The sequence below is a fragment of the Serinus canaria genome, chromosome 2 (genome assembly GCF_022539315.1).
Source record: "Serinus canaria isolate serCan28SL12 chromosome 2, serCan2020, whole genome shotgun sequence".
Lineage (NCBI taxonomy): Eukaryota > Metazoa > Chordata > Aves > Passeriformes > Fringillidae > Serinus > Serinus canaria.
The window spans coordinates 52,267,962-52,556,319 of record NC_066315.1 but is presented as its reverse complement, the minus strand read 5'-3'; the positions used below and the strand labels follow the sequence as shown (position 1 = coordinate 52,556,319).

General features: G+C 40.7%; 1 protein-coding gene across 3 annotated transcripts; it reads left to right on the top strand.

Moving 5' to 3' along the window:
- Window positions 1-65,207: 65,207 nt before the first annotated feature.
- On the top strand, window positions 65,208-269,913 carry GLI3 (GLI family zinc finger 3). 3 transcript variants are annotated; one of them, XM_050971489.1, is made up of 15 exons: window positions 65,208-65,465; window positions 79,919-80,081; window positions 131,661-131,903; window positions 176,707-176,812; window positions 199,497-199,702; window positions 204,496-204,642; window positions 212,313-212,514; window positions 226,478-226,694; window positions 228,146-228,259; window positions 229,570-229,710; window positions 254,260-254,409; window positions 254,986-255,150; window positions 257,977-258,267; window positions 261,488-261,815; window positions 262,989-269,913. In XM_050971489.1, exons 2-15 carry the CDS (start codon window positions 79,958-79,960, stop codon window positions 265,277-265,279), a joined length of 4,725 nt encoding a protein of 1,574 aa, XP_050827446.1. In that variant the 5' UTR covers window positions 65,208-65,465; window positions 79,919-79,957; the 3' UTR covers window positions 265,280-269,913. The 3 variants fall into 3 exon arrangements, with proteins under 3 accessions (XP_050827446.1, XP_050827444.1, XP_030086403.2); XM_050971487.1 differs by having other exon boundaries at window positions 228,143-228,259; XM_030230543.2 differs by lacking the exon at window positions 65,208-65,465 and adding an exon at window positions 66,012-66,077 and having other exon boundaries at window positions 228,143-228,259.
- Window positions 269,914-288,358: the final 18,445 nt, after the last annotated feature.

Below are 288,358 nucleotides of genomic sequence, written 5' to 3'. Positions count from 1 at the left end.
CTGTGGGAGCCTGAAAATGCAGATGCCATTCAGAGTAGTCACAGACACTTTGATGTGGGCACTCAGTATATTTCCTGAGTTTCTTCACTCTAAATATAGTTTTGGCTTTAACTGTTTTCACCCAGTCTCTCAGGCCAGATCTCCATGCCATGGAATGAGAGTGTATAAATGCTGTGCACCTGATGATTTGGTAAGGACTCTTCCATAACTCAGGCCACTAGTACCTAAAACAAAGGTATGGACTTGGAAGGATCAAACTCAAATGCACACAGTGGTCACTAAGGAGTTTGAAACTCTGGGATTAATTTCATTGGCTGTAGAGACTGGTACTAGCCAGTAATCCACACCTCCAAACTCAGAAAATTTAGTACTCGACTCTGCAGTTTAAATCTGGCATAAGTATAATTTGAGCCAATCCAAGAGACTGTTATGGCAGAGTAGCTGGAGATTAAGGAGTGGAAAACGCATTGTTTTAAGAATATTATATCTTTGTAGTGGAGGAATTGAAAATACTTGCTTTCTGCCACATTATACCATTTTCTTCATCTGTCTACTGAGCTGGTTAAAAACGTGCTGTAAATCTATTGGTGCAGCAAAGAGGATGATGTCTAAAAAGTTATGAATTGCATATGTGCACCAATTCTTGACGTGTTCTTGCCAGCACTACAGTAGTCATTAATATCTCCCATACTTTAGGTATTATCATCTCTTTTTCTCTATCTGAAGGAATAACTTCCTTTCTTATTTCATGCACCATGAATATTTTTCATCCACATATTTTTTTTATTGCTTTTGGCATCTATACTTCCAAGTTGCACCAGCCAGATGGGCTGGGATGGTCTTTAAAAATGCTGTGCAAGACGTAAGATAATGAAGAATCCACATCACAATAAAACATTCAAAAGGCTCGCAGAATATTCTTTCTATTTTCGTTAATTTTGTCTCTCTTAACACCTCTGTGAAAGAAAGAAGCTACAAAGCTTTCGTAGAAAATGGAGGAGTACTCTTCAGGTGTTTCTACCTTAGTGGTCGTCATGCAGAGCTGATATGGCTACTTCTCCTTGTCCACATTTTCCCCCCAAATCTCTGTTGAGCCTGGTTTCCTGACTGCTCTAAAGCCTCCACAGTTCCAGTGCCAGTATGCCCATCTGCAAAACTATGTTTGGAACTGTTTGGAAGCTCCGGTCCCCAGCTATAGAGGCAGGAAAATCAAGGTTTTGTGAGCAAATAGTAGGATTCATGGAAGACTAAATCTGAAAGAATTGGAAGGACCGTCAGAAAAGTGTAAGAATGGCTCAGCAGAATCATGCCCAAAAGTGTGGCAAACCTCCTTTGCTACTCTGAAATCCCCTAGGGAATACCCAGAGGAAAATGTGGAAGACCTAAGGTTGGTCTGCTAAAAACTTCCATTTTTGAGTAAAGTATGACTGAAAGATGGTTGGTGGGAATGTAGTATGAGGTAGGATGTGAAGCAAGGCAATATCCTGACAGACAGTCCAGTTAGAAAGGACACATGCAGGTAGGAGAAGAGGACCACAGTCCATGGTGGAGGGGAAAAGTCACAAGACAACTTGATATGTGGAAAGCAATGTAGAATATATATTAAAAAAACCCCACATGAAGTGAGAGAGGGAAATAGGGTCACAGAGGATGTCCCAGCTTAAGGAGCTTGATGTAAGCCAGGGAAAACAAGTACTATTTCTGCTTTACTTTCCACCTGGTTTTCCATCAAGTGTCTTCATTGGCCAGTTTCAGTGGTAGGCTCTTACCTTTTATTGCAATAACCAGAGAAATGTGGTTAATAAACAGACTGTCGATAATTTTATTTGTTTCCATCATGACCCCTCACAGTCATCTCCTCTCAGAGAAGAAGAATCCTAGTCTGTCTGGAAGCCACTTCATATTTCTCACCCTCCTCATTTTCCTTTGTTTGTTTTCTGGTTCCCTTTTTAGAGTGGCCCACCAAGGAGAGGAAAGGACTGATAGACTAGACTGCATTCTGTATCTGGAATATTCAATTCCATATTTTTTTCCTCCATTCCATTCCTAGTTCTTCTCAGTTATTCAGAGGTCAATTGCCACATCTTTTAATAATGCTGAAGAAAAATTTTTGACTGAATCGAAGCCCAAACCCAAAAAACACAGCCCATGAAAAACCATTGCTTTTACTCTGGAGAAAATATTGTGTGTTCAAAACCATACAACCATTTCATAAAAGAATGTTCTTAACATCCATTTTCTTAAAAAGGATAAAAAGAAAGGAAAAGAGCTGTCTGGGTTAATTAAATGACATTATGTCATTAGCACACAGGAAAGGTGCATAGCAAGAAGGGCAAGAGAATCTGATACAGAACTTACCACATTTGTTGTCTGCTTTGTCTGTAGGAGATTTGGACAAAAATAAAAGCGCCCATGTGGTGGCTAATAATGAAGGATAGATTTATTAGCAGTGGAAATGGTCCTGGACTTTTAAGTTCTTAATGTTTCAGGGACTGTTTAGATGTAGAATTTTTGGCTGAGGTATGGCTTGGAACTGTTTCTGGCTTTGGCTTTTTTTCTTGTGTTTGAAGGCATTTGAATTCTATTTTGCTGTAGGTTTGATAGACATGCATACACTACAAGGACAGGCACAAAATGTACAAGTGTGTATGACGAGAGATTGTATATAATGAAAATTTTTGATGGTCACCTTAAATTCATTGTAAGTATTTCAGATTATATACTTCATAATTTTCCCTGAGCTAGAAAAATACTATAGTTATTTTCTTTTCCCCCTAAGGAAAGACAAAAAAGCAGTCCCAGTAAACAGATAGTACTTCATAAAACTTTCCTGAAATTGTTTGCTTGTTTTTTTCTTTATAAAAATCATGTAAAACTGTTGCATAATGTCCATAATAATGCAGAGAACCTAATCTGGTTATTTTTTATGCTAAAAAGTGTGTTTGCCTGTATATTCTGGCAGTCAGTATATATATCCTCTTCTTCAAGTCCTTTGAACTCAGGCAATTATTCTGGTCAGCCAATTGTCTTTTCCCTTGATGTCTTTGAAAAACTGTGTTCTTGCAACCAACCCCAAAACTGCTGCAAGTCTCTCTCCCAGGAGACATGAAAAAGTTAAGATTCATTGAATTTTTTCTGGGATGAGGTGTCCATAACACAGCCTCCAACGGGGTCATTCCCAGATAATTAGTCTGTAACCTCAGGACCTAAAAAGGAGAGCTTCTTCTCTTGGACTGAAAATCTATTAGGTAAGAAGGAGCAAAGAGGCAGAGATTCAGATACATATTCCCCTCAATAAGGCAGGAGACAGGATGGGTTGGGATGGGGAATGAGTGAGCCATGGAGTCTGTTGTTTTTCTCCCATGGTAGAAGCTGCTCAACAATCAGACTTTTCTGAACAGAGTCAAGATCACCACTCAAAGTGAAGACATTCTCACTACCCTAAAGTCTACCAGCAGAATAAAGAACATATACTTTAGTCCCAGTAGCAAAAATGGGAAGGAGGAGTAGGAACTCCTACAACAAGGAGTAGGACAGTCAGGGACGTGTGCATTGTTTTTACCTGCACATGTCTTTGAGAAAGAGAATATTGGAAGAAAGCAATTTTGTTTTCTTCCCTTCAGAAAGGTGACCGTGATTAAAAATGCCCATGTGAACAGAGGTAAAAGGGTGTCCTTATTAAGCCTCATTTGTTCATTATCCTCCCACTCAATAGCCAGATTTCCTTATTTCTTTTCACCAACCCCATCTCAAACCCCAAAATTCTCAGCCATTCAATTCCCAATCCATCTTAAAATCTCCTCCTGAGCCTCCCATTCTTCTCTGTATAGAAACCTCCTCTGAACACGCAGCCCTGCAGCCAGATACCACCCTGGCAGATGCTGTAGTCCTCTTCTGTGTACCCATGCCTACTTTTTCTCCTGCTCTGTAAGCTGAACACAGGTTGCACATACATCAAAACAAAACTCAGGAAAAAAGAGATGGCAACAGGAACATGTGCAGAATAAAATATATGTGCTGTAGCTCAGTGTTGTGAAAAATGACTTCCTCCTCACTGGGCTCAACTCTGAGTTCAACATCTGCTAGGCTACTTAGCTCTTTAGTGGACACTGCATCATTGCTTTACCAAAAACAATATCTCGACGTGAAAAGAGGGTTATCTTACAGTGATACTTGCTCACTATTTCTACCTCCTTTCTGGCAGTCTGCAGCCTAGGCACTTTTGAATTAGAAGTTATGTCTGTATCTTCCTGTTTAATCGCCCCTTGTGGACTTGCATTAATTTGTTTATTTATATTTTAAAGCTTTTTGGTATTTTGACTTCTACAGCATGTGGGAGGAGGGAGTTCCACAGTCTTTTCTAAGCAAGCAAACCACTTTGGTAAGAAGTACAAGCTTGACCTCCATCATGAAACTAGAACCAGGACTGCAAAGAATGCGTGAGGGAAGCCAAGTTCAGTTTTATCAATTTGTGGTCCAAGCTGTAGACTGTGAAATCAAACTCACAGGATACAGAGGTAGTAAGTACCAGACTATCTGGAGAGACCCAGGTCCCAACCTTTTATTAAAAAAAAATCACCCCGTGGCTTAGCAATATTTGTCCTGCTGTCTCCCAGCTACACTCAGCTGACTCCAAAAGCTAGTTTTTAAAGGGAAGCAAATATTTCTTTTCACAAAAATAGTGAGACTGGGAAAAGGAAATGTCAACTCAGTGTGTGGCTCAAAAGACTTCTCATGGTAACAGAATCATGCAGCCACATAGTTGCTTCTTAAATGGTGGTTAAAAGGTGGTTTTTGTCAATCACTTGGAAAATGTAACCTCCTTATCAAGCACTGGTGAAGCTAATAAAAAGGGAGGAGTGGGTTGTCCTAGAATTCCTCAAAAATCCCTTCAAATATTTGCATTATTGCATTTCAGCTGGATTCCTTTTAAAGTTCCCTGCTTGACTGCCCAGAGCGTTTCTGTTCTCTAGCCCCCAAATAATAGTTCACATAGAAACTCAGTTCTTAGAAGGTTTTTTTTCTTCTTTTCCAAGGGAAAATGTGAAGACAAACAACTGCCTGGGATAAGCTGTTTCTTATCTTCATCTTGTAAAACTCCTCCAGGAAAGCTAATTACAACATGTAAGACAGGGCAAAGAAGCACCAGAAAAGGAAAGGAAAAAGAGGCCTTGAAACCCACAAGCAGTCAGAGGAAAGTCCTGGCCTTTATAGTTCCCGTCAACAGCAGGAGAAGCCTGGAAAAGCTTGTACAGTGAAATCTGTGGCTCTGTGATTCATTACTTCAAGGGGAGGTTTAACACAGCACAGGAGGCTGAGCAGCCCCAGCATTTCTGTGCCTGGGACGGAGCTGCTTGATTTCATGGCAGTTGGACGGCGCTCCAGGATCACAGTCTTTCCCAGGCGGCAGACTTGAGCTTTAACTACCTAGGCTTTTTAAAACAAAAACAAAACTAAAAACAAAACCCCAAACAAACAACAAAGCAAACCAAAAAACTCAATCTCCAATGACAGGGTTGTCGCCTCCCTGCTGCACCTACACTCTGGCATGGCTCCTGATACTGGGCTCCATGTGGCAGCAGTTGGGAATCATGACATTGAGGGACAGCAGAAGGCTACTGATTAAATAAAAAGCAGGTTTATTGAAAGTGGTGTCAACAATATGGTGGTAACAGCAATATGTGTTTGTGGACCTTCCTTCAGGATATTTTTTTTCTGGTGTGAGCAGCTTTGTGTTGTTTCCTGGCGGGCAATTAGGTGAAATGCAATTGCATTATGGTGTATCTTTGCATCTGTGAAACCTCAGCAGGTATGGTATATTTCTACCAGGAGATAAAGGGAGGTTATTTTTGAAAAATATCTTGCAGTGAGGGTGACTGGAAAAAATCGCCCTGAGTCACACTTGGGTGCTTGAGAGCTGTCAGCATTGGGGACCTCAGCAGGGAGGGCAGAGGGTGGAATTCAATGTACAGATTCCTAGGGAAAATCAATCAACATCTTTCCCTTGTATCACAAGATTTTTTTTCCCCAGATTTTAAGAATGTTCATTTTAAAACAAGATATTGAAAAAACATTTTCTTTTTCACTTATATGTAGGAATCCTAGTCCAAGGTTTTCCCTTTCTCCTTCAAGTGCTGCTGATGAGCCAGACAGCTGAAGCAGGAGGTGTGAGCTTCAGCAAAGCATTAATATTGTGGTGCTTCTCTCTTCCCTCTTGTATGAAAAGACCATAGCAATTCTTACCTAGCTTACAATACATTGAGAGGCGTATTATTTTCCAAGGACTGGTGATCTTGATCACTGTCTGCTAAATCTGTAACGAGCCTTCCTTGCTTTTTTGTGCTTTTCTGTTTGTTTTGGTTTGTATGTCTCTCTTTTTTTTTCTTTTATTCAAGCCAGTTCAAGTTCCTGCAGCACTTTGTAGCCCCCTTTTACTTTTCACCTTTAAAATTTTAAAGTCATCATTTAGGTCACCATTTTTAGTCTCTGCTTCAGCTCCTACTCAGTCTGAATGTCCAGTCTCCTCCAGTTCCATACACTCTGTACCTTGTCCATCTAGTCCCACTGTGGATCTTGTCAGATTGCTTTGAGAAACACCCAGCCCTAGCGATGGTGCACCACAGCCCCTTCCCTAGCCCAGCAGTAACATCCGCAAAGAATTCCCCTCTGCTAGTGAGCCATGGTGACCTCCCCTTCCTGAAACCATGCTGGCTATTTTCTGTTAATCTGCTCTTTTCCAAATGTTCTCCTTTTTGAATCTTAGAAGAGCTTCAAAGGCTTTTGCTCACAACTCATGTCAAACTGACTAGTGTGTAGTTTCCTACTATGTCTCTATAGGTTCACTTTTAAGGTTATGCCATTACGCATTAGTCATCCATTTTCCTCAGAGACCAGTTCTGAACTCAGTAAACTTATGAAAACATCTACCAGAGTCTCTCCAGTTCCTACTGTTATTCCATTCAGTATTCTCTGATAGCTGCAGCACCAGGGTCCCAAAACCTGGTCCTGTGGAAGGTCCCCAGGCACATGTCTCATCTTTGTTACAGCCCTGGAGTTCAAAGGGTACATCTAGAGGTGCCAGAGGAGTTTTTCTGGCTTTGCACAACTGTTAGTGACCCCAAAGACTGTCCAGAGAGCATTTGAAATATAGTTTCTGGTATTATGAACACAGCAGCCTCCAGAGAGGTGCTGTAATTTACTCTAGGTCTCTTGTATCTTCAGCTATATCACAAAGCAATATCAGTTCCTTAGAAGGACTCCAATGTTGCTTTTTCTGTCCAAATAATTAATTTACCATTTTCTTTTGTAATTATTACATCCATGACAATTTGAATCCTACCCTTTGGAGACTCAAAAGGAGGAAAAAAATCATTGTCACCTGAGATCTTTGTCAGGTTGTTTGACTTCTCTACTTCTGCACTTTTTTATGGCCTGTTCCCATATTCACTATGTATTTCTAGACTTTATTACATGTGATTTTGGAATATTCACCAATCCTATATTATGCCTTATGCTACTGAGATGTTCTCTTGCCTTTGTTCAAATGGACTTGCCAAATGGGATTTCCATATCGATGTTGCTTCCTGTCTTAGTATTTACACTTTTGCTTTTACAAATAAATATTTATATTCTACAAGATATCTTCCCCTGGTGTTTTCAAATGTAAATTATTTTAATAGATGAATCTATGAAGCAATAATGGGTTATAAATGCAATTGTAAAATTTATAGAAAGATACGAGGTTTGAAAGCATGTATTTTAAATTTGGGATCAATGGGAGAAAGGAAAAAAAGCAGAATGTCCTAATATCGATATTTATAATGAAAAGTTACTTTGAAGGTGAGTTTTTTTACTGAAGGATTAACAAGGACGCATACTGGATGTTTAAGGGAACTAATTTTCTATCTACAAATGAAATAATTTCTTTTCATTGCTTAGCATAGATAAAAAATATCTTGACATAATTCCTTATAGTTCCCCAGGACTTCAAAAAGCCAATATTTTCCAGATAGCATAGTCTTTGGCATCCTGCATCTGCCTTCATGGAGCTCAGTGGATGTTTGTGTGTCTTACCTGTGTCACCACTTCTAGAGGAATATAATTGCAAATTATTTCTGCTCTGTCACTCTATCTTTTACAAAGCCAGCAGTGATTGCATGGTCTTTGAGGACTTTCTCTATTTTTGGATACATTTCTGTACTGCTGGTGGTTGGGGAAGGCAGGATGTTTGTCTTTTTTTGCTTCTGTTTTTGGTAAAAGTCAGTTTGAGTTCAAGGCCAGATGGAACATGTTCTTGGAAGAAAAACCACTGAAGATTACTGAATACACAAGCACCATATCCTAATCAAGAACTTCCAAACTGAAAGCAGTTGAAGAGTGGGACATTAGTAATGGGAAATTTCAAACATGCCTGCCTTTCTTTGTCTTCTTTAGGTATCCATTTAACCACCACAGCTGGAGAAAGCATGATGTGTTCAATGGCCCAATGCTGTGATATGTAATGCCTTCCCATCATTTCTTTTAATGCAAATTTTTTTGACAACACAAAATGGATTTGTGTTTACCTGGTTACTGCTCCCCCACAAGGGCAATTCAGGTGCTTGGCTACACTGTAAATTTGTCCAGGGACATTTAGGACATTTCAACAGGCTTTAAAATGTAATGAAAATATTCCTTTAAAAGTCAGTATGATCTGCAAAGAAGATGATCTGCAAGACACTTGTGCCCTTCTGGGGAGGCAGTAAGAGGCCAGGGGTGTCACCCTCAGGTGCTGACAATGATGTGTCTGTTCAGGCTCTCAGAGCTCACCAAAGACTTTCAGTGTAGCAAGGAAGAATATGTACCCTAAAAGGTGGGATTTACCCAGGCTGTCTTAGACATGCACCTCCAGATGGAGTAACTCACTCAGATCATACGTCTGCCTCTTGGAGCTAGAGGGATTAGAGGGCTCCTGGATAAGCACCAAGAGATGCAAAGTGTTGAGACAGGAATGCCATGCACCATTTCTTTTGCTTCCTATCTTCTATCAGGGTTGACTCTCTTAAGAAAAGAAGCATACATCTGACTCTCAGGCTGGATTCATATGTTGTCTCCCTGACATAGCAGTGCCAGCTGGTCACTCTAACCCTGGCTGGCCAGACAGGTGACCACTCCTTCCCGTTAAAATGTGTAGGTGTGAAATCCCACCAGGCAACATTAATCAGTGGGAAATGTTTCTTTGGGCAGCATATATTATCACTATACTCGCTGAATCTTTCCCCAGAACACTGAATGGGAACTCTGCTCTAGGTTCCTGCTTGCAATGATAGAGTTTTCCTGCTTCATTGTCAGTCTCATCTTCACCTATACGCACACACACACACACACACACACACACACACACACACACACGCACACACACACACACACACACATATATAATTCCATATATATAAATATATAAATATATATTAATTCTGAAGATATTTTTCCTTCTTATTTTCAGCAGCTGGAGACAAACAATAGAATGGAGACCTTAAAGAACTTTTAATGCTCTGCACGCTACCTGCAGCTACCTCTTCAATAAAAGCGAGATCTGCTTCTGGATTGTATCCTTATGTGGAGCTCCAGTTTCCAAATCCTTCTTTCAGAGACTCCCTGAACCTGGGATGGTCACATTTTTTGCTCCTAACTCTTCCAAATTCACCATCTGGCACGTCTCAGTGCTGAAGAGTCAAGATAGTTGTCAGCAGCAATGCAAATCATTGTTGTTTTGTTAAACTAACTTATAGTACATCCCCTCCTGTATTTTTTTTTTCTTTTCTCTTGCTTCCAGAGGGTATAAATAATAATGTTTAAAAATGAATAAACACACATGCAAAGACATATAATATCTCAGTCACATTCCAAAGTCCTTGCTCAGGGTTTTCATTCATTTACAATGCCAATAAAACTCCAACTGAGGTGAATATGATTTTGATAGACTAAAAATTGAGTAAAATTTGCAGGAGAAATTTGGCAGAAATTTGCAACAGCAGAATTGGCAATCCAACTCAAAATGCTTAATAAAATGAAAGCTGAGATGCCATTTGTGGCTTGGAAAAAAAGAAGTCTATTTTGAGGACTTGGCTTTTTCCTTCCATCGCTGTGTCCTTTCTCAGAAGCAGCACAATCATTAGCACTTTTGGATAAAGTTCTGAAAATCTTGTCACACCCACTACCTTTCACAGCAGCAATGAGAAATACCCCTCTGGCAAAAGAGTAAGTTCTCTAGCATAGACAGGCAGGGAGCCCAATGAACATCTTTGCTTTCAGTCCTTTTGGTCAGTGAGTGTGCCGGTTCATTCATTGGCTTGGTCAAACAGCACTCATTCCCAATACCTTGTTTGCAAACTCCTATGCAAAAAGCAAAGTTCTTCAGGAAAAGCTGTTGAGGACAGGCTCCTAGTGGATGTTGTATTTAGCATCTGTGGGCTCCTGCTGCCTATGACACTGTGAATTAGCCTGATGAGGCACTGCAGAGTGCTGGAACTGCCACTCTTTGTCCCCTGGGACTGTCACTGTGCAAAGTTTTGATCTCCTCCTACCTAACAGGCAAATGAGATTATTTTCTCAGATACAAATCTTTGTTAATTATTAGCAGAGATATTTTTAAAAAATTGAATAACAAAATGTAATCTTGGAGAAGTGAGTACTCCCACAGAAGCAGTTAAGGATCTGTCTGGAGATCTTTGAAATTTCTGTTAGTGGGATTTCCACGCTGATACAATCTAACACTTTTTGGGGACTGTATACTTCTGTTCTGCTAGGATATCAGAATTATCAATCTTTTGATTATAATATTCATGATAGTCAAGCAGACCAGAATGAGCATTAGAGTATAATTTAATTTAACCACTTCCACTTTCATATTTCCATAGTTGCTGATACAATATCCTGGTGCAGCATATTCTCTCATTATGTCTCCATTTTGCCTTCACACACTGCTCTCTGCATAGTTTTCCCCTTTCCACTTTTTTCAGACCTGTGGATCTCACTGACTTAAGGTCTATCACTATAAATTCAAAGTACTGCCGTTTTTTTGCTATTACATGTTTGCACTGATACAAATCACAGCACCCTCAGATCCTTGGCATTGCTTTTATTCTTCTTCTCTGTTACCATCTCGCTGTGCCCTGTGCGTGACTGATCACTGCAGCTCACTCCTGCCAGATCCTCAGGCTTCCCCACCCAAATCACCCTCAGATGACATTTTTGCTAATGAAGGGTATGTGCTGCAGACTGCCTTCCTCCTGCACCTCTGCCCCATCTCCTCCTTATCCTGCAAAAGGGAAACCTTGAGAAGGAAGGAATACAGTAAAAACCATGGGAGACACAGGGAGGTGGAGAGAGCCTGAGGTTCAACAACTCCAAACTAATCTGTCAACAAAATCTCATTACAGTAATATAAGGTAAGTCTGTCATTGTACTACCAAGGCAAGCCCATCCTTGTCCCACATTGTTTTGCTACCACAACTTTTTTCCCTGATCCCACCACCTCCTTGCTTATCCTGGATGGTCACAGACCTTCCCTGTCCACTTGGGGAGAGGTGGAGAGCCAGAGGGGCCCAGAATCCCTACACCTAACTGGTGGGCTTGCGGTTCTAGACAGAGAGGAGTGAAACGAGTTAATGTGTCAGTTTTTAGAGCTGAGCATGGTCCACATTGCTGCTCTCAGCTTTTGTTCATGCAGCTCTTAGTGCTGAGTAATACCTCAGTTTTGTATCATTGCAGCTACAGATTTAGCAGCTTCTTCTGCAGCTTCAGACCACAAGATACAGTCTGACTGACAACCAGGAAAGAGAGGATCCAGCTTCCTTTTAGTAGCATAATATCTTTGGCACCAAATGAATTTTCTATTTCACATTGTCACACATCGTATTCAAACTGAGTGCCAGGTTCTGTGAAAGAAAAAGTTTTTTGTTTTGCACCAGAAGATCCTGAATCTCACAGGAAAGCTTTCCCAGCCTGCAAGGAGCCCTGGTGATTGCTTTTTGAGGCCAAAAGGGAAAGTGTAAACCTGAGGAGCTAACCAAAGGGACCGTTTCTCCCTTTGTCTTCAAGTCACACTGACTCTCTGGTATCTGATAGTGAATTTTTTCACTTAGCAAAACCTATGGGTAGCAGAAGGCAAGCACTTTTAAATGTGGTATATTTTCCTCATTTAATTAAAATTAAAAAAAAAAAATCTTTCAAACACTACTGAACCTCAAAAAGGAGTGAGCTGAGCAATTTTTGAAATGGCTTTTCATGGTCACAAGCCAAATGACCTTTGTGGAGGAAGTCAAGAAATTTATGAAAAAGCTGTTGAGTTTTGTGTTCAGTGTGGGCATTTACTTTAAAACCTCCTAAAGAGAAGACACATGTCCTGATCCAGTCATTGAATACAAGAATTTATTAAACTTTGATTTCTTGGGTTATGCATCCATGAAATATATGAATGTACTATTCAGTTGAAGGTTCATGAATTGGGTTTATGGAAGGGCTAATGTTTTTTTTAATCTTACATTACCTAATGGTTAAAGGTAATCCAGAATGTTGCTGAATGTGTGAAGCCACAAGTAAAGTTGTTTTTATGTCTGTGCCTTTTGGGAAGGTAGACTGTCTTGTTTTTTTAGATTAAACCAGATAGAAAAACCTGTTTTCATCTATGAGATTTGGACAGACATTTTTCAGTTTTCTTTTACTGCTGTTCTCTTAGGTTGCATATAGATTTTAAAAAACAAACCCAAACCAAAAAAAAAAACAACACTGAATCCTGCAATACAAACAAAAGAGTCTAAAGGATGCATAGACACCTATTGTGATTTATTGGTCCCTGAAGTTTATAATTATGGTCTTGTTACTGTCTCAGCTATAAAGATTTTGCATTAATTTATTTTAAGAAGATTGCCACATGAGCTGTATGTGTATCCACATAAATATTATTTAACTTTTAATGCAAGGGTATGGAAAAGCTAAGATGCTGCTGAGATAAGACATCAGTGCTGTACCTGGAAGAAACTTCTGCAGACCAAACTTGGCCCAGTTTCCAGTTTTATTGAAACCAGCTGCCTTTGCAGCATCTAGCTCCAAAATCTGTGATGCTCTGTCTAATCCATAACCCCTGGGAACTGCCAGCACCCAAGATACACCATGGGAGGGTGTCCCGGGGGCTGCTACCACAGTGGTGCAGAAATTATGGTTTTGGTGCAAAGGTCTTGCTTTTTGTGTAATTTGTGAAGAGCATTTAACTCCATGTGAGATTTCTTGGGAGAGATAGCGACTGTAGTCTCTCTGGATATTGGAGGATATGTCTGGACAGATGTTGGGAGATAAATTAGTATGAAACCCTTTGCAGTCCCCTTAAGACACCTTGCAAGACCCAGGACTGAAGCTACACAGGGCTTGGGAAGAATCTGTGTGGCATCAGAGCTTCCCTTCCTCCTCTTCAAAGGGTATCCCAGGACAGGGGAAGGCACTGGCCTGACTTGGCCTCTCCCAGCTGCCATATGGTTCCTCAATGACTGTGTCCAGCTGCCACAAATTAAGGCTGTCCCTTGGCCTCAGACTGCTGGAGGCTACCCTGGAATTGGGCAGGGAATCAAAGGAGCACATCCGACTGACAGCCCAACCGTACTCTGCCATGACAACTGCTGGAGTCTCTGTATTTAGCTTGGGACGTGCAGATTTGTACGCAACAGAGCTGTCCAGTCCAGCAGTACTTTCAAGGCTGAAAGACATGTTGGTTAACTTCCCCCCTCCCCTTAATCTGTTTCAGTTTTACATCCCCACCAGTCTCCAGAAACAGGTAACTTCACTAATCACAGAAAGCTGTTCTTGAGGAGTGCTGGTCTGCCAATGGAAACTTTAACGAGACAGTTTTCTCTCATGGGATTTCCCTCTCAGCATTTGGCCCTTTTGTTTTTTGCTGGTTTGGGGTTTTTTCTTCTTGTGAGTAATGGCACAATTACTCATAGGTTTCACATGAGAGAAAGCTGCTGTGTAATGGCCTCGTTTTGAAGGGACAAGGGATGAGATAATTGGTGTGTAAGTTATAGAGGCTGGCCTGTCTGTAAGATTGTGTGGATTCTACACCTACACTAATACAAATACACTGAGTCAAGGGGTAAAATTTCTTGTCAGAGATGTGCAATGGTCACAGAAAAACTAGTATTTAGGGAAAAGAAGACTTGTTTAAGAGAAAATTGTGATGGAATATGGCCTGAAAGCAATCTGCAACATGAGATCAGCACACAGGGGTGCATCTTGGCTTCCTTTCAGCAGACATAGCCCCAGCTATTGGAGGGAAACATTGTTGAAACCAAGTATGAAACTTTCTGGATCCTTATCCCGTTTTGCCTTTTGTATAGTAGCATAGAGGACCAACACATATCATCATTGTTTTCTTCAAACTTGGAACAGTTGTACAGTGTTCTAGCTCAAGAATCTAGGGTTTTGTATACAGTATTTCATCAAAAGGAATAATTTAAGAGGGAAGTAATATGGTGCATAACTTGAGACACCAAGGCTAGCAGGAGAAAAGTTTAAATGTATTTATTTATGTTAAGATACGTTCTGCAAGACAGGAGAGAAAATGCTGAGTATTTCTGTTTGAACAAATTTGAACACCTTATGATTTTTAGCATTCAGACTATATTCATTCATCCATCTACATCTAAAACACCTCATTCCTCCCCTTCAAAAAAAAAAAAAAAAAAAGAAAAGAACAAAACCCCAACATCTTTTACCTTTTCCCCATCCAGTGCTATAACACTGAAGTGAATTTCACCCCTATTGGTCAAAATTTCCATTTCTAAAAGTGCTTCTTTATCTTCATATTTTTTCTGCTTCCTGGGCTGAGCTGCTGTGAGGGAGGAAAAAAAAAAAGCCTTTTTATGGGTTACATTACTTATGCAGCAGGCATGAAACTGCAAACACCTGGTAGAGTTTCCCTTGTGTGAGCTGCAGCCTACCTCAGAGTACTTTGCAAACATCTGAAACTCATTCTGCGGATCTCAAAGGCCCTCTCCATCACTGATTGAATATTTTTATGAGATTCATTATGGAGCAGCTGTGATTGATACCGGTGATCACACAATAGAGGGTATTAATGTTTGAGATGTGGTCACTGTCATCCAGAAGAATAATTATTAAATTAAGGTAAATACAACATGTATCCCGATTCCACGCACATTACGCCTTTTTCTGGCAGGGAACATCTGGATGAGGTGATGCTTGCTGTAGGCACGGGGATGGTTGGAGTATTGGCTCACAAGGATGTTAATTTTGGCTAGTGAACTGAGAAGTAAAATATCTGAAAGAGTTGCAAAATTAATATCAGATTTAAAATTGATAAATAGTAACTGAATGGACAACAAAGTATTCTGCGACTGTGCTTCTGCCTTTCTGTGCATTTCCTGGAATATTTCGTCTTTGTTACCAGGGAACCCCCAAAGTTTTCCCATGCCATGCAGTCTGAAGAATCTGTGTTATCACTTTATACTTGAACACTCCATGCCACTGTCCCTGTGGAAAATAATAATATTTTTGGGGGGCAACATGAGTGTCTTTTTCAAGAGACTCAAATGCAGACATGGCAAATGTACTTGTAGGAATTTTTTTGTGTGTTTGTGTGTTTGTTTACGCACACGTGCTTATGTAGCACTGTGTGTTGGGTGTGCAGGACAAGCATTTGTGTGTGTGTGTGTACTTCAGAACAAGGACAACATCTAAGAAGATTATTTTCATATGAGAGCAATCAGCAAGCAATCTAATTCATAACTTAAAATAATCTCTGGTATCTGGAACACAGCCACTAGCAGCTGAATGGTGCTAGACCACCAGATTAATATGAGGGGTACCTTTTGGCAGTAGCACCCTCTGAAAGAGTCCATAAAAATGTATATTGAAAATAAGAGAAAACGAGCCGATTTTTTTTCTTGCTAGATTTCACCTTCAGTAGTTCTTGATATTATGTCTTAGTAGGTACTCTAGTTTGCAATGGATTTGTCATATGCTGTTTAAACTAATTAATTGATCACAAACTGGCAGTATATTAGAGATCTAAAATCATCACTGTAATTAACTTTGTTGCTGCTGCTTGTATCATATTTCATGGTATTGGCCACTTAAAAGAAACTTGTCCAGATTGTTTCATCTCGGTGGAATTATGTTGTTTTATACCTGGTGGATTCTATGAGTATGACAGAGGACAGAAATTGTGGGGTTTTTTACATTGCTTTGATCCTTTGTTGATAGTGTTCCTACAATCTTTTTTCTGTCTAATCAAGTGGATAGCATTAAAAGAATAAGACACAACATCAGAAATTATTAAAAAGGGCAAGCATCGATCTTTATTCAGTTTTTTATAGGCAGAGTCTGCTTTTTTTAGTTTCCTACATTTTTTTGTTCTTTAAAACCAATGGCAATAAGATCTGCAGTTATGAAAACATCCAGTGTTTTATTTATACAAATATCTTGCTAAGAAATGACAAATCAAATAAAGAGTTTATTGTTTCCTAAAGTGGCCAAATTCTTCTTTCAGTTATACCTGTATATAACTGTATTGAATTCAGGGCTGTTCACTGGTAGAGACAAAAAGTTAGCTGATATTTTATAAGTGAATGAAGTATTTTACCAGGTTCTCCTTTCCTTCCTGTGTGAGTCAATTACACAATACATTCAGAGACTTGCTCCAGCTGGGGCTTTACACAGTAATCTGCACTACTCATATGCCAATCTCAAGTTTATATTAGAAAGAATCTTTAAACAGTTGTAAGTTCAACAAAACAGAAATTCAGGGTTCAATGTCAGAGAATTAATCTTTTTCCAGATATAACAGAACCTGGTCATCATAGATTATCTCAGTTTATGCAGCTGAAAACTGCATTTCTTTAAAGTGCAATTATGCTTACATTTTACATTTGGCTAGATTATATCTCTTCTCTGCAAGCTACACTACTAGAAGTGACTACAAATCAACATATGGGTTTTCTCTTATGCAGAGAAAGCCCAATTATGGCAAGGCTGAGTGGTTATTTGACATTTATATGAAGTACACCTATCCTAAGGTATGGAAAATTATCATTATTTTCAGATGGGAAATACCTGGCAGACTATTGAACACTGTCTGTGAGAACCTTTGTTGTACAACACAACACTCAAGCTTTACACTGCTTTCAACCATAAGTGTTGGAAGAAAAATTCAGGGAAAAAGAACCTTGACATGCTACTTCTGTGTGTTTTTTAAAGACAAACACTTTTTTTTCTTTTTTCCCTGCGCATTCTACAGTGCTTTTAATTTGAAAAATCCTTTGGTATAGATGATTGCATCCATTAGCATTTGAATTTCAGAGGTAAGACCCCAATGACCTTAGCAAATGTACTTGTGGAAGGCTGTGAGGTTAATATCCAAAATAGTCCTTCTTAGCTTTACTGTCTCCAGAACTTTTCCAATATCCTAGAATAATGTAGTCCTAAAAGGAGGTGGATAGGATATCTCTGTAGCACTTTTCTGCTGGTTCCTTGGAGGAGCTGAGTGGCTGCTGAAAGAAGCCCAGAGGAGTGTTGTCTCTTACCACATGTGTATGGGAGCAGTCCTGAGCACAGTTCCCAGCTTCCAAAGGAGTCATCCACCCACTGGAAATACTGGCGTTAGCACCTCCGATGTTTTGAGGTATAAACTGAAGGACCTTGCTTTTCAAAGTGCTCAGCCTGGCAAAACACAGTTCCTCTTGTTCAATGAAGGGCTAGTGAAGGTCACAGGAGTTGGCTGGCCAAACCCAGAGGTCCAGCTCTGGAGGTCTCTGGTTTTCTTGGGCGTTGCCCTTTGATTCAAGTCCTGTTAATACCACTGCGACTCCGTGTTGTAGTTGACTTTGGGAAAGCTGGGAGGGTGTTAGAAATATGAGCTGTGTGGGTAGAAAAGATTTGAAAGAGGGCACAGCTGAGAGTTATCAAGCAGGGCTGTGCTCCCTGGGTACTTAGAGCTACTAACATCCCATGCTGCCATTCCAGCACCTCTGTGTCCTAGGACAACTCCACATCACAGATAAGGGAAGTGATATCGCGTCTGTGTTTTTCACTCATACTTCACCAGAAATCCGTGCTGTGCTACCAAAACCTCCAGTTCTGAGTGTGCATATTTTTCTAACCTAATTACATTTACGAGGTGATTTCTTAAACCACCTGAGATGAGATCATATCCCCACCAAATGGACAGGGAGAAACTTGCTTTTTATCACAGCAACCAGCTGCTTGAAAAGAGTTCTCTTTCAGTCATCCTTTCAAAAATCCTACCTGATCTCATACATTTGTGTCCCTTCAACTTAGCTGTGTGCTCTTTTAACATGATTCATTCATTTTTATCTTACAGTATATGATTCAAAGGGAAACACAGCACAGAGGGGCTGCAGATAACCTAGAAAGGCCTGATGGTGTGCGCTGCATTGTGCCTCAGAGGGTCATGGTGAGTTTGAAGTGACATTCGCACTTCTCACAGCAGAAATTCAAAATTCAGTTACAGTCAAACCTCTTCATTCCAATGGGCCTAAGATAAGGATGCCCGGAGTAAAGCATGAAAATCTGCTCTATCCAAAGCCTGAACTTATGAAACAGTAACTCGGAGAAAAGAGGAGTTCATATCAGCACATATGAATATTTTTATCATATCAGTCTAGATTTTTGCTCTCATTTTCTGTCTTTTCCTAATTCTAAGGCAGAGAGTTATTTTGTATCCATAAATGTGTTTACTGTGTCTTGCAGCATAGGAGAGGTCTTGGTACTGTAAGTAAACACCCCCCAACCATTAGAACATCACCATAGCACTTCTGAAAACCCAAAACCTCATCATAAAACCAGTCCTGGTGACCTGTCTATGTCTCATGTTTAGAGGGATGAATATTGGTGGTATTTTTTTCTTAGTAATGAAGTTTACTTCATTAACTTCAGTTTAAAAATCAGAAGATGTGTCTATATAAATAGAGATTTTTCTGGTATTTACTTGTGCACTGGTGTTCAGAGGACTGAATAATATCTTAAATATAGTTCCTCTCAAGCACTTCCTGCTTGGTTTGTGTTCTAAAAGCCACGATGTAGCACAGAAGTAGACAGAAAACGTATCTGAATGGGTATATGCACAAATATGTGGTATTGTGTGCACTTCACTATGTTTAACACTGGAATTTAAAACATTAGTTATCCTGTGTGTTATTCTAGTCTTCTGCTAGTGTCACTCCTCTGTGATGCTTTACAATTCAGAGAAGCATCCATTATTTATTTTTATTCCCCCAGGTGACATGGGGCCCCAGGCTTTATTTAATACGTATCATCAGGCCCTGCAGTGAGTACAGAGTTGTTAATTTCCTTGTAGGCTCACTTGTGAGCTGTTATGAGAGCAAGAGTTGGGTGAACATCTTTTAAAAGGGTAAGACTGATCTCTGAAATATGAGATGCAGTGGGACTGTTGTCTCAGTTTTACAGATGAGGAAAGGAAAACTGGGATAAAAAATAAAAAGGCAATCAAAGGTACCCAGTAATTCAGAACAGTGAGCTTCAGGAGGACTTGGTAAATTTATACAATTTGAATATTTAATGCCTAGCTCTGGTTGTTTTATTTTCTCCTGTGGAGGGTCAGACCTCCACCTACATCATCTGAGTGCAGACTTAGTCATACCCCATTTAAGTGCTCACCATGACTACTTAGGCTGGTAGCATTTCTGGCATCCTTGTCTGGACTTTGCAGATAACTTACAGAGAGACAGTATCATGCAAGGAGGGATTCATCAGGGCTGTGTAAGGTGTCCACTTTAGGAAGAGATGAAGGATATAATAAAACTATGAATTTCATGGGCTATGAAAGGAATAAGGACCACTTGCTCAAGGCAGAGGTCCCAGGTCAGCTGAGGTGAACTCCTCTCAAGGGTTTAATGTTAGCAAGGACAAAGTTAAAGCTCCAGTTCTTTCTATATTGATAATATTTTGATTATCACATTAGATACAGGTAGCAGTGTTGTATTACCAACAGGGTCCAGAATAGTAAATATGTGTCCATTTATCACATGTTCATCAGATATGTGTACATATACACACACACAGATTTTGCAGCTATCTACATGTTTTTTATGTATGGACATTGAAACATGAAGGCATTTCTGAGAAATTGAAGGGCAACTAATGCAGAGCAGAACTATACTGCTCTTAAATTGAAATTTAGATGTTCTTCAAAGGGATTTTATATGGAACAGGTAGAGTTTCATGTTAACCATTTGGGAAAACATTGCAAAGATCTTTATTACTGGATGTAAACCTAGGAATGTCTGCACAGCAATAGGATGGGTACATTTATGTATTGCTTTGTACAAGTATTTTTAGTGCCTTTGCACTGAATACTAGTGGTGTTGCCTTTTCTATGTCAGACGTGAAATTTAATTCTACTCCTTCTTCCTTGATTTACTTTACAATAACAAAAGTTTTACTCAAAGGATTGCCTACATGGCTTGCAGACAACTAGCTGAGCAGCTTACAGGAAGGTTGTCTGGTTTCTTGATTGGCACTTACTACTCTCCATGTCCAGAGGTCCAAGAAGCCCTTGCTTTGTTTTTGTCCAGCAACACAAGCCGAGGAAGTGCTAATCAGTAGTATTTTGTTGTCATTTACTTTCTGCAGAAGGCTTGATTGTGTTCCCTGACCTTGTGAAATTTAAATCTCCTCATCTTGCAGGCAATGGAAGGAACTATTGCTGCATGATCCATGGCACTGTGGCTTGGTTTCTTCTTCCCACTCTCCTCTTTTTCTCGTTAACCATCATCTTGCTGAGTAAGCTAATTTGTCTTACACTGCCCTCCCAGCTAATCTGGGAGTGGAAATGAAATGAAGCACTGACGTGCTTCAAGAGCAATCTTGGGGGCTGAAACAGCAGATATGTAAAATGTAATGGGAAGTAACCATGCAGCTGTATTCTCAGCAGCTACCTTCCACCATGCCAATCCAGGTGCTACCTTCAAGTCTGTGCTTCAGTTTCTGACTCCTTTTAATTTCCAAGTTATTTTCATCAGGCTTGGATACAGGATTTATTTCAGCTCTGCTGTTTGTTAAGCCTTCTAAAGAAAAATTAAGAAGCATGACTTACCAACATGAAATACTGGAGGGAAGCATGATTTACCATGACTTACCAGCATGAAATACCAGGAAGGTATTTCATACCATTTTTTCAGAGGGGTTACTAGTGTTGTGTCTACAGTCTGGTTTGTTTGATTCAGAATAATTTGAGGGAATATGGTGAAGCCTCTTCAGTCAATGCTGACCTGCCAAAATGTAAAACCACAATTGTTTTTAGTGCTAGTATACTAGTGTACAGATTAATTTAGGGTTTTCTTCTAGACCAGCAGATACAGACATCAATTCTGAGATTGTCTGCAGATCAATATAAGTATTTGATGTGTTCACTCGGATCTAAGAATTAGCTGTTTGTTTATAACTAGTTGAATTGTAGGTACATAATTCCCAAGCTCTTGGTTTTGTTTAAAATATCCTTAATCAGAAATCCAGAAACTCTTGCCAGCTGGAGCAATGACCAAATTTCTCCCCTCACTTCCCTGAAGAATGAAGAAAACCAAATGAAATTGCTCATGACTTAGCTTTCTTACCCTTCTGAGGTCACAAGTTCCAAAATCAAATGAGCAGCCTACAGAAAAGCTGTTGCTGTTTCTGTGTTGATTTTCCCTTGGATACTTTTCCAAATCATTGCATGTTCCCTGTTACTGAATATTCTAAAAAGACTGAATATAAATTCCCAGACAATCTACTCTCATGGGTTTTATTTAATCTATTTTTAAGTTATAGCACCTCTTGCTAATCTCTTACTGGGGGAAAGGGATGATCTTTTAAAAATATCTTTTTTAAGCATTTAGCATTATAGCACTTATAACATTATATCAAAGCATTTTAGCACTTTTAAGGATTAAATCATGCTCAGGTCAACATGGAGTGCTTTAAATGCAAAATTGAATCTTTCCACCCTAAGTGTTTAAAATATTACCTCTTTGCAATGGGCTTTATTAATTCACATTGGCCGAACAGGGAAGACAAAGCCCACGTTCTTAAATTATTTATCAATAAGTGAGGATTTTTAAATTATTAATTAATTTATAATACTAACAGCTATCTGCTACGTTGATTGAGCAAAGCAAAAGCAAAGTGCTTCCATTGGATCTGTACAAGAACAGAACTACTGAACGTGCTTGGTGCTGCTCTGTCCCATGGCACCTACCCATTGCATTCAGTGGGACACACCACATGAGCAAAACCTACTGCCCTGGGTGCTCCTACAACTGATCAAATGACAAATAGAGTTTACAAGGGAAAAAACTCATGCAAATAGGGGAATATGTCAGAACTGAAACTAGGGTAGGAGAACACAATCCTGATCCTGGGTCTCCAAAACTTTTTATTAAGTTTACATACATTCCATGTGTGACCATCAGATCTTTCCCAAAATCCATGGAGGAAAAAAACCCAAACAAAACTACAAAGGAAAATATTTTAAAGGATTCCTGTGTGTTTTGGAGCTAGATCTGTATTATCAGAGCAGTACTAATAGTTAAAACATCTATGTCCATGGGAAACAGAAAGTGCTAATTTAGAAATCATTTTCCTGTACAGAATTCTTAGGCTGTACCTTACATGCAAATTTCATTAATGTAGATGATAAAATAATACAATAAGATACCTTTTTTGTCCAGAATTCTCAGAATAATAAAAAGAACAGTGGCCAAAAGTGCTTTAAATATATTAACATTTTTTTTAACTCTGCAAGCCTTTGTTCTCAAGAAAGAAAACTGCTGTTTCACTTCCCTGAAGCCACTGGTAATATGATGCAAAAACATCAGAGAAAATCTAATCCGAGATAGGTGCAGTCCCCAAGGGAACATGCTCTTCTTTGTTTTATATTTCCATTGGAAATCTTGGAGATTTTGCATGCAAACATCTTATTTCATGGGGCTGCTTCTCAAATTGAGAGATTAAATCTAGCTCGGTATAAAAGCCTTTTCAATAAAGTGGGTTGCACAGTCTTCTGTTTACAGAAAATTGATGCATCATCTGATATGTCTGAAATTGCTAACTTCTGTTTCAGTAAAGCTGAAGGAATTTCAACCAGCCCATTATCTAATCAAGAAAAATATTCCCTTAGCATCTTGTTTTAAGGTAGCTGGCTGGCAAGCAGTGTTTGGACTACTGTATATCACAATTCATTACAGTTGCAAAATGGACTGATTTTCTTGAGAAAGTCACATTTTCAGGACTATTCATCATCCCCAAAGTGTTCATAAATGCCTCAAAAGCTGCAAAACAGCTATTAAATCCTAACTTCATTTTGCTTTTCCTCCCCCCTTCATTTCATACGTAATCAAAATTTAAATATAAGTGGTCATTCTTGTTGCATGCACATTGACAGAACTCGCAGCAGTAGCGACACTCAGTATGAGCCACGGCTGATTTCTCAGTCCTCAGAGCTTTATGGGTCCCCTGTGCCCATTATCAACTTACCTTCCACCAAGGCAGAAGCCAGCTGAGTTCTCAAATCACTGATGTGACTGAATACATCCCTTGCATTTAAGCAAAATTGCAACCCAAATTTTTTCCGTTAGCAGGAGGGAAATGTGCCTGTAAGTGAAACCCTGTGAGTGTGGACCCAGCATTGCAGGGCCAGAATTTCTCTCCTGCCCGTTGTTGTGCCCAGTAGCAGAAGCAGGAGTTCCAACAGCTTTGTTTGGTAAATTTGTCAGGGTGTGAGTAACTGGAGAGGGCAGTGCTGTGTAATGTGTGGGTATGCTTCACCAGGTATGCACACCTTTGTCACTGCTGTTGTCAGGCAAGTGACACTATTTAAAACAAGCGCCACAGAAACTTTTCAACCCAGAACGCAAAAATGACAACTGACACAAGCATGGCTGAGAAGCAGGGCAGGTAAGGTTTACAGAACCAAGGTCATGGCCCAACATCTTTGCAGCTGTCAGGACTGCAGGCACCCTCTGCTGCATTTCATTTCCTACCAAGTAAGAAAGAGATTAAAGCTTTAATTAACAATGCCAACCTTTTCTGCAGGACTTTCTATTAATAGATCTCAAAGGCCTTCACTAATGAGTTAAGTAAAAAAAGTGTGCATCTCCTGGGTTCCCAACCAAGCCTCCCAGCACTGCTGCTTCCTTCCTCACCATTCCTCCCCTATTTGGTTTCATGGAGAAGATCAAGTCTCGGATGCTTGCAGGGTAGGATCGTTGACACTCCTCCACGCCTGGAAGAGGCTTCAATGTCCACTGAGGCAAGAAATACAGAGGATATTTTTCTGGATTTGGCTTTAAGAAATAAAAAACTGATCCCTGTTCCCAGGAGGTGCAATGAGAAATGTATCTGAAGCAGAATCTGCTGCCATATACCTTTTACTAGTGTTTTCATCTCAAGGTTACTTCTATTAAAAAAAGTACTTCCCTTGGCAGAGAAGCCAATTAACACATGGATTTCGAATTTAGATTTTAGATATTTGTTTTAACGAGCAACCCAAACTTAATCCCAAATTCCTGTAATTTTGAACAATTGCTATTTTGCAACTTATAGCAGTACTTCTAGGTACCAAACTAGCACTCAGGCCTTAATGTACTAGGCATAGTGCAAAAACAAAAAAAAAAAAGGAGAGAAACCCTTCCCTGATGAGTTCCTGAGCTAAATACATAGGTTAAGGTAAAGAGAGCATGAGATTATACATCATTTGCAAGACAGGGCCAGTCACTTCGCTGTCTGTCTGCCTGCCAACTTATGCTGCTTCTCCTCTTGGAAGGACATTTGCTTTCAACTAACAAGCTGCTACTTTTGCTAACAGTACCATCTGAAAACTATTTAATAAAACACAAATAAATTAGTCAAGTATCTGTAATAAAAGCAATTAGAGCTAACAAGAGTGATGAGAGTGGGCTGTCCAAGGGCAGCAGGGTCAGGACTGGTGTGCCCCATTATCCTGTCTTTTCTGCATGAGTCCCTCAGAGGAGCAGATCTGAGAATGGCAGCAAGACTTCCCACAATGGAATCACCCAGCCCTAGTCCAGAGCAAAGCTTTTTTTGTCAGCCTCATGGTTTTTCTGTACAGCCACGAAGCATAGACAGCCTGACTATACCAGAGGCCTGGGGAGGCACTGAAGTTCCAGGATATCATCTTCCCTCCATGACTGGAAATATACCTCAGGCCCTTCTTGCTCCTTTTCTCTCTCTCCCCTCACCTTTCCCAAACAAAAAGTTTTTTCATGTCTGCTGAAGACAGTAGAGAAAAATATGAAGATGCAGGTAGTGTGAAGAGTTTCAGGTGTCAATTCAGGTAAACACCCAAACAGGGAAACCAGCCTCAAACCTTGATCCCACCTGAATAGCGCTTGGAAAGTGAAGCCTGGCAACTGCTCCTCTGAGTCTGATGGTAAAGAACTCCAGGCTGTCCTCTCCTCCTGCCAGCACCAGTGGTAGCCCCTTTTCCATCCCTCTGAAGACTACTGATGTTTCATTCTCTGAAGAAGGGCAAAGACAGACAAAGGTTTTTTTCAGTGTAACACAACACTTTCAACAAATTTCATGTGTGAAAGGATTTTTGTGTAAATAAATATATAAAGAATGGGGGCATAAGGGGTTATGCCAGGATCCTGTCAGCTCCAGAGGGAGAGTCATCCGCTGGAACCAGTGCCATGGGCTACACAGCAAGGCCAAATCTCACACTAGGTTACGCAGTCACTCAGGCTCCGTTTAATCAATTGGAAATCTCTCCTGAGGCAGAACTGAAGTAGAGGCTTAACCCATTGTCATTGAACAGAACAGCAAAACCTCACAGGGTGAGAAGAGAAAATCTCAGATGTGTCTCTCAAGGGCAGCTCCCTGTTTTGGTGACTGTTAACTTACTGCATTTTTTCCCTTTGTTCCTGAAAATGTCAGTGATGTAAGAAAGGCTTATGATCACCTCCCCCTCAAACACTGTAGGGTTTGATCCTTGAAGGAGATGGAAGTGATCCATGAAGAAGTGCCTCACAGGCCATTGCTGCTGTGAGGGGGAGGCTCCCTCTTTGACTGGGAGGTAATGCTAGGAGAGCTCACAGGCTGGAAATGGAGGATAAGATAGGAATGGGAGCCTGCAGCTGGGGAGCAGAGGCTAGAGATTACTTTTTTATTATTTTATTTTAAACATATGTATTAATCATGGCTCAAAGCAGGGATGGCAATGGGAAACTGCAGCTGGAATGGGTAAGGCAGGAGGAGGAGGTGATTTTTATTTCAGACATAAATTATGTATTAATTGTGGCTTGAAGGAGGGGTCAGTGTGGGAATCTGTAGTGCAGAGAGGACAAAAAGGAAAGATGATTTCAATTGCAAGTATATTTATTGAAGTGTAACTCAAAACAGGGACTGGATGGGAATCTGCAGCTGGAACTGATAGGGTAAAGGAAAATATTGCTTTGGTGGAGCAGTATTATTTTAAACACATGAATCAGTCCTTAGCTCAAAGCAGGCACAAGGGTGGGAATCTGCAGTTTGAGGATGTCAAGTAACACTTGTGGGAGAGAAGATCTTTATGTCTTTTCAGGTGCATTCAGAACTTGTGAAGGTTGCTGAGCTGACTTTGCTGGCACTGAAACACCATCTGTTCTCAGAAATGGGTAATTCAGGATTCCCTCGCAGCCCTCCACTTCCCTGCTGGCTCTCGAGAGTCTGCTCTGCCTGACAAACACAGATGTGCCTGCGTGACCGTCACAGTGGAGCTCACAAGCGGCGAGCAGGGCAGCTGGCTCTGGGTGCAGCGTGCAGCTCCACTCAGAGTGACCAGCTTTGCTCAGGAAATGGAATGGTTGCCGCCACCATTAGACCACAGTCCAGCCCAGACTTCCTGCAGGGCAGCAGCGGCGTGTGTCACTGTGGCCCGTTTGCCCTTTGCCTGGCCACCAGGCAGTGGTCACCACCCATTGCCTCGGAAGGCCACCATCCCTCATGCTGATGATAAGTGATCTCCAGCCTGTGGGCTTTCCCTGCAAAGAATGGAGCCAGCTGGGAGTGGGACTGTGTGCTGCCTATGCTCACTCTTGTCTGGGCAACAGGAACAGTCATTCCCCTGGAATTAGCCTAAAGGAGCTGGTTGACATGTTCTGGAAACCCATTTTGTTGGAGAAGGCATCTCTTGGAATTCAAATGATGTGCAGCATTGGTTAGAAAGAGAATGCTGAGTCCATGGAAATGTCACCAAAGTTCTAGTGCCAATTAATATTCATGTATCCCAGAGACAAGAGTCCTTTCCTGTCTGAAGCTCTGGTCTGAAGCCTTGTGTCTGGCCAGTGTGTTCTGTATTGCAGCCCTGAGCAGGAACATTGCAACTTCCACAGGGTGACGTCTGAAAGAGCCACTAAACACTGTGGGTTTTTTTTTTTTCAGTGCATCATTGCAAAACCACATGTCCTGAGTAACTTTTCACTAACAAACTGTGAAGACTGTTAAAGTAGTCATGGAACTTCAGAATGTGATTTAAATTTTTTTTTAGATAGTTAGCTTTAGTGTTTGCTTCTTTGTTCCAAAACAGTAAAAAAAAAAAAAAAATTAGAGAAATACTTGATGCCAGGCTTTGCTTCACATGAGGCACACCAGAGTCTGTTTCCCTTCTGGCTCTACAAAACATGCCACTATATCTATGCTGCTGCTTTCTTTTGAAATTCCCACAAGTGCAAGCCCTCTTTACACATACTGTGCATATTTGTCTACATCATGTATATTATATAATTGTGCTTTGCTCTGTAGAAGTGTATGTTTCCCAGTGTCTAGCACTCTCAGGAGAAGTTATTCCTGAAGGAGATTCAAAGTGCCTGAACCATCATGATATAAAACTTCCCAGAAGGCTCCAGAGGTTTTTAGTTGCCTTGTGGGACTCATGCATGGCATGATGCTAACTGGTGAAGGAGGCAGGAGTTCTTGCCACTTAGAGGAACATCAGTGCTGTGCTCATCAGCTGTATCTGTCTTCGCTTTACACATAACAGACCATCACTGAATAGTGAGTTGCAAATGAGAAACTGGTCAGAAAGTCTGAGGGATTGGTCAGAAGGTTTATCATTAGGTTATGCTGTTGACCACTTGTTGACCGTACTTGAGGAATGCAAGTCTTGAGGTAAAAATTGAATTTACCTTAATTCATGCCATCTGTGGGCACTCCAAAGAGGGGCCTTAAAAGATCTCTTTTCCTCTGAGTGAAAAAGCAAATCTTTGGTGCTTTTCTTGGTCTAAGCAGAGTTGACATCCATCTTGTTCCCTATCCTCTAGATCTCAGATCTGCTCACATTCCAGTGCTTGGGGCTGCTCTTTGCCTGTGTTAGCCAGCGGGTTTCTGACAGGAAGAAATAACCAGTTTTCCGGCATTGTACTGTTCCAACTCACAGTCCAGACCTTGATCCAGTATCAGTCTCCTTCAAAAGCTCATCCTGATTTCCTCCACTTCAGTGAGCAAGGGGAGACACCCTCATAAACTCAGCATGTCGCAAAGGCCTCACTGTATCTGAGTTCTTATTTCAATGCTCAAAACCTTTCCAAAATTGCTGTGAGTTCATAACAGCTTAAGCCAAAATTTCTGGAGCTATTCTATGTCTTGTGAATTAATAAGAATTTCTAAAAATGATCATCAAACTGGCTTTCTTTTATCCTGTTCTTTCCTCATTCTCCTTAAAAAAAAAAAAAAAAAAAAAAAAAGAGGTTTGGATTTTTTTCTTATTATTGGTTTCAACTAAAAGCTTGATTTTTTTCCCCTCATTGCAAAATTAAACAAACAGGGGGGAAAAACCCATTTTCTTTTTAGTTTAATTGTGTGAAATACACACACTCAAAAATACCTAAGTATTTTTTGATTTTCAGATCTTAATAAGATCTACTTTCTATTGCAGATTCTCTGATCTTACTGGTTTTACTTGTTCTACCATCAGCCAAATTTCCTATTTTTATGTTACTAACTTTTTTGTTTCATGGACAAATAGCAATCAGATTTAGGGCACAAAATAATTTAAAATTTCCACCTCTTCCAAAATGACATGACATTTCTCCAATATTCACACATGGAAGGCAGCAGGTAAAAAATGTAAGAGAAAATAAATAAAAAAGCATTCAAACTGTTGTCTAATTTTTGCATGCCTGCAAGCATAAGCAACGACAGTTGATTGTGAATGTATCTGAAAGGTTGAGGTGTCCATGGATTATTCTAAAAAGCTTAAGAATTTTTTTTATTAAAAGTGGTCCATAAATGCTTCCATATAGAAAGGTTTAATAAAAAAGCAAAGTCAAGCACTCCTGACTGTGAGGTATTCATGGTTCAGTATTTGAATATTATTTGGAGATGTCCTAGGGGTGGCTCCTTTTTAATTCACGACTGTTGTGTAGCTCTGAGCCAGGATGCTTCTGCTTCAAAATTTTAAAACTGATGATATTTAAGAGAGAAATTAAAAGGGGATGTATTCTCACTTGTGAGTCCATGTTGTTGGGTTTTTAGAAGAAAGTTCAAACAGCTGGAGTAAGCTCAAATCAGTGCATGTCTGTATGGGAAAGATAAGTAAATTTTCTGCTGCTGGAATAGACAGCAGTCATGGCAGGGTGGGGGGGTGAGGGGGGTAGAAATAATGTTATTATCCTCTGAAAGCTTTTAATTTTTTGAAAAAAAGTCTCAAATAAAATGGAGATGAACATTAAATATTGTATTTGGTCACCCAAAATGTTCAAACCAGTAAAATATTACACTGAAAAGGGCAGGTTTTTTTCAACACCATTAAAATAGTATTTTGATATCCTCAAAATGCTTTCCCAAATTTTTTCAAAATGAGAAATGTTCAGAACTAATCTTTTTTCCAAGAAACATTGATTTTTGGTTAACAAATGTGCATTCTCTTAAAAAAAAAAGTTTCCTAAATTCCTACTAGCCAGTGCTTTTTTAAATTCTCATTTTGAGGATGCTTAGGATGCTAATGTAAAGAGACAGCTCATCCAAATTTAAGTTTTCTTTTTTGGCACTCGTATTGGCTTTCTCAGTAAAAGCAAGGGTTTACAATGAAGACTTTATCTTTCCCTTGAATTTTATGTGTACTTATAGTTCTTTACCCATTTTCAAGCAGAACTCCAGACTAAGAATTTTTCTGTTTTGTAAGACAGCAATCATTGAACAGATAAACAACTTTACCTGTGCAAAACCCTACATTTCAAGATACAATGAACCTTTAACTCCCATAAGCTAAATCAGGACATGACATAGCTCGTATGGGTGCAACTTTTGCCTTCTCTGATCTTCCCTTGGTTCTCTCTGTCATCCTTTTTCAGTTCAGTCAAGTTGTGTGTCGGATCTCGCTGCTTCCTGGGTTCCCAGGCTTTGAAGCCTTACTGTCCTCCAGTTCCTGGCTCGGCAGTTCTCATCCTCAAACCTTTGCTGATCATACTCTCTGTACGATACTTCCCTGGGGCTTCAGACTGCCTATTGATACTTTCTCTTTCAGATCCTCGTCTCGGCTTCTGCTGTATTTTTCTCAAGCTTGAATTCATTCATGGCTAAATTTCTCCAACTCAAAGATTTTAGAGTTGTGAGGAACTAGAATCTTCTTACATTAGACCAGTCATGTAAAACACAATACTCAAAGTGTAAGTAGTGTAAGCAAAGCAAATAATGGATAAAATTACATTCCCTCCCACCTCCCCTCCAACAGAAGCATGACAGCTTTGCAGTGTCATCTAGCTAAGGAATACATATGAGAACTACACTTCCAAAAAATAGTGAGACTCAGATCAGCAAATGACATTAGACATGGGAAATCATAGGGAAGATGAAGCATACGCTTCCGAGGTGTTAGCAATGCAAACACTTCTTTCATGATGATGCTAACAGGCAAATAACCCTGGAGAGAGTGTGCTGTAAGCATAATGCAAAGCTCATGTAGGACTAATGCACTAAAAAATTAGCTTCCTATTCCCAGACCTGCACAAGGCAAGCACTGTGCTTATTGCCTCTGCAACTCATAGAAGTTTGTGGGATTGCCAGCACAAACAGCTACACAGGAAAAGCTAGGTGTACACAAGGAACTCTTGGTGTACATCCAAACAAAAGAAAGAATCCAGGGCGAAGAAGCATGAATGTTAATAATCTTGCCAGAGATCCTTTCTTCAAGGCTAATAGTTCAGTAACCTCCTTTGATGTATGACTTGAATATATCACAGCATCTGCATGCCTCCAGCACCTCCCTTAATGCACGACTACAGCCAGAATTAATTAGTAAGCAGGAGAGGGAAGGAGCAAATGACCCTGTATGACGCCGATCAGTTTGTTCTTACTGCTAGTGCAGCACTACCAATAATCTAAGCAGAATTTTAATAAAGCACACACAGTGGCTGGTTCCCAGTAGCCAGGAGTCTGTGGTAGACTTCACACCCTATAGCCTTTAATTATTCATCTTTGTGAACAACAAAAACCAGAGATGCCTAAGGTACTGGACAAATCCCTTGACCTGCTCAGACAAGAGATGAATGTCCATTAGATTAATTCTTCTATTTACCTCTCCATTTTATTACTCCAAATCTAATTAATTTTGTTTACACTGAGGGATAACACTATCTTGCAAGTGAGCACATCAGCAAAACAGGGAATTCAGCTGGGCTCAATCTAAAAGGTTTCAAGGGAGAAGTTGATTCCACTTGCACTGCTAGAATTAGTGAAAGCCAAAGTGTAACAACCTTTGCCCGTGCTTGACTATAAGGTCTCTGACCATGAACTAGTATCTGCAATCAATCCAAATTCTTAACTCCTGTTGTGGTTTTTGCCTGTGAATGGGACATAACAGGCAATTTGGTTGACTATGTGGGAGAGAGAAAAAAAAAATCTCTTCCCAGTTTTATGATTTTCCTATTCAGAGGACCACAGAAAGTTATCTGACATAGAGAAATTATAGTTGGAAGGGAAAACCAACTTTTCTGTATATACAGTCTTGTCATTAAAATTCTTTGCAACAGCCTCTGATGTCCTTTATGAGGACATCAAGTATTTTCTTCAACACAGTTCCTTTTCTATTAAAAACTTTTGTTTCTTCCTCCATGCAACCCCATTGTCCCTATAAAGAAAAAGCATGAAACTTCTCTTTCTTCACTCCCTTTCTTAAGGCTTGTGATGATCTTAGCCAGAGACAGTCTGCTGGCCATAGAAAGACCATTGGTGGTTCTTCCCTTTTTGACTCCTTTTCTGCACATGTTCTCCTTGATTATAACCTTAATTAAAGCCAAAGAATGCTTGAATTTTAGGAAGCATGTAGCTATTGTACCCCACTCATATTTGTCACAGTAGATTGCTGTATACTGTTTGCCTCTATTTCTTTGAAAAGAAAGATTCATTATTCTGACTTTATAATAAATAGAAAGAAACCCCAGTCCAACTGCAGCCTTTGAACAGTATTGCAAATAACAACAACAATTACTCCTAACAATTACATAAAGTAAATTATATATCACTTTCATGCCTAGGAAAAAATTCTAAATCTTCTATTCTGCCTCATATGATCATCAAGATTTCTGTGCACCATATTTATATTTATAGAAGTGGAATCACCACCATGTAAAGACAAGAGAGAGAACAATTAAACAGTCCTCAACTCAGTTTTCCTCAACTCAGCACGGCAATAAGTCTAAAGCAGACTAGGGAAAAAACATTTGGGGTCAAAACTGTCATTGAAGCAATAAAACTAATTCCCCAGGCTAAACTCAGTGACTTATTTCAGTGGGGTTATATCAGGGTGAATTTGGACCATTATTTTTTAATTGCTTCCAAATGTGTCTCCGCCTAGTGAACAATCCTGATAAAAAAATGGATTCTCATTAACTCCTCAGTCAGAAGCAACACCAAGGTACCACTAAGAAGTGTCTACTAGTAAAGGCTCATCTCTCCATCTCTATAAACACAAAAACATACAGGCAAAACATTGATATTCCTCCATAGTAAATATCAGACAAGAAAGAGAAGGCAAGAGACTGGCCAGAGAGCAGTATTGCAACCCCATGGCCAATCTCACTATTGCCCTGGAGCAGCTGTGGTGCACAGCCAGCTTAGTTGTCTCACCAAGATGGACTTTCCTTCCCACCTTCCTCGGTCCAACACCCTTCAGAACTGGAGTCGTATACTAGTGTTTTCTAGCACTGTAGTTTTAAAAGACATACCTCTGCTCTCTCTGGAGCTCAAATCAGTCTCCACATTGCACTGCCCCCCTGCTTGCTACTGGATGCAAAGTGGGAGAACACTTATAAGGGAATCTCATCAACACCTCCAATGAAAGGCACCATGTGGATTAGTCCTCTCAAAATTGTTTGTGGGATATAATGAGAAAGGCTTGGGGCTGCAAACAGCAAGGCTTAGGGAAGCATCATCCCTAGTCAGAACTTGTATGTGATCATTTCCGAGATCTCTGGGTTTTGATTTGGCTTCTCTTGTGTTGGGTCTGGTGACCATGCCTGAGCCAAGGCATGGCTGAACTTTACACTTAGTATTTTGTTTCATTTTGCATTGAAATCCTCTCTAGACCCATCAGAACACAAAAGAGTCTGCCTTCTTTGTTTCCTACAAGTCACAGGAGAAAAAGCAAGGTGGTGTTTTCATCTGGGATTGCAGTAGAAGGGATGCAGTAGAACACTACTGTACAGATGGCCCTTACTGGAATATCTGTTGGGCAAAATAAAAGATTTTTTATTTTATACATCTTGCTGTATGCATGTCATAGATGCTAGACATATGAAATCAAAACAAGGAATAGTTGTTTTGTTCCACCTAAACAGAATTCCTGGTCCCTCCGGTCTCTGGAATGCTCTTCTGATGGTGCAGGCTTTTAAAAATTTGAGTCCTGTAGGCCCAAGCAAGACTGGATATTTTTTCCCTGTTTGCAAAGTTTCATACTGTAAAAAGGAGATATATTTATATCTCATATTTATATGATTTTAGTGTTAAGAAGACTAAAGAGATTTAATATGTGGGACATTTTAATGGTGTTCTTTACAATATTTTATGAAAGAATAACATGCTTCTAGAGCAAACAGTCCAAAATCCTACCTATTGGGGTTTTGCCTCACAAATTCTAATGACAGAAACACCGCCTTGATGTCAGTTTAGTTCCCTAAATGCTTGACAGCATCTACAACACAAAGATGGCTGAACTCCAACTCAAATAAAAATGAATGTCTGTGGGCCCAGGGAAGTTCACTGAACATCAGCGAAGGGGTTTAAGAGACAGGTCGGTGATACACATTACTACTGCCACTGCCCTGAAAATGCCACTTGTTCTCAAATAACCATGGCAACAGATGTTCTCCCCTCCAAGGTAGGGTTCTATTGCAATGGTGAAACATGGGTAGCCATTTCTTTTTGGGAACAGAGTGGTGTATTCAACAATTTATTTCCTCTAGTATCATCTAGGTGATCACTGAGAATAATTTAAGGAAATCTATGTAGCACCTTGGTCAGGCAGGAGCTGAGCAACAGTGTCACAGGGGCTGGCTGGGATCAGCCACCTCCAGTTTCTGTCCAGGTTTCCATTTGAGTTCAGTACTGACCTGACACAGTGCTGTGAAAAGAGGATGCTGAGCCTGCCCAGCCAGGCTGCTGTAGGGACACACCAGTCCACAGGGAGACTGCTCTGGGACTGTGTGTGTGGCTGAAGGTACAGGGGATTCCAAACTTGGTTAAGGAGCACACCGAGGCCAGTTCTATAGTTGCCTGTGTGATTCCAGCCTTCTTGTGCAGCTAATGCATGCTGCATGTTTATGCATTCAAATGCCTGCTGGGCTGCAGGGCCATTGCTGTCAGCAAATCCTATTTTAGAGTGTTACTCTTGAAAGCATCCTTTAGAGATACTTCTCCCCATTATTCAAATTCACACTTCTTCTTCTCACATGTTTTTCTATTTCTATGCTGATGGAAGGACCGAATCTCTTCCTGTTGGCAATTTTGGCCCCCTTTAAGTTCATGAGTTATGTAATTATATTGTGGTTAGAGCTACAGAAGCCAGTGAATACCATTACATGACTAAAATACACAGAGTTACCAGTATCTAACTGAATGCTTTTTAATGTACTAGTATAAAAATTGGGAGCCAGAAGTGATATATTTACTATTAGCCTCTATCCCTTTTGTCAGTGGTATGGAATGAATGTAAAACTGAACAGGGGGAAGTGTAGTAGCTGATACCTATTCCAGATGTTCTGCTAAAAGGTGCCATTTATGAGAGGATATGATTGGGAACAGTCCTGACCTAATACCTAAAGGATTACAGTAACTGTACGTTACACACACACACACACACACACACATATATGCATACATATTCCCACCATCAATGTGAGAATTCTACAAGTCTGAAGGGGAAAATGTGGAAAACACTGGATCAGTGAAAATAGAATAGTAAAAATATCTCTCCTAAAGTTCAAAGCAGTAATGCAAAGAGTTGGGTTCTCTTGCTAAATTCCTCAAAATACCAAAAGAACACTTGGCAATCTATGATTTTGTGATTCTTATTCTCACCAAAATTCATGGAGAGGAGATCTGAACCTCAACTTCAGTTTGGTTCAGTCTAAAAGTCAGAAAAATATAAAGCTTATCAGAAAATTTCTATCCAATCTGCAAAACCACATTGGATATTGCAAACCTTCTGAGCTTGATTCTTTACTGGTGATTGGGCACCCTCAATTCTAATTGCAAGTGAAAAAAGACCAAAAACTGAGAGAAAAAATGGAAGTGAAGATAAATATTGTCCATCCCTGAGTAATATTTGCTCAGCCTCTAGGTGAGTTCAGGACTGAGTGGAATCTGAAGAATTCAAGCATAATTAAAATTTCACCATCAATTTTTAAACAAATAAGGACCAAATGAAACTATTTAAAGATTATAGTGAAAAAGTTAAAGAAAACTCTGATAAAACCCTGACAAAATAGTCAGGGGCAGGTGGCCTCTTCACTTTCATTTCCCACACTTCCATACCCTTATTAGATATATGAGAACAAAAGTGTGCCTGATGCTTTACAGCCACGTAGGAAGATGCTGTCTCTCACTGAAATTTTACTTAGACTCCTGAGGGTAATGGGACTCCATGGGTGTCTGGGCTGCCTGCACTGCACTCATTAAAGATTTCATTCTTTCCCGAACAGCTTGTACCTATTCACATGTCATAGGATAATCTTCCAATTACCCTGGAATGAAACTGTGAAACAATGTTGGGAGATGACCAGTTTCAAACCAATGGTTTGGAGATTAGATAGGGATATGTGTTTCAGATAAATCCTCATGTATTAAAGAGCGTGTTTGTTTTAATGACAACTCGAATACTACATCACCTTTCCTAACAGGGAAGCAATTAAACCTTCAGATTTGTCAATTAGCTACTGATGGGCTGATTTCCTGTTTGTTAGTGTACCATTAGAGAGTCATACAGCTCTGGAAAGTTTCAAGACTGATGTCTGCGGCTTTTCGCACTTCAGGGACATGTCTTGCAGACATTAAACCCCTGCTTGATTCCTCATCATTAAATATCAGCTAAAGTCTGGGAGCAGAGGAGAACTTCAGGCTTGAAACCAGCAGAACTGCAGAAAGTGAGCTGCTACCTCATTATGATCATAGAGTCAATAAAGTCACCTGATGGCAGATTTAGAGGAACTCATTAGGAGATGGAATTTGGTTGTGCAGACAAGCTGCTGTGATTCTGGAACCAGGCCCTTTCATTAAGGTCTTCAAATAGGATACAACGCAGAGGGAGGGGGACCCTGCAGGGCATTGCAGCTTTAAAGCACGGCAATAAGAATTCTATATGCATACAGCACTCTACATCGCAAGGCAAAGGAGTTAAGTTCTTAGGTGAAATTTAAAAGAAAAGAATTGAGAAAGGAATTTAGGACACCTATATCTCCTTAAAAGTGATATTTTGTAATTCTAACTTAGAGTGAAAGCCATGACATCCAATAAGAGCACAGTGCAACAGACCTTTTATTACCTAATCTCTATGTAAATTTACTGATTTCTTATTCTTGGAACTTAACTTTTTTAAAAACTTAATTGAATTAATCCAAGTCAAAACAAACTCAAAGCTTTTCATGTGGCCAATACATCTTTCCTTTGTTTCTCCAACCTGATTGCTGGTAAAGCAATTGTTGATTGCTGCATTTAGTGCGCAGCTTCTAATCAGTGATCTCTGTTCCTGCAGCACTTGGCCTCATCTGAGAAAGGTGAGAAGATGCAGCTCCTAAAAAGTTTTAGTCTAAGACACATAAATCATAGACATGTCCTGTAAAACCAGCCCAAAGCAGGAGAAACTCTGTCTCGTAAGCAGCAGGCACCCTAGTGAGCTGCTGAGCTGTGCGTGCAGAAGTAGAAATAGGTGCTATAATTTTGAGCCAGAGAGAAAACCACTACTAACAATTCCCCTTTTGAGAATCACCCATGTAGCGAAAGTCTAGCTGTAATGAAAGAGAATAAAGGTCCTGAATTCTTTCACTGCAATTTTGGTTACGGCGAACTTAGAAAGAAAGTGAATGGAGTGGAGCAGCTTAATTATAAGAAGGCTTGCTGTGGTTACTTTAAAATCTTGGATAGGGTGTAGGGTACTTTTTCTCCCAGCCAACTCTTTAAAATTAAGGAAGGTCAGGAGTGTTCCCCAGAAAGCACACAGTGGGTGCAGTGTGTACTTGAGCTGCTATGTTTTTCACCATCCTACATCTGCCTTCAAAACATTTAGCATAAAACTTTGTTCAACGGCATTGCAATTGAAGGAAAAATTGAACAATTTAGCTCTGCTAGAGAGGTGCGTTCATCAGAACAGTAGGCAAATAATAGATCATTATTGTTCCACTTGATAGCTATTTCAATAGCTTGAAAAAAAAAATTAGAAGCATGTAGAAAGTAAGTACGCATCTTTTTATGTGCTGAAAACTTAAACAAACTTAAACTGTCTGATACTCTGTTTGCTGTAACTGACTTGGCTCTGTGAGCAGTTCCAAAGCCATGCTTCTAAAAAATACAGTCTGTGTTTAACTTATAGGCATGAATATGTAAAGGTCTTTACCGGTGTGTTATTTGTCTGCATGTTCCTGTTCCTGTGCCTGGCTGTCCAAACTTGAACAGCCTGTCTACTCTTTCTTTCTGCACTGACTGAAACCAGCGGGAAGTTTCTTACAAATGTTCATGAAAAATGTTAAAAAAATCACTCTGCCCTGCTTGTTCATTTGCTTCTCTCTCTGCTGCTTTTCTTTATACTTTTTTTTCTCTTTTGTGCTACCACAACACCTTGCAGGCCAAATAGTGGTCTAGAACCACTGCACACAGAGTGCTGGAGAAACATGAAACAGCCAGGCTCTGTCCCAAATGGCTTAAAATAATAAAAAGACCAGTAACCACAGATGGATAAGAACGAGGGAATAATAAGATCATACTAGGGGGTGCTTTCCATGTGCCTGTAAGTTAGCCATGTTCAAGTTTTTGGCAAAGGAGAATTTTAATAAGGGATTCAAAGGAGGATAACAGTTGGTTTTATGAATGCACATGCAGGCTCTTCTCAAGCCTGAGGGGCAGCAAGGGAGAAAGCACAAAAGATGCTTGTTGGAAAATTTAACAAATTGATCAATTGAAGCTGGCATCTGGGGTTGACTGATGCTGGGCATTTATATTTTGATAGTAAATAAAAAGTGACAAGTTGGGAGTAAGCCATGAAGGGCTTTGAAAGTTAAGAGAGCCAGAATAAGCTTGATGTCCCAGAGGAAAAGGGAATCATTGAAAGGGCTCAAAGATAATGGGTGTAGTCAGAACAACAGGCCAGGAAAATGATTTATATTGCTGGGGCCTGAAATGAGCAGGGCAAGAGTGCTTTTGTGAGGGCCAGGAAAAAGGGCATTGCTCTAATCGAGATGAGCGTCGGACAAGAGCTTCAGCAGTAAGACGAGACAATAAAGACTGTTGTTTAGAGATAGTGTGTGGAAGCACGGTGTGGGCTGAATGGGGAGCACAGATGGCAGACTCAGTGAGAAGACAAGATCTCATGCTTCTGCATGTGGACATCCAAGGCTGAAATCAGTGGTGCTCATCACAATCAAAGATGAAGACAAGAGAAAGGATTTGTGAACATTCAGGGCTTTTAGTCACTGTTGGTGCGATACCCAGAGATATACCAAGACTTTCACAGGATAGAAATACATGTGTCTAGAATAAATTGCTATGTAACAGAGCTCTGATTCTGTATCATGTAAATTGTGATTTGTTTGCATGAGTGCATGAAATCATCCACATTATCCAAATTATCCAACGGATAGAAGAGGAAGAGAAGGGAATCTTGTGGAAAGCTTAGAGAAGACAAGAGAAGGGAAGACACTTTGAGGAGAAAAGAAGGGGAAATATTAGGAATAAAGAAAGGAAAAGTAGTCAAGAGGAGATTATTCAATAGCATAAGTAGTACTCACAGGGCCAGAAAGTTGAAGATGTAGAAAGACTATTGAGATTTAGCTAAGGATTTGCCATTTATGGTTTCTGCAAGGCAAAGGGAGAAGAAAACATATGGGGAATATAAGGTAGCATATAACATATGCTACCTTATATTCCCCAATATATTATTGTAAAGAGAATATTATATTCCCCAATATAACATATGGGGAATATAATATTCTCTTTACAATAACTCCCTGAATTCCTTCCTTCCAGAAGGAAGGAATTCAGGGAGTTATTGTAAAGAGAATCTTCAGCCTATTTACAAGGAAAAGAGATGGGTGGAAATTATAGATGTAAATGAGGCGAAAGTTAGGAGATTTTAGCTAAGAGAAGAAACCAGGTATTTTTGTAGTGTGAGGAGAGAAAAGAGCCAAATGAGAAAGAGACGTGAAGGAAAAAGGAAGGGAGCAGATAACAGCAAACACTGAGACTGGAAGAAAGGGTAGGATGAGGTCACTGTGACAAGCAAAAGGTCATCTAGAAAGAATGCTAAACAAAATATCTGATTTTTAAATATATCTTACAGGCTATTTGTGGGAAATGCATTTGGGAATAAATATCCACAAGTATTTGCCCTGAAGATCTGCTTTGAAGACCTAAGCTCATGAAGTCAAGAAACAGAAACATAAAAAAATAAGACATGCTAATTGAAGCAGCTCAGCTTCCAGTTCAGGTTTCCTAGCAGGACATTTGTAAGGAAAAACACATCTTTTGAGAATGGAAGACTAAATAGAATTAAAGAGAGAAATAAAATTGAAGTTCTGAAGGCATATGAATTTCTGTGTTGGTATTGGCCTATTTCAAATGTGGAAGGCCATTGGGGGGTTCAGAGTGAGGGGTTCATTTTTCATCAGAATAATACTGAAGGCTACATTGTGTTCACAGCAACATTCTGCACTAATACATGGCTTTGTGGTTTGCATTTTAAAATCTCAAGCACATCATGGTCTTATCCTTGCTTAAAGTGACACCCATTGAATTACTTCTAAAACTTAGTTCAGCAGAAAATTCCTTTAAAAACTAATGTTTTAATTTTTTTTCCATCAGCCTACCCATTTTGAAACCCTTCTGACAAAGTGCTAATGGCACCCTCATGAAATCTTGCCTGCTTTCCAAATATCTTCCCTGATTGCCTGCTCCAGGAGCCAGGTCTCCAGGACTTCTTGCTCTTTGAGAGCAATTCTTAGCTGAAAGAGGGAGGCAGGAGGCTCAGAGTTTAACCTTCCAAGTTTCACACAGTTTCATTGCTTTGAAAGCAATGATTTTCAATACCTTCAAATAGTTTTATTTCCTTCTTTATGGGACTTCTGATGTTTATTCAAAAGTGAAACTATTTTTCCTCAGCACTTCAAAACATGCTGCAGAACAAAAATACCAGCTTTCAAACACCATAAATGCTAAACAACATAGTGAAAAATTGACACATGCTTTTTAGCCATTAAGAACCCCTATGAAATGAAACATGTCTTTCTTGCACATTGTCAAATGTGTGCATTTTGGGGGAAACTCCAGTAAATTAATGAATGAGCTGAATTCACATTAAAACTTCCATTGAATGGTGCCTGTATTGCGATACTTAACAAATGTTGCTTGTGTTATATGGAGCAGAAGAAAATTAGCTGCAGTTTGGGAAGGGGGAAATGCATAATTTGGTATTGGTAGTTCTTTTCAGGGAATGGCACAGACATCTGACTTCTTGATTTTATAGCTGAACTTGTGGGTGAATCAAGTGATCAGGGCAAGTAACCCTGATTAAAACAGCAACTTAATATTTTATCTTTGAAGATCACATGGTTTTATAAAATCATGATATTTTTAAGATAATGCAGTCTAAACTGCATGAGCTAGGTTATATAAAGGTATGGACTTAGCAACAACAAAGTTAAAAAACTACATTGAAATAGGTGAATTAGGGAAATTTTGAGAACAGGGATTGAACTCAATCCTGTAAACACAGGTAGGTCAGGCTGCTGTGCTGGACCTCTAAAACAGTTCCATGTGGCAATCAATTTTGATCTGTATTTTAAGGGACAAAAGTGCTGGAAAAATAAGCTACTGGGTCAATATCTTACTGTTACTATCGTAAGTGTCTCCTACATTCCATGAAACCATAATATTGTGTCGCTGCTTACGAGTTAAGTTCATGCAGGACAAAAAGGTGGAATGATTACAGTAACTTCTAGTTTAGAAACTTGAGAGGAACAGACAATTATCACTATATAAATTTATATTAATTTTATTTATTTTAAGGTAAGCTGATCCTCAAGGAAAGTAATTTCAAAGTAGCCTGAAAAGCATATTTTGTTTTTGGAATAAATTCTGAAGAAAGAAGGTCACTGGAAGGGCAACATCATGGAGACAGAAACAGCTTGAAAACCACCGAGAGCATACAGCATCTCTTCCCAGCACCCCTATTTGCTGCATGGAAATCACAGTGTACTACCTATTATCCATCTGCAACCAGCTTTGGATGAATCAGCACCCAACATAATAGGACCTTGCCCCAAACAGTCACTTCTGCTTCCTTCATGACTGAACGTCTGTGCCATGACTGAACGTCTCTTTTAAGTTGCATCATAAAGTCAGAGTATATATTTGCAAGGGGATATATTCCTTAACGTTGAAACAAATTGGAAAGGGAATTAGGAAATTTTTCTTGCTTTTAGATCATTAGAATACTGTGATATATAGCATGGCATGTGTGCATAACTGTGAAAATTCTCAGCTTTTATTATAGTGTGTGATAATTATTATTTATTACTGCAGGTTGATGGCACTGTGCAACAAAGGTTTCTTTTTCCTTGCATAACATAACAAAACTTCCAAAGTTGCAGTCACAGTTGTCTTAGTATACTTTGCTTCCTTTCATAGCAATCACAGAATTTGATTCTTTGAAAAATGTAGACAGAGTACTTTCCTTAGACATATACACTGGGATACTCTTTGCTTATCAGGTTGTTTGGTTTTTTTTTTTCCTGTATATTTGACATAATTAAATAACTGATTTTATTTCTCTGAACAGGATTGCAGTTCGTAAATGAATTCAGATAAGAAACTAAAAAAAGATGAAGGAAAGAAGTGGTGGGAAAAAAAAATCAAGATTAAAAAAAAGGATCCTTCTGAAGTCAAAATCTCATCAGCTGATATAATTTTTTGAGAAAAATTGTAGGAGTAATATACCTACATATAATGTTAGAAGGAAAGTAAACCATACATAAGTTAAATGAAAACAAAATATGCTGGGTTAAACTGTACTAGATTGTGCTATCTAGCTATTCCTAGGGATCTCAAAGAAATCTCATAAGCATGAGTGAAACTTATTTTTATTTCTTAGAAGTTTGTGCTAACCATGAAAACTGGTAGATGTTTCAAACAGTGTATGGACCAAGACAAAATAGCATATTTGCATTTTGTAGTTGCTGCAAGCTGTAATGTAACCTACAGGAAAAGAGGAAGTGCCCACCTGTTGCAAAGTGATGCAGATTCTGCAGAGGTCTTGGTGAAATTCCATGGCACCTATAATAATACCTGAATAGCATAGTCATAACTATGTATTGCATTATATATGCACATTTTCTGCTTTGCAGGAAAGCTTCCATAATGTCAACAGTGTTAAGCTGCCTTCTGAAGGAATAAAATGTGAACTATTTAGTATGGGCAATTCTGACACTAAGGAAAGATATGTTGTTAACGAAAGCTATGTCTTTCACAGACCTAGAGATTCCTTTGGGATGGAAATAAACCCAGGATTCAAATCTCTTTGAACATCAATGTAGCCATCTCCTCTGTTTGTTGATCTTCACCTTTTACTACTGACTGTGGCACATTGCTCTCCAACAGGAATGTTATTGTTTTACTATAACTATGCATAAAACTTTCAGTGCTTTCTAAGAGGAAGCTAGCTGAAGTCATCAGTATCCAGTGCAGGACCTTATTTAATATTTTTCTTAATGAATGGCACAATTAGATTCATATTAACAAAGTTTCCTAGACCTTGCAAATTGGAAGACATCACCAACATTTTGTATAGTATTGTAGAGAATACTCTACAAAAATTATTGCACAAATAATTCTGAGAAGTGAGGTAACCGTGATGCCGTGATAGTTAACAGCAAGAAATGTTCATTTAGGATCTAATATCTAGCATTTCTGCCAGAGCATTTCAGGAGCATTTGTTTTGTCCACACCTGTGGGAGAAGACTGATGGATACATGGCCACAAGCAGTAACACACCATCCCAATTGCACTGGTGAGGTATTTCCAGCAGGGATAGGGAAGTTAGAATAGTGTTGTGTTAGGTATGAGAAAGAGCCAGCTAAAGTGACTGTGTGTGTAGTCGCATCCTTCCATATTAAGTGACTGGATCTAAAGCAGATACAAGAAAGAACTGGTAGGATGATCCAGGAGCTGCAACTTTGATGGATCAGATGAAAGCAGGAAGTCTTGGCAAAGCAAAGTCTGGGAGAAGTGTATAATTCTACAGTGTTAAGAAGGATAAAGAGTGGATAGGGAAAGCAGCGTTTCAGCATTATTCACGTCGATGTTGATACAAACACAAAAGAAAACCACTGGTCACAAGTATATCTATATCTAAAACAAGAAGCTTTTGAACCATCAGGGTGATGAAGATCTAGAAAGTCTTTCCTGCAAGAGATCCTAGAGAGCAACTCAGCTAGTTTTATAGTAAGTCCAGGGCAAGCTCTGAGAATTTTGGAAATAAGGCCTAGGGAAATATTCCATTGGTTTTGTTTTGGCAGTAATTAAAGTGTTCTTAATGTATTGCTGATTTGTTGAGATAATCAGTTCTTGGACTTGAGATTTCTGACACACTGTATTTTTATATAAAGTGATGTATGTTTTGCATTCATGTAATTGGTTGACACAACAGGGAGGAATTCACTCCTCGTTCTAAAATATGTGGTCCTGGAAACGTTGTCAGAATAATGGAAGAACTGAAGGAAAACACCACCAACAGTGTGAGGAGTCACTTTTATGTAGGTTTTAAGAATTAGCTTACTGTTTCAGACAATTTGCTTGAGTAGAATTTGGCCCTCCAAGCACACATAAATAAATGGGTACCTAATTTTTTCCTTCTTTATGTTCTTATCTAGAAGACATCCTAAGTATCTCTCAAGGATTGCAACAGCAGAAAACTAAATACCAAATTTAGGTGGTGACATTTTGATCACTCTCTTCTACAGTATTGCAGGCAGGCCAGATCAATAGATTTTCCTAAAGGTCACAAGACATCTTTCTCAGGGTGCTTCCCCACACTGCTCCCTGGTGCATCCATTTTGGAGAGCCACAGGCCTCTTCCACTGGTATAATGTGTAATGAAAGCCAATATAGCCCTGTTGTAAAGGATAGTCTCTGGTGTGGGAGTTGTAACAATTGGACAGAAGTCGTTCATTCCCTCGTTTTCTTCCCCCACTTAGTGGTCACTGAAATGTGCTTAAAATTTTTAAAGCTGTTGCTGTTATGATAGTGTTTTATGAAACCTTTTTCCTTTTTCTTTTCTCTAAACCTAAGTTTTGGGCCTATTCTAAATGAACAGTGTCCCTTTGACATTCATGGGATTTATGGGTATGCATGGAGGGAAAATACATCCCTTTGCTGCATTTGAGTCAGGAGAATCCCAGAGGCATATACCGTACTTCTGAATTTCCTTCTGCTTTTCATGACTGTAATTCTTGTGTCCTCTTTTGCATACATAATTGATTAATCTGTATTTTTAAAGGTTTAATACATTTCCTCTTTTTAATCTGGAGACACATGATTTCATTTTCATTATACTCCCAAGGTCTCTGACTTCTGTTTTCTATTTCCCTACCCTGCCATCTGTAGGAACAAATTAGAGAGAAAATAACACTTTTGGATTATTGGGATAAGGAGAGAATAATACAAGCAGCAAAGGAAAAAAGACTATTAACTGGAAATTCAAAGATTTCCTGAAACATGAGCAGGGAAATTAAAATTACATTTTGTTGTGCCAGTATCTCTCTTGAACTGTGAGAGAAGAGAGCCCATATTATTGTTGGCGCCCTATTGCCACACTTCCCAGACATCAGTGTCCAGTACCCCCCAAAATTCCTACTGCTTGAAGTCACTTGATTGATTAATTCCTCAGATTCCCTGGTCCTCTCTCCATTTTTAAGGCTTAAGAGAAGATCTAGTAAGAGACTTAGGGATTTTTCAGATGGCTAAATGTTGCTGGGCCTGTGCTAATCTACACAGCTGTTGTGGTGTCCTAAGCATCCTCCACTTTCACCCCTAGGATATGTTTTGCAGGGAAGCATGACAATTGGATCGTGACCCATGAAGCCCCTCTCTGCAGGCTGCCTTATCTGTGCACTGCATGGCTGGGCACCAAAACCCCAAATCTCTTTATGGAATATGCCCCTGGCCACTCCTGGTGCTCTTGGTGTAGAGAAAAGCCCATCTTTGGGCTTCCTTCAGATGGGAGCACATTTTTCTAGTGAATTCTCAGCCTTTGGACTTCTCTTTTGCAAATCATGAAGGAACCAGAGTGAGTCTGGCTCATTCAACAAATCTGAGTTTGTATTCTTTCAGGTTTCAGCCCCCACTATTCAAATGAAAATAAATAGAATGAAGTGTGAGGGAGCAGAAATTAGGGAGTTTTCCATTTCTCACTGTGTATATCATGAGTTAAATTGCTAATAATCAGCTTCATCCCTAGCCAAGATGCATTTTTACTTGTAACTCAAATAAGACCATAAAACATAGATTTATAGTAATGTAAAACGAAAAAAAAAAAAAAAATAAAACTGCATTTAGCAGGAACCTTAACAAACATCTAACAACCACAATGTTTCAACTTGTGACTTGTGTGGGTGGCTGTATGGGTTCTACAACCTCTTCAAGGTCTAGCCTTTCTCAGACATTTCTTCAGCCTACACCTTTTTTCACCTCTTAAAGATAAGTGCAGCAGCTGCTGCAAACAACTACCCCAAGAATCTTCTCTAGCCAAAGGTGTAATGACCTCCTCCTTCCTCTCTTTTCCTGTTTACCTGCCCTTGGTCTCCATGACTGGGCACTGAGCATTTGGAAATTAGCTCATTTCCTTCCCCCACTGCTTAAGCTTGTTTGATTATTATTTCTATTGTGTTTGCACCTATTTTCTACCTTCTGAAAACATGCTGGTACAGCTTTACATGGAACATCATTCGGCATATTGAAAATACAATCTTCTTGCCAGGACTGTAGCTATCCTCATTCCATGAATGCCGCATAAAAGCTGTAAGTGATACAAGAATGTTGATGGTGGAACCAGGAGCCTTGGGCATCTGTTCCCAGGGGGAATTTAGGACAGGGGCTGGGGTGGGAAGGAGGGTGACTGTGTACTTGCCTGATTTGTTAATGTGCTGATGAAGTAAATTTTTTTTTTACAACACCAAGTTGTAAGCTGCTCTTGTGGTTGATATCATTGAGTCTGATCAGGAGTTTTCAGGGCTGAGAGAGCAAAGGGAATGGGAGTTGGAGTGGGCTTCCCTTAACACAGGAGGAGTGAATCCTGCTACCTGCTCCAAGTATGAATTAAATGCTTTCCATTTGGATCATGATAATGTGTCTAGACAGGGATTGGAGGAGGAAAAGTTCCCATTTTTCTGACTCCTGAGTCAGGCAAAACTCTTTTGTTTTACTTTGTTCCTCTCCCCATTCAACTCTTATTCTTCCACTTCCATGGCCCAGTCTCACCAGGAGAAAAGAGTAAAACACCTTTCACTGTTCAAACTCTGAGCAGCATTACTGTATGTGAAGAATGATCATTGTGCCCTCCTGCCCCCCAGTGACTTCTTCTTGGCAGATGAATAGAGAGTAGGACATGGTACCAGAGATACCAAAGTGTCACACCAGTGTAAACACCCAGACTGTCTGGGCTTATCTTATCTCCTTAGCAAGGTGTTTAAAAGGAATTTATCAGTAATTTGTATTGTCAACAATGCTGTTTGGCCTGTTAGCCAAAGTGCTGAGCTTGAGAGGAGAGATGGGGTTTGTGTTAACCATCAAGCTCAAGTAATGAAGAAATTGGTGTTTTCCTAACATGGATTTATTTTAACTGTTCAGCTAAAAGTACACATGGAAGCTCCATTGCAGATCAAAATAGTTCTATAAACTTCATCACATTTCTCAAGCAGATTATCAAGTTACAGATACTACATCATCAACACAAAGTCCCTTTGGCTGGCCACCCTGCAGAACTCAGTGCTTTAGGCTTCACTATGTAGGCATTTCTGAGTGTCCTGCACATACTGCTAGCTCACATTTTCAGAGACTTTGTAATTCTCCACTGCACAACTTTGGGAAGGGAGAAGTGTGTGAATTTTGTTGTTTTCCTGTCTACCTAAGAGATCCTCCTTCAGTGCTGGCCTCTGTCTGACTTCTGTGGTCTGCTGGAGGATAGTTAGCATTTCTTGCTGGATGTGTTCCATTTCCCTTATCTAAATTTAAAAGGAATATGATTCCTGTTTTATAAGAGACAAATGATTACCGAGTAACTTCATGGGTGAAAGCAGGAGGCTGTTTCCCCGTCATTTTTTAGCTGACTTGAGCTGTTCTCACCAAAAGCAGATGTCATTCCTGATGGTTAAGAAAACGATTTTTTGAAGGAAGTGCCATAACCTCCATTCATGAGTTAAGGCAATATACCCTGCATTTCCTACAGGCTCTTCCTCTGAAGCATCAATGGGCAGTCTGGGCACAAATAATGGGAGGCAGTACCTGCATTTGAAGCCATTTACAGCTTGAGATGCACTGGAAAAATGCAACATAAAGGGGCTACACTCTGGTTTTCTTCTGTGTGTCAGTCCCACAAGCCACTATCAGTAGGGTGCCATGCACACAGATGAATGGCATATAACCCAAAGCCTTAATGAAGAACAGATTTTTCTGGGTTTTGAGGCTTCAGTAGGAACTGCACAAACCTGTACTTTAAAACTCTTTGGTTTTGAATATGGCAAGTAGAATTACTGTTTCTTGCTGGTTTCAAGGTAACATTATCTCACTCCAAGTGGTAAAGGGAAGAGGATGAGTTTTGGGTCTCATAAAACAGTGTTGCTGCTCTTGTGAACCATTAAAGTGGGCAGAGCTTTAGTGGCATTAGTCATGGACTTTTTCAGACCTCAGAGTCCTCAGATTGCACTGTGTGAGCGGGCTGATTCTCTTTATGCTTGTCCTTTTGTGAAGTCCATTCTCACACACACACTGAAAAAGAACAGTCCCTTTCCTGGTGCGCCGGCAGAGCAATGGGGAAAAGACGGATGTGAAAAGAGTGTTGGCTTCACTGCCCTGTTGCTGGCCCAAATAGGCCACCTTCCACGGATGCTACCTGTCTCTAATGGTTTCTGGCACATCACCAGTGTGTAATTGTCCACCTACCACAAAGGAAGTGCCAAGGAACAAAACTTCCTAGGAGGAGGGTGTAACATTATTTTCTGTTCAAGATGTAATGCAACCCTAAACATTTTATACTCCCCTCATATCCATTATGTATTGCAAGATTTTATCTTCATTTTACTACTCTAAATAGTTAATCAGATTTTTTTTTTTTTTTTGCAAAAGTGTTTTGTTTGCTGTTTTAGGCTCAGTAGGCTGGCTATTGGTGGGGGGCAGGTGGCAGGGGGGAAAAAAGCATCCTTATAATAAGCTCCCTGGTTTTTTAACATTAGTGTGGGAAATAAAATGATTTTTTTTTGCAAGCAGCTGAGCTCCAGAGTGATTCCACTAGGCTCCATTCTGCTTTTATTGATGAAACTCAGGTGATTTCAAGCTAGCTGCTTTCCTCTCATAGGGAAGTCACACAAGATCCTTCAACTAACTTAGAAAATGCTTTATTCTGCATCTCACTATTTCCATTGAAAAGTTATCCTAATTGAATCAGTTTACCTTTTGAAACATTAATTAAATAAAAAAAAATTTGGTGTTTCCAACAAAACAGAATAAAACTTTTTAAATATAGAGCGGAAATCAATTATCCTGTATCAGTGGATGTAACTGAAAGAATATTATTGTAATTTCATTTTGTTTTCTTGGGGGGAAGAAAGTCTAATTGTTTTTTAAATGAAATGTTAAGTAGCATAGTTTACCCAGAAGTGTAACCACATTCTGGTTTGATGTGTGTTGCACAGCTGGAATTAGAAACACACACAAAAAGAAAGAAAAAAAAAATAGAAACCACAGGGCTATTAAACTGAGACAGTAAAGAAACAACAAATTTGGCCTGGCTTTTATTTTTTCCACTTAAAGATACTATTCACTTGGACAAACAGTATGGTCTTCGCAAATAAATAAACTTACATTTTTTAATTACAACAAAACAAAGAAAAAAAAGAAACAGAAGAAGGAAATAGGAAAAACCCAAACCAAACAAAACAGTGAGAACATAGGGATCATTAAGTATGTGATTTCAAACAAAAATGTTGTTAATTAAGGGCAACGCCCAGCAGAAGGAATCTGGGAAAGAGGTTGAAACAAGAAACAAATATCATGTCCTTCAAGTTTAATTAATTTCTTTGGACAATCTCCAAACATGCAAGGAGTGGGGAGGGGTGGGGGGAGTGGGGAATGACAAAAGGAGCACTAAACAGCCAAAGGAAGAAAAATATGAAAAGGGAGAGTTACTGAAACTTGAAATAGTAGCATTTGTAGAAATTTAGAAGTCAGTATGTTTTCCTCCCAAAAAGCTGTAACCAGAACCTGAGAGGTGGGGAAAATGAAGTTTCACGTGTCTAAAAAAATGGGGTCTTTTGAAGTGCTTGTAGCAGCTGGATGCCATGGCAGCCTCTTCATGATGCACAAAGTTGTTTTGTGGTAGAACACTCAGACAAGTGGTTCCTTGCAGAAGGAACCTCTTGCATAAAATGCATACTGCTTCCATGCATTCTAATTGCCTGGGTCATCACTGTCTGCAGTCCTGACCATATCCCCAGAAAATCTTTTCCCATTGGTTTAGCAGTGCCCTCAAGTCTGTTTGTACCTGGAAATGGGACCAGTGCAGCCACAGAGGAGTAGCACAGTAATGTGCCCCTGGTAGAGCAATACCTGCCAGGTTTTACTGAAAAAAAAAACAAAGCCAAAAGAAATTAGTCAAAGCAAAAGAATATGTATTCCTTTTCCACTTCATTTGCTTGCTTTTTTTTCTTTTTTTTCCCTTTTTTTTTAATATGTGAAAATCATCCTTTACTTCCCCAGTACTAACCAGCTCCTTCATCTTGAATTCAGCTCCTGCTGCTGTAATGAACTTAAGAAAGCGCCAGTTGTGGGCTGATGTATTTCTAGCCTCTTTCTTTTTTTTTTTTTCTTTAATATTTCCTGAGTTTTTCAGTCAGATATCTGACTCTCTTCCACTCTTATGTCTTCTCTTTTCCTTCCAACCCGAACACTTTCCATCATTGTGTAACAAAACCCTTTCATTGCCAGTCACTTCCCTAACTTGCACTTGGAGCTGAATTTCCTTGTCTGGCCCCAACAGCCCTGTTATTTCCTCCAAGGTTTTAAGAGCTTTTCCCAATGTAAGTGATGGGCCAAAGCCTGACAGGGCAGTAAGTAACCAGAGGGTGGAAAATAAATGGATTAGAAGCTCTTATGCTGCAGATTGCAGGAGAAAGGAAAGAGACAGGCAGTGTGGACATATACAGTGAACTTGTTTATGGTGATGACTCACAGGACTGACAAAATCAGTTGCTTAATGGAAGTGGGTTCCCTATAAACACTGAATAGATTCCTACTCAGTTTCCTGTGTATTTTCGGCAGAATTACATTCCATCTATTAAAATATTCATAGACAAGCAAAATAATTTCAAAAGACATCTTTTAGAGATGTAGAAAAAGTGACTTCAGCAGTTCAAGGTATTCCCTGACTCCCATGGGATTTGCGGACACTCAGCTTTAAGGATCATTAGACCAAAAATATTAGGTGTGTGGTAGTGAAGAGGCAGGAATGCAAATAGAATTTCCTGGACCTGAAAAAATAATAGTTTGATAAGTTGCTCTCAAGACTGCTAACCAGAGTTTTTAAAGATCTTATTTGTATTTAATATTGTGCAGTCTAAGGGGGGAATTGAACATCTGGGTAATGATGTGTTTACAGTTTAAAAAACATCCTAATGGTCATACTCCTTCCTCTGTAGAAACACTTGCACACTTCTAAACAAGATACTTGTTTGTCTGTGTTGTTTATTGATCTACTGTCTGGCTAATACACCACTTGAGAAGATTCTGATTCAAACATATCTCTAATGTAAGCAGATGCAATGACTTCGACACTGGTTGCAAGTCTTGCCCTCTGAGTTTGCTCAAGAAAGACATTAACTTGGCAATGACTGGTCAAAAATACCTTTTTGTTTTAGTTCAAGTCTGCTTCATTGAAACCAGATTTAAACTGAGATAAGTTCAGTGAGATGAGCAGAATTGCTCTGAATGTGCTCTAGGATGATGAAAAACAAGCATACTTGTTTTTAAAGAATACCTTCCCAGTGCCAACTCTTAAAAGAATTTAAAATGTTGTACTTTTAATATGTCATTCACATTGGAAAGATACATGGAAGTAACCTATTTACACCAAAAGATCCAGGTTCTCATAGATTGTATGCAATAACACTTATAACAAGAAGATGTTTTGAGTGCTATGAAGGAAATTTTAGCCTTTTTCAGACAGAAGATAAAGGAAATCTAGAAATTTATTCACTAAGAGATTGACATTCCCAAACCAGCCTGGGTATTAGATATTTACCTTGCTCTGAAATTAACAAGAATTTTTGTCTAAAATTTTTTAATCACTTTCCCCCCCCATCGGATTTGGACTCTGCAAATGTATATGAAACCTTCACAGGATTAGACTAGAAATACTATTACTGTCTGTGCACAAATGTGAGTCCATATACAGTTGCACATTTGAATCTTCAGTAACAGATGTAACATTTCTGAATGATAAGAAAAGCTTAGCAAATTATGTAGGAAGGTGGGTGTCAATTTGGTGATTTACTCTACCTGCGTTTCAAAGGCAATCCTTTGAAATGCAGGTAGAGTAAATCACCAAATTGAGATATGAAGAAAGGTGGACCATGTCCAGCCTGACATTGTTTGGAAGACTTGTCTACATGACATCTTTATATAACATGAGAGAGATGACACTTTCAAAGCATTCCCTGACTCACACGTCAGTATGGTGGTGAAGGGTAACACTGTTTCAGAAAAATAAGTATTTATTTTATTTTTCTTGGCAGCTCATTGGTTGTCATCAGGGTTGCCTCTGTGGAAATATTTATTTTAGTTATGAGAAATATTGTGAAATCTTCAGCTTTTTGAAAGTGAAGGCCAAGTAAGATTGGCATTGAAATAGGGTCAATGGCTTCATGAGTATTGTGGCTAACAGAGTGGTACTCTGGTCTCAGTTGAACACTAAAGAAAAAAGAAACAGTGATTGAGATTTGGTATGAAACCCACAATTCTATATTCTTTATCAGGAAAACAATGCTATTTAATATATTTTATTTAGAATTATGAAAATCGCTCTAGTTCTCTTGTATAAACCCAGATTTGGTCGGGCACCTTGATGTTTGGAAAGGGGAGGGGAGGGGAGGGGAAGGGGAAGGGGAAGGGGAAAAAAGATGATAAAATAAAGGTCTTATCCCCTATAGAAAGGAGAGGTTTCTCAGCTCATGAAGTGGAGTTTAAGTAGTAGCTGCTTCACAACTGACCTGGGAATAAGTGCAAGGGAAACTTGGGACCCTGAGGTTCTCCATCTCTGACCCTAAATTCAAGAGGGGCAGGTAGTGACAATACGAACATGTGGGTTGCTGTGTGTTGTTGCTTTTCCAGATAAAGTGCAGTGCTGGTTTTGTCTTTACTGGTTTAGTTGGAAGGGTTGTCTCCCCTGACACACATGGTTGGGGCACTGGGATGGGCCAGCTGATGGCCGTGCCATCCAGATTAGACTGTGTTGCTGTTGATGTGGGGAAAACAATCAGGATCCATGGTAGGGATAATATCTGCCCCCTTGGGAGGGTGTGTACCTGCCACGTATTACTTGTTCCCAGTTCTGTTTAGTTTTCTGCATAACTAGAATCCAAGAAGAATTGAGAAGGACATTTTTCTTCACATTTATCTCCTTTTCTCCTGTGATTCATGCCTTTATCACATACAGACACACCACTGCCTCACTGATCCCCACCAAGGCCCCATCTCAGGCATAGCTGGAGATGCTTCCAGCTGGGCTGCCTTGCTCTGAGCACACCTTGCTGTCATTGGCTTTGATTTGTTAGGCTTCATGCCATCCTGAAGCTGGCCTACCTGCAAGGATGGCTCTTACCCTCTGCCAAGCATCAGCAGCCTTCCTCTGCCTCCAGCACAGCCCTGTGGAGGAAGGCATCTCAGTAAGTCCCTGAGCTTCTTCCAGCCTTAGGGCATCATGTTTGCTGCTAAGAGACCCTGTGGCAGAGTTAATCTCTTTTTCATGCTTGGGAAGAGGCAAGAAGTTCTCATCCTTCTCTGCAGAATAGTCTCGTTTTGGTTTTTTTGCTATTCAGTGTCTTGAGAAGGTACAGCCTCATTTTGCTACCACAACTCTCAACAGATTTTTCAAAAGATAGCAGACCAAACAGGACCAGATTTTGAAGTTTTTATTCAGCTGTTCTTGCTGAAGGCAGCTTCCTCACTGATGTCGGCCAGACTCAGGCAGTAAAAAAGAATGAAGAGGCAACTGGATAAGGACTGCAGAGTATGATCCACTGACCTGCACCCAGGTCAAAGGAGCAGAGCACACACATCAATCACCAGGTTTGATACCTGGGCTTATACTACTGGAATAGTATATGTAAGTGTATAACGCATCTGTAACTCTGAAGCCAACACATTTTCTCCCAGCTCCATAAAAATTGCCTGATTTAGACCATAAAGACATGCTGCTCTTTGTGTGATGAATATGAAAAAATTTCTGTGTGATCCAAGAGTTTTTTAATAAAGTCCATGTTCTTTAGACATGCTATTCTTTCTGGACAGATATAGAGAGTGATATAATTGAAGATCATACAGCACAGGTAAATTGCTGACTGTCTATAGCCTCCTCAAGTAGGCAGGGCTCTGGATAAAGGAACTTTTAATGGTTTGATACAGTCTGTGATATTAGACTGCTCATATATTACTGCTCAGCACATCCTCTTACACAACGCAATGTGGCAGAACAAATTAATCACACTTTGGCCTGCTAAATAGAATTTGGAGGGCATAACTATAAATTAAGCTTTCCTCAACTCCACCTCAGAATGTTTCATCCTCCATATTGCTCATGAGTCATACCTTCTCCAAGCTCTGCAGAGCTGAGTAAACCTTGTTCATTGTCTTCCTGCACATAAATGTTGAAGGTCTGCCTTGACAGCTGGAGGTTTTCTGTTTGTTTTCAATTGTTTGTGCTTCTCTTCCCTGTATGGAGATGGCAGGTAGAAGCTCGCAGCTTTGTGGTTGGAACAGAAGACAGTAAAAATTTTTCCTCACTGTTGCCTTAGCCCAGTTTCCTATACAAACAAGATTCTCTCTGGTAGGCTCCAGTGTGTCTGAGGAATGATGTTATTATGTGGTTATCACCTCGAAGCATTAGGCATATTTTTTAGATACAGTAAGATGAGGAATCTCATCTTCTTTGGGATTCTTTGGGAAACCAGTATAGGAGACAAACAACAGGCTTGATCTGCTTGCAGTAGTCTGTGCTGCTGAGGAAGCTTCACAAGTAGGGTTTTTTTTTTCATGTTTTAATAGCAGAAGTACTGTATGGGACACTTCTATCAGGCAAAGGTGAAGAAGGCAAAGGCAGAAGTCAGAGGTGAAGTCACTGGCTGCCAGGAGGAAACCACAGATGGCAGGAAGCACTGCTCAGGGAGCTGGCAGGTCAGAGTCCAGGTGGGATTTGTCTCACCAGACAGTGCTGGGGCAGCCAGATGCTTACCTCCTCCCATGACTTCCTTGCACTCAGCAAGATTAATTTGCCCTGGATTTCCAAAGACGGATTCATCCTGTCTTAGTCACCTGTTTTAGAAGAGATGAATTGCAACACAGGGACTGTCAAGGGCAACCAGATGAGAAGTTCAACTGGACAATGAGCTTTTAGGCCATTAAAGTACAGTTGACATGATGTCTGCTCACAAGTATGAGTGAAGATTAGTCTTTTTTGAACAGTGGAATGCACTGCCCAAATGCTTTTACATGCTTTTATCTATTTAGGTGGACACAGTATCACAGCTACAAGTTCTCCTTAAAGCTCTTATTGCTCACCAACATAATTTTTATCTTGTTACTTTGCTTTTCAGTTTTCCATCCATTAGCTGATTTTAATCTATATCTGGGTCATAGTATGAGTAGTCAAAAAGTTGTATATGGTGAAGGATAAGTAGAGCTCCCTGTCATCTTTTGATCATATTACCATCTTCTGCTTATGAGTTTCCTTTGGTTTACCTACTTGGGAAAATAACAAGTACCTTCCTTCTTTTTCTTTCAGCCTTGTAAAACTTCTCCTTGTGCAGTGTCCTCAGATTTCCAATTCTTAACTCAGGTATCGCACTATGTCACATGGGGTTATGCAAGTGCTTATTTATCTTTGTTTAAACTCCAGATTCCAGAATCCTGTGAGCATCAGCTATCATAGGGCTTTATACTGTGTATTCCCTGCCTTCACAGGTGCAAAGCAAAATTTTAAGTGTAGTGCAGTTTCAATTTCTATAGCATTCTTTTCACTATCTGAGTAACTAGCAGGATCTGAGAACTTTTAGCAGCATTTTAGTTGAATTTTCATCTTTTTAAAGCACATCTCATGATGTATGAAAGTCAAATTCATAGGCTTCAAACACTTTGATGTCTCTATTTTTTATTATGTACTGTGTGGTATCATGTCCATCATTCACCAAATATATTCAGAAAGACACATAAAAATGAAGAGGTTTCGTCCTCTTTGTGTTCCTAGTAACTAATATTTTGAAAGGTAGGAAGAATCTGATTTCTAAGTCTAGTTTAACAGTTCAATAAAGTAAACAAATAAACACAAGGGCTGAATAAAATGGAGAGGGTAAAATAATAGATCAAGCAAAAGGGTAAGAACTCATCCATCTACCATAGATATGCTTTTGGAAAGGGAAAAGTTGAAAACTTACAATGAACATAGGATAGATCCACATTTATGGTATTTGGTATTCTTCTTTTGGTTGTGCTTCTCCCTAAATGTAAAGTTTTTGTCTCATATTTAATAGCTTAATTTTTGACTTTGAGATACTCTGCAAGCTTGCTTTTTCTCCTAGCTATTTGTGAGGGTTACTTGAACTGATGATGCTACCCATAAAACGATGGTTGGTCTCTATTGCAAAATATTCTACTGCCTTTGATGGAGCATGGTCTTACTGTGCTGCGTATAGACTGTGAAGAGATATTTCCTGCCTAAAAATTCTGGTGATTTTTTTTTTTCTAAACTTGTGTTTTGCTTTGTCTTACTGGTTCAAAACTCAGGACTATATATTATAGCATGTCTCACATTGCTTTCCTTGTCTGCTGTTTTCTTAGTTGGCCAATTACTGGTCTGTTTCAGCACTAATGACAAGTTAGCACCAGCCTGCAATGTTTATTCAAGTAAAATTCACATACTTTTTGTTTGCCTGAGCACTACAAGAGAGAAACCTTTTAGGTTCAAGCAAAATAACATGTAGCTCTTCAAGTTTGTCTCATATACTTTAGATACTCTTGCCAACTGTTGACAAATTTGAAGCATGTTGACAAAGTATCTTAATTTCCTAAGGAAAATGCTTTTCTATCCCTTTTTTTCCAAATAGTTTACTTAGGACGAGATCCTGTAAACATACAAAGGATTATCATTTACTTTCAACATGCGGGTAACTCCAGCAAAATTCAGAATTTACTGTTGAAATTACACCCCTCATGGCCACCAAAGCCTATGGCAAAAATTGCATCCACTTCAACGAAACCTGGGAGCCTTGATACTGAATTGGGAGGCAAGATTAATATTTGACATGATTGATGAAAATGTGACATCTGCTTTCACTTTAGACTTGCATATCCCTGGATGCCCTGGCTTGCTAAAGAACGCTGAAAAGAGACAGAACGTTCAGTTACTGTTAGCTACCACCTGGCATTGTATTCCACTCTGGACCACTAGTGGTGAGCATTACAGTCAGGCCAATGCCAAGGATGGCTGGTTTTGATCTGTGGGGCTCCTCTCCAAACTTCCAATTTGTATAACTACCAAGGTGTACTTTGGAGATCTGTCTACTTAGTCCTTCAGAAGTTCTTCAGTCCAAGACCTCAAATCTGGACAGAAAGCTCAAGTTTACGTTTTTTTTTTTTTCATTTTTGTGACTGAGAAATTGAAAAAGTAGTACCAAAGCAATAAATATGATGGTAGTTTCAAGAAAGGGGGGCATATTGTGGGATCACTTGTTATCCTGGAATCCCATGTTTGGTTGACTTGTCTTGCTAAAGGTGTATAGGCAAGGGTGTGTCATTAAGCCCTGGTAAAAGGAACCTGGCGTATCAGCGTATGTATTTTTTCTGCTTCCAAAGTAGCAGGGCCTTGCTTCCCCTTGAACAAGACTGTTTGACCTTAAGCTGCAGATTCCTTCTTGTCTCCAACTGAGGTGTTACCCAGACTTCCAGTTTGGGGTACAGAGAGGTGTAATTTGTGTTATTCCCTTGTGAAATAGTGCAAATCTCCTGCTAATCAGTTCTTCCCAGGCTTTTGTAGATGTTCTTCATTACAGCAGTGGGAATGAGAGAACTCAAATAGTCTGTCATAAATGAGACGCAAGGAAAAATAACTGCGGGGAAAATGAAAGGCTCTGACAACATTTTTGTATGTGTATGTGCACATGGGACTGTTGTCCTCTGCCATTAATGAGAGCTGTGTATGCTGCTGGGTCACACACCAGCAAAAACTTTATCTTCTGTACCTGATCACCTTTCTGCCAAATTAACCAGAGCTTGAAGTATTTTTTATGCTCACTGCAGAGGAATAGAAAATTTCTCATCTGGTATAAATCCTGACTGTACTTCTTGATGTTCTGACTTTCTGTCTACAGAACAGCTTTATATTGAAGTGGCATCACATTTTTTATCCAGTACTAGAGGTTTAGTGTCTATCTGAACTGTAGCCTGATATGGAGCATGATGACAGGAGTAAGGGTGGAATACAGTCACCAACAGTTCCTTCAAAATATTATCTGATGCAGTGTATGCATTTTATTTGATTCATTTGGTGGGTGCACAGTTTAATGTCCCAGTCAGAATGAGACTAAGTCAGCAAGTGGTATAGACAGAGAGATGTGAAACAGAGATTGAGAGAGGTAGATATAGATAGATATATAACATGAGGTCTTGATGGATGAGAAATTCATTCTTTAGATTCACTAATCTCAGATGTCTCCTGTCTAGATATCATCAAATATATTGTAGTGTATCTTTCTGTAAGGACAAATGCCCACCTAGGACAGATTAAGGCCAGCAGATTGGCTGGATTCCTGACTAGATTGGAATCTGCACCCAGGTGGTGAAGAGGAAAAACTAGCAGTTCTCAGGGGCCCCTTAATGCCCATGGGATGATGCTTGATTTACAAACGTTATTGTCACACCTTATCTGGGACAGCTCTAACTGGGGACGATCTGCTAGAAGTGTAGTAGTAGTGCATTAACATATTATGAAAAAGACATTTGCAAATGCCCACTAAGCAGTGTCTCTATAGCTATACAAGGCCAATTAATCTATTTTTTTTCTATTGCCATTAAAAAAAAGAAGCAATTAATCTATTTTTTCTATTGCCATTAAAAAAAAGGCAAACAAAGGCACTCTATGTGCATTTGGACTAGAATACCACCAGGTACTGAAATAATTATTTAAGAGGCTGACAAAAAGTCTGAAGACTACAAGCCTTCCATGGTATTTGAGCATGCTTTAAAATGTTGGCTAGTAGATTTAAGACTTAAGGGAAAACCTAGTAATTTCCTAGGGGAGTGTCTGAATTCACCTTAGAATGTGTCTGTCCAATTCACTGCATCAACAGCTGACAAAAAAAAGACATTTTGATGGATCCTTTATAAATCTGTGATATTCTCCCCATCCCCCCATCCCTACTGACACAATTATAATAGGCAATGTTAACGTAGGGCTGGATATGCTAGAAAAAACTGTCTTTTTTTCTGATAAAGGTATTTCATTCGAGGAATTGGTTTGAATTCTACCAGGACAGTCTATATAAACTGTATCTCCTGGAGAATGGCTCATGACTATACCCTACAAAATACTGCTAAATCCTTTCACGTGCAGCTCAATGGCTCAGTTGGGAGTGAAGCTGAGACAACTCCCTAGAGAGAGGTTGAAAGTATCCCTGATCATTTAAAGGGGATGTTAATGATGATCTAGCTAATTATAACAATCTAAATATCACCACCATTAGCAATTTCATTTCTTATTACAGCATGGCAAAAAGGAGATAAACAGATTATTTATGCCAGTTCTGTATGAAATGTCATGATTTTTGTGTCTTTATTAGATGTAGCATGTCAGAGACACTCTGCTCTTCCCCCATATGCTACCTGCCTGATAATTAACATGTACAGCGTGCTTTTAAAAGCAAACAAAGGAAAGTCCCTTTGCTTGTTTGTTTGGTGTGTTTATGGTCATAAATCAAAATATCTCAGGCAGAACACCATTTTGATTTCCTGCAAGAAGAAAATATTCTTCTGAAGAATGTTCATAGTAATGAAGAGTTTTAATGCAAACATACATCTAAAGTTTAGGAGGGTAAAAGTATTTTAAAAAATAATTTTAATAAGTTAGTATTTAAGAGATGGAGAGCTCAGACTTTCTGCGTAGACAGACCAAAAGTACAGAATTTTCTGCATAAAATTGTCCTTTTTGTCTGTGTGTAAAAATCAGCTCTTAGCCTTAACTTTCCTTCAGTAATCACAACAGAATTTGAAAAAGAAATATGCAATTTTACATATTTACAAGATAGAGGAGGATAAAAAATTGCTGCATTTTGATCTGTTTAATTTTATTATACAGCATTCAAAAACCTAGTGATGCATATAAGTTATAACTAGGTTAGTTAGATTAGACATTCAGAGAAATATGATGGTCTACAAAACTGCTAGAGTAGAAAGATAAATCTGATCACTAGGGTTCAGTCCTTTTTCCACTGAAATCTAGCAATATCCCCATACTAGCAGAAGAAAGAGAAAGATATAGAGGTTCCTTGCTATGGACTACCAGAAGGAATTATGTATATCAAGTCTGTGAAAGGTTGCAATGAGCATCTTTAGAAAACTCAGACTCTTGAATGAGGGTTGCTACTGTAACACAGCTGGATATTTGCTGATAAATTTCCATTTTTTTCAATGTCAATAATTAAAATCAAAATTCAAAATAATGAATCCAAAGTTGCTAATTTACACTAGTCTGTAGTGATACATCTGTTTACAATTTCTTTCAAAACCAAGAGATTCCAAACACTTCTTTCCCTACTCACACCCCACATCATTTGCCTTTTCTAAACTAATTCCCTGATAGTAACTGCAGATAAGGTTTTTGCCCTGACCTTTATATCCTTCCCAAATGTGGTTGCCTCCACACACCAGTTCTGCATCCCACTTTGTGCCATGAACCTTTCCTTGTGCCCCCAGCTGCAACTTCTGCAACTTTGAGGATTCTGACATGGTACTGTCTCATACTCTTCTTTTCCTTCCACTAGGTACCTCTTGAGACCTCTCTGCTGTGAGAGGCAACCATGCAACAAGGGAGATGCATTGGGGGCGGGTGGGGGGGGTAAGATGCACTGGTCAAGTCCTTTTGTGATGAATAGTGCATAAATGACCAGAAATCAGTGTCATCACTCCATATTCTGGTGCTTTACCTGAGGTTGCCCCTGTGAAGGCACAGCAGACCTGTCTATTTCATAGAATGTATTTTTGTAAGGTATTTGTCTACTGGCAAGAAAGGGACTGTTTTAAAAGCTTTGTCTTCTAGTGGATGGAACCTGGATAAACGGCAACAGTTAAGGTCCTTGAATGTGTCCTGTAGAGCATTCACTGGGATTGGAGAGAAAGTGGAGGGTGGTGCAACTGGGAGTGGTGAGGAGTCTGGCTCTGAATATCAGGTGTCTCTGAATATCAGGTCTTTTGCATACAGCTTATGTGAGCAGAGTCCCCGCTCCTTCTGATTGTGCTTTCCTATAGCAACAGGTGCAGCAAGAAGGGAAGACAAGCACACATCCTGGAGGCCTAAAATTTTCAACCCAGAGGCCAAGAAGAAGGGGGCAGACAAGGTAGGCTGAAGAAATGCAAAAGTATCATGCATGATATAACTTACAGTAGAAATGTCCTGTGATTGTGGCATATGGTCAGAGAAATGAGTTTTGGCACGGATCAACAGGTCTTCTGCAGGAGCCAATTCCTACTTGCAGGGAAACATCACAGACAAATCTCAGAGGTCAGTTTCTCTTGGAGGGGCAATCCAGATATGTGGAAACATCATTATGTTTTATTAATGTGTAGTTTTTGTCTTACCATTGCATTTTTCAAGTATGATTCTTCTCAATCAGACATGAAAGATGATAAGAAAGGCACCTCCCTGAACAGAGCTGCCCATTTTCATTTTGTTAAGCTGAAGGGTCTCGGATGTTCTAAGCTTCTTTTGCACTCTTCATTGTCAAGGTGTTGAAACATTTACAATACATTTCAAATGGCAAATGTCACCCACTCACCATCGGTTTTTATTTTCTGCTTGGCCTGAGCAGACAGAGGCACAGGCAGAAACTTCAGTTATTGTTTCTGTGTTTCTCTTCTCTCAAGAATTTTACTGCTCAGAAATGCATCAGACAGCTATTTTTCATAAGCAAATCTTAAAACATTCTATCACATCTTTATAATTTTTGTGTCTTAATGCAAGTTGAGTGTAGAGAAATGTTTTGGGTTGTTTATATCAAATTAGAAATATGTGTCTTGAGCAGATTTGGTGTGAATAGTATTAAAAACAAGCAAACAAAAAACCCCAAAAACTCAAAAAATAAGTTGTTTTATGATGTAACAAGATATCTAAACTCTGAAGAAATAGCTTCTTTATTAAAAAGTCTAAGATGAATACTGATTTGAAGGCCCAGTCTCAACTTAAAATCATGCCCCAGTTTGAATGTCTTTTAAGCTATTATTAAAAGCAGTATCTTAACATCAACAACACTGAATTAACAATGGTTAGTCAAACAGGATTCCACATTAATTTGTTTCTTTTACAAAGTATCATTTTGCATGTTGGTTAATTTCCCCTGTTACTTTTAAGGGTTTTCATTATACAAAAAGAAAAAAAAAAGAGTTTAAGAAAATTGATTGCATGAAATAGAAAGGAATATGCAATAGGCAGAAAATGAGAGAAGGGTACAATGGGCTGAAGGAACCACATTGCTCTTAAACAGATCTGTAAAGGGACCTGAGGTTTGCCTAATCATTCTGTGCACCAGCACTCCCCCAGCACAAATATATGTATCAGGGGGTGGTATGCATGTTACATAAAGTACATACATATGGTGGTGTATATAGTACATGTAGCTAAAACAAAACATCCGCAGTACTACACCACTATTATCATATATCATGAAACAGCTAACATTTTCCTGGGAACATGAGACTGGAAAAGGAAGTCATATAAGATAAAAACGTTGGAACAATATCAGCTCTTCATATTGGTATTTAGATCCTGGTATTGCACATGCCTCTTTCCTGTGCAGCACTATGCATGTCAGCAGTATCCCTTGGGCAACCAGGGGCAGCTCCTGAGCAGGGGCAGATTTGTCTCTTGGTGCACTGTGAAATCGCTGCCTATGGAGGTACGGCACCAGAGCACAGGCTCTCATCCTGTCCTCAGTGCCCACCTCCAACAGTGCACGTGAGTGCGTGGCAGCTTGAACAATGTGCACCTCTCACTCAGTGTGAAAGCATCAGACTACCCTGTCTGTCTTGAAAGTCAGGGTGTGCTGACCTGGTGCTGTAAAACCTGCACAAAAAAGGTTTTAAAAACCCTGCAGGTTTTACTGCACAAAAAAGGCAATTAGTCTGACTGTAGCAGGGACATCCATGTATTATAGGCATCTCACTAAAGCTACTTCTTGCACCCAGAAAAGATTTCCAGGTGAAAAACAACTCCAAGCCAGTTAACCTGAGGAAATTAGGGTTGAAGTGGCCCTTTGAGTCAGGTAAGATTGCTTTCTCTTTATTTCTAAAAAACTTGTGGACCAAGTCACCTCAAACCACAAACACCTGCAGCTTTGTTTTGTAATAAAATCAACATTCTAAATTGTGAGGCTAAGAGAAGCTTTATGAAACGCACAGCATCAAAAGCCAGTCTTTCATTTCCATCAGGAAACATACCTTTTTTGTCAAGAACCACTAATTTTTTGGGGACTTTCCAAATGCAGCCTGAGCACGGGTACCTTGCTAAAACGCAAGTATCAGTAACAAATTTTTACTTGGCTGTGTGTTGTGAGCCAGGTTATGAACAAAAGTGCATATGAAGTATCTGACATTGTGATGGCAACAGCCTAAATATATTCATGTATATATATATATATATATATATATATATATATATACACACACACACACACATACACACACACACACAACTTTTCTTGAGAGCCCGTCCCGTCTTGTGACTTGATGGAAAGTGGTTGTGGTAATGTTCATTTACAGTTTCTCAGACTTTTTTAATATCAGGGAAGCAATCTGCAATACTTTAAAAAGGCAAGGTGTCTTGTCAGGACACATCATTTCCCGAAGGATGGAGATACTGGAACAAATAGCACCCTAGTTCCTGCTATTTCTGAACCGCAGCGTGCTGCTGTGGGAAACCTGTTCGCATGGAGCCCGGGGGAAGAACGGAGATGAGGGCCAAAGAGGGAGGCAGCGGAGAGCCCTGTTTCGTAGCGTGAAGGCCAGAGGAGCCTGGCAGGGTGCTGGGGAGGCTGGCAGGTGGGCTGGGAAAGGAGGAGCAGGCGCAGGCATCACCGGCACTCTTCCCTTCGCCCAAGCACTTGTATTTTTTCCCAAAAGAGCTATTTTTCTGTGTCACATGGCTTAGGTGAAACTTTCCTTGAAGCCCTTCAGTCAAGTCAGCCTGCGGCGCCAGAGCAAACGCGAGCCCAGAAGCCGCAGCATACAGAGAAAACCCAGGCGAAGGGCACGTTTCCCCCCGCAAAAGCCCTGAATTTTTGGCGGGCGAGAGAAAGGGGTGTCCAAGGCATCGGTGCGCGGGAAACGGGGCTGCAGATGCAGGCTGAGCTGAAGGATGGAGCAGGAAAGGAGGGAGAGGGAGGAAGCGCGACCTGAGGCGGAGGGGCCGCTCCGGGGGGGCCCACCGTCGCCCCGCGCTGCCTCCTGGCTGTGGGCGGGGTGTCGCCGCCCTTGGGCCGCCGCCGGGGCGGGCCGGGCCGGGCCGGGGGGATGGCGGGGGAGGAGGAGAAGGAGGAGGAAGGGGGGAGCGGGGGTGTCATGCCGAGAGCTCGCGTCGCAGCCCGGCAGGCCGCGGCCCGACCCGCACCCTCAGCCCTCCGCCGCTCCCCCAGGCAAGCGGCCCCGCTCCCCGCTGGGCCCGGGGCACCCGCGCCCCTGGCAGCAGCCAGCCGCGTCCCGAACGGGCGGAGGGAAGGGGGGAAGGGGAGCGGAGCCCTCTCCGCCGCTCAGAGGAAGGGGAGGGAATGGGGAAAGTTTAGTGGAGGGTGTTTGAATCGGGAGTTATCCCTAAAGAGCCTTTCCCCTGATCTGATCCAGAGGGCAGCGCTGGGAGGAGGGGGCGGCGACGACGAGCAGCCCTGCAACATCTGTAAAACTTGGAGGAGGCGGCGGAGAGGAGCGCGCGAGACGGAGAAAAGCGAGAGGGACAACTTTTCCGACACGTGAGTACCTCGGCGCGATGTGTTTGTTCCCCTCCTTCGGTGGCTGCGCCGAGCCAAAACAATGCGGGGCGGTGGCGGGGCTGGAGGGGACGGGCGGCACTGGACAGGACGGAGGGGTTCCCCCTTCCCTACCAAAACTCTTTGGTACCAGGCGGTGGATTTGGGGATACTTTTTGGTTTTTTTTTTTTTTTTTTTTCTTTTGCTCCCTCTCTTCTTTTCTTCTTTTTCTCCTCCCCCCCGTTCTTTTTGTTGAACCAAATCAGAAATGTCAGTCAGTGCGAGTGAGTCAGAAGGGATCAGATTACAAGATCACTGAAACTGATGTCGGACCCGCGCACACACACCCCCACACGGAGGCAGAGGCGCGGGCTGCTCCCCGCGGGAGGCGGGCAGGGATAAAACAACCACCACCAACACCCGCCGGCTCTCCTCTGCCGCCCCCGTCCCGCCTGTGTCCCGTCCCGTCCCGTCCCTCTGCCCCGCGGGATGCCCGCCGGCCGCGGCGGGGGCCGGCCCCGCTAGCGACGGCGGCGGGGGAGCGGCGCGGGACGAGCCGGCGGCCCCGGCCCTCGCCCATGGGCAGCGCGGGGGCTCGGCGGCAGCGGCGGCAGGTACGTACCCACTTGGGCGAGAAGTTCTTTGTTCCCCGGCTCTACTCCGGGCCACTTTCTTGGCGTCTCCCAGCGTCCTGGCCCCGCTCGCTGCCCCCTTCCCGCTTCCCTAACTCGGAGGCGGGGGTCAGGGGGGACCGAGGTGTCTAACCCCCAAAATGGCTGTCACGGAGCGCGGGAGCCGAGGGCGCGGGGCGAGGCGGGGGCAGTCCCCGCTCCGGGCCGGGCTCGGCCGGGCACGTTCCGCGGCAGAGCTGCCGATGTGCGGGCGACAGCTGCTGTTTTATTTCCACCCCCTTTTTCTCGCCCCTACTCCCTGAGCGACTCCCGGGGGTTTTCACGCCCGTGCGGCGCGGGGCCGGCACAAACTTCGCAGGGGGAAAGGCGAGAGGAAAGGGGGAGAATCCGCTGTCACATCTGGCGGGGCGGAGGAGCTCCCGGGGGTCGTCGTTCGCTGCCGGCTGCTCCCTGCGAGGAAGGGGACGGTCGGGTCCCGGGAGGGGGGCGCGGGGGTTCCGGCGGTGTCTGCCCCGAGCGGAGCGGCGCTGGGCCCGCTCCGCGCCGCCGCTGGCACGGCGTCAGGCGGGGGAGCGGGGCGGCGGGACGGGCCCGGGCGGGAGGAGCGGGGCGGCTGCCCCGCGGGAGCTCCTCGGAGCCGCCCCGGACCGGCACCGCGGCCCGGCCGTGCACCGCCCAACTTTGGAGGGTGGGAGCAGAGCGTGTCTGCCGCGGTTCCGATTGTCCCGTGAAGTCGGTGGGGTGTTGGCACAATTCCCGCGCCTTCGGACGGGCCCGCCGGCTCGCAGCTGCTAGCGCCCGCTCCCCAGCCCGCGCACCACGTGAAGAGAAAAGGTAAAAGGAAACACACGCCCCTCGCTCCCCATCTCACTACCCAGTTTTGTTTTTAACCCTCTGGTGCGTAGTTTTTATCCGGTCCTGCGGGTACGGTGTCCGTGGCCTTCTGCCAGTTTGTATGTAGATATATTTATGTAAAACATTTTCTCCCAGCTCCTTGCCAGCTGTTCCACATTTTCCAGCTGCCACTTCAGTTTGAAATGATGGACTGTACGGATCTCAAAGAGCCTTTTAGTCGGAGGTACGGATAGCTGTCTGTTTGATACACAGTGTCACGTTTTAGGGGCTACTTCACTAAAGGAGCATTAAGTAGCAATCCACGGCAAAATGCTCCTCTTCGTCGCGCCCATGCTACTTCCCACTTCATTTCCAAGCCTCAATAAACATGATTTTTTTAAGCTTCAGCGTGCAGACTTCGTTTCTTTTGTGTGCGTGCTACAGAAATACTTGAAAGCTAAATTTTCCAGAGGCCTTGAGACATGTGGCTGATTAAACCAACAAACATTTTTAGGAGGGCACGGTGTTTTCCTCTCTGTCTCTCTGTGCTATAGGTGTCTCTTTTGAAATCGTTTAGGTCACTGGAATAGTGAGAAATCACTATGTTTTGCTGTGTTCCAAAACTGTTATGGTGTGGCTTTCAACGAGATTATGGATTGAAATGTGCCAGAACTGGCCTTAAGTAGTTTGAATATTTGTGCAATTGCATTGTAATTTGGGAAGGTGCCTCACTGATTGATTCCTATAATTATTTCATTTAGGTCCTTTATTAAAAATTGATAATGATCTGACAGTTTCTTAATTATATATGTCATGATTATTTTGAAGGAAGACAAATGCAGTGTTTTAAAAGTAAAGTAACCTTAAAATGTAAAAACTGCCATCTTCACAGCGCTGTATTTCAGTCGTGGAAATATATATTAAAAGTAATGGTGAATGAGTTTAGCAATGTAAACTGTAGGCAGCCTCTTGAGAGTTTGTTTATGTAAGGAAGGTTTGGGTATAACTAGCTAGTATGTAAATACTTTCAGTTTTGTGTATAGCCCAATTCTAAAAGCATAAATAATAGTAACTATGAGAGAAGGCTATTTTAAGGACAGGGAATTATTTCTTTAAAAGGAGGATTATTTGATTTTGAATGAATAGGAAGAATGAGTAAGAAAAGGACTCTCACAGTGTATGTATATTCTTTTAAGCAGCAGTGGAAGCAAAACTGTGGCTTAAGGTGCCAAAATGAATGCACTCTTGCATTCTGGTAATAGCATATGATTTTCAGCAGGACATGATGTTTACCAAAGCTTTTCTGGAGAAGTACTGCAAAACAAAGACATCACCTGCATTTTCTGCATAAGTGGAATAACATTTTTGGCTTGAGAAGGTGTGCAGCGGCCAAGAAGGAGTTATTACTGCTCTACGTAATCATCAGTTGTGAAAGATTGTTCATTTACAAAACCAATTTATAGCTAAGATATTAAAGTATCAATGGCTATAAATGATTTTCTTTTTTCTGAATAGTGCTGGAAAAACTGAAATACTCAAGTTTGGAGACATCATTATAATTTGTTCATCTTGCAGATTACTAGAATTTTTAACGAGATTAATGTATGCACTGATATTGACCCATGAAAGTTTCAGTTACACTTCCTGTCTCGTTTTGGGGAAAGCTATTCAATTACCTGCACCCCTGTAGTGTATTTGAATTCTAGTCTGCACATTAGAGGAAGGAATGGCATATTTTTTTGTTGCAGAGTGTTAGTGAAAAGTTAGTAATCTTTGCCTGATAAATAAGGAATTTGAGGGCTATTAAAGCAGGGTTTATTTCAAATTATGGAAGGAGGCATTTTAGTGATCAGTGTTGCATGTGTTCAACTATATGGAGACAGAAATGTACAAAGAAAATGCAAACTTGAAGGAAAAGTGAATAAACGAGTCATGAAATCCTCAGGAAAACCTTAGTAATGGAATGTTAATGCTTTTAGACTATAGTAGATTACCTTAAAAGTCAGGCTTTTCTTCTTTATGCAATTGTTGTAAATCCCTAGCTAAAGAATACTTTGAAGAAAGCTTTAGTTTTTCTGGCACTCATATTCTGTAGTAATTCTGGTTGTTTTGGAAGATTCAAGATATTTTCTGCCAACTTGCAGTTAGGCAATTAAAATGCTAAAATGGCTACAGAGGAAGCTTTTTATTAAACAAAAGGTTCAGCTGTAATAATGATTTCAAGTTGTGTTTTAACCACAGGTTTTATAGACATCCTCCCTTTAGACTCTGTCATTTTTATAAGGGAATTGATTTGTTATACTTTAAAATCAAATAAAATGAGACAGAATAAACAAAAATAGGGCATGGGTGCTGCTGCAAACTTTTCAAGTTCTTTCAGTGCATTTTTCATCTTTACTTTTATTTGATAGGTCTGTGAAATAGAGCTGTAGACTGGCAGACTTTAAATGAAATTTCACACTTTGATGATTTTTTTTAAACTTTGATATATTGACAGCAAAAGGAGCTGCAAAGCTTTTATATAACTTGAGCAGTAACGCCAAGCAGCAGTCAAACGTCTCTATGCATTTGTGTTTAACTGCAGAAGAAAAACATGTCCATGGGCAGTAGAGGGTTCTTATCAACTCCCTAATCCCAGATCCCAGCAAACCTTGAGGGCATGCCTCAGATCTTGCTGAAATCATTGTAGACTCTCACAGTTTGCAGATTAAATATGCTATGTGTTCCTGGCTCCAACAACAGTTTTATGAGCTCACTAAGCTTCCTGTTTTAAGATCCTTTTCTGAAGTTTTTAGGAGCTGCTAAGGGCGATGCTGTCTATGGCAAGTGGTACTTGTTAATTTAGGGACACTTTAGGTATTTCATTCTGTCTGTAAAAAGAGCCAAAATAGCTATTTTCAAATTAGAAGTCGAGTTGCACCGAAAAAAAGGAGCTCCTTTAAAGAGGGATTCTGTTGTTTTAATGTGTTTTTCAGTACACAAGGTGACAGAGTTTATAAGAGGCTTGATTTTGTTTATGGGGCTCTTTAAAATGAGACTTTTTCAGTTGTAATTCTAAGCACAATGCAGCTTTTAGTACATAATTTTTGAGCCTCTTTTAACCAATTGTGCTTGTAGCGGCTCATTAAACATACCTTTGAAGTTCTTGTTCTCCTTTACGTCTCAAAGAAGGGAAAATGTATTCTGCCAAGAATGAATTTCAGCGAATCAGGTGGTTAACCCTGGCATTTGTTGACCCATCTGAACGTATGGCTTACCCCTCACATTCAGAGTCTGGTCTTTTCTAGGTGCTAAATAGTTAACTCTTATATTTTATTCACTGTAATCATGTTTATGTATTCGGTGTAATAGTTTTAATTAAAAAGGAAAATACTTATTGTCCAACAACATGTGTCATATTATTCCCGAGAGAACTTGAGCCAATTTTGTGCTTAAAGGTTATTCAGTGAATGAAATTTTGAAAGCCCATTTGTCAAGGTACGGCACGGTTTCTGTTAGTTTTCAACCCCCAAATTCATTGTCCGCATGGCCCAGTCATTAGTCAGCAGTGTATTAGTGCTGCCTTCAGGCAATGCTGCCCAGCACTTCTTCGCACCATTATAGCTCTAAAAGTGTACTCTGCCGACTGGTAGAATTACTGCTCTGATTTCCGCTTGGCTGGGTTTGAGGTAAGTCCCCTCCCTACCTTCCAGCTCACTCTAATCCCTGCTTTCTTTTAAGGCTGCTTTCTTCAGAGATTTAGGGGAAAACTTTCTTAAAGATTGTGCTGGCATCATACTGTGGTTTTGTTGTGGTATACTCTGTACATGTAAATTGTACCTGCCTTACCTTGAAAGTGTATTAAATTGGCTGCTGATCTGAAGAGTTGGTTTCTCTCTCTTTAGGAATAAAATAAGAAATGAGACAATACACTGACGTTAAAAACCCCTGCAAGGTTATTTAGATTACAACAAGAGACAAAGAAATTGGATAGAATGTGTTTGTCTCTAAATAGTTGCTGGATGTCAGAACTGATAGTATCAGAATCCACTACAAGGAGATCTGATTGAATAATTTTCTTAGCTGAAGTTGCCACTCAAATGTCAAGTTATTTTTTACAGTGATCGTCAAGATGATTAGGCCTTTTAAAAAAATTATTCTTTTTTTATTTTTATTGATGCTCAGAACGCTTCTGTATTTTTTTGGTATCTGATACTTAGTTCAGGGTAAAGTACCCAACAGACCTTTTGGTGGTTTAGAGCTGAACTTTCCCCAGTAGTACTTGCTGGTTTGTATGAGACTCTGTGTTCTTTGCATACAAATCTGTTAATGTCAAGAAAATCAACTGCTTGTAAAGAATACATCATCCAGCTGCCCAGAGAATGAAGCCTTCATTAGATAAGATGTATGAATACCTGAAACTGAAGAGTCAGAAACACAGATCAAGTTAGTGTCAGTTCAGTATGCTGTTCTGAACCGTGTATATCAAAATGAAATCCTAGCACTACCAATTCTTTACTGTCAGGATGTAGTTTGGTGGGGTTTTGCTTGGCTCCTCAATTCACTATGGATATATAATTCTGTGATTACACTATTTTAGCAAGGATAGTGGATTGTGAAGTGGACTGTGCATTTGTAATGCAGCAAATCAGAGTGGTGCCGTTGTGTTTTGTCAAGTTACAAAAACACTATTATGACACAGGTGTAAAACCTAAAGTAAACTTTAAAAGCTGAAGATAAAGTTTTATAAAGTACCTTTCACACTTGAAGTTCTTCCTGGATATATGGAGATTTCCTTGCTCTTTTACATGTTACTCTGTGTTGGGTTAGAACATGAAATTCTGGATGAAGGCATGCCTTAACCTGAGAGTGTGCTGAGGACATAAACAGGATTCCAGGAATGGAACTGTGATCAAAATATGGCACTTTCAGGAAACATTCTGCTTGATTCCTTTGATCTTGTTTTAAAATGCTAATTGTAAAATATGGAACACAGTCTTTTCTTCTTTCATTTGCATATCATAAGTTGGGAACAGAAGGCACATCTTTGCAATAGATGTACATTAAGTACATTCTTCCTTGAGCTCAGTTCCTGTATAGATTGACATTGATATATAGATCTAGTTTTGTTTCTAAGGAATCTTTCATCTGTTGGAATTGATGAGATAAAACAAAAAGTGTGAAGAAAGTGGTCATTTCACTGGAATGTTGAGATCCAGTACTTGAAATTAGAGTATTTCTGCATTTTTCTGTCGAAGTTGTAGTGACTGCTTACTTGACTGCGGTGCAAAGCACATCCATTACAGATGTTTGTAATTTGCTTTACCAAGCTAAGAAGGCAAAGACAAGAAGGCAAAGAAAAAAACCAGCCTGTATTGTCACCATAAGTATCCTAGGAATAGTATCAGCAGAGAAAGTCATAGAGTTTTGTTATCCACACAGCAAGTCTTGCTGCTGTCCCCCTCCCTGTTGTCTAAGAGTATTCCTGGCCTTTCAGATCTTTAGCATATGAATGAACCAAAATCCAGGTTTCCTAAAACAAATGTGTTGCCAAAGGAATTGACCGCACTGTTACTTAAGTTTGTTTTGGATTTAGTGCTTCTGAATTCCTGAAGAAAGATGGGCAAAAACAGAGCGTGGGCTTGAAGTGTTGCCCCTCATTGTAACCTATTGCTACAAACAGTACAGTCCACAGGAGATTTTTTTTTCCTTCCCCCTGTGCTCATTCTTTTACAGCTAATCTTACTTTGACATAATTATTAGAGTTTTTCCTGCTGCAGAATTTGAAGCACAAGAACAAGTAGGATTGCAAAACAAGCAGTAACACAGCTTATTCTGAATTTCTGAGGAATATTAGGTAGTTTAATTGGAAGGAGTCCTGATTCTCCTGGGTAAGTACACTACTAGTTTTAGACACACCCCCCTCCCCAAATATATTGAAATATTTGGAGACTTGAAAGATATGTAGTACTTTCTATTTTGTAAGAAATAAACTTTATTCTTTCCATTGTATTTAGACAGTTTGTAAGAGAGCCAAAATAGGAATAAAGGAAACCCAAGACCATGGGATTAAAATAACTAATGCTTAAATGCAGAGTTAATGACCTGATTTGTTTTGTTTTTGTTGTGGGGTTTGTTAGTTTGTTCTTCTTAAAATTTAGTTCCTTATTTTAAAGACTCTCAGACAGTGAATTGATTATAAAATTTTACCTCGGAGGATGTATCATATCTGAATTGTAAAACCATTAAGTCTGGGCTCTGTCCCCCTCACCTTTGTGTTGTGTGTTCCCAAACAGCAGCTTCTGTGAGAGATAGACTAGTTGGAGATGGATGTTCGAACTGAATTCTTCAGTATTGTTATCCAAGTTAAGTTCTGTTTGCTGAGTGTGAAAATGAATAATCTCTTTCCTGGCAGAAATCTGTTTTCTTTAGATACAGAGTTTAATCTGTTGAAGTAATAGTTTTAATTGGGGTTATACTTATCAGCTTTTTAAATCCGAAGAACAAAAGTAGATGTAATCTACTTGTAAGGCTGTGTGGTTGATGTGTATTTAAAGCAACTGAGGTGGTGCCTCAGTAGAAAGTGCCACTAATTGATACTATTGTATGTGTCTGTTCAAAATAATTTCAGAACATTTAGGTAGCTGAGTTTATCTGTAGCTGAAATATGTAAGCAAATATATAATACCCCTGGAGTCGAGAGACTATTAAAATCAATCAGTAGTTCAGTGTACACCACAGAATATTTTCTCACTTAGGATCTTAATCACGAGGATGCTAATAGCACTGGTTTGCCTAGCTGATTGCCTTTGTGTTTGTTATTGTTGCCACAAGCTATTTAACCTATCAGGAGCAGATCAGATCGTCATTAACCAGGCTTTAGGTCTAGTTGTTTTTCATTTTTTATGGGGGGAAAGAAATCAAAGGGAAGTAACAAGGAAAAGACAGCAGATAGTAATGAATTTGGAAAGACTGTATTAATAAATGTCGTATCTTTTAACTTGGGATATTTTTCATTCTGTCAAGCAATTTTCTTTCTTTCTTTCTTCTTTCTTTCTTTCTTTCTTTCTTTCTTTCTTTCTTTCTTTCTTTCTTTCTTTCTTTCTTCTTTCTTTCTTTCTTTCTTTCTTTCTTTCTTTCTTTCTTTCTTTCTTTCTTTCTTTCTTTCTTTCTTTCTTTCTTTTCTTTCACTAGTGCATCTACAGATCATGCATGTAACTGAAATGAAGATAGGTATTGTGAAATATAAGATACCTTGCCCTTCCCCCCCCACCCCCCAACTGATTGTTTGTTGCGGTTTTATAATGTGGATATAAGACTCTTTGTGCTGTTTATATTAGTCTTACTGTGACTAGTTGTCTCAATAGGGAAGAACCTAAATAAAGTTTACCCTGGAGTAGTTGATGAAGGTTGCAGAATTCTGGTTTATTTTACAAGGAATTAGGAAAGGATAAAACTATTCTAAAAATATACATGTTAGTTTCTATAGCTATTACAAAAGTGGTGAGATATAGCAAGAGGTTAATGTTACATCTGGGAGATATTTCTTAAAATGTCTGAGTGCTTGAACATTTTTCATCAGGTTCTGTCAGGGGTAACTTTGTCAGTGCAGCTTTGCCAGCAGGTTTGATAGAAAGCAATACTGAAATCTAGGTGGGTTTTGGAAGTTAAATGTACCTGAATCAAGTCTGTATAAATCAGTGTGAAATAGCTCCCATATAACAGCTTAAGATTGTCTCATATAAATTTTGCATTTGAATGTAGCTGAACAAGATGCATTTTTTTATCCTTAAATAATCCCAAGGAACAGTGCAACCCATGTTGATAAAATTGATAAAGGGTCCTTTATGGTTGAGAGAGACTGTAATTTCCTGATTGTTCTTCATGCCTCCCCTTGTGTTTTTCACTTTCTTACAGTTATGCTGCTCAAGATGTATTGTATCCCCAAAGACTGCTTCCAGTAGTGTGGATCAAAGTAGTACCTATGAACACCCAAGTACCCAGAGTCATTTCTGAAAAATTAAACATGCTATGTTTGCTTGCACGCTGATTGGGGCACTCTGGTTGCTGATAGCAATCAGTGTGAACTTCCCTACTGCTGATGTAATGATGATGAATGCTGTGACACTGCTATTTCAGACAGCTCTTCTCAGCGGATGCAAACCACTTGTTAATGAATTGAATACAACTATAGCAGCATCAAGTAAAACAGGGAAAGGTTTTACTTGTTTCTTTTTTAGTTATTTAATTCAACATGTTAAAAGATACTCCTCAAAAAATTAAAATAAAGCAAAGAAAGGCAGAAGGTTTAAGTTTGCAAGAAACATAAACCAGTCTTAACATGCAAGTTGAGAATTTTAAATGCTTACACTTCAGCACTTTGACCAAAGCAAGCAGTCTTGTTGAAGTCAGTGAACCTATTCCTGGCAATAAATGTCTGCATGATCTGGTCTTTCAAATTAATGTATGCAGTATAACTAAAATAATTTGAAAAGTAGTTCAGAGAAGAGAAGTGATACAGAGTGAAGATTTCTTGGAAAATTGAAATGTGTGTTCAGAAAGGATCAAGTTTCTTGTTCTTCCAAGCACAGGGCTGCTCCACAGGTTTTGGTTAGTTTGGACTGTGAGTAAATGAACAAAGAGAGGTGAGTTTTTTCCTCCCCAGTATATTAATATGATTATTTTTACTACTCTAAGGCACGGTTTTATAACCAACATACATAAGGACCAGAAATTACATAATATTAAGTTACTTGAAAGAATTTTTTTTGTTCGAAATGAGTTTCCAACATATTGTGATTTATTGACACTACTTTTAAAAGAGACAGTTTTCTTCATTTAGCTAGTTCATTCCAGTAGCATGTTCCTAAAATTCCTCCAGTATAATATGCTGTTGGGGAAGGTTTGCATTTATATTTTAAAAAGAGGAGACACACCTGCAGGCAGGTTACTGTATTGAGAGGGATTAGGTTTAAAATAGGGATCTGGAATTAATTGCGGACTGGGTTCAGGCTTCAGGGAAATTACAAAAGGTTCAAGCACGGTTGAATGGGAAAAAGTCACGAATGTTTGCTCTTGGGAAGGAATGTTTATCTTTCTATTTACCTATGGAAGTTCAGGCTTTTGCCCATATACTGTTATAGCGTTTTCTTGCCTATCATATGCACATGGAAATTCTGGATAGCCAATGAAACTAGCTTTCAGGTTTTTGAAAAAGTGGGACTCCTTGCTGTGAATAGATACAGATTGTCTCAGGCCTGGAGGCTGGAACAGGAAAGTCACTGACCCACACACTGAAGAGAGAGACACATGCACCCTAATATAAGCCACTTTGTATTTTAGTGTGGAGACGATGTCAGGCTGTCTGATTTTTAGAATGCTTTTTAAAAGGGATTAACAACCAGTAGAAAGAAATCTTTACATAACCTTGGACTTTTGGTTTTTTGGTTTTTTTTTTTTGTGTGTTGGGGTTTTTTTTGTTTGTTTTTTTTTGTTTTTTTTTTGTTTTATTTTGTTTTGTTTTGTTTTGTTTTGTTGGTGAACTGCTGCTCCCATATTTTGGAACAGTTTCTCAGAGAAAATAAAAATCAGTCAAATTTACGGAGAATTATTCTAGAAGATGTGTGTCTGTTTTGTGTTTTCATCTTAGTCTTAAGGTAGTCTTCAGGAAAAAAAAAAGATTTCTGGGGCACAATATTCTCTCCTGATGTCTGCTTCCCTGAGGGGTATGTCTGGCAAAACATAGCAAACTACATCCCTCTGATTATTAGTCCTGCCGTCTCTTCTGGCCTTCTGTGCCTTCCCAACCATGCACACACCGTTGATGCACCACTTGGGGTTTGCTGGATCTGCAGGAATTCTTGCAGGTGTCCGTGCCACGTGTGTGTGGGTTGGGAGCAGAGGAAGGAAGGCACAGGAGGAAAAGGCCTGCAGCACCAGGGCCATTGGATTGTGGTGGAGGGTGCAGAGCTGAGTAAGAAAGTTTACTCTAGTGGTGTTCCCTCTTTCATTCTGACATGAATAAAAGCAGCCTTCTGAATGTAAACTGAGTAGACAGGAACCAGAATAGATGAACCAAGAGCAGATGTTTATATTAGTTCTTGGCCAGTTCTGCAATTTTCTGTCCAAAAATTTAAGTGCTGCTTTAAGCCTCTGTTCTGTACTGCAGTCCACACCAGGTAGCATAAAACAGAGAAGCGATAGAGACTGATGAAGAATGTGGAATTCTGTCTGCTATTCTTTCTTCCAGTAAAGAAGATGACCCCAAAGAACCAGAAAAGTCTTACTGGCAGGCTGTTGGGGAAAGAAATAAAATACCCAAGAGAATGGATGATGTCAGATGACCCAAAGATCCTTTTTATGAGATTAAGGACATGGTAACTCCTTAAAGTACCTGCATTACCTTCCTTTTCTGAGAAGTGGTAGGATCAGTTTGTAATGGAGGTCCTGCCATGATGGAGAGCGGAAGGAGGTGGAGATAAGCGAGGAGGTGGGGATAAGTGAAGGCTCCTTGCACATACCTGCATAGACATCTGTGTGGCAGGAGGCAGTGGAACCACTTTAGATACCTGTCATCATTTTTGTGATCTCTTCCCAAATGTTTCATGCCACTCTGCTGGCCTTGTGGAGGCAGAGTATGTGGCTTCTTCATTTCTAGTTGAATAGGGTGTATAATTGCTTCCTTTCATGATTTTAAGTCAAAATCAACATGCTTGTGAACCAAGGACCAAACAAAAAGGGGGATGAGTTCTGCAGCTTTATCTTGCAAGTTTTCAAAGTCATACTTTTTGATGTAAATGAAGATGCCGCCTCAATAGCAGTCTTGGCCCCTAGAAGGCAACAGAAGAAAAATAACCACAACTGGAGATGTATAGCATTTTTGTTCCTTCAGAGATGCATAGAAAATAATTAATATGGAGAATGTTTAATAACTCAAAGGTGGTTAGTCAGAAGATAGGAGGGTAAATTGAGGGACTCACTCATGCGGTAGTTGGAAGCTGAGTAGAGGCAGGTTTTGGTGTTTATGTGGCCAGGGCTGTATAGAGAAAACAAACAAACATCTTTCTCTCAGTGTGGGGTGAACAGCTTGGCAGCAGTGTCAGCCTTCCCCCTTTCTACTAATGCAAAGACTGAAAGCTAGATATTCCAGCTAAATGACTAAACTGGGGATGCCCTTGCATGACGTGTGCAAAGGGAAAGAGGGAGAAGTCATATGAGAAATTTGGAAAGGTGCAGTTTACAAAGCTCATGTGAGATCTCTCTTCAAGGAGACTAGTGCATTGCTGGGTAGAAGTCAAGGCTGTTGCAAGCTGAGTATTGTTAGATCTCTCCTACTCTCTGCTTGAAGACACCTGACATTCCCCTTACTGTTCTGGTGGGAAGTTGTTTCACAGATCACAATAATATTTATAACACTTTCACAGGTAGATCTTGAGAACAGTCTTACAAGTCCTCTTCTGTGGCAGGCAGGCAGAGCTTTGTTATTCCTGTTTTTAGCAAGCAAGAAACTGAAGGGAAGAAAAATGCCTTGCGAAAGCTTAGTCAGTAGGTCAGTGGCAGAGAGTCTCTGATATCTAGCACAGTTCCTTGGCTGTACTGCCTGGCTAAATAATGATTCATTTAGTGATTGGGCTCTGCTTTGATCCCTACTGTATAACAATGAGGCTTTGGAGTGTTTTATTGTACTATTAAAAAGAACTCCTACTAAGAAGGTGGGAAGGGGAAGGTTTATTAGACAGCTGTGTTTGTGATGAATTGGCTTTGTAGCCTTTTTTTTTTTTTTGGTTTGGTGTTGTCTTTTTTTTTTTTTTTTTTGACTGTCAGAATTTGGGAAACAGGTTGCTAATATAATTACACTTCATTATACTTTGTGGCTTTTTGAAGCCTTTTGAAAATTTTATTTAAGTGCTCTTCTAGAAGAGTGTGACTTCCTCCCATTTTAGACCCATTTGACTACCAAGCAGTGTTGCCCAGAGCAGAAAACTAGTTATTATTTTTTTGTTGTTGTTGCATAGATTCATATTCAAACTACAGAAGTACCAAGTTATTTGATGTGTGCTGAATATTGATGATTTACATAAAGCTTACTTGGACAGACAGGTGTGCATGAAGTTAAGCTGCAGACTGGTTCTTAATGTTTGTGTCCTTCACAGCCAAAGATCCCTGCAGTCTTGAGGCCTGGTGTGCCTGCACTGCTGCACAAGCAGTGGTACCCTTTTGCAAGTTTTTGGGCTTCTCGTATTTCCATCAGGAATGCAAAATATCTGAGAAGAGGGAGAAATTATTTGTGGGGTAATAAATGAATGTATCACTGGAGATGACACTGAGAACATCCTGAAAAGGCAAAATAACCAGATACACACCTCTACAGAGCTTTCTATTTCCAGCGTTTTCATGCAAAAGAAAGTGATCTCATTATCTGCCACCAGCAATAATATTTGTCTTTCCCTGTGGTTTTCGGGTTGTTTTGCCAATACAATTTTGTTTGAGTTAGATTTCTGAACAAACAAAGAGAGATGTTTACATGAGTAACAAGGTGTGGAGATAGACAGGATAATTCCTGAGGCAGTCTGTCCTAACACCCTGAATGTTGAAATTTAAATATTTGGCTTCTAGAGTCAACATGACGGTCTTGTCTTGATTTTCTTGATTTTTTTTTTTCTTTTTTGCTTTGTTCCAAAGTGCTCTGGGCAGAAAAGAAAAATACTGTCCTTTTTTCCTTTTGGATCCATTAAAACCCCACATAATTGAAAAAAATTGGAACTACCTATCCTGTTTGAACAGCATAGTGATGCTGATTCTCTTTAAAGGCAAACATGCTAAAGTGTTGGTGATAGTATTTCTTTAAATTCCTCAGGAATTCATGCATGCTAACATGATTTGATGAGCTTACAGAACTGTGAACTGCTAATTCAGTTGTGCTCCAGGCTCTTCTTCAGGTGAGAGGGGTGAGAAAACTTGGGCTAAGCTTTCAAACAGTCTTTAGAGTTTATGACTCTTGTTTCATTCAGGTTTTAGTGCAAGGAGAGCTGAAGTAATGAGAAGTCATCATGGAGGCGCAGTCCCATAGCTCTGCCACAACTGAGAAGAAAAAAGTGGAGAATTCCATCGTGAAATGCTCCAGTCGAACAGATGTCAGTGAGAAAGCTGTTGCCTCCAGCACAACTTCCAATGGTGAGTAACAGCAGGGATTTACTAGCAGCCAAACCTACAGTAATTTTATGTTCTCTGCATTCCTTCTGAATTGAGCGTTTGCACCTGGATCAGTGTTTGTTCTACAGAAAGTCTAAAGAAAACCAAGGGAGGGAGGGGTGGTGGTGGTGGAAAGTGGTAGGATACAATAGGGCCTGTTTTGGCATCAGGCATAGTCTCTTTCTTCCAGATGTTCTAATTTGAGATGTAAATGTGCTAAGTTATTTATTATAGGAAGTTCCTGGTTTGGGCGTTTTGGAAATTATCTTGATTAGCCTGGCAGGGCCTGCAAGTGCTTTGCATTTGGCCATTGAAATCTCTTACACTAGTTAGGTAATTAGTTATTACTATAGAGACAGAAGTAGGTCTGTCAAAATTAATGGCAAAGGGCTTTTTTTTTTCTTTTCTTTCACAAATAAACTTCCTTCTCAGAAAAGGCTGTCCCACCTCCCCCAAGTCTCTTAATGCCCAGAACAAAACGTCAAGCTAAGTGTGTATCCTCTGGTGGATTAATTTCAAAGTTGTGAGTGTACAGCTTGTAGATTTGCAAAACTGCAGTAGTTTGCTTAATTCTCCCCAGAGAGTATATCTCAGTTGACAATTTTACATGTTCCCTGCCTCTCAGAAGAGTGTGAGCTAATCCCACCCCTAGACCTTTTCACTGTTTGGTGTAAGAGGGCTGAGCATATTGGTTCCTACTAATGCAAAACTCCTATTGCATTAGGAAAGAAAATTGCTTGAAATGGTGTGGGCAGACCTATGGGTTTTGGATAGTTGTGGAGTAACTGCTAAAACTGCTATTTTTTAATAAATTGGTGTAGTTATGGCGAAAAGTAGAAAATACCTTTCTGTATATTTTGTGGTCTTGGTGTATTGCTGGCAAAACATTTCGGTTCACACTTTCTGTTTCCATCATGCTCACTTACCTGGGCTTGTGGTCCAGGTCAGGTTCTTACTTTGATATCTTGAATAAAGATTTCTGCTTTCTCAAAGAAACAGGTTATGTCCCACTAGACTACAGGAGAAAATACATGAATCCTACAGCCATACTAGAGAGGAATGTCCATGGGCCAGTAAAAATTAGATGGCACATGTCCCAGTATCCTCCTTTGTGACTGGACTTCTGATTCAAAGCAGACTCAGCACCTGCTGACCTACTAGATGGAGTTGATCCCCATGAGAGTATGAAAACCCTTGAGCTGCAATGGAAAAGGTTGCATCAGTTTTCTAAGGCATATGAAATTAGATCCTCAGCTGGTGTAAGTCAGCACAGATTCGTTGCTGTCAATAGAATTACAGTGGTTCACATTAGCTGAAGAGGTCCCCATTGTATTTTTTTTAATCGATAATAGGATTTTCCACATTGCCCCACCTTTTCAAGCAGATGCACAGTTAAACACATATGCATATTCTTTGATGTGTCAGGGGTTTGTACTCAGACATTCATCTCTGACTGTTTGGGCTAGCTTGAGTGTTATTGGTAAACATTTAGATTTAGAAGGCTAAAATGAAAGCCTTCTAGATGTTTTTGCCTAATTCTGACACTGATCTACCGTGTTGTCAAGTAATTTTTGTTCTTTAATGGTAGTTTTAATTCTTAACTAAATGCTTCACCTGTGGGGAGTGTTACTGTGTAGCAGGGTCATCAAACTCCCAAGAGCTGGAAAGACTTCAAGTCTAATGAATGACTACAAAGTTGTGCCACTGGAATTATCTCCTACTAATGGAAGGAGATGCTAATGTAGTACACATCCTGGGGCCCAAAGCTTCCTTTTCTTAAGTCAATGACAGTTAACTTTGTTTTCAGTGGGTAAGTGTTGGCATTGTTAGTCATTGTATTTAAGGAAGTCACCAGGACCTCCAAGGTTTGGGTTTCTAATCTACCTTCATGCATAACAGAGACACGAAGTCTTTGCAGAGATGCAGAGCTGACCTTCAAAGGGATAAAAAATTCGATTCTTTCTTTGATATGAAAAATTTCCTCTTAGTCTAGAGACTTCGTGGAGCATGTACCAAAACAAATACTAGTACTAAAACTTTAGGAACTTAAATGTAAGTTTTACTCTTGCAGTGTTTTAGAAAGTTTTGCTCCTTGCCGATGTGATTGTCATGATAATGAATTTTGGTTACAGGGACAATTTGCATGAAAGCTGGAGCTTGCATCGCATTTGCATCTTTTGTTCTTTAATGCTGGAATGACTATTACTACAGGAACATCATCAGTTGCTATAAGACACCACTCCTACAAAACACACAGCTTTTATCCATTCAGTGCCTCTTTTTTTTTTGCAAAGGGCTGTGGTAATGTTAAAGTTTGTGATTTGCATTTGAATGCTCTATTAAACAAGGTAAGGTACCCTTAAAAATAACAAAAGGACAGAATGATCCCTGCTATTCTTCTCAGAAGACTGATGTCATTGCAGAGCAACATCTGCCTATCATACAAATGTAACCTCATAATCATGTCGAATATCAGTGCTTCTATCCTTCTGGACAACTCATGAATTAACAAAGTTTGCAGGGTAAAGTTTTATTGATACCTGTCTGAGGTGGGATGTACAGACACGTATTTTCTCAGTATCTCTGCTGTCTTCTGAAGGACTCAGAACTTGGATCATAAACAGATGGAAAGCTGCTAGTTATAGCTTTTATGCAAAGTATACAGTCGTGAGGAAACAAAGAAAATGCCAATTTTTCAGCAGCTCCCAGAAATAAGTGACACACCCAGGGGCAGGATCTATGTTAATATGGCTAATGAGAGTGGAAAACTTTTAAATCATATGTTGTGCAGACTGTTTGTTGAAGAGTCTGGTGTAAACCTAGATGCAAAGGAAAGAAAGTGGGAAAGGTGACCTGGAAGGTCACCTGAACAATGCAGTAGAAGTTCTGAGGCTCAGACTAAGGGTGCCCTTTGGAAGGTAGCAGCTGCTCTGTAGTCTCCAGCACTGAGCAGGCATGGGTCACAGTTTACAAGTTAGCCACTTCTGCTGAGTTCCTGTCATTACTTAATGCCATAAAGATTTCTGCTGCACTCACCTGACGGCAAGCTCTGTATTGCCAAGGTGCTTGCAATGTGTTAGATATGGACCTGCCAGCATTTCCATTATAAACACCTAAATTTCAGGATTTATAACTAAGCCATTAAAATTTGTGCCAGGACAATACATGTACTGGAGCAAATTAAAACTTCTTTTAAAATACATGTGATCAAAAATTTAAAAAAAAATATCATAATTTGTAATGACTACAATGTAAAAGGAAATGTAATAAGAAAAATCTTTGGTGCACATTAATTCCCAGTGGAACCACTCTTGCTTTGTTTTAAATTATTTTTGCAAGCTTTTGGTTTTTTTCTTCTTTGTGTTTCATTTTGTGTGTCTCAAACAAGCTGTGTGCAGTTTACTAGGATTGTTCCTTTTCATCCTTTGTTTGACTTCTATATTTACTGCTAGACTAATATCCAGGGGGACAAAAACTGCTAAAGAAAACTGCTAATGGAGATGTTAATTCGCAAAAGGCTGTGTGAATAAAAAAGTTTGTGCTAGCGCATAAAGTAAGCTTAGTTTTGTGTTTGGTGGGATTTGATAATCTCAGGCTGATCTGCTTTGGCAAGGTAATAACAGCAACAAATAAATCATGTTTATGTCATGGCTGTGCCACTCATATTACAGTGGAGTAGAGGCCAGTGCCCTGGACCACCTGGCTAATGGGGCTGTGTTGTTGGGTCTTGTCTTCTCATTGGCACATTTGTGCCACTTCTCTGGAAACAAAGCACTCTCTCCCTTACCGTGTCAGAGCATGGATTTAGGTCGTTCTGAAGGTTGCTCCATGCACACTCAGGTTTCTATCAAGTTGTGCAAAGAATGGCTTTCTTAAGGGTGGTATCCCTTGATAAACTCATTGCCATTAGTTCTGTGCTCCCATCGGAGAGCCTTTGTCTGGTGCTGCAGTTCACAAAACCTGCCTTGCTAGACCTCTGGTGGATCATACGGTACCTCCTGTGATTTCAAGTAATTCCGGGGTTAGAAAGAAATCATCAGGTGAATTCTGGAAATGTTGCAGGAGTCTGCCCAGTGCCTTGTCTTGGTGCATTGTGATGAATGCCTGTGTGAAGGCTTGCTCTCGACTGCTCCTCCTCCGTGCTGCTCCTTGGCCCCTGTGCCTCGCAGCCTGACGGACGAGCTGTCTGAGACCACGGCACGCCAAGTCCATATGTCAGGCTGAGTGCTGCAGTGCTGGAGCAGAAAACTGCTTGCTGCCATGCCCTGCCTGTGCAGCTGTGCTGCTTGCACTGGTGCAGTGCCCTCCTGCTGCCCCGGCATCAGGAGTTGCCTACCTTCCCGAGCATTGCAGTAAAGTTGTGAACTCCAGTCTGGTGAACTTAAGTAAATGACTTGCTTTAGCCATGGGACTAGTTCTGTTTGCCCGAATAATGTGGGTATTTGCATGCTTTCAATTAGGCAGTGGCTTTAATGCTTTACCAGGCTGGCTGCTTTGACTCTGTGTTCTGTTTTGCAGGTGAATTGGATTTATTCTTAGGGTGCTTCCTTAAAGACATTGTTTAAAAAAACCATACTGACTTCACATAGCCCTCAGACCAATGCCACTTGTTTTTTTTCACTTAATTTGTACCATTGATATAATGTTTTTTTTTTGGCCTTTCAGAAAAGAGAGGGAATTTCTGTAAGGACTGAAGTGATACTTTACAAGGCAAGACTGCACTTCCTAGCATTACTTGGAGAACATTAGGAAATTGTGATGCTGTATTCAAACCTGATTTATTTACTGTATGGCTTGTGAATTTGGTGGGTGACTTGAATGCTTTCCTCTTTTGGACATTTTGGTTCAAAACTGATGTTTTTAATGTTTCATTAAAACAATGTAGTTATTGTGTAGGAGCTCTTTCAGTGTCTGACAACCAAGCACTTATTTTCAGTTTGATATGTTTTGTCTAGTTTTTGACCCATGAGCTTGTTCCAGTGTAATCTGATATTTCTTATTAACCTATTACTCTGCCCTAAAAAAAAGCTAATTATAAACATATGTAGGTTGTGGACTTGACTACCTTTATCAGAATCAGATAGTTATTGAGAACATACTTTAAAGTGATAGAAAGCAGAAATTATTATCTTAATGATGATGTAACTTAAAACCAAGCTTGATAGATGAATAAATGAAAGGAAGTTTATGTGTCCACTTTGATTCTTTTAGAAGAAGAGCCGGCTTCATCTAGGTCTCTTTTTTTTCTCCTTCTTCCTAGTACTTTCAGGGTTGATTGAAGGAAGTATTCAGCAACCCCTTAAGAATCACATTTCCTGCTTAAACTTTCAGTTGGTTGCTTGTCCTGCTGCTTGCTTTCAAGCCTCACCATAAAATAGGTGTTAATCATAATACCCATTCTTGGCCCCCTTGTTGGAATCATGTGCTCTGGGTCCTGTTGAGAGGTCAGGGTTCAAAAGAGGTTGTTAGTTATCAAGAAACATTGCCTGTACTATTTTAGTGACTTGTAAATTGAGCCCTGAATTGATTATATGAGACCTGATTCTACAAAGTCATCAAGAGATGCCATCGTCTTCCCCTGAAATCAAAGGGGATGGAGGGGCCCTCTTCACTTTCATTTTCAAGGAGGAAACAACATCCTGTAGTTTTAGATGCTGGAAATGATAACTTCAGTCTACATATTTTTCTGACAAATTTCTTTTTCAGCAAGACAAATACTGCAAGTAATCCCTATCTACAGGTGGTGTAGAGCAGCATGAAAGTTAGGGTAGTCTGGCCACATATGGTAGTCCAGAAAAAATAAGGGCAAAGGCCTGAACTTGTAAGAATTTTTTGTAGTCTTCTGTTCTAATATTTGTGGCCAGGTTGTAAGAGGGTAAATGTAAAAGAAGGCACTTTTCCTAGGGGAGAATAGGCTACCCTGATGCTTGGAAGTATTAGAAATGAAAGTATTGGAGGTTGTAATTAAATGGGGACTGCATGTCTTGGTGTATTGTAATGTGGTGTGAGTAGCTGATTAAATACATGTTCTTTTGGAGTAATGCACCCATGGTCCTTTATGCTTACTAATAAAATTTCAGTCATCAAGTTATGGCTTATTGTAGACTGTAATAACTCATTCTGCCTGATACTATTTTCTAGTGTTGTTCCTCAGTGAGCCAGCTGTACATGTACCCCACTGTAAACCCAGTGATCTGCAAGTGCAATACAGTATTGCTTCATTAATTCTGCTGAGATTTCCCTCGTTTCCCCCCCCCCTTCTTTCCCCTCCCTGCAGTGGTTAATAGCATAAGGGATATTAAATGTCAATCCTCCTGTATTCCTTTGCAAGTTCCAGAAAGAGATGATTGAATGGCTTATCCCTGCAATCACTGTAATCAGTAAGTAATGACTTAGCATCCTGCTGGATAACATGAGGTGGAATCAAGAGAAAACATTAGTTAGCAGCAGAAACTTGCCACCTGTTCAAGGTGGAGGTTAAATTTAGGAAATTTGACACTGGGGAGTTTTTTTTCCTGAAAAGCAACAACAAAAAAAGACTCAACCCTAAAACACCGAAGCAGCCATATTAAAATTGTACCTGGGTTTTGACAGAGAAGTAATAATAATAAAAAGGCTTTAAACTGTGTCTCTGCAGTGTGGTGGTGGTACCATGTTCTGTATCTTGTGCTTTGCAGGAGTCTAGTGTCAGTCAGAATTCAAAAAATTCAGCCATTACATCCCATAGTACTGGTGAGGAGGAAGCAACCAAGTGGTTTGATTTTTAGAAAAAAAAAGGCTGGTGGCAGCTGAAACTTCAGTAATACTGTTAGCCTTCCAAAAAAGGCTAACTCACTGCCATCAAGTGCAGGTCTCAGGGGAAGATACCCTAAAAGTAAAGACCTTGCACTGCTGTGCCAGCCTGTGTCACCAAAGTGGGGAGGCTGTATGGCAACAGCACTGCTCCTCCAAGTGATGGCATCTTCCTCCCAGTGCTGGAAATGGGTGTCAACAAACAAATGGGTGCCAGGCTGCTTGGAAGGATTGAAAGGGGCACTTTAAGGCAAAAAACTTCTGGATCCTGGGTCCCAAAAAAGAGAAGTGAAGGAGCTATGCAGAGCAGATGATCTTCTTAAAGAAAATAAAAAAGAATTTTTAAAAATCCTTCTAATTGACTTAAAGCTAGGCAACCTTTGTGGCGGGCACTGTATTTGTTTTTATGATCTGAACTGTGTAAATTAAGGCAGTTGAAGTTATTAAATTACTTAACAGGTTTCCAAATGGCATTCATCTTTTCTAGTTGTTTTCTATTTCATATCTGTCTTCAGTTAAAAGGAAATATTCAGGAATCAGTGTTGCATTTGATTATATTCCTGCTCTGTATGTTTCTATTTACTTCCTCCCCTTTATTTTTTTCTTCTTTTGTATAAGAATCAAAACTTCGGCTTCTGCTTACATAGAAATTATTACTAAATACATATTCCAATAAGTGGGAGAAATGAGCTAAGGGTATAGTCTGTGATTATGTAAAAAGGTGCCATATTAAAACTACATTTTCTGTATTCTTTCCAAGCCATATTTCATTATTTTGGGGTGAGAGTGGAAGGGGAGAGGGAGATGCATTCTTTTGACATCCCAACTAAAAGGGAATGAGATGGATTTTTAGTGCTGTGTTATTATCTTATTTCCCATTTGATGTATACTGCAAATGGTCACAATTTAATTTGCAGATTCTATTTTTGCTCATAAGGCTGGCAAGTCAGAAAAAAGATTTGCTTGTAAATGTGATCTGGACCTACTGATGAATGCATACTTCAAGTTGCAGAGGCACTTTGAAAACGAGAAGCATACAGGAAATACTGGGTTTTCTGCAGATGATTTGAAAATTTGGCTTATAGGACGTTAAGTGTCAGATTATCAAAAAGCAGGCCCTCATCTTGTGCCTTCCATCAACTGGAGTCTTGCTATACAGGAGCACATTCTTTGCACATGCCAGCCACTTAAAATATGCTGTTTTCCATTCATTTAGTACGACTTTTCATGCATGTTCCACATGCAGCCAAGTGGAAACTTAAGTCCCACAAATGCAATAGCTTGAAAATGCACACAGATGTCCCAAACTAAGGGGATTTTTTTTTGTTCTGTTAAATAGAACAGGTTTATACTGATGCAGTTTTTCCTAAGATGGGATGATAAATTGCTGAAACTGAAGTTACAATTGTAAACCATGAGTTCTCTCTGTGCCCCTGTCCTGTGCTTGCTTTTCTCATCTTTTCCAGTGCAGGGGTTCATACATAACAACAAAGGGTTTTATGTGCGGAAAAGTTCCTTCTGGGCCTGACCAGCAGTGTTTTCCCCTCCTTCTGGTCTCTCACTTTTTTGTCCTTCTTTCTCTCCTTTTTCTTCTGTCTCCTTTTTCTTCTCTCTCTTTTCTTTTCTTTTCTTTCTTTCCTTTCCTTTTTTTCCCCCCCTTTCTTTTAGTTTTCAGAAAGTTGAGTTCCATCCCAATTATTAAATCTTCGGAGACCATTCCCACATGGTTCTGTAAATGGTAGCTTCATCCTGAGTTCTTTCATCTCTTTTCCTGCTCTCCTGGCTTGACAGTTGAAAAGGTCTGACTGTGCCACACAATGGTTTGATTGGTTTCTCTAGGGGAGGCTTTACCCTGCCTCATCATTCGCCAGGCAGGTGGACCAGAAAGTCTCTTGATTCTTTTGTTGCCTCTCAAAGTCCGAGGTCTTTGACTGAATAAATCCTCCGTCATGGGATAATTTGCTAAAAGGAGACTGAAAGATGTGAGAGAAAAGCCTCACTACTTGGGTGCTGAATTAATGAAATAACTGGGCCTTGGAGTTTGCAATTGAAAAATCACCAGGAATGCAATGGGTGGAGACAGGCTTCAGAATGCAAGCCCGTTACTTCCCTGTAATAAACTATGAGAGCTTTAAATGATATTACTAAATACGTCGGCTCGCCTGGCTGCCTCCGGTTATTTGCATTTGCAGCCCTGTTCATTTGGCGGGGGAAGCCCGAGCAGAATAAAAGCCGTTTTGGTACAGCGCCTGGTTAGTCATTAGATTATTACGAGGGGCTGGAAAGAATTCCATATGACAGAACTAGGGTTGAGTTAACACAGGACGAAAAGTAATTTACAGATAGGCTGTCCTCAGCCATCTTCGTAGGCCCTGATAAGGTTTCATTTCAGAATGGATAGGCGACATTTCCACTTACGGGCCCATTCTGCGACACCTGTGATAACAGCTTCTGGATCCTAATTGAAATTGGTTTCAAAATGGATTTTCACTTTTCTCTGTCTGTGGAAAATATTGAATGGACTCAGAGCTGCCACAGAGTATCCCAGACCTTGGAAAATGGAGCAAGAAGCCAGGATCATCTTTCATAACTGTGTCGATGATATGACAGTTTTGTTATCTGTCTTATTAATGAAATCATTGATCACCTGATGAGGGAGATAATAAACTACATTTTTGCTGCAGTTCGGGAAGCTCAATTAGATTTTTAAAAATACAGATGGGAAAAAACCAAACCAAAACAATGAAGTGAGTGTTTTCAGGTCTATTTTCAACTTTGCTTTTCTTGAAGATTTTTTACATGGAAGAAATCTCCGAGACTGTAAAGTATTGACTGCACCTTGAGGTTATTGAAAGTAAAACAAATCTGATGCTCATGTTAAGATGTACTTATTTTGTTGTTGTTTTTAACAAACTGCACTAAGTAAATAACACTTAAGTCCTAGTAAGTGCCATGGAAACTCAGATAAAAGGAGGAACAATGGAGCTCAATTTTAGCAGAAGTGGGATTAGTGATACAAACTCTCTGAATGCCCTGATGTGGACAAAGGCTGGTGCTAAATTTATTGAATGCTTGTGGTGATGCTGGTTCTCCTGAAAGTTACTTTTTCTTTAAAAATGGATGTCAGCCTTTATTTCTTAATATCTGCTCAGATATTCTGGGAAAATAAGGTTGTTTTTCTATTTTTTTCCCTTTTTTCTTTTTTCTTTTCCTTTTTTTTTTTTTTTTAATCAATGGATCTGAGGATATTTTAAAATGTAAGCAAATGTTATAAACCGCCTGCTCAGGATAAAATGTATGTGCAGGCTTCAAAAATAAAATCGGAAAGGATTTTGTGATGTGTTGTTTCCGTGGCTGTTTTCTAATTATTGGGGAAAGAGATAAATCTGTTGTTTGTGCTTGGTTGCTCTGGAATGTACGCTGTATTCCTTGAGGAAGATGGGAAGGGATAGTTTTAACTTCTCATATTTCACTGTGAATTGTATCCTAGGTGTTTCTTCAGTCCCTCCACTGGTGTGGGTCAACCTATACCCCTCTTTAAGCTTGAAAGGGGAGCTCTGATCAAAGGCTTGAGTGATGTCACTGATCTCTGGTGATTGATTAGGAACAGAAGTTCTGGAGCATTTTGCATGTCTGCCTTTACCTTATCACTTCAAATCCATTAGTGCCTACCCATTAGAGTAACTTTCAGTCAGGAGAAAAATACCCTGTGCATGTATGTATATGCACACATAGATATGTCCCACAGGTAAATGCGTGTGTAGAGAAAAGGAAGAGGAAAATGTACAAGCTCTGTAGTCGGAGATACATTTTCCTTTAATATAAAAGGAAACAGTTTTTATTGGTCTGCATTGACACAGGGACTATTTATTAATTGCTAAACTGCTGAGTGTAATTCTTGTCTGTTCTTCTGCCGCTTCTCTCACAGATTTATATCCATATAGGTCTCTCTCACATTGGGTTTTTGGCTGCTTTACTTTCATTTGCTGTAGTTTACCCAGAGAGAAACCGTGCCCCTGCTTGTTACTTCTTTTCTGTGCCTGGGGTGTACGTTAAGATCCACTGTGCATGCCAGTGCCATAGAGATATTTTTTAATTAGAGATTGAAAAATAAATATTTTAAGTCCTCAGTTTTTGGGTTTTTTTTTCAGAAGGTCAGAGCTAGCTGAAATGTATGTTAAGCAGCTGAGAGAGAAGATCTTTCATTTGTAAAAGAGTAGCAGTCCTCTGACTCTCAGTGGTGTGGGAGGCTGGACAATGGGGTTTACTTTTCTACAGAAAAGTGGTGTGCATGAGCAAGCAGTACAGGACTTGAATCTGACTTCGCTGTGGTATAGATGAGGAGGATGAGTGGTGCAAAGCTGGAGTCCTTTCCTAAACATCCTGCTTCTAATGGTTATTGTGATTTGAATTAGGACTTAAAAACTCCACACAGATTTTAAGAAGCTGGAGTTAATTAATTATTCTGTTAAATGCAAGTTTTCAGTATGTAGAGTTATTAAAAAATGTCAGTGTTATTTTTGTGTATCCCTTTTCCCCTTTCTTTTTAATAGGTTGGCGTTCCCTCTCTCTCTCTCTCTCAAATCTCCTTCACTCTCTCTTTTGCTGTTGTGCATTTCACACCAGGAGATGACAAGTCTTGTGATTGCAGCAGAGGCAATTGAAAGAAAATAAAAAGAGAGTTCTTTTTCTCTGGTGCTGGCCCATGAACATACCGTAAAAATTGGATTAGACACACCTAGACTTGGGATTGATTGCATCTTGAATGGGAAATTAGAACATCTGAAAAATTCCTTTTTGGATGGAACAGAAGCACAAGAAGGAAAAGTTGGATGGAAACCAGAGAAGAACTGTAAATCACTATTGAAGTTACTTCCTATGGTTTACCATTGGCTGTCAAAGAAAATTGCCTCAGGCTTGTTTATAGCTAATTCCCTCTACAGAAAACTTCAATTTGTGGACTGGCCTCTGAACGGGATTGATAACTCTGTTTATAGACCAGGATGGGTATCTAAAGATAACAGATAATGCAAATGAGCCTTTTTTTGATAAGCCAGGGAAGCAATTATGGATACAACTTGGTTGATGGATTTCAGAGTGCTTTTTCACAGATTATAGATTTTATTTCTTTTTTTGCATTATGGTTTTCTTAGCAGTGTTAGAAAAACAAAATCAAAGTCATTCAAATAGAGCTAAAAAGATGGAGTGGCTGATATAACCAGCTTTCCTACCACTTGTAAACATAGTGAATCAGATTAAAAAAATAAACAGGCAGTCCTCAGCCTTCTCTGGGAGAAATATGATTTGATAAAAATGTGTGTTTAATATTCAATTTACGGTTTCATCTGAAGTGTGTAAACCTAGATGTCCCATGGGAGTTTACAGCCCGTTCCAACTTCAACTCAGATAAAATGCTCCTCATAAACTGCCTTCCTGCTTTTATTTTTGGATTTGTATTTCTGCTGGAGAGGAGGAGGGCGGAGGCTAGACCCTGCCAGTTGCTGGAGGCTGGCTCCCTGGGGTGCTCAGCATCTGTGATGAGCCCTGAAGCATGGGCTGGTTTCAGTGCTGACTGCATGGCATAGTGATGCAGAGCGGGCTCACTCAGGAGATGGCTGCACTGTGTGTTGTGTTTCTCTCTCAACTCTATGGATTTTCTCTTTGGAAGTGTCTGGGAATCCTCAGCTTCTCACAGCCAGGATCTCTCTGTGCCTGGGGATTGCATCTGCTGGAGGTCAGAGGGAGGTTTGGTATAGTGTCCCCCTCTCAGGTTTTTTGCTTAACTTGATGGTAGTTCAAGTTTCTGGGAGTTACAGGTTTCCTTACCCCCTCTTGGGGTTCTTGGGGCTGCTCCAAGTTGCATGCACCGTGAAGGTCAGGGAAATCCATCCTTTGCTGGGGTCAGGGCTCAAAACAGGGAGTATGACTTGCAGGATTCCCAGTGAGACAGGGATGAGACAAAATTAACCCCATAAAAGGTATCTGTAAGGTGTGCTTGTACTTGTAATTTCATATTGTTCTTTAGTGGTAAGATGCAGTTTTATTTAATTTTAGGCTGAAGTTCACAACTCACTGAAATACTGGAAAGGTTTTTAACAACTTTAACTAGTTCAGGCTTTAATTATTCAGTCTTAGGTATCTCTTTCCAGTCCTTACTCAAGCCATAATCTTTTAGTTGGTTCTCTTCAGTAAGATATCTGGGCTCCCAGCACCCTTGATCACTGAATTATCACATCTCTGAAACTTGAGATAACTTTTCATGAAGCCATCTCAGTACCTTATCCTGGAAATATGCTTTCTTTTACAAAGTTTCTATTTGAAGTCTCTTCTGTATGATCAGAAAGAAGGAAAGAATAATGATATCTTAGTTCCCATGCAGTTGTAATAGAATCACTCCTTGTAGTTTGAGCTACTCCAGGTTTCAGAGATTTGATAAGATCACGACTTGACCTCTGTTATGAAGTCAACTGCCATTGACTTCCATGGGAACAGCATAGGAATCCTTTATTTTAATCTATATTTAAATATTCAGTCACAAAGTGCTATAAAACCTGCTGTTTTTTACAGGCACTTTCAGGGCCTTCATAAAGAACCACACCTCTCACAGTTTTTTCAGCAAAATTGAAAACAGCCCTATTTTGCTTTGAGAAATGCCAGACTTGGAAGCTGCTTTCTGAACATTATTGTAAAACTTTTCTGAAGGTGTATATGATGAGTTATTCTACAGAGACATTTGGCTGAAGAGTTTGAGTGAATGGACATTAGTACATTTCAAACACCGGGATGGGCACAGGATCACAGTATCCCTGCCAAAAAAGCACGGATCTAGAATCACTCAGGGGATTTCTACCAATTTAACGTCCAACATTCATTTCAGTCTAACTCAGTGCTAAGTTTTCTAAAGTATTGTTCAAGGAAAAATAGAAATAGTAGGTTTTATTTTGTATTTTCAATTCAAGGTGCATAGGCATATTCTGACAGTCACCCTGAGCTTACAGTATCTGTTCCAAGATGCCATTTTGTTTGCTGCTTTGGGAGAGAATATTGTTGCATATAAAAGAGTGGAAATAATTTTAAAAGTCCTGTTCTCAGCTTTGAACACTTTCTTTTGATTGTTCAGAGAATAGGGGGAGGTAGATTCGTTTTGCTGTTTAAATTCCCAAAGACCTTTTTCTTCAGCCATCAAACTTAAATCAGAATTTAAGGCTTGCATACATTTTCCTTGGCACCAAGAAATTATTTTTTTCCTCTGAGAAATAACCTTAGTATGAATGATACCAAAATATCTTAAGTAATAAAATATTTCAAGGGATTGTAATTATTGCTACCTTTATCTTCAAGGCTCAAGGAGATGCTAAAAATAAGCCTTGTCCTAAAAAAAAAAAAATTATGTCTATAAGCAAGTAAGAACCTTGAGCAAAGATATCAAAAGTTTCACCAGGTGTTTAAAGAGTAAAAGAAGGAAAGAAGATGGGGAAGAAAAAAAGAAAGAGGAAGAAAAGAAAGAAAGGAAAGAAAGTAAAAAAGAAAGAAAAAGAGAGAAAGAAGGAAAGCTTTGTGCTCCTCTGTAGTGCTGTCATTTAAGCAGATTTCAGGTGAATTTTTTGGTTCTCATGTTGGACTTAGGACTGTCAAAAATCAGTATTTTAGTATTAGGCAGAAGTCATAGTTGTAATAAGACCAGTACTTTAACTGCAGGAATGTAAGATCTTACAGGTAGGTTATAGAAGAATTGATATAGAAAAGCCTAATTTTACTTATAGATGAATCTGAGAAAAATATTGTATTTCAGGCTTCTTAATTATGGGGCAAAATGTTACCTTTAGACACAAAGGAAGAGAGATTTTTGTTTGCATGGGTGAACCCAATTCGGGCTGCTGTTTTTGGGCTTGTATTTGCACAGACATACTGTGCTAGATTTCCCTTGTCCTCTCCGAAGTGTAGCCTCTTCACTTCTTTGGGAGGTGAAGACAGAACCTCTGCCCAAAAAAAGAACAGTTTAGGTGGGCACAGCATTTTCTGCTGGCTTTTTGACATCCCAGAGAAGTCAGACTTCCTGGCCACGGCTCTGTGCAAGTGGAGCTGCCCCGAGCATGTGCTCAGTGGGGATGTCATGGGCATCCCTTATATCTGCAAAGTCTCAGGCATGGTCTGACTGAATACAGTATTGCCTCGTACAGATGCTTCTGGAGTTCCAGGAGTCTTGGCTGCTGTGGAAACCCAATCCTTGGCAGTCTGGTAGTGAAAGTCCCCTGTGTTGTAGGGTTGAACTTATTTTAATGTGGAACATACCTAAACAATGAGAAAATTATTATGTTGGGCTTATATTTTGTTTAGCAATAAAGAGAGCAGTGAAATTGCTTTTCCTGGGTTCTGCTGGAGGAATTGCAGAGGGCAGTGTGTGTACGTTGCAGGCTATCAAGGTGTAGTTGAAAGGGAAAGCATTCATAATTTAGCAACAGTCAATTCTTCAAAATGTAGAGAGTCCTTGAAGTTAGGTGGATGTTAACTAGAGTAAACATAAGCTCTGAAGAGGTATGAAATGATCTCACTGAAAATCTGTTTTCCGACTTCGTGTCCCTTCAGGTTATAAACTTTTCTTTTCCTTCTTTTGGAGTTCAGACAGAATCAGTCTCCAACCTGAAAAATTAGACATAAAAATAAAAATATGTAATAAAAATAAAGATGTTGCAAACTGTGACCTGTCTCCTTCAACTGTTCCCTTCTAGATAGGTCTGTTCAGTCTAAATTTTCTCCTAAGAGGTCAGCAAAGACTCTGAAGTTGACTCATGTGACTCCCATCATGTGATCCTAGTCGACTTCAAGAAATGGAATAGAAAGAGAGAGGTAGAGGGCAATAGAAAGGGACAAGAAAATTCCACTTAAAAATTTACAGTGCTTTAATAAAATTTTTTTTTACCTTTCTTTTTTTTTTTTTTTTGAATTTGGAATGTGGCATAATATTTCTGTGTTTTTAAAAAGCACTTAGCTTCTATCCATAAACATGTATTTCTTCTTGTTCAGTGCTGGAAATGCTTTTGAGTGTCTTAATTTAAAAGAGACCATAAAGGCAGGTGAAGGGATGTTTACCTTTCAGTGTTTTAGAAAATAAAAATTAGCAAACATAAATAGGTGTCTGTTCTTTTATATTCTTTATTAAAATGCATGGGATGTGGATCAAATGACTTTATTCGGCAGTTAGCTTTTCCAGCTACCTTGAAATGGGAGACAGCAGGATAAATTTTCTGGAAAGTTGCCCAGTTTCACTGCTGGTTATATAAGCTTGCCTGTATCCTCTGGGGAAGACTATTTTGTAACTCATTATATCAGGATAAGTATCCCTATGTTCCCTTTAGCTCTGGGATGACGGAAGTAGATGAGTGGTAGTGGTGGTGGTGATGATGATGGCTGTTTCTCTCTCTCCTTTCTGGGGTTAACGAAAGACAGTCACAAGAAACCTTTGCCAAATCAGTATGCCACCCCTCTCTAATTTGCTATCATCTGAAAATAGCATGCAATGTACATTACTCACGATAAGCAGTTATGGTTGAGTTATACTTTATGTTGCAATTGCTACGTTTTTGGAATGATAGTTAAACTAAATGGTAGTTAAACTTGTTTTGGAGCCAGCATAATTAAGGATGTGTGATTGCCTTATTAGACTGCCTTGTTGGATTTCAAGAAACAAGCCATCACAGCTTGTTTATATGCTGGTATTTTATCTCTGTAGATGTATGTTCAGCTCTTGGCTCTGCAGCAGTTCAGATGGGATGTGAAGCCTTGTCCTTACTCCATTGGATAGCTGTTGACGTCAAACAGAAATTAGTGAGTTTCACGTTTGGGACCAGTATTGTTAAGTCACCATTAGGGCAGATGAGACAGTTGGAATCCTTAAGCACTTCTCTTCTTTGTCATGGTGGTAGCACTGGGAAATATCTGTTTGTGGAGGCAGGCCCTTTCTTTTATGAATGCACATTTCTTACTGGAACCTGTAAATGAGCACATGTTGGGTGCAGCTATACATCTTCCAATTCAGCACTTCAATCTTCTGTTGGGGTTATTTAATGCAGAAGCATGAAATCTCAAAATTCCGTGCCAGTAGGGAGCAATCTAGCTTCATTATCTACTGGCCTAATTTTATATCAAGAACTGCCCTCAGCTTGGCAATAAACCTTTGCTATGGGGTACTAAGTCTGATGATGCTAGTTATTGCCATTTTACAGTCCTTGTTGAGAGTTGGAATGCCCTGAGGACTCTTGAGAAACTTTGAGGGACAAGGACAATACATCTAAGACACATTTCAGAATAAAAAGAAACCTGTTGGGATATTTGTGATCCACAGAGTCATTTAGCATGAAGGTCCTCTCAGGCAGAGCAGAGAGATGCTTTCCTGCCAGAACAAGCAAGACCTACAGTGGAGCAGATCTGTTGAGGGCAATATGAGGCTGGGAAGTAGATTGGATAAGACAGTGGTCACTGAGCTGAGGTGACACACCTCATCATGGTGAGCTGAGGTGGTCACCTCATGGGGTTGTATAGGGATCATGTATGTTACCCTAATTCCTTCTGTCTGCCTAACTGGTAGGATCCATTCCTATTGTTGGAAAAATCCCTTTTGTTCCTTGCCTGAAATCCATTAAGCTGAGTGGAGGAAACTCCTTTGTGTAGGGCTTTCCAAACTGTCCCAGTCCAATCTTTTACTGTAAAATTATTTTGAAACAGTGATTGCTTAAAGATAAGAACCTCACCTAAAAAGCCCAGAACCACATGGTGGCAAATGGTCTCAGGATGCCCATGGGTGTTGCACAGGCTGCTCCCTTGGTGGAGTCATTTATATTTATGTATGTTGGCAGGACTGGGATGTTGCATGTAAAATGCCCATCTAAGAATAGAGTTATGGGCTGGATGATATTGGAAGAGAGTGTCTTGGCTTCTATTCATTGCAGTTGTAAGTGGAGGTTTCTCTCATGATTTACATGCTTCAATGATTCAGAATAAACTGGCAGGTGTGATTCTGAACATGTGAGTCTGCACTGGCAGAAGCAATCATTCATATCCCTTTTTGCATATGCTCTGGTAGATGCTGTTAAGTCAATATTTACTTCTCAGGGAGTAAATGCCAGAGTTGTTTCTGAGAGCTGCTACTGCTGCATCAATGGAAGAGTTATTTGCTATGTCATCAAGTATCCTACAGTGCAGATTCCTGGAGTTTTAGAAGCATTGTGATTATGAGCTTGTGAACAGTAGCTGGAAACACAAACTGTATTTTTCAGCAGCTCTGTACAACCAGATCACCTGTTTAGAAAAAGTTGCACCATGACTCTCTGATGTTTCACAAGCATTACAAACAGCTTCTCAAGCATTTCTCCTTTAGGGTCTTCAACACCATCAAGGAATGTGTATTCCAGTTGGCATTACTGAACTTTGGGTCAGAAGTTTTATTTTGTTGGGTAAGGATGATGGGAGAGAGTTTGGCTAAGGACTGCAGGAGCTCTTTTAATTAGTAGGCTTTAAATATGGACTGCATTGTTCTGCATAAGAGACCCTCCCAGCAGAAAAGCAGTGGGCTTCACTGAGGATAACAAAGGTCTGATAGGAGGTAGGATATGTAAAATGATTCTTTTGTCTGAATGCTGAAGAACACTTTAAAAATGCTTTTTTTTGTGTTAGATCACCATTTCCTGTGGAGGACCCACCTGTGCACATCTATGCAGCCAGGTTCTCTGTAAAGGGTGGAAGCAGGCAATGTGCAGGTGCAAATGTGTACTGCAGTGCTGCATCGATGCTGGGCACACCTGGCATTCCTTTGAGTTTCTTCATAATTGCCTTACTCCTGCCTCCTTTAATTTCTAAGAGGAGGTGCCCTCCTCTTTGCAAGTCTCTGGGAGGTAATCGGGTTGTGTGAGGGGTTGTTATGCACTATTTGACCTCTGACTGCATCTCATGGGATGCTTAAAAATCTTCTGGGAAAGAGACTGTAGCATAAGGCTTCTCAAGTCTTCTCTCTCTGCCTTTAAAGCCAGGGGGAGCATAACCTTTTTTGGAATCTAGAGACTTCTGTGGCGTTCAGGGACTGATCCACAGCAAATTGAGGTCAGTACCCTCCTAATGGGCTTTGGCTGAGTCCCTCCGAGAACAGGAGCAATTGGCCCACAGAAAGGCTGCTAACCCATTTTTCACGCTTGCCTCCTCTCTGCTGAAGGAATCAAGGGGGAAAAGCATGACTCTTAATCACTGCTGATTATAAATAATTAGGAGTCATTCAACATTTACACTAACATATTTAGGTTGTGATGTGTTCTGCATTTATTAGAGTATTGGCTTCTCTCCTGTGGCTTGGTGCCTTCGCTTAGTATCTCTCACCAGTTCCCTGTGTAAACACTGGGGGAAGATGGGAAGATGGGCCCCTCAGTTTGGCATCCCATGGAGGCTGGCTGCCATGCAAGTCCCTTCTGTGCTGTGATTCACTATTGAACAACTGATTAGCAAGTGCTGAGTTTTATCTTTAGTGCTTGTCCTTAGCTTAGTTGGATTTTGCATGGAGTGAGAATTAGTAATCTATAGGTAATGTACAACAGAGTCCTTACATAATTCAAACAGCATTGCTTGTGCAAGCACACTTAACACACTGAAATATGGTAAAGCCACATTTGTGGTGTAGGGTCCAGTACAGAATTACCAGTCCATATTGTACAAGTCATGGTGCACCAATCCTGCTGTTTTGGTATAACCATAAGTGTGTTCCTTCTTTGCAGATCATGTAACAAAACAATAACAGATGAATCTGGTAAATATTCCAGCAATGCTTTCATGTGCTGCTTTCTGTAAAATAAAATAAAAACCTGTAGCATATGTTAGTTTTTCAGGGAAATAAGTGAAAAAAAAAAAGAGTAAAAGAGTAAGACCTCAAAGGCTAGATGTTAGCATTTATATGTGCCAAAAGGAATTTTTAACAGACAAATAATAAAAAATAAAAACGTCTGAATTTGCACAGCAGAAATGGTATTTTCTTCAGCCAGTTCATAAATGTAAAGCTGAGGCGAAACAACACAGTTAAACTGTGATGTGACAAAGACAGTGTATAATCTCTTTAAAGTCTATATAAATCAAACCTTTAACCTAGTGCTTTTAAAAGGGAATGTCTAGAGAATGCTTTTGAATAACATTTTTTTTTTATTCCATTTAAATGTAGATTTTTAAGGCTGTTAGTATAGTGGTGCATCTTTTGCAATGAAATGTTAATCAGGACTCTTTTGTAGCAATTTGGTTCAAAGATAAAATATTTAGTGCTGCTGTATATTGAGCCCACATTCCTTCCATACATACACAGGCCTTCTCCCCCTCCCTCTTTCCCTCTCCTCTTTCCTTTTAATATTTTTTTTTTCACACCGTCAGAGTTGTAAGGAAATATTTTATTTAGTATTTGAAGGCCTGGTCTGTGCATTCCATGCTGATAAAAACTGACTTGGTTATGGTTCTAGCAGACTGCTAGCAAGGAACTAGCAGTAATACTTGGATGACTGAATATAGTTAATGTCCAGGATCAGTCTCTTTCCCATTTATCCTGTGTTACTGAGTAGGAAACAATTTTAGCTGTCTCTAGTCAACTTTGCTGAGCAAATTTGTGATATTAGAGGAAATCTGGGTTTCTATTTCCACTGATTACAGTAATTCTCAACTTGTAGATAGAGCTGCATTGTACAGTCATGTGGCTCCCTTGGGTTTTGGTTTGTACTGCTATAAGCAAAATACTCTAACATTCAAGGTAATGTGTGTGTCCTGAAACACACACGCTACTAGGAATTGGGTTACTTAAGTCTGTAAACCTAAGTATATGCATAGACTGCTCACAGGTTGAGGGCTTACATTATCAGTTTATTTAGTTATTAAATCTCTGTTTCAATGTTTGTAACTCCTGAAAGAGGTTATGGAAAGTAAATTTTGTTCTTACTAACGTTCCGTCATAATGAGCCTAAGCTGATTTCCTCTGGTGTGATGGGTGAGAGTTTGTTCCAAGAAAAATACTTGTTTCACAGAAGTCATATTTCATTTAAAGTGTGATTGCTATTTTTTGGGGTTTTTTAAAATTGATATCTTGATCTTTCTGAATTTTTTTTTTTACTGATTTGACTATGTGCATTTTGATATAAGCCAAAATGATAGGGATATTGTAACATTAGACTGATTTAAATGGAGCTCCACAAAACCTTAGACTTCACAATACGGGAATGCTCTTCCTTGATGTAAGGATTGACTTCAGTTGTGTCTCTTGTCCATAATTTTAATTTTTTAAAGGAACATGGTAGTAAAAGAAGTCAGGAGTCACTCTGTCACAGAATGGAAATGTGGGATTAAGGGCATAGGGTCTGCTTTCATTGAAGTGCATGCATGTGGACTGTGAGGATGAGAGGAGCAAGGAAGATTGTCAAGTATTTATGCATTGGCCAGAATTTAGTGTGGGATTATAGTTTGTCTTGTATAAACTCTGCTTTCTGCAGCACAACCTGTATCAGTGCAGCCAGCCTGTTGATCCTTCTCTTCAAACTTCATAGTCGTCACTGTGCTGAAAATACTCAGCATGCAGTTTTTTGTCTCCTTTTTAACACAGGGGGGAAAAACCTCACCAAAACTCGAGAGGACTTGATGATGAACACTTTGACACCTTCTCAGACTCTGTCTATTAGGCTCTTCTTCTGAACAAAATGATGTCTTCTCACCTGCACCAACCTGTTTGCTGCAGGTGGATGGTATTGTGCAGACAAATGCAAACCGAGCTTAATGTTTGAACTCAAAATCATTGCATGATTTACTTGGTGTGCAACATCCCAAAACTCTCAGTGGTACTTCCGGTGGGGATGGTGGTATGAAAGTATTCAATTTAGGAAAACCTGGCCAGCCATGTTCACTTGAGCTCATGGGATCACTATAGTTACACTGGCAAGTTAATACCCAAATAATGCCAGGTGCTTCAGTTTTGTATTTATCAAGAAACTATCATAAACATTTTCTGAATTTTTTTCTTGACCAGTCTCTTCCAGCTCTGCATGAATCCCCAGAGCACAGGGAAAAAGAATTCTTTGACTATTGTATATGTGGACTCCATGTCTCTGAAAGAACCATTTTGGTATGGAATGAAGAAGCTAACAGCTTATTGATGTGTAGGTTCTAGATTTTGTTTAGTCCTGATAAGGTCTGAAATTTTGGAACAATATATGCTCCACTGGTCTTTGAGGAGTTCCTTGTTCCATTTCACTGACATTTTTACTGGAATCATGAACTAAATTTCCATCTGGTTTCTTACAGCACTGCTACAGCTCCATTTGTCAACGACAAAGCATTTTTGATGATATTTTCTTAGTTTTATAGTAAGGAATCTTGGTCTCCAGACATGAAAACAAACCAGTAAGCAGTAACCTGTGAGAGCTGAAATCAAGCAAGCAGTGCTATTATATCAAGATATGGTAAGACCATTGTGCTGTAACACAGGAAAGGTCAGCTTGGATGCCAATAGTGAGCTACTGGTGTTTGCAGACTAGCTAAGATTGGCTTAGCAACTAAATCAGTGACAGTGTGCCCTAGGAAGGCTTTATTATCCAGCAGGTAATTTTTGCTCATGAAACTTCATAAGATAAGAATCACTGAAGTCACAAGTCAGCAGTGAGGTCAATGACACTCATTGATTATAAGCCAGCCCAGGTGAGAGGGAAACTTGTCTCCCCAGTGCAGTGCTCCTTCAGAGACTTGGATCAGTTTTATCTTGGTGCTGCTTCTCTGAATGGCTCCTCTTGGTTTACTTTGGTTTTAAGTGAGAATGTAAACAAGTTTGTAGTGTTTAGTTCACAGCACTTTGTGTCGTGTACCCTTTGGAAATACTTTCTGAGGTCTTCCCCAGGACTATTTGAGTGTGAGGTAGGATCCTTAAATTTTTAAATATCCTTAAATTGTGATTTGTCCTGGCTGAATTACCTCCACCTGCCTTTCAGTCACTGAGGACAGCTTTACAGAGCCTGTAAATGGTGTTCTGCAATTGCTTATGGGCAATAAAAAGAACTCTTACACTCTCCAGATTTTCTTAAAAAAATTATTGTTAAATATTAAGCTGTCTATTATGGTTAAAATGAGGCAACCTTGTTTTGTAGAAAGTGGGAGCTGGGGACCAAACCAGTTGCAATCTGAGTCTGATCAACTTGCTGTGTGGCTTGGGTCTTTATTCTTTCAGAGCATGTTAAAGGGAGGATTATATATCTTACACTTACTTGTCAATTGTTTAGGAAGAATTCTGTATACAGAGGGCTGTTGGATGCAGATGTTTAAGCTGCATCCAACAGCTCATGCCTTGATGAGCGCGAGGTCTGTTGTCCTGCTTCCTGGAGGACTTCACTGTTAATCTGAAGCCATGTATCATGCAGCTTCACTTCACCAGAAAAATGAGATCTTTTTCCTTTCCTTACCCACCCTTGCAAAAGGAGGAGGAGGAGAGGAGTTGGGACAATAGAACAGTTTGCAGTGGTTTCCACTAGCTGCCTACAGGAGGGAGGATCTCTTCAGGCTCTCACTCCCTGCTGCCTGGGAGTGGAGGAGTGGGAAGCAGAGGGTGGTGTGCCGACTGCATCCCCATGAAAGGCCGCTCTGAGCTCCTGCTGCTCTCTCCTCCCAGGCCTTTTGCCTCCATGGTGTGTTGTCTCTGTGGTAACAGGCAGCAGATATTACAGCTGGAGGTGTTGCCAGAGGCAGCAGCCTAGATCAAACTGGTCTTGCTCAGAGCAGGGCTAATGCTGTAGATGTTCCTTCTGCCAGGGCTGTGGAGGAGAAATGGGGAGGCACTTACGCTGCCATAGGAGTGGAGCAGGAGGCAGGTCCTGTGCTCTCCTAAGACAGCAAAAGGAGCGAGGGCTCACAAGCTTGGCTGCCTTGCAGTCAGGCAGCTGCTCCTCATTTTCAGAAAAGGGAGTGGACTCCCACCAGGTGCTGCGGGCATCAGTTCAGTTTTGACCATGGGAACTTAAGTCAAGGCTGTATTTATTTGCTTTCTGCTTTGGTTCATCTTTCCTTGCCTATGCTTTGCACTGTGCTGGAGGCATGGTTGAGTCCTGGGATGGGAAGACTGGCCTGTGGGATATTGGAAAATAAAATGGGAGTGTTGAAAGATGGCGGTAGACAAAAAACAAGAAGGCTTTCCCAACAGGGTAAGGGAAATGACATCTGGATTAAAAAAAAAAACAACAAACCCAAAACAGAGAGAAATACATTTTTAAAAATTGTGATAGATAGAAGGTAAGATGGTCAAAACAAAGCTAAAATAAGTATTAAATAACTTGGAGAAAGACATCCAGTGGGTGGAGGAAGACAGACATAAGCTTAAAATAAAAAGAAAAACGAACATGTGATCATTTTTCTGGGGAAAGGATATCTAATGTTAAATGAAAAGCTAGATAGAAAAGACAATAGGGTAGCAGGACTAGGATAGAGAGAAACAAACAGAAAACCACCAAGTAGAGAAAAACATACAACACAGATCCATATCTGAAAAAAAAAGAAGACATTTTAATGATAAACCAACATACTGTTACTTTAACATACTGAACCCCAGTTTCTTGCCCTGCTTCTCAAACTCAGAGTTTCCTTCTGATTAATGAAGTAATTCAATACTGTGTGGGGAAAAGAGAGATGGCATTTTTACACCTATAGAAAGAGTGATGTCACATGTTTTGGTTAGGATGGTGAGAGTTAGAAAAACAGTCTGTATGAGTGTTTTTAAGTTGGAGGAGATGGTGAGATCACAGTTTGAGCTGAAATCCAGACATTCTGCTGAAACAACCTCATGCATAAGAAGTGGCCTGTAGAATTTTTTTCCTTAAGAAAGCCAAACAAACCTGAAACAAAAATAACTTCTCCCACAGTTTGGTGGCAATCTTCAGTCAGGCCCCAGCTGATGACTCTCACAACAGGAAACCTCAGTTTGCAAGTATTTTGAGAGTCACCAGGGTTCTCATTATTTTAAGTCTACAAGTGATGAGTGGTGTAGTATGTAGTAGTAAACATGGAAGTAGAGTGGTATTTACAAAGCCAGCATAAATCAACTGGCATTGGCTTCTTGGTGGCAGAGTTCCTGGTAGAGTTGCCCAGGGGAAGATGATGGGAATTGTTACTGGTGCAGGATCATACCCTGCTTCAGGAAAAGGCAATAAGTCTTCACAAGTGGAAGAGAAGGAAAAAAAACACAAGAAGTTGCTGGATTTGCCAGAATTTGGAACTGGGATTCTGTTTGTGTATGCTGTGGCAAGAGTGGCCATTTTCGCTTCTTCTCCTGCCTTTACCCCCTTTTCAGTTTTCTTCCCTTCCTCACTTAGTTTTTTCAAGTTACCCTGTTGACCTGATCTTCTGATCTCCTTGCTAAGTATTTCTTTTTGCCGGGTTGCTGTTGTTTACACCTTGTTTGCATTCTTAATTTTTTTTGTCTTATTATATGCTCATTTCAATTTTTTTCCATTCTCTCTTTTTTCTGCCCATTTCTTAAGCTGACCTCATTTAAAACTGCCTTGCACTTCTGAGGCTAGCATCTGCTTTGTCACACTCCCTGTCTTCACCACAATCCTCTCTTCAGTTCCCTTTGCTGTGAGGTTGTTGTGCATGATTTTCCTTACATCTTTCAGCCTGGTTGCCTATCTTGGGTTGCTGCTTTGGCACCATAACCTTACTTGATTTCAACACTACCTGTCTCTGATGCTTTACTTACTGCTTGATGTAATTGGAGGGGAATTTACTACCTTCGATATTCCTACAGCTTTCTAGAGCTGCTCTTCAGCTGCGCTTATTTATGGAACTAGCAATTCTAGTTTTCTTCAGGTTGGTTGGAGATCTACCAAAGTTTCCCTTTTTCTGCTACCTGTACATTTTAGTTTTAGTGAGAATCTCAAGCACTGAATTAGTGAAGTGACTCTGGACACTGCAGGATGGAGAGAATGAAACAGCATTGCTAGTACATTTAAATAAAAGGTAGGAAGTATGTAACTAGATTTAATTTGTGTTCATTCAACTTCCCTAAGTCCTTTATGCAATTGGCAAAATGAGAATGTTTTTATTACATGTCTCTTCAAAAACTGTTTTGGACAAGAAAAGGTGATGAATGGATGCCTCAGGGCTCTGATGAAAACCTATATTTATTGTCTCAAAAGGTCTTCCCATTTAATGGAAAACAGGCCACACACTAGACTGAGCATGCCCCCAAGATATGCCAACATACACAAAACACAGCAAAATCTGTGAATGACATTGCGTAAGTGGTTGTGCATACTGGCACTGCAGTTCTCAATAGACACATGATGGTGATGTTTGTAAGCTTGGTTTAGAAATGAGTGTGAGACAGATTTTACTATTGCAAAATTTGCAGTAAGCAAACAGTATCTGTTGGTGTCTTGTGTTTGCTTTATTGACAGTGTGTATGCCCAAAGAAAACTGTTTCTCTTTTTATAAATGTTTGCTTCAATGCCAAATGTTGATCTAAAGAAAAGTGACTTTCTTAAATAAAGTTCTGCCAAGGTTTGTTAGTCTTTGATTAGTCTCGTGTATACTGGTCAGTAATGCTGAAGAATCGCTCTCATCACTGTGAAGGGGCTACAGTCTGACAGGTGATATGGATGCCACAAACTTCAGCACAAAGTTTGGCAGAATGTGTTTAAAGGTGCAAAGAGAAATTATTTCATTATTGTCATTTCCCTCAACTGTACTCTGCCTGCTGCTATGAGTTTCATTGTCATTTATTTTGATGTACTAATTGGTTGCTATTTTCCAGATAAAGCTGAGAGGGAGGTTGTTAATTCCTGTCCCAAAAGTGTCCTGCTTGTAAGAATTGGGAAAAGGTAACAGAAATATGCCCAACATAAAACAAGTTTATCCTTGAAGCCCAAGTCCAGGTGTTGAGCAGCTTTTCTCTTTCATTCTGCAGCCATCCTGGAGGCTGATTTGAGCTAAGTCAGCAGAATAGTTGTTTGTTCTGAGAATTTCAGGTAGGAATGTGACCTATTGAACAGGTCATCTGATTGATGCATCAGTATGGCAGGCGTTGTCTGCAGTTGCAGTGATGGCAACCAGCACTACAAAGAGTTCTGTGAAAGCTGAAGTGACTGAACTGAACACTACTGAGCGGGGCTGGTGCTGCTCAGTGTCTTGTGTAGAACTGGAAGCAGGGATGTGTTCTGTGTGGTTTATAAACAGAAATGATGGAGAACAAATGTGTTACACTTCATCAACTGCTACCACCACACTTCTTGAATGGAATGATGTGCACAATATAATCAACTAAAATGTCCATCTCTTTAAATGTGTTGTATTCTGTGGTATAAAGCTGCAAGAGAAGATCCTCTCTGATTTCTGTGTTGTCATGTTTCTAGGAGCATTGTCACCGACATGTTTTATGAAAAATCCTTTACTTAGGTATTTTCCTCTCCTGAGAGCTGAGAGGCCTCAGGAACAAACTGTAAACAATTCTTATCTGCTGCTGTGGAATGCGACGGGAAGGTCTGTGATTGGCCCCGTCAGACTGTTTCCAATTAAGAGCCTATCACAATTCACCTGTCTAACGGGTCTGAGTCTGAGAAGAGTTTAGTTGACATATTCTTTTCTATTCTTAGGATAGCCTTGGTAGTGAAATCTCTAGCTTTATTCTTTTAGTATAGTTTTTATATCTTATATATCATATAATAATAAATCAAGCCTTCTGATGCATGGAGTCAACTGTCTTGTCTCTTCCCTCATCCTGGGACCCCAGAAAACCATGTAACAGAGCATACAACCTTCCAGTAAAAGGTCAGCATCAGCACCTAATCTGATGCTCAGACCAAAACATGGAAATAGTTTCTTCAGACTGAAATTTGAGTATTTTTGGAGAAGTTATGTTGTAGTGTTTGGGATAGTTTCAGAGACAGGACAGTGCTTCCTCTTTCAGCTTGCTGAGAGTGATCAAAATCCAGGAAATAAAGGAAAACCTCGTTCTCTTTATTTTCATGTTTTAAGTTTTTCCTACAGCTACCATCTGCAGCCTGGGTGATATGAGAGTGGGGAAGAAGAATCTTTGGTTTTTGTTGTGAAGAGGGGAATAATGACATGTGTGGAACACTATGAGTTACTAGTGAGGATTTGGTACTCTGCTGCTTGTGCTTGTTAGCATACCTTTGGGAGGCCAGTAAGTTGAAGACTTAGATAGAATCCATTGGAATCCTAACATACTTAATCATAATTCACTAACTTGCATAGACAGAATCACATTTATTGTTTGCATTGTGTGTGCTGCATATCTGTACTCATAACATTGTAATACAGATTCCAATGATTTCCCTAGGCTGAAGTCTGTAAAAGATTTGGGGTATTCACTCTCCACTGTGAACCTCTAATGGTCTGGAGAAAGTTATACCTGTGTGTATGTGGCAACTTGAGTGTGACTTGTGTGTGTTTAAATGCATGGGTCCCTAACTATTTTGTTAGTTCATACTGGATTATTTCCAGGAAATTCTGATGCACCACTGCTGACCTGCTGAGCAGCTCTGTCTGTGCTGCTGCTCTGGTGACTGGTCACATAATAGTGGCTCCTTTGCTTGCTTGAAGCTGCTGAAATGCATTAGGCACTGCTTGAAGGTGAATGTAGTTACTCTTTTTGGACAGGTAATTTCTGTAGTTGCTGTCAGTATATGTGATCCACAAAATAAAAATGTTATATTCTAAGCTAATCTAATGACTAAGTTCTGAGCAACCTCATAAGAAGTTTGAGGCAGCCTCCTGGATTTTCTTTTTACTTGAATGATTTCTGGGGATGTGAGTACTTTGGGGATTTTTTAATACTCTGAAGCAACTCTCTGGCCTGGATAAATCAAATATACGTTCTTTGGCTGTCACCTAGATGGTGCTTACTGTGTTAAACACAAGACTTGCTGAAAACTTTCTCTTCCAAAGGAGCAGGCTGCACATTATGTCTTCACCTGAGAAGGTGGTAAAGTTCTGTTAGTGGAAGAATAACAGCACAGATGTTAAATGAGAAGGTATAATATTGAACAGAAAGATACATGTTTTCTTTGTGTTTTTCAATGTTTTAAGATGTTTTTTCAAATGGAGGTATTACTGGATGATGCAGTTTTATCTTGGCATATGTTAATAGCTGCCCTGAACCCACTTATGCTCCTCTGCAAGAAGAGATTTAATGGTGCATAATCAACTTTTGCCAGATGCTTAACAGTGCAAAGCCTTTAACAATTTGTACAAGGAAGGTATAAAACAAAGCATTTGTATTTTGTATACAACAACTCCATCTGACTTGATAAAATTGATGCAAGAGTGGTTGGCACTTAATGTAGCCTGCTCTGAGCTAATATTGACCCAGTATATCAGGCTAGTATGTGTCAGAGAAACACATGGGGTCACACAGAGTAAACACTGATCTTAAATGGAGTAAACATTGGGTAAACAGCATCACTCTGAGTAAACACTGATCATTTGGACTGAGGTTTTTTTGTGCGGGTTTTTTTTTTTTTTGGGTTTTTTTTGGTGGGTTTTTTTTTTTTTTTTTTTTTTTTTTTTTTGGTTATTAGCTTGCTAAAAGGTGTGGGACTTAATTCAACCGCAATTTTGATTGCCATGACTGAGAGGAAGATTTTTTGACCACATGGACTATTGCAGTTTAAAGACTGAATGTTTTGGGTGTGGTTGTGACAAACTGCAGCTGCTGGAGTGTACTTCCAGCTCTGTCACTGATAGCATAATCTCTCTGCCGTGGTGTGCACTGTTCCAAATCCTGGAACCATAGGCTCTGGGGACTGGTTGGTGTTGCTAATGTCATTCAATGGTGTCACTGGAGCTGGGTGTCATTGTCTTACTGGGAAACTCTGGAGGCCTTGCAGAATGAGGTGCTGTTGTTTGACAGAACCTCAGTACTGAAGGGTCCTCAGACCTGGCTGTAGAAAGGATGGATCTTTTATCTCTCAACATTAAATTGACTTTAATAATATGTGAACTTTCTGTATCCATAGTCAGGTGATTTATTATCCTGGAAAGCTGGTCCTGGCAGGTGATATAATGGTCTGAAATCATATTCTCTAGTTTTGCTGTTTTGTTTCTCTATTCATGCTGGGAATTAAAAGGACATAGAGGAGAAAGAAGGGGGAGTTTATGGCATACTATCAGTTAAAACTCTTCCTCAGTATGTCTTGTGTTGGCTGAGGTATTGCAGTATCATGAGTGGGAGTATATGTAGCCTAGCCTAGCTGCGGTTTCTTGCTTATTGGCATGCTTCAGGAATGCTAGGAGTGTTTTAACTTTTTTCCTTGTTGCTTAATTTCATTCACAAGAATCTTATATTTCTGACACTACTCCTCATACTTCAAAGAAGAAACACTTCAAAGTCATGTCCTTTTGGATGCCGTGACACCAAACTTGCTCTTCCTTTAGCCTCAAATTTTGTCATTTTGATTCCAAGAAACGTTTGTCTCTACTAATGAGGGATAACTGTTAGGGGCTTTAAAGAAATCCTGTCTTGAACCCTGCCTACCCACTCTCTTGCTGTCTAAGTTACAACTTCTTACTGAGGAGAGTTTATAAGCAATTATGTGATTGGATCCTGAGAGCTAATGAAGGCCAGCAGCATAAGACCTGCTGTTTTCTGTTACTGGCCAGTCATGCCTTTATTTCAATGGGCTGCTGTAACCATCCTTCTGTGTCTGATTTGGGCGGTTTCTCGCAGTGAGACATTCCAGTGCGTGTTGTCACAGGTCTGCTTGCACTCTGCCTCCTGCTAGAGACCTTGGGGGTAGATGGCCAGATACTTCTAGAAATGAATTCAAGAAAAGCACAAGCACAAGCAGTTTAGCCAGGGCCCTTCCAAATGATGTGTAGACACAGCTCAGCTGCTCTTCTTGCCACTACATTCTTGTGAGTGGTCTTCTAGACTGAAAGAAATGCTTATTGTATGGACAAGACACCTGACTTAAAGGTTGTAAGTAAAATGTCAACAGTGATAACATCTGTGAAATACAGTTGCATGCAAACCTGCTTAGACAGTAGCTGGGTTCATGTGTATTGATTCTGAGAGGGAAAAAAACTTGGTTTTTTTTTTATTTCTGTCAAGACATGCATGGTACCCATGAAAAAAAAGGATATTGTTGTGATGCTTTTGTGTGCAGTGATGTCTGGGCAGTATAATCATAGGAAGAAAAGATCTGGACAGAGGTTGGAACAATGTACTTCATGCTCTTAATTTGGTGGGATGGATGGATGGACGGATGAAAAAGGCTGTTAATGAGAGAGCTTCTGGCTTGTCATTATTTAGTATGTGCCTTTTGCTAGGAAAGTTGGATGCTTCAGAGAAAGTCATTGTGATTGGCATAGTAGCAACTGTGGAAATACCAGACTGAGAGGCTTTCAGGGAATGGTACTTTCCAGACTACAGTATTGATGCCAAGCTGTGATAACGAAGATCTGTTAAAATGTTAAGATTAGATAAATGACTGCTGTCTGTAGCTCCACAGTACAGCCTCTTCTTGCCATGCTATTAGCAGAGCCCAATTAGTATCGAATAACTAGTCTGTCATAGTTGGGTGGATACATCAGATCTTTTTGTTCAGAATTACTGGCTTGAAGTTGTTTTGGCCATTTCCAAGCTCGTTGCACTGTACAGTTGTTACCAAGATAATGCTGGATGCCATCACGCTGGCATATTTTTCTGTTGTGTCGATAATTTTTGAAGTTCATTTATAGAGCATTTAAATATCTCTTTTATAGACTTGTCTTCCCCAGTATCCTTCTTGTCTTTCCCTGCAGACTTGTACTGCTGCTGGAAGTCAGTGACACATCCAGAGCTGAGTAGCCCATGGGATTAAGCTAGGATTCCTCTTTGCTGTGCGTTACCCTACCCCCAGTGCTCTGTTTTCATACAGCAGAGAGCTTTTTTTTTTTTTGCCTATATTTGCATAAGCTGCCCCCAGATCCTGTTATCTCTTTACATCTCAGTTATGCTCTCATTTGCTATTGGGTTTCTGCCAGCTGGGTTTATCATTAATATTAGCAAGATGTAGCTGCTGAATCAGTTTTTACATGTTTTTCTATGCAGATTCCTTGCTTTTTTTCACCACCCTCTGGGTGCAAAATGGTCAAATAGCCTTACTAACAATCTGGACTAGCAATCCACTTATATGTATGGTCAAATATTCTCCTGTATGTGATACCAAACTGAAAAAGTTGGGAGGGACATTAAATACATTGGAGACAGTTGCTGGAGTGGGTGGACAATGCTGTGTTATGTTGGAAGTGTGAAGCATGAAAACCTGCGATATTTCAGTTGTTAGCTTTGCTTAAAATTTTTGCTATCAACTTTTCTTTCTGAGTTAACTATATTGCCTTCAGGATGGCAGAGAAAGAGGTGATAGGGCAGTGGGAAGGAATTATCTGTTCCCGTGCTAGCATTTCATATTTTACTCAGCAGTGACTTTTGTTAAAGAAAAAAGGAAAGTATGAAAGGGATGGCGTATAAAAGAAAAAAGTGGAATAAGGAGAAAGGTGGGAAAGTAAGCTTCGAGGGGAAGAGGTAATGCAGGTATTCTTGTCAAGTTAAATTCAGTTTTGTTTAAGTACTTTTGTGCTAGACACACAGCTCCTCAAATGCTAGTTGTGTAAAAATGAATGAGTTTTTATGTAAGGCTGTTAACTCTTACAAAGCCATTCAGTTTATGCATATGGTCAGAGAAATTATTTCCTTTTTAGAATACCCATGCTCAATCTACATTAAAAGCAAGAAAAGTTTTGCTGTTGTTAGTTCTCCTAAAAGCCTTGATATGTTTACTAACAGGAAGAAATGTAGCTCTGTTTTAAAGAAAAAATAGATGCAAGCCATATGTACTGTGCACGGAAGGAAGCATCTAAAATCTGGTTTGAGTAAAGAACTGTTTTCTGATCTCTTTGTAGAGCTGAAGGGAGAAGTATTTTTTTGTTAGCAATTCCCTTGCTCCAGTTTTGTCCTGTGGTTGATTTTCTCTCCAGTTTGGTTAGCTGTTAAGCAATGGTAACAGTGTTTCAAAACTCATTATGCCTCAGTGGTAAATATGGCCTCTTCAAAATTGGAATTCAAACATTTTGACAATGCAAGTTAAAATTCAAAAGATAAAATCTAAATGTATACCAGCTAAGCACAAATACTTGAGAATTTTTCTTGAGCTTCTAAGGCTACCTTTAGCCCTATGTACAAACACCCAGACTTACAACAATTCTTGGGTGATTTTGTAATCCCAGCAAGGGCTCCTTCAAAGTTGTCTTAAGCTCTGCAAGTAAAGCAGTCTGTAGCTTTCCCCTCTTATTTCTATCCTCGTTTCTCCAACATGGAGATTGTCCAGGCTGTGTAAGAAGAAAGACGAGATGTGATTTAATTACTCCACTGCTTTAATAACTCATCTGGGAACAGTGACAATTAACTGTACTGTACAGTTCATCAATCTTCACTGGATCCTGGATTTTTTTTTTTTAAACAGGTCTTCTCAGCAAGATAGGGTACATGTGCTTTTTCTTTTCCATTTGATTAGACCAATGATACCAGACAGCTCCCCCTGACTCAAGTGATATTTCCCAATTGTTATTGGAAGTAATAGTGATGGAGGTAGAGAAAGTTCCCAATTTTTCTTTGTCCAGGTGAACTACCTCTGCCATGGTGAAGAAAGACACATTCAAATGAAAATTGGAAGGGAAGGGTGAATGTTCTGATTGTTGCACTCAAGAGATTACTTTGTAAAATGTTAGTGATGCCGTTTACACATGGGAAAATGTCTTGTACTTCCTTTGTACTTCCAACATGACTGAGACACCCTGTTTTACACTGAATGAACAGGACACCATTTTTTTTTCAATGGTAAAAAACATAAATTATTTGGGTAACTGATTTTTAAATACAGGATCTCTGGTAGTTCTCTGAGAAACTCAAATTGTGTAGCGTGAAAAAAACCAAAACATTTTTGTGGTACTTTTGAAGCACCATTCTGAGAGGCCTCACTTTATTCATTTGTGGATATATATCTGATAACAGGCAGTTCCTGCTGTGGAGAGTTTATAGTCTAAAGAGCCAGAACAGATACAGACAGAGAGACAAAATCTCAGAAGTACCAGCTGCACTACATTTGTGGAGATTCTGGTCCCTTGCATCTCCAGACTTCTATGTGGGCACAGACTAATACAAGTTGTTCACTAGGACAGATATGTTTCAGAAATTCAGTTGCTAAACACATTACAGGTCAGTAAGTCATGACTGCAATGGCCTAGTGATGATAAAGTCCATAAACTGAAAATTTTTGTATGATTCACTGATGTAAATGGTCTTACCAACATTCAGTACCTTTTTAGCTCAGGCAGTCAGATGTCTATAGCGAGGTATCTCTGAAGTGTGACATCTGACTCAGGGAACTGATTTTGGAATGGGTCCATCTACCTATCTCATAAAACACCTATTGTAGTCTTATAGATTATAAAGCTGCAAATGCTTGGTGTTCTCCTCTAGGCTTTGGTAGAACACGGCTGTATTGATTTGGCTATGTTATCTTCACTACAAAATGGTAGACTGTATATATATTTGATTAAAATAACCAGTCAAGATGAGTCATATTGTTTGGTTGCTGTTTCAGTGCTGATGTTCAGTTTTGGTGCTGCTTGGCCTGGCTTCCTTGTCTAAGCAGTGAGAGGAGAAGATCAGGTCTATCCTAAGATGCATGTATCACTGGGACTTAAGTTTTTCTAGTAAAGATTAGATGAATCACCTGAAAGTGAAAATTATTCACTGCTCTTCAAGTTCCTCTGCAGTATTTGGTTGTTGTAATAAAATAGAGAATGAAATTTATTAGCTTCAATTTGGCTACTAATGTTAATTAAAGATTAAATCAGACCAAACAGTTGCAGAAGTAAATTGAAGATTGAAGGCAGATAATATTATTACTACTAAATGGCAAAATAGTACCTTTATATAAAACTGTGGAAAAACAGTTTGCATTCTTCATATTTCTAAAAGTTTCATAGGAAATCCATCTTATCTACCCTTATCTTTCTGAAAGGTAAATGTCTAACTGGGTGGTCTGTAGTCAGTGATGTACATTCAAAGGATGAGTCCTTCCATTCTGAGATAGGCTGAATTCCAGTCTGGAGGCATCATTTCTCGGCCAACAATAGATGGAGCCTAGACAACAGGAGTACATTAGAGTTAAGTGAGATGTTTCCTACTTTATGAGTCTCATTGTATGAAATGGCATTTCTCATCTTCCATACATTTAACTGCAGCTGTGAGAGTTGCAGAGATAATTGTTCCTCAGATATTATCTTTCTTCATCCTGCAAAGCATGCAAGTGGACCTTAGTGGTTTTGGTCTATCACTATTATGAGCCAGCTGCATCAAAGAAAAGGCAATGCTAACAATGTAAAGGGAACAGTGAGAGGAAACTAAAGAAAATCCTACAGGATCCACTGTTCTGAATACCATGTGAAGGACACCTCCACCAGTTCAGGGTTTGAAGGTGACAATGATGGGGGAAGATTTCTGTTTAGTTGAGTGTGGGTTGGAGAGTGGGAGCCCTGTCAGAAGGGAGAAAAGGGGTAAGAGAGAAAAGATCCCATAGAAAGAAGCTGAAGAAAGGAGCGCAAGCTCAGTGTGCTGAGATTGGACAGAGAACCTAGAGAGAGAGAGACAGGGAGTCATCAGAAATGGAGCACAGTGACTGGCATGCATGACTGAAGATTAAGAAAAAGACATATTGAGAGAGAAGATGGGAACAACTGAGCAAAGAGATTCTTCCCACAAGGAATAGGACAAAGAGCTTAGATTTCATGGCTAACAGATACTGGTTAAAGAAGATGGGTCTAAATGAGAGGATTGTGGAGTGAGTGTTGGAATAGCAGATAGGTCTGGGAGGAGGAGATAGAAGTTGGGATGATGAAGCATTTGCAAAGTTACAAGGGGAAAGATGGAACAGAAAATACACATATTAGTGGAAAAAGCAGCAAGTTTGTCCTCACTAAAATATTTTCCTCTTGAAAGCCTGGCGTGGGATTCAACATGCATAATTTCCTCATATCAGCAACTGTCTTGATATGGTGTCGTCTTGATAAGGTGTCATCTTCTGCACAGAATGTCTTGGGAAATGATAATTTACTGAGGTCACAAGTTGTTTCATTGGCTTTCAAAGGGTCAGTAGGTTGAATTAAATTACCAATTTCTTATGGCTGCCATATTTGTCTTTTCATTTTGCTTTTTCCTTTGTTGCTTCTTTTTATACTATGAAGCTACATGTGAGTTATTTAATAAAGAAATATTATTTATTTCAAAAATCAGGAATGCCAATGTAGAATTCCCTGTGCCTGTCCATTGTAGTGCAGTCTTTAATGAAATGATCACATGCATTCAGCCCTTCCTTGTGTGGTGACCTGAAGAAACTGACATGCAGCTGTAATATTTCTCTCTCTCTCCCCCACTTTCTTCTTTTATAATAGTCTGTCACCCCCTTGGCCAACTTTTGCTTCATTGATAGTGAGGTGGAGGTCTTGGTGATAAAAATTTCTGTATTTCATTAAAATACATAATGAAGAAGACAAAATATGTCTCTGCTACCATAGAAGGGGAATTTACAGACTGAACTCATATTTAGATAATAAAATACCTGCTAGGATAGTGGCTTTTTATAAATGGCCCCTGGAATGAAGAATTCTTCAGTCACAACTCCCACTGTTTTATATACTTTAACAACAAAAGTGCAAAAATATATGAATTTTTGCAGTGTCATTAATTACATCGAACCTAGACCTCTTACTACTTGGAGCAACTCAACATCACCAATATAGAAGGTTTTTCTTTTTGTTTGTTGGTATGTGACTTGCATCTGGTTTTCAGAAAGGCAAGCATGTGGGCATGCTAACAAATACAGTTATAGATACTGCTTGAAAATACAAACCGTGGAGAGTAGATTTGATGCTAAATACTTTGAAAATGGGTTTTCTGAAAATGGGTTCTATGCATGTACAGCTAGGGACACTTAAGTAGGTTGTCTCTGTTGGTAGTGGACAAGACGATCTCTTTATGTTGTGAGAACTGTTGTAAAAACCATTTTCATACCACTAATGAAGCACTTGGATACTGTAATGAGTACCAGAGAAAATCCAGGAGGAAATTAATAATCTGTTGGTAGAGCTGGGCTTCAATGAAGCCAATTCATGGAGCAGAGGGGCCATACGTTGAACTCCAAGATGAGAACCAGGTAGCGACAGACTCTTTATGAAACACACACTGTCCACCCCGTGGGTGGTGCTGGATGAAGCTGGGGTCTTGCAGAGAAAAATGGTTGTTACTTCGTCGGTATCTGAAAGCAGACAGTAGTTACACATGTGATAATGCCCAGGCAACCATAACTTTGTCATGCCTTTCTCTTGTGGGCGTCATGTTACTTTCAAACTATCCTTTTTCTTGTTGTGTTATTTGTGTTCCAGAAGTTCTGCATAGATCTGCAATGCTTCATAAACAGCGCATGATAATTTTGTTTTACACTTGTGGCAAAAATGAGTACCCACTCTCAAGTCCTTGCCGGTAAAACATTATAATTTGATATGAGGGAGGATAAATTAATGACTTACTGCTACAGAGCAGGTAGTTGCAGTGGTATAAGGGACTTCTGTGCTCCTCAGATGAATAGCTGCAGAGTCCTAAGTGATTAAGCAGTGGTGGTTGATTTTTCTCTATCCCTCTGTTCAGTGATATTGTTGACACTGTGTTCTGTTGCCTAATGATTTAGAAACTTGCTTGCCTGCCATTAAAATTTTAATTACTGACTTATCAGTAATGAGACAACTTGATGGACCATGGGTGTTTTATTGGTTTAAAGTGCAATTTGTTTTCAGCTTCCTTTGGGCCCACTCCATTTTTTCCTGCTTCCGCTGAAGTGAAGAAGAGAAGTTGAGAAGAATGCCCTTTTGCCAGTGAACCTTGCTTCTGATATACAGTCTGGTATTTATGCAGCCATGCTTCTGGTCCGTGAAGATGACAATGATCACTCTTGGGCCACACTTTTATTTGCTGTTCTTTATCAAGGCTGTTCATATATAGTTTTTCAGTTTGTGATGAAATTTACAGTCAGTTTGGCAAAATAGACTCAGTAGTCAGTCTCCATCTTCATGCCTGCATATAATTTCATGAGTGGTAGATAAAGCTTCTGGGTAAATGAAAGTATTCCTGTGCATTCTATTCCTCAGTGGTTGAGGGGGACTGTGGAAGACAAGTGCTTAGTCCTCAAGAGAATACTTAGTAACTTGCAAGCACTGTGGAGGTTTGGAATCATCCTATGCTGCTGGAGCCCACAGACCCTCATGTGATTCTGTTGCACTCTGGTGCTTATTTTTTCTAAGATTTGTCCTGGAAACTTGCTCCAGATCACATCTGTAATCAGCAGCTCTGCTCAAAATGCAAAGCTGCTTGGAGTAGAAATGGACCTTCCTGGGAATTGCCTCCAGGGTATGGCTTTCTCTCTTGATTCTCTGGTGTCCAGTTAAGATGCTGGCTCTGATCAAAGTTTTTTTTTTCTGGTGGAATGCTTATTACACTTTGTTCCTTAATACTTTCTGTATGATGAGGAGAAATTTCTCTGCAACCTTGATGTTAGAAGGTTGGTAATACCGCATCTCTTCAACCTAGCTGCTGCCTTTTTCTTGATAGAAATCTGGTATAGAAATCTTGCCTCAGACAATCAATGAATTTCAAAGATATGTAGAATAGATACCAAATTGCTTTCTGCCCTCACTTGATATTATTCAATCTTGTTTCCTTCAGAAATGAGGCAAAAGAGTGTTGTATTATGGGAGGAGAGCCATCCCTCTGAGTACAGCTATGTACCACATTTTGTTGCATCACAGCATGCATCCTGGTATCCTGGGTTTTGTCCCGTTAAAACAAAAAACTAAAACATTAATAGGGTACCAAAAATGCTAGGAATCTAAACTTGAGCTTTTTCTTTCCTGACTCTTTCCATTCATCCTGAAATTTATACTTGTAACTGGAGATGTGTGTGCTGTAGTTCAAGCCATGATGTGTTGCCCTGGCTAAAGTTTTATGACATATTATGAGTTAACAAGTTCTGAGTCTTGTGTAGACTTAAGTATGGACTAAGTTGGTGAGTTAAAGCACAAGGGAAAGTTAAAATTCAAAGTATTGTCCAGCTGTCTACCTGCATTTTTTTGCACTGCCTTTTCTGTAGGGCACCTGCTTATATGAGTGTGTTCACTGGCCTTTTGTCAGGTCCTGACTGTAAGTTCTGGCACAGAACTGATTTGAATGCAACTAATGAAGATGGCATTGGAATGTTTTCAACGAGGTGGAGTGTGTGTGACTGCTGATGAAAACACAGATTTTTGTGGGAAATAGCAAAGGTTGGGAGATCATAAACATATTTTCTTTTACTTAACCTCTTTGATGAGAGAATTTGAAGCTCTGTTGGGATATGCGGACTGTAAGGGTGATATATATAATAATAGATGGAATGGGGGAATACAAGTGAGATAATACACAAATATTAATCAGTTATTGATATCTATTTATGTAATTCCTTTATGCATTTGTATATTCCTTTTTTTTTCAGCAGAATTGTTATATACAGTAATTTTTATGTAAACCAAAGGGCTGGGATCTTATACAGTCCGTGATTTGATCCAATGCACAGAAATTGTGCTGGATGGAGATGTTAAAATTTTATAAAGGTTTAAAATTTTTTAAAGAAGAAGAAAGAAATAGAAAACTTCACGTGTTAGGAAATGTGGAAAGATAAAGGGTGAAAATGCCAAGAAGTGAATTTGGATTCCTGCTGCTTTCTTGATTGGCAGGTAGTTGTAAAAACATACAGGGATAGTGTGCTTTGAAAAATCAGTGAGCAAATGCAGGCCACGGCAAAGAGCTCAGTTCAGCTGTTTCTGAAATTACAGACACCCCTGATTTGTGCCAGTTAGTTTGCTGGTTCAAGGCTTTGGTTAATATCAAAAGTAGTGCATATACTTTGATGTTAACGCTCTTTAATGTCCAAGTTTACATCTTTGTTTCCGTGATTTTTGAAGATAAGACCCGAAAGAGAGGGAAGTATGTAGTTCAGTGTAGCTGACAGTGGTAACCTTACTGCTCTGGAAAAGATTTTTTTCTAGTCTTTAGAAAGGAGTTGCAACAAGCAAGCCTAGTATGTATTCTGCTGTGAGAAGGCTGTGGACTGTCAGTCTTTTTGCCATGAAAAAACTGTGATTTCTAATGGGAATTTCTTCTTTAAAGCTAGCTGGTTTTGATGCTGCAACTCTGGTGCATCTGAAATGGCTAATTGAATTTTATAGGACAAATGTGTTAAATCTTGTATCCTCTGCAAGGAGGATGTGTTAATACAACAAATGATTGTGACACAGTTGACAACATAGTCATGAATAACTGTTGAAGTACCTGGAGGTATCTAGACTACAAGTTGTCCTCTAGTTTTCATGCTTACATGTCTTATGGTGAAACTGGTATGAACAATGAGATTAGCATAAAAGTAATATTCTTCTGGTTTTATGTGTTGGTTTGTTTGTTTGTTTGTTTTTTTTTCCATTTGCCTTCAGAGGGACATGGTAAATAGTTATTAGTCAACTGTTATGTATTTGTGGACAAGTTGTGCAAGCTGTGAATGCGCATTTGACGTAATACAAAGGGGGGGCACACTCTTGTTTTTTCAGATTTGGAACATTTAATATGCAGGGTGATTTGTAGGGCGGCTTTGGGCTTACTCTTCAACACATTTTGCCTTCAAATCTAAGTGGATGTTTCTGTATATAATTCAAAGGGACCTTGAATCCTGCAATCACACTGTGCTTACTTGCTGTATAAAAATATTTTTTCTCTTATGAAATCAGTTATCAGTATTTTATGCATTTTGTGAGTGAAGAAGGCAAAGTTGTGCTGGCTACAGTTTTGCATTCCTCTGCAGCACACAGAAGTCACAGAATTGATTATACTGCTGGGTATTGCATGGTGATTATTTTTTTTTCTTTTGCTTTGTATATAGCCAAATGAACTTTGCAGGTGATTCCCTTTCCCTTCCCCAGCCTTCCTTCCATAGAAATCATGTTTCTTTTATGTTTTTGAGAGATGAAACTTAGTTTATTTTTCTTTGAAATGGATGTTGCCTGAGAATGTAGGTAGCCAAGAATATAAATGAAAAAAATAATAAGGAAACATTGAAATCTCCTTCTGCCAGATTGTGGATAGATGAAGCCAGCAAAACCTGATTAACAATTTAAGAATGCCCTTTTTGAGCTCACATGGCTACTGTAGTAGGAGGAGAGTGCTGTTTTAAATTGTTCTGCCATTTTTTCGTGAATATAGGATTGTTTTTCTAAGTTGGCTGTTGTTATGATCTCAGGTGCCCATTTGCATTTTGATAAATGGAAATATACAATATTGCTTAAGGCAGTTATAAGCACCCAAGTACATATATGCAGTTAATCAGTAAAAGCTTGAGGCCAATATTCCACTGTCTTTTAAAATCTGTTATCCAGCATTAAGGCTAAAAAGACAAATGCATAAGTAATCAAAAAAGCAAAGTCTCAAAACCAGTTTTGCTCATTCCTGAAACTCAACAGAAAACATTAATCATCAACTTGTTTTCATCCATATAGTGATCTGGTTGGCATTCAGTTCCTTCCCCTGTGGGGTTGTGTTGAGAAGCTGGAAAAAGCTGGTATGTCTCAGCTTTCTTGCCTTTTCTCAAATGTAGCAGACAGGGCTGGCAGACCCTGCCAGAGGATGGAAAGCCTGGCCAGAAGTGTGCAGTGGAAGTGACAAAGGGAGGAGACAGGCGCCGACAAGTAAGCCAGTGACTGGTTCTCTTAAGTCTCCAACTCCACACATCCAAAGATCCAAAGCTTTTAGGAAGATTCCACCCCCTAGGTGAGGGAAATCATGGTGTGAAGAATTTGCTCTGTCCTTTCCTTCCGGGCTCTCCAATTTCCATCCCTCCCTGCCTACTCACATGCACCCATTCTGGGAGGGTTGCTGTGGCTGTTAGCAGTATTTTTGATGACTGGAATGTGAGGGCTGGAGTGATGAAAGTATGGCAGCGTGCACCTCTGCCAGAGCATGTACATCCTCTTTAGTGGAGAAAACTGAGCAGAAAATGGGCAGAGGGGAGAAAAAACAGATTGGTCTTTGGGGCGATTAAGATCTTCTTAAGACTTAAGGAGAGTTATTTTGTTTGTAAGCAGTGTCTCCAGGCAGAGAAGAAAGCTCCTGAGCTTTAGCTTTAGAGGTAAACAAGCCAGGTTTGGGGCGTTCAGAATATATTCCTGGTAGAGAAGCAGTGCTGATAAAGGGAATATTTCGCAATATCTGTGGATTAGTTGCTCTGCTGTTCTAAACTAGTGCACAAATGTCAAAGCATCAGATTGCTTGGGGTACAGGGCTCGAGAGTTTTTCTTTGTTTGAAAACATCCTTTGCTGTAAACCTTATGATGTTTTGCAGCATTCTTCTGAATTATTTACACTGCTGATGAGGACTGTAAAAAGTCTTATTTCTACATTCAGGTGTCCAGCCTGCCTGTGTGGCACTTATTTGCAGACATCATGTATGACACATCTGCAATTGGTTGGATTTTATGGAATGTAAGGTGGAGCTGAATTTGTGGGTGTGATTTGTGTAGCCTGTGACTGCACTTTTTTGTGTAGAAGTACATACACATCTGCACAGAGAAATTTCTATGGCATTCAAATTTTGCCCTTAGAAAACTTTGGTGAAATCATTGTCCAGAGATTGCAGCCACTGTGAATCAGGGCAGAGTAACCCATAACACATTTTTAAACAACTGGCATTTTTTCAGAGACCAGAAGTAAAGGGATATAATGGAAACAAAAGTCTTACTGCAGCTGTGCAAAAGGATGCAGCAATAAGTAAATTTCACAACTAAATAGGTGATATCTGCCATCTAAACTGAATGGTTGCCTGGGTTGTTGCAAACTACTTAGTGATTTGCTAGTGATTCCATTTAGGTGTTTGAACCCACCCAAGGAAAAAGGGAATATAATTTTGTTTGTATGCAGCACTATAAATAACTGGGGCTTTTTATTCTTTCAAGGCTAAGGTGTTTGTGCTGTAGATGGTGCAAAAGGATGGTGCACCAAAGGGTTTATAACTCCTCTTTCACTCTTTTGTGGCTTTTAAGCATGGCTAATCACATTTATATCAGGCTTCAAACAGCTTTAAGGCCTGGTCTTGCTGCTGGCTTGGTAGAAAGTGACAGCACAGAATATGTCCCCCAGTGTCTGAGTGAAATGAGGCAGTTACCCACAGATAGGCATAAACGTGCTATTAGATGGTTGAGAAATGTATCCCCCCACCAAAACCCTCCTGGGAATTTATTGTAGTGCCTTTGATGTAACTAATTAGCCTGCTCAAAGTAAGCAATGACTAACAGTCTAATAACTGGCTAATGGAAGGAACTTCATAATGTTTTTAAATCAGGATCCTTTTGAGAGTTTTACAATAGGCTGAGGAGCTTTTTCTTTCTGAGAAATAGTTGCCAAAGGTCAGATCCTGATGTCTGTTGTTGTCTTTTACTTATATTTGACTCTCTTGGCTCTTTGAACAATCCAGATGTTGGAGAAGGGCAGTGATCCTGGAGATATTCCGAAAGTGCAAAGCTTGAGTTTTAGCCCTGATCAGCAGACCTTGAGCAAATGTTATGGTTTGCTGAGATTGTTGCACAGTAATTTTCAGTCTTCACAAAATTTTGTAAGGTAGAAGAGTTTTTTGGAAGGGGAAATGAAAAAGTAAGTTTGTTCTTCAAAGAAATATTTTTTCCTCATTTGAGCTTCCCAGTCCTCAAGTAACAAAATCAAAACATAAAATTTATTATACCAAGAAAGGAAAGTGCTTTTGACTGCCTTCTAGTTCTGCAAATTTAAAAGGAGAAATGGCAGACTACATGTTAATTTTGCCAATTAATTCTACCTCCAAATGTCTTCTACTTCTGCATTACGGCTTTCTTTTTTTTCTTGTTCACTGGAGCTACAAAGCACTGGTACTAAGAGCTCCATCAAGATAATGATACAGCATTTCCACGTGCCAACCAACATCTTCAGTGCATTTCTCAGACAGACTATTAGTGCCCAGTGGTTGGAGCATTTCTGATGCTGGACATGAATCCCTCTTGCTCTACTTGCACTGAATCCCCAGAATTTCAGTGTGAGTAAAGCAAGCAAAATTTGGGCCTTGTAAGCCCCATGAAGGTAAATTTAAAATCTTGCCACCTGCTTGGTACCTAGGTCTAGGGTTTAGTGTTTCTCCTGCCTCAGTCAATGTCGTCACTAACACCTAAACCAGATTGCTGGGGGCTGCACTCGCCAGTGGTGTTAAGTATCACCATAATAATCCACTGTCTGCCATGGGAGAAACATGTAGCCCTGAACTTGGGAAGGGAGAAAATGGTTTTCAGCTGTTTTGACTTAAATTGTTTGTTTTTGTTATTTTAAAGCCTGTGTGGAAACGGGCTGGGGGAGGGCTTATTCAGAAGTGAGGCTCCCACTTCTTCGGAGGCTGACCTTGCAAGTTGCTGAGAATTAGTCCCTCCATTAGCTTCCCAGAGACTCTCAGCCCTGCAGGTCTGGGCTGTGGCTGGGCAGAAGGGTTCAAGCTCCACAACTTGGCTAATTGGTGGTTTAGCTGGGTAGCTGGAGGGGAACTTGGCCAACAGGATACTGCAGGAATCTGGTTCACAGCAAGCAACTTCAGTAGCTTGTTCCGAAGAAGAGACTGGGATGGCTCAAGTGTCAGGTCAGTAACTTCAGGCACATGCCCAAATGTTACTCCGTTTTTTTCCGCATGTCCTGCATGATCAGCAAGATGCAGGATCATGTGTAAGGCAGCCCAGCTCTGCCTCCTGCCCTCTTTGTCCGTCCTCTGAGGCTGAGTCCTGGGACTGACAAGAAAGTTTCCACAGCACTCTGCCTTTGTGTGTAGGTAGCTGTGTTTACATCTGCCTCTTGTGTTTCCTCAATAGGATTTTTTCAGCTTATGTGAGATTTTTAGCATTTCCCTATAGATCTAAAACAGGCATTTGTAGATACAGACTCTCAGTAAAATAAATACAGTAGGTGTTTGCTTGTATGAAATTTTAAAGATGGCTTTATTTTACATAATTTCCTATATGTCTGTTTAGTTTCAGATGGTTGGTTTTAGTTGGGAGTGGCTGGGGAGGTAACGAGCACTGTAAATTCATCTGGATTGAGATAAATTGAGATAAAGACATTGATGCTAACAAGGCTGTCTCTGATTTAGGGGTCTGGAAAAGTTTACCTGAGTTTTTTAAGCTGCTTTGTGCCATTCTCAGGTTCTCCATCAGTCTTGGGGGAGAGTTACTCACACTTTTGGAAAAGGCTGTGAGTGATGTTCTCCTGATAACATTGTGTTGCTGGTTTAGTGTTGGAGTGGTGTGAACACCGTACAGGCCCAGTTTTGTCTCGTCCAGTCAGTGGGAGCTCTGCCATTGACTCAGGAATGCAGTATCAGGCTCCGTTTCCAAAGTCATAGGCACTGTATTGATGTACTGGGTTCTGTCCTCCTCTGTACAGTTAAGAAAGAAACTGAACCAAGCTGTGTAGCAGATGCAGGAAAACTGAATGTATGTGTCATTTGAGGAGAATAAGGGAGTGTGAGTGTGAGTGGAGTAGGTAGGTATTGTAGGGATTGGGTCCCCTCTCTCCTTCTTTGATAAATCCTTTTTCTTCCAGTGAAAGCTAAAGTTGACAACAAAAGAATATAACATGTTCTTCAAAACAAACAAAATTACAGAAGAGCTGTGTATTCATATTCCAAAGATTACAAATCAGGTATTGGAAATTATTATACATAGGATAAAGAAAAAATAATTAAGCTAAAAGTAGAAACAGAAAACTATAAATTTTCAGCGGTAAGCTCAGATAATGTATGTTACTTATAAGCACAAAAGTCTTATATAAGGTATGCTTAAGCACTGCAAATAAAGTGAGTACAGTATTGTTATCTAGCAGATTTTGTAGCCTCTTGTGTAATTGGAGTCTATTTTTAAAACCAGTTATGAGCATCATCCTTCATATCTGTGTTAGTATTTCCAGAATGCTTCTTGTGCAGTTGCTCCAAATGCAGGAAAATAACAAACTTTGGACCAAGGGTGTCCAATTTAAACTACTGTACTCACCCAAAACAACACAAGCTGTTTTTAAAGGCAGGCACAATCCTACAGATCTGTTTCCTCTGATGTGGCTCTTAAGGTGGTGAGAGAGTAGTGAAAAGTGTGTGTATGCAAGAAGGTGCAGGTACGGGTGTCCTAATGAGCCTGGCAATTGCTCTATTGCATCGTTTCAAGGAAGAAAATATCAGGTGTCAAAAACTCAGCCTTTCTTAAATGGGAAGGAAATGGCTTTCTTACTTAGGTATCTGTTCTAAGAATCTAAGTAGTCAATCTTCTTTGCATTCCACCTTCCCCCTTCCTTCTGGCTCACAGCATCTAAAATGCTACTTTTCTGGGAAAGACTGATATTCTGATTTCAGTTTTGTAATTTAATGATGGAGAGTTTCCTTAGTAAACCAAATTTAGAGTACTAGAATGCTTATCTTATATCCAGACCTTGAACATAAAAGGCATTTTATACCAGCAATTGTTCATTTAATGAGCAATTGCAGAGTGCAGGACGGTTAAGGGATTGAGCTATATGCACCATTATTGCAAGAAGTATTCTGAAATACCAGAAATAGGACGTAAGCTCTGATCAGGGGGACTGTGAGCACAATTACCTTCTTTTCAAATCCTTCTGTGACACTGCGGGAGGAAAAAGGACTTTGAAACTTGAAAGGAAAGAGCTTGCTTTCAACCTCAAAAGCTAGGAGGAAAGGGCTCTGAAATTTGCTCAGTATTCCCAATTCACCATTAGCCTGTTTCTTCCTTTAGCCTCAAGGCATTCTCCGCTTTTTGAAAAGATGTTAAGAAATTCAGTCACAATAGAGAGCCTAGTTTTGAACATGTTTCACTCGGTCCATTGAGGTCTGGTCTTCAGCCTTTGTGTGGGGTGAATTGAGCTGAGCAGCAATCTGGTTGGGGAGAGGTGAATGAGCAGTCTCTGTGCAGTCACAAATTCTGGCAAAGAAAAGATTACCCTTTCCTTTATTTTACAATATGCATTCCTGTACAATCCTGCTAGTGGCAATATGCAGAGCCGAGCTTGTGCTTAGGTCAATATGGAGCACTTGGTTTATAGCAACTCTTGTTAAGTTTGTCTTGTAATTGAAGCTGCTGTTGACCTTGCTTGGAGACCATTTGTAAAACCGTTTATTTAGCATAAACTGAAATAATAAACCGTCCTTCTCTCAGGCTGATTGTGATAGGGTGACATTAGTTTGATTTAATGATTAGCCGCCTGACCCCTCAGCTAGAGAGAGCTGCTTGAATAGGGAGAGTTCACTAGGAAGCACACAGGAAGAATACTAATGAGCTTGTTAAATTTAGCATGGCACCAACCACTTTTAATTCCTCTAATGGGAGAAGCACTGCCTTTGAGAGAGAGGGAGGGAGATGGGGCGGGGGGGGAGAAGGGAGAGGCAGAAAAAGAGGGAGGAATGCCCATGTCCTAGTAGCCAGAGAATTTTGGTCAAGAGAAGAGAGGAGCTTAGAGGGAGCATCAGGCAGGGTCTCTTGGACTCAGTTGTAAGTACCTTGTTTTTTCTCTTACTCAGCTGAAGTGCTGTCAGATCTCTCATGAGATAGCAATGCTCTCTGGAAGTTGTGAGCAGAAATATGGTGATGAAACTCAATATATTAAGAGATTTAATTGGGCTGGTGTTGTCTTGTTTAATCAGGGGTGTCTGTGAAGTGTGTTGGGATTGACTTTTAGTGTGCTCAATCAATAGATTTCAACTTTTTTTTTCAGTTGCTATCTTTGGGTGGTTTAAAGTAAAATAGCTTCTACTTTGTCTTGGTCTGTGATAAAAAAAGGCAAAAAAGTTCAACAGGTAAAGAAAGTTTAAAGGGTTTTTGTGTTAGGGTTTGGCTTGTGCTGATTTTTTTAAACTTTCTGAGTAAATTAGCTGTGCAATTAAAAGTGTGTTTATTCAGGCATGCTGTCCAGTGTGAGTTTTTTGAGAAAGCTTTTTGATGGAGTGAGAGGTGCTCCATTAAGTGAGGTGCTCAGCACTTCTAATAAAATTGGCTTCTGATCAAAATAGCAGGACTAAATCAGGCATTTCTCAGTGGATGTGAGAATCCTGGATTAAAGTGATCATTCAAGACTGGGCACTTCTAACATGTGTCTCTGGCTATTGGCTTGTTAAGTCAGAGAAAGGGTGTATGTGAAGAAAGAGAAGCTTATGCAGATTGCTCTTGGGCATGATTGCTTTTTTCTTTTCTTATTTAACCCTTCACTCTTACCCTGGCAAAAGGTGGGAGGAATTGTACTGGAGTTGATGGGCTGCCACCAGCTTCATCTTTCGCTTTGGCATTTGTCTCTCTCAAACGTTTTAATAAATCAGATGTTTCTTTTGATCCTAAAGCTGTTCACTTCTAAAACGTGAGCAGAGCAGTAACATAACAGTTCTCGCTTATTTGGCTGTAAAACCCCTTTGGCAGATGCTGCTGGAGGAGTGGGCTGTTTGCTTACATTTTTTCTTTAGAATCCCACTTGTTGCCATGGTGGACAGTGTGTTTCTGTCAATAATTTGGCCTGGCGCGCCTTGCCTGCACTTACTCTTGAAACTTTATTGAACGCTTCAGTTGAACCAGAACAAGATTAGACAGCTTTCCCCTTTTGGCACACTGGAGTGGCTCGCCTGCCGTGAGAGCCGGCAGCGTTACTGCAAGAGGAGTTTCCCGCTCGGCGCCGAGGGAGCTCCTGCAAACTGCTTGGCTCTTAGCGTCCTGGAGCGTGGGTGCTGTCAAATTTCTCATCTGCCCCCATCACAAGCAACCCGGTGGTGTGAAGTCAATGCTTAGCGAGCTGTTTAGCTGATGAATAAGCCTTATTGTTATTGCAAAAATGCCATCGTGTTTAGTTAAATTCTTCTGGGGCAATTTTTGTGTGGCAGAAAACATACAGGAACTTCTGACTCGGTATGGCACATGGCAATAACTTTATAATGGGGAGAGAGATCGTTGATGCAGAAGGAAAAATAGTTTTGTTATCTTTTTTTCTCAGGTAACCAAAAAAGGGAAAACCTTATTAAACCACATTTCCCCTTTCATTTCTAAATTACTGAAAGTAGGTTTTGAATTTTATTCAGTAATTTGAAAAATCAGCCTTTTCCATAACAGTCACTAGTACCTTGATTCATGACGTGTGCATATTTTGAGAGGAAAAGTATGAAAGTGGAGCCTGCACATAAATGTCAACTTCTTCTTGTATCCCAGGATGGCAGTTTTAACATATACTATCTTTATATTGAAGAGTAAAAGAACTGAAATCCTATCTGATCATCTGAGTGATTATACAGCCCCACAAATCACTCTAGCTTTCTTCTTTCTGAACTGTTGTAGCACTGGTTAGCTTGCTCTACTTAAGAGTCTGTCAGAATTTCAAATGAAGTGTAATACCCTGTTTTTATAGGAGTTTACGTCTCATCAGTGAAAGTTCACTCTAGGTTGAAATTTAACATAAAAGACTCTGACTAAAGAGAAACCTGATGGAAAATATATCTTTGGGGTGATTATTCTTTTTTCTTTTGTTATGCAAGCAGGTTTCTAAAAACCCCATATAAGTTTTAAAGTTTTAGTCCCTGATTTGCAGTTCTCTAACTAAAACCAGCTTCAGTGTAAAAAGTTGAAACCTTAAACCCTGCTAATTCAGAGCAGGGACCAATGCCTGTGCATATTAATAAAAAGTAGGAGAGGGCAAAGGGTTTAAACTCTGTAATGTTGTTGTCTATTTCCATTAACTCTTTCTTCTCAGACCCAGCCCTGGAAAAGCTCTGTAAGTAGAATTACTGGCTGTAAAAAGAATTCTGTCCCTGGAAGATGCTGATAAGTCAGCAACCCTGGTTGCTGTAATACTTGGAGATAGAAAAAATAATTAAGTGCTCAATAGGCTATGCTGCTGAGTTTTTGTGCTGTTGCTCCATGTGGGTAGAGGAGGCAGAGAAAAAACTGGTTAGCATTTCATTTAAAGCAATGGTGTGGCTAATTTACGCATATAATGGCCAGGTATCTGCGTGTCCAGAGCTTGTTTCTAACCTAATTCGTATAAAGGCACAAAGGTTGAGTCATGCTGGTGTCAGCCTTGTTGAGTGTAGTCACCCGGTGAGTTGCTGGCTGCTGCTTTTGCTGTGTGAACAAGTACACCAGGGAAAGGTACAAGTGAAACTTAGCCCTGACCTTAAATCTCTGACAACCGAAATGCAATTTTGGCACTGGTGTCAATCATTCTTCCTTGCATGTGGATTGTAGAGTAGGAGCACTTTAGTTTTATTTCCTAAGTGTGTTTTCATTTCCTTTTCTAGATACCATTTTTGTGCCCAGCATTTAATAATTTGAGATTCCTTTTGTACTTCTAGGACTGCAGAGCAACTTTGCAATGGAGAATCTTTATCAGTATTCCTTCAAGATGTATTGGTGTATGCTTGTACATGCAGTGTGGTTTATGGACCAAGGCTGTACCTGGAGCATTGGTATTGGCCAAGGATTACAGGCAGCAAGCAATCATGCTTGTTTAGAGAAACATCTATATATTAAATCAATAGTGCAACTGAAGGAGAGCATTTACATTAGAGACTTATGTACCTAGCAAAGCCCCTCGCCACATGGCATGTGTGAAATGTACCTAGGAGCATGCTTCTTGATTTTGAGGAACAGAACCATTTTGTTTGCTTTTTGAAGGGTGTGTGTAGTCCTTAGGGACTTGTGGGAGCAGTGGGTTGTTTTAGCACCTAGTCCTGGAGCTGTCTGCAAGGAAGGCTGGTAGAGCCATGGTCAGGAGGCTCTTTTCCCCTTACAAGTGGTGCCACAGGCCTAGAGGCTTACTCCAAACTAGGGCTTGGGTTTGACACTCTCAGTTATTATTATTTTACCCCCAGCTTTTTCTTCCCCCTTGTTCATTAAGAGTTCGTGGCTTTGTTTTTTGTGGATATGGGAAAAAGAGGTAGGGGGAGTATATGCAACCATCCTGCATGTGGTGACACTGCCAGAGCAGGTGGCCTTGCTTGTGCCTGCCTGAAGCTGCTGCTCCTGTATCTTGAGCAGTTGTACCCATTTTATTGTTGCCCACCTTGGTTCTTATCACTGCCAACCTCCCTGCAAGGTTTCAGCCCCTCATCCAGGCAAACCCCAGGGACCTGGAGCTGGGCTGCAGAGCTGTGGTGGGTGGCTGGGCGTGATTTAGGCCCGGCTGGTGGGGTTCATCTTCTCCTCTGTGTGACAAATCATTTCTTGACTGCCCATCAGGGAGCTCCCAGTCTCCTTGTCCCAGAGGCAGGGAAACAGCAAGCCTCTGTCTGTTCCCGCACAATTGATAGCCCCGCAGGTGGGAGCATCAGTGCATGGGTGACGGTGATCTACTGCTCGGCTGCTGCCGGCTCTGAGCTGGCGAGCGTCCCCAGGCCATCCCTCACAGCCACACAGGCACCTCCTGTCACAAACTTACACCGGGAGGAGGAGGAGGGCACGGGGGGAGAACTTTTCTTTATTGTATTTGCGATAAATGGGCTAAAAGTGTGTGTCTCTCTTTTTTCTTCCCTTCTCTCTTTCTTCTCCCTCATTTTTTTGCAGAGGATGAAAGTCCTGGGCAGACCTATCACAGAGAGAGAAGGAACGCGATCACAATGCAGCCGCAGGGTGGGCAAGGCCTCGGCAAGATCAGTGAAGAGCCTTCCACGTCGAGTGAGGAAAGGGCCTCATTAATCAAGAAGGAGATCCATGGATCTATATCGCACCTTCCCGAACCTTCCGTACCGTACCGCGGGACGCTCTTTACCATGGACCCCCGAAACGGCTACATGGACCCTCATTACCGTGAGTATCGATCGCTGGCTCATTTGGGGATGCAAAGTTGGAAGGCTGTCAAATTTAATGTGGTTTTGTCACTTTGCATTGTCCCCGGGGAGAACTGCTTTATGTGGAGGGAGTGGTGTTTGTGGTAAATGCAATCTCTTCTTTTTCCTGAAGTTAAAAACCAGGGTGCAGTTGCACTGCAGGTAGAAATTACCGCAGGCCTCTGCAAAGGGACTTCCACAGGACATCCATCTGTTGCTAATCCTCCTCAGCCATCCAGGGTTGTGTTTTACTCCACCTCCTTAAAACATGAAGAAAAATGGGCCTCACTATAGCTAGCAGAGAAGGAAAATGAAACAGGCCTTAAAAATCCCTCTTTTAAAACAATGTTAAAGTATGTTATTGAGAGGAAGAAGGACTGTGCCCTGTACACTTAGAATTTGGGGAATTGGAAGGCTTATTTTTGTGCTTTGGGACTCTTTGTTTTGTTTAGGAGGGTTTTTTTAGACATTCACAAGTGTTTAAGAATGTTTGAGAATGCAGGCTTGATGGAGTGTTTTTGCAATTTTCTTTCCCAGCTATAGTTCCCTGAAGTTGTAAGGGGGAGGAAAAAAGGCAAATGGTTTCAACTTCTGAATTCTCACTCCGGCATTAATAAAAAAGTAAGAAATTAACTGACACTTGGACACAGATGTGGAGTGGATTTCTCCACAGGCGCAAAGTATGAAGGAGTTAAGCAATTTTTTTTTCCATCTGTTTCTAGTTTACAAAAAAAAGAGAAAAAAGATCATTTAGTTGTGTAGTAATGAAGTACATCTTGAGGTGTCAAGGCTTGTGCCTTTTGATTATAGATTTATCACCCAGTCAGGATACAGATTTGCCATTTAACCTTTCAGTCTCCAATTCCAGATGATAGGCTTAAGACCCACAAAGAGAGAGCAGTCTGCATTGGTTTTCCTTTTTTTTTTAACATCATTCAGAAATTTTAGTGTTTTAAGGCAAAGGGTCATTAACCAGACGACTGATTAGTGAGGACAGCTGATTAGCGCATGTTTTTTGCTAAAGAAAGTGCCAGGGATAAAAGCTAATTTTATCCCTTCATTAGTTGGGCTAGCAGCAAAGGGGAATGTTCACTCATCAGGGTGCAGATCAAAGTATGTCTTGCACAACCTTAAGTCTCACCAACCTCCTTTAAAAAAAAAAAAAGCCTGATTGTTAATAAGGATGGAGGTATTATGAGAAAGCGAACACTTGTTGTCTGTATAGTTTAGATCAGTATTTAGGAAAAAAGTTTGCAGTTAAACTTTTGAGCTCTTTTTCAGTGTAGTCAGTTGGTTTTTGTACACCTTCCTTTCCTGCTCTCGTATAACCTGCTCAAACCCTCTGGGAGTGTTACTCATCTCTCTGTTGAGGAGCACACAGTTGCTGTAGCACACCAGTGGCAGACTCCTGCCAGAGAAGCATGAATGTGCAGTGCAAATGGCCACTCGTGAGCAGCAGAGCATACAAGTATTACCTCGGGGGTTGGAAGGCACCATTCCTAGCTTCTGGGTTAGCAAATGCCCAAATCTAGCTTAAAAGAACCCTAACAAAACTAAGAAGTATTATTGAGGAGGCAAAATAACTTCTCTGTTTGTAGGCAGAACAGCTGGGGAGAAATGAAATGTGTGACAAAAACAGCCCTCAAAACCAACAAACTTATGCTGAATTTAGTGGGGAAGATTCATGCCATTTTGACCATCTGACCAGCTGCCAGCTCACCCCTTAAATTTTGTTCAAAGTGTTACTGAAATCACTGAAGGTTCTGACAGAAGAAAAAGATCCGGTCAGTCAGGACGTGTCTGAGTGGTTTGCAATGAGTTTATTTTGAGTTTATTTTCCCAAATTCACCTTTTGACAAGAGCTGTCAAGATTTAATGAAGCTACTGTGTCTGCATTGTGACCATTAATGCTAGCTAGTTAGGCTGTGTGGACTACTAGCAAAACATTGATGTCAGAAGTTGAGAGAACACGAGAAGTTCCCCACCATATGACAGCAGAGAAACAGGAGATGAGTTAATTTTAAATGAGCAACAAGATCTTGAAACAGAAATCTAAGTCAGAAAGCATCAGATGGACAGACCTGCTTCCCTCTCCTGTAATGAGTAGTACTTTTGTATTCACTGATTTATAAGGTCCCTCAAGCTATTAATGTCATGAAAAGAGCCATCATGCTTTTATTTACCTTTAATAGCTATGATACAGAGAGACAACTAAAAAGACAAATGTCTAGTTAGATTTATAGGAAAGCAGACAATCTTACTGAAATTTTCATAGTAGTTGTATCATTTATATATGTAAGATATGCTTTCATCAGAGTGGTGACTGCATTAAGACTGACACTTTTAGTGGTCCATATGAAGAAGGCTGAATAATGTACACTGTATCAACAGGTAAAGAACCAGAGAGGCTATTGTTTTCCTCTCTTAATTTCTTGCTACTTTTGCTGGGCATATGTATAGAAAACGTTTAATTCAACATAGTCAGATGTGTAAACACTTACAGTAATTTCTTAGTTTCCCTGTGGCTGGAAAATATAGACTTCTCAAGATGCCTAATTCATGCTTCTATTTATACCCACTTTGTATTTAAAAGTGTGGGCAGGCTTCCTGTAACACAGGAAAAGGGAAAATAATTTTTTTGAAGAAAGACATCTGTATGTTTTTATGGCAAAAAAAGAAAAGGGTGTTTAAGTCAGTTCTGTGTAGAATGCATGTTCCTTCCATGAGTTGCAGTTATTAGAAACAACTTGAGTGATTTGCATTTTTACATGTAAACACATGTGTGTCTGTTTGTGCATTGCAGGATTTTTTTTGTTTTAATTTTTTTTCTAATTAAAATGACTGATGTTGTAAATGTTGGTAATAATAGTTACCATAAATGTGGAAGAAATCCCTCATTGAGGGGGAGTTTGCTCTCCTGCAGAGTGTGGGTGGGGATAATGGCTGTGTTTCAAGTGAACCAGCTTTTCAAACAGCTGGGATGAAACATGCTATGGAGCTGGCAGCCCTTCTGCACCGCCAGAGAGCCCCTCAACCATTTAGCAACTGAGAATGTGAATGCGGTCCCATGCTCAGCTCACAGCCTTCTATTCTCCAACAGATAAAAGGGAAAACACAGGCCTAAACCAGAAATTTTTCTTTCCTGTCTTTTTTGTTATGGATTTCTTAACCACTGTTTAAACACAGCCCACAAAGGAAGAGGGAGATGCTGGTTGTGTTTGTTTAGCTTCTAAAAAACTTTTTTTTCTTTAAAAAGGCTTTAGGACAGATGACAGAAGAGCTTGAGTTAGCTCCTTTTCTTTGTTGAGGAGAGCAGAGCTACTGACCTTAATCACAGTGTTTCTTAAAAGGATTTAAAATCCTGAGTTTCTCAAACACTAATTCCAGTGGTAGTTGGAGCCCCTTGTTAATGTAAATTCCATCATTCCATCTCTAGAGTTGGGGCTGAGGCAGGGAAGATGGGGATAGCAACTTGCCTTTGTTATTTTCTTCCACAATTTTAATTTTCATGTTAGATTTATGGTAGTGCTAAGACTGCCTGTCACACAAGTCATTCCTCATGGAAAAAATGAATCATTCCTGATGTAAACACTTTGATTTAAAACATACTGTTGATATTCTTCCCTGGGTTACACAGATCGTCTGAAAGAATTGTTAGTACCTAATTAGCAAAATCTAAAGAATTATCTTAAGCAAAAAGCAGTGACTGATCATTTGGCTCTGATCCAAATATTTATATATAGAGGAATGTATGGCCCTTGCAGGATTCTCTTTGTGGTAAATCACTTCATCTTCAGAGAGGTTGCACTAGCTGAAAGCAGTGCAAAGAAACCTTCTTTTTTTTTCCTTTTCCTTTTCTTTTTTTGCCTCTTCTTACCAAGGATTTATTTTGCTGGTGTTGAAGCTTCTGTATCTGTCTGGGGAAGTGGGAACTGCTCATTGCACATTTCATAGGATTAGGCCTCCAAAGGTATTGATTGCCCTCAGTTCCCACTGACTGTTCTTGGGCTTAGCTTTGTAAGGACTGGGCCTTGCATAACTGCCCAAGTTAGATTACCCAGTGTTAGTGTCACCTCAAAATCAATTTGCAACATGAACGAAAGAACCCAGCAAGGAAAATACAATACTGGTTCACTAGGTGCACTTGTTCATTTGCTAGCTTTAATTTCTGTTGACAAGAATTCCCCTTCCTTCATATCCCCATTAGAAAGGAAAAGGGAGTGTGGAAAAAAAGGGGAATCGTATTCTGTTTCTAAAAATGCCAGCTGTTAGCTGGAAACACTGTTTTAAACTGCAGTAACTGGAAAGCAATGACTTTTCATGGCAGTGACTCTTGAACCACAATGGCCAACTATGTGTGGCACATTTGGCAGTGAGAGCAGTCCAGGTCACCACCAGGAGATGGGCTCATGGAAAGGGCTTGTAGAGGGTAGGTGGTGGCCTTCTTTGTCATCTACCTGGCATAATTTGGCACTCAAGAGTGACAACCAAGGCACTTCTGGAAAGCCCCAAAGCAGGCACTTTTCTTATTTCACCTCTAGTTTCCCAGTGTCTTTTGGTGACAGGAGACCAGGACAGCTTTTTGTAGAGAGTTTCTACCTGGCCTGGTTGGACAGTGGTAGGAAAATGTCACTGGAGAACCTTTCTAGAGATTTAGGGCCAGAGTCTTTAAATACATTTAGGTGCTCTTTAGTTTTAAACTGAGTTTGGCCTCTGAGAATCTGGATTCTACTTCAACTCTGCAGCATTTTGCAGGGGAGAGGCTTAAGCACTCTAGTAACAAAACTCTTTACTGACAGTGATTTATGGGGTGGTTTCCAAATGTTGTCAAGTAGGAGTAGTTGAAAAAAGTAAAATCTAAAGCTTTTAATAGAACTCACAAGGAAAAAAGCCTCTGTTATAAAAGTGAATGTCAGCCTGCTCATGTCAGCTGAGCAGCTGAAGTGTGAGTCTTTAAAAAAATTAGTGTGTTTGCAAAAACATTTTTGGGATTAAAAGTCTAAAATATAACAGTATCTTTCAATAGCCTCCGACAAAAAACATTACTGTTCTCAAATACAAATTTATGGTCAGAGGCAGCTTCAGTGTGAAATTTAGGAAGGTGCTGCAGACCTTGTAAGCTTAGCAGCTTCTAAGTTGAAACAGCTTCTCCAAGATGCCTTCCAAACCTCCAGTGTTGTTTTTGAAACTGCTCATTACAAGTACTCCTGCCCATTTCTCCTGAGGCCTGTGAAATCAGCAGTGTCTCTTTTGTGATGGTCTCATATGGAAGTAACAACTGCACCTATAGATTTACAGTATGTAGATATGTTCTTTCTTCTTATGCATTTTTTCTCTCCTCAGCATGAGGCAGACTCCAGAATTGCCAGTGTCTGGAAAGCTTTGAAGTGTAATGTGATTGAGCAATTGAAAGGTGAACTTGTAGGTTTGGGTGATTTTTTTTGTTAGTTTGGTTTTGGTTTTGCTATTTGTTTGGGGTTTTTTTGTTTTGTTTCATTTTGTTTTTCTTTTCTTTTTTGTTTGGTTTGATTTTTTTTGTTTGGGTTTTTTTTTTTTTGGCCTGGTTTGATTCAGTAGAATAGGATGTTGGAGATTTCTTATTTCTAAATAAGAAATTATAAAAATTATTTGTAGCTCTGTAATTCTGTTGGACTTCAAAATTCTAAAAATGTTTTGAGAAGCACATTAAAAATGTTATTTTAATGTCTCCTTGTTTCTTGTTCTAGTGTTCAAGTGCATTTAAGAAAGCTGTGGGATGAGGTTTTATATGTGGGGTTTTTTTGTTTGTTTGTTTGTTTTTTTAAAGAACAGGGAAGATGAAGACAGGACAAATACAAAACCACTAATGGATTTGATTTGTTTTTTCCAGCTGAAGCTTTTTTATCTGCTTTACAGTATGCATTTGTTGTATACTGCCTTCATAGAAAGAGACAGAATTCATTGCTCAGAGCCACAGAAAAATGGTTAAGAACTGTGAAGAAAAAGCCAAGAAATAATGTAATCCATCTCTTGAGCATCAAGGCAGATCCTCTGTCCCTAAATCAGGAGAGAGTGAAAAGCTTCTTCAAAAGTTGTTGTATTCCTTGATACACGGACATTTGTCACAATGCTTTTAAAAGAGAAGGTCTGTAGTGGATTTGGGCTGATCTTGTGTGCCTACAATGTAACTGGCATCAGCAGGTGGAAGGTGGGGAGAAAAGTGAGATGGTTTTCTTGCTTTGGGGTTCTCTCTGGGCAAAATTACTAGAGTGAATTTAATTGCATAAGTAGAGGTTGGCATTGAGTGCCATTTTCATGCCTGTGAAGATCCTATGTGGTGTGACTGCCAGCCTGGTCATTCCCTGTATCCTGGGTCATATCTCTTAACTCGGTATGAATATCAGGGATTTAAGGTGGCCCTATCAGTCTGGATTTAGCCAGCAGAATCCTCAAATGTTGTGTCTAAATGTAGAAAACAAAGATTTAAATTGGGACTTTTTGCTCCATCTCTGCTGTCATTGCCCAGCTTTTGTTAAGAAAACTGCAGCAATAAATCGGTTGCAGAGTAGCTAATGTGTACAGATCTGTGAAAGACTCTGTCGGGAGTCTCTTGTGTTAATTCTCTTTCATTCTGGGTGCTTGAGATCTGGATGTGCTCTCTTTTTCATTGCTCTTGTCCCCTGTCCCTTGTGTGGGCACAGAAGGAGGGCATTGTGTCACAGAGGATGCAGGTGGTCAGTGGAGTAATGGGAGTGTGTGGAGACCATGGGCCTGCTCTCTGCATGGCATTGACCATGGACTTGTCAAAGGGGGATTTGAAAGGCAACATGGTCCCTGTAGTCAAAGTTCAGTTTCAAGCTTGTCCCATGGAAGTCTGTCAGTACTAGCCTCCTGTTGGAGTCCAGGGTTGAACAAGCCTTTACCTCTATGACAGCTTAAATGCTTTGGTTGCTGAACCATTTTCAGGATTGCTGGCAGATACAGCTTTATTCCTATTGATTGAGCTCAGTACTTAAGAGGAGAGCCACTTAGCCATAGCCTCTACTTCCTTTTATTCACACCTACCAGCACAATTAGCTTCCTCTTAGCCTGGCTCTTTACCTCTTAGTCTTGGTAGTTTACACAGCACTCTCTAAACTCTTATTAAAACACTGATCAAATTACTTACAACTGGGGCTCTTGAGCTTGCTGAGTGGATCACATCTGAGTCTGGAGATCGTGTTAGGAATGCTTACCCCTTCAGTCAGACTTATACTGGCTAACTTTATTGATTTCTGATAATATAGCTTGCAGCCCAGGCTGCAACCACCAGTGCGGAGAAGCAGTATTACCCTCAATATACTGAGTATTCATAGCTGTGTTTTAAAGAGTACAGCTGCTGTGTTGCCACGTGGTCATTGGCATGTGGGGTGGTGGGTACACAGCAGCAGGAAAGGCACTATGTGCGTGGGAATGTATGTAAGTGCAGGTTTGTACATCTTCATACTTCCTCTTAAAAGTAAGGGTTACCACTTACAGACCACTCTTTCAATATTGCTTTCTTTACTGTTTTTTTTTTTTTTATTGTCTTGCCGTTTTTTGGAGTTCAAACAGATAGCTCACCAGATAACAGAATTGCTTTCTAACCTCAGTTATGCTTCTTTCATGTTTCACACTGAATAAGGTAGTAAAGAGGGTCCCCCATTGTGTATTCTAGTTTCCCTTTTACATTTCAGCTGGCCCGAGCCATCATTTTTCCGAAACAGTTGAATGATGCTGATCCAGAACCCAGTGAATTCAATGAATCTACAGCTGCTGGCTTCAATAAACTTTGAAATAATCCCCAGTTTCCTTAGATTCTACCCTTTTATCTTGCCTGTTCTTGCTAGTTGCAATTTAAAATCATAATTCCCAAGAATCCGTGTTACCATTTTGCAGATGAAGAGCTGAACACTGTTATTCCTCCATTTACAGTCTCCATTGAAATAGCCAGTGGTAGCAAGCAAAAGTTATAGCATATGAAATACTTCAAAATAAGTGGCTGATTATGGCAATGGCTGAGTGTAACACCATACCAAGTGTTGAAGCAAATAACTAATAAGTTAGAATGTGTTGAACTGAATTTCATTCCAGTATTTCAGACTTCCTAGTGTGAAAAGGTACTGATTTTGATTTGTATGGGTTTTTTTTTCACCAGCCTACATACAGATACAACTTAAGAAAGCTTCAAGCTTTGTCCTTGAGTTCTGTTAGACATTGTTGTTGAAATGGACTCGGGTTACTTGGATGAATGAAATTTGGATCAAGGCCTAAATTGTGTATAAACATTGGTTGCTCACTTTACTGGGATGGACCAGCATGGTACAGTGATAGGAAACTGCTGGCACCAAAGCTGTTCTTCATGCTGGACGGTATTTGAATTGGCATTAACACCACTGATCTAACAGTGCTGTTAACAATAAAATTGGTGCCAGACATCAAAAACATTAATTACTGCTGTGATAGGAGCGGAATTTTTTTTTTTTTTGTTTTTAACTAGGAGGGAAAAGAGGAGCACTAATCATACATTATTAACTAATTTTTGAGCTGCCCAGTATTTGGGATGTTTGATTTGGAAAGCCTGATGTGTGTCCTGCTCATCTAAGTCCTTATATTGCATGAGACTGGCAATGGCTATGGTCTCTGCTTTTTTCACTGTTAAAAGTTTTCGGTTAATTTTTTTTGTTTTTAATTTAAAAACATAAAGCAAACTGGAAGAAACCTCTTTAAATAAAGGCTAAAGGCCTGATTTGTTTTCATGTAACCCCACAAAACAATTTAAAAACCTGAGTTGTGACCTGTGAAAATGTTTCCATTTCTTTTGCAGAAATAGCACGTTTCTTCAAAGTCAGTAGTTACTTATCAGATTAACACACATCTGACATTTAGTAGTGCCGTTCATCCTTTGTGCATTAAAAACCAGGATCGGGGAGGACAAGGGCTGCTGTAGTGTTTCTTCCCATAGATGTCAGTTTCTTGTGTATTCTGCTCTGAAAAGTGGTCTGTACATGTGGGTTTAAAGCATGCCGTGTCTGTGTTGTGACCAGCCTCCCTGTCTGGAATTTTTTGGTAAATAGCCTGTGGGAGTATTGCCTGTGTTGCATTTACACGTGGGGGTTGCCTGGGCATGCAGGTCCTGCTGGACCAGAGGTGTGTTGGGCCACTTTCTGCTGGGGCTGTGCCTGGAGGCTGGCAAAACACAAGGGTGTCGTGCCTTACCATGAGGGGGTGGCCTCTAGGTTGCTTTTAAGAAGTGATGTAGGCATGGATACTGTTTGTTAAGGTTACACAAGGTATTGGCGCAGCTCTCTGGGGAGACACTCATCTGAAATGGTGTGTTCTGCTGTCTGTTGAGAAATGATTTTTGTATTTTCCCTAAGGGAGCCTGGTGCTTAGCCTGGCATTGCTCTGTGGTCTTGAAGCACAATACCCTGTTGTGGGAATTGCTTCATAGATGGGAAGAAGCCATCTTCACATTCCTTTGGAGCTTGCCTATAGGCTACATTTATTTGGCAACACGTGCCAATAGGTCTTGGTCTTGTCAGGGTCTTCTCGGTGTTTTCCATGTGGTGCCTTTTTTTTACTTATTATTCAGACTCCATATCTGCTCATTGTTTGCTGCAGTCTTTCACAGAGTCTAGCCCAGCTGTTTGATTCAGAATTTTATTCTTCCAGCTGTGATTTCCTAGGGAGCTTCAAAAGCACTCAAGAAGGGTGCTTTCTTGTCCTGCTCCCATCCTGCTGCATAGAGCTTCCATAAGTCGCACCTAATTGCAACTAATGACACCATTTTATTTTATCAGCTTGGGGAACTGAGAGATACTGCTGGCAGGCAGCAATCCTCTTCAGCATAGCTATATTTTGCTTCTTGTTCTTCTGACATCGCCATGTACTTAGAAGAAAAAAACTTACAAAATAGTCCAAAATTAATTGAGTGCAAAAGTGAGAAGCCAGAGGTGGGAGTTGCAGCAGTATTCCTCCTCAGCCCAGCCTTTTTAGAGCCATGGTGACTTGTATATTATGGCTTGTAGCTATGAGATAAAAATCTGATGATGTTCAGCTGGATTTATATTCAGCTCTGTAACTCTGGCTGGTCCTACTGCAGGTACATGTCACCAAGTCAGCGTGAGTGTGGTTGCCAGCACATCCCTGGTTATAAACCAGCCCTGATGTGCAGCATTCATGGTGCAGCCACATCCCTTTGTGGGGGGCCGGGTGCAATACTTTATGTCAGTGTAGGCATTTGTCTCAAGTAGAAAACCTGCTATTTTATTTGTAGTGGCCAGTTATTTTTATTTTAATCTAGGCTGATTTTGGCACTGTATGGTGGACACTGGTATTATAGGCTATTGGTGCACAACATGGGATGCATATATATATACTACAATCATTTGGTGTTTTCTCTGAGGCTTGGTGCTTCCTGGTTATTTTCCTGCTCATTTTCACAATGTGATTTTTTGTATACTTCTGTATTATGAACCTTTTTGTTTTTTTAAGCTATCTCTGATATGCAGCTTTCATATCTTGGCTCCCAGCAATGTTGAACCTCATTTTAAAGTCCCTTCGTGTAAAAGCCATCTAGTTATAACTCTCAAAAATAAGAGGCTTGTCTCCTGAGGACAGCTCCATATTGCGGGTGAAGTATAATCCTTAACATTGTTTTTTTTTGCTTTCAAATAGCTGGGGACAGTAAGGCAAGGAGTGAGAACTCCCTTTGTTTCATGTAGTGTGTGTTACAGGGAAAGAATGTAACAGAGCAGAAAATGAAGAAAGACATAAAAGAATCTCAGCTCAAGGAGGTCAGATCCATCACAGCTTAGCATTGCCTTCAAAGATGTCTGGGACAGGTGGCAGTTCAAGACAATCAGAGGAGAAGCATCCGCTAGCGCTGAGATAAGGGATTCTTGCAGAATCCTGCTTACTGGTCCCAGTTTGCTTTGATGTAACTCTGCTAGAGAAGACTTCTGGGAGCAGGCTACTGCTTCCCTCCATGATAGGCTGCTGTTGTTCAGCCTTTTAAGGTCTCATTACAGTGGTCCTTGAGGATTAATCCTCTTTAAGGTTTACATGGGAATGGTTTTGTCTGGAGGCCCAGCCAGGGACCTCACTACCACCTGTACAAAGCATTATTGGATTCCTTCATTCTATTTTTTTAAGTGGCTCATATTTAACAGTATTTGACAGAAAGTAAAGCCAAACATCTTGCCTTTTTTTACTTTCCTCTTTGGCTATTACTGAGTTTTTGTTGAGCACATCTTGAGCAGTCCTTTGCAGACACTGAACCATTAGCAGTAAATTGTATGCTTCCGATTACTCTACTTAGCCTGCTGGTTTTGGCTGTCTTTCTTTTTCTTTTCTTTTCTTGTCCTCGCCCCCCTTTCTGCTTCTGAAAGGAGGGGAGTGATGATGTTTGGCTTCAGAATCAAAAATCACCCTTTTGCTGGTTTATTCCCATGCCTGCACTGGTGGATGTTGCATTCATGCTGTTCTGCTCAGTGTTGAAGGTGTGGGAATGTTGTCAATTATCAGCATTAGTTTATTAAAAGAACATACCGTCACTTTATAAAGGTTTGTTTATGAAAATACACTTGCCACTTGGAAATTACAAAGCTTGCTTTTGCTGAAATTTCTACTCATGTGGGAATCACACCTGGTTTTGGAGGTGCAATAGCAGGCAAGTGCCTTCCAGCTCCCCAGTACATTCTGTTCTTGGTATTGTTTCTGTGTAACTCTGTTACAGATCTGCCTCTTGAAGGAAAAAAAGGCATGCATCCTTGATTCCAAGAAAGGAATGTTTCCAAAGAAAATAGACTCAGACCTGGAGTCTCTTTTCCTAGTGTCACTCATTATTTCCCTAATTGCACTGAGTGTTACAAAGTAATTTTGATACTGTAACTTCAAGATGGTGGCTGAAGTAAAAGACTGACAAGGTTTCTGCTGAAAACAGTATCCATGATTCGGACAGGGGAAAGTAAAGTTACTGTTCTGAGGGTAATAAACAGTTTAGGAGACTCTTGTCTATGTTGCAGTTGAAGTCATTAAGTTTAGCGCTTCTGAACCAATATCGAACATCTTGATGGTTCTAATTCAATTTATTATGACAAGTGATAGTGTATTTTAGTTTAAAAAAAGGCAACAAACAATTTCCACCTAGAAAACTCAGCAATAGCTAAAAGTTGAATCCTTTTGGTTTAACATAATGAGTTGTGCATCATTGCCTACAGAACAACAAGTCACGGCTTATGTAGTGGTTCAACTTTATGAATAAAAGGCAAGGGAAACAGCACCTTCATAAACCCTCTGGGTTTTGTTTTGAGCATTCTGTTTGGAAGTTATCTGGTATGTTAAAGAGTGCTTGTAATGTATGTATAACAGATTAGTTTTCTTTATATATAAAAATATTATAGGAAACTCTATAGCTAATGCTGGTTATATAAAACTGTATGGTGCCATTATAACCATAACTATGTCTGTTACCTTCATACACTGCCCATAATATAAAATTAGTGCAGGTGTTTAATTTTTACTGTGTTTGTGAAGATTGTTAAATTCTGCCCATACAATTATTTCCCCTGTTAGCAAATTCTGAGAGGGTGGAAGGATGAGAGAAGCAGAAACTAAGGAAAAAAATACTAACTCAAATAAAGGTAATGAGAAGTCATGATGTTAGGTGCTGTAGATCCCTTCAAGAAGACCTGTTGTCTGAAGAAATACAGACATATTCTTGGCACTCTAACTTCATATAAATCAGAGAGGTGTGCCATTTTATGCACATCCAATCAAGTGCTGTAGCTATAGTCTTGATGAACATATTGAATATGTTTACAAATAAAATATTCTATACTTACTGTGCCTAAGCTACAAATACTTTGAATAACATGATATTAAATTTCTATTCACCTTCTTCAAATTTATGTTAGAGCTAGTTGTCAGCAGTTTATACTTCTGTGGAACTAATCAGGAGGTTGCTATTTCATTTTTGACTTCATAAAACACAGGGAACGTGAAGGGTTTTTTTATTCCACCTGATCATAAATGCATGAAAACTGGCAGTGCTAGGTTTAACTGAATTTAATGGCTATTTATGTAATTCCAGTGTAAAGATGTCGTTATGAAGCATCTTTTCAAACTGAATGTCAACTGCAGTGCAGTTTAACAGCGTTTCGTCACATAGTTAAGTGTTTTCCAGGTAAAAAAATGTGCTTGACAACACCAACCCAAGTTGTGACCTCTTCTCCAAAGAGCCCTGGCTCCTTTTTCACCCAAACACAAGTGGGCTGGATAGGAAAAAGGGGAGGATTGATTTCAGACTGCTTGTCAGGAATGTGATGCGGTGGTCAACAGCACAGTCTACAGCGAGGCAAGAAATGGATAGAGCTTCCTACTGGGCCCTGGGCTGACTCCTGGGCTTGTCTTCATCCAGGTTGTAAAAAACAATGTTTCTTGGAGACAAGGAAGTGAAATGGCTGGCTGTTGCACTGTTAGTACATACACCATGGGAACATTTACTAATTGTAGTATTAGTGTTTTCTAAATAACAAATATATCAAGAAATCAGTGGGAACTAACCATTCTGGGAGTTCAAAGTGTATGGTTCAGCCATTTTTTTCATTGTGAGAGTAAATCAGTCTATGAAATGAAAACCTGGGTATTTGTTTTTAGTTTTTTTTCCTGTTGTGACATAAAGCAAAAATATAATATTTACTTCTGCTCATTCAAACAATCATTGAAGACTCCTGAAAAACAAGTTTTCAGAAAGTTATAATGGGCTAAAAATAGGGTTTTGTAAGACGTTATATAAATCCACTGCAGCAGGTGCTATATATGTGTAAAAATACATACACACACGTGTATATATATTTGTATTACATATGTTAAAAATTCTTTTGCATCTCTGGGGTTTTATACCTCTCATGAGTACAAAATTTTTCAATAGTAGTAAATTTTGCATTCTATATTATTAGCAGTAGAATATTTGATTTTTTTTCCTACAAAAGAACAAAACTGTAGTCAAAACTGATCTCATGCTAACATATGTAGGAGTGGACTAGGAGTTGTTCAAAGTCCAATGGCTATACCAGAGTCTTTTTATTTGTATTTGAAAAATACTTAACAACCTGAAAATTCAAAAAAGCAACACAGCAGAAGTGTTTGTATCAAGTATTATATTTATTTATTTACACACACAGATGCCATAAGCTACTGAATGGTGTGGTTAGTACAAACAAAGTACTTTCAGAAGTGGCTGTAGTAATTGCAGTTGCTAGGCCTTTAAGAAGTAACATAAACTCAAAAAATCTGTTTAAGCAATGAGCTCTGGGAACTGTAGGAATTCACCTCAGTTAAGTTGCTTCAGTGAATTGTAGCTGCCAAGTGTTGTGTTAAACACCAAGTAGAGATTCAAATCATTTTAATGGAGAATTTGATTAGGAACAAAAAACTGGATGGATTTTCAAATTGTCTTCTTTCAGAGCCTTTTAGAGTCTCCTTGTGCATTACTCTTTCTTTGGCCTTTCTGTCAAGGTAATCCAAAGTTTTCGCCTTATTTTCTGTGGAGTCTTATGCAGTCTCCCTTATCTTCTGATATAAGTCTTCTCATCATGCTTAAATATGCACAGGATCATTACTTTTCCTAACTGCTCTGTATACTTTTTTCCTGCCCCGTCTCCCAGAGCTAGAGCTGCTTTGGATTTATTGATCTGTCTTCCTTTCATGCTAAGAGAAAAATCCTCAAAACTTAGGTTGTTTCTGTTGACTCTGCTCTATCAGATCCTGTCCTGAGCTTGCATGTGCTGCAGAGCTTGTCATCTTGGAAAAGGCAGCAGAACCATAGTCTAGAACGTCTAGCAAGGATCTGAATACTGGGTGACAGATCAGAATCAAAATGGTACTCAAGCAGCCTTTGACATTTAGTGGGTCATTTCCCTTTTGTCTAAACACCCTGAAACTTTAGAGGAACATACAAATCTTGTATATCAGGTGGCCAGCAGGGGTTTTCTGTGGTGGGTGCTGCAGTGTGAAACACTGGCCGTGGCTCTGCAGGTGGGCAAAGCTCATTCAGTAAAGTTGTGGTTGCTCTGTAGAGGAAACAAATTGATTTTGGACTCATTAGGGATGAAATCCCTCCACACCCAAAACAGCTGAAGGCTTTCTGTATGTTCAGGATTAGGTTTTATAATCCTAAAACTAGAGCACAGATGAAGTACTTCTAAAAGTAGCATGATTAGAAGTGATTCCTTTTTGGAATTTTGATACACTTTCTATTTTGCTGGTTTGTGCTACATATTTTTTCAAGGTGTAACTTTGGTGAGGAAAATAGAAAGTAATTTTTTTCCATCTGCTCATGCAAGCAGTTTTCTAAGATAGTAAAGGAGTTGTAAAACATGATTTTTCATAAAGTCAGTATAGAACAATGATTAATTGGGAATGTTTTTTCATCACTGACCCACATTTCTTTTTCCAAAAAATGAACAAAACTCCAGGATTGATTAAGAAAGGCCCCATGTTGTGTTCTGTATGAAGTGCTATTTTTCTCTCAAACCGTGCATGCACAGATCCATTTTCTGTTCATAGCAGCTGACAGGCAAACAGTTTGAGATTTGTTGGAGATTTCCAAGTAAGTTTGTGGCAAAGACAAAAATAAAAATCTTTGTCTAATGTGCTGTGATCATGCCTTACTAATTAACTAGAAAACTTTCAAAGTGGATTCAAATCTCTCTTCCTAGCCTGGGTTTCACGTCGGGTAACATTTTTTAACCCTTTATTTTTTAGATGCCCTTTCAAAGTGTTGTTTTTCACATTTTTTTCACCTGAAGCTTAAAAACTGAGATTGGGACAGTAATTTGAAGGTTGCTTATTGTTTAGGCTGTAAATGTTTCTTCAAGAACTGGAGTCAAGCTATAGTTTGATGCAGCAATGTAAGTAAATGGCTGAATTTTCAGAAGTACTGAGTATTGAGAAGTTTTTCTGGAAGCTCTTTAGGGCTTGGTAATTTGAAAATGAAGAGTATTTTCTCTAATTCACTCTTAAAGTCTGATTTAGCGTTCTGATTTCTAAAAATCTTGGTCCTAGTTTCTAGTCTTGAGGTTGGATATCTTTGTGTGTATTTTGCCAGTAACCAAGGTGAATATGGACTGTGCTGTAATGTATGTGGTTAATTTTGCTTCACAGTGAAAGTGCAGATGATGTCAAGTGTGCAGTGAGTGCGTCAGGTCTCAAAGGAGCAATTATCAGCCTGGCCAGCTCTACTCACACCTAGATTTTTGCGTGATGGGCTCCTTTTTTTCCCCACTTAGTGAAAGAAGTTTCTGTGGGGTTTTTTTTTTGGGTTTTTTTTGTTTCTTCAGTAATTTTTTTTTTATTTAAAAAAAATCAAATGCTCTTAATCTTATTGTCATATTGCAGTGTACTCTTGTCCTTGTAATCCACCAACTGCAGATTGTTTCAAAAAGTCTCTTATAGTTGAGTACTGGCCTAATTGTCTCTGAGACAGGATTTTAATGCAATAAGGCAGAAACTCTGCATATCCCAACAGAAGAAAAAAACCCAAAGGAACTTGGATACAAAAAGTAGTGTAGGGATCTCATGGGGAAACTCCCTAAAGAAAACACTCATTGTAATAACCAGTTACAGTTACTAAATGACAACAGTAGAATTAACCTGTCTCATAGTTTGTACAATCCATGCACTTATAAATGTGAAAATTAATAGTTAAGGCTGTCATAAATCTTACACTACCCTCACAGTAAATAAGGACATTATTCTTATCAACTTTAAACTATATTAACTCAACCCCAAGTGCTGCTCTTGTAACTGTAGTGTCCAATACTAAGAACTACACAGAACTCTTGTATGAAATATTACTAAAACTGATATATTTTGCTAAGTACTTATAAATGATCTTTTATTTAAGACCCCAAATACTAGTCACTAACTGTTAATTTTTTTTCAAAGTCTGTTTTATAAATATATCCTTTAGAACTTTGCACAGAACTGTACAGGAAATTTTTTTTTTTTTACGTTTTGAAGGGCTAAACAGAAATGTTTGGCTTCAAATAAACTTAACAAAACAGAGAATTTGCTCTCTTAAACCAAAACAGTTTGATAAGGTGATATAATACAATTGTAAAATCTCATCAGTTTAGGCCATGACATTGTAATTTCAGGTAGGTCCATGAGTTACTCAGGAGTTCAGTTACAAGGATCATCAACTCCAACCCTTATGTGAATGGCCCAGACAGGGATTGAATCTACACCCTTGGTGTTCTAGCACCACTCCAGCTGGCTGAGATAATCCCAGGGCCCCCTTATCTGATGAGGATACAGGGACAGAGTCAAAATTTTGTCCGCAGCTACTTCTTTCTTGACTTTTAAATAGGTAGGGTTTAAAAGTGATGTGTGAGCTAGGTGGGCTTCTGTCACCCAGCAATGTTAAACAGGCTTTGGAAATGCTGTATTTGGAATAGGCAGTTTTGAACTGTCATTGAATGGAACCAACCTGGATATCCCTGGCACTCTCCAAAAGCATATATTGCTACAACTTCTCCACATGTTCCTTTTGTTGGGAAACCTGTGGAAAGTAAATGCCTTTCAAATTGCCTTGAACTTTAACAAGAGTTTTAGAGAAGAAGACACCACAAAGTAAGATCCTAATCTTCCAAAACCCCCATCTGTGTTGGAGTTGAATGAGGGTACCACAGGGACAAGTAAACATGTTGATATTTAGTGTCATTTTCCTGTACACTGAGTGATCTCCAAAGCAACTGGTGCTCCAGCCCAGTAAGTCTTAACCAGTGCTTGCTGAACCAACACCTCATCAAAAATTAAACTGACCGTTGTTTCAAAGCATGAACCTGCAGAGTGTATAGGTGCTAATAAAAGAAATGGGTATTTTCTATATGTATCAAAAAACCACCAAAGTAATGTTGAATATCCAGATTTCTTGGTTCTTATAATAGAATAGATAGGAGTACTGTTCATTGGCAGAAATTACAGTATTTATTTAATTACAGAGATAGATTTGTGTGCATTATAGCATACATAGATAGCAGGCATTATTCAGTAATCCTGATTTTTTTGCCCTCTTCCCCTAGTTCTCTTGCCCTGAAAGAATAAAGAAAAAAAAGCAAAAACAAACCTTCATTACAACCTTGCAATAAGAAACTAGGAAGGGTGCAGTTAGCAATGCTATGCTGATATGTATTAATAAATGTTAGTTTACTGCATACCACAACAGAGAGTAAATACATGCAATTACTTGCAAATTTCTTCAGTGTTTGTACTTATAAATCTCTGCCTAAATCTTCCCAGCTGGGAGTTAGTCTGGTCTTTCGGCTGTGGAAGCAAGGCTTTGTTCTCATGTTCAGCTTCGGCTCAGTCTGGAATAATTCAGAAACGTATTAGATAGATTGCTGCTCCCAAAAGGCATAATGAAATAACCTTCACTCCCAGCCTTAGGGAAATAAGCACACAATCAGGGTTTGGGCAGATTTCTCGATTAAACAAAGAACTAACTGTGCACAAATTGCTCCCTAACAATTTGTAAAGAGTCCACTTTATAAATTTCTTGCAGATGTAAAGCTGATATTTTTAATCAGAATGGCAGGGCTATTAAAGTTGAAATGTCTTCAATGTCCTCCTTTTGCTCTATAATTAGTATCAGAAATATTTAGATTTAAAATGGAATTGGTAACACATCCTGGGTTATTTTTGATTTGTTTTGGGGAGTCAGTGAAATGCAATGTCAAACCTAAGCTAAAACCTCCACTTAATACATACAGTGAACTTAATCCATCTGGAATAGATTCAGGATAACTTGGTGCTGTCAATTTTTATTTTGTTTAATTTCATATGGTGTTCAGCAAAGGAATGAAAAGTTATTGCATTTAATGTTGTTGTGACTTAAGGTGTTCTCCAGTCAAATTATTCAATAAATCAAAATCAGGCTGTGGTTGCAGCCGCAAAGTGTTGTTTAGAATAGAATATTTAGGAGATTTTTTTGAAGCTTTTCATTGATTGAACAAGACTCATGTGTCATGCAAAAAGCATGCAGTATTTTGATGAATAGCTGTATTAGATGGCAAGTCTAGGGACCCAGTAAACACAACTTCTTATTTTACTAGCCTTTGTTTTTAGCTTGAAGGCTTCAGTGTAAAAGGAAATGCCACCTGAGTATCATTCTGATTCCTCACTGTTTATGTACAACCCATGCTCTTATCTTCTGAAACATCCCCATACATTTAAAAATACGTACTTATTTTCTGTACATTAGCTTGCCACCATTCTTCAGGTAGTTAGATGGTTCGAAGTCTTGCTCTCACCCAAATGTGCAAGGATATTACTACAGTTCATGGAGAATGGTAGAGATTTTTAGGCAGTCTTTTCTGTAAAGCAGTGTTCCTTATCCTTATGCTGGTATCTGTCTGCATCTCTGGCTGAAGTCGATAGTCCTGAAGTCACAGAACAGAGAGCAGAATCCATTCCCCAGTTTCCTATGTCACGCTGAAGAGGAGCTGTGCTTGTATCAGCACAGCTGTCAGCAGATGCTGTTAGGTCCTGTTTCTACAAGCACAATGTTCAATTTCAGTTTAAACAGACCTGATTACAAAAAAAAAAGAAAAAAAAAGTGAACTTTGATCAAAATGCATGCAGCTACCTGGCATGAAGTTGTGCCGCTCAGCTGCACATCCAACTGCTGCCTGTAGCCGTCCTGGAACACCAAAGGTGCCAGTGTAGCCTGGGGAGCTGCTCCTGCCAGTCTGGGGGTGAGCTGAGTGTCCTGCCCCAGAACATCATCTGTCCATTGGTCTGCTCTGATGGTAAGTTACCAGCTGGGGAAGTGTTGACTTGGAGGCTCTCTGCAATGTTTTACTCTTTGTAGCTAATGTGTAATTTCTCATGCAGGCCCAGCTGGCCTGACATCACCTATTGCTTTCAAAAAAAGTACGTGAGACATAAGCAGGAAGCCTGCTTGTGTTCTTTATTATATCAATGACAGAATTGGAGTTCTAGAGTTGTGCAAGTTTGGGTGTGGTTTGGGCATGTGTTTATGGGGAGACAAACAAAAACATCTAAATGCATGCTTACTGAAGAATGGACATGCCACATTTCTACATAAATACATAGCACCCATGTTTGTCTTCTTTATGTGTAAAAACAGAAAAAAAACCAAAACTAAAATGGTTTTAGGAGAGATAACTGAGAAAACATACAGAGGAATAGAAGCTGTTCTCTATTCGGTCTGCTCACTGTGAAACAAAACTGCTAAATGCTAACCAGCATCTTGAGCTAAAGAGAAATAAGACACAACTAAATTTACCAGGAAATTAAACTTTTACTCTGTTTCATGTTTGACAGGACCTTCTGACAGCTTTTAGCCATCAAGCAGATATGAAGCACTGTTCAAACTACTTGTATTCTGATAGCTGAACTCAGGGTTAGGAAATGAACTTTAGAGTCCTAGTGGACATTTAATTAAATACAGTGTCGTTCTGCCAATAGAGACTAACAATTCCTTGAGGTGCTCTGCTTTTACGCTGGAGAATCTGCAGTGGCATGTTGAACAGGAAGGCCCCAGCTTGGTTTTCTTTTAAAATTGTGCTTAAATGTATACTAGATACACATTCATCACTTTAATCTAAACTCTACTGTAAATTAACATATATAGCCTCTGAGATCATACACTTTCACAGAAGTACTCTAATGAAACTTGGCAGCTTTCACCCTGTAACATCATTTGTTCCATTCACTAGCAAACACAGATCTTAAACAAGTCAAAACTGTGCTCAGTAATGAGTTCCATTATTTTCCTTCATGTTTTTGGAGTCTCAAAAGCCTCCTGTCCCATGTCTTTCTTTTATACTATGTCAAAAAAGCCCGACAAGCCTGCAGATGTATCAAAGGAAAGCTTTCTCATGTAAGATCCTGAGATATTTGTCATTTACTGTACCCTAGCATGGGACTTCAATTAGCATGAGTGACTTGTTGTCAGTAAGGAAGCTTTCTTCTCAAAACTGGTACATGAGCAGCTTGATGTACGTGGATGCTGTTACACGTACATTTGCCTGGATGATTCTGTCATACTTTTGCATCCCTATTTATACTCATGCAATGCTGATGTGAAAACCAGGTGCCAAAGCAAGCTCGTAAATAGAAAAGTTTTATTTAAATTAACCATTTCTTCTGACCTCGTGGAAAAGTGCATCCTATTTATGACAGGCGCACCACTGGTGCTGGGCTGAGGTGAGACTTGGTGAGAATCAGACATTGTCAGTAGGAAATGAGGTGAGTTGCTCACTTTTGAGGTGGAATGTTGAAATTGAGAATTTGAATTCGAGAAATTGAGAATTTGACATGACATGCTGTATTGCTCCTCCATGAGGGGAAACCAGCGTAGCTCAGTTTTGGCCATCTTAACCTATAACAATGAGAGGGGAAAAAAGCTGTAGAAGAACCTTTTCTCTTGGAAACACTTTGTATCAGAGAGAAAGTAAAGGAGCAGCTTCATGAGGTTGGTCCCTTGTGTGAGCTGTGATGTCTGACCTGTCTCTGCTCTGAGCCCTGACTTGAGCTCACGATAAGTGAGTTGGAGAGAGAATGGGCCTGCACTTTGGATTCATTTATACAGTCTTAGGGTTTCTGCTAAAGAGGGCAGACAAACTTTGAGTTTATCCTGTGTCTAAATGCTCTGCCTGATTGTGTAGGCACCACTAATATATGAAAGACATGAAAAAGCTGTGGGCTTGCATGTTTTCAAATTTCTTTTTCTTATGCTCTCATAGGTAAATCTGATAAATCTAATGACATTCATCTTCAAGATAAAAATAAATCATGGCACCAGTCACTTCTGCATAGAAAACAATTACAGGAATGCAGTCAGTACATATCTTTCATCTTCACTAAGCAAGTGGTTTTGTAGCCATTCGGTAGTTAGTATTTGTTTTTATTGCACTGAATTAACAACCTATTATGGCAACTAAAAATAACCACAAAGTCTTTTTGAGATCTTACCCATATTTTTTTCCTAGGTAAACATGTATAAATTTAACTGCTAATATATGTAAATGCAGTTTCTTCATTAGTTCTGTTGGTTATTTTAATGTTGAAATTAGCATTAAGTGTTAGTAAACTGAAATAGAAATCTAGTTGCAGGCGAAGGAAAATCAGTTCTAAAATAAATGCCTCCCCCTTAAAAAATATGCCTGATTCAACATATGAGCTGATGGCCCACTGAAGTCTTCTACTGATGTCAGTGTTGGTCTATGAACCAACCTATTGATAACAGGTCAGTTAGTGGCTTTCAGCTTATCTGTATGGATTAACCTCCTCACTGTGTCTTTGGGACTATTCTGATGAGTTCTCTAGATACATAATTTTGGAAGCAGGATGACGTGCCCAAAAAGTTAGAGGAATTTGTCTTAGAGGTGTTTTGCTTCTATTGTAAATATGTATTGCTTCCATTCCCATTTGTTTTTTCCTGGATTCTGCTCACTTTGTGCTTTATTTCAGACAGATATTTTTCCTTCTCTTTTCATACACTGTCTCTGCAGCATGTTTAGATACTGATTAATGGGTACCCTGACTCAGAACACCTGGCCACTGTGAGTTTTTTATTTAACAGAGGATAAGGCAGCAAAATTAAGGGCATAGAGCTCTCTCATACTTTATTCTGGTGATCACATTTAAACAGCAATCTCCTACTTTCAGAGTCCACCATGTAGGGGAAAGCTGCATATGCATCTGTTAATATATATGTTCAGTTGTTGTTAGTTGTTTTCCCTTGGGTCTCTCTAGCACCTCACTAGATTTCAGTTGTCTTTATTTTGTCTTTAGTCTCCATGCTCCAGAATGCATAGGTATCTCCCTCTTTTTGTGAAAGAAACTGATGATGATGCTCTATACATTTTTCTGAGGCCCTGCCTGTGGTTTATTTTCACATGGAAGTCATAACCAACTTTCTGGTGTGAGAATAGTTTTGTTCTCTATTTCTCTTACTCTGTGCATATATGTATGTGTCTTGTATTGCAGAGCATTTATTCATAGCCCATGTTCTGGTTGTTCCCTTCTTCCTTTGGTTGGTACCTACTGAGAAAGAAATAAATGGTTGAAAGATGAAGGCTAAGAATTAGGATGAACATAAATAAAGGGAGATTATGTTGGTCACTGGTGTAAGGCTTGTGTAGTCAGTGGTGAGAGCTGGAAGCATGCAGGGCAGCCTTCATTAAGGTGTAGTAAATTGGTCCTGCAGGTATTTGGGTCCTTGAGTTTTCTGGAAGTGTAGAAAAAACCCCTTGGACTGAGCACTAAACTTTTGGATAGGCCAGTTTTCTCATTCACTCAGATGCCTGGTCTAAGACACATGTAAAAGTGGGTGCAAAGAGCATTCCAGAAACCATATGACCGTCCTAGGGATGAAAATGTGCGCCGATATCAGTCTTGCCACCAAACTCTCAGGTGCCCACTGAATATATAAGTGATTCTTCCACTTTGTGGTTCACATCTTACATTGTCTTGAGGAGATTCTTGTTTCCAGTTTACCTGCTAGTAAAAAGGGATCTGTTTTAGAGATTTTTAGAAGAACCTCATTGTTTCTGTCCACTTCCTGTGTCTGTGTTTGCTAGTCTCTAGAGCATGCCTGAAGTATTAGGTTTTTCTGTAGTCTCAGCTACCTCATAGATGTTTTTCTTAATAAAACCTCCACTTAACTTTAGAAGCATGGATTCCTCTCAGGCTATCTGATGTTGCCTAATAGGTGAAAGAATATATTTGACACATGGGTTCAGCACGAAAGCTCACATCCTGGTGTTTGAGTGAACTTGTGCTGGACTGAAAAACACAATATTGATCGAATGGTGGACAACATCTATGGTATACTGTAGTTAAGTGTACACAACTTACCAGATCCATGTGTAATCATGGTACTGAATATATAGAAAAACCAGAAACAAACACAAACAAAAAACCAAAACAAAATATATGCTGTTCCAGGAACTATGTAGCCTTCAGGGGCTGAATATATATTTCTTTTTAAATAATCTTTTTTCTTTTTTAATAAATCCTGCCAGAAGGAGTTTCTTCTCTTTTCCTTTTTATGTCTGTACTTGAATAAAATTTGTATTCATGCAATGTGGCTGGACAGCAACAAAATACATAACCTTTCTGAAGGTAAGAAATTGGAAAAAAAATTAAAAGTTTGTAAGAAATTCTAACCCTGAGAGAGAGAGACTGAAGAGATTCAAGGAGAACTTTGTTTGCTTTGCATGGCGGTTCTGCTCCTCTGTCAGCTGAGCCCAAGGTGACAAGTTGTTGACTCAAAAGGCTCTGCAGGAATGTTAAATGGTTATCATTATTTCATACTTGCGCTCCATTAAGTGACAGCCTCTACTTTGCATCTTCGAAATGCTTTTCAAGCATGCACTAGTTTTCAGGGCTGGAGGCTGTGCTTTTTTACAGGCAGGTCCTGAGGTCTTTCTTTAATCCTGTAGTGAAGTTGAGCTGGGGAGGAGGTATAAACAGAGTTGCTACTTGTGCTGATCCATAACTGCTCTTTGGGGTACAGAAGCAGACTCTGATAGGTCGGCTCACTCTGAGGCTTGTGGCTGATGGGCCGAAGTGCCCCTTTTACCTGTGACTCCTAAAGCTATTCACTTAGAAGCTCTTTGATGAACCTGTTGTTATGCAAACTATACAAATGGCTGCTGAAGTTCTCGTGGGGCAGTCCTGCAACTTTTCTGCTGGTTAGGAGAAACCTAAACCGCCTTCATTTTGGGGGTGGCAGGGCATAGTTATGTTTCATTTTTGGTATCCCTCCTGAATTAAATAACATTCTCTTATTCCAGTATCTTACTGTGAGTTCTGACCCAGCACTGAAAACACTACCAAGCTTGCTGAAAACCTGAATTAGAATGTTCAGTCAATAATGCTGAAGTTTGAGTTTGATTTGACTTTAGGGAACTATAACTTTAAGGAATCTACAGGTTTTGTATTTCAGTCTCTTCTGGGGAGCCCTACTCTTTTAGCCTTGGCTTTCATTCTTGTATACTCCTTCCTCTTAGGTCTGGTCTCTCCTATGAGTTTTGTGACATACTTTGGACAGTTTTGCTTGCTTTGTTTTGCAGCTGACTTTTAAATCACTGTAATCTTGTGAATGCTGCCTGATTATTTCAGCTTAGGATATCTGTACAGCACAACTGACATGCTTTATAATTACTGTACATTTGTACTTAAAAACTAAATCCAGACAATAAAATATTTGATTATACAGCTATAGGAAAAGCAGCAACACCTCAAACTTCACCACTTAGACCTCTAATTTTTTGTGTTTAATTGTTGTTTTTGTCATCAGATGGTCTTTCCATTTTTTGTCTTGCCAGTATTGCAGTACAATAGTTATGCTTTGAATATAATTAAGAGAAATTGTAATTTTTGCAACAACTGTGAAATTGTCTCTTAGACCTCTTGCAACACTGCTACTGCCCCTTTATATCGGGAGCAAATGTTAGCTCAGCAGAAATCAGAATGAGAATTTAAGACACTTAAGGTACATTGAAGTCTTTATACTCATAAATTCAGATTTTTTCACTTAAAGGGCTTGCATTTTTTATGAATAGACATTTAGTGTGTAAAAGTCGAGTACATTCAGCACACAATGAAAAATATCTTTGTTAAGAAAGAAGTTGTGCTGCAAGAAAATAGCCATAATACTAGGAAAATATCAAATTATGTGACAGTAGTTGCACATTTTTGAAGCATGACCAAATAACATATAATTTGAAGCATTTCCCTACATCCTTGTTGTTTTTTCCCCCCTGGAACTGGGAGGAAATGGATACTACACACCCACCCATTCACAAAAATCCTGGCAGGAGGCCAGTTTCCCTCTCTCTTCATCCATGAGCCAAGCTCCGGTCTCTTTTTCCCTTCTCCTTTCTTACTCCTCTTTGCAGTCGCTGCCTGCCAGATTTGTATCTATTTCAGCAACAAATGAGCTCTGTGAGGCCATCTCACAGAAGTTTTCTAGTATTGCTCATTATCCACACAGATCCTAAAACATGAGTTTATGCTGACTCGGGCTTGTTGGGGATTTTTTATTTTAGTTTGTACTTTATTTCCCGATTCTTCTTCAACTTTCTCTCTGTTCTTTTCTGTTGTTTCAAAGTGTCTGTATTGGCACAGGCAGGTGCCAGCAAGTGGTGGCGGGAAAGGAGTTTAAAAGCCCTTGCACACATCCGTATGCCAGATCTTTGCCAATACCTCTTCCCCAGCTGGTTTGGCAGCAAAAGTTATACCTGTGACAGCAGCAGCGGCTGCTGCAACCACTCCAGATGCTGCAGCTGGAGCAGTGTGGCAGGATTTAAATGCACAGTCCCCCAAGCCAGCGCCTGGGGGTTTGAGTCTGAAGCTGTCAAATGAAAAACAGCGTGTACTGAATTGTCCCCATGGTGATTCTCAGCCGCTTTGGGAATGTGGGTTTTGGATCGTGTCCAAAGTCTGATTTTTATCCACCCCCCAACCCCTCTTTTTTTTTCTTGTTTCCATGATGGGGTTAACACCATATGAAGAGGCACTAGGATATTAAATAAAGAACATTGGCTTGTAAAGCTCTTCCTGGCAGATGCCTCTTTTATTTGACAGGCTGGAAACTCCCTGGCCCGCTTTCGCCCTCAGCCTGCTAAAGAGCTGCTAAGGTATGATGGTCTACAGGAGAGCGAATGTGTCCGTATATGTCAAAGAGTGCCTAGTACAGCTGAGCCCCACTCGAGCTGCTGGCTCTGATCACTGCTGCCTTGGGAGCAGAATTGGAGCATTACTTTACATCCTGCTGGCCACAGCTGGGCTTGTGCCCACATTCCTTGGGCTGGGGGGTTAGCGCGGAGCCTGCAAGTCCGTCACAGTCAGACATGTGTCTGCTGCTGGTGCTTGTGCCCAGTGGCATCTCATCAGCTCAGGTGCTCATGCCCAGAGTGGTGGGCACCATGCAGGCTACCCCAGCTCTGGGCTCACTGTCTGAACAAACAGGCCAGGATAGTAGCTGCAGTGCTCTATCACGGTTTATATTACCAAAGCTCTGCTCTTGTGGGGATCTTGTGAACCAGACTGCACAAATAGAGTGCAGGCATGGCTTTGCACATGTGGGGCAGCAGCTCCAGGCTTTTCATCCCACTCCACTGTCCTTGCTGTATGAGCAATGGCAGTGGGCTGAGATAAGGGATGAGGAGAAGAGTGTTGCCAAAGCAGAGGAGGGAGACTGTGACCTGTTTCTGTGGCTGCAGGAGGGAGTCCCTGTGATAGCTAAGCTGTGTGTGGCATTTTGGGGCTGAAGGAGCATACCAGATCATTGTGTGGCTCGTGCATGGGAGACTGCTCCCAGTCCTCAGTATAGCTTTGCTATTTTCTGATGTCTGCACATGCTGGTCAGATCTCCTGCATTCAGGCAAAGCCTCAGAGGGCTGCTCTATGCATATACTAAATGTCCCTATTCCATATTCTTTCTGTAAAGAACGGAATATACATTGCAGCACTTAACAAGACTACTTTGGTTGGTTAAATTTCTTCTTCTGCCAAGCCTCTTTCTGGCTCCCAGAGAGTCATTACAGTCCAAGTCTGCTGTGTAGCTTGCTGGGTTTGTGTAACTGAGGTGAGTAAACTGGGTTTTCAGTCTTATTGAGCAGCACATTGATGCAAATCTGGTGCCATGCTAGTCCCCTTGATTTGACTCTGGTTTCAGCAAGGTTTTCACAGTCCTTTGTGAGCACTAGCTCAGTGCCAGAGAAGAAGGAGTTTCCCTCTGTTCAAGGCATACAATTTTGAGCCGAGGATTTCTGTCTGCTGCGCTCACGAGCACAGGAGAAACGCCATCTGCCTGTGAGCCAAGTGCTTCAGTTAAGAATGAACTTAATTGGGGATTACTTACAGAGGGTTTGCTGCACCCCCTGACCTCTACCCCGTTATGTGCAGCTTGGGAGAGGAGGGAATGTGAGTCTCTTGTTTTCTCTCTAAGCCTGTGTCTGAAAAGGAAACTCCCCTGATTTTTTTTTCAAAAGGCAAATTCTATGCCAAGCCCCCAATCAGATACAAATAGGAATGAATGCCAGAAGCAAAAGCAGCCAAAGAGAGCTTTTAATCTTGAAAACAGCTTTCTCACCTGGCCAAGAACTCCCTGCATGTGCCTGGCATGATGGGGCAGCCCTGGCTGAGGGCCTGCTTGGTGCTCAGATGCTGATTGTCTTCTCCATCTAATCCTGGTTGTTGCTGCCTCACTTTGACCGTCCCAAAATATTTCAGGTGAGAGGGGAGGAAAGGCATGTATCTCTTGTCCTGAGGATTTACATGCTGCCTGAAATGGAACTTACAGCCTGGGTGCTTTAGGAGGTAGCTCCTTAGATTTCTGCCAGAACAGGCCAGAGGCCAGCCTTTTGTGTGAAGTAGAATGTGGTAGATAGTGGGCCTTTTGAAACAGCTTCTGTTAGTTTCAGCTTCTGCCATACCTCATCATAGGGTCATTCACTACATTCCAGTAAAAGTTGGGGGGTGGTGTTGTTGGTTTTCCCTGAGTTCTATCCATGATGTACTAGTGAGTCCTATGAAAAATAGCTTCCCACCTACTAACCTGCTACCTGCTTTAACCATTTGGGAGTGTTCAGCAAGTTCTGGAGATCCATTTTGGTAAACTGAAGAAAATGCCAAGTGCACTTGTTGCTGCTTTATAGCCCTGATAATGTTTGTGTATGAGAAAGGGACAAGCCCCTCTTACGTGCTCTTCATCTGCACTGAAAGGCAGCTTGTGCCACCATTATTGTAAACAACAGTGAAGGGTTGCCATCTCATTTTGACTAATGAGAGTATGTCATCAAGAGGAATCTAGGAGCACAGGCTATTGATCCGACTTGTTCACATTCCTCTATCAAGAAGGCTGCAGAACTCAAGCATGGTTGAGAGTCTCTCAAGGACGACCCTGGGTTGGGGCATCAAGTGAGAGGTCATTTTTTGCAAAGAAATGTCACCCCAAGTTAAACACTTAGAAAATACAAGGCATGGTGATATCTCATGGAGCTAAAATAGAGACCTGGATTTCTTCACTGATTGCTTGTTATGTATTTCACTCCTAAAAGTGCACTCATAAGATGTCTACGTGAGCTGTTCTCTTTAGTTCATTTGAGGTTTTTATTGCTGCAGTATGGGTAGAAGAAATGGAACTAATTGCAGACTGCTCAAGTAAACAGAGGAGCAGAAATGATACTTCTTGAGAAAGACGGGATAATGTCTTTCCTGTGTTTCTAGGATTCTTCTTTGTGTTTGCGTGTCAGAGGATGAGTGATTTCCTTTTTTTCCGAGTTGACTCTTCCATGCAGGCTGGACATTTGTGGCAAGAGGGTTTAATGGGTTTGGAAGGAAAGCTGTGGTCTGTTGGCTGGTGCGTGAGATAGCGCTTAGATAAAACTCTGGCGCCTTGAACCACCAGCCTCACAAAACCATATGTTGTTTGGGTAGGCATAACTTTTTCAGCTACTAACTGAACATGCTAGGGAATAAAAAACTGCAACAGAGGACTCACTGGAATGTTGTAAAAAACTGCAGAAGTGGTCTGGTTTAACTTGAAGATTGGGGAATGGCATAATAAAAATAAATTGTTCCTCCCTTTTTTGTATTAGAAGAGCCTCAGGCCATAAACATCTTGAAAGAAATGGATTTTTATTTTTCTATCACCCTTCTGAATGGATCAGAGTTGCTTGAAGAAAATCATACTGTACATAAACCACAAGAGCAGCAGGGTTTGGAGTCCTATTTTTAGTGTCAGTAAGTCAACCAGCTTGGTACGCTGGGAAATTCCCAACTCCTGGCACCTAAAGGTTAGTATTATCAGCTCTCCAAGAACTGGTTTAAAACATATGTTAGTTGCATTAGGTCAGCTTGTGCTAATAATAATAGTAAATGTATTGCTTGTATTATTGCTTGCTAAAAGAGCTGGCTATGATTTTAATTTTCTCTAGTTCATGCTGAAACTTAGTCTTTTTATTTCCACTTTAAACCTAGATTCAGTCTTTCCACTAAAATTCTCAGAAATGTTCTTTCTACCTCATGTCTTTTAGTAAGCAATCTTTTAAGACTATAATCTGGGTATATAAGGAGAATTTAGAAGAATTCTCAACTCTTAATAGATAGGACAAAAATTACTCTGTGTACAGGAAGCACCTACTTAGTCAAATAAAAAGATCATTGAAATATGAATAACAATCCTGGTATGGACCAAAATCTCTGCAAACAACTTTAAAGATAATCCCTGTTAAAATGCACAGATTTTAATGCCAACAGATACCATTTGTAACACAGATGTTCTGTCCTGCCTTCATCTAGTATCTAGGTGTTCAAAATAATAACCTTGTGTATGTGATCATACAAAACACATACATACCAACTGCAAGACCCTGTCTGTACCTACATACCTGTCATGTATGGTTTTATTGGGGCTTTTTATTTGCTCACATGTTATGAAACCTGGGGGTTTCTCATTTTTCAACTTTTTTCTGCATCCACAACGGCTGGAAACATACGTGTGGTTTTTGGTTAGTTTTTGGGGGGTTTTTCCCTTCAAATGAAAGCTGAAATTCTTACTTACTGACGTGACTGAAAATACTGAAGCTTTAAAAAAACCAAAACACTGAAAAGAAAAATAGGACTTATGATAAAATCACAAGAGCTGTCTATGCTGACTCTGCTGAAATGAATGATAAAACAGTTCTGACCTAGTGGGACTTAATTTTACCCTGAGAATGGAAGTAACTGAAAAGTGTGTTTTGCATCACTGCAGGGTTGAAATTACAGTTGCTGAGGTGCCCTAACCTTCATGTCCATATTTGTTAAAACTTGATTTCTCCTAATAAAAATGTTTTCAGTTCCTCTCCTCTTTATTTGATAGTTGGAATAACCAGCACTTTCACAGCTTGTGAGCCCTCACTCTATGTCCCTGTGTACAAACTTTCTGAAGGATATTTAAATTTTTGGTTGTTTCTTTTTTTGCCTGAGAATTATTTAAGAGCATATGGATAGTTGATAATTTACTTTTCAAGGTTATGTGAATGCTCTGGGCTTACTGGGGTCTGTGCTTTATGACTGATGCAGAGATGCCATCCCTGTAGCTTGCTGTCATCACTCTGGTGATGACAGTAGTGATGAACACAGTGAAAGCGCCCTTAACTTGTAACACGCTGCCCTGCCCTGCGTCCTTCCCCTCAAATGTGCAAATGGGAGTATTTTGATGAAAATTCTTCAGCTGGCATAAAGCAGTTCTAAGCTGCGGATCTCTCTTAAAGGTGCATTCCCAGCTCAGCAGTGAGCGTTCCCAGGGATCGCATGGGTGTGAGAAGGGGAGAGAGGGGGAGAGGAGCCTCCTAGCACTGGCTGCCTTCCACTCCCTCTCCTTTCTGTGTCCAGTTGTCTTTTTTCTCCCTTCACCTTCTGTACTTGTTTCTGGGATATAAGAGTACTTTGTGTGCTCCCAAGGCATTTGAATTGCTGTGTGTGTTTTGTCCAGAAGGAATAAGCTTAGTGCTTTATCTGGTGATTTGTTGGCTATGCAGCTTTCTCACTCTTTTGTACAGCTCTCTGATGTTTGCCAGTTTTACAACTCAGTTAAAAAACGATGGAGGTGCAATAACGTTTTCATTGTTAAGGGTAAAACTTGCTGCCCTTTGTGGAGCCAAATACACCAAAGCAGGCTACCAAAACAAGACTACTTTTTCCAGTATAACAGGTTTAGCTGATGTTACTGGTTTGCCACCGAGTTTATTATAGTTTCATATCTCACCCCAGGCTGGCAGCAAGTGTTTTGGCTTTTCTTTCTCTGCCTCTGCAGTGGTAGTGATAGTCATCAGGGCTCTCAGCCTTGCAGATAATCTCTTTGGGTTATCGTTTACTTGCAAACAGTCATGAGAAGTATTTGTGAAAAGGCTTTTGAAGTGGCGTTGCAGACGGATGCTGCCCGGAGCTGCAGAGCAGGCGGTGTTTACACAGGGGCAGAGGATTTCTCTGCTCGGTGTGGTTCTCCTCAAGTGCTCCTATTCTGTGGCTGCGTTGTTTGCCTTTCTAATGAAGTGAACTGTTTGTTTGAAATATGTGGTAGAAGGTGTTTACACAGAGACTAAAGTAAACTTTAGGGCTGTTCACATAAGCCGTACATATCTGGTTTGTGAAATGAAGGAAAACAATTTGGCTGCAGCTTACCTCTGGGAAGGGCAGTTAGGAACTGTTTAAACAATGAACTGGGCTGCAGCGGATGTTGCTGCAGCCTCTTACAGGCCTTCGGTGATGACTGCTGCTCATGTAGGCATTCCTCAGGATGCTGCCTCGATGGAGATTTCAAAATTGCTGTCGTTATTTAAAAGGGGGATTTATTCATTAGCTGAGAAAACTCGGGTACATTCATATTTGATTAAAACCATCCCAATTAGACAATGGACTGTTGAGAGCCAACATATGCTATTGCCTTTATAACGTCATTAGTAACCCAGAGTCCCCACTTTGAAATAAGATCGTGCCCGAGTGCGCAGACATCTGTTTCTGCCTAGCCAGATGGAGGTCAGCAACATAACTTAAACTGCTAATCCTTATTGTGGAGAGGGGAACAGGAATCTGAGGAAGGTAGGAACAAATGAACTCGGATCCCGCTCCTGGCAAGGCATGAGGTATTGATGGCAATACAATGCCTGGAACATGCTCTGCAGAGCCCTGGTAGTAAGTTTCAGCCTAACCGCAAGCAGAAGTTCAGAGAGCAAAGGAGGGCTGGATGAAGTGAAACGCTCTGTGGTGAAGGCATTTCAGTTCGTGTCAGAGAACCTCTCTGCTGCTCCTGGCTCTGCCACAGTTGTGCCTAATGGGAGCGTTAGCGGGCTGCAGCACAGCGTTTCTCAACAATGACTGGCAAAACAGACCTTGATGGTGGGGAGTGCTTTCCACCCCCTGTCATAGCACAGGACAATTAAAACCGGGCATGTGGGGACTTCAGGAGCAGATTTCCAGCCCTGTCCAATAGAGACCATGTGTTTCCATCCATCATTTATATTTTTTGGCGGGGAAGAAAGGACCAAGTTGGTTGGGACTACAATGCCACATCCTCTGCCATTGTTTCTCTGCTCATTCTCCTTGGGAGCACGGGAGTCACAACACTTCAGACTCCTTGGGTTCGACATAGAGATTAAAACAAACAAAAAGTCCTTATGCTCCCGGAGTGCAATAAATATGCTAGAATTTCAATAGGATTCAAACAAGTGACAATAGTAGCATTAAGAGCTGGTAAATCCTTTGATGTTATTGACCAGAAAAGGACTGTTGTGGTCTCTGTCATGAACATTTAAACTTCTGACCTCCAACCTTTGTGTCAAATGGCTTTTCCATACGGAGGGTTACTATACCTCTCTCTCTGCCAGTGCATTTAGTAGAGCATCAAACACTTCACTGGCAGGAAACTGATGCTTAATGCTTTGGAAAAGGTCCAAGACTGCCAGAGGGTGGGACTGAAGAAAGCTTGTCTTCCCTTCTTCTGCTGAAGTGTAAATGGAGTCCCCTATTTTCTTATAGCTTGATTGCATCTCAACTCCATACAAATGTGGAAGAGAGGATTGTGTCTCGTTGGACAGGAGAGAGACATCCTAAGTTACTTTTACCACCACCTCTTTTATGCAGTGTACCAAGCAAACATACAGCTGAAAGATGGGCTTTTACAGGCTGGGGGTGTCTTCATGATTGTGCCACAGAGCTGAAATCCTGCAGTGCTGGCACTGCCTGTGATGATGTGCTGGCTGAGTGTCAGAGAGAGGAGTTTGCCTTGGGGAACATGCCAGGAGTGCGCAGAGCATGAGGGACCGCATTGACATGCCTGGTGTCCTTTCTAAACAATGACCAAAAGCAGATGCCATGGGGTTAATGTAAGAACTTGACACACGACTCTCCTCTGCTTTTACTCCTCTGTCAGTTTCACAGAATTTTCAGTTGAGGATTTCCTTGGTCCCATGGTTTCAACGCTTTCAGACCTTTACTACACTTTGTTTTTGTGACTTTCCCCTGAGGCCATTCAAACCTCCTGTGTCCATAGCCTCCTGTGTCACTTGGCTGTGTAGCAGGGAATGATGTGCCTCCTCATCTTTCCTCTCTTCTGGCTCCTTTTGTCTCCTTGTACACCTCCTCTAGGATGTAGAGAGGAATGAAAAGCAGGCTCCCCTTTAGTGTTCCCTTACCTGTTTGGATGAGCAGAAGAACAGTTCTTTCTCTTTTCTCTCATATTTGTGGGTTTGTGTTCCACCTAATTCTACATTTTCTCCTGTCTTGTCCCTCAGTCACCAAGCTGAAGAACGTGGCTGTGCACAGGCAGATTGTAACTTTCCTTCCTGGTCTGCCTGGACTGGAGGCAGGAGAAAGCTGTACTGCTGTATTCACCTATGGTGGTGCCAGAAAGCTTAGTCAGAGACTGGGGCCCGTTGTGGTGGGCACTGTGTCTACAGTTGATGCAGAGGTGATGTAATGAGAGAAGCCCCCTGAAGACTTTGCCTTTGTGTTGTTGCTATGCTGAAAAATCTTTGCTAGTGCCATGGGCTGCTTTGTCCACTACTACATTTTTATGCTTCTGCCTTTTTGGGTCTCTGTTGTTCCATTTTTTTTTTTTTTTCTCATTAGCGGGAGGAGTGTTTTTCCTCACTGGTGAAGCTGGACCTACCCACAAGTCCTGGCAATGATGCTGGTGTTGGTAGGACACAGTGCAGGCAGAAGACCTCAGGAGATGGTGCAGCTGGTTCTGCAGCCAGGTGCCCTCTGCAGCTGCATGCCCCTGCTCTGCAGTTCTCATGTGGACTCTACTGACTCAGGGCTATCCTCACAGGGCGTGAGGACCTTAAGTACTAATTAGGCTGAGGTTGTCCATTTTTGGTTTGTGCTTTTAAATATGTGTGCTCAGACACATGTGCCCTTCTTCCTGTTTTTCAGCAGTAGTGCCAGCTTTTATTGGTTGATGTAAAGGGTTGGCCACTTTGGGTAAGCAGCACTTAGTTTCCAAAGCAAGAAATGTGTACATCAGATCTTGCCAATACATCTGCAGAGAACAAGAGAGAGGATGAAAATGTTGATAAGACTTTAGGAGGAACTTCCATACTTTCCCAAAAAGAGATTGCTCTTTGGTGAGGAATTGGAGAATCCTAAATCCTAACAAAAGTCCTAAAAATAACAAAAAAAGTGTAGTTATATCTAAAGCTGGTACTGTCATCCTGTGTTTGGGTAGTGGGAAACAGAGAAGTTTTCTGTAAAGAAAAATGAACCTAATAAAAGATCATGAACAAAAACCAAGAGAGATTAGTAAAAGAACAAGCAGTTTCAGGCAATTGAGCCACTATATTTTAGAAAAAATAATGGGGAGTTAATACAATACTGTCATTTTAGATCTTTATTGTATTGGGACTTTTCACTGGAGAGGTTTAGAGTGTCTCAGAAAGGGTTGCTCTCTATTAACAGTGACCAGGCTGAGGCCCAGGGAAGTGACATAACTTAACTATGACCCTTTTTATAAAAATATTTTCCTCAAATTTTGGCTTGTAAAAATAAGTAAGATTGATTGGAATATTGACAATATGACAGCTCAAAAACAGGCTGAGCGAGCACTTAAAATAAATGTCAATAGGGCAAATTAAGGGAACTCACTGGGCTTTCCATCTTCAGTAATGATCTGAAACAAAAAGTAACCAGCATAAAAATAAAATAGAGGAAGAACTCTCTAAGAAGCTGAGGGAAGGTGAGAGAGCATGGAGGAAGAAAACAGCTTAAAGTCAAGTATTTGGAAATGTCAAAAAGTAGTAACCAAGAATCAGTTTCTGTTGACTTGATTTGACTTGAGCAGTGCCTATTTCACCAGCAGTCCCCTAGAAATGGTAGGTAAGGTCACTGCCCCATAATGAATACACTGTCTCATTGTGGAAAAATGAAACATAATGACTTTTGAGACTGTGTGTAAGAAATACATATTCCTGCTAGAAAGGGAAATTTTCAGAAACAGGTTATTTCTATTATAAATTTCTAAGGCTGCGTCCTCCTAAACAGCATTGAGAAACATGAAAACCTGATGCCCAAGAGTGCAGGGATGACAACCCAACCTGGAAGAAGCACAGAAAGAAGAAACAAATCACTGTGATTAATTTAGAATCAGAGAGCTTAAAGTTGCAATAAATGTATATTATCAAATAGCCTGACAGCCCATAACAGTGCTGTAATAACTATCAGTAATAACTATCTGCTCATCTGCAAGAGCTTGAAGAATGTAAACACCTCAGAAGGAGAGTAATTGCTCAGGATAATACAGAGAGAAGCTGAATAGTTATGAATATTTGGATGAAATTTATAAAAATCAGGTTGAACAACAGCGAAAAGAAATCTCTCAGAGTGTTCATCTGATTGTTCATCCCATAGAATCTGAGGAGTTTTAATATCTAAAAATAGACATAATTTTCCTCTCTAATTCCTATCATGCCATAAAATACTCATCAAAGCTACTAAGTATAACCTATTTCCAAGTCTTTCACACTGTGGTCCAGACCTTCATCTGTTGAAAATCTGTTTAGCTACAGTGATTTTCCCCATGCTATACTGATACCCAACTGTTTGAGGTTTGGCCTTTCAAAGAGCTTTTAAACTTGATTCTGCTACACAGAAGAGCACACAAGTCTCCAAACCATTGTTTAAACAAACAATGTTTGCAGACTGACTCATTGATGCTTACAAACTTCTAAGAATGTCACCAAAGCTTGTTGAATTACCTAGCTTGTTTTCATTTGTTCCTACATTAAATCAGCAATACATGAGTATTGCTTGTCCCGCCCCTCTGCCAGGTTGTAGATTTCTGTTGCCTTTCCTTAGCCACACTTATCTTTGCATATTACAGATATTTGTCATTGCTGAGTTAACATGTCCAGCTGATATCAGGACTTTCAGATGCATTCTTTGAGCTTTGTTGAGCCTTAGAGAATAACCAAGATGATCTGTGGCAGCACCTCCTTCCTACTGTTCAGGAAGTCCACAATAAACTTCTGCTCAGAAGTTCCTTGGAGCTGAAAGCCTTGCTGTGAGATTTCTTCTTTAGTTCTCACCAGCGTGGATCAGGATTTATTTTGTTTGTAATTTTTAATTTCCTTAGTTTCTACTTTGTAGCGCCCCTTCAACCACTGGAATTTGTAGTGTGCTACAGAAATGAAGAGGTAGATAGGTACAAATGATTTTTGTATATATTGTGGTTATAGATCTAATTACTCGCTGCTTGCAGAGGAGGAAATGCTGAGGATGTGATCCTTCATACACGTGTGTAATAAAAGATGGGAAGCATTCCTGAGCAGCTGGGTAAAACCACTTTGTCTGTGATTCTTGAGAGTTAAACATGGTTGCTCATTTTGGTTTTCATAATTTTTAGGGATGCATTTTGAAGTGGTGAAGGCTGCACTGACACATGGTGGCATGAGAAGTTAGGAGCAGGAACAGCAAGGCAGCAACTGTTGCAAAGCAGAAGCTGAATTATTTTATTCCTGCATGTCCTTTGGAGGTAGAAGAGGGAGGGATCTCTTTTGTCAGCTTCCTGGCAGCGGGCAATTTGTCATTTTCTTGCAGAAACCACATTATTAAGTTTTTTAAGAAATGCTGCATGTGATCCAGAGGTTATGAAAAACATGAGCTGTGCTGTACCAAGAACCAGCTGTGTTAGATGAAACAATTATACCTCTAAGTAATGGGATGGTGAGCTTTGTCATCCTCTTCTGAGACCATGGGCCAATGTACAGGTGCTGGATGCATGCAGTTGTGCTCCTCTTCATGAAAGTTTTTTAAGGTTGCTTATAGGATAAAGCAGACAGTGATTCTTGGGTGGAAGGCAGGATATTCCTGATGTGTTTTCACCAATCTGCTGTTTGTTCTTGGGCAGATTGGGCTGATGGAGTGGCTTGGCTTTCCTCCTCTAAAAAGTATGTCCCAAGAGGGTTGTGGGACAGCATTGCTTTTCCCATCCCACTCACCAGGCAGGCAAGTTCATGGCTGTTTGATCAGGGCAGCAAAGGAATTATTTCTTCACTTACCCGTGCATTCAGCCCAGTGGAAAGAGTAATTTGCAAGTCACTGGGCTGTGATGAATCATAAATTATGTTCTGAAAGAATTGGAGGCTTTTCTGTTCAAGGTATTTTGTACATGCAATATATTTATTACCCTGGGAATCTTTCTTACTACATTTTTTTCCTTTTCTTTTTCTTTTTTTTTCCTTTTTTTTTTTTTTTTTTTTTTTTTTTTTATTTCCAGATGGGCAAATGGCAGTAAGCACTGGAGTCTGCTGAATGGGCTTGAGAAAGTTAGTATTCCAGAAGGCAGTCCTGCTCCTTAGACAGTAGAGTTGCATTGACTGGAAAGAATAATAAAGTGTTTAAACTGAAATCAATCCAGAAGTTATTTAGCCAATACCTGCAGCAAATCTGGCATATTAAAACACCTCTCAGTGCCAGCTGATGAAACCAGTTCCAGCAACTTTTATTCCAGCACAAGAGCTGCTCCTCCCTCAAGTGTTTGGCATAATGGTTGTTGTGGAACTGCTAACAATAAAGCATGTTCCCACAAGGTGTTTAGATTTACAAACCGAAAGTATTAAAATGGATGACAGGAACCTAAGATGTGCCAAAGTCCTAATTTTTGTTTTTGCAAAGACAGAAATTATTTTTCAGCCATAACAACAGCTAGAGCTCTGCTCTGGTTTGTGAGGCTTGGCCTGGAGCTCCTGTGGTTTAGTTTTAAGATCAATACATAGGGTCTGTGAGCACCAGCAGAGGGTAGAAAGGGGAAGTTTGATCATCATTAATACACACAGACACAAGGAAGGGAAGTGAGCCAATGGAAAATTGTCTATTCTCTGGATGTGTTACATCTACTATATGTTATCACAATTAACATTTAGTGCTACTGGAATGGAGAGGACTTGCCCCCTTAAAAGTTATTTTCCTCGATTTTTGTTTCTTGGCTTTATACACTTACTTGACTTTTTTTTCCAGCTTTGCCATGGCTTTTCCTTTTTCCTATTTAGAATCCCCTTCTCTGTGAAGTCAGATGGTGAGTTAGCTGCATCCATGTCAATGATGGCATGGTGACTGTTGCCACCTTGGAAGCGTGTGTGTGCATGCACACACAGACCCACGGGAAGGCATCCTGAGGTAACTGGCTGTAGCAGGGCTGTGGATCAGCCTGCAAACAAGCAGTGCTTCAGATGGCAACCAGCCACGCTTGGAGCAGCAGCCCCAGTCACCATAGAGAAACTCTTCAAAGTGCACAGAGTTAAGTGCATGCATTAACGTGTAGCCGTGGCTCAGTCATTTTTTCTTCCTGATTAAAGCCTCTGTATAAGCAGACATAGAAAACATAAATCACCCCTTATTGAGAGAGAACTAAAAAAACCCTCAGAGACAACATGTGCTCTTATTGAGCCCTAATGCAAGCTGTAATTAAACAGAAATCCAAAATAAGATCTTTGCTTGGCAACTAAGAACCTAATTCTTGCCATAAAACCTGGCAATACCATAAAGTTCAGATCAGTTGAAGCAAATGTACGTGAAGAAACAGTGGTGCCCTTAGGGACTCTGCAAAGCTGAATATTAGAAAATTCTCATCTGGTGATCAGCATGTGAACCAAAGGAAGTGTAGAAATTTGCTGGCAAACTCTTCAAAACTGTTCTGCATATTGAAAATACATTAACAGGGAGGCTATATTTTGCATCATACTGTATCTGTTACATCTGGTGTGAAAGCTTGGTACTGTCGTTCAGCATCAAGACTGTAATGGATTTAAACAGGAAGGAGATTTGACCTCAAGTGAGGTTATATCTGAGATAGAAGTATGCGCCTGGCTCAACTCTGACATGTTATCTGGTGAGCTGATTGTCCTAAGGACAAATGTGCTGAAGCATAATGAGGGCTTCCTGTGTTGGGCTTGGGACCTCTGTTTTCTTGGCCCTGACCTCGTGACACAGGTGCGGACATTGAAGCCACATTGAGTGAGTTCAAGCCAGTGCAGGCATCTTCTGCAGTTATTACATTAGGGTTTGCCACAGATGGTAGCAAATGTTTTCTTGATGTGCTGAAAAAGGCAGCCTGTCATTTCAGCAGCCCTCTCCCTCAAGCGTTTGGCATGAATCTCAAGGTGCTTCAGCAAGTCAGCTAGCTGAGGGCAGAGTGTTTTACTCATATCACCATCACAGCTGACCTTTCCAAATGTAGTGATCACCTAAGTAAGGCATATTTGAGAGACTACAGAATGTACAGAAGTTATCAGGAACTTCAGTGTGCTCTGTAGTAGCCTAAACCTTCTGCCGTCATCTCAGGGTGTTGCAGAGCACCTTTGAGCCAGCTGGCATCATCCCCCTTTCCAACAAGTCTTGCTGTGAATTGCATCTCATCAGACTTCAATTCAGGTTTGCTGTTCAGCATCAAGGATCATACATACCTGTCCTTTCTCCCAGTTTCTTTCTCTCGATGCTGCAGCAGAGACTTAGGTTGTCGACTTTCAGAGAACAAGAGTAGGTCTCTTCTTTTTTACTGTATGGGAATGATTGTAATTGAAGAGAGATGATCCTATTCACTTCTTTAAGAAGGTAAGAATGATTCTGGAAGGAGAAATAAGAAGGCAGGTTTTACACAACAGAAAGTCAGCATAAATTGACATATTTTCCAGAAAATCTCACTGTGATAAAATTGATGAGTTTGTAGCATTACAGGCAGCTGTGTCTCACACTTTGTTTTAAGCAGACCCCGCTAGTGGTGCAGGACACAGGAGAACATCTGAAGAAAGCTTTCAGCAGTAGGCAGCAGAGAATTCCAAGGGAAGCAATAGCTACCAAACTCAGCAATGTGTGAGCAATATCTTCAAATATATTTCCAGTGCTGTGGCATGTCCTTACAAGTTCTTGAAAACGGTGGAATTTATGCACAGAATCAAGTACTTCTACTGAGTTGAAGCTGAGGGCTGCAAATAAACAGCCAGCATCTGTCCATGTACTGTACACTTACATCAGTCTCTGCAAGGATGTCATTGGCTCAGGAAGTCACAGTTGCATTTGAATGTCTGTAAGAAAACTGCCTGGCATACTCTGTGTAAGTTTGCATCTTAGCCAGAATTTTTAGGAAGGTAATAAGTAATTTCCTTAGCAGAATGGGAAGTTAGATTTCATCGATGTGTTTTGGTAAGAGGAGTTTCTCCTTGCTGAGGGTAAGAGTTTTTATCCTCTCAATTTAAATGAATTAATGAAAACATAGAGCGGCTATCCTGTCTTTGACACCGAGATTTTCCCCTGGTTTTCTAGATAGGTGAAGCATCTTGCGCAAACAACCATGAGACAGATAGGTTCAGATTCAATTCTAGCCTGACTAGTCTCACTCAAGTTTTTACTTACCTACAGTATCAATAATTGTGGCAGAATGTTCCATTATTATTCTGATGGTGCCTTTAATGAAATACTTACTGGGTGGGATATGAATAGTCAATGTGAAACTGGCTACAGCCTCAGTTACTGCTTTGTAAACTTATTATCTATTTCCATATAAATACACGTCAACCAATTACATTTTATTGTATCAAGTGAATTCCAAGTGAAGCCCTGGATGGTGGGTGCTTTGGCAGCTTTCTGATCTCAGAGTCTTTCCATATAAATATTCAGTGCTTTTCAAAGTGGAGGGGTCTTGGGCCCCCAAGCACGTAGAATTTGCCAGCTACTTTTGTGCTGAAGGCTGACCCAACATGGCAGGATTTGATTTCCATCTGTAAAATTGACTCCACCAGTTCTGTAGTTCTGCACATTATTCTCCCTGTCTCACATTTAGCATGCTAGTCTGCTGACAGTAGAGTACACAGCACTTAGCAGCTGGTTTGTGGAACGATCAGTCAGGAAATTGTATGATAAATAGGAGGTAGCCAGGTTTAGTGGCACTTTATTCTGCTTCAGCAGTTTCAGCCTGACTTTAGAAAAGTCATCATGTGGTTTTTCTTAAGGGTTGCAACAAGAGATGGCTACAGTGTAGTAACTTATTACACATACACTTGAGTTACGATGTTGCCCAGCTGTATTGCTCATGTGTAAATAATATACTGTGAGATGGATAATTATGTTGGGGTTTGATATGCAGCTCTGCTCCAGACGGCTCAGGGCTGACAGAGACAGCTCCCTGTGCCATGATGGAGTACGGCTGTTTCCCAGATGGAAACTACAAACAAGATGCAACCAAGATATACAAAGGCGCTTAATGTGAGAGGACTCAAAAAGATGTTCTTGGAGATTTATAGCCCATGCATAAATGAAACTTGTTGATGATTTGCACTGCATAAGCCCCACAGAGAGAAATACCTTTTTTTGGGGGCTGTTTATTACAAAGTTTCCATTTCTCAGCAGAAAGTAAATGAGACATTGAGGAGGGTCAAATGGTGTTTCACTGCATAATTACTAGGACTGCTTTTAATGGGTAGGTGCTCAGGCTGGGTCACGGTGGGACAGTGAGGAGGCTTGGCATCCTGAGTGAGATTTCATGTTTTGGCCAGGTGAACCACATCCTGTCTGACATGAATATGGGTAGCAAAATCTCTGTTGTTTTACCTGTGCTCTCCAGACTCACTCTTTGAAGGAGACACATAGGGCAGAGAAGGATTTGCCTGTGCATTTATGAGGGTGTGAGTGACTTCCTTTCTTGCTGAAAAAATGGTGGCAGACTTTGTACTGTAAAATGCTAGACATCTGCTTTCAAAGCTCCTCCCTTTGGCTTATGCTGGTGTAGTCAAATACCAGTTTAGCAGGGAAGAGGGCAGGCAGGGAGATATGCTAAAACACACTTCCCATGTTCCTTTTCCCCTTTGCCTTGGTGTCTGCTCGGGAATGTGTTCAGGAGATGGCAGCAAGCATCCTCCACTCAGACAATGAATGACAGTGTGTTCCCAATCATCTGTGACCCATTTTTTTTACCTCCATTGGAGACCATGAGTGATTGGCATGGGGAGTGAAGCTCATAACAGATTGCATGCCAAGGTCCTGTTGGTGCAGCAGAGCCAGAATTAAGAATACTGTGAGTCTGAGCTCCCAGCTTACATCATAAGCCATGGTTATTTTTCATTTATGGTGCCTAAGTCAGTAAATGGCTGAAATGTGCTGTGGCTAGTCACATGCTGATGACCTTTCACAAAATCAAGCTGTGTAACTGGACAGTCTGTGTCAGATGTTTCCAGGCTTTCTTGAAATACTGGGAATATTTCCTCAGAAATTATTTCCCCTTCATCCCCTGTGTGAATTCCCTCAGGGCAATGAGGTTTGTTCCTCTCATTCTTCCCGCACTTCAAAAAGCAATAATAAAGCAACCCAACTTTTTAAATCATGATGAGGAACAATCTTTTTTTTTTTTTTTTTGTTAACCATCTCTAGTTGAGACCAGGGAATTGCTTTCACAAACAATATCATCTAAGAGGAGGTTTACATTTTGATGAATAGGAAAGGCAGGAAATATAAAGGAAAGATACTTTCAAGAGCTGGTGAGCAAAACTGGAGTAAAACTAGCTTTACTGCCAGTTCACAATTGAAGTTTTCTTTTTTTTCAGAAGCATTTTAGTAAGTCCATGACATGACTTAATGTCTGTACTTCTCAGCCTTTGGTGTCAGATAAACACATGACATCACCCAAAGTGGCAATTGGGTAATGGTTGTGCAGGATCAGTTTGTTTTATGCCGCTGGAGGTGCTTAAAATTTTGTTGGTATTGTGAGTGTTTGGGGGGCAGCGGTGAGCAGTGTGTAACATTTTGAGGCACACAGATGGCAGCGGTGTGCTGGTGAGGAGAGCTGCGGTCTGTGTGAAGTGTGCCCCTCGAAGCTGGGGGGCAATCTGGCTGCAGAAGCCTGGAAAGGGTGGGCCAGTGCCTGACTCCTCAGGGGAGAGCAGCCCATGGGGTGTCACAGGCACATTCCCCCTTTTGTCAGCCTATCTCCAAGGCTCTCCGGGAGCAGCGGGAAACTGTTCTGACAGCTGCAAAATCCTGTGAAAGCCATGGAGGACATAGAGCAGGGGAGCTTACTGCAGCCATGAATGCCTGGGTCTCCAGTCATGGAGACAAAGAAAGTTCCCTTCCTTTTTAAGAGCTGGGTGTGAAATGAGTCCATCTGTCCTCACACACATTCCTCCAGGTTGAGCCATTGGTGAGGTGCGGTCAAACATCTCCAAAGTGGCCTTTCCCAGTCACATTTGCCTTTGAACATCGTTGTCTGATTTACTCCAGTTTTACTTACATTTCTCAGCATGCCACTTCAGTTTGGCTTTCTGTTGTAGGACTGTGGGTACATCTCTGAGGATATATGTTTTTATTGCATTATATTCTCTGCTTAGGCTTTTTTTTCCTGGGATGAATTTTTTTCTTGTTTTAATACAAAATAAATAAATCAGGAATGCTTATGAAAGCTGTGATGGTCCTTTTGATCTGGTGCTTCGCATATGGACACATAATTATTTATTAAAGACTTTTTTAATGCCCTTTTCCATTTAAGCTATAAAAAGAGAATATTAAAATTAGTAAATACATATTCATGCAAACACCGTGGGCCAGATTCTCCTCTCAGACATACCTGACTGATGGCAGCATGGAAGGAGATTGTGACCCCTAAGTCATAGCACTCTTAACACATGCTTTTCAGTATCTGTTCTGTCTTTATGAATGTTGGTTTTAAAGAATCCCTGGAGATACTCAGATCTGGGAACCTCACTTTTTTTTTTCAGATCCTCCTCACCTTTTTCCAGCATTCCACCCTCCTGTGCCAATTGATGCGAGACATCATGAGGGACGCTACCATTATGAACCATCTCCCATTCCTCCTCTGCACGTGTGAGTATTCAGTGTTCCCCCTCACTTCCTGAAAGAATGGACAAATACACGAACCTTTGCAATGTTTAAATCATGTACCTGAAGCACTTTTCCAGTCTTTCCAAAGTCCGAGATTTATTTTTGGAAAGCACTGAGGTTATCTGTTCATAAAGCAGAACCCATCCTGGTACTTGAGGAATTCCTATTTTAATAGGTAGCTGGCAAGGGTTACCTATGTCTTTTGCTGCCATTTATTCTCTATTATGTCATTCTGTAAAGGCTAAATTAAAAAGTGCTGAGCCCTGTGAAATACAGCCAGATAAACATGTTTCTAATCTGTATAAAGCTTGGTATTCTTCATGGCTAAAATTTCCTTTCATGCCAAAGGTTTGTTTACAAAGCAACCATTAGGTTGGTTTTCTTCCCTAGTGACTGCTATGAAGCATAATGAAATTTTTGGTAAATTTTCTTAGTCCCTGTTGTGTGCACATATAGGCAATCGGTTGATTGATGGGAATGTCACCCAAACAAAATGGCAAATGTGATAGAGCACATGGTTTACACAAAGATAAAAGAAATGAATACCAGTGATAACATGCATAGAAAAGGGTGGTAGTGGTGAAATCCTGTAGAAATAAATTTTATCTTATTCCATATGGGGAGACTGGTATCAGCATTGCAGAATAAACCAGTAGAAGTGTCCAGAAAACTGCTAAATACCACTTAAAATGGAGCCGAAAAGCAGGGCTTGGTACTTCACTAAAAGTCTTGATGTATACATTTAATCATATCTACTAATCACCTCTCACACTGAGGAAATACAAGAAGAAAAGCACAAGTAATACTTTGAAGAATAATGCTAGTTGTTTAGATAGCAGATTGCTTTTCTATGGCTATTAGTTACAGCTGTGTAATTACATATATGCAGAAGAAAAATGAAGTTGTTTTAAAACAAGTCCTCCTCTGTGAGCAGAATTAATTGATATTAACAATCCTAACTACATGCCCAAGTACACACACAATATTTTACTAACAGGTTTTTTTGGGTCAGCCTTCTATTACTGAATTGTAATTTCAGAGCAAATTTGCCTGGAGGTAAGTAATAAATCTGTGTTGCAGTCTTCTTGGGCATTAGAGGAAAAGTGGGTATTTGTAGAAAGAGAGCACAGAAATTTGTGATTTATTCCTCAGGGTTCCTCAGATGCATCACCATTTACGCCACAATCTACCACATAATAAACTACACTCAAATACATGCTTAAATTTGCTGCTAAATACTGTTGTAAGCTGAAGGTGGCGGGCTCAGACGGTCATTACATGGTCATCCTAGATTTTGCATTGCAGTCAATATTCTACGTGGATGGATGTTTTTGGGAGCTGGGGGAGATGATCATACTCATTCTGAAGCTAGTGGGGAATTCGCCCTTCTCTTTGTATTGGGCAGATGGGGTTGGGAGTTTTAACCTGCATCAGCAGAGGACCATCATCCAAGATCCAAGTACTGCCTACCAGCTTGGAAGAGGCTTCTGGAAGTCTGTGCCATGTGGGACTCTTCCTGCATTTGCTGAGCTGAGCCCTCCCTGGAGCCTCTGTCCCATGAACCCAGTCCACAGCACCCCAAGCCTGCAGCAGGGCTTTTGGGTGGGTAGACAGTGTTACCTGCTTTGGGTGGCAGTGGGAAATCAGGACTAGCAGTCTACACTGCTCTTAGTGTCAAGACTTCTCAAAGAGCCCGAAAAGATGTTGGAACTGCCTCTTTCATACCTTGTTGGGCATTGAGAGGTAGTCCCCTCAGACCCCAAAATCATGCTCCTTCAATGGAAAGGTGCCCTGCTGTGTGCTGTGCACCCCTGCTCTGTGATTAAGTGGCAATTCAGATGGGCCCTGCAGAGGCAAGGAGGTCTTAGCCAGGTGCCATGACTGCAGGCACCTGCTTTAGAAATATACTCTGATATCAGCCCAAGGTTTAAAGTCATATTGCCTTTATACTGGCCATTTTTCCCCATTAACTTCTGTTGATTCTTTTGTTCATTTGGTTTATGTCACCATTGGAATGATGAGCTGTAGTGGATTGGAGCTGTTGTGGTTGGTGTAATTAAATATAAATAGGTAATTAAGCAACTTCAAAAAAAGTCATTTAGACTTCAACATTTTGAACATGTTATGGTTTGTCATGCTTTTGCAGTTTTCAGGAAAATATATTAATGTATATACACGTGAGATAGGCACCCAGTGGTTTTCTTGCAAGTTTCACAGAGCCAGGTGTGAGTAGCACTTAGGATCACCTGGGATCATTTGGAGCCATTATGTGCTGTCCTAGTACCCATAAAAAAAAAAAAAAAAAAAAAAGAAGAAAGAACTGAATTGAGAAGGTATTTGAGAATTCTGAGAGAAAATGGGAAGAAAGCAGTCCAGAAGCAGATGTTTACCTACAGCTTCAACAATTACTTCATTGTATGAGTGGTTTTCTCCTCAGCTTTGTAGTACTTTCAAATGTGTGTATGTAATATAAATTAAAAATGAAATTTTAGAAAAGGTATGATTTTAGTTATCCAAGCCCCTTGAAATAGTTCCAGAACCTGTCAAGCCTTAGTGGAATTAGTTTAGGTATAATACAAGTGCGGAAAAAATATGAGGAGGGCCTTGTCTGCATGGTACCTACAGTATCTGCACATAATTTTGAACATTGGCCACGTGTGAAAAAGAAAAAAAGAAAGCAGGAATTTTAAAGATATTGCAGGGCTCTTATGTACTTGCAGCTCTAAAAAGGTATATGTAGGTATGTATGTATACACACACACACACACACACACACACACACACAGACACAGACACAAACACACACATATATATATATGTGATTCTTATAGTTTAATTGCTGATGGTCAGAACTGTTGCATCGCAAATTTCAGCCTGGAGCTGAATTTTATAATTTGAGTTATAAACCCTTAAAATAAGGGTTTATGTTTATGATGGAATTGCTGACAGATGCTTATGTATAGGAGGACTAGCAGGCATTGCTGTAATTATGCTATCGTATCCTATCATTATAGATTTCAATTGAAAGAGGTTTATAAATTGCTCTTCCTCTTAGATAAACCACCCTACATTAAGGCATCAACGATATGGTGCAGAATTAAATTAAAATCTCATAAAATGAAATATGTTCTGTATTAGCTGTTTGACACTTAATTTGCCTCTGAATGAGTAGAGGAAATCACAAATTAACCTGCCTTTGTTTTTCCAGCCATGGCTTATTACGTGTTAGAACAACTGCAATTACAGCCCAATAATAACCCCCAACCCTTATGAATATGTACTGAAATGTGTCACTTTGTGTTACGAAAACCTGTTAGGACTATGTAGTTATCTTGGAATTTCTACAGTACATCTCTGGTTTATACTTCAGGAAGATGTATGAAACTTGAGTTGTTCTTTAGTAGCAATCAATGAATGGCAGATTTGAGGCTGGGGCTTGTATTTTCCTTTTATTATTGTCTTTTCTCAAATTCAGTTTAAAAAAATCCAGTAAACTGTAGTTCAGTTTTGATGCTTTACATTGACCTAGGAGGTTAAATTATGTGGTAAACACCATATGATTAAAACCAAAAGAAGCATGGCTTTAGTGATCACATTCCTTGCTTTGTTTTTCTTTGTTGTTTTTGTCCAGCATTTTCCTAATTTCCAAAACTGATTTCTAAAGAATGGTATTAAAGGAGGAGTGGAAGCTTATCTCTGTTTTGGTCCTTGACATCTGCTAGGTCATCCATTAGAGTGTGATGGCTTCTCTTGTTGGTGCGCAGTGATTCAAAATCATGCCATTAAGGAGGGTGTTTATTTGAAATTAACACCATGAGTATGCTATTTTTCTTCAAGATCCAAATCACAAATTTATTATTGGCTTACACTTCCAGTTGCTTGATGTCTTTGTTTGGAATGAGAGTTATTAGCAGTGAACAGAAGAAGAAAAAAAAGAAGAAGAAGGATGTCTTGTCTATTTTTATGACAGTGCAAGTGTAAATAACTTCATAGTCCCACATAGTCCCATAGTTTTAAAATCTATCTTAGCTAGGACGAGGGTTTTTATTTGTTAATTAAAAAAAAAAAAAAGCTTCTAAGGCAGAGGAAAAATTCTACTGATGGATTTAAATTCAGCAATTTAGGAAGCTACTGTTCTTGGCCATTCGTTCATTCCCACGCTTCAACCAAGTTGCATCAGTATCACCTTTCCCAGTATGCTTCATTTCAAGGTTGAGTTGGACAGCCTTTAACGTGACCTATCCTGATACCTTCAGGCAGTTACTGTGGCTGTGAGAGAACACATTCCTGCAGAGAGGAGGCAGGAGACAACAGTCAGGTGGCAATATCAGGAATGGCTCTAGGGCAGTGGCTTGTGTGCATCTTGGAGTGGTAAATGCATGTGTTGCAAGAGGCTAGTGGAAAGCTTAAGTTTCAGGGCCAAATGCATTACAAGATGCATAATGCATGTCTGATAATATTCATCTCTTTAGTCTCCATCTCTTTAGTCTCCAGCTCTTTCTGCCATCCCATTTTGCCTTAGCTCTGGACTACACATGAGGAAGAGTGAGCAGGTAAATCTAAGGGAAGGTGCTACCCATATGCTTTCAGTCGGGGGAGAATGCCTTTGCCAGGAGGAAGTTGCATGGTACAGCTGGTGTATTTTAGCTCTGTAGGATTGACAATATTCCAAGCTCCTTTTTTTTCCCTAACTGTTGATTGAGACTAGCAAGTTTGGCACTCTTATGCCCTGAAATGATGCGCGTGCAGATATCTGTGTGTGTGCCTAACATGAGTGCCTTGAACAGAAATTTTGAACTTTCTCAATGCTCTGGTACTAAACCAAAGCATGTGTTTTGCTTGCAGTCAGCTCCAAGCTGATAGAAAGGGAGTCTGATTCTTAGATATGTTATTTCATATGTAGTTTATACACACAACAGTTACACAAGGGTGGAAAGGAAAGCAAAGTCAGGCCCAGACACTCAGCTTTCATCATCATCTGATTTTGGACCATGCAGCAAAATAGGGGATACACAAATGTGAGAAGATTAAAGCATATCTTTGATTATGAGAGAAACTGCTAGTCACACATTTGATAGGATGTTTATGTTTTCCCAGCCTTGTCCCTGACATTATGATTTTTCTTTTAATTTTCATTTCTAAGCTCTAATTTATTTTTTAAAATCTGAGTGTTTAAACATCTTAAATCTTTTACCTGCTTCTTTACCTCAGTGTACCTCTAAGCTGTAGACTTGGCAAGGAGTTTCTCAGCTTGTCAGAGCATTCATTGATCCTTTCACAGTGGGAAGGAGGGCCCCACCCAGCATGAAAAACATCACTCATTGAATTGGCTTTAATTACTTTAAGACTTTGAATGGGTTTTATGGTTTAGCCAGGAGCCATCAAAAAAGAAAGACTGGGAAGCTCTTGGGACATGAAAAGATGACTGTAGTTACAGCTTCCCAAAATTATCCCTGAAAGTATTTTCTTTAAACAAGAAGAAATCTTGTATTAAATGTGAAATACCCCAAGAAACCCGTCTCTGGAAGAGAAGTGCAGCATGCAGAATAAGCAGCTGCTCATAGCCTGGAGGATTTTTGTAGCAAGTCTCTGAGAAGGAATCAGCATGGTCTGGTGACTCATTAAGGTTATACAGAATTTGTTACGTGCCACAGATATGCATGTTGTAGGCTCGGCAAGCAGTGTGTATCCCTCTTTCCTTAGTGATTATTCAGGGAAGTAAAATACCAGGGCCAGATGCCCACATATAAACTTCAGCAGATAGTTTTCTTTCAGTGCCAGACCTTTTACAAAGCTTGGGAATAGGAAGCTTCTGTCTAGGCTAAAACTGTGGTATCTCACTCAGTGTATGGTTTTGCATCATTTAAAGTAGTGAATCAGTGTTTTGTTCAGCTGCTCATTCTTATATAGTGGTATTTATATTAAGATTTGCAGAATGTAAATTCTCCTTCATTAGCTTTGTAATGCTTGCAGAGTGGCTTCAGAAACAGAGTGTTTTTAAAAACTATCTGAAAGTGCAAAAAGTTTGGAAAGCAAATTAGTAGTGGCATATATTGGATTGCAGAAAAACAGGATAATTGTTTCTTTTAAATTTTTGATTCTGAGCTACCTTTTAAAGGAAAAAAAAGTTAAGATGTGGATAAAAATAGTTAAATATTGTGATGTAGCTGTTTTATGTAAGTTGTTACATTCATTTGTTTAGGTAAACTGCAGTCTGAAGTTACTGCACAGTCATTTCAACTCTTCTATATTTCTCACTGATTTGTTCTCTCTCTTTAGGAAAAAGCAGTATTTAGGAAAAATTATCTTATTTAATTTCTGCTGAAAAATAAATTTTAGATCAAATTAGGATTCGCTGCTAAAATCCATCCCCGTTTTAAGCCAGCACATTTACATGAAAGTCAACAAAATTGCCTCTAAGTGCACCAGATTACATTTGGTTCACATCATTCATCTGTTTCTGTGGTGGATAATACTTTGTGACATAATCATTTTCTCTGGAGTAGCTAATTGTAATGCCAAGGAACTACAGATTTATAAAGGAGAAACAATAGCAGCAGATAAATATTGTGTTAACAGAGGCTCTTTGTTCTTTTTATACAGCCAGCTTGATTTCGGGCTGTCTGGGGAAGTTGCAGCAATTGAAATCAGAGGAAAATTTTGGTGATATTTTTAATGTAGAAGGAAGAGCTTGTAAAATGTAATGGTTTGTTTTGTTGAAAATTCTTGGTAGAAAGTTTCCCCAAATCTTTGGTTCCTGTTTTTGTTTTTTTTTTAATGTTGAGAAAAGCACTGAGTGGCAGCAGTCCCCATTAGGGCCTAATGGCCCTAATGAGCAAGACATGCCACCAGTGGCTGGCAGCTGGCTGACCGCCTCTCTTCAACACTTTGCAGTAGCAACAACACACAGGGCATCCTGCCGTGTGATGCAGGGGAAGGAAAAATTGGGAAAAGCCCTTGGGAGCAGTCCCCAATGGTGTAAAGGGCATCGGTTGCCTCCTCTCCACCTGACACAGAAAGAGGCGCAGGTTTGTCTGCTGGAGCCTCCTTTGGGAGGTTTTCATTAATTGTGCTGTTGCAGAGGAGCAGTTCCAAGGTATGGGCAGTGAGGTGTCTATCAGCACCCGTCAGCACTGCCACTTAGCTGATTTACCTCGTCTGGGCAGTTAACAGTCCTTAGATGAATTCTTGGCTGCCAGTGAGAAGTGGTTCCCTAAGGCAGGCTTTCAAACCAGCATGAATTAAGGGATGATGGAAGCAAAAAGAATGGCCAGCAAAGTTATGCCTCAGGTCACTGTTCTATGTAACATTTTTCTGTAAACTGCAGAATAACTAGACATGATTTCAAGTTGTTTGGGTGCTTGCTGTGAGCAGATGTGCATACAAGTGTGAGAATTTGTGTGTGTGTATGTGTGCATGCATCCTCTTTACATAATAGGGTGAATATCTTTGCTTACATTTGTCACGGACTCAGTAATTTTAGATCTCTGCAGTTAAAATTAATGCAAGGAGCTACAAAGATGGAAGATTAGAGGAAAAATGTTAACAAAATGCTTAGATAAAAATGTTCAATGGCAAAACCTTTAAGAACATGTAGATCGTTACCTTAATTTAACACTTAAACAAAAATATATACAATAGCTGCAATGCTTGAGTTCTGCTGCTTGAAATTTCTATTATCTCATTCTGTTATCAACTGCAAAGAATGCAAGCTCTAAATATAGTGCACATTCAAAGGCTCTGAGCCTGTGGTTTCTTGGACAAAATTCCTGTGTTCTTTGTGCTGTAGTCAGCAGTATTAGTTGAGTGAGCAGATATTGACTGTGGTATTCACGTGCAGTGAACCAGAAGCAAGCCAACTCTATAGAGGCTGCTGTCAAACTTGTTGCAGTAGCCTGTGAGGTACTGGACTGTGACAGACTCCTTTTTTTTCAGCACAATTCTTCCACTCATGTTAAATCTTGCTTCAAAGAGAGCTGAAATGTTACAGTCTTAGTGGGGATTTTTCTTTTTTTTTTTTCTTTTTTTCTTTTTTAAAGTGTACCTGTGAGAGTCCTGTGTTGTGAATTGGAAGTTCCCTAAAGTTAGAGTAGGTATAAACTCCAAGAAATGTGAGTGATGAGTAGCATGTGTTTTAGGAGCACAGAGAATCTTCATAACACTCTCACACTATTTTTCCCTGACTTAAACTCCATCCTCCCCTAACAAAGACATCAAGTCCTAGAATCTTGGAGTATGGATTGAATGTAGTTGGCACTTTTTCTTTCCCAAAGGATGAAAAAACAGAAGTTAAATTAACACCTTGTTTTTGGCACCACCTACTCATCCTACTGTGTTTCTTATATATGTGTGTGTGTGTGTGTGTGTATAAGTCTATATTTGTTTACATATCTGTAACAAAACATAGGCTGTTGTAGCTGTTCTTCTGAGGTGTAGGAGACTAACTAGCCATTCCTTGCATATTCTGTGTTGTGTAATGCTAGAAAAAAACCCCAATGATACCTTAATTTCACTGAAAGTGTTGTGTTTTGTCTTCAATGGGTTTTTCATCACTGTGCTTCGGGCCAGGCTGAACTATCAGTGATGGCTGATGTTATTGATTAATTGAGGAAACAATTTAAAGAAAAATGTTATTATGTTTGATTGTTACTCTTAGGATGCATGACCAAGAAATGGCTTGGGACTTTATTTCAGAGTAATGTTTACATTGAAGTTGGGCCCTATGGAGTTGCCACTGAAGAGCAGGTGGTTAATCCCTTCCAGCACCAAATGCGTAGGTCTGAATTTACAATAGATTACGACTGCATTTATGGTCAGCTTTATAGGTGCATTGGCAATTTTGTGGAGGCTCTGCAGAGGTTAGACACAAACATCCTGCAGCCCATGAGTCATGAGGTACAAAGCTCCTGAAGGAATAAACTAACCTATCATCTTCTTGAAAGCATTATTTATGAGGTGTTGTGACCATTGGTGTTAAGGATCAACAGAAATTAGGGAGTATTTCACATAAGGGAGAATTTCTAAACATATCAGATTTAAGTGGCTATCTCTTTAAAGATACACATCTTTCAGTCCTGTATCTCCTGTGGAAATTCAGCCTAGATTTATCATGCCTTTTCCACTGGCCCGTGGAAGAAAAGATTGATAGTCTAGTCCAGTTTATAGAGGCCACCAACGCAAATAGCCCCATTTAACAACACTGTAGACAGATTTGGCAGAGAGATCAGTAGCTGAATGACCAGGGGCAATCAGGTGTTCTCTGCTTTACCCTGGAAGATCACTATCAGTGTATATCATCAAGACAGTACCAAGAAAGCTTGTGTAGCCTGCCTCGGTCTTCCTTTGCCTTGCTTGTTCCTTGGACATCAGGCTTCCATCCTGACTCCTCTTCTGGGAACTGTGTTTCTACTCCTGTGATTAGATTAAATTGCAGAGATGCTGAGGAAGCAAATGTGGAGCATGTGCAGGTGTGTTCCAAGCTGGCTAGGTTGTTCCCCTTGGGGGTTTCATTTACACACCCATTTACCTACTCTGTTTAGAGAACTAATAATGCTTCCAGCATATAGATAATGCATTTACCTCGAAGATTTCAAAACCGAATTTACTAGTTTAAAAAAAAGTATGCAGCCAGAATATTACTTTCCTTTATGCTTGTTGTTTAAAGTTACAGGTTTGCCTGGGAAATGCTTTTTAACTCCAGTTTCTTACACAAATAGAACAAGAATAGCAGTGCGAGGAATTTCTCTCATTTCTTTTGATGGCTATAGTTTTCCAGCCATTACACATTTCTCATTTGTTAGGACTAACTTGCACTGTGGACTGTGTAGCAGCAAAATGTCTTTTAGTGCTTGCAAGATCAAAAAGATGGCCTGACAGAGACAAGACTTCTCAGCCTGGCATGAGAACTGAGTATTTTCCTGATCTTTTCTGGTTGCACTTCAGCCAGCTCCCATACCTGGACCTTTGTTACTGGCAGAGAAAATACAAGCAGGGGCTGTTAACAGAATATCTTTCTTCCCCCCCTTTTACCTTAGGAAATACACCTTTGATGTAAGTGGTGCTTCATATACCTGTGAATCCTACTGCTGTCATGATTGTTGGTGCTGATGTGTGACTTGCACACCTGCTGTTGGAGGTGCTGTTTGGAGGAGAGGAGAAGCTTGGAAGTCGTGTTTTCGTAAGGTCACCCCTTGACTCCAGTCCTGGCTACAGCATAAATATGTACTGTACAGCTGATATTGTCACTCAGGTGGACTCTCAAAATGGCTTTTCTTTCCCACATCATGTATTTGTCTAGGGGAAAGGGGGGGAAGATGAGTATCAGAAAATAATCTGTGTATTTTATATAGAAATGTATATATGTAGAATTTTATTCAGGAGTTTCTGTAGATTTGTGTAATCTATTTTTTTTTTCTGCTGCATGTAGTTTTAGATGAGAAATTCTAGCTGATACTCTATTCAGTAACAGTCACTAATCCCTGTGAATATCAATTTTGGGCTGTCTGTTGATGATAGTACAGAGGTTGGAAGCAAATCCAACCATACTTCAACAGAAATGATTAATGCCGAACCTTCATGTCACTGTTTTGTCAGGACTGTAGTCCTGTAAAGTTAGAATTGAGTCAAATGTTCCCTTCAAGACCAAATATGCACAGCAAGTGCAATAGGAGAAATATTCAGTTCCTGAATTTCTCTTTTGTTATTGCCGACTTGGTTTTGTTTTAAACAGTGAAGTTATTATTTTATTATATAAAAGAATTAAGAAAATATTTCTTTCTTCCGCAAATCACAGTTTTGTAATATTGTGAACATGTCTTACAGTAGGCACTGGAAATGAAAGGATTTGTTTTGGTTTGGTTTTGAATTTGGGAAAAGAGTGTTTCTTAGCATCACAGAACCAATGTTGAGGCCAGTGTTCACTTGAGGTAATGTGAGAAACTTTTAAGATCCTTTTCCAGAAGAAGGAATACCTGCCTTAATGGGAGGATGGCGTTAAGGGAAGAAGAGAAGCTAAAATTAGCTGGAACAGTAGTGAGCATAGCATTCTTGAGTTTGAGGTAGGAAGGGTTTAGCCAAATCATAAGTGAATTAATGAGATGAAGAGAAAGGCTCCAAAGTACTGAAAGTGATAAAAGCTTCATTCTCTAAAAATAAAAAAACCCCACTAAATTATGAGAGCAATAACACATTAATTAAAAATACTCTTTTTCAAGAAAACAAAGTGTTTGTGACATTCATGTATCAGTTGATTTCAAAATTTAACTTTACTGTCATGGGTCATACCCATAATGAGAAAAACTTCCCATGGATTGCACATGAGTTTTTTTGAGATTTAGGACAAGCCTCAAGCTCTTCCTTCTGGTCAGATAATCCCCCTGGTGCATGCAGTAATCTGGTCCTTGTGCTGTGAGAGTAGATCCTAATTAGCAATGCTGCTTTTTCACCAAGAGTATTGCTGCACATAGACAGGAGCACTCTTTGCATGCAGAGTGCATCCTCTTCTCATCTGTGAATGGTAGAGAGAGAAATGAGGAGTAATTGTAGAACCCATTTTAACTCTCTTAGCTTTGTACCATTTAGTTGTTTTTCTTCTTCTCCCAGTCGTGCATGCATGTATGTATGTGTACTTTCTCTCTCCTGCATAACGATGCCAAGGTTATCTTTAAAGCTCTACTGGCATTTTCTGAGTGGTTTTGAACCAGTTCACTATTTACCGGTATATTGCTTTTATAGAGGTCGTCTTTGATGACTTTTTTGTCATATGCACCCACTGAAGTTTCAGTGTACTCAAGCATTAGAAAAGCCACTATTTGAGTGTCTTTGTTTTCTTTGTTGAGCTGTTTATTTTGCTTTCTTCCCACACAGTTCCCTGGCCTCGCTCTGACAACTGCTTTTCTGCATGAATTACATTCCTCGGGGCCGCAAGTCTCCTAATTCTTCCAGTCGATTTGATCCCTGCCTGTGTGATTAGTCCTCTGCTCCAACACAGTTGGTCTTTGCCAAGCAGCCTGCTTGCTAAGTGCCTTTAACATGAAGACCTAACTACATTTTTTAACCTCATTAGTGTGTAGGGCACTGCTTCATTCTGGCTTAATAACATGGCCACTATTGAATCATCACTTGCTCTAAAACAGGTTACAAAAAGGTTACCTAAAACCTAAACCTAAAAAGGTTATCTGTTTTTCTTTTTGTTTGACTGTACTTCTGCTGGGTAAGTCTTTCAGATCATGTCCATTATTTAGCATGCAAGTTGCTTTTTTGAAAGGAGACCCGCGGATTCAACTGAGGTAGATTTATGATGTTAAGAAATTTTATATTTTTATATTCAAAAAGAAAACTCAGAACCTATTTGGAAACAGCAAAACTAAATTATAAAACCAGTAAGGAAATGTGGGTTTGGAAGAAAATGGGAAGAAGGCTTGGAGGAAAAATTTTCAACTTGTTTCAGCTTTAGAATTATATTGACTTCATCCTCACCAGTTTAAACACAGGCTTTTTACTATAATGCTGGATTTACAGCAATGCAGCCACTATCTGCATGGTTTCACTTTGTCTTGTGGGTTCAATTTTTAGCTGAATGTATTGCCACTAAAATTTATTTCAGTTGCAGTTGTGTATAAACTTGAAAGGAAAAGACATTCCCAGGCTTCCAAATGTTGTAAAGGCAGCAGAAAAGTTTCCTAAGACGATGGTTTCACCGGGGAGCTGGGGGAAGAAAGGAGGCAGTGGGTCACATGCCACTTGTGATGGTGCATTTGTGCAGTTGCATAGCACAGCCACTCAGAGGGTGAGACTTCATGATTAATGGTGTTTATTCTTGACAGAAGCCTCCTTTATTTATCTGCAATACAGTTTAGTGATTTTATCAGTCACCTGAATGAAAAATATTCAGTCATACCAATATTGCAGTGTAAATTGAGTAGAGTCACTTTTTATTATATCTTTCAGCCTTATCATCTGCACAGTAATTTTCTAGCAGGGGTTTGATATAGAAAGGCTGGATTTAGCTGTACTTGACACAAAGCCTCTTCAATTTCCTCTAAAAGTTCAGGCTACTCTTAGAAATGTGTATAAATATATATATAAAAATTTTATATTAAAAAATATATAACCCTCTTATCCAAGCGATTTCAGTATTTGAAAGAATAAAGATAAAATGCGCAAACCAGGATGTAAGAAATGTTGTTCATACGAAGGCATCTAATAGCTCTGAAGCCACTGGTGAAATGCTCTTTACTGTTTAAGCTTGTGGCTTAGTGCAGTTCTTTTTGCGTGGCTACGAAGTCTGACTTTCTTCTAATCAATCATCATCCAACTCCAATCAGCATACAGGCAGAGCCTATCGTTCATCCTGGCTGTAATTTCAGAGTTGAGGACTATAATGGCCACATACAGCACATTAGTCACTGCGATAACAGCTAGTGGCACTCCTGACGAAGGGGGAGGATGGGGAAGAAGGGGAATAAAATTCTTCTCATTCTCACAGTGCATTAGTGAAATAGGAGCAAATGTTAAACAAATGTTTATTCAATTAGCTGACTTAACAGCATTAAGTGTGAGAAAGCTTCTGACACTCCTTTGACCCACTTTTTCTGAGAGAGGAGAGAAGCGGCAAGGGAGGCAAGAAAGGGGTACATTAATGCACTCCAGATTTATATATGTCTACATACTGATATGATGGTGTCTCTGGTTAAAGACTGGAAGGGATGTCAGGCTCTGCCTGTAGCCTAGAGGAAGCTAAAATTTGAATAGCAAATGGGACCACCTCTAGAGCATCAGAAGAGAATTGCAGAGCAGAGAAGTTTGCTATAGGAATGCAGTTGGTAATTTCACTGCCCACTCTGTTATTACTAACAACAGTTAATGAGTTGGCTGTAGAGCTTTTAGATTTTCCTGCCTCACTTTGTGGTACAGCATAGTTTGAAGGGGAAATAGTGTGTGGAGGTCCATGGCAATCTTATTCAAATAACACTTTCTTGTCCTGTGCATCTGTTTTATATTCATGATGATGATTTCTGCATCAAATGCAACATTGCTACATTATTCTCCATCTTTTAATGTACAAGTCAGTACATTATATTTACAAGTCTGTAAATTTGGAACCAGCTAAAGATAGGAGAGGAAAAATTTACCAGCACTGAGGTTGGGCTGTCGTGTGAAGGTATAAGGTCTTACTTTATTTATGGTTCAGTGCAAGCTGAGCAAAATAAGGCAGTTCCTGGATCAGGCTCTAGCAGAAGCAAGAGATGGAAATCACATGTTAGCATTACTTTTATTTACTGTTTACATTGCTGCAGTGTCGAACAGCTCTGTGCAGGATGGGAGCTCTGCTGAGTGTTGTACAAATATAAGGAGCTCTGCCAGGAAGAGCTCAAGACTTTGGCAAATGAACTCTGGTGAGTCAGCTCTGATGGCCTCAGGGTTTACCAGCCCCAGCTGTTTCTTCACCCTGGGGATTATCCCTTCTCCCTCAGCAGGGTTGTGTGCCTTTGCCCCATTTACAGTCTCACAGCTTTGCTCTGGTTTCTGGGCCAGAACTGGGCAATGAAGTGGCCAGAGGCAGAAATGTTCTGCCTGGCAGGGACACCAAGCTGGATACTCAGAGGCTTACACAGCTGCCACAAAATTTGCCAGATAACCTCTGGTCAAAGCCTAGAATGGGCAAGTGGCATTTGCAGGGAGTAGTTATCACTGGTTACTTTTCTGTATGTTTGTGTCCTTTTGTACAAGCAAAGAAATTGCCAGGTAAATGCATATAGGCCTCTCCCAGTCACCGATTTCTTTGCAGCATCCTGAGAAGGACTTGGAGAAAGGAGAGGAAAGCTGGGATGCTCTGTTTGCAAAGGCCAAGTGGACAGTGTTTTAGAGCAGTGCCAGGAGGTAGCATACAGTGGTGGGTGGATGGAAGAGGAAAAGGAGAGGCAGGTGCCTGTGAGGAAGAGAACGAGACTAGACTTGACTCGAGAAATACTGGGAGCCAGTAGATGGTTTATTTACATTTTTCATAATGAAGGAAATTAAATAGTCAAAACTGTGTCAGCATACACATTTAAGTAATGCATATGAAGACTCCCAAGTCAAGACTGTATCAGTTGAAGTAGCAGTTGCTTGCTGTAGTCACTACAGGTGTTACTATGGACTGAAGGTCACCAGTGTTACAGCTGACCTGATGTAAACAGCATTCTGTTAAATAACAGAATGAATATTCATTGCTTTTCATGGCATAAACTATTCTTGAGGAAATCCACAAGCTGATAGTTGGGTTATTTAAGAAGTCTTATAAGTAGCAGTGTGTGTAAAAAACCTGGGTTGATGTTCAGGCAGTCCATCAGTTGAAAAATAGGAATACAGTCACTGACTAAGGATTTAGTGCTTGATTAATGTAGTCAATTTTTAACTGTAACTACATAATGTTAACACTTCCCAAAGAAGGAAAGGGGAACCAGAGTAATATTCTTTTGCTGTCGGTCAATGCCTAATTGTCTTGCAGATTTCCTGAACCATGAACCTCTCTTGTACAGTCATTTGTGTCCCTTTTTTTTTTCTTTTTTCCTGCAATGAAGCCTTTTAACTTTATGTGGGAAAAGTTTTTATTCTAACCCCATGTGAGGTTATTTGTATATTTTAGGATTTTACATAGCAGAACTGCACACATTTTGTAAGGCATTGTCCTTGCCTCAGTGAGAAAATATTTGTAACATGGGAACTCTTGATGTGACCTTCCCACTGTGCTTTATCACAGTTTTAAAGATGGGGAAAGACTGGATCAGGAAGACAACAAACTTGTACAAGGTTGACAGCAGAGAAATAATGAAAACCAAACCAGAGCCTGTCTACCTTAAACCCTGATCTACTTCTATGTGAACTATGTAGGCATGGACCCACTCATGATTTATTTGAGCATGTGTCTACTGGATGAAAGTTTGCTACCAGATCAGATTCTGTGACCTACTTCCCTATGCTGACTACAGCTCCAGTAGGAATTTTGGAGGAAAAGTGAGTAAATATTCACTAGGTGTTGAAACATGGAAAATTATACAGGAAATAAAGAATAGGGGTTTTTTGGTTTAGGACTTAAAATCATGTTCAAAACATTCTCCTTTTTCTTAATTTCCACCATTAAGAAAATATAGTTAACAGTGCTTACTCTTTTGCAGCACTTGAGCTGTTTTATATGAAGTGTGCTCTGACATTTCCATATAGTCAAATAATTCTTTAAATGTTCATTATTACCTGCTTAGTTTTCCTAAGTCTAAAAGTGTGATATAGCAGCTTTGAGGCAGTAAGTGATTCTAGGCAAATGGAGCGCCTGTTTGAAGCTGGAATTTCTGAAAAAAATTAGGTATTAAAAATTATATTATTGATTTCCCATAGTATGTATTTATAGGTTTGATTGTTTACCAGTTCAATGAGAAGTAAAAAGAGAAAAGAACTGTGGGTTGCATTTGAAAAATGATCAGTGCTGGCCTCTATCTCCTTACAGTGAAATCTCAGAGCTCCAAATAACTTTATTAATACAAAAACCTTTTATTAGCCAGTGGTTGGCTGCTGGTGCTAAAGGGTCAGTCTGTACAAGCAACTATTTCACTATGGTATTAAATAAACAACAGAAATCTAACATGGGAGATATTACCAAAGGAACTGACCCACATGCTTTAGAATAGGAGTCACCACATACCAAGAAAGTCCTTGTTTGTTCATCCTCCAGGTTCTACTAGAAATAAGTGTTAATGTTTTGTGGACAGATGATTATTGCAGAAAAACAAAATGAAAAAGAGAAAAGTATCATAGGCAGTTTAATGAGCTCAATATTTTTCAATTCTCCAGGCAGGACTGAATTGAACAGATATCAGAGAAACAGTGTGGATATCATTGGTATGAGAGTTATGCCATCAATGCTTGCTCCAGCATTGAATAACGTACTGTTAAATGATTAAATATCGAGGTTTGAACTTTGACACATTCATAATATAACAAGATGGATGAAAAGGCAATAATAAATTAGGTTATGTTACAATATTTCATCCCACTTCGTTGGCAAGCTTTGTTCTGTGAGATAGATTATTGTTCCATCTGTAACCTCAACTCAGTGTCATATTTACAATGTTATAGTTAAGGATCACTTGCTGTTTTCAATATAAATGTATTTTTCAACAGATTCATAAAAGAGCCATTTAAAATTTTATCAGGACAAAACTTGGCATTAAGATTTCCAGTCCTGGAGTTATAGTTTCCTTTAAAATCAGAAAGAGCTTAAATCACCTTTTTTTCTTTTTTTCTTTTTTTTAAGATAGGTTGTGCGTAGAAGAGGTTTTGTCCAAGCACAGCTTAAAGTTATTTGGAAACCATTTATGTCAGATCTCTAAAACTAGACCAACCTCAAAAACAGTAGTCCAGATTTTCCTGTGGCACAGACCTTTGTGGCTGTTCTGAGTGGCTTTACATCTGCTTCCAGAAAACATTGTTATTGAAGAATGCCTGTGACAAGTGGGGGGGTTGTATTATGCCCTGGGGCCTCCTGTAGTTTTCACACTTGCAAGAGATAGAAGAACAGGGACAATTTTCGCTGTATAGACATTTTGGCATGTATTGAAACAGCTCAAGCACTGCAAAGCAAATAAGTACCCTGAGGCTACTAATTGGCAGTAATTGTCTTGAGTGGCCTCACTGGAGACCTCTACCAACACCTCATGCATCTAGGAGCTCCTTTTTAGCTGGGCTGCCTGACCTGTGTTGTAAGTAGTGTCAGTCTGTGGTCCTGCTCCTGGCTGAGCTCAGGATCTGCACTACAGGGAACTGTTCTGGATAGAGCCCTCAAAACCATGATGTAACTTGTCTCCTGACCTTTGTCCCTGTCTCCTTCTGCTCTTGACTGGCCCAACCCAGACCTGGTTTGTCACTTTGCCTTGTCTCAGACTCGTGACTGACTGTGTTAGTAGCATCTGGCTCTGGTCACTCAGATCTGGTGGCATGGACTGCATTGCCCATGCCTGGCTCCTGGCTTGCCTTTTCTTAGGGAGCAACTGGCCTTTGCTGCTCCCCAGCACCCTGAACTGGGTCTCTTTTCTTTCCATTCTACCTCCTCAATTCCTAACTCAGTTACATGCATGAATCCACATAAGATAGTTTCATAGACTTTGGGCTGATCCTCTAATCTCATCAGTCGAGCATTGAGAGGGTGGTTGAAAGGTTTACAGTCTACAAGCTCTGTGGTGGCTTACCTACCCAGGGACTTTCACCTCTAGTCATAGCCTCACAGCAACATTTCACCTCAAGTTAGCTGTTCCATTAGTACCAGAGAAAGGGATAGGATTTGAATTTAGGCAATCCGATCTTCCTCTTTGTAAAACTGACAAATGCTTAAGCACAAAAAACAGCCTTAAGTATGTGATCAGAGTCCTTGTATCTCAGATTTTTCTGCTGGTGGAAAGAATGTGTGATCCTTTCAAGATAATGCTAGGTAATGATCTGTGCATGCAGATCATTTTGAAATATGTATATCTTGCTCATGCTTGCCTCATCAACTCTCAGATTCCTATGATCTTCCTTCACCAGTTAAAAAAGGGCTGTATGGGCTGAAAAAGGAATTGCATTTGATTCAGTTTTTGTGGTAGTTAAAATCTAAACCTGCTGCTAGTCAGTCTTCTTGTACCGAGTTCATCTGTTGAAGCTGTAAGCAACAAAACAAAATGACGCTGTTTTTATGAATAATTACTGAAATCCTACAGATAGCTCACCTGAGGTTCAGCAGTGGTCAGAAAAAAACTCCATTTAAAAAAAAAGGCAGCTTCCCACATACTGTGATTTGCCCTACAACCGATGCTGTTCACAGCTGCTGAACTGGTGTGACGATGTAAGTTTTTAGGTCTGTGCAGACACCTCTGAAACAATTAATCAAAGAAGTGTCATGACTAATAGGAAAAAATACACCTGTTTGCCCTTAAACTGATCTCCCTGCCTCAGCACGTGTGTGCCATTCACGAGCTGAGTGGTTGAGATTCCCCAGACCATCAGAGATGGGACAGGAAGAAACTGGCAGGCTGGGTATGGGTGGGGAGTGGGAAGTCCTGTGTTAGGGATGGAAGCTGTACGGCACTCGTGATATTTCAACACCTTAGCAGTGAACAGGAAGGCCTTCTAGACAGGAAAGAGGAGATGCCTTCACAGCTAGCCCTGTTCTCTGTTCCTTCTCATTTATGTCAGGGTTGTAGATATAATCAAGGTTACTGAGAAAATAATAAAATCATCCTAATGTGCCAAGATAAAAATTAGTGGTGAAACACAGCCACAGGATCTTTTTTACCTGCAAACCTGGAGACCTTCAACTATGTCTTGAAAGTGTGATCAGTTTTGCATGAAATTTGAATTGAGTTTGCAGGGTCTCTAGAAGTAGATACAGAGGTCCTGATTCAGAAAAGAGCATATATCTGCTTTGCTCCCTCCCTTAAGTGGTCTGAATCTGTTGTATAACAGAAGAACCCCTGCACAGGAGAAGATGCAGGGCAAGTTCTGCCTTCCCATGGTTTACAGGTGAGGCATAAATTGCCAAGCAGTATCACCGAAAACCTCCTTGCCTCTTCTCATGCTGAAGCCTCATTGCATCCCATGAAGTAGCCTCAGACCCAAGACAGAATGCCATTCAGCAGGATGCATGGCTAGGTTGCAGGCTGCTGGGCTGAAGGGTCCTGAGTTTGAAGGAGGGTCCCCAGCGTCTTTCTCTGCTCATGACATCATGGACTAGATGACCTGTAAAGGTACCTTCCAATCCAAACCATTCTATTATTCTGTACATGTGAAATAAAAATTATGGGGATGGACTGCCACCCACATCTGGAGATCTGATTTGTTTGTGACTGAATGAGAATCTGCAGGGCCACTCCTGGGCTGTACTTTTTGCTGTGTACAGGATGGAGGTTATTCTTTATTGTGACAATGAGGTTGCAAAGCAACAGTAAGGCTGTTTGGCAGCACCCTTTCTAAAAGCTGCATTTTAGTTTGAAGGATGGAGTTAATACCTGTGAAAGGTGTTCACGGTGAAGTTTAATCACAGAGGGAAAGGAAAGATATGTGACGTTTATTGGACTAAATCAGGATGACTCAAATTGTAGGCCTTAGAGCAGATGAAGAAGGCATGAAGGAAAAAGGAGAGTCTAGGAACACAGAGGAGCGAGAGAAGTCCAGACTGAAAATGAGCCCAGAAATTAGCAGCATGTTCAAATCAGATGCTTGAGAGAAATTAGGTAACATCAGAGTCCAGAGCTGGGAATTCTCTGTGGAATCTGATGACTCCTTATTTCTGCCTCAGATAATACTGTTTATATGCCTGGTGTTGATGGGTGTTACCCAGGTCAGTGTCCTTTCCCTAGCATCCTAGGAAAACTGTGGAGCTCAGAAGAGGAGAGAGAGAAAGAGGCAGGGCTGAGGAGGGGAAGAGCAGCTGAGTCCTGGTGTCCTTGAATGGCTCTTGCTGGATCTGGAGGGAGAAGCTGACAGTCTGGCTCTTAATCTTGCTTCTGCGGCTGCATTTGGCTGTTGGCCAGCTGGAGAGTGAATCACTGAGGCCGATACAGACTTTCAGCCTTCTTGCATAAGCATTTAAAGAGTTTTCTGTTCAATATGCACCAGATAAGGCCAGGGTCCCAGCCTGTCTGCATGCTCTTCGTGTTTCTAAATATGAGTTGAGATCACATTTAAAAAGAATCTCTCGTAAAATGACATCCAGACTTAGTTTCTTTGTTACTCTTGTATTAAATTTGCTGTACTTCTGTATTTTCCTCACTGCCAGGATAGGAAATTCTGTAATGTGATACCCAGCTGTAGTACTTTTGCTTCCTACATCACCATGATTTTTAAAGCTCTTGCCAACCAATCTTGGCCTCACAGGGAATCAGGAGACAGCAAATATTTCACATCTGGTGTGGTTTCATAGTACCAAGGTAAAAGATGCACTTCCACTGTAAAACAAAGGTACTTTAGAACCATGCAGACAAAAAGTTCTCATAGGAAAGGAAATGTCTGGTTTGCACAGTGGTGGAAAGTAGCTTTGGTTTCAGGTTCTCAGCACATTTCAAATACACTGAAAGCATGATAGTGAGTGGCTTAGCTTTATGTGGGTGACTTGCTCGGGTGCCAGAGGAGAGCAAGAGGTACTGTTGGTACCTCCTGCTAGCACAAAATGCAGCTCCCTAACAAACTTTGGAGCATTTCCATACAGGAAGGCTAAACAGACTTACCTTGCAGAAAGCTGTTGGAGGGCAAGAAACACAAAAAAGGTCAGATAGGGAAGGGAAAAGAGGGAGAAGAACACATCAGGAGAAATCTTTATTCCTCAGATTTTACAAGCCCTCATGGATTTAGTGGCAGGGAAGCTGGCGTCGTGTTAGGAATTCATTACTTTGATCACTGTTCCACTCATATGCTTGCATTTCCAAGCTGATGGCAGGGCAGAATTGGCTCCTATGTAAGATTATGTTCTGTTGGCCTTTTAGGTGATGACAACTACCTCCATTGATCATGATATGTGTATGTTAAAGGGAAAAAAATATACATTTCTTGTTTGATTACTCTTTGTAAGCCAACAGCATCAAAGGAACGGGCTGCCCTTACTGCTCTCACAGCTGCTGCCTGTGTCTGTGCTGTATATATGCTAAATTAATTGGAAAAACAGGGACAAAAAGGCATTTAGTTCAGGTCAGCCAGTTGGACTACAGCAAATGCATGACAGGCTTAATCATTGTCTTTTGCCAAGGAGCAGGTTGGCAAGGGCGGGCACTCCAGCCCCTTGTGATGAAATTTGAACTTTTTCCAGTGCCTTTGGAGATGGGATGCTGTGAGAGAAAAGTCTTCAAGCAGAGCCCAGACACTGTCATATCGCCAGGGTGGGATGGTGGGGAGGGTTATGGCGGGTTATTTGTCTTCTGTCAGCTTTAAGCCTTGTTTCATCGCACATAGCATGAGAGGGCACCAAGCTTTCCCATCACAAAAATGATGCAGTTAATTAGTGGGGTCTTGGTAAAAAACACTGGTCACTGGAGCCATACTAAAAACACACATATGCAGCAATCTTTCTTACTCTGACGCCAAGTTTTGTGCATTTTTCATGGGAAGGGACAGCAACAACAACAAAAAAATGCTCCAAAGAACCCGTCTGTCTTAATGGCTTGCAAAGTTTGGGATTCCTTAAGTGATTTCTGTATAAACATGCCATCTTGCACTTTAAGAAAGAGTAAACTGGCAAATGAAGGGCATGGTTGCAGGTGTGGCTCTCAAAGTTCCTTTTTCAATAGGCACATGGTTTTGAAGATGTAAATGATTCTGAATCTCAGCATGTATTTCATATTGCAGTAAGAATTACTATGTAATACAGTGTGCATATTTTGCACTAATTGAAGCAATTTTCTCCTTAACTCCTTGGGAAAAGGTATTGAGGTGTGTGAAGATTAAACCAAATATAAAGTCATGTTAAAATTGGTCAGAGAAATGTTGCTAATAATAGGGACAGAAAAAAATTAATTTCCCAACCTTTTTCTTTCCAGGCAGTTGACTTCAGTACATGTGCAATCCAGTTGTTATTCTTCAAGAAACAAGTGTTTTACCTTTACAGCATTTTTCTTTATTGTGTAGATAACCTGGCTGGTTTTGTTTTTCTTCCTTTTGTTTCTTCCAGGCCTTCTGCCTTATCTAGTAGCCCAACATACTCAGAGCTTCCATTCCTTAGAATTTCCCCGCACCGAAATCCTGCTGCAACATCAGAGTCTCCCTTCAGCACCCCTCACCCATACATTAACCCCTACATGGACTACATCAGGTCCCTGCACAGCAGCCCATCCCTCTCCATGATCTCGGCAGCCCGCGGACTCAGCCCAACAGACGGTGGGTTAAGACAGGCTTCCTGTTTTCTGTCATTGTAGCAACTTAAGTTATATTAATCTTGTCAACATTTTTCCCCCTTGTTCAAAGCAGCTTCACCAGGTTTGTCAGACATATTCATTATGTCATAAATGTTTCAATACTTCATCAGCCGATGATGGCTCATTTGTACATCTCACAAATGTTGAAACTTCAGGGAGAAGAAAAAAAAGCTGCCTCATTCAAAATTTATGCTGGAAGGGTGGTGTATGTCTTGTGAAATCTTTTGTTTGTGGGGCTGACATGGGGTGTAATTCTGATCTCCTAAAAATCCATTGTACCTGCACTGAATAGAGTCAGATTCTTTGAGTTCACGTCAGTGTATAACCATGGAGTTCTTCAGGCACAAAAGGCTTGTTAATTAAAACAGTATTTTTCAATTATATAAAGCATGCCCTGACTAGTTACATTTAGTCAATAGTTCTGTTAAAGCTTTGTAGAATTATTTCAGTTTATCCTAGCCAACAGTATGGCCAAATGAAATGATGCTTATGTAGAAGTGGCTGATGATCAAGATTGTCCCTTTTAATCTAAATGGTGGGCACTATACTTGAAATTCAGTGCTTTAGGTCTTGGTATAACCATGGCTTTTACTTTCCAGGCTACTTGGGCTGAGGTGAAATCCTGTGATCACGCTTGTCATTACTCTAGCACATGTCCTATTCGTTTGAGTGGGAATTTTGCCAAAGTGAGCCATCAGCAGAGTTGCAAAAAAATGCTGTCTTGTTAATAGTAGGTTTTTCAATAGTAGGTAAGCATAAGCAGTTTGACATTTCAAAACTGTAGCATTTACTGAAGAGAACTAAAATATTACATACTAAGAATCAACTATGTAGAGAAAGGTAATTAAACTGGTACTTTAACTATGGGAAAGATCTTCCCAGTGAATTCAGAAACTTACCAGAGTTAAACTGCCTTTAGCTGAATTTGAAAAATGAGCAGTGCACCCTATCCAAATGGATAACTAATTAATCCTCGTTTATAAGAATATATACCTTTACAGTTAATCCATTAGTTATGGGCACATATTCTTATGAGAACACATTTTAATGACCTATTGTCAGTCAAGGTATATGGCATGCACATAGGGCTTTCCTAGCAGCACTTTGGATGTTGCATGAATTCTTCTTGAATCCACCCTTTTTGTTTTAGCAGAAGTATTTTTTTTAAAAAATACTTTTAAGAAAAAATTTGAATGGTCAGAAAGGCAAGTTTTAACTTGAGGAGCTTCAGAGCTTTAGAAACAGGACAAAAGTGACAGAACTATAAAGTAATGGCATATATTGGGAAAACTCTAGTAGTGTACATCTGAGCTTTTTCACAGGAGCTAATGTGCAGCATACCTTGCTAGCTTCAATACTCTTCAGGTCCCATTCCTGCAGAATTTCATTTATGCTTAAGATATCTTCCAGTGGCACATAAAGGAAGGTGTGAAGGACCTACCACCACCTATGACATTGAGCTGTATACAGTCTTGGTCTCAGGTGTACCACACTCATCACTCGCTAAGATGAAGGCACATAGGGTTCTCTGACCCAGCACCCAACTGATGCTCCAGAAACATCCAGAGATGTCACAGGGTTTCAGATTCTGGCACCTAAATGTAGATGTGTACAGTATAGAAATGTGTGATCTTTCTGTGTTCTGCCATTGTAGTCCAGTGAGTTGTAGGTAGTGAAGCCTCAAGGAACTATTCAGATCCCCAACAAATGGACACTTGGTGTGTTAGCAGTGGAGTCTGGAGCTCCATCATAATTATGATGGTGCTAAGGTTCATCTGTCTACAGTGCAGTTGTTTGGTGCCAGTTCAGGTCTGTGAAACCCTGCCTCAACTCCACCTGCTGCCTCAGAAAGACAGTTTTCTCCCACTAGCCTATGTAGCTTGGATTCCCAGGCTTTCAGAGGGCGTGAGACACTCAGGTGTGGGCAGTACAGCTGAGTACATTCTGTCTTAATGCTTATCCCCTGAGTTTGGATTGGTGACTGTATATACAGCCTTCATCTGTCATAAGTACATGCTAAATTGACTACCTTAAGCATCTCTCTTCAAGTTTTAAGCAAATACATGTTACTTCACACTTCCTGTAGGCTCACAGCTCATCTTTGATCAGTTGCCACAGCCCTGGTGTTGGCAGCATCCAATGAAAATACAGTAACTTGATTGAGGCATTGAAGATATCTCAATCAAACAGCATGCTGTTGAAAAGCTGCAAGTTTGTTCCCTGGAATCCATAGTCTGTTGTATGATCAATCAGGTATCCAATAAAATGCCTTTTTTCAGATGTGGCTTCCTGGGATCAGAGTCACTTCTAGAATGCAAATGAAACACTCCTGTGGTTTAAAGGGGTACATGCCCATAATGTAGTAATAACACAGAGGACACCATGGCTTAAGAGATATAGCATTTGAACTATGAAAAACTTGGAAGTTGTTAAAGTGCTCTTCTGAAAGCCATAGTGAGATTTCTGTTGCTGCCTAATTGCTTTAGGACAGTTAGATAATTAGATCAATGTACTATTGGGCTCAGTCTGTCAACTCACAGATCTGGGGATGGCCAGGAGTCAAAACAATCTGGAACGCAACTCTTGTCACTTCTTCTTAGCCAGCAGATTTGGTGGGTCAGGGGTAGCTGAGGACTTCTCAGAGGATTTGGAGCAGGGGTAAGGATGGAGTTGTTGATATGTGTAGAGGAAAGTGCTCAGATGGAGCTCAGCTGTGCCTACTGTGCAGAGGCAAAAGCCTCCACTTATACAAAAAAGGGAAACAAAGCTGAAGCTGCCTGGGAATAAACAGCAAAAAATTCAGGGCTGCGGGTCTTCCCATTTATCCTTCATTTGCCCTTCATGCAATACATCATTTAGTAGGCTAATTTTTTATGTTTGAGGGAGGTAGTAAGGAATAATCTTTTAAGAGCACCAGAACATTTCTTGGCATATGGAACATTTAGTAATTATGTGTTCACTATGTTTTTTGCAGCAGTTAATTTCAAAGTTTGCAGCCAGTGTGACTGTTAGTTAACCCAGACACTTATGTCAGAAACCTCAGGAAGTATTTTCAGTCTGTCTGGAAATATACCATGGTTGCCTACTACTGTAAAACTTTAAAATCAGTGATTTGGTGTGAGTTACCCATCTTTTAAAATTTGGTCTGAGTAATTTCTTTACCATTTCACAGAAAGTGGAGAGATTGTATTTAATTGTAAAATCATCTTGTAATTTTGAAAAAATAACAACTTTTATTTTATCTCAGCTCATTTCTGTGCCATTCCTATTTCTGTTTGACATACATCTATTTTTCATCACCATTTCTTATATGTTATGTTTAACATCATCAAAAGCACATTCTTTCATTTTATTTGGTAGTAATAAAGGCAGACTATACACTATAGCAATCTGTTGATGAATTAACTTTTCTCCAAATTCCGATGCCTTGTTTATGTTCAAAAGAACATTGAAAGTGTAAATCTTAATTATTTGTTTTTAGGGTTTGCATTTAGGATTTGATTTTCTAATGAAAATATAAATTATCTTTAGCTCTGTGTAGGTAACAATATTCAAAGAATTCCAGCCCAACATTTTGTTTTCATTCAAGATTCAGCTGCTGAGATTAAAGAAAAATCTCATTGAATGAGATGAAAAAATATAAAAATAATTTGGTGTACCAGCTTGGGGTGCAGCCCATTAACCTAAGGAACCTTGCATACCATCTTGTGGTGACCAGAGTGTAAACTGTTTTGCAAGTGGGACAGGGAGAGACCAGGGAGAAGAGCTCTGGTTAACCTCAAGTTTCATGGCAGGTTAGGGTCAGGATCAAGGAGAGGGAGCCCAGCTTATTTTGTGAATATGTCTTACACAAACTCATCAGTTGACCCTCTACCTTCAATAGCATCTGAAGCCTGCTGAGAGGAAATGATCTTAAAGTGATGTCAATTTTTTGTATTTGTCCAGGGTTTCCCATTAGTTGAACGCTGCTTGAAAATTGAAGGGGGACAGGAAGTGCTCATGTTATTTTTAAATGAGAGAACAGCTAATACAAGTCATTATCAGAGGACTGCATCACGATAACCTCACTGATGGGATGTAGAGTCTATTAATTCTGTTGTTCAGTCTGCAAATAGGCTTGTGTGTCAAGTATATTTATACATGAACTTTGGAGGATGGGGTGGTCACATTTATTGACTTCAGTCTGTCCTCCTAAAAAACTGACCCTGTGCTGTTCATGGACAGCTATTATTTGTCCTGGAATCATGCTTTATCCCTGTTTGCTCCTAAGCATAGACACAGAGAGGGACATAGTGAGAGAGAATTTTCTAGTCTCCTAAGCAGAGACTCCAGATACTTGAATGCTTATGGAAGTTCAGCCGCCCTGTTACCTTAGAGACGGATTCCTTTGAGCCAGGGATGAGGTAAATGTGAATAAAATGCTAGGAAGGTTTTCCTGTTTTTTTATGTCACTAAATAAATCATACTAGTTTCCATTGCTGTCAGCCTGTCACTTTTTGAGTCACTTAATAATAAATACAAAAATATGAGATCACCAAGCTCATTAATATTTTAGGTCTTGCTCTTTTTTTCCCATGGTGTCTTTACAGTACTATTGGTTGAAATATACAGACCAGCGGTGGCAGAGTGCAGACATTGCATTACATTAAAAAATAAACAAGCTGTTTTAATGGCCAGAGAAACCAGCAATGTGATAAAACTTTCCTTCTTGTTTATCTTACGTCATTAACAGTACTTTTATGTTGTTTTTTTTAGCTCCACACGCTGGCGTCAGTCCAGCTGAATATTACCATCAGATGGCTCTGTTGGCAGGCCAGCGCAGCCCGTATGCAGACATCATTCCTTCAGCTGCCACTGCGGGAGCCGGGGCTCTTCATATGGAATATCTCCATGCCATGGATAGTGAGTGGTATTTTCTAGAAATATAGATGGTCCTACAAAGGGAGCCACGTGGGTTGTTCGCAGTCTGACCCAAAAGGCCTCCGTGCTGGTAGAGAAGTGGGAGTTGACATAAACCTCCTCATGAGGCCGGAGGGCCAGAGAATTGATTGCCAAAGGCACAAGGGTTATGTCAAGCCTAAGAGTAAACTTGGAAAGAAAGTAGGGAGAGGAGCAGGACTGCTCCTGAAAACAGGTTATAAATTTTATTTCTAGCAGGGCTTGAGTGCTTTTGAAAATGTCCTTTTCTATTTGCAATCAGTAATTCACTTTCATAGTTAGGCTGAGTATTTCCCTGATGAGCTCTCTGTTAACAGAAAGTTTACATCTGTTTTTCTGTTAGGACAGCATGCCCTGCACCTTTCAGAGCGTGCTAGCTGCACTTACAAGTTGTGTATCATAGACCAACAGACCAGCGACCACTTGTAAAATGAAGCAGTTTGCTGAATTCCTAAGTATCCTGACTTAGTTTTCCATAACATTTCCATAATTTTAAGAGCCTTTTTTATCCACTCAGCATCTTTCAGTCCTCTAATCTGTCTCTGCTTCTCTGTTGAAGGAAGAAAAGAGAGGACCCCATTGCAAACTGCTTGTTACTGCTTCTTTTGATCAACCAGAAAGGATTATGCAGAGCATTCCCCTCAAGTCATAGATGCTTACAAGCTTTACAGGATTTACTCTCTTCCTTCTGATGAGGGCAATAAAAAATGGTGACAAGAAAAGGTGGTGATGTTGACTTTTGCTTGGTAGTACAGACCAATACAATAGTGTTAGACAATCTTATTTTCCTGTAGAATTTTAAACTTTTTGTTTACATGCTATTTCTTCTTCCTGCTGTTGGCTGCACACCATAGTTGGTGATCTCCAGGAGCGTGGGTGTTGGAAGGTTTACCTCTGGAGTGCATAGGAATATAGGAATATTTATAGCTAGCCCTGCAGAACACATGTCTTGGAGTGTGAAGTACTTGACTGACCAATAATTTTTATAAGAGTCAGGCAAGACAGATGTGAAACTGAGCAGGAAAGATTTTTTTTTTTATTCTGTTTCCTTGCTAATGAAGGATTTTTAAAATTAATTTTCTATTATCAGTCTCATTGCACCAGTAGCATGCATAAAGAATTTACAGTAACATACCTTGAGCACGCTGCAGAAACACGGTGAACTCACACAAGTAGTCTGGACTTAAACCAGAAATTAATGTGCAGATTTGGTACTTGAAAGCTTAAGAATATGATACTTCCTGATTTGGATTCTGAGAGAGACAGGGAGAGATGAGGCACACTGCTAAAGCACTGAATGCCTATTAATAATACCTTGTAGAATGGATATGCTGTTACATGTGCTTCAGGTGATGTAAATTTGCTGCTGTGTTCCAGCTGCAAGGACAAATCCCCAGCTTACATGAATGGGCACGTCTTCCTTGAAAAGGATCATAGAATCCTAGAATAGTTTGGGTTGTAAGGGAACTTTAAAGGTCATCTACTCATACTTCACTTGCAATGAGCAGGGATATTCTAAATTTTCAAGGGGTTTGGTTCTTACTGAGAGAGAGTATGTCTGAATGCACCTAAGTAGCAGCACCAAACCACATTCTTGGATGCAGATTGAGCTAATGAGCTTATTCAGCCTTTAGAAAGGTAGATACCCATATATACACCGGAAAACTTGAGAAAACCAGAAGACTTTGTAGTACTCATACAAATAATGCCATTTGCAGAAGGATCTTCATGTGTTAGGAGAGATTGTATATGTTGTGATCTACATAGAATTCCACCTTTTGTATCCCAAGAATGTTACCACTTCTTACTTAACAGGAAATGTTTTGACCTTTGCTCATAATTTCATCCCATTCATAAAAGGTACCTAAACACCATCTTTAATAAGGAAATTTGTGTTCACCAGCTCTAGCTAGGATACATTTGAAATGCACACTTTAATTTGTTTTGTGTTTGTTTTTAAAAATTAAGATCACACATTTGAGATTAATTATACCAGCAACTTTTCAATTAGGCATTTTTTCAGAGTTACAGACAAAAACTGCACTATTATGCAAATGGGTTATTTTTAAACAGTAAATAGAAAATTAAAATAAGAGTGAATCCTAGTAAGGTCACTCAGCTCACCTTCTGTATTTGATGAGAATGTGTTTAGTCAGGCAATAGCTGCTTTTATCTAAATAGAGTATGAAGTTACCCTTTTACTTTGTAAAAACTAATTAAAAGTATCTTAACTTGCATGGGTATACAGTAAATTAATTGTCATTAAGTAAGAATCTGAATGTCCTATCATTCATCATGCTAAAGAAAACCCCTTTCTTCTTTGTCAGATTTTTAGATTAGAAACAAGAACAAAACAATTAGCAGGAAGCTGATATTAAGACTCTATAAAAATCCCCAATAAGAATACCCGTGTAGGCATTTAATAACAAAGTACAGCAATCAGTGGGAAGCAGTGCCATTTGTTTGGCTCTTTCTTCTTAAAGATTTGTATGGTGATCTTAAAAGTAGTCTTTTGCCTTTGCCCAGTCTTGTCAAAGGAAGCAGAAGACACATGAGTAGTTTCCCTCATTATCTGCTATCAAATTCTGAGCAAGTTGACTCAACTGACTGAAAGGCTGCTTCTCATTTATGCCACACAGCAACCAAATAGATACAAGCAAGACATTGTTCTTTTTTGAAGTAAGTCTGTCTCCTAATTGTGTGCTTATACAGCATCTAGCACACAAATGTGGAATCTCTATTCCCTCCTGTAGTGCAAATAATAATTCCAACACCAGCATACACTGACTTCCAAAGTGTGTTACATACAGTATATGCAGTTTGGTGTCCTCTGTTTTGCTGTTTGGTGCTGGAAAACTTGATTTCAAATGGGATTATAAGACCGGGAGAATTGTTAATCAGAGGTTAAATCTTACCCAAGGAGCAGTATTGAAGCTCTGAACTTCACTGTCCATGAACTGTCTAATACATTGCAGAAGAATAAAACCAAGATTATGCATGCCTAATTTTAATTCTTCTTCTGCCTGTCCTGAATGGCATGAAAACTGGACCAAATTTTCTCTGGTGCTGTAAAGCTTTTCTTCAGTTTTGGTGGCCAGACACCCTGAGCAGTCCTTGCCATCTTCTTGCTTGTTCTAAAAAAGTCAGATTTATCTGTTACCTTTAAGTGTAGCATCAAAAAATGTGGAAGTTATTGACATCACCACAGCAGCAATAACCGAAATTCCTTCTTGTGGCTGTAAAGATGTTGAATGCCAAAACTGTCTTTAAACTCTATAACAATTTTAAAAATCACTGTCTTTGGGTTGATAGGTGCATTTTTCACTTGGGGAATATGTTCTGCTCTCCTGAATGAGGTTCAGTGGAACACAAGTGTGTTCCCTGAGGTTTCAAGATTCCAAGTTATTAATATCCTCACTCAGAACAGGAGGTTTGTCTTTTTTAAAGGTATTTGATAATGACCTACTCCTTTTGGCATTAGAGACTCTGACCCAGCTGACCTAAAGAGTTTGGGCAGCTGTGGTGCATTGACCTTGGCTGGAGGCCAGATGCCCCTCAAACTGCTCTATCAGTCCCTCTTCTCAGCTGGACGTGGGAGAGAAAAATAGACGGAAAACAACATTGTAGGTTGAGATAAGGCAGTTTACTCAGGCAAAAGTGAAAGACTGCATGTGCAGAAGCAGAGAGAAAACAAAAAAAAAATTTCCCTACTTCCCACCAGCAAGCAATGTCCATCCACTTCCTGCAAAGCAGGACTCCAGCACACAGAGGGGTTGCTCTGGAAGGCAAACGTTGTAATTAATGAGTGCTCCCTCATCCCCTTTTCTTAGCCTTTATGTCTGAGCTGACATCATATAGTGTGGAATATCCCTTTGGTCAGTTTGGGTCAGCAGGCCTGCTTGTGTCCCCTCCCAGGATCTTGCCCACTTCCAGCCTGCTAATGGGGAGAATGTTGGCAGACAGTGCTGTGCCAGCACTGCTCAGCAGCAGCCAAAACTTCTTTCCAGCTACCAGTGCAAAGCACAGCACTGTGAGGACTGCAGTGGGAAAAAACTGAACATGATCTCAGCCAGACCAAAACACTAGCCCAGAGAGTTAAGCCAGAGTGAGAAGCTTTGGACTGGATTTGGTTTCTGTTTGTCAAAGCACACTTGGAGAATGAGGGTGTAGTATCAAAGCCATTCCTCCTTCTCTCATCCTGATGACAGATTTATCATTTTGAAAACTAAGACAAAATTTATTATAAACTTTATTATAGTGAAAGCAAAGTTTTTACACATCTGTAAACAGAAGACAGAAGGAAAAGAAAGAAAGAAAAAAGGTTTGACTTTAAACTCACCCTCCCTAAATGTCCCATGTCCACAGCCTTCAATAAAAACTAGTGCCTGAGACATGTTAAAAGAAGTTTGATTTAAAGGAAGAGAATAAAAAAGGTTTGACGAAGTTTGATTTAAAGGGATGGAATAAATGATACATGTCTGAAGATTGCCTTATAAATGATTAAGCAATGCTAAAAACTTCAACTCAGAAATCAAATTCATGGGCAAATTTGCTGGATGGCATATTCCATTTTTGAAATTTATGATGAAGATAGATATCTGTTATTTTAGAATTGATCTCCACCTCAGAATAAGATCTTTTCTTCTGGCACCTGCTGGATTTTCTGTTGGCACACTCAAGTCTTTACTGTCTACTACTGACTTTTTATTTCTATAATGTCTACTCCAAAAGGGTGACATTTTTAAGCAAATCTTCACTGTCATCTTCCATTTTTGTGTTTTGCCAAAGCTGATGTTCTTTTATCAGCAGTTCCACAGAGGTAAATGGATTTTTAGTGAATCAGGGCTCCTTCATTTTCTGATTTTAAAGCATTATTGAGTAGGGAATGCAATACTTTAGAGGAAGAGCACTGTGAGCAGATGAACATCTCAAATTGCTAAATAAATATTGAAGAGTTTGTTTTTGAAATAAAAGCTTGGCAAGGCTGGAAAGTTTGGTTTAGTATTCAGAGGCACTGACAAATTGTGACCTATTCCTTTTTATAGTAGCATACTAAGAAATTCATGTTATGCTAAAAGAATGGTTAAGGAAATGTCCTGTAATGAGTGGCCAGCTCATGCTTAAGACTTTTTAGGCAAGTGAGACCTAATTAAACCATGAAGATAGGGCAAAACAGTAATTCCATTCAATTGTAGTTTCAATTTTAGAAGTCATGGCCCCCCCTTGAATTGAATCCCTGTCTCCTGTGGTCAGACTCGGTAGAGCTCTTGCTGAAGCAGAAATGTTCCCTTTTTGCAGGATCCTGCAAAATCTCCCTTTGGAGATTGTTGCTGTCCCAGGTAGATGGAGGGGGCTGCTGAATTCTCAGAGCTAGATGGGGCCTAAAACAGGTGCTGCCTGGAGGAACAGAGGAAGCCTGAGACTATTGTATGTGTGGCTCAAGCCCCAGCACTGCCCCTGACAGCTGTAAGGAGTGTCCTTCTCCATCCCTGGCCCCAGATCTGGTGCATCCAGAGTGGACACAGGGATGCCCTGGCAGCAGCTGGCAGGCAAGGCAAAGGTGTAGCAAGCAGTGGGCAGACATGCAAGGGCCATAGCATGACTTAGACAAGGTGTAAAGGAGACTGGTTCAGTCCAGAAAGGGTGAGGAGACGGGAAGTCATAGCAGTTTTTGAGAATGTGCAGGGCACTGCAGGGAGTATAATGTCTGTACTTAGCTATGCCCTTGTAAAACCATGATAAAGCACTTGAATTGTATCCTCATCTGGGCTAAATTACATTACAAGCACTAACTTCAGAGGCATTGTTTTAATTCATTCCAGCTGAACAGTCAGCAGAGAAAAATTGTGGATTAAAGATGCAAGTGCAAATTACTACTATTTTTGTTTTACCATGATATGTATGTTGTATGTCCTTGTTAGATATATTCTAGTTTCTTATAGCTGCTGATCATTGTTGTTTCTTACTTTAGCACAAGTAAAAGATCTCTGCCTTTGAAAGACATGACACACAGCACTAATAAAATATCAGACACAGTACTATAGCAAGCTCCTAAAAAGGAGATAAAACAGATTTCAAAAAATAGCATGTGGTAGGTTTTACAAATTAATAAATGGCTATACCTAAATTTTCAATGATGAATCAAGAGCTTGAATATTCTTTGAGAGACTGGAGCTGTATGGGCTAAGGCTTTTTCTGGAGACAGAGCAGGAAGGAACAAAACTCTGTATTACCCAGATGTCAAAGAGGATAAGGATTATAAATGGAGATCTGATCACACAGTCACAACAGCAATAACATGGCAGCCCTGATAGTGTATTAAAATCTTGGCTGGTATGCACAAAAGAAGAGAAACTCACTCAGGTGTGTAAGAAAGCATTCTAATAGATTCTATCTAGCTCTGATCTTGAGATTAGTCTAATTAGAGTCATTTGGCCTCTTCTCCTGGTTTTTGTTAGACATGTAAACTTAAATACCCTGCAAAAAAAAAGATCCTGGACACAAAGATGTCAATAAAGTCAGACCTATAGTGGATGCTTTTGGCCAACTGTGAATTATTAGCAAGTTACAGAGAATGTCAGGGACTCGAGGAGAAGTAGCTGTAAAGTAGGCATCAAACCCAAGACCTGCGTGACCCTGGCTGTCATGATCATTAGGATTCAGTCCTTTACTACAGGGTTAAGGGGATTAAAAAGGTAGAAGCAGCAGTACTGTTAAAGGAAATTGTTCAGTGTGCAGTGGGGAAGCTAATTCTCTCCTTACTTTCAACCAAGATAGAAAATAATTAAATAAAGGGAATAAATTTAAGGTGATATATCTTCTGTCAGGACTGCAGAGAGTTGGGATGACATGGTAAAAGAGATCAGAAGAGGTAGATTTTCAGAACAGGACATAAAATTTAGAAATGTAATGTGTATTTATTTAAGTGCTATCTGTATGTTTGCCTTCACTTTGCTGCTTTGAAAAGTCTAATCTCCAGTTTTAAAGAAATTTAGCAGTTGTAAACCCCTATACACCCCAACAAAAGAATGTCATGGGATCTTGGACAAATTCAAATAAAGCCTGCTGTTTCTCATTTTAATGCTCTGAATGTCAATCTGAATTTTGCTGATAGAGCTGGCCCTTTTAGTGTTTGGTTTAGTCCTGATTTTTACTTTGGCATCAAATATCCACCTGCAGAATTACAGTCAACAAAGGGAAAGCTGCCTCTTCATTTCTATACTCTATTTGACATGTGTAGGTTTGGCTGTATGTATTAAAGTGTTGTGGGTTTGGGCTTGCTGGTATCCCAGATCTGAACCACTGTCTCATTGCTCATGGTTGAATTAATGATGTGAATGTCTAAGAAGCCATCAGATTCATAAATCACCAGAAATGAGAGGGATAACTCATAAAAGTCTTTTCCTTTTGTTTAGCCATTTATCATTTTGCTTGCACATTAATAAACAGAGCTCCCCTGAGGTAAGCCATAGGAAGAAAGATTTTTCTTCCTAATTTTCCTCAATCGTGGCCAGTAGATCACAAATGAAGAGAGCAGGCTTGTCACAGTGTGCTGGTGTCTCTCTCTACCCATCACTGATAACAAATAAATCTGATGAAATCCTGGTGGATAATTATTTGTGTTTCCATACCAGGTGCCAGGTTCCCGAGTCCGAGGTTGTCGGCTAGACCGAGCCGGAAGCGCACGTTGTCCATATCCCCCCTGTCTGACCACAGCTTTGACCTTCAGACCATGATACGGACCTCTCCAAACTCCTTGGTCACCATTCTCAATAATTCTCGTAGCAGTTCGTCAGCCAGTGGTTCTTATGGCCACTTATCTGCAAGTGCAATAAGGTAAGAATTGCATTTGCTACCTGAATTGTATATTCTCATTTATGTGTCACACACATGCAAATGTGAACATATACTCACATCTTTAAGTAATTTGTGGGGGGGGGATTGTGAATATGTGCATTTTGCACTTTCTATAATGTATGTTCATCAGAGCTTAATTTAAAGTATACAATATTTTTTTTCCTGCTCAGAAAGGTAATAACAAGGAACCTTTTGGCCTGTTATTGCCCACTGCAGGTAATATTTTGTCTGACCAGCAGGAACAGTGTGTGTTTGTGTGTCCTGTAATACGTTTTCAGAGAAGAAACTCTAGAATAGGTTTGTGACTTAAGTCAGTTGGGTTCTTCTGCCCATAGATATGATGGACAGTGAAATGTCCCTACATTACAATCATCAGAAAGTAAAGAAGAGAAATATGGTACTGTTCAATCCAAATGTTTGGCTGTAACTTTTGGGTATTCAAATTTTTTTTTCATGTTTTCATGTCTTGAAAGATTTGACATTCTCTGGTTAATTTTTTTTTTTTTTGTACCAAGGAAATACTGTCATCAGAAATGCCATGATTTTCACTTGGCTGCTTCACTTGTGTGTGCAAAAAACCAGTCAGGAATGGTTGTTCTGGAGGCAGGATAGTGGAGTAGCAAATGAAGAGATGGACAGAAGTTGTGCAGAAAAGGGAAGTAAATAGGGCCCAAAGGAGAGGGAACTAAAGGGATAATGTAAAAAGAAAAAAGGGAGTTGAAGAGAAATCAAGAACTGCAACAGGAAAAATGAGATGCAACTGCAGAACATTTTTGTATTTGTGGCATGGCTATATGTTAACTGAAAAAAGCTCCTTTGATATTCTAAAAAAAAAATCCTCCACCTCTCCAAAGTGTCAGAAAATGCTGGGCTTGCGTTTATAACCCTCAAAGAGTGCTTCTGGGCCCTGGCTTAACAGCAGCTTCCACCTTCAATTTGCAATGAAGCAAAGAAGCGAGTCCCTACAGCAGTTTCTTGAGATGGGGCACCCATTTTGGGCAAGGCTCAAAACACTTCCAAGGTCATAGGTTTGACCCCCTGTATGGACGATTCACTTAAAAAGTCAGATTTTATGAGCCTCGTGGGTCCCATCCAACTCAGAATATTCTATGAAATCTGTGAAATGCCTCTGTGGCAAAAATGACACATTTACAGCTTTGAAAATGGGCTGTGGGGGTTCTCACTCCTGTAGAAGATGGGGCACACAACTGGCATGTTAGAAACCATGAGCCTGACAAACTCTGAGAGTGACAGCACTGCAAATATTGGTATTAGTGTAAGTGCTGTGTTTTCCTTTTTAAGCACTTTTAAATTGTCGTGCTTTGTAGCTCAGATGTCCTTGAGTAGCTCTGTGGTATTTCACAGGTACAGGTATTGCTCTCAATACTGCTTGGCAGTCAATGGATCCATGGTCCCAGTTATGAAGCTCCTCAATGACGGATGTGATTTATGCCAATGGCTGGCAGCAGTTGGACCACATATGTATGTCAGATACATGGAACTGTGTGGAGGTGTGCTATCTGCACTGTCATTAAGATGGGATGACACTGAATAACTAAACTCCTTTCCCGTAGCTTGTAGCTTTGGTAAAGCAAATAGTGCCTGAAAGTTGGCATAGTCTCTACAGTGGAGTAAGTCTTCTCTCCTTTTACTCTTCCAAAGCAAAGCTGGAGTCAGGTGAATAGTTTTGTTGAAAACAGTTGTGGAACTGGAGGGAGCTATGGGCAAAGATTGAGTTAAGATTGTAAGGTGTGTTCATAGTGAGTCTTGTGAACTGGTGTCACTGAAGAAAGCAGTGCTTGTGTGACTCAACCTGTGGTTGACCAAATCTTTCAGCCCTTCCCGGTCATACTTCCCAGGAATGCATAATACAACATTTCACATGATTTTGAATAAAGATTTGGTTTTTTTTCATTTTGATAAGAGTATGTCCGTTCATCATGCAAAGTTGGCAATGTACGCTTCCATTCTTCTCATTTGAAAGGAAGGAAAGGGAGAACTCTTCTTCCTGCTTTGCAGCTCACCTCTGTTGGTGCCCTTTAACTTCTCCTGTGTGAACCTGTGTATATAAACCAAAATAAACAGTGATGTAAGGTATTAAACCCAAACCACATTTCATTGCCTTAATAAATTCCAAGACTAAATGCCAACAGGACTGTCAGTAAAACCTAATTTAATATTCACTGTCTTGCAAATAATGCATTCAGCATAAGAACTGTTGTATTGAATAAAACCATAGGTTCATCTCATTTAAAATCCTGTCAGCAACCATGACCAAAGTCTAGAAAAAAACATTTCCTGGTTTATATCCCAGCTTCTGGAAACTTACAGGTTAATATCATCTGAGTTGCTGCAAGAAAATGGTACAATTCAGCAAGGCACTAGATGGAATTGCAAGACAGGAAGGGTTTTTACTTTCAATAGTATTAGTAGCATTAACTATACTTTACGTAGTCCTTCTACTTCTTGATGTTGTTTCCTATCTTTTTTAACTTAGTCCAAATAGTTTACACTGGACAGCATTTTTCATGGTAAATTTCTATCTAATGCTGAGTATTTCCAAAAAACATCAGCAAGGTATTAATTTATCCAAATGAAGTTAGGGAATAAGAGATTTTTCTGTACAAACTAGAAGAACTATTGCCTTTTTTTCTGGGAAGCTGAACTTTGCCAGGAATGTTGCCTAGATGATATAGATGTGATCTTTGCTGTTCTTGAGAAATTGTCCCATTTAGCCAAGTGATAAGTCCTTAAGAGGTTTCTATTAGCATGTGTTAAATAAACTAAGCACTCAGCGGTTTCCAGTCCAGGACCCACAGATAGGAATGAGGACCTTTCCCTGCAGCTGCAGCTCTGGTGCCTCCTTGGGAAGCCTGTGGAGGCTCAGCTGTCTGTCCAGCCATAACAGTTTTGTGAAACAGAAAGCAGTCTTTAGAGGAGACAGAAGTCAGCCCAGAAACTGTGCAGGCTAAGCAAGTTGGCACAAAATGCCTTTCTATAACAGCATAGGCTTGCAGCAGGAGAGAGAAAAGGCTGCAGAATAAGGCACGCAGAAGCCGTTCATTCAGAGAATGAAGGTACTGCCCCCTTGTGATGGTGCTCTGATACCATCTTTAACTTCAGGGTTGCACAGTATTTATAGGGCCCCTGTCTTCTTCAGTGCACAGCCTGAGCATCCTCTGTGGATCAGTGAGAGCCACAGGACACTGCCTCACCTGTCCCAGACAGCTTACAAGAGGAGGGAGCCTCGTACCTGCTTGTTTGCTGCCTGCAGGGCAGACTGTGCTCTTGCAACACAATTCCAGACTGATGCTGGGCAAACTGAGCTAGTCAGGAGTGACCACCAGGCTCAGTTTGTCTTCTGGAGTCCCAGCCTACCACTCTTAATTTTGCAGAGAAGTCAAATTGCTCACGGCCATGACTTGAAGATGTTGACAGCTGTTTTGAACATTTTGTGTACTGCGTCATGTTAACTAGCCCAGATCCTCTTGCCTGAAATTGGGCCACCCCAATGAGTGACACTTTTTGCCTCCATCTTTCTTTGATTCATGTTCCTGTTCAAAATGAATCCTACCCCTTCACCGCAGAGGGAGGTTGAAAGCATTAATGTTTTGTGAAGCAATTAGATTATACAGTGATGAGCACAGTGGAGACACTCAGGAGGGTGTCAGTAATTATTTATGCACTGGTGGTTTAAATACAAGGGAAGGAAGGCCTATGGGCTTTACTCTGGGCACAGAGAAGAAAAGTACCAGAGGGCCTATCGCTGAAGGCTACTATGTGTCTTGTGGACTGAATGAATTAAGACTCCTGCAGAGGGGGAAAGGGGTGTGCTGTCACGTAACTAAAAGCTGATGAGTCAGCACAGAAAGATTTGGGCAAGTTTACTTCTGGTATGCCTAATTTTGTGGGTTCAATGCTCTTTCACACCCATTTTTGTAAAAGTACTACTTTGTTTAGGAAGTGTCTGCAGGACCTCACTGGTCTTTGCATTGGCTAAAAAAGAGGCTAAAAGATTACATCCTGTGCTTCACAAAGCTTTTCAGCATTGGATCCTCTCTATGAGCACTGTGGGATGCTGAGGATGAAATCAGGTGAGAAGAGCCCCATTTTGGTCTCTGTTTGTACTAAGCCAAGCACATAAGGGCTCTGGTCTTTGACATGGGTACTACTGTAGATTGGATAATAAATACTAGTAGTTCAGCACAATCCAGAGAGAGCTCAGCCTGGCGGGTGCTTTGCCATTGTCAGCTGGCAGTGTAGTGCTGTGCCCTGACTACTGGCTGAGTACTTGAAAAGGAGATGACACTCCTGCTGACAGCTAATAGTGGATCTCCTTTTGCACACCAGGTAGAGCTTCTACTTTGTGCATTTGAAAACACCTGGTTTAGGTCTCAGCTGGGAGAGATTATGCAGAAAGGAGATGTGTGAAGTAGCATCAAATGAGGATAATCCTTCATTTGACATTTACTCATTTGGTTACCTGCCTCAGTCCTGCAGTGCAGCACCCCTGCTATTAATCCTTTGTCAAGATGTACTTAATATTATATCTGCTACCTGTGACAATTATTAGACTTTGCACTTCGGTAGCACTTCTGTTTGAGAGACAGCATGGTTTAGAGTGAGTATAGAGGGGGTAATCACTTCCCATGATATTAAGAGTACTGATTCAAAACCTTTACAAAAGATTAACTGGTCTTTAATAAACACAGGAGGCTGAGACTTCATGTTCTATAAGATTTGAAATTTAGAACCTCTAGTCCCTCAATGCTATGATACCAAAATTACAAAGTCAGTTTGCAGAAAGTGATCTGAATTCCCTGTCAGATTCAAGGTGTTTAAGTCAGTAATTCCACCAACTACAAGAGACTTTCTTTGGGTCTAGGCAGATATAACTGGGAATATAACTTAGCCATCTCATAAGCTGTGAAAATTCAGTTTCATGTGAGCCCAAGAGCCCTTTGGGATCTCCTTGAAAGAAACCAAGAAAACACAGTAGCACTTCTTTTTTTCCCCATGTGCTGCCCTGCTTCCCTGATAGCATCAGAACAATTAACATAGTGTGGTTAATTACAACCAGACCCTGGCTGCTCTGGCTCCTGTTACTTTGCTCTGGCTTGATCTGAAGCATCAGGGAATGATGGCAAGGATGCTTTCACAAAGAGCACTAGAAAGGGATAGCCAGGTTTGTAGAGTGAGCTTAGACAGCAATGGATTAACATCAGTGAGGAAGACAAGAGTTGTGTCTCTGGAAGCAGGTACTGGATTCTCAATTATTTCCTCATCTCATATAAGCTCCTTGTATAGAATGATTGTTGTATAATGAGTCAGTGTGTTGTATCTAGAGATGAGTAACTAGGTAATAATTTTTCCAGTTTTCCTTAGCAAACACAAAGAGAAAATAAAGAGAAAAATAAAAATAGAGTTAAGATATCCAAATGAAGTATAAAGTTATCAACAGAGAAAAGTGAAAGTATCTTTAGCAGAGAGCCCAACAGTATAATTATACACTCTATTAAAAAAAAAAGGAAAGAGTATCCTTTTATCAGGTTTAAATTATCCATTTTTTGAATTGAACAGAATGTCTCAGTTATAAGACAGGAAGCCCTCGTGTTCTCAATCTTCCTTCTTTATTCAATATTTTATATATTCTTATTATGTCTCCTCTTATTCATCTCCTTTCTGATGTTGTTTTCAGTCTGCTCCTTAGAGTTCTTGCATTGTTTTTTCTGCTGATACTCTCTAAAAGTCTCCTTCTACTACATGCAATAATATTCCAGGGGAGGAGCAGCAATTTAAATGCACCATGATTTTTTCAGGTTTTTTCTCTAGCCAATTGTTTTAACATGTTTTTGCCATAGCTTCATGTTGATCAAATTTTCATTCCTTCATTGAATTCTGCATTGAGACAAGCAAGTGCTTCTTGCCATTTGTCTCAGTTAATTTAGAACCAGTGTATGAGTAGCTCTGACTCCATTTCAGTATCGATATGCATCTTGCTATCAGTATTGCTCATTCATCTAGCATACTGGGCTCTAAAGATAACCACTTAGCTTTCACCATGCTGCTCAAAATAATTTTGTCACATATGCAGATATAATTTTTTTTCATTTCTCAACTCCACGTCCAGATTGCTGACAATTGCACTATGAAACAGAAGACCCCATCTCAGAATTTTAATCTAACCTTTACTTAAATCCAACTACTTAATTCTTACCTTTGATTTGTGTTTTAGACTGTAAGTTGTAAGTTTGTATATTTCTGTAATTATATCTGTGTAAAAGGACATGCTCAAATGCTGGTTAATGAAGTTAAAAAGGACATGTTTAGCATAGCACAGGTAGAACAAAATGCATTAAAACAATGCTTTGCAAGAAGCTCATTATGATAGGATGTGTTGGATAAAGAGTTTGTTTATTATGTCAGCAATATAGGTGTTTTGTTGTTTTATTATCACTCATTGGAGTCTGCCTAAGATGCAGTGCTGAATTTGACTGAAAGCCTTTTTTACATTAAAAGCTTTCTGATTAGTTGCTTGCAATATGCTGTAAATGAAGGCTTTGTTTCAGTTCAGACTGAGTCAAATTCAGTCCAAGTGTATCCCCACTGAAACAGGTCCTACTATAACTAGACCTTCACATAGGTGCAACATAGGGCTTTATTCTCCATGGTGAGTAACTGTGGTTAATCTAGAGAAGGGAATATAATGCTCTATCCTGCAATAATAGCTTCATTTCATACCTTCTTTCAAGAAGTGTGAATGGCAGAGAAGTGCCACAAAGTGAATAAAAGTGAAATTCACCAATATTACAGAAAGTTGCATCTATATAAGACTCTGTGAAAATATAACCATGCAGCTGGCCTCCTGCACGAAGCTCATGTAGATTATAGGAGGGTGACATTCAGGGAGATTTTTCCAGAGGTCATTCACATATTGCATTAGAAAGTGGTGGATATTTCTCACCAGAAACACCAGAAACATGAATGGCAAGAATTCTGCCTTTGGAAAAAATCTAAGGAGATGAGCAACATAAAGAATGCAGACTACACAGGCATGTATTGTGTGCACACTTACAGGTACAGGTGCACTTATATACAAGTGAGATAATGGATACATGCTTGTAAATCTGTTTGTCACAGATCTTGTAATTAAAAGTCCATTTGAAGCAACTTGCTTCAGACTGGCTCAGTGTTACTGAAAGAGTTTAAACTCATTTATTGAACCCAGAGCAATATTAGTTCCAGGAAAGTTCTCCAGCCAATACAAGTGTGCTGGAGTTTAGCACTTCATTACTTCGTTTTCAGACCTTAAAAGTAAGTATTAATTAGCACTTTGAATGTAATAAATTATACCAGTTTTAGAAGCCTGAAAGTGCTTAGCCATGAATTTAATTCAAAATTATGTTTGCTAGAAGTGACATGAACTTCCATGGAGGGGGCACAGATAAATTATGCAAGGTACCATTAATACAATGTCCAGTTAGGATACTAAGAATTCCTTCACAGGAATAATCCAGTGAGAAGGACAAAGCTGACAATGCTGTCTGAGCACTGTATAAGGTTAATCAGTGTGGCCCCATTGCTCTCAGTGAAACTATGCCATTTTACTCTGGATATGGCAATGTATTCATGAAGAAAAATTTCACCTAGCCTAGCAGATAAAACAGAATAGATAATAAGGCAAGCTGAAGAGAAAGTACAAGCCACAGACTCTGTTAATTTTAAACTGGTAACAGAAAATTAAAAAAAAAAAAAAAGGGCAGTGATGTATGTGAATTAAATACGATTGTACAATGATGGTTATTATCTGATGAAAACTGGAACACCTAGTAAAATACATGCTCTTCTTTATTAGATGATGGATATGTCTTTTTACCAATTCATTTAGATTAATTGTCTCTAAATTAGTGATTTTTAATGCAACATGTCAACATTACAAATGTGGAGGGATGTTTGAAAACTAGTAATTTTTGAAATATTTTTTCAAAGGATTTCAAGTCTCATACCTGCATTCAAGATCACACTATGTTTTGTTTCATAGTCAAAGTTTGGTATTGTTTTCCCTTGTACTTGAGTAGCAAGCCATAAAAACTAATGATGACTTTCCTGCATTGCCTACTCAGAGTGCACTATTGTCAGTTAAAAAAATCAGGGACAGGAACAGAATTTAAAGCACAATTTTTTATTAGAAAAAATATTAGATATATTATGGGTAAATTGCTCCAAACAGAAGTGCATTTTAAAGTTAACTAGGTGTTATCCTAGTTTGTGATGATCAGCTTTATTGAAGATGAAGGCAGTCCACCTACAAATTACTTAGCCCTTTCTTGAACTGGGGTGCTTTTTGGAGGGATTTGTATAATTTGGTCTGTCTAGTGTAGGTCCCTGAGGGCAAAAAGTGAGGGAGGCTGTAGGGCAAAAAGGGAGTGCCACGGCTTTTCCACAAGTCAGGAAGGGCCTGCATGTCCCCTTGCAGTGCTGGTTGCACCCTCCCTCATGAAGCGAATGTTAGGGCTGTGAATGCACCCCCCAGACATCAAAGACCCTTCAAAGGCCAAAAGGCCTGAAGGCCTCTCCTGCCCCATGACCTAGGTGGACACAGTGCGTCTCACTGCGCCCCACGTTCCTGGCCAGTGACCTATTCTGCATTGTTTTATTTCAAAAGGTGTTGGGCAGTTGGGGTACAACAAGGACAAGCAAAGAAAAAGATCAAAGGACTGAAAAATTATGTGGATGAGTTGAAATAGAGTTTACCTGTTTTTTCCAGACTGGACAGGAAGAAGGTATAGAAATAATTTCAACTATTTAAAAAAGAAAAGAGAGGAAGGGGAAGGCAGATAATGAGTGCTGCATAGAATTACAAAGTTTTGGATCTTCAGTTGACACAGGAAATACAGAGGATAGGAAACAAACTTTTAATATGGTAAACATAATGTGGTTTTATATGAATAAATAAAGATCCCCCAAAGAAACAAATTTATCTTTCTGAAGCTTAAAAATGAAGAAAAAAATTAAAAACATCAGACATATCCCACTGGGTCAAAATAGAGGTGTTACTCTTGTTAGGATGTCTCTCACTGTGCAAACAGGGGATTCTATTCAAGAAGCACATGAACCCCCCTGCTTGTTCACTTTTGTTCTCTTAGTGCTCTCCCAGCATCAATATTCTTGAGGTTAGCAACCCCAAAGTACACACTGATGCTTTTTCCCTTCAGTATTTCAGTATGGACCTGTTATCTTTGGATTTGTCTAGTCACATACGAACCTGCTGGCTATGTCTGCAGCTATTCTAAAAGTCCACAAATGCTTTTTTTTTTTTAATTTCTCTCTTTCAAGTTGTTCCCCTATGTCTTTCATTAAATGCTCCCTCATTAACATGCTTGGGAAGCTGTTGCCCTAAAACCTTGCAAAGGCAGAACCAGAAAGGGGGAAGCACTCAGATACTTGTGCAAGATTTCCATGCATCAGCACTTGCACAACTTTGCATTTTATAACCCTAAGAGGGTGCCTTCAAAGTTTTTGGGAAGAAAATTACTGTGATATAGTGAGACAATCCTTGCAGTATTCACAAAATTGGAATCTCCTCAGCATTTTTGCCTCTTTAGGCACACCTATGCAATGTATAGAAAAGAAGGATTTTTTTTCTGACTTTAATTCACAGATGTTTTGTGGTAAATTCCGCAGCTGTGACCAGAAACTGGACGGCCATGTTAGCAGGACAGCCACAAAGTAGCCACAAAGTTTGGTTTTGATTATAACGTCTGTTTTTCTTCTTGAAGTCTGTTCTTTAAAATTTGATGTGCTCATGTAATTGCAATGTAGTCCACTGCTCTGCATTACCTCCAGTGAAGAGGGTTTGAGACTTTGCAGATGAGGAGAAGAGAGACAGACAGACAGACTGACAGAGAGAGACAGAAGCCCACAGTGTGATAAAATAAATGATATCACTGATGGACTTTTCTGTCAGTGTATATGAGTTATTGAATGCTTAAGCAGAAATATTGCATGTTTCTTCTAACCCTTATTCCTCATAAAACTCAACAACTGAAAAGACAACTGGCATGTAATTTTTAGTGGCCATATATGCTTCTACCTTCTTTTCTATTTTGTTTAAAAGTCTGTAACAGAAATACAAATGAAATTCCCTCCAGTGGTGTAAATTTTCAAATCTCAGTAGGTAGATGGAAGGAAAAGATACTTCATTTACATTTCTGTGAATCCAAGATTTTTTTGAAGTGGCTGGTGTTCTGGAAAACATGAACAATTGGGGCAGGAGTCTTGTGTTCTTCTGGCATCTGGATTTTGGAAGTCTTGAACTCCCCTTTTCTGAAATGCAGTCTCTTAAAACTGTCTTAAAAGAAACATGACTCAAAATGAGGCCCCTGGAACTACTCATTGCTTTTGAAAAACTGGTTGTTGGTTTTAGTAGTTCCAGAGTCTCAAAATTACTACTTTCAGGTCTTGCTATTTACTTGCTATTCATGCTTTTGGGCGTGAATTTTAGGTGGTTCCTGACTGACACTGCTGCCCATTTATAAGTGGACACAGCTGGAACAACTGGACAAGGGCAGCTGATGCCACTGTCCACCATTCCTGCTGATGCTGGCTGCCTGGCTGGGAAGCACTGTGAGCTTAGTAGGACCAGAAGGAGGACATAGGGCTGCTGGTCAAGGCAGAGGGATTGCATGGGGCTCTGCTCTACAGAGATTCCCCATCTGTCCTGTAGTCAGGAGTTGCTGAACAAAGTGCAGTGAAAAACTTTGGGAAGGAGGGCAGGAATCCAGGCCTTCCCTTCCCAGTAGAGCACAACATGCCAGCAATGTTGAGGGCTTTGATTTATTTTTCTTCTTTTTGGCCCTCAGCCTTAACTTTATTTTATGGTTTCTGAAAGGCAGAGAAAGACCTACCACCTTCTGTTCTCTTCAGAACTTTCTGATCTGTTCAAATCAGAAAAATCCTTCAGGCTGCCCAGTGACAACATCTTGCATGCGAGTGACATTAAACCCAGCCAGGTCAACTTGTCTTATGAGGAGCTCTCTAGAAACAGCTGGAGAGAATTGTTATTTGAGGGCAGATACCTGAGCTATTTAAGAAGTCACCCTGATGGCTGAACCATTGTCTCCATTTCTGAGTTACTCCCCTTGGCTGTGCTGGCTGTTCCTCTGTTCCCTCACAATCACCTTTTCATTTCATTCTGAGATGTTTGAAGTTTGGAGGTAGAGGGAATGAAGTGCAGGTTTTCAGGCTCCATAGGAAAATCCTAGTCCCTTAGACTCAACCGTTGCTGATGAGCACAGGGTAAAAGAAAGATACTAAAGAAAAAAGCATTCCTCCATCCCCTAGCACATCTGTCCAGCTGTGTCTTAATGCATCTGCTGCTCATATCACTGTTTTCCAGTAGGAACTTCTTGCTAAGATTATGTCTGTCTTCTCTGCTGCACTTTACAATTTTGTCAATGCCTGGCTTAGCATACTCTTTCTGGATATTGCTTGTACATTGTGAAGACAGATGTAGATAGCAAGGACATCTCTAGGAGGTAAAATCTATCCTTTTGGTGGAGGCCATTTTAATTTATGTGGGGAGGGGAATAGCAAGTATACTTATTTAAGGACTGCACTGCTTGAGTCATACAAATGTCTTTTTACCGTGTAGGGTCAGAAGGACATTACAGAAGTTTGAACCTGGTCTTGCAAAGATAGGTATTGTTGTGCATGGTCAAATGGAAAAAAAAGTAAAAAACCCCCAAAACTCAACCTGTATTTCCAAAAGCTGCTGTGTGCTTGGAACTGCCAATGAAATCAGTCCACTTATTTTTTTCTTTTAAACTGACTCATCTGAAGGGTGAAAGTGTCCTAGTATTTAACCACTCACAGAGAAATAAAATACCTCATCTAAACTGTTTGTGTGTCGTGTTTGTTGATCTTGGTGAATTTCACAGCATCTTCAGGATGGTGCCGTCTAGTGTTTGAGTGTATGAGGTGAACTCACAGTGTATGTGTGGAAACAAAAAACACCAGGGTATAGTAAAGAGGCTTTGTTTTCCACCTCATCTGTGGCAGTGTAATTGTGTGGTTTTTAATGAACAGACCGGAGTAGTTACACTTAGCAATGTTTGTTCACTAAAAAGGAAAAGGGGTGTTAAATCATTATGTTCTTTGATGAATGGCTTGTACACTGAAGAATAAATTGAACAAACTGGCATAGAGCTCAGTGAACATGAAATCAGCTATTAGAAGAAAGCTTGTGAACAAATTCTAAGCCTGATATGCATCTTTTGATTAATGTCCTATTAATCATCCATAGTGGCTACCTTAGCTAAGTCGTGCTGTAATCATTCATGGTTGCTTACAGGAACACTAGCAGGGACTATAGAGCTTCAATAACTGAATATTATTACTGATTTCTCCCTAACTCTTGCTGTGAACAATTACTGTTTTCACTACATTTCTGCCTCCCTTTATTAGAAAGAATACAATACAGAATGAAAAGAGAGTTCCTCAAAGACCAGTGAAATTCTCCCAGGGTATTCTTAATGATATTCCATCCTAAATGGGCAAACTGTTGTAATGCAGAGTTCTCACCAGGAATAATAGTAATGTAATCACATTGAAGCTGTCTTTTTATGGATTATAGTCAAACAGACAAAATGTATAGTCATATTAATGAACACAGAATTTCTGTAGAATTATTGCTTAAAATGGTTGAAATTATTTTGGCTTTTTGTATCACAGTATTTTCAGTTAATGCACTTAACAGCAACAGCAATTAAGACTCCAGACTGTTAATTTGGACAAATTTGACATTGGACGAAGCCTTGATTCCTGGAAGGTATAATGCCCACACCCCTCTCTTTTGAGACAAAATGTTTTATATTCCTGTGGTTTTTTTGAATTCTGGTAGTTCAGTGTATTTTTTTTTTTGTCAATGACTATTCTTTTTCTTGGGTTTTTTTTTTTTTCTTTTTCCCTTATCATTGGAAGCTATTGGCAAATATTTACAGGAGGATCTCTTACTCCTGTGTGTGAAGATTTAGTTCCACACCATTTATTTCTCAAGTGTGACACAAAGAATGCTTTTGCACGACCCGCAAAATAGGTCCTTAGATGGCAGTGTAATTTCCCCCTAAGTCACTGTGGTCTGGGAAATACGGTGAAGTAATGAAGTGATGACAGGTATTAACATACATAATGGGCTTTAATAGACATTGAATGTTGTTTAACTGGAAGAAGGAGAAGTGCTTTCCCATTGGAATATTTCTACATTGGAAGTCATTGATCAGCAATTTCAGAGGGGAAAGGTTAATCCATCAGTTTCTGTAACCAAACGGCACTGATGGAAATTCTTTAGGTGACATTCTGGATGAACTGAGCTTTCCATCTTTGCAAACAAATGAGTGATATGACAAGCATGGTGTTCAGAACACATTTAACCAATTGATTTTCTCTCCTCTTGTAATAAGATCTAGAGACATATGAAAAAGCGTTGCATGAGCCAAGATTAAAGGAACTGCTTCATACACACGAACATAGGGGAACTGCATTATCAATAAAAGTACTGTAAAGCATGTAGGCCCCCATTCTTTTTCTTTATATAAAGTTTGTTATTGCAATAAATAGCTGTTATTGAACTGCCTGCCTTTTATTTCAGTTTTTCTGAATTTTATTTCGGCCCACTTTCTGTAGTTTCTGGTAGAGATTAGGAAAAAATGTTATGTTTTGTTATGGTACCATTTTTGTACTCACTAGTAAAACCCTAGCAACTCTGGATTTAAAATCAGGATTTATCATCTTTGGGGCATGAAGAAGGATATGAGGGGGAAATCTGGCTTCAAGTAGTTTAAAGGTATCAAATATATTTTCAAGTTTTAATCTGTAAAGTTGCTTACCGTAATGATCCTCATCTTTTTTCCTCCCTCTTCCCTCCTTTTTCTCCCAAATTCAGCCCTGCTCTGAGTTTCACATACCCTCCTACACCAGTATCCCTCCAGCAAATGCATCAGCAAATTATAAGTCGTCAGCAAACCCTAGGTTCAGCCTTTGGACACAGCCCTCCACTCATCCATCCTGCTCCAACTTTTCCTACCCAGAGACCTATCCCTGGCATCCCCAGTGTTCTGAACCCTGTCCAGGTCAGCTCTGGACCTTCTGAGTCCACACAGGTGAGAGACAACAAAAGAAACCTTTACTTCCCATTAATTTTAAAATTAAAGAAATGGCATTGTCTCAATGGCAATTAATCACCACTGTCACTGAGACCCTTTGATAACAGTTTTCTTGTAGCTCCAGTGTTTGCAGTCACTTTATTAGGAATCGCAGGAGTGCAGTTGGTGCAGTTTCTGATTGGCAGTGTGATTTTTAGTCCTCATAAATATTCCAGTCTACTGCAGCTGCTTCTCATTCCATACTGCCTCTCCTAGATCTTATACAGTAAGCTAGTAGAGGTGGGGAGTAAGAAAAGGGACAAAACACATCAAAACAGCAATGTTTTAAAGGTTAGCAGCTTCGCTTTCAAATCAGGCTGACCCTAGGATATACAGGGTCATATTCTGCCCTCCTTGTACAGCTGTGAGTAACCTGAAGCGAGTAATTCTGTGAGCAAGAAAGTAACTCAAAGACAGCAGAGGACTGAAGGCTTTTTCCTCTGATTTGTGACAAATTGGGCTTACTGAGTTTGAATTAATCATTTCAGTAAGGTGTATTCTCGAAAGCTGGGAATGAGCAGCAGTGAATCAGGCCCTGAATGTGGAGTTTATCATGGTTTGTGATTTGCCTGTTATTAACTAGTGCCGTTTGTTTCTAGATGACCCGGGATAGGTTATTTATCAGTCTGGGCACTGTTTATCTCCTGGCTAGCTTTTACAAATGTAGAGGAAGAACATACTGCTGTAGAAAACATATTGATTTTTTTGTGGGGTCCCTGCAAGTTCAGATATCTCTAAAAGATCTCTGGATTCCTACAAGATCCATTTGCAGGTGTAGATAATGGTGGTCAGTCAAGCAGAGTAAGAGAAAAACAAGATTCTGTCCTGTTTATATCAACTATTTTACTATTAACTTGTGAGAATCCAGGACTTCATCTAGGATTTTTTGGCTGAGTCTCATGCTAGCATTCAGTTCTTCTTCCTATCCACCCATTATAATGGGAAACATAGTGAAGGAGCTGAGACTTTGTATGAAGATATTAAATGCAAAACCTTTCCTTCAAGTGTGAAAAGATAAATGTTTCTCTTGTGTTTCTTTGAGCATGTAGGGATTTTCCTTTTTAAAATTGCCTTTCCAAAGTTGTCATTATGTGGAAAATCAAGTTCTTCCTACCTCTCACTGCTCTGGCAAAACTAGCATTGGTTTGTAGCAAGGAATTGCATCAAATGCTCCCCTTCCCACTCCCTCCCTGCTCTGCTACAAGGTTGAGCAAGGCAGCTCTTCCATAAGTTAATGCTATGTAATTGAAGAACAGTGTTATTGCATATCCAGTATATTTAACAGTGCAACTTCTTCATACAAAGTTGCTGAGCAGATGCTGCATATTTTTGTTTGGAGCCACATATTTATCACAGTCTAATTTTGTCTTCTTCTGGGGAAAAAAAAAATCCCCACCTGCCTGCAGCAGAATAAACCCACAAGTGAATCTGCAGTGAGCAGCACTGGGGACCCCATGCACAACAAGCGCTCCAAGATAAAGCCTGACGAGGACCTCCCCAGCCCAGGAGCAGGAAGCATGCAGGTATGGCAGCCAGATTCCAATCATGAGCCTTCCCTCTTGCTGCTGGAGTGAAAATGCACCTTTCCTGTGACACACATGTTTTCAGCCTCCTTGGTGTGCTGCACACACGGGCAGCCTCCGCTCGCAGTAGCCTGGGTTAAATGGGAGCTGCTCCTGGGGTGCAGGGTCTGTGGCAGGATGAGGGCAGAGAGGATGGAGAGGCACCTCTGATCAGTCAGAGCATGCTCAGTGCCCTGTTTGCTACAGAACAGTGAACGAGAGACATTCAGGTCTTTATTAAGGACATGTTTTCTGTTCAGCAAAAGTACTTAAGGCCACCTTGACTTTTCCTGGGTCTTAGCACTGTACTGCACTGAGGCCCCTGTGTCAGGCTCCAGACTCGTTTGTTGTACTTTCTGTACGAGTTAATGCCACTGGTTTTAGTAGAGTGACTCTTGATTTACAGTGACTCAGGGGAGATGAGAATCAGAGCCTCAGTCTTGGGAGTGAATCCATGAAAACAAAGCAGAGGTCTGCCTAAATCCTTCAGCAGGTTTGAAATGGAAAAATAGCAGGAGTGCATAATCAGAAGCAAATGTTTGCACTAACATCTGATTCTTACCCTCAGCAAATAACAAGCTGGGGAGAATGAGGCACCCTGATGAACTGGAGGTGGGAAATCTAACCCCAAAATTAAATACTTACACCCCTGCTCACCCCTTTTAAGTACATGTTAAGGGCAAGAACAGACTGACAAATAACTCAAAAATTACCAGTCTGCTCTTGGAAAGGTTTTAGCATGCAAAACTGTTACTGTTCCAACAATGGAAACACATTGGATTACTGGTGATCCAATTTCTGTCCAACCCTAGTACTAAAATCAAATTCTAGGTAATTCAACTATGTTGACTAGTGCCTTTCACATTAGTGGTGCCACTGAATCATCAAAGCCAGGTGCACAAATAACAAGCTGCTTAAATAAAGTGTGAGGGAAGCTGGGCCATTGTGATTTATTTTTAATTAAAATGTAAGGGGAACAAAGAATATGTTTTACATGGATAATTTGCAAATGGCTTCTGGTTTATCAGGCCTGTTTTGGGCTCCTGTATTTTGTAGAATGGAGTAGCATAGTGAAGTGAAAGTAAAATAATCCTCCCTCCCCTGCCTCCTACACACACACACACACACACACACACACACACACACACACACACACACACACACACACCCCATCATCTTTCTTTTAATGCTGAAGTAATTCATTTTTCTTCCTCCTCAGTTTCAGAAATTCCTCTCTCTTCTTCTCACCCCTGTTTTTTATCTCTCTCCAGGAGCAGCCAGAAGGAATGACCTTGGTAAAAGAGGAAGGGGATAAAGATGAAAGCAAACAGGAGCCTGAAGTGGTCTATGAGACAAACTGCCACTGGGAAGGCTGTTCCCGGGAGTTTGACACGCAGGAACAGCTAGTGCATGTAAGTTAATGGTATTCAGGAACTAGGTTTTAAAACTACCTGACCTTTTTCATGGGGGTCAGCTTCTCTGACCCTGTGCTGAGTCAAGTTTCTTAGCTAACAGAGCTGCAAACTGGAGAGGGGTTTATGAGTTTCTGAGAATAAAGAAAACTCGAAGCCACAGTGCTTGACCTGTTCAGTCAGCTAAAGCTTAGTGTAAAATTCAATAAAGTCTTCCACAGAGATTGTAATGGCTCTGATCCTGTAAGCCAGCAAACGCTATTTTGAGTTAGCGACTTTGATAGTTATTGAGTAATAGTAAGCTGGACATGAATGATTATTAACCTTTAGCCAAGTTTGATTTTTTTCTCCCCAAAGGGGCTGTAACAGTAGAAATGGGTGAGGGGAATTTTTTCCCTTCCCTAAGAGAGGTTTTGCAATCAATTTACTGTTGTGTGTAAATCGAAAGGGATTATTTGGCTAAATACATGGGGGCTGAGTTACTTCAGTCATTTCAGCAATTCTGTGCTACACCAAATATTTATTCTATCTCCCTTTTTTTTTATTCCTCTCTGCCACCTCTTCCAGATAAACAATTTGTACTATTTTGTAGTATTGTAAGATAGAAAGTGAACAATCAAAATTCAGACTACAGCCTGACAAGTGCAACCCCTTGCAGTTCTAGCCTCCTTAACTAGCAGCACCTCTCTTATTTACTGGCGTCATAGAACATATTGAATACTCTGAAAAGAAATGGAATTCCTAGTACAGAACAGAGAGGAACACCCTCAGCAAATGAACATGTGACAGAATTGTATTTAGTTTAGAAAACTTTTAATACTTTACTGGAGATCATGCAAAATCTGTTAGAGAATGTGGCTAGTACTTCTGAAATAACTAGTTGGAAAATACACTTTTTCACCCAAAATAAATGAAAACAAACCCACCATATATTTCCAAACACTATGCCAAATGGTAAGCTTATCCTTTACTAAAGCTGACTTTAGTAAAGCAATGTCAGCTTTCACTTGCTGGAGTTTGAGAACCTCTTGGTGTTGCAGTTATTCATCAAGATGTATTTTCACATTCTTGTTATTATTAAGTAGTAGCAGCAGTAGTAACAACAATCATGATAAATGAAAGACTATCAACAACTAAAATAATATGAAAAATGTGACATTTTCCCAAGAATTCTTTGAGACATTTGGCACATATAATTCCCTAGCGTTTGAATAGGCCAAATTGAAATGTGAGGAGAAACCGTTTTGGTGTCACAGTACCTTTTGGGAAAGAAATGCCATACTAATGGCTTCTGCAAGTGCTTTGAGACATTTAAATTAAAAGATCAAATGTTGGTGTTTGAATTGAATCTGTGCAAACAGACCAAATGACATCATATGGGGCTCTGCATAGGCACAGTCTTTATATCTGTTAGCAATTGTAAGACTGAAGCTTTATGAGGTCTGGGAAACCTTTCAATGTTCAGAAATTATCCCAGTGATGATGATAAATAATGTGCACAGAAATATATGAAATAAAAGAGAAATTCAGAATAAAGATACCCTTGGCAATAAAAAACGAAAAAGGATTTTTTGATGTTCCAGGTCTAAAATTTAATGGAAGTCCTCTGAGTGAATTAAATTGACAGGGTGGTACTTCAGTTCTTCTGGAGTGTAATTTTAAAGTTAATATGTTGGTTTTGGTGGGATTTTTATAGCAAATCTGCCTGCATTGTAATGGTCAACAGCAGGACTGAAAAAAGTGTATTTCTTATGTTTCTGAACAATGGCAACATCTGAAATGAGTATCTCTAGACATAGAAAAGGAATATAAAAAAGTTTTTCTATGACACGGAACTCTTTTTGGCAGGGCTCAGGATTCAGGTGTGTTATCATGGTGTTTAGATTACAAGGTGCAAGACTTGACCCTATACCCTGAAGACAATAAATTCATGATGGCAACCATCACATTTAAGTAGCACAAATCATGCTGTAAGAGTCAGCGGGATTCAGTGATGGGGCCACGGTCTGTGATTTCTTTTGCTGCTCTGGCAGAGCCCCGCTGGGGGGACTTGAGCGAGTTATTTCTGCCCAGAATTGCAAAGGGCTTTAGATATCTAACTCTGTTTGAAAGCCTGGCCACTCACCCCAGTCTGCTTTTTGCACATTTTGTCTGCCCTTGATTGCCACAGCCCTCTGATGTACATCTGCAGCAGCTAGGGATAGGAAGTCTGGTCTCAGCAGGGCTTCACAGAAGGGCAGTCCTGGTTTTGCTTAGGTGTGTCACTCTGGCAGAAAGTGTTCCATCCCTGGTCCTTGAAAATCTGAGTTGAAAAAGTGGTGTGGCTCATGTATGCCTCCTATCCAAATACTGTAGGTAAATCCAAGTAGATATAAATTGCTGTAGCTGCACTTAAATCAGTGTCAGCACAGTTCTGAGTGCTGGGTGTGCCCAAGCCAGGCACAGGCACAAGCACAGTGTGTGTCTCAGGGCCCGTGCACACTCTTGACTCCATAGCCCTGACACTCTGGTAGCATCTGGGGGCCTCACCAAGCCAGGATCTTCACGGTGCCAGACACTGCTCATGCACCTGACAGGCCTGAGGTCTTTCACCCTGCAGCTCTGGGGCCACTTCCATCGGGCTGTTTGTGCCGTCAGGGGCTACCTGATCTGGCAGCAGAGTTCTGCCACCATGCCTCTTCTGGCTGCACATGCTGCTGCTCTCCTGGTGATCCCCAACCCACTGGCAGACTCATCAGGGCCTGAGATGCTCCAGCTGGGCTTGAGAAGCTTGAAGGTTTGGAAGTAAGATGCTGGACAGGATGTCAAAAGTGTAGATCACCATCCAGATTTGTTGATTCTGCTGTAGGGTAGTAATCATCATGGCAGGGGCAGCTGGCATAGATAAAGGTAATAAAGGCTTAAATTGCCTTTATAACCTTTATCCAGATTACATCTGCCATCTTTCTGTACAGTTGTAACCATGCATAATAGCAAGAGATCAGACCCAGAATGTCCAATGGCACAGGACAGACTGTTATCCAAGCCTTGCTTCCCTATACAATGAAATTTTAGAGCAACTGTGGTTTTGAGGGAAGAGATGGAAGTATGTTTCTAGCTGTTTGTTTTGTTTCCTGAAGGATTAGGTAACTCTACGTGAGTTCTAGTCATACCAGGTTGAGTAGAGCTTCAAAAAGCTTTTCCAGAACACACACTGCACACAGTTTATGGTATAGATGGCATTACTCCCACTATGTATACAATGTATACACAAGCACATATGCATGTGTTTTGAAAAAGATCAATATGAGTTCTAGTATATTCTGGTCTTTCTGTCGTATATGGATAGCTTTGTTATTTCTTGGGGAACTTTTAGACATAATTTACTTTGAAATCAACTGTGGTTGAAATCAACATTACAAAGTGATGTGTGACATATCATGTATGAAATGGTAAAGGCAAATAAAATCTGTGTCTAAATATGTGGTATAGCTTTACAGCAGAAATTACAATGTTGTGCAATTTCAGTAGTCAGCATTTGATATAATTTTCTGCATTTCTGTAGCAAAGTCCTGCAGTTATTAGTGTAAAATGTAGGTGCCACTGATTCTGACTGAATTTATGAACAGAACCTGAGCTGCTGTGAATAAATAACTGAAAAACTTATACCTAAAAGAATCGTTATTGACCCACCCAGAAGGGTCTGACAGTGAAATTTTGGCACGGGTGATGTTATTTTCAAGTGATATGAGCCACTTAGAATTCAGCATGGGTAAATTTTCATGATGCATACACCAAAAGGCAAGGTGTTAAACCATCAGTCACTCTGCCTTATTTATAACACCTATCCATCCTTCCTCTGCCCCCCTCCTTCTCTTACAGTTAATAGAAAGATTCATGATTCTTCATGGTTGTCTATCTAGCGTCTGACAGTACCGACTGCACTGCTAAAGCAAGTCACTATCTATAATTGATATCCTTCTATGGAATAGGGTACCGGCTGCAATTGAAGGGTTTTGCTGAAAGCTTTTAAATCCTGACAAGTTCTGCCCTTGTTCTGGTTGTTGCTGAGCTGCACTGCTGAGATCCCAGGGTTATTTGAAGTTGATGCAAAGGGGCGCGTGTGTTGCACATTAGCAAGGCACAAAGTTGGTGAGCCACATTAGAGCTGCCACTGCATCCTCCCGCCAGGTAGTCTTATTTACAGTGCACTGCACTCCTGAAAAGGCTGGGTACATTAATGTTTGAAATGTCTATTAGAGGTTTCTTTCTTTCCCTTTTTTCTTCTCTGCAGAAAATTAAAAGAACGATCTTATTTATTTTAAAGCCTCAGTTTGCTGCTGGGGTCTTTATCATTCTGCTGTTTAATTAATTTCTCTGCCCAGCGAGATATTATAATTGGGCTTAGCTGAGCTCAAGTTTGTTTTAAATATGTGAGCGCCTAGAAGCTAATAAGATACTGTATATATTTATAAATCTGCTTTTTGTTGCAGTTTGTCCCTTTTTTTCTCCCAGAAATCAGTTAAGAATAAAATATTGCAAAAGGGTTAGATGCTAAAGATAAAAATTTACTTAAGAAAATTATCCTTCAAGGAAATGACTGAATTTATTGTTAAATATTAATACAATGGCAATCAGAAAAACACAGTGCTGCCTATTTCTCATCCCCCTTGCTGCGTAGCCTTGATGATAATTATTTTTTATTCAAAAACGTGCTTGAAGAACTGTAGAGCTATTTTTTTGTTAGTGTTTTCTCCTGAATTTTACAGCAATAAAATTCTTTCATTGTTGTTACATTTGATTAGATGAGATCAAAAAGCCCTAAACTATCAGCAGTGGCTTATATTCGGGACTCCATTTGCTGAGCTCTTCCTGCCTGTTTGCAAAGCCTGGTTGACTGGAGCACTCCCCTGGAAATCCCTGGGGATTGTACTTCTACACATGGCTCCCTTATTGCACTGTAGGGCAGTTTCTTGTGTTTTTCAGGTACCCCACATGTTCCTAAGGCATCACAGTGCACTGAGGGTACCCAAAAGAACCATTACATGCGATTCTGAGACTGGAGTTTCTTAATATTCGTGCTCTCTGTTCCTACAGAAAACAGTGGGTTCAACCCTAACCAACAGAATTTTGCCAGCAATCCGTGGAGACCTACATAAACCCCAAACTGTGCCCACATCCAATCTCTGCTTAGGTTTTACAGCATCTGTGAGGTGCCTTAATCAATCCAGTGCACCTCAAAACACTGAACATCAGGAGGTGGGGAACGCACCACTCTGAAGGACTAGCCCTCTTTACAGTGGGTGATTTTGGATGCCCAGAAGTAAGGACACTCAAAGTCAATAGATTTGAAAGTCTCACTTTCTCTGTTACTGTGCGGGCTTTGGACTGTGGCTTCTTCCTCAGCTCCTCTCCTGCAGGAGAGCTGGAGGTGAGGACAGGAGAGAGCTTTACCACTCTTCTCTAAACAAAGATTCTAAACAAAGATCCAGCTGCAATAGGAGGGTAAACCAGTATAAGGCAGTTCCCCTGAGTATCAGCTACAGTGCAGCAGACCTGTAAGTGACCCTGAGAGTTGCATGTTGCCCACCACTTGCAAGAGGAGAAACTGCCCTGTAAGACCCCAAAGCTGCCAAAGCCGAGCAGGTGCTGGGTGCAGCTGTGTGAGTAGGGATCTGCACCTAAAGGGAAGCAATTGCACACATCTGGCCCAACAAACAGATTATCCTTCATGCATTAGTGGTCTCTTTTCTCTGGGTCCTGGCTTGCAAACTGGTTGTGGGGCAGGTGAAGTCACAGCTTTCTGAAGCAAGTCCCTTACAATCTCAAAGGGGTGAGATTACTCATCCCGGTTTGCATACTTCTCAAAATACATTTAGGGATTTACTTAATGTTTAATTCTTCTTTGCAGAGGCAATTTTCAGTGTTTTTTTCATTGCAGTTTTATTTGGCTCTAGCACAGTAACACAGACAAGGCTCAGCCCATTCACAGGCTCATTGTGCGTGGCAGTGACAGCTACTGCCCTGACAGGTTCAGGAATGTTTCCTTTAAATTGAAAAGAGTAAAGACTAGATAAGAACATGAAATCCATTATAGTAATCATTTTTTCCTGACAAAAGGAGAATGTTTTACGTACCACAGCAAGGGGAGTTCTGTTGGTGGTTTTATTCTCTTTCATCTTATTTTATTTTTTACTCACTGGGGTCTGGACCCTAACTCATACTTGGAGAAGGAGTGCTGCAGACAAAAGAAATCCGTTCTTCAAGTGAGGCAAGCCCAAGGCTTGGGCTGAAAGTTGGGACAGCTTGGAGAAGGCAGGGAGTTATTTCAGGCAGTTATTTCAGTGGCAAGCAAGTGCCATGGGAAGCCTTTTTAGAGTTTGTCCATCCCCTCAATATATTTTATTTTTGTAGCTGTGAGGGTACAAAGGAATAGAAGAAGAGATCATAGCGAATAATCATAAGAGACATCTGTACAGAAGTTTTTAGATTTTGAAATCTCTTCCTCATTACCTGTTTAAAGGCTGATTTCTAATTAGGTCACCACCTTGCTGTGTTGGATTATAAGCTGCTGAGCCCATTCTTTTGAACTGTGCCAGAATTGTTGAATTGTTTATAGGCCAGCAATTTATTAGAAGGCATAGCAAAGCTGGTAAGCAGATCTGTGCCTTTGAGAGCATGTTCATTCTCTCTTGGTTTCTGTCTGGGTATCTAACACAGTCTTGTTTAAATTAAGCTAGTCTTTAACCCCCCATCAGAGGTGTGCATGTAAGTGCTGTTGGGTTTTAAGGTTAAGTAACCATAGACAGACCTCACTGCTGTTCTGGAGCCTCAGTAGCCCCCAGGCTCTGGCACGACCCCTGCTTGTGCTTCTCAGCACATCCTTGTTCTGCGTCAGTCACTGCCATGCCCTTTGCCTCCCAGCAGTGTTAAAAGTCATCCATGCTGCCTTGTGAAGAGATCTTACTCACTGTGGGCTTGACCCAAAGGCCAGCTGTGCTTTGGCTCAGGTCCTCTTAAGCACTCCACTGCACAAGTGCATCAGCAGTCTCCCTGCCTGGAGTCTGGCTTTTGATGAATCACAGAGAAGAAGGTAGAAAAAAATAACATGGGGATTTCTTTTTTGATAGAGAAAGGTTTACAACAAAATAAATCCACCCTAATCTGTAAAGTATTAAGAGGGGATTTAGAGAGAGAAATGTAATCATTTTTTAATTTTAATTCCTCTGTAATTAGCATTTCTTTCACAGCATTAAGAAAACTTGTTGTTAGCCTGCTGCTGCTATGGCTTTATGAGTTGCCAAAGTCATTGTCTTTGAATTGATATCCCTGAAAGAGGTTGCTAAACTATGATATGTCCTTTAAATAACACTTCTTTTTCACTGTTGTAGGTAGGGACAAACAGTGCTCCCCCTGTTCCCTGGGAACTTACTCTACCCACTCTACCCATAGTGAGTGGGCACTTGGGTGGAAAGGGCTGTGCAGGGCTTGACTTTGGTCCATGTTTTTAATCACACAGCATTATTTAGGTGTTTGCCTGACAGTTCAGCTGGTGAACGCTTCCAAGTTACTGATATTTTACAGGTGTCTTCCAATTTTGAGGAGAAATGTAAGATATAAGAAGCTGCCAGCCAAGTCCCAGGGCAGCCCATGCTGGTTGAGTGACTAACTCATAGGCAAGAGTAAAGCAGCAAACTGAATTGACCCGTCACCTCCTGACTCTTGTTGGCATATCAGGGAGAAGAGAGAAAAGGAAGTCCTTCCCTGCCTTAATTTTGCTGCCTCAGAGCTGCAGGGAGGGCTGGGCTTATGCATGGACTTCAGGTACATTTCAGTCCTAACTAAATTGTCAGGACAAGGCAGATTCACCTGGACAGAGATGTTTTTTTCTATTCAGCTTTTTCATGCCTTGCTTCTGTTAAGTCATTTGATGTCACATAGCCTGTGTTATTAGGATGAACCAGTGGGAGATATACCTTGATGTGTTTGGTGTGTTATGTCTCTGCATTGCTTTTCTCACCCATATGCAACCAAAAAAATCTACCTATAGTAAACCAGTCCTGGGAAGAATAGAAATCTGTGACTGCTGGCTCATCTGCATTTTCTGAGACAGAAGTGGCAGATCAGCATGTACAAAAGGAGGCAGAGACAGGCAACTTAAATACAGACATGACTGAAGTTTCTGCAGTTGGTTTTAAAAGGGCTGGGCTGTATGGATTCATTTTTGCAGTCTCTATTGTTTGTGTAACCTCTTAATAGAAAGAAAAAGAAAAATGAAAAGCAGATGAGCCTTTTATCGTGGGGAAACAAATCCAGTGTTATCCTGTGCTTAAACTTTAGTGTAAGCATGACTTTTCTTCAAGATGTTGAGTACCTAATCTGTAAAAAGAATGGGTGGTGGTTTTGTCAGGAGTGGGTCCTCTGGTGGCTTGCACTGTAGGTATGAGGTCTGCATATTCCATTCTTATGTGTATCACAGGGCTGAGATGCTGCAGTTCTCTGTGAGATAAAGTAGTCAAGCTGAAAATGAAACAAAGCTCCAACTGTATCCCTCCTTGTGTTTAGCAGAGATAAACTACAGTGGAGTCTCAGTGCTGCTCCGTTTGGCTTCTGGCAGCAGCTTTAATTGGTAAAATGCAGATTTTTTTTTTGATCAAGAGAGGATTATTCTTGCTATCAGTCTGGAGCATCTTATTTCAAGATGAAAAGGCTTTGCTGAATTACAGATGCCAACATTTTTACAAAGCACTTTGGCGATTGACATCTCAAAGAGAAAGTATGATTTATTAGCCTATAATGGCTAACACTCAGCACTGGGCTAGGTCCTACTGATTTGTGAAATTGCTTAATATGAATTGCCTTTTTGTGCAATTCAAGCCCCAGGTTTTTCAAATAAACTTAGAATATAAAGTGTATGAAACATTGCATACCTGAAAAGGGAGAAGGGTAATGGGACTGTGTAGGTATAAAAGAAAAGAAAAGCGAAAGGAAGAGAAGGTTAAAGAAAGCGAGAGAGAGAGAGAGAGAGAGGGAAAGAGGAGAAGAAAAAGAAAAGAGACAGGAAAAAAAAAAAACCTACTTCTAAATCCATCTTGGTGGTGCTTTTTTACAGTAGTTTGGTTGAAATGTTGGCAGGGTAAAGATTAATAACAAGCCTTGTCGCTATCAGTACTTGCTTGTCGATTCTCTGTAACAGGGCTGTCTGTTCAGCATGGAAATTATTGATTAAATAAAAATTGCTATTAGATTGTGATGTGATCCATAATCACAAACAATGGTGGACATTCTTCTTTCAGATCCAAAGCCATGCATCAAGTTTTTCCTTGCAGCAATTTATATTGTGCTGACACTCGCACCCATTAGGCTTTTATCCTCTCCTACATGTGCCAAGAAAGCACGAAAAGAAAGAACAGCAGCAGCACAGCACTGGGTAGGCACTCACTAAATTTTCAGAGAGAAGCACAGTACAGATAAGTCTGTCCTTTGCTTCTGGTTAGCACCTTACCTCAGAAGTGATTCCTGCCAGATAAGGGCAACACACCTTGAATGCATCCAGGGAGGTCCAGTATGGTTTGCGGGAGGAGGCTGTAGTGCTGTATTATTTTAGGATTCTGTAACATGAAGGACAAGTGTCGTTCCCGTATTTATTTAGCTCTGATGCTTCCTAATTTGAGGAATTCAGGATTGGAGCAGATTACTTAAAACTTTAGGCTGAGTTAATTAAAAAGATAACATCTCACTCTTTACAGCACATGTGAGCATGGTACCAACTTTCTCCTGTGAAAACCTTTGTCTAAAACTAAAGGAAACTTAGGGAAAAAAAATTTGAGAGTTTGGCTACTTATAGGAGCTTCTGTCCCTTTGTTTCTGAATACCTTAAACAATATATGTATATCAGAACTGATCAAGCCCACCTGACCTGGCTGCTAGGGAGAAGCATTCCTGTAGCTCTGGTGTTTTCATTGTACAGTGTTTTGCCAGTTACCAGCATCAGGCAGGATTGCCACAAAAGTTCTGTACTTCTGTAAACTGAGAGTAGAGAATCTTAATACACTGTGCATATGCAGTGATTTTGTTGTTGTTGTTAGTGTAAGTTTACTTAAAGTGAAGGCCATATCCTTTAAACCATTACCAGTGCTAATTATCAAATAATACATTGTACAATTCCTCTCTCTCACTACCATTGGGGTAGTGTTTTCTTTATTGTGCCTTATTATGTGTAATATTGCCTCAGATAACCAAGAAAACCCTGCCTGCAGTATTTGACCATTTGCCATATTATGGCTTTAACAGGCAACTTTAAAGAGTGTTTAACAGTGAGCTTAGCTTACTCCATTATGCAGGGCAAGTACAAAATTTTTAGGCTTGGCCACTGTCATTTCAATCAAGAGACCACTTCATTTTGCAAAGTCAGAGCATGTGCCTTGCACACCTCCCTCCAGTGCAGCCACTCTCTCTGCATGGATCAGAGCCAAGGGATTACCAGCCAGGAAATTAATTGCCAAGGGGATTCCTACACTTATGGTTAGTAAAAAAAGCCTGAACAAAGAAGTATGTTTTATATGACATTCTGAAAGTGCCAGGCTCCAGTTCTAAATAGTTTCTGGGTGAGGAAGAGTTACTGAGATACAGGACTGTTCTTTGGTTTGCTGCTGCAGATTTCTGGGGTTGACTGCCAGCACAAGTCTGTCCCATTCAGATGGTGCCGCAGTGGTGTATAGGAGAAGATAGAAATCTTTGAGATAAACCAGACTATTTAGGATTGATTTTTAGTTACCAAAGGCCCTTGTAAGTTCTCTAGAAGTCAATTAGTGTGTGGAATGCAGGCACAGGAAAAAATTGGCCTCGGCTCTTTATTAAGTGTTTTAGGTGATACTCCATGTTCTGCTAAGAAATCCTGCACAGTTTGTATTGCAACAGCTCAAACATACATCTTTACATGGCACATGTGAGAGGATACAAAAATGTTATCCCATGGCAAAAAAAGATAAAAGAAGGTAACTCTGCTGCTGCTGCCTGAAACATCAAGTGTGACTAACTTCTAAAACGGGACAGAGACCTTTGCTAGCCCTGAATTTGCTAGGACAGGACCGGGATGATCAAGCCTAGCATGGATGCAAAAGGGAAATTCTAAGTGGATCTCCAGTAAAAAAACCCCAGGGTGGTCTTAGAGCAGCCATAAACTGCTGCATGTGCGGAAGCTTGCTAGACATGTTTCTTGGAGGTGTTAGGAGGAAGAGCCCCAGTTACTTCCTCCAGTCCAGTTGTGATGTTGTGGCTTTAACACACTGCTGCTGCTGTCAGCTGCTGAAGCTGGATTAATTCTACCAGGATCTCTTCTGTGATTAAATATATGTTAAAACATATATTGCCTGTAAATATTTTGGCATTGCTTAACACTGCCAGCATTTTTATTTTAGTTTCTGAGAAAAGTGCTATGTATTTTTAAGTCACAATATTTCTAGTTTTTGTAGAGGTTTTTGGTGCCATTCATTGCTAAATGTGGATCAGGCATTATCTCTAATCTGAACTGCAGCTTTCATAGTTTATGTATAAGGAGACACTAAGAGCATTTATTGAAAAAAAAGCTGTTATTCAATAGTCTCTTTCTGCAGACAAAGCATTGGTATTTTAATCATATGAACAATTTGTATGTGTCCATGTGGTAAGCACAAGGGCTCTCTTTACAAAAAATTAGAAAGAATTACTGATTGATTTACACAGGAAGATCCTGATGAGAAGTATATTTTCTTTCATTTTAAGTGGGTCAGTATTAGCTGTGCTGTAGTTACTAATAAAGTACTAAAAGTAGAAGAAAGTGAATGATTTTATAAAATCTGGTCCAAGGTTAAACAAAAGGAGGTGCATGTTTTTCAGCAAGTCCTATATACATGCTTAGTGCTAGTGCCCATATGCTTAATGGACCTTGAAAAGCAGATCCCAGTTAAATATCTGGTATTTACCTTCTATTTATCCCCTTTAGGAAAAAAGGATTTTCAGTAGAAGAGGCAGTGATTTAACTTTTTCATAAAGTATCAAATATTTTGCTATGCTTTCTGCATAGATAGATGACCCATTGTACCCCTCCTGGAGTTTGGAAGAATTCAAAATCTTGTTAAAATGGTAGTTTTAACTTTTCCTTATTTTCTCTTGCTATAGCCCTTCATAGGTTTCTAAGCTGGTTCATGGGATTAAGCATTTGTCTCTGCTAATATAAAATTGTATACAGCTGCTGTAATATATAGTTACATTTTAATTCAAAGAGCCTGTTGATTCTAAACTAGTTCCAGTGTATTTCCAAACACGTGCACTGAAAGGCAGTGTAAATTTTAGCAGATTTTTGTCATTAAAGCTTTACAATTTTTATAAAACAGCTCTGTTTTTATACATTCATTTGGTGCACCAGTTGTTGGGATATTTTGCTGGGTACTTTCTTTCTTCCAAATTTTTTTTCTTCTCTAGACATCTTTACTCTTAAGCTTTTATTTCTTGGCTTTGCTACTCTGGTCTGTGCTGTGGAATGTAAAGATTAGGAAACTCTTCCAATTTTATTTCTTGTGAACATGCCCTGTGTTAAAGGAGAATATTATTACTTTTAGCATGGTTTGAACCCACAGCTCAATAACTAACTATAGGAGTGCTAAAGCCCCACTCCTGCAGAGAGCTCAGTGTGTTGGACCCAGTCGAATTTAATGGGCTCCAGGCTGCCATAAGAGCTCATGTCAGCAGAGCAGCTCACTGAACCAGGATCTGTGCATCTTGGCCAGGAGCAATGGCTGGAATTTATCAAAGCCAAACAATATATGGGGGGAGAATAGTTAATTTCAGGTTTAATATATACAGCAGGTCTGATTTCCATTGAAGTCAGATGAGTTATGGTGGCAGGAAGGAGGCCTATAGTTTTTTGTCTTCTGCAGAAATGTGGGAAAACATCCAAAGTATTTAGTTCTGCCTCGTGTGTGCTGGTGTGCTTCTGTCAAAAGCAGGAACGGTATTTTCATTCTTCAAACTATTTGCAAATAAGATGAAATACGTTATTGTAATGCCTCTTTATGATTACTTCCTTCTCATGTGTGCTGGCAGGAGTCCTTTGTGGTCTGTCTTTGCCAGAGAGAAAAATCCAGAAATAGAATATATGCTTTTAAGTGTGTGACACTAACATCTGTAGCAGTGCTAAGTGTTGAGCTGTTCAATTTTTTTCAATTTTTTTTTTTAAGGTAAGTCCTGTATGTTTTTGTTAAAGATTGTACACAGATGTACGTGAGTTTAGATTTGTAAAGAAGAGTAAGCCATTGCTCACCTCAGGTACTGCCTGTGAGGGAGATTTTTAACATTGTTTTCCTGAAATTCTCCAGCAGTTCCATGTCAAATCAATTTTTATCCTTAAATGAAAAGATCATGAAGCAGAAAATTTTGAAGTTGAGCCTCAGGTGGTTTTCTCTCCTTCCATATTCAGCCACTCCTAGAAGGTACCATTTTCTAGGCAGCATTCACTGGCAGTCTTAGAGCCAGTGAAGCAGATGTTTGGCCAGTCTTTACCCATTTCCCCATCTAACTGTAGGAAAACTTCTCCCTTGTTTGTGCACTAGTGCTTTGGCTAATTGAGAGAGGAATGTCTAATGGATCTGAGGGGAATGTGGAGCTTTGCAATGTCAATTTCCTCTCTTGTGAGTTTATGACTTGAACAGACATTGCACCTCCTTGAAATCATGCTGTAGAGCTGTTTCCTGAAGGCAGGAGCTCTTCCTGCAGTTCAGGCTGTAGAATTCCTGCCTTTAGCCACCTCTCTGAAAGCCTTTGGGGAGAGCTTGAATGCATGTGTGATGGAGAAGAATGAGAGGAAAGCAGGCAGAACAGGCTGAAGATAATCAGTGCAGGGCTAGGGTATAGGATTTGGGAGAAGACCACCTTCATTTGCTCTTACACTGTAAAGATCAACATCACAGTTTCATTATGTAGTCAGCAGTGAGTCTTAAGTCCTTCATCGAATGGCCTTTGTCAACTTTCTTCTTCCATCCTGGTCTTTCAAGCCAAGTTTGAATTCTCTATCACTGGTACACATTTCACCTGTCCTTTTTCTCCCTGTGCTTTTCTCCTTGGTAGTCTGTTTTGGGGCTCTTGTTACACTGCAGGTGCCAGATTACCCTAGATTTTTATCATATGACCTTTACATAGAAGGTGTAATATATAGGTGTAATTGGGGAATCTAAATGTGAAGAGCACTAAAAAACAAGGTAGAAGTGAGACAAACACACACATATATAAGGTAATTTTTGTAAAAGTGAATTCTTTGCATTGCTGAAATCTTGGTGAAGCTGAAAGTTATAATGGAGTTCTTCCTGTGATGTTGCCTTTTAAAAAGGAAAAACCATACAGCAAAAGGGTTTTGTGAAGTCAGCGGTTCAGATGCTCAGAGCAGCTCTCAGCCTGTGTGTTCAAACACACACAATCTACACCAGGAAAGATCCTGAAGCAAGTGGAAGTTGGAGGGGCGTTTGCCAGCACCCTTGCAGTGGTGTGGAGCATGTAACACAACCTGCAGGAGCTGTGCAGGGAGGGCAGCCAGGAGAGCTGGGAAGCACTGCAGACAGCAGGAGAAGGTGCTGGGAGAAACACCAGGAGTGCTCAGCTTGCAGTTGGCCCCTTTTACTCTACCAGGAGCGCTGCAGGGGCAGTTCTGCCCTACAGGCTCCTTCATCTCAGTGCTCCAAGAATTTGTCACCCTTATGCAACCCTTTTGCATTTTTCCCTGCTTCAGTAGTACTCAGGAGAGCAGGGCTCCTCCTTGGAGAGCAGAGATTTAACCAAAACATCCCTGTTTGAGAGCAATTGACTTGAGCATTTGGCTTGTGGTTTCCACCATCACTTCCTTCTGCAGCCTCCACACGAAAATGCAATTAGCCTGTACTGAGGCAAGCCACAAACTGGGCAGGTGGTTGAAGAGAGAAGTGGAGCCTTTTTGTTAAAAAAAAAAAAAAAAAAAAACCAAAAAGGGAAGCTGTGATACCTTGCTTGAACTAAGGCAAATGTGATACAAAGCATCAGTGCTGGACAAGATGGTAAAACCCAGTTATCATGACAGCATGCATTGAAAAATTACTTCTCTACAGCTGGGTTGAAAAAAAAATGGAGTAAAGAAAGCCGGAATTCCTGTACCATACCAGCTTCACCTATTAGTGCCCCAGCTAGTAATACAAGAATGCAAGTTCCAAGGAAAACAAGGCACTTGATTTTTGACAGAGTTATGGAAGAGAACATCAGAGAAGAAACAAACCTGCACTACCAAAACACCTTTCCTTACCACTGTAAAACTGGAATGATTAATGTCCACAACAGCTATGTTGATGTCCTGGCAGAATCTCATTTCTTAGATTTTCAGGTTTAGCAAATAAAGATGCAATTTCTGACCATTGCTTTATTGCTGCATGCTCTGACACAGGAAATCAAGGGAGAGCTGTAAAACATTGCCCTTGATGGAGGGCATTTTGCTGCTAACAGACTTAACTGTACTGCATATGTGAATATATGTATATTAAATGAAACAAGAACAAGATGTGATCTTATTGGGAAAGAATCCCTGCAATATCCCAGAAGTTCCATTCACTCCACAGAATATACCAGAGTCTACCAAAAAGCTGTCCAAAACCTGGAAACAGATACAGGCTGAGGGGGTTGGTTCCCAGCCTGACAAGAAAGCTGTGTTTGCCCTGTTGGTATTCTGTCACATCCATACTGGATAACTGCTATATCAGAGATTAAAAGAAGGTCATGCTGTATTATAAACCACTGTCTTTATTTTTAGGATTAGATAACTTTTCTCTTTTTTCCCCCCACTGATTCCCTTTATATCCTAAGGGCAGATCCTTTCTCTTGGGTCAGGAATGTAATAAGGCAGGTTTTCCTCTCTCCAGGATATTGTGTCTGTCTCACTGTGTTTAAATTGCCACAGAAAGCTCTTCTGAGCAAAATACAGTATTTTCTTTGTACAAGAGCCAATGATTGACGTATCCATGGGGACTTCTCTGTCTTTAGCATTTAAACATACAAGTTGGATATGTTTAACCTATTGATAGGCAACAAAGACAACTACAGGATTTACTGCAAGAGAACAAAAGGAGAAGTAGAAAGAAAATATTTTTTTTTAAACTAGGGGATTTAGAAATTTTATTGCTGTTGTTAGGACAGAGAGAGAGAAAAAAATAATCAGACCTATATTTTCAGCTGAAGGAAGGAGGTGAAAAGCACACAGTCCTGGTGAGCTGTGTCCTTTGAATTAGCATATTCCTGTTTGTTAGTAATACGGTTTCACGTTTAGAGAACATGACTTATCCAATCCCATATGTAAAAAGTCATTTGCTTCACCATGGCTTGCTTAGACATCATTTGAGGCAAAAGGATGATTCCTGCTCAGGAGTACAGTGAACTCCACAAAATGCAAAAATTCATTATTAGTTTGATTGCTCTTGGCCTTTGTGCCCTCCTTGCTTCTGAACTTGTATGCCCCATGAAACAGGGACAGGCTCTACCCATGTGTTACACTGAACCCCAGATCTTTGCTAAAATTTTACTCATTAATATGACTGTAAACCCAGTCTTCTCCCAGTGGCAGCTGTGCTGGTTGGTACAAGAAAGCCATTGACCCCAATTGTTTGTTGCAACATCTCTGAGGTTCCCTACCATTTATATGGGAATGCTCCCTCAGACACTAAAATCCTCCTTTCTTAATGTTTCCATCCTCTCTTCCAACCACTGGTTTCCATGCTACCCTTCTCCTATGCCTGTCATCCCTGTCCTTCTACGTACACAGGTTATCTCAAGTTAAATCATCATAATTTTTCAGTTGACTTAGGGCTTCTAATTTTGATTCCTCCCTTTCTTCATTGACTGCTGTTGCCAGTTCTCAAGGGACAGAAATGGGTATCCAGAACAGCACAGTAATAAAAGAGCTTCAAGCATGAATTCAGCTGGAGTGCTGACTGGAGCCTCTTTTTTGTTCTTATAATTAAGTACTAACAATCATGGACTCAGAGTTCAAATGTTAAGTTTGTAAAGTAGGTAAGATACATTTCCCATTTTCTACATGCTTCACTCCTTTTTGAACTAACCATTTTTTTAAGTGAAACTTTCTTTATGTAGTAATTTTTTTTTTTAATGAGTAAAAGATTTTTAGTCACACTGGAGTTTCAAATTTTTGCAGTATATATATTTAATTTTGCAATGCTTTTATCTTGGTCTTGGCTGGGACAGAGTTAATTTTCTCCCTAATGGCTGGTACATTCTATATTTTGGACTCAGTATGAGAATAAGATTGATAACATGCAGATGTTTTGGTTGTTGCTGAGCAGTGCTTCTCTAAGTCAAGGACTTTTCAGTTTCCCATGCTCTGCCAGGGAACAGGTGCAGAAGAAGCTGAGAGCGTACACAGCCGGGAGCAGCTGACCCCAGCTGACCAAAGGGATATTCCCTACCACAGAACATTGTGCTCAGGATATGAACTGGGGGAAGTTGGCTGGGATGGCCAGTTGCTGCTCAGGGTGTGCTGGGCATCTGTGAGCAGGTGGTGACCAAGGGCATTGTGCATTGCTTGATTCTGTTGGCTATTATTCATGTCCCTGTTCTTACCTCCCATTTCATCATTGTCATTATTAGTTCTATTATAGTTTTTATTTTGGATTTTAAACTATTCTTATCTCAAACCATGGATTTTACCTTTTCCCAATTCACCCCATCCTTGCTGGCAGGGGCTGGTGGGAATGAACCTGGTAGGTAGTTGTTGGCTAGTGTTAAACCACTACAACCATTAAAAAAGCCACAGTCCTCTCACATGTAATCCAAAAATATCTGATTATGAAATGTGACATGCCACTAGTCTTCATTCAAGTTTGCAATCATGACCATATCTACTGGGAGCAAGGGGCTTCATTTGTTAATAGTGGAAAATGTTGAAAATTAAGTATAGAGATTGAGTGACAAGATCAAACACTGTGAGATGAGGAGTGCAGTGCACAGGCTATTGGGTGTATTCATTATACACCGAGGAAATTGCTGTGCAGTGCTTTTAAGATCCAGATGATCTTAACTGTGTGTATTTCATTATAGTAAAGGTGTCAAGGCTGTGGAGGCACTGACCTGCTTTGGGCCAGATCAGCAAATTGTATAAATTGTCATGTTGCTAATCAGCATTATCAGAGATCTGTCACAACAGCATTTCTTAAATCTTCCATAAAGTATGAAAGACAGCATCAAGAACTCTAATAGAATAACAGTAAATGCATCCAAAGGAAAGGAAGCAGGATTGGAGATAGTTGTCTGAGCTTCTTCACAGGCATGTGCAGAATTCTTCACGCATAGCTTCCACTTGGCTTTAGGAACTGCAACCAGCTTAAGAGTTTATGCCACCATAAGGGCTTAAAGCCGCTTAAGTACTTCTTCCATCTCAGGAACTAAAAATGGCTTAAGTACTTATGCCACCCTAAGGACATAGGGTCAAAAGTGTATTCTCAACTTGAGCAGCAAGTAGTAGACATTGGTCTCTTGAAACTGTTAGGCCTGGTTGTGCCTGCAAAATCTTTAGTAGGGAAAGGACAGACAGGATCCATACCTATTTTCCATCAGATAAGAGGAAATTAAAATGCACGCATTGTTTTACCAGAGAGTCACAGAGGTTAGAGAGAGACTCGATTGCAGTGATTGGAATGTGTCTGAGAAGTCTGCTGAGGATTTCACTCCATAGAGATCCATTTTTTTTTCCTCCTCACAATGAGATTTTATTGTCACAGAAGATTTCCTGGTTCACAGGACCTCCTTTATATCCTGACTTTTTTACAATGCGTTTGTCTGTTCATCTTGCTGTGGATCATGGAGTCAACCTTTATCAAGATGTTAATGAGATGGTAGGGAGGCCAGTCTGATGTCATCTCTTAGTTGCCTGACTACCTAAAATGGTAACAAGGAGCAGCAATGAGTCGCATATTGCATCCCTGGAGAGCAGGCAAGCCTGGGGACTTGTTTAAGTGCTGCCCTGTCACTGTTCTGAACACTGATATTCATTTTGCAGTCACTTGGCTATCTCAGGAAACTGTGTAGGTCAAGAACCTCAGAAGTATGCACACCACTCATAAACAAGTGACTACTTCTAATGGGAATCAGAGATCTAAAAACTTCTGTGAATGTGGCCTATAGCTTTTAGATTTTCTGGGCCTTAAGTCTCTGCCTCAACTGTGGCCATGGTAGAAGATATTTTTGCTGAGGTTTGTTGTTAGAAGAGGTACATTCACAAGCTATGAGGTACTCAGACTCTGGTAATAGTCTCAAGTCTAAAGTGAATGTGAGGTCTGTACCTGCACCTAAGTGGTGACAGGGAAGTTTGAATCCTGTTACACCAAGTTTGGTGAGCCCTGGTGTACTTCACACTATTCTGGTCAAGAAGGTTGAAGTTGTACTAGAGCAGGTGAAGAGGCTGAGAGAGCAACTGATGGACTAATACAGTCCTCAAAGTGGCAATGGGGAATCTGGGAACAAAATTATGAATGGGTCTTAGAATTCCCCACCTTGAGCCAAAGCAGGTTAAGGGGGGAATGAGGACTTGGTCACTGAAGAGAAGACCAGAAGGAACTAGTTTATCTAATCCAGCAAATGAAGACAGAGAGGGGAGTGCTGTCTGCCAGTTAGTTAGGGTGGGGAAGGGAGAGAACTAAACACTCAGCAGGGAAGCAGAGCTGTTTAAGCTAAAGGATAGTGTTGGCACAAGAACAAATGAATATAAATTGGCTGTGAATAAATCAAAGCTAGAAATTAGTTGCTAACCAGTAGAAGAGTGACTTCGTAGAAGTGCCTTCCACTGGGACCAGAGGGAGCTGATCACCAAGGTACTTAGAAGCTGAAGCTCTGTTTGTGACCAGGATTATGTGCAGTGGGACTTGCCATAATGAGGGGATAGGCCTGATGACCAGGAACCTGTTTCTAACTGTATGTGGTTTTAAGGACAAATCTACATTCCCTATGCAAAACTCAGAAATAAAAGTGTTCCCTGCAGGTCAGGGACAGCTAATCCCCTTCCAAACCAGCTTCAGAGCTTTCCAGTCTGGTACTGCCAGACACAGCCTCTGCCACATGTCCTCTGTGTGGGCTCCACAGCTCTCTTGTGCAGCTGCAGGACGAGCTGTGTTTAGCAGCTGTGTGATGCTTCTTCCCCTTTTGCACTTTGTCCCCTATGCATCAATGCTGCAGCTCTGCTGGTTTGAGGGGCTTTTTGTGGAAGTACAGTACAGGGGGACATTTGTGCTAGAAGATGGGTTAAATGCTGCCTCTGCTTAATGTCAGTGGTGAGATCTAGTGAGAAGTTATTTAGCACCTCCTTTTTAGTTTTTTAAAATACAGGGAAAGACCTGCAAGAAGATAAAAGTCTGAAATTGTCACTGTATAACTGAAATTAAACTTAATTTTGGCAATGGTGATATGCCTTTCACTCAGCCACTAACTTACCACTTTATACAGCATGGTCTCTTCCCAGTTTCATCCTATACTTTAGGGTAGCAAGTCTAGGTTAGAAAACAGAAATGTGAGATTCTGCCAGAATTTTCTGCTCTTGCCACCAAATAGAACTTTGCTTTCAGATGCAATCTCAGTTGCAGTGACATTCTTTTTCTGATGTTCCTAAGTTTTTCCACTGGTATGGAGAGGCTTTTCCTCCTGCTGTTTGACTGCTGTGAGAGCACATTTGGCCTTTGTTTATGTGTTGAATAGCTAACGGGTACCATGCAGTCAGCTAGGACGTGCACAGATTCTCCTTTCTTCTAAAAACCCTCTTGCAGGAGGGAAATGGAACACTAAGGTTATTGCAGAACCTACCTCCAGTGTCACCTCATCTGCTACAATATTGAGTAACAGGTACAGTTGGTATGGATTATATGAGAACATGCATGATTTAAGGCGTTCCCTTTTCAATAGTATTTCTTACCATGTAAGCATTTATGCTTCCAGGATACTGTGGATTGAATTTCCTGTTACCTCTGGTTTTTGAGATTGCCCAGTAGAGATGACAGGCAAACTTCAGCCTTGCTTTCAATTAATCTGGTGGGGTTTTATGCTCTGGAAGTCAGAGCTTCCTCCTTCAAAGGCAGGTCATTCTGAGACCAAAATCAGTATTTAGGTCAGCTCCCTCTGTTCATTTTAGGGTATTTTGGAACTGGATTATAATAACAACATTTTTTAAAGAATAGAAAATGAGCCAGGACAAACAGAGGTTTGGTAATATGCATTGAAGTAGCATGAAAGTGACTGGTATTCTGCAAATGACCCCTGTTCAGCAGCTTTTTGGAGCTGTGTGCAACGGGAGATAGCTTGTAGAATTCCAGCTTTTAATGTGGGCTTTTTTTTTTCAGGTCAGAAATTCTTAATAATACAGAGCTGATGCTTCAGAGCCTTATGCTAGCAAACCTGACACTAGGGAGTAATATCACTGGCTTTCATGCGCCTATTTACTGTAATAAGGATTATGGACATAAGTAAAACTTGCAGGTTTGGGCCCACAAAATTAAAAGAAAAGCCTTTTCACACCCTGAAACTGCATCAAAATTCAATTTCACCAGGAAAAAAAAAATCCTTCTGATCTAGTCCCTGGAATGTGACATTTCATGGGTGTAATAAGGTTACAAACAGATTATAAATTGAAACCCTATAATTCCTTATTGTACTGTACCAAAGCTTCTGCTTTGCATAATACTCTTATTCCTGACTGTTCTTTGTTTTACAAGCTCAAAACTGCTCATTTCCTCTCATAATAGAGACCAGGGAGCCAAAAACACCATGTAAAATCCAAAGGTAATTATCTGAGTCAAAGAACCTGAATGCCAGAGTTCACAAACTTGTGAACTTTTCTAAATGATGTTGTTTTCACAGTGAGACCTCCCTCCTCTTTAAACATTTCACAAAAATTACGCATTCTTTCTGCCAAATGATAATGGTAAAAAATCCCAGTGTAGATTTCATTTGTGGCTTGCATTTGTGTAGTTCTGCTTATATGTCCATAGCAGATGACTGACTGACAAGTTTTCTCATCATAACTTGAGCAGGTGAGAGTGTTTGAATCTCAGGATGACAAATACTGTGAATCTCCTTACCTGACAGCGCTGCTGGTGCTGATTTTCTAGCAAGTGTCTTCCTCCTTCCTTTCAGTATTTGGACATGTTTGTAGTTCTGCTAAAATATGATCCCTCTGCAAAAAGCAATTAAGCAGTTCACCTGTGAACCAAATAAATTACTCAGATTAGCAGATCACAGTCTCGTTTATTCCAGGCTTTCCCTAAAGGTGAGGATCCTCAGAGGGATTGAATGAGAATGAGATGCATTTACAGGTGAACACTCAGGAGCCACTTGCAGCATCATAGCAATGAGGGAAAACAGCACAAAGAGGGGTTTGATTGTAGGAAGATCAGAGAGTCTAGGAAAGGGTTGAGAGAGTAGGAGTGCAGGGCAAATGTGTATGGAGGGCCACAGTTGTGAGAGACCAGAGGATGATCACAAGATATTTGACAAGTAAGCCAGTGATGGAGAAAAGCAAATGATCATCACCACTTGTCAGCTGCTGCAGTGAGCCTGGGCAGAGGAGGGAGTGAGGAAAGGACTTTTAGGCCCATGAGAAAGGTCAGTTTTGGAGGATTCTCATGCTGCCAAAGGTTAGAGGTCTAGAGCACAGGGAGCAAGTGACAAAGAGAAAAAACTGTCCTATGGAGATTTTCTCTGAAAGAGCCCCCACGGTGCCTGAGTGTCCACACAGCAGGAGGTAAAAGGAAGTGCTGTGGTGAAGTGATTGATCCAGCCTTGAGGTTTTTGTATCAAATGGAAAGCCTGTGTCACACACTCAAGTTTCACCCCCCCTTGTGGCTGTGTAGGTCTAACCGCATAACACACAGTCCGCAATGTTTACAGAGAGATTTGGCCATGAATTACTAGAATGCATTTAATTTTGTCCCTTTACTTCTTTCTCTTTCAAGAAATAACACACATTGCCCTCACTGAACTCTTTTGATGCCATTTCACAACACAGAGCATATGTATGCTTCTGGCACAGGTGTGTATACTATGAATACAGATCTGCTCTAGGAACATTAACTCTTGCAGATTACAAGTTGTATGTTGCCCAACACCTCTCTCTGTTCATGCATCCTGAGCCCCATAACAACTTTTAAGAAATGGCAATAAAGTTTCAGAAAAAAAGCTGTCATCTTTTATAGGCAGTGGATGTCTTTTCCATGGCAAAGGTGAATAATTTTGAACATACATGATTTTATGTGGCTTTCTGACTGATTTCAAGACTTCAGGAAAGATTGGGATTATTTTCTTTGTGTTCCAGTATGAGCTACTGAGTTTCTATATGCCTGGCATTTCCTGTAGGCATTTCCCATTATGGAACAGATGCAGATTTCATCCCTGTGCTGTGATCAAATAAAAACTGGAAAGATTTTTTTGGTGGTACCTTAGTGGGAATAAAGTCATTCGCTGAGTAAGGCAGCCATCTAGTGGCACAACGACAGAAGTACGGCAGTGTGGAATGATTTCGAGAGAGAGTCTGGGAGGATGAGTCGGGCAGCTCCTAGTGGAGAAAAGACTCTGAAAGTCCAGGTGTAGTTTTCTCTTCTTTTGGTTTCTAAAACAGTGCAAAACAAATTCAAAAAGTTCAACCTTTAAAAAAAAACCAAATCAATTTTTAGGCTGGCCCTGCTTCGCCTGCCTGTTTCCACTCAAACACAGAGAGAATTAAATCCATTTTTAAATGCTTTTCTGAACTAGATCTTAGTGAAAGAAACAGAGCAAGCTAATTTTGTGGAAGAGTACAAGGTACACAGCCCTGTCCTGCTTCTGGATACACTCACATGGATGACACTGACCACAGAAAGACATGCCTGTGAGTCAGCAGGGCTGGGGCAGCTGTCACTCCCACACACATGCAGACAGAGCCAGACTTGGCAATGGCAAAAACTGGCTTGATGTATGCTTCTGTACTCAGAGTTCATATTCACAGTGTGTAGGGGTTTATTTCTGCCGCCATGACCTGTACATTTACTGAACTAAATACATTTACTGAAGGAAAATATGGGTAACAGGGAGTGAGTTAAAATTTGGGGTGAAAACTTGATTTAGCAGTTCTGTTGATTTTTCAGGTTGGAGGATATGTTTCTAAAGGCCTGGTTTTGTAAACCTTGTTTATGTTGAGCAGCACTTAAGTAACACTTCCCTGCTCTTCAAAAGCAGTACCCAATGTGAATCATGCAAGTGGAGCCGTGCATGAGATTATCCAGGATCCATTTATCAGCTTGCATCCCTGAGGCCTGATCCAAAGCCTTTTGATCTCAGTAGAAAAAAAAAAATCATGGGCCCCAGTGGACTTCCAGTAGGATCTATAATTTGACCTCTGTGGTCACTTGGAAGCGCGGATGATCTTATTCTTTTGGTACTTCAAGGACCTGGTTCACACCTGAATGTCTGGTGCTCTTCCAAAGTGAAATTACAATAAGGCTGCAGCTGATGTTGTATTTCTGTTAATCTGTGACCTCTATTCTGCCTGAACAGCATATCAACAATGACCACATACATGGTGAGAAGAAAGAGTTTGTGTGCCGATGGCTGGACTGTTCCCGGGAGCAGAAACCTTTCAAAGCCCAGTATATGCTGGTGGTCCACATGAGGAGACACACAGGGGAAAAGCCACACAAATGCACTGTAAGTAAAAGGGTCTGAGCTCCAGGTTTGTACTGGGAAGCTGGGGCTGTGCAGAGAGCAAACAGAGCAGGATGAGTGCTGCATTCCCTGAGCTCATCTGTCAGACTCTTGTGGAGAAGAGACTGCCATGTCTGCTTTGTTATCCAGCACAACCAGATGACAGAAGCTTTAGGAGGGGGAATTCCCTGGATGATTTGGCCCACTTCTTCAAGTTTAAAGTACAAAGAAGCCCCAGAAGGCATCATTAACTATGGCTCAGTTTGCTTAATTATTTAAAGGAACTTTCTCTTACAGAGTTTGGTATTACTGCTGGCCACCAGCTCCTGATGGCTTTGCAATGCATTTCAGTGTTAGTCAAAGTACATGAATACTGTGCTCTTGTAAGAGAACATTTACATGATGCTGAAAGCATTTTAACTTGAGCTGTGGTGGAGTTTGCTTGGATAAAATTAAAACCCTTCAAATTAAAACTACATTGGACAAGGTTATGAAGGCTTGGAAACTTTCTAAACTTACTTTGCTGTTTCCTGCAAGTCCAAAGATTAAAGCTAAACCAGATTTATGTCTTGTCTGCAGTTTGAAGGTTGTACAAAGGCCTACTCCAGACTAGAAAACTTGAAAACGCACTTGAGATCTCACACTGGAGAGAAACCGTATGTGTGCGAACATGAAGGCTGCAACAAAGCTTTCTCCAATGCATCTGACAGGGCCAAGCACCAAAACAGGACTCATTCCAATGAGGTAAGTAAGCACAGCTTCAAAAGATTAATAGAATTCATTGTTGAACAGACTTACAGTGTGGTCATAGCAATGTATTACAGAGGACAGGCACAGCAACCCTCAGCAGCCTGAAAAGAATGTAAGTTCTGGATGCCTCTTAGCAGCACAGTATGTCATTCAGACCTGGCATTTTATAACATATAGGAGAGGAGAGTTTTGAATGAGGGTGTCTAATGGAAACCCATGCATTAACCAGGGACAGATCCTGTTTTCCCTGTAAAGCTGGCATCATTTTTCCCCCTGGAGCTAAAAGGGCTCATTGAGTGCCTGGACCCACCCCCATGTCTGTGTTGGCACCAGGCATGTGCTGGGATGCAGCTTCCCCAACATATTTTGGGGTGCTGCAGACAGCCACAGTGTCCACATTTGAAATCATGGGTTGCTGTTTAAGTTCTGAGGTATGCCTTTTCCTTCTTCTCTGGCCTCTTTCACTCTTTTCTTTCCATCCTGAACGGACCTTGTGGACTAGGGATGCAGCAGAGGAAATATGACCTTTCTCAAGGAAACCCACTGTGGCAGTCACAGCTGTTTCCAAACTCTCAGTGTAACATCACATTATTACTGTGTTCCTGTTACTGCTGCTTCCTTTTTTAGGAATCACACTATCTTCTTGCACTGTCCATGTTTTATTGCGCCATTTCAAGTTGCATGGAGAGTCACATCATCTCAATCTCACATCTCAGAGTCCACTGTCTCCTCCTTGACATGTCCCTATACTCCTTCAACTCTAGCCTAAACCTGGAAGTACTGGAAGGGTGGGACATACCATAGCATCTATTTCATCTATTTCCACACAGCTAGTATCTTTCTCTAGCTGGCTGTCAGGTCTGCATACAGGCAGATCTCCAGGGAGCATTAGTCCTCTTCCAGTCCCTGCTCTGCAGCATCTCTTCAGTCACAGAGGAAGCAGAGGGCATTGCACATCTCTGAGTTTCCTCATCCCTGCTGTGCGTGTTTTCAGCAGCCCAACTAATAATGGCACTGAAGCCCTGCAGCAATTTCGTGAATGGTCACCAAGGAAGAAGGAAGTTCACCAAGTCTTGCCGATAGCTGCCTGAGCTTTCTTGTTTCATTCACTGAACCAACCTGTGTGCTGCCTGGCTGATGAGTTAGACCTTCTCACACTTAGTGATGTGACCTACCCCTGTGTTTATTTTGTGTCTAACAGTAAGGTAACCAGAGAAATTTTATGCTGCACATGATTTCTGATAGGTGCAGCCACAGGGGCAAATGAAACATTTCCTTCACCATTACTTCACACCAAAACAGGCTAATCTTTTAAGGCAACATATCCTGGTGGAGTGATGTGAATACAATCAAAAGCACAGACCAAATTCAGCATTTGCTTGCCGTTCCATTTTGGCTTTAAGTGGGTAGCCTACAGAGAGTTTTGAAAGCAGCTGACATATCTTGATGACAATATGCCTTACTCATGCAGAGGAGAGCTAAATGACTTGTACTTCCATAGCAACCTGAGAAAACCTGCCTCAGAAGCTCAAGCTCAACATCATCTCTAAATTGCTCCTTTTTGCTCCTATTCATGTAAATGGGAGGAGTTTTTCCACTGATGTCAGTGGAAGCAGCCTTAGGCCTTAGACAGCTATGACAAAGCTCTATTTGTCAAAGGCTCCACAGTGCCGTGTGTAAGCAGAGAGAGAATCCCTCTGAGAAGCTCTGCATGAGGGTCTCTTTCTATTTTTTGAAGGTTAGTATAAAAAAAGCCCTTTAAAATAGTAGTTTCTTGGAAACAATTCAGTAATGAAAGTGAGTGAACAATACTTTGCTTCCTGAGGCAGTTAAAGGATTTAGGAAGTGCTCAGCTCTTCTTTCTAATCCCCTCATAATACAAGAAAAAATGCTTTGTTAATTTATAAGACAATAAATTTACTTTATTCTACATTGCTTAGTGAACTATAGAAATCCACAGATAAAGAAAGTGGTTTCTAAAAAAAATGAGTGATGAGTTATGCTAGTAGCAGTAATAATAGTACTAGTGCATATATTGCTGCAACGTGAAAATGTTCATGGCACTGTATCTTACGCTTTCACATCGTACTGGTGATCTGAAGGAGCCTGAAAAAAATGCATCCTCACTTAATTCTGCCTGAACAAATGGTCCAGTATCTTTTGAAGGGGGTTGTTTCTCTCAGTGTCAAGTAGTAGGTACTAGGGATACTGGGAATGCTACCAAACTGCTGAAGGCAAAGGACAAGGTTGAAAATTAAAGCAGTCTTCATAAATTGGCACAGCTGAGTTGACTTTTCTGCTAAGGTAAGTGAAAGCTCTGCTAGTTGGTACCCATGAGAGATTCTGCCCTCAATCAACTGTGCAGCACTAATTGCTACCTTCTGAACCAAGGGCAACTAATGGTTTTATCTAGGAGCAGTCACAATTTGATAAGACAAGGGGTGATGGCTTTAAACTGGAAGAGAGTTGATTTAGATTAGTTATAAGGAAGAAACTGGTTACTGTGAGGGTAACAATGCACTGGTAGAGGTTTCCTAGAGAAGCTGTGAATGTCACATCCCTGGAAGTGTTCAAGGCTAGGTTTGAATGTGGGTTTGACCAAGGGATCCCTGCCCATATTGGGAAGGGTTTGGATAATTAGATAATCTTTAAGGTCCCTTCCAACCCAAACCATTCTATGATCCATTTGTAGAGACCATAAATTAGGTAACAGATTCACTGTGAAAGCATATAACTGTGACACCAGCTGTGCTCCTTGGAGTTCTTCAGGAGTCCCACATGGAATAAAATCTGATATGGGTGGGTTTTGTGTCTTGTCAGAAACCATATGTGTGCAAGATCCCGGGCTGCACAAAGCGCTACACAGACCCCAGCTCCCTGCGGAAGCACGTGAAGACCGTGCACGGCCCGGAGGCACACGTCACCAAGAAGCAGCGGGGAGATATCCACCCCAGGCCTCCGCCACCAAGGGACCCAGGCAGCCACTCTCAGACCCGGTCACCAGGCCATCAGACTCAGGGTGCAATTGGTGAGCAGAAGGACCTCAGCAACACTACCTCAAAGCGGGAAGAATGCCTCCAAGTGAAAGCAGTCAAGTCAGAGAAACCAATGGTATGCAATACACCGTACCACTCCTTTTGTCCTGTTCTTCCTGCAACCAGTTAATAATCCCTTTATGAAATGCTCAAGTCTGTAAACACTAGCTCACAAAGTTTGTTTTTCTGAGGTCTTCTTCTGTGTTTACATTGTAAAATGTTTTTAAAGTCTAAGAAGTAGCAAATAAAAATAGTCTGTGCAATATAGAATAAGTGCAGTGCTGCCAACTGCCACAATAATTGTTTCCCTTAAAATGCTCCATCTTCTGGAATAAGCATAGTATGAGAGAATCAGAGTTTTCTTTAGAAAAAAAAAAAAAGAGTTTTTTCCACTCTTCTGTTTCTAGAAAAAAGATGAATCTGAATCTTGCAGGCTGAAAGCCAGAATAAGGAAAAAACCAAACCAAACCACAAGTCCAAATGACTAAAATGATGATATTGATGGTGATCATTTTTGGAGAACCTGGGAAAGTAATCACGTTTTAGGGGCTTGAGGCTTTTGGGTCATAGATCAAACTGAAGCAGGATGAACTGACTTTCTTAAACAGCAGATGGGCATCTTTTAATAACATCTCTGTTTTGTTGTTACCTCTTATGTTTATCTGATACTTAGTCAAGTTAACCTAGTCCAAGTTTAACTCAATCAAGTTGAATTGACCATCTGCAGGTCTTTTCTCTGGTTTACCTTAACGTATTGCATTAAACTGTTGAGAGAACTGTATTCCATTTTTTGAGACGCTATCTTAAATATACAAGTTCTTTTATTTGCCTGAATTTCATGTGCCATCTGCCCTCTTCACAAGGGTTAATTCAAAAGCAGCCATTCCATCCTCTTCCCCATCTGGGTCTATGATTCATCTGTATCCAGCCCTTGGGGATTACAAATATGAGCCCTCCAAATTCTGCTCATACTGTTAATCATGCTGCAATTCAAAGTGATTACTCACTGAAATATGAGTTACTGCTGTGTTGTGCCTATGGCTTATGTTCAAACTGTTCAGTATTAATACTCAATTCAAAACCTTTGAAGGGCTCAGTAAACTCCTGCTGAAGTGTAAAGGAGGTCCTCTGCCATCTTTGGTGATAACTACCTAAGTTTACAAATGAGAAAAATCTCTTTTGCTTTGCTAGATAAACGTGTAGCATTATTGAGGCATGTTGAACACAGTTATAACAGGAAAATTTGTGGAAGAGAGGTACTAATGCCTTTAGCTTACATAGTGTTAAATATTTCTCACTGAAAATTATATTTTAAAGATAATTCTGTTGTTTCTTGCTTTTCATTGCATGTATGAATTAAAGTATATTTTCTGGTTTTCAACTAATCCAATGTCTTTTCTGTCTAATGCTCTTAAATGTCTTATTCTAACTTCCTAAGGACAGTGGGTAATAAGGTGAGGGCATTTTAACTTTTCTGCTATTTTTCCTATTGCAACATAATATATGTTTTTATTTTGGTCTTCTGCCTGTTGTTCAGTCATTCCTTTGTTTAGTAATGTGCAATCCATCAAGCACATTCCCAGTTGTAGTGTGTTGTGAACATTTTGCAACATTTGACATGTGAAAAATCTGGCTTATATTGGTGAAATATCTTCAGAAATGTCTTTGTACTTTCCCCTCTAGATAAGACATCCTTTTTTTTTTTTTTTTTTTTTTGTATTCTACATCTAGAAATATATGTCCTGCATAATACAGTTCTTATTTCTGTACCCTACCTCACTGTGATCTTGAGATGTGCTACAAGAACAGGCTTCTGATCACTACTACTCTTCTTCCATATGGCATGGAGCTATTGTCCAGAAGTACAAACTTTCTTCTGTATAATAACTGTTGTTTCTATTCTTGTCAGCAAATCTGCTATGGTCAGGATTTGGAAATGAACTTGCTCAGTGTGGCCTCATAAATTCTAAGTATCATCATTCAAGTTAGAAATAATAAAATAGTTATTGAATCTCAAATGGACTCCTTAGGGGCATAGGAAACTACAGTAGTGCCATAAATCTGTGTCTTCATTCATTGATGTTTAAAGTAAGAGTCGTCTCTGGCACTTCAGAAATTCTAGACAGCATTTTTCAGTAAAATGTACATAAAGATCACAGAGTGGCAGGAAAAAAAACACTAAAAACAAAACCACATCAGAAACCCTTTAAAGTTAAATACTTACTTGAAACTGTTCTTGTGAGCAAAATGATACTGCATGCCCTACTGATTTGTGATCACACTGATAGAACCTTACAGTGAGATATTAAGTCCAGAGACTTCTGTCTGTTGTCCTCTGTTTTGTCTGTCAGTTTGTTCATTTTCCCATTCTTTTGAGAGAACTTTATGAAAAGTCTGAAAAGTAAATCAAGCCTGTGTTTCCCCACAGCAAGAGTTCTGCTAGAGCAGCAGGGAACACTCCCTGTTAAGAAAGAAGATGTTATTGTGGCATGTTTATATCCCTGAAGATTAGCAGTCTGTGTTGTCTACTTAAATTCTTGCACTTAAAATCTTAAATTCTGATGAAACAAAGGATTTGATTTAGTAGATCATCACCTTCTTGATTCAGGGCAGAGGTGGTGTAAATTAGGTATAAGAGGAGGTATGAGTTAGACCTGAGTGCTCCCAGGGTCACAGGATGCTGATAATGTAATACAGTATTTTTTGCACTGATGCTTTGTCCTTGTTTTATTACATGCCAACATTTCAGGCCAACCACTGCTTGTAACAATGAGCCTTAAGCCTGGAAAATGCTTACATTCTTTAGCCACAAGTCTAATTAAAAAAACCCTCATTCCAATGTTGTTGGAGTCTTGTTTGTTTGTTTGTTTGTTTGCTTGCAAGCCTAGCAGTGTAAACTAATACTTTGTAACATGGCTGAATTCTGGTTTGGTTTTTCTGAGCTGCAGCTTCAGCTGGGAACAGCACATGAGCAAAGTAGGGTATCCATCCATATGTGCTCACAAATGGCTTGAAGTGATAGAAGTAACTCCGGGAATAACTCAGATAAATGTCTCATGGAGATACATTGTATGCCCTCAGCAACACGTGAAAGGCAATTTTAGTCTTGTGTTTTACAATGCCTTTCACTGCAGCTGAAGCCAGTATCTAGAAAGCCTCCTTAAGAGCGATCACTGTTACCATTTAAGGCTGAACTTTTCTATACCTGTATATTTGGCTCCATTTAGCACAAATGCTCTGGTTAACATTGTTTGCTTAATCCTCACACTCTTTTGTCTCTGACTTCCCTCCAACAGACATCTCAGCCAAGCCCTGGTGGTCAGTCTACATGCAGCAGCGAACAGTCCCCCATCAGCAACTATTCCAACAATGGGATCGAGCTTACTCTGACCGGTGGTGGTAGTGTAGGAGACCTCAGTGTCATCGATGAAACCCCAATCATGGACTCTACCATTTCCACAGCCACCACAGCACTTGGCTTACAGGCCAGGAGGAACATGACAGGGACCAAATGGATGGAGCAAGTGAAGTTAGAAAGGTTGAAACAAGTTAACGGAATGCTTCCAAGACTGAACCCCGTTCCACCTTCCAAAGCCCCAGCCTTGCCGCCTCTCATAGGAAATGGTGAGATACACATAAGAGGAGTGATAAAGCTTTTTGTCCCTAATCTTGTTGCTTGCTAGCTCAATCTTACAACTCTTGCAAGAGTTGCACAGCTCAGGAATCTCAGCAGCTGTGAAATGGTTTGTAAACTGATCACTTTCTGTTTATTCCGTCGTTGCAAGTTCTTCTACCCACTCTCTGAGAAGTCTGATAGTCCTGTGTTTTACAGAACAGGAGGTGTTGAGCGAGCCATGAATCACATTTTAAATATTCATGATAAAGGTTTTGACCCAAGATCATCATAATTCTGTCTTGTTTTGAGACAAGGTAGAAGAAATAAATACCTGTGAGTTTACTGGATGGAAGTCTTTCTGTTGAGGCCTTTGCAGGGCAGCCTTGGCAGAGATGTGGTGGGCTTCCCTTTAAATAACCTGTTCCTACACATAGAAGAAATCATGTACAGATGCTACTGCTGCAGAGGGCAAATATCCATGAATGGGAGCAAGGTGAGGTTGAACTCTGAACATCCCCAGTTGTTTTCCTCCAAAGAGCTGCTCATGACCAAAATGGATGTTGCTGCTGCCCCTACTTTGCCTACGGCATGTCTGTAGGTTTCTGGGCTCCACCCAGCAGTGACAGCCCAGGTTTTCTGAGGCCCATTAAATCAAAAGAAACTATGTAAAATTAAGAAATGTATCCTGTTTACTTAAAACCAAACCAAAACAAGGAAACCAGCAAAGATGTTTTGCAGTTGTTAGGAGTTATTTCAAGAATATTTCAAGAAGTATTAGAAGTGACCTTGAATAGCCTCCAATTTGTATATTTTGCCATTCCATGCAAATGCCTGTTCAATTATATTTTGCCTATAAAAAGCTCCCTTACGAATATGTCCTCCTGGCACATCGGCCAGCATAGCTGCACTGCAGGCTGGAGTACTGCACCAGCTGATGACACATTTGTGGCTATGGGCTATAAATTTTCTGCTGGGATTCACACTGAAATGTTACCCTTGAGTCTCCAAATTAGCTTTTAACCTAAGGACAGTTTTTATCCCTACTTCTTGCAAGAAAGAGCCCTGCTATAATTGGATGTGATGATGTTCTTCCTCTGTACTCCGCTTATTTTTTTGCTGTGTGTTTTCCACACCAGTTTCTGGATAGTACCTCTTTGTTTAACTGTGAATTTTACCCGCAGGTACCCAGTCGAACAGCAGCTGCAGTGTCGGAGGATCCATGACTATTCTGCCAAACAGGAATGAACTCTCAAGTACAGACATCACTGTGTTGAACATGCTGAACAGGAGGGACAGCAATACTAGCACAATCAGTTCAGCCTACCTGAGCAGCCGCAGGTCCTCTGGAATCTCACCTTGCTTCTCCAGCCGGAGGTCCAGCGATGCCTCCCAGGCAGAGGGAAGACCGCAGAATGTGAGCGTTGCAGACTCCTACGACCCCATCTCGACAGATGCCTCCCGGCGCTCCAGTGAAGCGAGCCAGTGTGATGACCTGCCAAGTCTTCTCAGCCTCACCCCAGCCCAGCAATACAGGCTGAAAGCTAAATATGCAGCAGCTACTGGTGGACCCCCACCAACTCCACTGCCTAACATGGAGAGGATGAGCCTCAAGACAAGGATGGCACTCTTGGGTGACTGCAGGGAGTCTGGAGTATCTCCACTGCCTCCAGTGAACGTCCCTCGAAGATGTAGTGATGGTGGGGCAAATGGTTACAGCAGGAGGCATTTTCTGTCTCATGAAGCTTTAGGAAATGGGACAAGGAGAGCCAGTGATCCAGTCAGAATGGCCTCCGACAACCTCTCTGTCCCGAGAGTCCAGCGTTTCAACAGTCTTAATAGCTTTAACACTCCTGCTTTGCCTCCATCCATGGAAAAGCGCAACCTGGTTCTTCAGAACTACACCCGTTCTGAGGGTGGCGTCTTCCGCGGCTTCAGCTCCCCCTGTCCTCCAAGCATCAGTGAGAATGTCGCCCTGGAGGCTGCTACAATGGAAGCAGGTAACAGTCTGAATGATGAGGATCTCCTGCCAGATGACGTGGTCCAGTATCTGAATTCCCAGAACCAGGGCATGTACGACCATTTGTTGAACAATGTCCTAGATAGCAACAAAATGCATCACAGCTCAGTTTCAGGAAACAACAATTCCAGCAACTTTGACCAAGCCCCTCCACCGAGCAGTCAGCAGGCGGGTCCCGAGGCAAATAAGAGTGACTTGCCCATTCAGTGGAATGAAGTAAGCTCAGGAAGTTCAGACTTATCTCCTTCAAAGCTGAAATGTGGTCAGCGGTCAGCAGTGCAGCAGGCTCGGGCCTTCAGACTGCATAACAGTATGATGGTTCAGCAGCAGAACCTGGAGAGAAGCAACATGGCCCAGCAGAATGGCTATGGGAACCTGATGGAGAACAACACTTCCTACAGTTTACAGCAAAATATGACTCTTGGCAGCGGAGCCGGGAATTCTTTCAGCATGCAGTCCAACAAGCCTTACAGTGAAAGCATGGGCAGGCAAGCAATGATGTCTGGGGTGACAGACAATTCCTGTGGCATGGCAGTACAAGGGCAGAAGCTGAGAATCAGCAACATACCAGTGAATGGGAACCAGCAAAATTTCAGCCATCCCCTGGCATCCAGTGATCAAACCACCAGTATGGCAAATGGAATGCAGGACAGGAATATGATGGAACAGGAATATTTGCAAAGCCAGCCAGTCGGAGATGGTGTTCGTTACCAGGGAGTCAATCAATCTGGTCAAATGATGCTAGGGCAGGTTAGTCCTACCTCACAAGGCAGCCTATATCAAGTGCCACAGAGTTGTCCACTGGTGTCTCACACCATTGGTAGCCAGCCTTCAGGTTTGTCAGTGGCCAAAAGTTACCAGTCATGCTCTAATTACAGCAGCAATAGACGGCAAAATGTGCTGAGAAACAGCCTGTCCCAGCAGCAAAGACACGTAGGTGATGGCAACCAGACGTACAGGGTAAACACCATTAAGATGGAAATGCAAGGTCAATCACAGCAGTTCTGCTCTAACATGCAGAATTACTCTGGTCAGTTGTATGACCAAACCACGGGCTTTAGCCACCAAGCTATGAAAACAGGTTCTTTCTTTGGTTCAGAAGCCAGCTGCCTGCTACAGGGGACTGCAACTGAAAACTCATCTGAGCTTCTTTCCCCAGGGGCTAACCAAGTGTCAAGCACAGTTGACAGCATTGACAACAACAGTCTAGAGGGTGTGCAGATAGATTTTGATGCAATCATAGATGATGGGGACCATGTCAGCTTAATTTCAGGAGCCCTGAGCCCAAGTATCATTCAAAATGTCTCCCGCAATTCCTCACGCCTCACCACTCCCCAAACATCTCTTACATTCCCAGCTATGCCTGTAAGCACAACCAACATGGCTATTGGGGACATGAGCTCTTTGTTGACCTCACTTGCAGAAGAAAGCAAGTTTCTTGCTGTTATGCAATAGACATAAAAAACAAAAAACACTTAGGAGATAACAGATGGGAAAAAAAGACTCATATTTTTTAGTTGTGTATGTATTTTAGCAATCTCATCTCATCTAAATGGGATGTGTTTCAAGTATATTCCTTTTATGGAATAAGGACTCTGAAAACCCTAAAGTGTTCTAGGGAGAAACTGTCTTCCATTTCAGTTTTGAATCAGTATTGCTACGCCCATTCCCTCCCTTTTCTCTCTTTTCTCTCTCTCTCGCGCGCCCTTTTCAAATGTCTGTATGCTTCTTTTATTTTTCTTTTGTTTTTTACCTGTAAACCAATGTAAACGTGTGAAGTGCATGTTGTGGGATTTTTTTGTTTTGTTTTGTTTTGGGGTTTTTTTGTAAAGAAAGGCCTGATGAAATGACAATTTTCTGTTACTCAAATGAAGCTAGACCTTGTAAAACTGTTGCAGCTTTTCCTCTTGAACCTATAACCAGGCACAATGTGAAGTGAGCATACAGTGATGAAATCCTCTCTGGATGCACTGGACACATCACACTGAGGTGGAAAACCAGCTTAGAAATGCACTGCCATGCTAACCCTGGGCTGCAATTCCAGAGACACGGAGTACAAAAAGTTGGGAGATTCAAGCAAATAAGAAATGTAAAAATCATCAGTCCTTTGATCTCTAGAAAAAGCTTAAGGTTTTTGTAAACACACAGATAGCTGCCACTGCCTTGAAGAATAATACTGAGATTGTGTCATGTTCAACCTGTTTCAGAGGAAGGAGAGTACCAGAAAGCTGTTCATAGCCCAGCTCTCATCTTTTGCAGAATTTGGTATTCTGCTTTTCAGCCTTATTTTTAAATGATGAATAGCAAAATTATGGGTGTGTATAGTGACTTGGGTAGTCTACAGTCTTCTCATGGCATACCACATTTGTGGAGATACAGTCAGGGTCCTATGAAGTATTTCATACAATGAAATAACAAAATTGCAGTATTGTTATATGAAAACTGTTGAGGTGTGACTTGCTGAGCCCCTGGTTCTTATTTGCTGAAAGGACTGTGTGTACATCCCCTTTAGCCCAGACAGCTCCATGGATACAAAGAGCTTCAAAAACATCATGGGCATGTCATGTAAAAGAAGTAGAAAATGAATGGCTGGCCCAGTTCTCAGACTAGCCAAATAAATCAAAGCAGTTGCAAGCAATCTGATAATCTTAAATGTTTTTCCACTGTGTCCAGGCTTTACAAAATTAAATTAAAACTGCCATTAAAAATAGCAAAGAAACAAGGGGAACAGCAAGTATTCACAGATCACAAACTATTCTGATCTGGAATTATTATCAGGTCCAACTCTTCAATGAATGGCCTGTATGAGGATCAAACCCACAACTTTGATGCTATTAGCACCATGCTCTAACCAACTGAGTTGTCTGGCAACTAATCAAAGCTCAGAAAGACCAACCCAGCTTCTTTCTCTCTCTCTTGGTGACACCATGTGCATTTAATTTCCAAGCAAACCGGTGGGTCAAAACCCAGGGTCAGTTACACTGGCAAAAATTGAAACCAGTGTACTGTGATCATTAAGCTACTCACTGGTAGAGGTGAATGGCATTTTCTCTGTGAGCACAGGCTTGTTTTTGGCTCTGCTGGGCTCCATGTCTGCACCCATGAGTACACAGTGCTCCTGAGTGAACAGGCTGCTGTGGGGAACAATCGCAAGACCACGGTTTAAATTCACCCACTCCTAGAAGCTGTATGGAGTGCCAGCACTCCACAGCACTTCACAGCACTTCACTTTAACAGTGAAGACTTCTCAGTTAAATCCCAATAGTGATGTCCTACTACAGGATGTAGATTGTGCAGGCACTTACAGTCATGGATTTGATGTCTGTAAGGAGCTGATGTTATAGTAGACATACAGCAAGACAAGGGAGCATAGTCAGTTTTGAAATATGGATAAACTTTAGCCCAGTCAAAATCGGAAGGTGACTTCTGTAGGCTAGAAGACCATAGCATTTTTTTTCAATTGTAAAAGAAAAGGTGAAATACCAGCTGATTTAGGACATGGCATTTGAGGAAATGTGGAGAAATTGAATCTTAGTGAAGCTGTCAGATAACATTAATCTGTTAATAGCTGTTAGAATTAGAGCATGAATGTATAAATCGGTAGGAAAACATCATAGGAATTTGGTGCAGGGGCCATATTTGAGTTTATCACAGCACATACCAAGAGATTTGCACTGTGGGCTGGAATGTCAGAAATCAAGACAAATGTAATTATCCTACACCTTTTATCATTATCTAGTCTTTCTTTTTATGTTTAGCCAGCATTTCTTTCTTACCCTGTCCCATGCACACATATTCACTCATCCTGCACTTTGCCCTTTGACACTTCCCCTCCCAGCTTCCCTGCCCCTGACCAGCTATCACAGCCTGCCTGCAGTGGTCCTTGGGCTGCATGGGCAGCTGGGCACAGCTCACCCTGGCAAATGACTGGATTGATGTGGCAGTGGGAAGAAGCTGCTCCCTGTTGCACTCTGGTTGCCCAAAGGGCCTGCAAAGACCTACTGCCTATACACAACCATTGTCCCTGCTCTGCTGCTGGGACAAGAAGGGATGCATTCCACTGGGCAGTCCCCAGGGGAAGGGATGTTCCAAGGGCTGTGCTGTGCATTGCAGTGCTGGGATACAGCCCACAACCCTACAGAGAAGCTTGAAGAAAAGGCTGTGCTGGACATGTTTCAGATGGTTCTCAGCAACCAATCCTGGCTGTTTATTAGAGCTATCAGTTACATGTTTATAAACAATTTCAACAGGGAGACTTATGACCAGCCTGGGAGTAGGTGGCTTGGGAGAGAAGTCTTTTATTGTAATGGAACCAATACATTAAAAAAACCCCAAACATCCCCAACTATTTTTTAAACTCAATTTTCCAGGTCATAATTGTATCTGCTGGTGCAATTGATGCTGGGAAGCTATTAACAGATGTGATCCATCAGAGCTTAGAAGGAGCCATTCATATTGCTCCAGGCTAAAAGGGACTGTTTGAGTAGCCAATTTGCCTTCCTGGATTTGACAAACCTTCGTCACTCACTTAGCCTTGTCTTGGGCCAACAGTGTGTCTTGGCAGAAACCACATGCTCAAGAAAGGCATCCCATTTGATTTGGCAAAGCTGAAGAATCAGAGACTCCACTGTGTCCTTGGGGAGTTTGTGCAAAGGATTTATCATTTTCACTATTAAGTGTATGTGCCACTTATGTTCATGTATCACTTTTCAGTTTTTAGTGTTTTCTCACGCTTTTCTGTTTTATACTAATAAGCCTGGTTTTGGTACCTGTGAGGGTAGCAATACATCTTAGCCCATCTATCTTGGGTTTTTGTTCTGTTTTGATAAGGTAGACTGGTCTCCCTGAGCATGGCACTGTTACACTGGATGCCAGCTTTCACTTGTCAGCATCCTTCTCAACATGTGGCAGTCTGGGGAAACTCCCATCAACACTGGTGGGATGAGTTTACTAGCACCTCTCTACTCTTCCAGTTACAGAACTGTTTTCATGTATGTGGCACATCAGTTGATTTCTGCATAGCTGTTGGAAGCCCACTGCTCACCCAAGAGTACAAGAAAATGCACAAAATACAATGAATGTTCTATTTCTAAAGCATTGCAGCATAGGTCTAAATCACCATTTCTTGTAAAGGCTCTGTGAGTGTCTTCCATATGTGTCACTGTTGGCCTGGGGCACATCAGTAACACTCAGCCTGCCCGAAGCGTGTGTGTTTCTCCAGACAGTTTCACTTCCCACCAAGTGGAAGTTGCCCATGAAGAGTTTATCTGTCAGCTATGCACAGGTGGAGGAAAGGTGTGTTTGCAGGAAAGTCAGTGGGCTTCCACATAGGAGGACAATGGTCCCACACATCCCCACATGGCAGATGACGTTATTCTCTCCTTGGGGAATGGCCCCACATGGTGCGTGCATTAAGATGCTGGCTGGCTGCTGACTTCCTGTCACCGATTCCCCCCTCCTCAGTGGGATGGTTGGTCTGCTCGCCCGTGCCTGTCCCGCCATGGCTTGTCCTCCTGGACAGCAGTGTTTATATTCCCACAATGTATGTGCCTTATTTTGCGTTGACCCTGTGAAAGAGAGGGACCAGGATGTGTTGCCAAATTTTCCTGATGAGGCTGTACTTGCCATTGAGCTAATAGCACATACCACTGTTAATAGTGTCCAAAACATCTTGTAAACCTCTGGTATTCACGTGTTATTGTCCTTGGATTGGTGGAATGTCTCCTATGGAACAGTTACTGTTGTCAGTCCTGCAGATGTGTAAGATAAAAAAGTGTTGCTTTTTCTAAAAATTTTTTAATTTTTTTTTATAAAGCTTGTAATCCTTAAAAAAAAAAAAAAAGAGAATGTGTAAATACATTTATGTACGGTAGGAATAGTGTTCAGTTGTAACAGACCTTAGTGGTCTTCATTTGATAAACCTGCAGTTATGATCTGATGTTTCTCAAGCCTTAGGTTGATCTGACGGGTCTGTAGCACCGTGTACATATGAACTGTACTTCTGCTTTCAGAACCACTTAGCTTTTTTGTAACAAAGGAAAAAAAATGTTTCTTACAATGTCAATAAAAACAAAAGCCTTTGTACTCAAGTTCTTCGCTTTCAGCTTCTGAAGTATCTCCTTGGGGGAGGGAGTTATTTTTTCATACATCTGAAAAGCCTGGTTGCAATCAGTGCTTGTATCGCTTCCACTCAGAGCTGCTTCCCAGCCTGTTGCTTCACTCCATTCACAGTTTAAATACAAATGGGAAAACAAAACAGGGTGTTTACCTCCTTGCTAAAGAAAGATGGCTGACGAGTGTTGGGTGGAAAAGAAATGAAAATGCAGTGTCACACCAATGAAGTGTTTGAAGGGAGGAAAGAGACTGACCTGGTTAACTCTGCTGCTGGAGCAGTCAGTTCAGAGGCCAAAGCCGAGCTGTGCTGAACTCTGGGCTCTTCTGTGGGGGCTGTGTTTCCATTCCTTGCTTGCCAAGGGTGTGTCACAATGGCTTGCCCACCCATGAAGAAGCATGGGAGGGAGGGAGGAAGAGAAGTTCCCCTGACTGGGTTAATGTAGATGTCCACTCAGGTGGGTTACGGTGTGATCTGCAAAGACACAGATATCTTCAAAGCTGGACATGTTTAATGAATGCTCCTATTGAGTACAGTTGCTAGGGATGATGTCAAGTTAGAGGTGCCAAACAGTACAGAAAATGTTGTAGTGCTGCTTGGTCTTAAGGTGTCTGATCTGTTTTCATTTCAAAGCCTTTTGTTTCCACTGCTGGTACCTTGGCAAGACCCAGAGCTCTCTGTTAGCTGTCTGTGCTCAGCTTCTGCCTTAGTCCTTCCTCAGCCAAAATAGGTGAGCCATTTCCCAGGTGGTGGGAGATAAATTTGCATCATTATTTGCTCATTTTAACTTTTCTTTTTCTTTTTTGTGTGTGTCTCTGTGTGTGTGTCCTGTTTTGTTGTGTTTTTGTTGTTCAGCATTATTAAGTTTTTGTCATTTGGCACAGGCCTTAAAGTTTAGGAGGGACAAAGGGTAGAATGGAGAGCTAAAGCATAAAACATGCCCAGCTGAGAAGCCAGTGAGTCAGGAGAGCCCTGGGAGTGGTGTAGTAGGGGTGAGGGAGACCCTGCAGTTTGAAAGGGAGGTTGATGGTGGCCATGCTGCCTTGGCTTACATGCTGCAATCCAAAACTCTCCCAGAGACTGGCAGTGCTTCAGCATCAGCTCACTTTGGGGGATGAGTGCATGTGACAGTGGCTTCCCCACAGCTTGGACCATAGAAGGTCAGCAGGAGGGATGGAACAAGCCTCAGACAAAGACACGATGGGCCAGCAGGGAAACGAGCAGGCCTGTGGGGACTGGGGAGTCAGTGGCAGGATCCATGCTGACAACAGATGATGGCTGTCAGGGGTTCAGAACCAAGAGGCATTTCTGAGCGTTACCAGCTGCCTGCAGGTAGTGGGAGGTGAGGAACTCCCACTTCTTACACAGTAATGCAGTGAAGTCCTGCACACACGCACGCGTGCAAGAGCATTGTGCCCAACAATATCATCAGCATTGCATGCCTGCTGCCATGAGGGAGCCCACACACCTGGACTGACAGCCCCTCTTTCTGCTCTGTGCATGAAACTTGCACCACTACCTCTACCTTTAACTATCCCCTGCATGCTCATCTTCCCTCTGTATCTCCTCTACCAGCTGGGTCCACTTCAGGATGAATGTCAAGAGGGCAGGAGATGCCAAGGGCCCCCTGTCCTGTTCAGCACGTTGGGTATTTGCTGTGTGCTGCCATGCAGTGTGAGGTCAGGCTCAAGGTTATAGCATTTCCAGAGCTGAGCAGTGAAGGGCTGGGGCTCCAGGTCATACTCCTGGTCCTCCAGCCTGACCTGGGATTGGGCTGATGAAAAGCTGCATGTTCAAAGCTGCAGCTGGAGACAGGAGGACCTCTGTTGCCATGTGGTAAAGCTCAATATAATGCCAAGTTCTCAGGAAAACAAAAAATAGCAGGGCAGTCATGGTTTGTACTATCCAAAATCAGCAGATGCTGTTGACCTTTAGTCTGTGCTTTAGTGCCCAGGCTGTAAATTAATTATTGTAAATTAATTATTTTAATTCATTAAATTAGTTTCTTACTTCAGAAAGGCATGTACCCAAGAGAGAACTGCAGTTTGCAAAGCCTGAAAAAAGTATAACAGAGAAATACAGCATCAATCAGCAAGGGAGGAGAAAACTCCCCACAGCCCCTCAGTACGCTAAACAGGTGCCATGACATTACTGCACTCAATCCCAAAGATGGGCAACCCAAAAATCACCAATAATGTTGAGAGCTGGCCTGCCTTGGTCGGGGATGAAGCAGGGCAAGAGCAGACCCTCTGTGTGGGCCCACAGTGCTGATGGAGTTACTGGGCTGGCTGGGTGCAAGCGATGGCACTGTAGGGCAGCCCAGTGTAATATTTTTCCTTTCCCAGCTTTTGTGGGCTTGACTGTGTAATCTTCAAGCTGCTTTTTCAAAGAGAGGGTAATGAGAAAGAGACGACTTGTTCTCTTCAGGCTGAAATACAAGCTATTTGTGTTAGGAACACGGCTTTGTTACATGATTAGTGCAATGGGAGCCCCTAGGCACCACTTCCCAGTACAAACAACTAGTATTAATAACTCATGTTAAAATTGCCTGCTATTTAATAACCTGGGCCTCTTTCCACCCTGAGAAGCACATAACTGCTTTGTGTTCCCACCATCTCTGCCCATCTTCCCTCACTGGCTTTGGACTCTCCCTGCTCATTTCCCAGGAAAAAAAGGAGCAGGTTTGGGCAAGGAAGAAGGAAGAAGTGACAGTGTTTAACAGGAATACTCACATGGCCGGTGTTTAACAGCAATCCCCGAATGTCTGTGTACCTCCTTGCCTGCCCTCCCCATCATGGGGTTCTGCTCCTGCATCTGATGTGAGGCTGCTCATTGCTGCCATGCCTCGCAGTCTCGGTCCCCTGTTTTCCCCCGTGTTCTGGGGACGGACTGACCCATTTCATGCCTTGCCAAGGAAGCAGCCGCCCTCCCTCCGAGCTGCCCCAGCTGGCTGAGACGTGATAGACCAACAACACTGCTACTCATGGGTGGGAGGCCCGCGTGAGTCATGCTTCCCTTCGCCCCACACGCGGGGCGGCTGCGGCAGGAGAGCCGGGAGCAGACAGCAGGACCGCGTCCGGGCACGGCCGCGCACAGTTGGGCCCAGGTGGGAGCAAGAGGCAGTGGGTAGAGCAGATGGTGATGAACCATAAACAGGATCGTTTCCCAGCGGCTGGCTGAGCTGCTCCAGCCTTTGCCCACAGCCCTAGGATGGCTGTCAGGTCTGCAAGTGGTCTCTAAGCCACCCTGCTCTGCAGAAAAACATTACTAATGTTCCCATGACCGGAGCAAGAGAGAAGAGACAAATAACTTGGACGGCAACATGAAACAGTGGCAAAAATCTGGAAGACAGAGGAGGAGAGAGGAAAAAAACAAGAGGGTGGAAAGCTCTATAATGACTGAAAGAGCCCCAGATGGATACAAACCGAGAAAAGGCCAGAGACAGAAATAGTAGCACTAATTAGCTGAGCTGAACGACCCCACTCCTGCTGTACCTGATCATCCTCCGCTGTCCTCAGAGCCCCGACGCTGCCAGCCCTGGGAGAGGAGGAGTGGGAGCAGGGAGCTGCTCAGACCTGGATGAACAGAAGCAATTCAGTTCCTATAGCAACGCTTAGTGAAAAATCCCAAAGCAGAGGCACCTATAGAGCTGGGTAGAAAAAAGGGTTGTGGCTCCAGGCAGCATTCCCTGAGGGAGAGCCATGAGAAATATGTGCTTACCCATCCTGAGCAGGGATCCTGCTGCACCTTTGCTGCTTGAAGACTTCCCATTTTCATTATATGAACAGCCAGCCCTCCCAAGAAAAGTTCACTTTGCCTATTTTGCCTTAAGGCAGTTTTGCTTTGAAGTCCTACAGCACATCCCACAGTGCCAAGGAATTGTGACAATGTTTTCACTGGCAAATTTTTTTATCTGGAAGGCTTTTGCTGGGAAAGGGCAGATATATCTCATCCCTGTCATTGCTGACCACCTCAGCCTCCAGTCAGCTGTTTTCAGTAAACTCCTTCAACTTTTTTTGTGGGACCCCATGGCATGGCATTGCTTAAATATGGCTCTTTGGAGGGAGCTTCAAAGAAGAAAAAATGGTCTGCATCATCCTGCTTCAGAAGCTGAACTTGAGCTCTCATCTGAAGTTTGCAGATGTCAAAGAGGGCTAAAAATCCCCAAGTCATACCTTCTGTGAAAGCAGCCACCAGGCACTGACTCAGAGCTGTGTAGTTCAGTGGCCAAGGCCCCAGTGCCCACGGTTGCCCCCAGAGGCTCGGGGCTGGTGCAGCAGAAACGAAGGGCTGCAGGGCTGCCCTAAGTGGCAAAGTCTGCAGCAGCATGTGTGGGCACTAGGCTTTGTTCCCTTCCAGCAGGAGCAAATCAAGCTGCCCTTTGCAGCCATCCAGGGAGGAGCAGTGTGGTTTTTCCCCCAGGGCTGCTGTCTCCTCTTCACATCACCTTTGGAGTAGGCAAGCTCCTGTGGCTGATCCAGCTGGCAAGAGCTCTCCTTTGGACACCTTAGGACACACCATGCCATGCTTGTTTTGGGTTTTTTGGCTTTGCTTGTTTGTTTGGTTTGGGTTTTTTAGTTGTTGTTGTTGTAGGGAGTTAAAGGAACTTGTGTCACTTTGAAGTTTGCAGTGCAGTGTCCCAGTCCAGGCCCACCATGTGACCCCACTGCAGGCTGGCACAGTGTGAGCAAGCCCAGTGGCACAGCTCCTACACTTGCCCTGTGTCCAGTCCTTCCCTTGCCTTGGATGCTTCTCCCCGCCTTTTCTACCTCCCCTCAAGGCTGGGCTGTAGCATAGGGGAAAACCAAAAATACTGCATGCTATTTTTTTCTCTCCTTGGCTGGTGTCTTGGAGATTGCTGCTGTTTTCTCCCAATTACAGAAAATGCTTGGAGCTGTGTAGAGGCTTAGCCACACAGTCAGGGAGGCAGCAATGCCTTTCTTAGCTCTGTGGAGTGCAGTCTTGAACCACTCCAGCACTTCTTGCTTACCCTTGTACCCTGAGACATCTTAGGTTTCAGTCTTAGGTTTCAATTGCTCTTCACCTGAGCTCTGCTTGGCACAGGCAGCCGGAAAGTGCCGGGCTCCAGTTTAGCTGGAGCATTAGCAGACAAAAGGAAAGCTTGAGCATCAGCCAGCAAAATGTAATAGGGAATCTTCTTGCCCCCATCTCTGCTGATGTTAAAACTAGGGCCTGGCTTTCCTGTTTGAAACAGGACAGGGGCTGAGGATGCCTGCTGCAGGGTCAGCTCTGCCTTTTGCAGCTCCCATAGTTTCAGAGGCTTGTGTGCCAAGCTTTGCTTAGAAGCTCTGGTGCAAAGAGCCCATTCTGCAGAAAGCCCAGGAGAATACAAAATCCCCTTGGACTTTCTGTTGTGGAGGAGGAGCTGGTCAAAACCAAAATCAACAGTCCTGAAGCAAATAGTGCAGGCTTTGATCTACCCAGTTAAATATGAGCCCTGGTGAACTGGATCCTCCTCTCTTTGTGCATGTTCTCAAACAAAGTATTTTCCTTCAAGAGAACAGGCTGCAGACTGTCAGGCTTTCTCTTCTCCTATTCTACACCAGATGATGGGTTTTATGACAACATGGTCCTAAACTTAAGTCATCCCGTTCTTGGCTGGCCTTGTGCTAAACTTAAAAATGGAGAGCCTCAAAACCCCAAATGTTTTTCCCAATGTGCCCTAGACAGTGGCATTGCCTGGATTTGCTGGTGCAAATCAGCACTGTGTTTGCTGAGCATAAGCATTTGGTCAGTCTTGGAGCTGATAAGTGCTGGTCCACTGCAATGAAAACATCAGATTTAGAGGAAAAAAAACAAAGGAAACAGACAGAATTTAGTAAATTTAGAGACACCACTCAGCAAAAATGGAGCCAACTCAGTTTCAAACTGGGGGTGTCCTTGAAAGCTGTAGCCACATATGAGCATCTCAGAGCTGGCTCCAGGGCCATGTGGATGCCATGGGACAGAGAGAGAGAAATGGCAAGCGTTTCTCACAGCAGCTTGTGAGCAGTTTTAGGGAGCTGGAAAGATGTGATAACCTGTTGAGTATAAACAATTTGCAGGTGGTGTTTTTCTACCTTGTTTTTCTGTTCCTCTCAAAGACAGTGAGTGACAAAGATGTTTCTGTTAGTTAGGAAATCGAATAGAACCTATTGTATCACTCTATAAAAACCACATGGTTCTTTTGAGTAAAGCCTTTTTGCCTTTGCTGCAGTCCTGCCTCTCACCTGCTCCTGCCTCAATCCTGGCACAAGAGCGTCATGGCCAGCTCTTCCTACTCTGCCCAGGGACCATATCATGTTTTTTGCAATACAGGAGGTCTCCAAAAAGCACGTCTGAAGCCCTCAGGAGTTGAGCCGCACCATTGCTTCACCACCCTGGTACAAATAAAGCTGAACCTTGGTGCCTGACTTTCAGGTCCTTCCCTAAGCAGCTCAGCTGGGACAGGGAGCTGACCTGTACCACCCTGACCCTGGGTCTGGAAAACCCCAACTCCATCTTAGGTCAGGGGAAGAATAAAAGGAAAACCTTCCTGAAAGACAAGCAAATGGCAAAAGTGAAACAATGAGCCAGTTGCTTAGCAGGAAAATCCCCCAGCTGCTGTGTGGGTGGTGTGGGAGCACATCCCCATGACTGCTGGGAAGTTGGGGCCCTTCTGGACAGCTGTGGGAGCCGGGGGCATGGCAGTGATGGTGTCCAAGGAGCACATGTCCTCACAGCCTGGCCTGCCCAACCAGCTGCCATTTCTGAAGCCCTGGGGCACCTGTGCAGGACCCCTGCGTGGGAAGCAGCGACAGGGTTTGAGAGCAGGAGGGGAGGGGTTTGCTTTGCCCCCATCCTTCCACCCAGGAGTAGGGCTGGGTGCCTGGTTTGTGCTGCAGGACTGCTCACTGTGCTGTCACACCTTGCTCAGTCTCACACACCTCCTTGGCTCCATCACACTTTGGCTTTCTAGCTTCTCATAGTCCTCTTCCAGTATTTGAGCTCACCTCTGAGGATTCAGCAGCGAGCCTGCCTGCCCTGGACCTGCTTTTTTCCCACAGCTCGGCCATAGCTCTCAGGGGTGGAAGCAGCGGGGCAAGAACCATCTCTGTGCCCGAGGTCCCAAGGCTGCCTCAGCAGCCCAGTGCTGCCATGCTGTGGGAATCATGATGCTGACCTGCTCTGTGGGCAGCCTGCAGTGCCAGCCTGGCTGCAGGGACATCCCACTGTGGCCATGCTGCTCCCATCCATGGGCTCTGCTGGGACCACTGTCCCCCTGTGAAGGGAGATCCTCAATTGACTGAATGGGGCTGTAATTCAGGGTAGCCATGAGCTTCTTGCCCCTACCCTGGACTGCAGCCAAAACATAGAGCCATCAGCTGTCAGCCTCATGTTCCTAGGACTGAGACCTCTCCTGCCTCAACCACCACTTTCGTCCTTCATTTTTAAATGGTCAAACACCAGGCAGAGAAAATCCCACTGGAGCATGGAAAAAGGTGATGCAGAAGTTTGTCTGGGAACATGTGTGTCATTTTGCCCTGTCATCACCCTTCCTTCCTGGATGCATCCAAACAAGTGAATGAGGCATCCCAATCAAACCCCCTGCTGCCTTTCAGCAGCAGGAACAGCAGTGACTCTGCCGCCAAGATGAATTTGGCAGCCACGTAGCAGATTTTTGCATATGCTCTAAACAGCATTTGGATGGCAAGTAAGGACAAACACAGCTTTGCCCTTGAAAGCAAACCACCTAAGCTGGCTTCTGGTGCAGGTAATTAATAGCAACTGCTTTATATAAAGCAGCAGGAGGAGCAGTCCATTTTCCACAGCTCCTGAACTGGCCCGATGGTGGCACTGGCACGGGGACAGAGGGCCCACGGCTGGAGGACCTGCACTGCTCACAGCACTGCCCCCAGCACAATTTGCAGCCTCTTGCTGAGCTGCACAGTGCTGCCCTCAAAGACAAACCACCAGCCGTGGCCAGCTCAGCTCGGGAAGGCCGATGGGCTGGCAGCCCAAAGCAGTGTGGAGTTTTCCATGGTCAGTTATTGGGCTGGCATGGCCAGAAGCTGCTATTATTAGATGGCATATGAATCACCCACACGACTGGAAATAGCAGCCTCAGCCTGAGCCGAGCTGGACACTTATTGGAAAAGCCTCATTTAAGCCCAGCCAAGAGACAAAAGTGGACAGGGCTCTGAGACATGGCTTGCCCAATGCCCTCTTCAGCCCTGGCTGCTGCCTCTTCCAGCTGAGAGGGAAGCACCAGCTCTGGGGATTTCTGATTTCCATTTTCATGGCCCCAGTGGAGTGACAGAGGAAAGGAAGGATCAGAAAAACTACATCCCTGCTCATGCACTGCCAACCCCATGCAAAATATAGCAAGAGAAGAAAAGCTTTGGGGGATACATCTTAAACCATGATCTGATGGGGTTAGTTGAAAGGTCACAGCCTGACAAAAGGTAAAGGTGAAGTATTTATAGCTGCCATGCCTGTGCCTCAGCCTGGTCTGCTGCAAAGCAATATCAGCAGGCAACACAAGCAGCTGCTAAGCATGGCAACAGGGCTCTGTGGCTGTGGGGCCCAAACTGGCAGATTACTGGGAACTCACTGGGTGCAGAGCAAAAGAGAGAAAAGAGGGAGCTGGAAACACATTTGCTTTTCTGGATGGGAAAACACTGAAGCCCTTTGATTCCTGTTTTGACTCATTTAACCCTGGAACTGCAATAAGACAGCCCAGTTAGTAACACAACTTGTAGGAATTGCAGCTGCAAAAGTTTTCCTTCAGTCTTGTCACTGGTCATTTTGCCCATGTCATTTTCCTCATTTACTCTTTTGCAAATGAGATAAAGTCCAGTCTCTGTGTTCTCTTGCATGGTTGTGAATCAAATGCATCAGCAATAAAGTTCAATCACCAGAGCTGTGCTATGATATTTGCTTCACTCTGAGCTTTTCCTACCAAAATTAAAATTACTCACTATGTCATCTTTTCACAGGATGTGAAAGAGAATTTCACATGCATTGCAAAGTCATACCAAGGCATATTGTCAAGAGTGGCGGAGTACACACCATTTCTTATAGCCTAACAAAGGAGCTTTTATTTAATAATGAACTATTACAGCACAGTACAAAGATTTGCTTTGTTCAGGGACTAGAAATTGTTTGCAGATTTTTCCAGCCACCGGGAGTTGACAGTTCACTTAAGAAATCAATTCTTAAAGCTAGAGTGCCTATATGCCTGTTTGGCTCTTGGAGCACTGCAAGCCCAGAGCTGCACGGGGTCCAGTCCAGCTCTCTTTTTCCATGGACTGAAACAGTGAAACATTTTTGGATCTATTTCTTGGTAGAGGAGGCAAACCCCTAGTTTCAGCTGTTTCTCCCTCATCACCTTCAGGAAAGCTTAAAGCTGCTGAAAGCAAGGGATAAGAAGGAGAAAATTGTAGGAGCTTCAGTGTGAGGCAATCAGATTGTATGGGTGCTACAGAGAGCTCAGCTGTGTGGGGTGGACTCAGCCCTCTAAATCAAAAAATAAAGATTTGCATATCCTAGTAGAGATGATACATAGATAGGTAGATAGATGATAGATAGATAGATAGATAGATAGATAGATAGATAGATAGATAGATAGATACATACATACATACATACATACATACATACATACATACATACATAGAAAACATGGTGCACAAGAACTGGGGTGATGCACTGCACTGAGGAAAGGTTTCCACCCAAGCAGAGCTAGGCACTGACAGGAAAGAACTGGGATCTTCTCCTCTTCCAATCTCTTCCTCTACTTCTATTAATAGGCATTAGTCCCAATGCAACCATGGGGTGCAGGCACACAGGATCCCTGGGAAACCCATCCCATGCATTAGCATCTCTGGTGAGGAAGGTGATCTGGGACAGCTTGTTTCAGTCCTACAGAGCAGATCAGGCCTGTTGGCTCAAACACACAAATCACACAGGCAGTGTGTTAATGAATGAGAAGCAAAGATCCTCCTTGTTCCAGAGAGGGATTGTGGTTGGTGGAACAGGAACCGGCACTCACCCAGGTCTGTACCGGCACCCACTCCACCATGGGGGTAATGTAGTTACCAGGCTCTTTTCTCATCCTGCACCTTCAACCATTTTATTTATCCCCAGTGAGCTTCTTGTAGAAGGGTGAAGGAGGAGGAGGAGCAGAAGCATGCTTGGCCCTTTAACTCCAAGTGAGGGCACTTAATGAACATACCTCTTCTTACCAGTTAGCTTTCCCAGAAATATCAGAGCACAGAGCAAGGAGCTGCCTAGATACTAAATCCTTTGGCAGGTTTAAAGGCACCAGAAACACAGTTCTGCCTGTCAGCTGAAGAAAGGCAATCTCTGAAAAGTCCCAGCACAAATTGTCCATGAGCATCTTGCTGAGACTGAGGAGCCCAAGTCCTGAGTTCAGGAGAGGTACTAAGTTGTCTAATATCAGCTTCTGAAGACTTCCTCTCTCTAGGTCTTTCCAAAGTACATCATGTGCAGGTGCAAAGATATACATATACACACATGTCCATTTGTTTGTCTATTTTTAAGCAAATTAACTCATTTTTCTGATTTTTTTTTGGGGGGGGAGGGAAACTAAAATCCTCTAGAGCACCAGCCCCCCTCTGTCAGCCAACAACTTACAGCAGGGAGTTGGAAACTTGGCATTTGGCCCATGCATGAGCTGCAGGTTAAGGCTGAGCAGAGCCAGTTACAGTAGATCTGAAAAGCCTCATGTCTCCTCTGCACTCTGCTTTGTTCTGCCAGGCACTGCCATAATTCTTGCACGTCACCTCTGGTAAATGAAAAAAAAAAGTGTTAGTAAATAGGCTTGCTGCATATTGGGATGCAGCAGCAAGGAACTTCACAAATGCTTTGCCCCATGACATCACTAAAGCTTTTGTTTGTCTTTCAGTGGTGAGAAAATAAAAGAAAAGAAAAGAGTGGGAGGAGAAATGGACTTGAAGCAGCTCTATCTAACTATTTATTTACTTTCTGTGTCTGCCTCACACTCTTGTTCATAGGTTACAGCCATGGATGCTCATAAGGTCCTGAGGGTCCTCAGCACAAGACCCTCAAGAGAGGAGTTGGTTCATGACATGCTCAAAAGCATTATTGTTTAATCACTTTTCTCATCAGATAACAACATAACTTCATTGCAGCTTCTGGCAACCTCTGCACTTCCTTTCCCTATGTGTCCCTGAAGCACACGTTGCATGGGAAATGCTCCTCTGTTTTGACACACAGCTCAGCATGAAACCAGGCATCTGGGAAAAGGACACAGCAGAGCTGAGCCAGCACCCCCTGACGTTCCACAGGGATCTGAAGATGGGCCTGCTGTACTGAATTCTGGAAAGGAGAAGTGGGAAGGAAAGAGGGGGGAAGTAACTGGTCACACACCAAGTTGCAGTGGTGTCAGGAGTGCAGTAACTTTTGCCTGCAAACAGAAAAGCAGAGGTACCTGATCTGGTTTAAAATAAACATAGTCTTGGCACTAGGGTGACATCCCACGGTGACTTTTATAGGCATTTTTCTTAGGCCATTTCCTCTCCAGCACTGCACTCCTTGCATCCTCTCCCACAGTGAAATAAGCTGCGGGTGAGACAATTTACCCCACTCTGCTGTGGTTACTCAGCATTTGCTGGCAATGCCCTCATCACAGCTTGGCCCTTTGGTCCCAGATCAAATCATTTGGTTTGGACACCAGATAAAGGATGAGCTTTGTCTCACTTTACAGACCTACACTTGGCCCCTTCATTGCAGCTCCTTTTAAAAGCAAAGAAGAGAAATGGGCATGATTCGCCTGACCTGTTCTAGACATTGAAATGAGGAGGGGTGACTCATAGCTGTGCCTATGCTTCCCCATATTTTCCTCAATAAAGGAAGCCTAATGTGACTAGCTCGGATGGAGGCCTCTGTGTTTAGTCAGATGAATCCCACCCAAAGTGACTGCAGCTGCTGGAGGAATGTGAGCTTTCCAATAATCGCTTCCTTTCCTTCCCCATAGTTTTGGGGCAGAGAGAATTATTTGAGCTGATGAGTCCTTGAAGGATTCCTTGAAATTTATGCAAAACCTGCTCAGAAGAAAAGTGTGTCTTCTTGGATCAGGCTTGAGCACAGTTCTGTGGAGGTTCCAGGCAATAGGGCGTTCAGAGGGCAATGCAACACTGGACACACACTCTGCTAGCAGGCAGCCTTAAAATGGAAACAGCAAAGACAGTTAAAGAAGGAGCATCCAAGACATCTCTTGGGTTTGGACAGCTACTAAGTTGGCCACATCCCAAGAGAAACAACTTCCTCTTTGTCCCCTGGCTCCTACCCCTACCACTGCCTTCCTCTTTTCCTTCTGCTTTCTTCAGTCATCTCCCTCCTGAATATAAACTTTTGGGAGGCTTATTTCCTTGCACCTGTTTCTGCTGTGATGTAACTATGGCAATAACCACTGTTGGACCTATTTCCTGGGGTTTTTTGGGGTGGTTTTTTTTTTTTGTGCATTTTATTGCATTATGGTTATTTTTAGAGATGGGCTCACACCAGAGCTGTGCAAGAGGCACACTCCCATGGTTTGGGAAGATCTGAAGCAAGACTCATCCCTTCATTTCAGCTGTTCTTCCTCTTACTAAAGGGCAGATCCGAAACCGAAGGTCAAGCTGGAGAAGTTCAAATACAAGTTGCAGTGCAAGCTGTAGGTGAGGCCAGTCTGTTGTTGTGGTGGGATGAAGCCATGTGCAAAGACTTTAATTCTGCCTTAGCATGTGCTTTCTGCACTTCTTGATGGAAAAAAAGTTATAAAGGAAGGCTGGGAAAGCCAACTGCTGCCTTGCCGCAAATGAGAAGCAGCAAATGAGACAACAGAGAGATCAAATACAATGTCAGTAATAATAATAATGGTGATGATGATAATGAAGATTATGATAATATAATCCTGTCCCTAGGTGTATTTTAGGATGTATTTTAAGATCTCATGACCTTTATTTGCAGAGGAAACTCTGTACTTGGACCTGTTGTTTGATATGACCTGATGCTTTCTACAAAATCACGTTTTGACTCCTAGCTCTCAGGGTTCAAACTGAGCCTGTTGTGAGCCCCTGGAAAGAGTTTCTGTGCTGCTCAGGGCAGTCAGCAGCACCAGCACTGAGCCTGAAGGCTTCAAACAGATCAAGACACCACAGTTCTCTGAAAGCAAAGCTGCTTGGTGCCACATATGAAGACTAGAAAAGACCAAAGGGGGAAGAGGCTCATGCAATGTTACCAAGTGATTTTGGCAGGTTATTCTGAGGCAGGGCAATGCTCAGCAAATCCTCACAGAAGTGGCAGCCACAGGCAGGGCCATAGGCAGGTCTCAAGGGGAGAGAGATGTACAGCATCATCTCGCAGCTCAAAAGCATTTGCCCCATCTATGTCCAGTGCTTCCAGAGATACCCAACACACTACCTGTGGCCCAAACCCTTAAAGCTAAAGGTTGGGCACCATCATTGTCTCAGTGAAGAGCTGAATCAATAACCTAATTGAGGGAAATGTAGATTTTTTTTTTCACCATCCTGAGAGAAAGGAACTGGAATTAGAACTGAGAGACAATAATTCCAATCAAATTTTACGCAGTCATGCTGGAGAGTTTCTGAATTTCTGTCCTGCAGTGGACTCAGACATGTCTGTAAAGGCAACCTCCTTTACAGGTGATTTTACCATCTATAAAGGCAAGCCCCTGAGGTGATTTCACCATCTCCTGCCTGTCCAGCAGTACCCACTGTTAGGAAGGAGGGTTTCATGACAAAGCTGAATTAGAGTCACTTTGGTGGCCTCTCACTGCACTGCTGTGATGCAGCATTACAAGACATAGTAAACCTTGACATAGAAAAGTTGAGTGGATGGCACACTTTAACCCTTGTAAAGGCTTTTATACTCCCAGCATCTTCCCACAGCATTCCAGGGACCATGCAGGAATTCCCAGATACCATATCAGTGGTCCTCCACAGTGTTTCCTCTTTCTCACTGAGGTGTGGACCTGGTGAGACTAGCACCTGGTGCTGGAGCCTAAGGATGCTCCTGATGATGCTTCTGACATCACCAAGTCCTATTATTTGCTTCTAGGTTCCCAGAGTAGGCTGAGCTCTCTTAGCCCCACTGAACCAGCAGCTATTGTGGAGGCAGTTACCACAATGACCTCATAATCCTGTTTTCCAAGGCAAGTCTCCTGTCCTGTAGGTACAGCTTGAACTCTTTTTTCCCAGATGTATTACTTTTCATTTAGCTAAATTAAAACACATTTTCTTGGATTGTGACCATCCAGCCAGCAATTCTGATCCCTCTGTAACTGTAAACTATCCTTGCCATTATTTACTGGGCTGCAGGTGGACAGACTGAAACACTAGCTCTGCACAGGCTGCCCCCATTCAGCTCAGCTGGCTGTTGATGCTGTACAATAGTGACAACTTTTTTGGTGTCCAGGGAGAAGATTATTTCATGACTGACTCTTTCAATCGAAATATTCAGCTCTTCTGAGATTTGGGAGCACATTTGGGATTGCTGAAGGAGTAGCATCTTTTTCTCTACAGCCTGCCTCATCACTGAATGATAACCTCTCACTGACTCCCCCTCTTCATTTCCTTTGTATATGGAAAATCACAGATAAGAAAGAGAGAGAGAAGGAAAGCAGATTTGCTTCATTAATTTATGCTCTGAGTCATGCAATGACAGAGTCACTGAACTGACATCAACCACTTTCCTGTTCACCCCACCACAGCTGAATCCTACCCCAAGCCATGTAATGTGGCCAAATAAAGACACTGAGGTACAGGAAAGATGAAAAATCAAATTGTCACCCTCCGTGCTAATGCACACAAACTGCTGCAATGAGATTTCCTTTACAGTAGAACAGTTCCTGATACAATGTATGAAAGTAGAGGTCTGGAAGACCTCTCCATAGCAATTCTAATGTTCTAAAGAAATTACAGAGAAATTACATACATTTACTGGATTTTTTTTTTTTTTAATGCTCTCTATGTCCACAGCATATCTCACAACAGGATAAGTATTCTTTCCATGCAACTCCAGTAAGGTCAGTAAACTTACCCTAGGAATGAGTTTAATGACATTTGGGTCAGAAATACCATTTGCATTTCTGCAAAACCATTACTGCTAACAGCTCGGGGTCAGTGTGCAGGCACACCAGCTCCTTCTCTGTCCCAGTGCTGCGTAGCCTGAACATCAGACATCTGAAGAGATGACCTGGCCTTTCAGCCCTTCTCCTGGGCTACGGCACAGAGGAGCCATACAGATCAGGACCATCAAACAATACTAAGCGATCCACAAGAGGTCAGACTCTGTTCCTGTAGGATGAGCCACCAGGTCAGGGAACTTGCCCTCTGTTTGTGAAAGAACGTTGAGCAGCTTCCCAGGAAAATCACCCTCCTATTACCACGGTGTTAGCAGGAAACGTGCAGCCTCACAGAGCAGCCTTCAAACAGCCCACCCTGCGTTCGCTCGGCCACGGAGATGCAGCCCAGCGTGGTGTGTGCGAGACACCACCCAGGCTCTCATCCCTCCAGTCACTGAATCAGAGGCTGGTGGCGTCACAGAACACGCTGCAGAGGCCACCAGGCCACACACTCATACCTTTCTTGTGCACGTTGCCTAAATCCCGCTGATCAATGACTTCCTGCAGGGTCACTGGAATGCGGTGGGAAGAGGCACATAAAATTCCCTGCTCTCATTTAGCCCTCCTGTCAAAGCTAGAGAAGTCCTGGCCCAGCTTCAGCTACAAAAACATATGAAATATATCAGCTGAGGCTGAACAGAATAGAAAGCGATGGCCAGTCCGGATATTGCTGCTGTTTCACTGGGAAGGTTTGCTTCACTTCTGAAGCCAGGGTGGATGATTCATCCAAGAGCCCAGGTGCTCAGGGCCTCGCCAGGTACTGTGCTAAAGGCAGCCAAAGCCAGGTATAAGGGAAATCGCTGCAAACCCACTACTTACAGGCTTCACTTTCCAGTGGTTAAAGCACCACAAGAACAATGAGAAGCACATTTCATTTTGTAGCATTTGTACTTTTGTCTTCTTTTCATGGCTCCATCTTGGGCACTCGTGATGAAGTAACCAGAGAATTGCATGAAGAGGGAAGCCCTGTCTTGGCAAAGGACTTCCAGATTTTGATATCTGGCTTGATTTTAAAAAGGAGTGGAAAACAAAAACATTCTCATGGTTCTAATGGGAGCCTGATTAAAAACAACAACAACAACAATGGACACAAAACACATTACTTACAAAAAAATTCAGCCCTGACTAGAAACATACAATTTGGAGAGATGGCTGTGAAACTTCACAGACCCAGGCTCCACAAGAAACATACAATTTCTTGTTTCCCTTTCTAGACAGTTTTTAAGTTGGGTTTTCCTATTCACATCAAGCACATGATAAAAACTGCAGGGAACTGCTTACTAGTAGAAGAAAAGAACAACAGTAATTTCTGTTGTGACTTTACAGTACAGATAATGAGAGAAATGACCATGTAGGTCTAAAAATCAGTAAAATACTTGATTATGCTATTCTTAAACAAAGCCTGTATTTGTTTTTTTCATTTAAAAGCTTACACAATTGAGTATTAGTTTTATTTGACTAAAAATATTTGTTAAAAGATAAATGCAAGACAAACTCTTATTCTCAACTGTATTAATTTAGTTGTATAAATCTCCAGTCTGGCATAACAAAAATGAACTAAGCTGATCTGATAATTAACTCAAAGAATGAAAAATATCTTTCAAATGCCAACATATAAATTCTGAAACAGCTGGTATAGCTGGTAAGGGGAAATGAGAGAAAAAATTACATTAGACTGGCTGAAAAACCTCCAACTCCAGGATGTTGTAATCTCATCAAGAATGGAAGAAGCAATAAGACAAATATGTTCTGGGTGCCACCATCCTCTAGGGACTCAGACCAAAAAATCTTGAACTTGGATGACCACATAGAGAAAACCCAAGAAGAAATAATGGGTGCTCTCAGAATCACTTGGCCAAGGAAAATGAAAAGTTGATTTACTCCTTCAGCAGTTGGAGGGTTTTTATGCAGGAAAGAAAAAAAAATTGGTTGTTACAGGTGATTTGAGTTTGAAATATTTTTGAGGTTACATTGGTACCACTGAGAAAGAGTCTAGAGTTTCTAAACCTAGCAGATAATACTTTCATAGCAATTACACACAAAAGATGACTTTACTATGGGCCTCATTTAGGATAGAAGTCGCTGGTTGTGTCAGGACCATTCATTGTGATGTGATTACAGCCTCTGCAGGCAAAGAGAAATTTCCAAGTAGTGATTAATATACCCAACTGTTGTATCAAAAAGATTTCCCAAAGCTCCTGTAAACTGCATTCAAAATTAGTTAGGATGAAAAACCTAAATAGAAAAAAATATGAATGAAAAATGTTCAGGCATAATAAAACTAAAAGAGAAATAATTATTCTGCCTCCCTCCACAATCAAGATTAAGCTAAAAACTCATTCAAATTCATCAGCAACTGGAAACTACTAACTATATCGGTAACAAAAAAGGAGGAAAAAGTAAAGAATATTGGTGACATTGCAGAAATGCACTAAGGGAAGCTGTGGGCCTTGATGGAAATGGTGTTTCAATATTCAGCCTTTCTATATTTAGGTAGAACAAAAAGTTTAAAAATATGTTAAGAACAAAAGTAAACCTAGCAAAACTAGTAAAGTTGATGCAAAAAAGTTGAAATAGTTACCCTATTACTTCAGTACTGGAAATGAGTGGCAAGGAAATTATTTTATATGCAAAGGCAAATTATCTACCAGTCCATTAAGAAATAAACAACTATTAAAATTCAGCAGTATCTTCTGCCTGAGAGCTGTGCCACAGAGGTCTGAAGAGGCATCCTGTAGAATGCTCTGCTTCAGAAACACCATCGAATACCCACTTGGGCAAGTGGAAAGGGCAATATGCCTCTCCTCTGGGCTTGGAGTGGGAGGTGAAATGGAGTAGAAGGTGGGGGCAGGGGACAAGCAGGGCACTGCAGCCTTGCTCTCTGGCTCTGGAGTGCTGGCTGTGGCTGCAAGTCACAACTGCCAAAGGAGCATTAAAAACCTGCCAAGAGTCACACAATAAATGGCAAAACTGCATCTAAGTGAGACTCTTTGGGACGGGGGTTTATTTATGCAATCACAAAGAGGATTCAGAGGCATCTCAATTTCTGCATGAAGGACAGAAACTTCTAAATATTTCTCCATCAAGCAGAGAAAGCCATCACAACAGTTCAAGCAGGGGAACTCAAGCCTGATCAAATGAGAGAGCTGGCACCAAGTGTTAAGAATAAGGGCGAATGAATTACTTAAAGAGGTTGTGGATGGCTCTGTTTCTTGATGTTTTCATTGGCTTCAGCAAGGAGAGATTTCACACCACCAGCTGCAGTCAGCCA

What these genes read in the sequence shown, in the direction of transcription:
- GLI3 (XM_050971487.1), top strand. Translation starts at nt 79,958, where the DNA reads ATGGAGGCGCAGTCCCATAGCTCTGCCACAACTGAGAAGAAAAAAGTG. An exon ending in CCCATTCCTCCTCTGCACGT is followed by an intron (nt 176,813 to 199,496) that starts GTGAGTATTCAG and finishes TGTTTCTTCCAG; the next exon opens with GCCTTCTGCCTTATCTAGTA. An exon ending in GACCTTCTGAGTCCACACAG is followed by an intron (nt 226,695 to 228,142) that starts GTGAGAGACAAC and finishes ACCTGCCTGCAG; the next exon opens with CAGAATAAACCCACAAGTGA.